The sequence below is a fragment of the Kogia breviceps genome, chromosome 1 (assembly GCF_026419965.1).
Source record: "Kogia breviceps isolate mKogBre1 chromosome 1, mKogBre1 haplotype 1, whole genome shotgun sequence".
Taxonomy (NCBI): domain Eukaryota; kingdom Metazoa; phylum Chordata; class Mammalia; order Artiodactyla; family Physeteridae; genus Kogia; species Kogia breviceps.
This window is the reverse complement of record NC_081310.1, coordinates 163317151-163603934: the sequence shown is the minus strand read 5'-3', so window position 1 is coordinate 163603934 and position 286784 is coordinate 163317151. Positions and strand designations below refer to the sequence as shown.

Below are 286784 nucleotides of genomic sequence, written 5' to 3'. Positions count from 1 at the left end.
ATACATGAAAATGGTATTGAACTAAGGTTTTGATATGTGGATTGTTTTATCCCATTTTCATTTACCAGTGTCCAGAAACTTGTATGCACTTCCCACCACCTAGAGGAATCTCTTGAAACTCCTCAGTGTGGACCACAAAGGTCCTTGCTTTCTGGCTTTACCCTCTCTATTCTTGTCTCTTGCCGGGCTGGCGAGTCCACAGGACCCACTGCTCTGCCCCCAATGACGCTGCTGCCAGTGTGCCTTGCACTGGCCCCACCTGTTCACACTTCTAGGCCTCTGCCCAGGTTCTTTCCTCTACCTGGTGTGCCCCTCCTCTTTGCCACAGAGCAACTGCCTCTCCTTAACCTTGGAGATTCAGCTTTGTTTTATCCCCTCTGGATTTCTTGTCAACATTTGGTCCTAGGCACGTTCCATGCAGTCACCTCGTCTTTAATTCAATGGCTTCTGTGTAACTCAAAGCGTCCCCCTGCCACTTTGGTATCTAATCTCTGCCTGCATCCTTCCACCATCAGGACTCACCAGCTCTGAGGCAAATTGCCTACTGGAGGACGGGTTCCTTCACTGAGTATGTATTTACTGAGCATTTACTGTGTGCCAGGCACTTGTTTAAGGCACTGAATTAGGATGCAGCGGTAGATGCTTGTCTGTTTGGAGCCTCCAGGAGGAGACAGTGAGATTGAGGGACATGACAACCATAGGGGCTCATGCATGTGTGATGGAGGGAAGACCAAGCCTCTGGGGAAGCTTTAGGGCACGGGCCCTAACTCAGACCTGGACCTTAGAAAGCTCTTTGTCATGCATATGCTCATTCGTTGAGTCATCATTTACCAAGATGCTCTCGGGTTACAAAGATGAACCAGAGGTGGGCTCTCCCTGCAGGAGCTCACAACTATGACACTGCAGACAAAACGAGCTGAATCCGAATCCGGTTAGCACTGCCTTATAAGAAGGACAGCCAAGGGAAAAAGGGTTGTCCTCTCCGCTCCTGGGAGACCCAGAAAGACATCTTGGAGGAGGTGGCTTGGGTTTGGGCCTTGGTAGACAGACATATGAGGGACAAGATCATTCCAGGTAGAGGGCACATGGGAGCAGAGTCCCAGAGGCCAGAATGCCCAGGCAGGTGGGGAGGACACTGAGTAACCTGGGGTGTAGGAGATTAGGAAGGAGAGGGGAGAGAGGTACTGGGTCAGCCCACGTGGGGCTTGGGCTGTTTCCGGTTCCTGTCTTTGGCTCCAGTCTACTCTAATCACGCTGCAGAGAAAGGGAGGCCTCAGCTCTCTGCAACCCCTGATTTTCTCCCAACATTTGTTCAGTCCACAAACCCTTGATGAGCCGCTCTCCACGTGGCTCCTGACTTTGCTCTGAGCCCCTCGCCGCCCAGTCTAGTGCTGCCAGTGCTGGGTGGGAGGTGCTGCCCCTCCCCAGCCTGCAAGCCGCTCCTTCCCTCCTTCCTGTCCCTCCACACATTGGACTGACATCCCTCTGCGCAGGCTCTGTGCAGGGTGCTGGGGGTGCGGGGATTTCACGCTCGGTTCCAAGAGCTCATGGTCCACTGAGGGAGGACACCAGGCGGGCGACCTCACCCTGTGGATGGTGCAACTCAAATGTCAGTTCTCCTTACCTGGCACCATCCTGGGAACCTCGCTCATGTGTGCCAGCGACTTGTCAGGGTTGAAGCACTGAAATCAGGAGACTGGAAAATTCCTCAGTCTTAACAAACCGAGCCAGTTTGTCCCTACAGCTGAGGTAAGCCCCCACCCAGAAAGTGGGTCTCTTTTCCTGTGACCTGACACCTTCCTAGATCCCTGTCTGTCCTCTCCACAGACAGTGAACCCACAGGGCAGCATCCATCAGACTGATGTCTGTGCTCCCAGGCAAGCTCAGGGCCAGGCAGAGAGGATGGGATTCAGGGATGGGGCACAGAAGCATCTAGAAGCCTGTTGTATGAAAACAGCTGAAGCTGCTCAGCCTGGAGACAGGGGAGACTGAGGAAGGAACAGGCACTGTCCTCAAAGTGCAGGGCTGCTAGGACAGCCTGCAGATCTCCCTAAGGAAGGAGTGTCTGACAGACCCGAGGACACCAGCACGGGGTCCTGGGAGGGAGGGAGCTCCCCGGACTGCGATGAAGAACCAAGACCTGAGAGGTAAGCTGGGTCCTTCTGTGAGGCCGCGTGCTTGTCCCACAACAGGGCTTTGTCCCTTGGGCTCGCTCACCAGGACCATGGTCTGAGAGCCCCGGCCCTTCCTGCCCTCCCATTCCCCATCCCACTCCATCCTACCTCCTGCATGTGCCCGTAGAGCCAGTGGGAAGGAGGAGACGGGAACTGCTGGAGGGCTTTGAGCAGCCGCTGTCTGCGCAGGTAGAGCTGCGCTGCCTTGAGCAGAAGCAGAAGCAGGCCGAGCAGGGAGGCTGCCGGCAGGAGCCCAGAGACACCGCCCAGGGCTCTGGGGGCGCTCAGCGCAGAGACACTCATGGCGCAGCGGCTTCTGGATCGCTGACTGTCCCTGAGTGTGGCTGACCTCCCCTGAGCGCCCGCCTGGTCAGGGAGGCTTGTCCCGCCCACCTGGGGGAGGGTGGTGGTGAGGGCAGAGCTCAGACCTGGGCCTCCAGGGTTGGGTTTTTATGTTTTGTTTTGTTTTTAAAATTTAAACCAATCTCTCTTTTGTTACAAAATGTAAGTAATATATAGAGATGATAATATTTATAAATAGAAATGGGAGTTTGGGTTGTAGCAGAATCCTGCAAACTATCACGTGCTTACATTTTTAAAAACTTATACAAATGGAAATAAAACAGAAAAATGAATGTTTTAAAAAACTTCCTTGAATAACGTATCACTGTGATATCTTGGTTATCACTGTGATATTGTACAGAACAGAGTTTAAGTCTGTAGTATCATCCAGCCGTGGACTACCCTGCCTGACCACACGAATCATTTTCATTGTCCAATGCAACTGAAAATTCCATCTCCCCTGCTTTATTTTAAACTAACCAGTAAGTTAATGAACACTGAGGATATGGATGCTTAATATTTTCTTAAGTTTGCAGTAATATGTCTGTGTGCATACCCCTGCCTTCCTTCTTAAGAAATGAGAGAATACAAATTTGAAATGTAGTAAAAGATGGCTATTACTGAAATATGATAGTCTTAGTTTTAAAAAAGGTTTAGGATTATGTACTTAATATTTAAATAAATTTTATTCAGATCTCTTGCTTTAGTCACCTTTTGAGGCTTAAAGATTCTTAAAGCAAGATTCCTTTCAGAGTCATTGTTTTCACCTTGTTATTTATTAATTATTGACTTAATCTGTGTTTTTCTGCATCTCCCATTCTTTCTCTCTGTACGATCATGCCTTCATCTCTCAGCAAATGTTTACGGAGGCTCTACCTCGTACCAGACACTTTACTAGAAGCTGGAGATACAGTCACAGATAAACAGATACAGTCGCTGTCCTTGTGCAGCTGGGTCCAGGCAATGCAGGAGGGAACGTCTACCCTTCTGGGGTTGGCACCTTACCATTCTGCCACCATCATGTCTGAGTGGCACTGCTGAATCCTATTCCAAGAATCTGATTCTAATCTCATGGCCAAGGCGTCCACCTGCTACAGTCAACTGTGGTTGGTGGTGAATAGGACTTTCGAAGGCCCACCCTTTGCGAGGGAAGAGATCTCAGAGCAGACATCCAAAATGTTTCCACTACAGTGAATGTCAAATACATGAATGAGTAGATGGGTAGAAGGACGCATTCGTTTATCTGGTAACTATGTGTTGAGTACTTACTTTGGGTCAATTGCCATCCTAGGAGCTAGAGATTCAGCAGTGAACAACAAAACTCCCTGCTATTGTGGAGCTCCTGTTCTAGTGGGGGTGTGGGCGGGGCTGACAATCCTGCCCTGAACTGAGACGTGTCCTGCTTGAATTCATTCTGGGGGCTGCTCTGTGTTCCTAGGTCATGTCCATCATTGGGACTGCCCTGCTCTGTTGATCCAGTGCAGGGACTGACTGGCGGGAGCCTCTTACCACCCAAGCTGTGTTACCTAGTTTTCTTGTCGGACCAGAGGAACTGGGGTCCGTGTTTCTGCACAGGAGCATGCCTCCTTTCTGATTGCTTGGTGCCCAAGCCAGCCAGCTGCCTGCAAATCCTTCTTCACTGGCACTGCCTTTGTTCTACCCAATTATGTATGGCATTCTAATTCCTGACTCTGCCAATATTAGAGGTGTTGAAAGAAATCTCAGTATTATAAGAGCTAGAAATATTTGGTTGTGATTGCTATATTAGGCCAGTAGAAATTGAGAGGTGATTAAACACCACGAGTAATATAATTTACATAAGAGAAATTATCTACTTATTGAGTCTATATATTATCTGATGGCCATCAGGATAATGGGAACATCACTGGAGGTGTTTTAGTGGTTCCATCGGTCAACTCTTTACTCAGAAAAGTGACAACTGCATCAAAAAAAGACCACAATTTCTCAAAATCAAAATAATCTGGAAATCGAATACAACAATTTTCATGAACAAACTGGGCTTTGGCTGACTCTCTGTGGCTGATTCCAGTAGGAGCCATCTTAGCTCCACTCTGAAGATAATCACTAGGCCTCCTTCTCTTGAGAAAAGACTGGCTCTCACTGTGTGCCCTCACCCCCTGCATCCCCCCAGGGTTGAGTGCTGGCTCACTCTGGGTAGGCACTGCCCTTCCCCAGCCTGCAAGCTGTTCCTTTCTCTCCATCCTCTCTCACTCCACACGCTGGGTGGAGCATCCTTCAAGGTCAGGCTCTGTGCTGGGTACTGGGGTACAGGAAGGGGATGGTATCTCAGCCCCAGGAAGCTCGCAGTACGGGGTATGAGGGAAGAGAGCCCCAGAGATGAACAGACCCTACTTAATGGCACAGTCAAATGTCAATACCCTTTGCCTAGAGGCCATCCTTGAGGCCTGATTGATCAATTTGCCTGGGAATATGACAGTCTTAACCTCTCAGAGTCCTGCATTCCACCAAACCAAGCCAGTTGGCCCCCCTCTGGCTGACATAACCCCCCCACCCAGCAGGTGGCCCTCTTTTCCTGTCACTTGACACCTTCCTAGATTCCCGTCTATCATCTCCATGGACTGTGAACCCACAGGGCAGCATCCATCAGACTGATGTCTGTGCTCCCAGGCAAGCTCAGGGCCAGACAGAGAGGATGGGATTGAGGGATGGGGCAGGGAAGCATCTAGAAGCCTGTTCTATGAGAAGCTGAAGCTGCTCAGCCTGGAGAGGAGGGAGACTTAGGAAGAAGAGCCATTGTCCTCAAAGTGCAGGGCTGCCAGGACAGCCTGCAGATCTACCTAAGGGAGGAGCATCTGACAGACCCAAGGACACCAGCACAGGGTCCTGGGAGGGAGGGAGCTCCCTGGACTGGGATGAGGAGCCAAGACCTGAGAGGTAAGCTGGGTTTTCCCCAGGAACCATGTGCTTGTTACACAACAAGACTTTGTCCTGTGGACTTGCTGACCATGACCATGCTCTGAGATCCCTGGCCCCCCTGCCCTCCCACTCCCACCGTCCCACCCCTTCCTACCTCCTGGTTGTGCCCATGGCTAATTAGAAGCCCTTCAAGAACATTTTTACAATCACATTGGAGTGATCGGTTTTGCAATGTCAATAGCAAAATCATTTCTCCATTCAAATACATGAGAATTTCAAGATTAAGTTTTATCCTTAATCTAAATTATGATATTTTCCTACTAATAAGTTGACTTTGAATTGCAACCAGAAAATGTTCTCAACTGGGACTGCATCCCTCACTTCCATCATCCATAGAGTGTCCACTAGTTTCAGTCCTACTTCACTGAAGTACTACAGTTGTCGCAGGAGTAGTTTTACTAATTCCCTTTTATCCTGTGTTAGAATGGATATTTATTATGTTGAGGTAGGTTCCCTCTATGCCCACTATCTGGAGAGTTTTTATCATAAATCGCTGTTGAATTTTATCAAAAGCTTTTCCTGCATCTATTGAGGTGATTATATGGTGTTTATTTTTTAATTTGTTAATATGGTGTATCACATTGATTGATTTGTGTATATTGAAGATCCTTGCATCCCTGGGCTAAAGCCCACTTGATCATGTTGTACGATCTTTTTAATGTGTTGTTGGCTTCTGTTTGCTACTATTTTGTTGAGGATTTTTGTGTCTGTAATCCAGGAGCATGGTATATTTCTCCATCTGTTTATGTTTATGAAGATATTGTTCTGTAATTTTCTTTTTTTGTGATATACTTGTCTGGTTTTGGTATCACGGTGATGGTGGCCTTGTAGAACGAATTTGGGAGTGTTTCTCCTCTGCAGCTTTTGGGAAAAGTTTGAGAAGGATAGTTGTTAACTCTTCTCTAAATATTTGATAGAATTCGCCTGTGAAGGCATCTGGTCCTGGGCTTTTGTTTGTTGGAAGATTTTTAATTACAGTTTCAATTTCATTACCTGTGATTGGTCTGTTTATATTTTCTAATTCCTGGTTCAATCTTGGAAAGTTGTACCTTTCCAAGAATGTGTCCATTTCTTCCAGGTTGTCCTTTTTATTGGCATATAGTTGCTTACAGTAGTCCCTTATGATGCTTTGTGTTTCTGCAGTGTCAGCTGTAATCTCTCCATTTTCATTTATAATTTTATTGATTTGAGTCCTCTCCCTTTTTTCTTGATGAGTCTCGCTAAAGGTTTATCAATTTTGTTTATCTTCTCCAAGAACCAACTTTTAGTTTTATTGATCTTTGCTATTGTTTTCTTCATTTCTTTTTCATTTATTTCTGCTCTGATCTTTATGATTTCTTCTACTAGGGTTTTCTTTGTTCTTTCTTTTTCTAGTTGCTTTAGGTGTAAGGTTAGATTGTTTATTTGACATTTTTCTTGTTTCTTGAGGTGAGCTTGAATTGCTATAAACTTTCCTCTTAGAACTGCTTTTGCTGTGGCCCATATGTTTTGGGTTGTCGTGTTTTCATTGTCATTTGTTTCAAGGTTTTTTTCTTCTTCTTCTTTGATTTCTTCAGTGATCTCCTGGTTATTTAGCAGTGCACTGTTTGGCCTCCATGTATTTGTGTTTTTTACAGTTTTTTTAAATGTAATTACCTTCTAATCTCATAGCATTGTGGTCGGAAAAGATGCTTGCTACAATCTTAATTTTCTTAAATTTTCCAAGGCTTGATTTGTGACCCAAGATGTGACCTATTCTGGAGAATGTTCAATGTGCACTTGAGAAGAAAGTGTATTCTTCTGCTTTCAGCTGGAATGTCCTAAAAATATCAATTAAGTCTATCTGGTCTATTGTGTCATTTAAAGCTTGTGTTTCCTTATTAATTTTCTGTCTGGATGATCTGTCCATTGGTGTAAGTGAAGTGTTGAAGTCCCCCACTGTTACTGTGTTACTGTCGATTTCTCCTTTTATGGCTGTTAGCATTTGCCTTATGTATTGAGGTGCTCCTATGTTGGGTGCATAAATATTTACAATTGTTATGTTTTCTTCTTGGATTGATTCCTTGATCATTATATAGTGTCCTTCCTTATCTCTTGTAACAGACTTTATTTTAAAGTCTATTCTATCTAGTATGAGTATTGCTACTCTAGCTTTCTTCAGATTTCCATTTGCATGGAATATCTTTTTGCATCCTCTCACTTTCAGTCTGTATGTGTCCCTAGGTCTGAAGTGGGTTTCTTGTAGACAGCATATATAAGGGTCTTGTTTTTGTATCAATCTATCCTTAAATATCTTATATTTTGATGCATTTAAAAATTTTACTTTCCTAATTTTGTTGCTAATATAATGAATACAATGGATTTTTATATAAAGCCTGTATCCTGTGATGTTGTAAAAGTCTCTTATTAATTCTGTTTTTTTCTTTTAATTTTTAAGGTTTTTAAATTACATTATACAGTCATCCTAAAATAAAGAAAATGTTAATTTTTACTTTCTATTCTTGAAAAAAAAATAAATAAAAAATAAAAAAATAAATAAAATAAAAATAAAATGGTTGATTAGTATTCCATTGTGTATATACATACCGCATCTTCTTTATCCATTCCTCTGTTGATGGACACTTAGGTTGCTTCCATATGTTGGCAATTGTAAGTAATGCTGCTATGAACATTGAGGTGCATGTGTCTTTTCAAATTAGTGTTTTCATTTTCTTCAGATATATACCCAGGATTAGAATTGCTGGATCATATAGTAGTTCTATTTTTATTTTTTTGAGAAACTTCCATACTATTTTCCACAGTGGCTGCATTGAGTTACATTCCCACCAACAGTGTGTGAGGGTTCTCTTTTCTCCACATCCTCACTGATATTTATTATTTGTGTTCTATTTGATGATAGTCATCCTGACAAGTGTGAGGTGATATCTCATTGTGGTTTTGATTTCATTCCTCTGATGATTAGTGATGTTGAGCATTGTTTCATGTGACTGTTGGCCATCTGTATGTCTTCCGTGGAAAAATGTCTATTCAGTTCTTCTGCCCATTTTTTTTTTTTTTCTGTATGCAGGCTTCTCACCGTCGTGGCCTCTCCTGTTGCGGAGCACAGGCTCCAGACGCGCAGGCTCAGCGGCCATGGCTCACGGGCCCAGCAGCTCTGCGGCATGTGGGATCTTCCCGGACCGGGGCACGAACCCGCATCCCCTGCATCGGCAGGTGGACTCTCAACCACTGCACCACCAGGGAAGCCCGGCCCATTTTTTAATCAGATTGTTTTTTTGATATTGAGTTGTATGAGCTGTTTATATATTTTGAATATTAACCTAGAAGTAGAATCAGAGGTACACCTTGAAGCTGACTCTATTTGTCCTATGAGAGTCCCTTGAGTTATAGGGAGAATAGATATCCATTTTCTGGGACAACTCAGGGTGTAATAGGACCTTCTGTTTGTGGGATTTGGCAAAAACTGTGTCTCTGAATCAAAGTTCTCTACACAGACAGGTACAGAGGGACAAACACTCCTTCCTCAGCTGCATAATTGGAAGTGAGGGAGATTTGGGAGGACCAACAACGTGGTCCTGATAATCTGAGTGGCAGGGAAGGGCAGTGATTCCATTTAAATAAAATTACCTTATGCAAAGGGATATTCTAGACTGGGCACCACATTCAACGTAAGGCCCTAGGAGTTTTTACGGGAAGGAATGATTTTTGCCTTGGTTTGTGGCTCATTCTAGTAGCTTTTTCTGGTGCAGTGCTTTGAGGCACAGTGGCTGAAGTGGGAGAGGGTGTCAACTAAAAAGAATTGTGACATTAGCAATCCCCTAGCTGGGTAGCCCTGACTGAAGCTTGGGCAACATCAGTGGTACCTCAGCATCTCTCCCAGGTGGCTTTACACAGCAAAACCAGTTTCCAACAGTGACACCTCATGGCAGTAAGAACAATGACAGTGGCCGGGCTAGTAGACTCTGCTCTTTGTCTGGACTTGACTACCCTCCTTTGGGACCTCGAGTAAGTCCCTGGGGGGAAGATGTGTGGAAGGAAAGGCCTCAAGAGGAAGCTGGTTGAAACTCTGTGCCTGTTGGCATTCCTGATATGAAATGAATCCCTTGCTTTATCCTCTCTAATCTTCTACTGGCTGTGAATTTTCTGCTGGGATCTTCAGAGCCCATCCAATCGGGGAGGAGGTAAATTGAGAAGGAATCAGAAGGAAGGACAGCAAAAGGCAAAGGTCTGCAGGCATGGTGCTTTTAGGGAATGATGAGGTGAGTGTGGCTGAGGGGGAAAAAGGGCCGTGGAAGATGGAGATGGAAGTAAGAGTAGGGGTATAACTTGTGATGGGCCTTGCATGCCATCACAAGAAAGAAGACCTTTTCCAAAACCCATGATGGTTTTAAAGCAAGACATTGACTTGGTCTAGGTCTGACCTAAAACCATGGCAGCAGAAAGACTGGACAGATCAGATTTGAAATTTGTTTGTAAGGTAGAGTCAGCAGTTTGTGAGGCAGAACAGGAAGAGAAAGTATCTGTCAGACTTCAGAGACGTCTCCATTCATCCCCTCAGGTACCAAAGTGTCATTTTACCCCCCCGGGGTCCCCCACTAGGCTCATTAAGAAGTCTGAGTGAGGGCTTCCCTGGTGGTGCAGTGGTTGAGAGTCAGCCTACTGATGTAGGAGACATGGGTTCAAGCCCTGGTCTGGGAAGATCCCACATGCCACGGAGCAACTGGGCCCATGAGCCACAATGCTGAGCCTGCGCGTCTGGAGCCTGTGCTCCGCAACAAGAGAGGCCACAATAGTGAGAAGCCCACGCACCGCAATGAAGAGTGGCCCCCACTTGCCACAAATGGAGAAAGCCCTCACGCAAAACGAAAACCCAACACAGCCAAAAATAATTAAATAATAATTAAAAATGAATATCTGCTTAAAAAAAACACTATTAAAAAAAAAAGAAGTCTGAGTGGGACCCTTGCAGAGGCTACGTTTCTTTAAAAATACCAAGCACAGATAGGAAGCATCCATTCTGAGGTGGGATAGGGAGAGGACAAAGGCTTTCTGAGCTCCCAGAATAAGAACTGACTTAGGGCTTCTACCCTGACTCTCAAAATATGGGCTAAGGCAGGGTCTTTGGAATGGGGGGTATGGCATCTGTTCTACCCTGGAATCTGGGGGATCTGAATCTATCCTCATCACTACACCTCAACTTTCTGCACTGGTTTTTTTTTTTTTTTTTTTTGTGGTACGCGGGCCTCTCACTGTTGTGGCCTCTCCCGTTGCGGAGCACAGGCTCCGGACGCGCAGGCTCAGCGGCCATGGCTCACGGGCCCAGCCGCTCCGCGGCATGTGGGATCTTCCCAGACCGGGGCACGAACCCGTGTCCCCTGCATCGGCAGGCGGATTCTCAACCACTGCGTCACCAGGGAAGCCCTGCACTGGGTCTTGATCCACACCCTGACCACGACTTCCTCATCTGGGCCCAGACATTAGTATCCCTGTAGATCATCAGGTGGGTCTCTCTGACTTATATAAGTTAGCCCCTACCCCAGGCATTGCATTTTTTTCTACCTCCTCAGCTCAGCTTCTTCAAGACTGACCGATTGTCTGACCTCCACTCTCTCCTTTCCTACATCCTCCTTCCTTGGCAACACATGCATGCCCTCCTACCAGTTCTGGAAAATCCTGGCCAGAAAGAGATGACACAAATGTGAAACAATACACATGCCAGTCCATTTTGCAACGGCTGCTGAGACCAGCAGCTGGGACCAGCGACCCAGATTTAGTCTCACTTGTACATCTGGCTCACCCTGGGAGCTCTCTGTGCTTCCGCATCCTTTTCTGTGAAATGAACCTTATGTTGCCCTCCCTTTCACAGAGCAATCGGGAGAATCAAGCAAGGGAATATTTCTGAAAGTGACATATTTCTGTAAGCTCTTGTTACTTCCACTTCCTTGTGTTCCAGGTATGGATTCTTTTAGATTACAAGAGTCTAAAAGTCCATTTGTCTCTAAAGTAAGTCCCTTTTTCTGTAACAAAAAATAATTAAAGTCCTTTACCTAACCTTATTACTTAACTCATTTCTTCCCATTTGAGCATCTTTCTGTTTAAAAGGTTTTGGCTGTGCTTTTCAGTTCCTTAGCAGCACGTAAAGTAATTTCCAGCTTTCAGCTTCATTCTAGGGGCAAAGCCACCCCACCATTTCCTCAGTAGTGCTAGCTGTAGTAGCTGGTTCACTCAGAATTTTTGAAAATGTAGGGATGAAAGCATTGAAAAAGATGTTTGAACCATGGTTCATTCATTCACTTAATAAACATTCACTTGGTGGGAAATATGTGGTAGATGGTAAACTGCATGACAGCATCTTTGCATATTTGTTTATTGATGGGATATGTTTGTTTAGTACACATATTTTTTGTTTAATTTATGTTTGTTTAATGGCTGAATGGCTGAACGACAAACCCCTTCCTTCACTTCCTTAGGTTTCCCTGGCTGGAGCCCTGGTTTCTCTGATAATCACGGTATATAAAAATACATGTGCACTCACTGCTCCGGCACAGTGCTCAGTGCTGTGCATTTAATTCTCACAGTAACTGACTGTGGTAGGTGCTATTGTCATTGCCATGTTTTACAGTTGGGGAAACTGAGGCTTAGGTTGCCACTGGCTTAAGTACCACGTGAGTCCAGGAGTTATGTTCCATCCACAGAACGGCACATTGCAGGAAGCTGGTCAGCGGTTTGATCTGTAAGTAGATCTGACACAAAGCAGGATAATTTTTGGAGACATTAATCCTCATTTCCCTCTTTCCTGCTCCCATTTACTGGCTCAGTTATTTCTTGTCCTGGGGAAAGTTTAACGTAGGGGAGGCAGGGCAGAAAGACTGGTTTCTCCTCTTGCTTTGTTTTCTACTGGCTGAGATCCAGATGGTGTGCTCCCAACTCTGAGCAGAGTTTCAGGCAAAAGGGCTATAAAGTATCATTTTTGTTATGCCCTTGATAGAGTGATTACTTAGCAATTTTAATATTTCAAGAACTGACCTACTGATGCCGACATACTTGCATTTTTTTCCCCTCCAGCCCAATTATTTCAAGTGGAGGAAAATCTATTGTAAAAAATATAAAGGTTGCAAAAAAACAAAAAATGAAGTGACCCATCAGAGCTATTACCAATACAATGAAGGCTTTGAATAAAATCATTAAAAATGAAATTGAAAAAATACTTCTGCAGATCTGCTGAGATCATTATCATAAATACAATATACATGCAAGTTTTGCAAAATACGTTCTTCATTAATTTTATTTTGACAATTCCCATCTTTGTCTCTATGGTAGAATGTCTTTCTGCATATAAAAAATTAAAAGCCATTTAAGTAACACAATGGGATAGCCATGATTAATAGAGCTAGTGCTGTTAACCATGGAAGCTAAAGCAATTGAAAAAAATGGAAGTAGTAACACATTTATAATTTTGCTAATGTCACATTACAAAGAAGAATATTTTAAGTTTAAAATATTTTAAAAATTTGCTTGTAAAGGCAATGTCTTTAGTCTTTGTTAAGTTTTTCCTTAAAGTTTAAGATTTCATATTTGTGTATATAGTTTTTGTTTATCAAAATGGGTGCCATTTTATGAATAAAGTTATGTGGTATTTACTTATAGAAAAATAAGCTCTTTCTGTTGTCCATAGAAAAGTTTGGATCCTGTTCTACAACAATATAGGAACCTGGATATATTTTTCTAATTCTGAATAAGGCTCAGAGTTCATTGTAACTGGAGTAGGTAACTGTGCTCTAAGTTTCAGGAATTTAAGTAATTTAAGGAAATGTGAATAGTGGTCATGTGGAAAAATACTTAGATGATTTGAATTTGGTAATATTGAATACTTCAAAATGTATAATTCAGGCTGATTTTCCTTTTTGTTTCTTACCAGGGTAAAATGTTATTATTTAGTCAATAATGAATGCAGGTTGATATTAGAAAATATTGGTCCATTTATAGCTCACTATATGTGTCTGTGTAATGAGAATAACTGGCAGGGGAGGGGTCTTATGATACCTTGGAGGCACCATGTGATACAGAGGACAGATCAAGGTCACGTGACTTAGCTTCTCTAGCCTTCAATGTGCTCATCTGTAAAGTGGGGATGGTAACTAAGGCCTTCCTAGAAGAATGGAGACAGTGCATGCAAAGTGCCTGGCATGTAGTATGGGTTCAATACTATTTTGATGTTATTATTATTCCGGTTGAGAGTCTATCTTAGCATAGGCTGTTATGCCCTATAGTTATGTTACTTATGTGATAGCTCAAATAAAATTATTATTTTTTGAATTGCACCCAATTCAAACAAATGTGAAGAATTGCTGAAGGCATTTGTTTAACTTACTGTTGAGAATAACAATTTATTTAACTCGATATTATGCAAGTATACTTTTTTTTTTTTGCGTTATGCGGGCCTCTCACTGTTGTGGCCTCTCCCATTGCGGAGCACAGGCTCCGGACGCGCAGGCGCAGCGGCCACGGCTCACGGGCTTAGTTGCTCCGCGGCATGTGGGATCTTCCCGGACCAGGGCACGAACCCGTGTCTCCTGCATCGGCAGGCGGATTCTCAACCACTGCGCCACCAGGGAAGCCCACAAGTATACTTTTGATCAGATGACTTCAATGTACTCTTAAATTCAAGTATTTTGAATTTAAAATAGTTTTGAAACTATTTTAACATTTATATTTTTAAAAAAGAAGATAAGAGACTAGCTCTTGAAATTGTAAAATTGAGTGATATGCATATAATGCAAAACTATGATCTGGGGCTTCCCTGGTGGCGCAGTGGTTGAGAGTCCGCCTGCCGATGCAGGGGACGCGGGTTCGTGCCCCGGTCCAGAAAGATCCCACATGCCGTGGAGCGGCTGGGCCCGTGAACCATGGCCGCTGAGCCTGCGCGTCCGGAGCCTGCGCCCCACAACGGGAGAGGCCACAACAGCGAGAGGCCCGCATACCGCAAAAAAAACCCCAAAAAACTATGATCTTCAGACTTTTTAATGGGATTTTTAGGAGATTTACATTTTGTGCTCTTCTCTGTTGTGGTTTGAAATATCACAAAATGTGAAACTTTGCATCTACCCCAAACCTTTCCTTCTTCCTTCTAGCCTAAGACTAGTGACTGCACCAAGGATCCCAACCCCTCTCTCTTCTAAGAACTAGGGTAGCGGGGAGACCTTAATTTCCACTCTCAAATCCCTATCTGGATAACATCCCAATTTTCTCTTTCTCAGAGCCAAACTTTTCAGGGTGGTTAATACTTTCTCCACAGTCTCAACAAATTGCCATCATGTTCACTTCTCAACCCACTTTATTTTGGCTTCTATATCTATCATTTCAACAACTCTTCTAACAGTTACCACTGACTTCCATGACACTAATTCCAAGAAACACATTTTATACTTGGTCCTTGTTGTCTCAGGGGTGCTTGACATCCATCTTCCTTTTCGTGTGTTTCGACACTCCTTGTAGGCCATAACCTTTGGTGCTCCTGATTTCCCTCATACCTCTCTGCTGGCTCCTTTTCCTCCTTTGGAGCCTCACACTTCTCTACCCAGTTTTTAAAATATTGGAATTACTCAAGGTAACAGAGCAACACGATTAGACACATTCATTCAAAAGTCTCCCCGATTCACTGGTTGTGTCATTCAAAGGGACTGGGGAGAATAGTGCAACTGCTGTGTCATACAGGTGACAAGGAGGAAAGGAGAAAGGACCTTGAAATTCTCAGTCTGGTGATAAGGGGCTTAGGGCAAGCCCCTTTCCTTTTTTCGGATTTAATTTCCGTATTCGGAAGACAGGACAAGGTCTAGATAATCCATGTGGGTCCTTCCAGTTGTAGCATTTATCCATTATACTGTATCTCTTTGCTTATCAATCTGTCCCCTCCACCAGATTGTGAGCTGTCCCAGGGAAAGGCCTCGCCTTTATTCACCTTTGTATCCTGGAGTTGCTCAGCACTAGCTGGTATACAGGAGGCAGCAGTGAGAGTGGGGACTGAGTCTATACCTCCTTCCTGAACATTTCCATTCTCTTACCTCCAGGCTCTTGCGGGAGAAAACAAAGGAACTATGAGTCCTTGGTCCTCTGTATGGAACCTGCTATGTAAATTCTATTGGGTCCTGTCTTTTAACAACTTGCTTGCCCATGCCCTCAACATTAACCATAGCAGCTGTTCCAAATCGCCACTCTGCTCAGGCACTCAATCCCCCCTGCCCCTGCCAGGGCAGATGATGCCTCTGAATCCTCTAAGAAAATTGAGGTTATTTGGCATCAGAAATCTAATCTGCCCACTCCCTCCCACTTTCTTGTCTCTTATACTTCTAATGTGTTGGTCTTCCCAGTTGGACCCCTTCACAAACTACGACTACTGTGTTAAATTAAGAGCAGAGCAAAGTGATTTCTACCTAGCCTCAATACTTTCATAAAAATGTCCATCTATGAAGTTTCTGAGCCCCATCTCATCCAGCTCATCCATTCTATTCAATGCCCATTCATCCCCTGGCCCCATTTTTTCTCTCTTATTGTCCCTCTCTCAGCACTTTTCAGCACCATCTCCCTTATGAACAAACACCAGACTCCCCGTCATGAAAACAGCTGTCATTTTAATTTATTCTTCCTCTTCTCAGCTCCTTTCCCAACTCCCTGCCCTATGTTTATTCTCTTAGTATACAAACTCCTTGACCTGCAATGTCTCTAGTTCTTTGTCGCCCCCTTGCTGTGGAGATCATTTCTATATTCCTCAATCTGCTCTTTCCTAAGTCTCCCCCTCCTCCCACACGTCTTCTTAGCTCAAGTAAATTAAGTAACTGTAAAACATCTACTGTGTGCCAAGCCCAAATCTGAGCTCCAAGGGAATCCAAGAGATGAAAAAAACAATGTTTGAATCACCATAGAGTTTCAAAACCTAATTAGGAAGACAAGTTGTATATACAAAGAGATATATAAAGAGGCTGCATAGGATTGCTGATTGTGGAATGAACAGTAAATGAAAAACATGAACAAAGTGTCAAATGAGAGCTATAAAAATGAATGCTTTAATTGTTCGCAGGATAGATTCCCATGGGCGGGTGGTGGTTAGAGAAGCGTTTATAGAGGAGGTGCGTCATGAAGATGGTTTTCAGAAGAGCATGAGACACACAGGACAAGAGTTTGGGGGTGTTGGGGAGGGTGGTGTTAGGAATATTGATTCTTCTTCCTTTGTCTCCCTCAATGAATAGAAACATAGGGATCGTCCTAGATTTCTTCCCTACTGTGCCCACATCCAACCAGTTACCAATTCCCATCAAAAATACACTCCAGGGCTTCCCTGGTGGCACAGTGGTTGAGAGTCCGCCTGCCGATGCAGGGGACACGGGTTCGTGCCCCGGTCCGGGAAGATCCCACATGCCACAGAGCGGTTAGGCCCGTGAGCCATGGCCGCTGAGCCTGCGCGTCCGGAGCCTGTGCTCCGCAATGGGAGAGGCAACAGCAGTGAGAGGCCCGCGTACCACCAAAAAAAAAAAGAAAAAAAAATACGCTCCAATATTTCTCCCACTCATTCTGCCTCTCTGTCCCATGAAATTCCCAGTCCAGGCCATCATCACATCTTATCTGAATACTACAATAGCATTTGAACTGGTCTCTTAGTTCAGGTCTTATACCCCCTATACACACACATAATTTGCTCCCATAAGGTTAAGATCCTGGGACGTGGATTCCTGAAACTGCCTCCTTACCCTCTGATGTCCTTGAGCAAATTGCATAATCTCTCTGTGTCCCAGTTTCCATATATGTAAAATGAGGATAAGTAAAATGCTAATACCAACCTCAATTTTTTTTTTTTTTTTTTTGCGGTAGGCGGGCCTCTCACTGTTGTGGCCTCTCCCTTTGCGGAGCACAGGCTCCGGACGCGCAGGCTCAGCGGCCATGGCTCACGGGCCCAGCCGCTCCGCGGCATGTGGGATCTTCCCGGACCGGGGCACGAACCCGTGTCCCCTGCATCGGCAGGCGGACTCTCAGCCACTGCGCCACCAGGGAAGCCCCAACATTAAATTTTTAATATGAGAATTAAATGAGCTACTACATATAAATCACTTTAGAACAGTACTTGGCACTTAGTCGGCACACAATGAATATTTACCTGCTATTATTATCCAAATAGTCATCAGAGTGCTCTACTATCTAACCATGTAACTCTCCATCTTAAATCCCTTCAGTGGCCTAAGTAAAGTCTGAAATCCTTACCTGGACCTGCCAAGCATCATTATCTGTGTTGCTGGGGGCTTTTTCAATGGCCCCTGTCCCCTGTATTGCAGCTGAGGAAATTTAATTCAGTGGACATTTGCATAGGAATGCCGAGAGAAGGAAGGGATCGCTTCCTCAAAATGGGATTTTTGAGTCTCAGTAAGTATGGTAAGCCATTCTTTGGCCAGAATAAATAATTTTCTAAATTCCTGTATCCTCCCACTGTTGGAATGGGTTGGAGATCTTCGCTCTCACTTAGAGGTAGAAAGAACACAGGCAATATCATAAGGAAAGTTTCTGCTACATGAAATGGAAGTTGTGGAAAATCCACCCCTTCCAGCCTGGTGGACTGAGGCAAGAATGGGCAGAGGCCAGGAAGCCAGTGTTCAGGAGAGTAACTGATTTCTCCCATCCAGGTGAAAATCTGGGGAGGGGGAGTTTTGGATAGATGAGGGGAAAGTTGAGAGCACAGAGTTCCTTTTTGGGAGGAACCAGAGTGAAAATGGCAGTGAAGCAGAAAGAAGGCCTGAGCTAGCACCCTCAAGCCTCTTTTAGGTTCCAGGGTATATTGTAAAAAGCCCCAAAGTTCCTTTGTTTTCCATGGAAGGACATGAAATGCAGCTGATGGACTGGCCCGGTCTCAGAGGGATAACACCTCCAGCAAGAGCCTGGGTATGACTGGGTCAGCTAAGGTGTCCTCAGGCCCTGACCTTGCCGAGAGAACTAACTAGAAGTTCACCAACCCAGGGACCAGACCAGACTAGATCTCATGAAGCTTAGACTAGCCAGGACCCTAGGCATGGATCTGAGGTCTTCAGCCCGACCATCATGATGCAGTCTTATGAAGGCCACCATACACTCATCATGATTTGGGGAAAGAGCAGGGCCCAGAGAAAGAATCTGAAAAACGACAATGCCATGAGTCTTCCAGGAGAGACTGTATAAACCAGAAGATTCTGAGACACTGTCAAATAGCAACTTCTAGCTGAGGGATGGAGGTAGGCAGGAGGTGGGAAGATCTGGAGAAGAGGGAGCTGAAACACTTCATGTGTGGTGCACGATGGATTCAAAGGGCCAGCACTCGGTCCAGATGAAGTCATCCTCACTGGAGTGTGTCTTAACTATTACCCTTTCAAGTAAAATCTGGCTCCAGAGACTGGGGTTCCCAACCTGAGGAGTGCAAGGCAGTGAGGAGAGGAAAGCAGGGAGTTGTAGCAGAGACTGGGTTTATTGTTCTGGGCTGTAAATCCAACACCTAACATGTGCCTGTTTTAGCATAAATAAATGAATGAATAAAAGAATTGTGGGCAATGTGTAAAAAGCAGGCTGGGAGTGGGGGGCAGCAGCTTGGGGAGTTAGGTCCGTTGGATCCTAGTTTACCATCTGATAGGTAATAAATACTAAAAACTCATCACTTTCTAATTATTTTACTATATTTTACCATTATCTATAATAATAGATAAGCTTGAGATTAATTATGTCTCTTGTATCCAGGGCTGGCTTCATGGGCCCGAGACCTGAGCAGTCACGCGGGGCTCTGCACTCAAAAGGGTGCTTGGTTTAATACTCTGCTGTCATCAACTTGAAATTGTTAATACATTTTTAACAAGGGGCCCCACATTTTCATTTTGTGCTGGGAACCACAAATCTTGCAGCAGAACCTTCTTGTGTCTGTGTGGTGGAAATACTGTATGATGGTAGCTACTTTGCATCTCTTGCCAGCTGAGTGTTCTGGGTCCTCTGCTGGCAGGCTTGAAATAGGACATGGTGGACATTGGCAAGCACCAGAAATCAGAGTGAGAACCAGTAGTAAAACATTTACCAGCGCACCACTGGACAGGCCGTGCTCTTCAGGCCTAGTGATCATACACACCCATTACCAGCCCCCAGACACCTGTGGGGTTTGATAGCATTTCAGTGGGAAAGAAGTTCTTTTTTCAGAGCAATTTACTAGTTCTTTGTGGCAAAGAAGAAAAACAATGACCTCAGCTTTGGCATTATTTCAAAACTTAAATTCAGACCTTTCGTGATTGAAAACTGTCACAGTTGAATTATGACACTCCATGAGAAGAAAGTGTCCTGAATGAAGGTCGGAACCAGTTGATAAAGGGCTAGAAATCCAGGAACTCGCGCCTGCCTTCTCTGGCCAAGCCAGAGCTGCCCCTCCCACTGCTGCTGCTTTCTCCAGGGGTAGCGGGGATCTTGCCCGAGGGCTCAGAGATGCAGTGGGCTGGCTTAGCCCTGGAGTGAGTGGATGGATCCTCCCCCAAGAGCCGGGCTACAGAAAGCTCCCCCGCAATCCGCGCAGCGCAGAGTGATGGAATCCTCCTGGCGCCAGGCGCACTGGGCAAGGCCCTTTGACCTGGCGTTGGTGTTCTGCTTGGCCCTGGAGCTGCTGCAGGCTGTCAAGCTCTACCTGCAGAGGTAGCGGCTTGCTTTGAGACCTGCGCCCCTTCCCCTGGCCCCCCACCCACTGGTTCTACGGGCATCACAAGGTAGATAGAGGGAAGGGAGGGGTGAAGGAGGATGCTGGAAACTGAGTGGGCAGAGAAGTGGTTGTTTCCTTCCCTTACTCCCATCCCTCCCATCCCTCCGTCCTCTCCTGCCCCACCTGTGGCTCTCAGCATTTTCATTACTCCAGACTTGTTCTCTCACAGCCCTAGAGGGCAATGGAAACACCCTAGAGCCACTAGAATGGAAGTTTGGGGGGCTGGGAAGGGGCTATTTAAAGACAATACAAAAAAAGAGGGCTGTGGTGTAATTCAGGTCCAACTGCTTCACCCATCTCTTGCATTTATGTACTGTGTTTTAAAAAGCCTTCCACATATACTGCTAAAGAATAGTCTGTTATCCTAAATAATACTTATTAAGTGCAGAAGATACACAAAATTGGACACAATAGTTGCCACCCTTAGTCCTTTCTAACCAGAGATTCTTGTGAAGTAGGGAGCAGCCCCATCCAATCACACAAAAAATATTGACTAATTGGAATTTGTAAAGTAGAGAGAGACCCCTTACCTTTTGTTCTCTCCTGTTCTCTAAATCCACTCCTCACCCCATTCCTTGTTTTATTCATTCAACCAACTTTGAGTGGCAGTTGTGTGATAGGTGCTAAGATTACCAAGAGAAGACAGTTGCCTGCCCTCAAGGGGCCCAAGTCAGATGTATACTTCGACCACAAAGGGAAAATGAAAATACAGGGTAATGAGTGCTTTGGCAGAGGCCTGGGGACAAGGCAATCTTGGAGGGAAGTATATGTCTCTACCTAGAGGAGAAAAAGTTCTATGAAAGGCTGAGCAGAATCTTAAAGGATGGGTGGGTGGGGAGGGTGTTCCCATCAGACCTATTGTGTGATCTCTTGGCTCCACCACTCCTAGTCCCTCTTCCCTAAAGCAACCACTTTCCTTTCTTTTATCTGTTTATTTAAATCCTTACCTGGAAGATAATACTGGGTTGGACAAAATGTTCATTTGGGTTTTTATATACACTCTTACAGAAAAACCTGAATGAACTTTTTGGCCAACCCAATATTACTACATTGCTCTTCTTAATTTAATAATTTTAGTTATCCATCTATTAACTACCTTATGATGAGTAATCACTTACACCCATCTTTTACTGTCCCAATATAGTTATATTGTATTTTTTATTAAATTGAAAAATTATTATTTATATTCTTTTGATTATGTAAATGTTATTTATCACTGATGTAATAGTTGATTTTGTTCCTTTTCTCATAGAGCTTTTTTTTCCCCTCATGGTGTTGTTAACTTCCTCCTTTTCTCATTTGCTTAGTTTTTCAATATCTATCACTATTTTTTCCCAAAATGCTTTAATAGGTCTGTTAAACACATTGTAATAATATTTCCAAATATTGGAACATATCAAACAATCTATCAGCCTATATGTTTTTCTGGAGGCATTTCTCCCACAGACCTCTCCTCCTGTTCCAATCTGGACTGGTTGCTCTCTAGACCTGGTACACAGATGTTGTGCTGTCCTGTGTCATATCTCCTGTCTCCTGGACATTATGTCTTTTTTCTTCCTAATTTATTTAATCATTTTTATGGGTGACTTCTTGAGAATGAGTGAAGGAACGCCGGGTGAATTTTTTGAGCTCCTGAATCATTGTAAATGTCTTTATTATAATTTTGAACTTGAGTGATAACTTGGTTGGATATAGAATTATATTTGGAAATAAATTTCTGTCATAATTTTGAAAACATGTTCCATTGTCTTCTAGCTTTCAGGATGACTTGAAAATTTCTTATTTTTTTCCAACTTTTTTATTGTGGTCAAATACACCTAAAATAAGACTTACCATCTTAACCATTTTTAAAGTGTACAGTTCAGTGATGTTAAATACATTCATAATGTTGTGAAACTATCAACTCATCCATCTCTGTAACTCTTTCATCTTGTAAAACTGAAACTCTTTACCCATTAAGCAGTAACTCCCCACTTCTGCCTTTCCCCAGCCCCTGGCAACCACCATTCTATTTTCTGTCTCTATGTTTTTGACTACTCTTAAGTATCTCATACAAGTGGAATCGTGTAGTATTTACCTTTCTGTGATTAGCTTATTTCACTTAGCATAATGTCCTCAAAGTTCATCCATATTGTAGCATATGTCAGAATTTCCTGCTTTTTTAAGGCTGAATAATATTCCATTGTGTGTATATACCACATTTTGCTTACCCATTCACTTAATGGAGTTGGTGGACTCTTGGGTTGTTTCTACATTTTAGCTGTTGTAAACATGGGTGTACAAATATTTCTTTGAGACCTTGCTTTCAATTCTTTTGGGTAAATATCCAGAAATGGAATTGCTGGATCATATGGTAATTCAATTTTTATTTTTTTGAGGAACCACTGTACTGTTTTCCACAGTGGCTATACCATTTTACATTTCCACCAGAAGTGCACAGGGGTTCCAGTTTCTCAACATTCTTGCCAAAACTTGTTATTTTCTGTGCTTTTTTTTTTTAATAGCGGCCATCCTAATGGGTGTGAGGTAGTATCTCATAGTTTGATGTGCATTTCCCTAGTGATCTGTGATACTGAGCATCTTTTCATGAGCTTATTGCCATTTGTATATCTTACTTGGAGAAATGTCTATTTAACTCTTTTGTTCAGTTTTTTGAAATTAAAAAAATTTTAATTAAAATTTTTTATTGAATGAAAGTTCATTATTTTTTAATAAATTTATTTATTTTATTTATTTATTTTTGGCTGTGTTGAGTCCTTGTTGCTGCACGTGGGCTTTCTCTAGTTGCGGCCAACAGGAGCTACTCTTCATTGCTGGGTGTGGGCTTCTCATTGCAGTGGCTTCTCTTGTTGCGGAGCACAGGCTCTAGGCACACAGGCTTCAGTAGCTGTGGCACGTGGGCTCAGTAGTTGTGGCTCACATGCTCTAGAGTGCAGGCTCAGTAGTCGTGGTGCACGGGCTTAGTTGCTTTGCGGCACGTGGAATCTTCCTGGATCAGGGATCGAACCCGTGTCCCCTGCATTGGCAGGTGGATTCTTAACCACTGTGCCACCAGAGAAGTCCCTGAATGAAAATTCTTTAAATTCTGTAGTGCTTTACAATTTTCAAAAGTTTCACACACGATTTCATATAATCCCCTAATAACCCTTTTTCCCCCACCCCTATATTGCCCACCCCCCTTCTCTCTGGTAACCACTAATTTCTTCTCTATGTCTGTGTCTGCTCATTGCTCATATCTGGTCTGACTCAGTGCCCTACCCGATGTGCACACACATTTTTTAGCCAAGATGGATTCCAGTGCAAGAGTCTCTGGGAGGTTGGCAGGACATATTATGGGTTGGTGCCCGCTCCCTTTCCTGACCCCTGAGGATCTTTTCTGCACATGTGTGGTCTGGGAAGTCTCCCTGATTCCAAAAAACATGTGGTCATCTTATTTTTTTACTCTAGCAGAACTCAGCTCCTCTCTCCTCCTGTCTTTTCTTTGAAATGTCAGCAGGAGACAAGCTCCAACTGCTCAGCCTGAGGCCCATCTACCTCCTACTCAGAAGGAGCCATAGTAATCTGCTTATCAAGGCAAAAAGTTCATCTCTAATGGCAGTGTTTGTACGCTAATTTATAAATGTTGGAAGCTCAGAGTTTTGTTTTTTGAGTTTGCTTCCAGCTTTACACACCTGTGAAAAAGAGCCTTCTGCTGTTATAATGGAAAAGAATTAGGGTTTTTTGTAGATGGAATTGGCAGGTTTTTAGAGAAGCACTTACTATGAAGTCATGAGAAAGAATCAGTCATCAGGAATTACAGAGGGAATGGTGAGCTGGATGGTGGGTCATGTTTAGTCTACTAACATTTTTTCCTTCCCACGTAAAAACATTTTTTTCAGCTTCCAGACTCCACTCCTAACCTATGTGACACTGGCAGGTGAGGCAGAGTGTGTGACTCTCCTAACTTCACCTTCTCACTTGGAAAAGCAGCTCACAGTATATATCATTCAACAGTGATGTGGTCTGGGGATACAACATGTATTTATATTGAAAAGATGCATACACTAACCTTGTTTAGAACATTATACCCCAGGCTTGGAAATCCCAAGGAATGTCTGTTCACTCACTTCCAGAAACAGGGTCAAGGCCCTCTACCTGTGGGACCTCATCCAGGCCTCGAGCTCAACTTGCGGCTATAAACGGGATGAATCCAGACTGGCTGACTTCTCTAATTTCTTTCACTTTTTTCACTGCAGATATTTCAGAATGGTAAAATGGAGAAGCTTGAGGAGATTATAGAAAAATACCCTTGTGCCTTTCCTCACTGGATTGGGCCCTTTCAGGCATTTTTCTATATCTATGACCCAGACTATGCAAAGACATTTCTGAGCAGAATGGGTAAGAAAGGGGATGAATCTCAGGATCCTAATCCTCCTAGGAGTGATATGCACAACTCACAAGCAGGATTCTGAAGGAATTCTGAAGCAAAGATTGGTACTGGGCCTTTAAGAGACACTGGGGGAGGTGTGGAGAGGTTTCCCACCAATCCTGAAGGGGATTCCCACATCCCCCAGTCCCTTGTCTAGTTCAGACTCCCGTGGGCCCTTTTAGGTCAGTGTATCTTAAAGCCCATCTGGCACTACCAGATCTCCAGGGCCTTCCTTTGCCTCTCTTGGTTTTGTGACTTCCGCGTCAGCAATACTCCCCACACCCATCCCCTTTCTTGAACGTAAAGTCTCCTTATTCTCCTGAAGGAGAATTCAGAAGTAGTGCTGCCCCTGCTGGTTCAGTATGTAAACCTGAATGTAGATCATCCATTTGCCAGTCTAACCTCTTGACTGTGGTCTAAACTGTTTTTGTTTTCTGCATGTTTCTCAGCTGTGTTCCCTTTTGGGGCATGAGGCATCTAAGCTTCCCATGAGTCCTTTCTCAATGCTTCCAGGGTAGATTATCTCATACCACAAAATTTACATGTCCAGTTTTTGCTCCCTCAACTTTGTAAAACTTAAGATCTGATATACTCACCTTTCTTCTTTGTGCTATTACCTCTGTTACACTTAGTAAAACCTGATAAAAGAAAGCAGCCTTTCCTTGAAAGCCTCCATGTCTCCCAGTCCCCCGGCACTGATTCGTCTCATGTTCACCATGTAAAGGACACGAGCTGTAAAACACCCTCATGTTAGAGATCACGAGAACCCTGAGAGGGTTCTCACTCTCTGGGGTCTGCTGGTCCCTGCTCTAATAGTTAATGTGCTTTCCAAAAAGGATGTGATATATTGTCCCAGCTCCTGTTCTGGACACTTTGCAATCTCTGTTTCTGTCGGGAGAAGTGGAAACAAGGAAAGAATCTGGGTTTGTGTACCTGTCTTCCTTCTGGGGCTGCTGTTGTCAGCTTTGTGAACCAAGATTTGCATGTTTCCCCAGGCGGCCAAGGCTATAAGGAATGAGCCCTGGGCTCCCTTTTGCTCACTATGGTTCGTGCAGGCAAATGAAGAGAACCTTCACCAACTTTGGTAATTTTCCTCTAATGTTGTCTTTTGTTTCCTCTGCTTGACTCTGCAGATCCCAAGTCCAAGTTCCTGTATGAGTTCATGGTTCCATGCCTTGGTATGTATGTGCAAATGAAGGGGGTGACTGACCCCCTCTCTCTTGAAGTTCCCTTTCTATAGTACAGCATGCCAAGAAAACTCATATTTTTTTTTCTCTCTCTAGTTGAGGCGTGCGAGCTCAGTAGTTGTGGTGCGCAGGCTTAGTTGCCCCGTGGCATTTGGGATCTTTGCTCCCTGACCAGGGATGGAACCTGCGTCCCCTGCATTGGAAGGTGGATTCTTTACCACTGGACCACCAGGGAAGTACCAACAATACTGTATTGTGCACTTAAAAATTTAAGTGGGTAGATTTCAAGTTAAGTACTCTTACCACAATTTAAAAAAATGAAAGAAAAGAAGCTTGGTCCAAAAATAAATCGTTTTAACAAAACATAAACATGTAAGTTGAAATCAATTAAGCTTTTTACATTTTTTTAATTTTATTTTTTAACATCTTTATTGGAGTATAATTGCTTTATAATGGTATGTTAGTTTCTGCTTTATAACAAAGTGAATCAACTATACATATACATATATCCCCATATCCCCTCCCTCTTGTGTCTCCCTCCCACCCTCCTTTTCCAACCCCTCTAGGTGGTCACAAAGCACCGAGCTGAGCTCCCTGTGCTGTGTGGCTGCTTCCCACTAGCTAGCTATTTTACATTTGGTAGTGTACAAATGTCCATGCCACTCTCTCACTTCGTCCCAGCTTATCATTCCCCCTCCCCGTGTCCTCAAATCCATTCTCTATGTCTGCATCTTTATTCCTGTCCTGCCCCTAGGTTCTTCAGAGTGAAGTAAGTCAGAAAGAGAAAAAGAAATACCGTATGCTAACACATATATGTGGAATCAATTAAGCTTTTTAAGCAGTTCAACATCACTTTTCATGAACACCATAATAGAGAACATTTATCAGGCAGTTAATTAATCCTTCCTCAGCTCCACCACTAAGTAGCAGTATGACTTTGGGCAAGTGACTGCTTTGTCTCAGTGTCATCTGTAAAATGGAGATAAAAAAGAACCTATCTCATAGGTTTGTGGTGATGATTAAATATGTTAATATATGTAAAGCACTGAGGGCAGTGCCTGGAACTGAATAAATATTAAATATAAAATATATTTGCCCCAGGAAACTTGCAAGACAAACCTACACATGCATACATATAGACATACACAAACATAGATATTGTAAGGAGGACACTCAGATAAGCTGATTAGAAATTATTTAAGACACAAATGGACGTTATGTATAGCAGTAGTTCTCAAACTTGTTCTCCTCATGGCCCACACAGAAAATATTAATATTTGTATGGCTCATTGGAGGAAACAAGAGTGGATTTGGGGGCATCTACACAGAACTTAGTGAAAAAAATTCTTCACATTTTCTTTCTATTACATAATTATGATGAAAAAACAAAATGCAGAATATTAGGGGGAAATTAAATGTTAAATTTATTAAAAATAAAAACTTTTCAAATTAAAAAAATTTTATTAGTAAAATTTATCAATATTTTTACTGCATCTAGATTTTGAGTGATAGTCAGAAGCCTTTCCCTATTCCAGAATATCTCAACTGTGGCATTAATGACATTTTGGGCTGGATAAGTCTTTGTTATCCAGGCAGTGAGGAGCTGTACTGTGCATTGTAGGATGTTTAGCTGCATCCCTAACATCTACCCACTTGATGATAGTAGGACTCTGACAGTTGTGGCAACCAAAATATCTTCAGACGTTGCTGAATGTCCCCTGGGGTCAAAATTGTCCCTGGTTGAGAACCACTGCCCTGTAACCAAATTATAAATATATTCATTCATATGTTCTTCTAGTGCTTGCATGGTTTTGTTCTTCTTGGATTTAGATCTCTGATCCATTTAAAGTTTTTTCTTATGTATGATATGAGGGGTTGCTCTAATATTTCTGAATGGTTATCCAGTTGTCCCATCACCATTTATTAAAAAGTTCCATCTTTCCCAGTGATTTGAGATAACCACTTTTATCATATTCTAAATTGGCATATGTACTTGGACCTATTTCTTGACTTTCTTTTCTATTCCATTCATCTCTCTACTTGTGTGCTAGACTCACACTGACTCACTTAAAGAGACTTTGTAGTATGTTTTCTTTTAATTAATAAGGTATTTTACAGAGGGTTTTAGGCTTACAGAAAAATTGAGCAGAAAGCACAGAATTCCCATATATTATTATTATCCCATATATGTATTATTAACATCTTGCATTAGTATGATACATTTCTTGTAATTGGTGAGCCATTATTATTAACCAAAGTCCATAATTTAGGGTTCACTCTCTATGTTGTACACTCCATGGGTTTTGACAAATATATAATGATATGTTTCCACCATTACAGTATCACACAGCATAGTTTCAGTGCCCTAAAAACTCCCCCAGGGCTTCCCTGGTGGCACAGTGGTTGAAAGTCTGCCTGCTGATGCAGGGGACATGGGTTCGTGCCCTGGTCCGGGAGGATCCCACATGACGCGGAGCGGCTGGGCCCGTGAGCCATGGCCGCAGAGCCTGCGTGTCCGGAGCCTGTGCTCCGCAACAGGAGAGGCCACAGCAGTGAGAGGCCCGCGTACCGCAAAAAAACAAAAACAAAAACAAAAACAACTCCCCTGTGCTCCAGCCACTTATCCCTCCTTTCTTTGCCCTGAACCCCTGGCAACCACTAATTGTTTTTACTGTCTCTATAGTTTTGCTTCTTCCATGTCATTAGTTGGAATCATACTATACGTAGCCTTTTTAGATTGGTTTCTTTCACTTAGCAATATGCATTTAAACTTCCTCTGTGTATTTTCATGGCTTGATAGCTCATTTATTTTTATTGTTAAATTATATGTATTGTATGGGTGTACCAGTTTGTTTACCCATTCAACTATTGAAGGACGTCTTAGTTACTTTCAAAAAACAAAGTTTTGGCAATTTTGAATAAAACTGCTATAAACATTTGTGTGCAGGTTTTTGTGTGAACTTAAGTTTTCAGCTCCTTTGGATAAATACCAAGGAGGATGACCGGAGATTGTATGGTAAGAATAAGTTTACTCTTGTAAGAATCCACCAAATTGTCCTCCAAAATGGCTGTACCATTTTTCATTAACACCAGCAGTGAATGAGAGTTTCTGTTGCTCCACATCCTTGCCAACAATCGGTGTTGTCACTCTTTTGGATTTTGACCATTCTAGTAGATGTGTAGTGGTACCTTATTATTTTTATTTATTTTTTAAAAAATTTTTATTTAACATCTTTATTGGAGTATAATTGCTTTACAATGGTGTGTTAGTTTCTGCTTTATAACAAAGTGAATCAGTTATACATATACATATGTTCCCATATCTCTTCCCTCTTGCGCCTCCCTCCCACCCTCTCTATCCCACCCCTCTAGGTGGTAACAAAGCACCTAGCTGATCTCCCTGTGCTATGCGGCTGCTTCCCACTAGCTATCTATTTTACATTTGGTAGTGTATATACGTCCATACCACTCGCTCACTTTGTCCCAGCTTACTCTTCCCCCGTCCCCATTTCGTCAAGTCCATTCTCTAGTAGGTCTTGTGTCTTTATTCCCGTCTTGCCCCTAGGTTCTTCATGACCTTTTTTTTTTTTTAAGATTCCATATACATGTGTTAGCATACGGTATTTGTTTTTCTCTTTCTGACTTACTTCACTCTGTATGACAGACTCTAGGTCCATCCACATCACTACAAATAACTCAATTTTGTTTCTTTTTATGGCTGAGTAATATTCCATTGTATATATGTGCCACATCTTCTCTATCCATTCATCTGTGGATGGACACTTAGGTTGCTTCCATGTCCTGGCTATTGTTAATAGAGTTGCAGTGAACATGGTGGTACATGACTCTTTTTGAATTACTGTTTTCTCAGGGTATATGCCCAGTAGTGGGATTGCTGAGCCGTACAGTAGTTCTATTTTTAGGTTTTTTTCTTAGGTTTTTTTTTTTTTTGCGGTACATGGGCCTCTCACCGTTGTGGCCTCTGCCTTTGTGGAGCACAGACTTCAGACGCACAGGCCCAGTGGCCATGGCTCACGGGCCCAGCCGCTCCGTGGCATGTGGGATCCTCCCGGACCGGGGCACAAACCCGTGTCCCCTGCATTGGCAAGTGGACTCTCAACCACTGAGCCACCGGGGAAGCCCCATTTGTAGTTTTTTAAGGAACCTCCATACTGTTCTCCATAGTGGCTGTATCAATTTACATTCCCACCAGCAGTGCAAGAGTGTTCCCTTTTCTCCACACCCTCTCCAGCATTTATTGTTTCTAGAGATTTTGATGATGGCCAATCTGACCGGTGTGAGATGATATCTCATTGTAGTTTTGATTTGCATTTCTCTAATGATTAATGATGTTGAACATTCTTTCATGTGTTTGTTGGCAATCTGTATATCTTCTTTGGAGAAATGTCTATTTAGGTCTTCTGCCCATTTTTAGATTGGGTTGTTTGTTTTTTTGATATTGAGCTGCATGAGCTGCTTGTAAATTTTGGAGATTAATCCTTTGTCAGTTGCTTCATTTGCAAATATTTTCTCCCATTCTGAGGGTTGTCTTTTCGTCTTGTTTATGGTATCCTTTGCTGTGCAAAAGCTTTGAAGTTTCATTAGGTCCCATTTGTTTATTTTTGTTTTTATTTCCATTTCTCTAGGAGGTGGGTCAAAAAGGATCTTGCTGTGATTTATGTAATAGAGTGTTCTGCCTATGTTTTCCTCTAAGAGTTTGATAGTTTCTGGCCTTACATTTAGGTCTTTAATCCATTTTGAGTTTATTTTTGTGTATGATGTTAGGGAGTGTTCTAATTTCATACTTTCACATGTACCTGTCCAGTTTTCCCAGCACCACTTATTGAAGAGGCTGTCTTTTCTCCACTGTATATTCTTGCCTCTTTTATCAAAGATAAGATGACCATATGTGCATGGGTTTATCTCTGGGCTTTCTATCCTGTTCACTGTGAGGTGGATGGACCTAGAGTCTGTCATACAGAGTGAAGTAAGTCAGAAAGAGAAAAACAAATACCATATGCTAACACATATATGTGGAATTTAAGAAAAAAAAAGATCATGAAGAACCTAGGGGCAAGATGGGAATAAAGAGACAGACCTACTAGAGAATGGACTTGAGGATATGGGGAGGGGGAAGGGTAAGCTGTGACAAATGAGAGAGTAGCATGGACATATATACACTACCAAACGTAAAATAGATAGCTAGTGGGAAGCAGCCACATAGCACAAGGAGATCAGCTCGGTGCTTTGTGACCACCTAGAGGGATGGGATAGGGAGGGTGGGAGGGAGGGAGACGCAAGAGGGAAGAGATATGGGAACATATGTATATGTATAACTGATTCACTTTGTTATAAAACATAAACTAACACACCATTGTAAACCAATTATACTCCAATAAAGATGTTTAAAAAAAAAATACTGTGACTCTCTCCTCTCATCCCCTCAATTGGGAGATGGTACACAAGCAAAAAATAATGCTCAATTTCTTATTGATAATATAATATAATATAATTGATAATGCTCAATTTCTTTCTAATCTTAAAGTTTTTCTGTAAAGGATAATATGCCCAACAGAGTTAGTTGTAAATAATATCAAGTGTCATGTTTTTATTCTTTACCTTTTGTGAATCACTGATCTTTTTACAAATCTGAAGAAAATAGTGAATCTTCTCCAGAAATATGTACATACTCCAAGCACCAACAGAAGAGCTTGTCTATGATCTCATGACACCTGGGAACTCCCTGAGCCCATTTCTGGACCCAAGTGAGAGCCCTTCCTCTGACCTAATATCCTGGAGAACCTTAGCAGATGGCTGTGTCTAGTAATGAAGGTACCCATTACTTCAGGAGGCAAGTCATTTCATCCTTAGGGAGCTATCACTGACAGTCTGGTCTCTGGTCAATTGCTCTTGCTTAAAGAGGACAAGAGCCCTGGTTGGTAACACAGCCAGAGCCCATCTTGTGCTGAGCAGGAAAGCCTTACAAACTTGGCCCAGCACAAGGGCCTCGGGAACCTAATTCTTCACCCCAGATGAGATTTGAGAAGAGTCCAGCCTGGCCATGTCACCAGCCCCCAGCAGCCCTTCCTCACACGCAGGGCCTGCAGGCTCCTCAGAGGCCCGAGTGGGCGGCTGTGCAGGAGGGTCTGGGAGGAACCAACTGGGCACGAGGCTTGGCTGCTGGGAGAGGATTTCAGACCCGAAGCAGAGGACCAGCCGGTGCACCTCCCCCACAGGACAGCCCCTTGCAGTCCCTGGCATGTCTGCACAGCCCCTGAGCAAGGACGGGCTTCTTCAGCCCTGGAACTCCTGGAGACTGTTGTGGGTGACCGGTCCGCCTGACCCTGGACCCTGACCAGCGCCAGGCCCCTTGCACTCCTCCGCCAGCCTCTCTGCACCCAGCCCTGCTCTCTTGCTGCTTCTGCACACAGGTCCTCCTCCTATCCCACCCCTGCCCTTCCTAGCCCAGGGCCCCGGGTGCCAGAGGAGATCCCCCTGCAACCCTGTGCTGTGCTGTGATGCCGCCATGTGCCTCCAGGGGACATCTCCTCCAGCCGCTGCCTACAGCCAGAACCTTTGGCCCAGTCCCCCCTGCCCCGTTCCTAGGTCACAGGGCTAGTTCACTCTGCTCCAAGAAGGGGCCAGGAGGACTCTCTGTGCCTGACCGGGGTTGGGGCAGGAGAGTTAGCTGGGACTGTCCTGGGCAGGAAGCTTAGCAGGTCCCCTGGGATCAGGTGGTGCAGAAGGGCTCAGGCTTGTCACTCTGAGAGCACGGACCGATGGGCACTCACTCTCTTTACTGTTCCTAGTGCTGAACCAAGCTGCTGAAGCAACAAAGGAAAGTCTAGTTGCTCACAATCTCGGGGGAAGCAGAGGCAGAGACTTGAGAGGGACCTGAGAGTGGGGAAAGGTTGGGCTGGGAGGGGGTTGAGTGTAGGTGGTTACTCACCCTGACCTTTAGTTTGGACAGGCGCCCAGAATGTGGCCCCATAGGTTGTGTATTAATTACCTGTCATGAGGTCTGGCAAAGGAGAGGGGTGCTGGGGCAGGAGTTAAGCTGGGTGGGGGAGCAGGTCAGGAGGAAATTTGAGGCTCCTGAAAGATCTGGCTTTCCAGTAATTCTTCATGAAAATCTTTGGTGTTTTACTTTCTGAATTATGGGCACTGGATTTGATCTTGAGGGAGAGAATCATGAAACAGTGATGTAAGAGACTGAAGATGAAGTTTTCCTCAGCCCTTGTTCTTTCACATTTGATCTCCATGACTTTTTCAGTGCCCAACCCTCTAGAAATACTCTCTACCTGTGAACCCCTATTCACCCCTCGAAGCCCCATTCTTTTTCTTTCTTTTTTTTTAGTTTTCTCCTTTCTTTGTTGGCCCAATCACTATCATCACTCCAGCATAAACCTTATCATTTTTATTGTACTAATATAGTTTTCTGCCTTTACCTATAACCTGTGAAATCAAGAAATATTTGCTGAGTGAATGAATGACTGAATGAGCATTCCTAAGATGTACATAGGAAATGAATTATTATCCGACCTTTCAAAGGAGAAGCTGAGGTTCAGAGAGGACAAGTCGCTAGCTTCATATGTAGTGAAACTCTCCTGGGGCTGGGCTTCCTGAATCCAAGGCCACTGCTCCATCCACGGGCAGAGTCATCCAGGACACACTGCATAGTGGATGGGGAAAAGCCCTGGGGGACATTTCAGAGGCAGCTGAGGCAGGCAGTTTTGAGGTCCAACAGAGAAGGATTTCAATTTCAACTGGGACTCTCAGAGGCTGTTTTCCTCTGGCCACATCACTTTTCCACTCTGCAATCAGTTTTCCCCTCTGAAATGGGGATGATAATAAAATGAACCACATCTACTGAACGTTGGTAAACTAGACTGTGACTGTCTTGAAGTCAAGCAAGATTCATGTCTGCTTTGCTTGCAGCTGTGTCCCAGCACTTAGCAGACTGCCTGGCATGTTGTAGGTGCTCAATAAATATTTGGTGAGTAATATGGAAAAGGAAAAGTGGGGGTGCACTTGGCCATTGTCACTGTCAGCTGAGAAAGCTTTTTTCCTGCTGTTTCCTGAAGTGCATCCTTCACAGTTAATCAACTCTGGAGGCCCAGGTCTGAGTGTTACCCTCATCTTCACCCTCCCCTAGGTGAAATAATATTCCATTGTATATTCCACATACAATTTCATTTACAATGGAATATTACTCAGACCTAAAAAAGAATGAGATAATGCCATTTGCAGCAACATGGATGAGCCTAGAGATTATCATAAGTCAGAGAAAGATAAATATCATATAATATCACTTATATGTAGAAACTAAAAACTGTCACTGTTTGCAGATGACGTGGTACTATACATAGAAAAGATGCCACCAGAAAGCTACTAGAGCTAATCAGTGCATTTGGTAAAGTAGCAGGATACAAAATTAATAAACAGAAATCTCTGGCATTCCTATACACTAATGATGAAAAATCTGAAAGTGAAATTAAGAAAACACTCCCATTTACCATTGCAACAAAAAGAATAAAATATCTAGGAATAAACCTACCTAAGGAAGCAAAAGACCTGAATGCAGAAAATTATGAGACACTGATGAAAGAAATTAAAGATGATACAGATAGAGATATACCATGTTCTTGGATTGGAAGAATCAACATTGTGAAAATGACTATACTACCCAAAGCGATCTATAGATTCAGTGCAATCCCTATCAAAGTACCAATGGCATTTTTCACAGAACTAGAACAAGAAATTTTACAATTTGTATGGAAACACAAAAGACCCCGAATAGCCAAAGCAATCTTGAGAAAGAAAAATGGAGCTGGAGGAATCAGGCTCCCTGACTTCAGACGATACTACAAAGCTACAGTAATCAAGATGGTATGATACTCGCACAAAAACAGACATACAGATCAATGGAACAGGATAGAAAGCTCAGAGATAAAGGCATGCACATATGGTCACCTTATCTTTGACAAAGGAGGCAAGAATATGCAATGGAGAAAAGACAGTCTCTTCAATAAGTGGTGCTGGGAAAACTGGAGAGCTACATGTAAAAGAAAAATTAGAACACTCCCTAACACCATACACAAAAGAAATAAGCTCAAAATGCATTAAAGACCTAAATGTAAAGCCAGACACTATCAAACTCTTAGAGGAAAACATAGACAGAACACTCTATGACATAAATGACAGCAATCAGTGGGCATTTAGGTTGCTTTCATGTCCTGGCTATTGTAAATAGAGCTGCAATGAACATTTTGGTACATGACTCTTTTTTTTTTTTTTTAAAACATCTTTATTTGAGTATAACCGTTTTACAATAGTGTGTTAGTTTCTCCTTTACAACAAAGTGAATCAGTTATACATATACATATGTTCCCATATCTCTTCCCTCTTGCGTCACCCTCCCTCCCACCCTCCCTATCCCACCCCTCTAGGTGGTCACAAAGCGCAGAGGTGAACTCCCTGTGCTATGCGGCAGCTTCCCACTAGCTATCTAATTTACTTTTGGTAGTGTGTATATGTCCCTGCCACTCTCCCACATCGTCACAGCTTACCCTTCCCCCTCCCCATATCCTCAAGCTCATGCTCTAGTAGTTCTGTGTTTTATTCCCATCCTACCACTAATCTCTTCATGACATTTTTTTTTAGATTCCATATATATGTGTTAGCATATGGTATTTGTTTTTATCCTTCTGACTTACTTCACTCTCTATGACAGACTCCAGGTCTATCCACCTCATTACAAATAACTCAGTTTCATTTCTTTTTATGGCTGAGTAATATTCCATTGTGTATATGTGCCACATCTTCTTTATCCATTCATCTGTTGATGGACACTTAGTTTGCTTCCATGTCCTGGCTATCGTAAATAGAGCTGCAATAAACATTTTGGTACATGACTCGTTTTGAATTATGGTTTTCTCAGGGTATATGCCCAGTAGTGGGATTGCTGGGTGTTATGGTAATTCTATTTTAGGTTTTTAAGGCCTATCTCACAATTTGTGTGTCTCACTATTTTCATGTGCAAAGTGTCCCCTCTGTAGGTTACACGGAAAATTATAATCAACAGTTTCATTGCAAGCACTGAGGCTGTAAAAATCCCAGAGTAATTAGTGTTGTCTGAATGCAATGACATCTGTGTTCTCATGGTTCTCAAGACATGTCAGGCCAATAAGATGTATATGAAAAAATATGACAAGCATTGCAAATGCCCTTCTGAAAGTCTTACATTTGGGGGAAAAACTGAAGAAATAACACACCATCTTCTTTTTATAATCAGTATATTTAAGATTAAAAAATCTAAAAAGATCTTTTGAGTCATTCATTCTCTTTTTGTAACTATAAAGCATTTATTCAGGATACAGGAATGCAGTATGGAAAAAAATCTGTTGCGTGTTGCATGTTTTTAAAACTTTCCTAACACAAGAGATTTTGTGCAGTGGCAATATATGTGCCCATTCCTGTAAGTAACCAAAATAGGGAGCACATCCTATTAACGTTGCTTGATATTTTACATTTTAATTTTAAAATAATATTTCTTAGTACTGGACATAAAAGAGCTTAAAGTGTGTTGATAAATGCCTTAGAATTATGTTTGCTTTTTTCTAATATTTCAGTCAAACTGACTGAGTTAAAAAGTCTTTGTTTTAGAACACCTAAATGCTTTTTTAAAATTTAATTTTATTTATTTTTTTATACAGCAGGTTCTTATTAGTCATCCATTTAATACACTTAATACATGTCAATCCCAATCTCCCAATTCATCACACCACCACCACCACCACCCACTGCTTCCCCCTCTTGGTGTCCATACATTTGTTCTCTACATCTGTGTCTCAATTTCTGCCCTGCAAACCAGTTCATATGTACCATTTTTCTAGGTTCTACATATATGTGTTAATATACGATATTTGTTTTTCTCTTTCTGACTTACTTCACTCTGTATGACAATCTCTAGATCCATCCACTCTCTACAAACACCCAATTTTGTTCCTTTTTATGGCTGAGTAATATTCCATTGTATATATGTACCACATCTTCTTTAACCATTTGTCTGTTGATAGGCATTTAGGTTGCTTTCATGACCTGGCTACTGTAAATAGTGCTGCAGTGAACATTGGGGTGCATGTGTCTTTTTGAATTATGGTTTTCTCTGGGTATATGCCCAGTAGTGGGATTGTTGGGTCATATGGTAATTCTATTTTTAGTTTTTTAAGCAACTTTCATACTGTTCTGCATAGTGGCTGTATCAATTTACATTCCCACCAACAGTGCAAGAGGGTTCCCTTTTGTACACAGCATTTGTTTATAGATTTTCTGGTGCTGCCCATTCTAAACGGTGTGAGGTGATACCTCATTATAGTTTTGATTTGCATTTCTCTAATAATTAGTGATGTTGAGCAGCTTTTCATGTGCTTCTTGGTCATCTGTATGTCTTCTTTGGAGAAATGTCTATTTAGGTCTTCTGCCCATTTTTGGATTGGGTTTTTTTTTTTAATATTGAGCTGCATGAGCTGTTTATATATTTTGGAGATTAATCCTTTGTCCATTGATTCATTTGCAAATATTTTCTCCCATTCAGAGGGTTGTCTTTTTGTCTTGTGTATGGTTTCCTTTGCTGTGTAAAAGCTTTTACATTTCATTAGGTCCCATTTATTTATTTTTGTTTTTATTTCCATTTCTATAGGAGGTGGATCAAAAAAGATCATGCAGTGATTTATGTCAAAGAGTGTTCTTCCTATGTTTTCCTCTAAGAGTTTTATAGTGTCCAGTCTTACATTTAGGCCTCTAATCCATTTTGAGCTATTTTTTGTGTATGGTGTTAGGGAGTGTTGTAATTTCATTCTTTTACATGTAGCTGTCCAATTTTCCCAGCACCACTTATTGAAGAGGCTGTCTTTTCTCCATTGTATATCCTTGCCTCCTTTGTCATAGATTAGTTGACCATATGTGTGTGGGTTTATCTCTGGGCTTTCTGTCTTGTCCCATTGAGCTATATTTCCGTTTTTGTGCCAGTACCATATGGTCTTGATTACTATAGCTTTGTAGTAGAGTCTGAAGTCAAGGAGTCTGATACCTCCAGCTCTGTTTTTTTCCCTCAAGACTGCTTTGGCTATTTGGCATCTTTTGGGTCTCCATACAAATTTTAAGATTTTTTTGTTCTAGTTCTGTAAAAAATGCCATTTGTAATTTGATAGGGATTGCATTGAATCTGTAGATTGCTTTGGGTAGTATAGTCATTTTCACAATATTGATTCTTCCAATCCAAGAACATGGTATATCTCTCCAACTGTTGGTATCATCTTTAATTTCTTTCATCAGTGTCTTATAGTTTTCTGCATACAGGTCTTTTGTCTCCCTACATAGGTTTATTCCTAGGTATTTTATTCTTTTTGTTGCAGTTGTAAATAGGAGTGTTTCCTTAATTTCTCTTTCAGATTTTTCATTAGTGTATAGGAATGCAAGAGATTTCTGTTTATTAATTTTGTATCCTGCAACTTTACCAAATTCATTGATTAGCTCTAGTAGTTTTCTGGTGGCATCTTTAGGATTCTCTCTGTGTAGTATCATGTCATTTTCAAACAGTGACAGTTTAACTCTTCTGTTCCAATTTGGCTTCCTTTTATTTCTTCTTCTCTGATTGTCATGGCTAGGGCTTCCAAAACTATGTTGAATAATAGTGGTGAGAGTGGACATCCTTGTCTTGTTCCTGATCTTAGAGGAAATGCTTTCAGTTTTTCACCATTGAGAATGTTTGCTGTGGGTTTGTCGTATATGGTCTTTATTATGTTGAGGTAGGTTCCCTCCATGCCCACTTTCTGGAGAGCTTTTATCATAAATGGGTGTTGAATGTTGTCAAAAGCTTTATCTGAATCTATGGAGATGATCATATAGTTTTTCTTCTTCAGTTTGTTAATACGGTGTATCACATTGATTGATTTGCATATGTTGAAGAATTCTTGCATCCCTGATAAATCCAACTTGATCATGGTGTATGATCCTTTTAATGTGTTGTTGGATTCTGTTTGCTAGTGTTTTCTTGAGGATTTTTGAATGTATATTCATCAGTGATATTGGTCTGTAATTTTCTTTTTTTGTAGTATCTTTGTCTGGTTTTGGTATCAGGGTGATGGTGGCCTCGTAGAGTGAGTTTGGGAGTGTTCCTTCCTCTGCAATTTTTGGGAGAGTTTGAGGAGGATGGGTGTTAGCTCTTCTCTAAATGTTTGATAGAATTCACCTGTGAAGCCATCTGGTCCTGGACTTTTGTTTGTTGGAAGATTTTTAATTACAGTTTCAAGTTGATTACTTGTGATTGGTCTGTTCATATTTTCTATTTCTTCCTGGTTCAGTCTTGGAAGATTATATCTTTCTAAGAATTTGTCCATTTCTTCCAGGTTGTCCATTTTATTGGCATAGAGTTGCTTGTAGTAGTCTCTTAGGATGCTTTGTATTTCTGCAGTGTCTGTTGTATCTTCTTTTTCATTTCTTATTTTATTGATTTGAGTCCTCTCCCTCTTTTTTTTGATGAGTCTGGCTAATGGTTTATCAATTTTGTTTATCTTCTCAAAGAACCAGCTTTTAGTTTTATCGATCTTTGCTATTGTTTTATTTGTTTCTATTTCATTTATTTCTGCTCTGATCTTTATTATTTCTTTCCTTCTGCTAACTTTGTGTTTTGTTTGTTCATCATCCTCTAGTCCCTTTAGGTGTGAGGTTAGATTGTTTATTTGAGATTTTTCTTGTTTCTTGAGGTAGGCTTTTTTTTTTTTTTTTTTTTTTTTTTTTTTTCAGTATGCGGGCCTCTCACTGTTGTGGCCTCTCCCGTTGCGGAGCACAGGCTCCGGGCGCGCAGGCTCAGCGGCCATGGCTCACGGGCTTAGTTGCTCCGCGGCATGTGGGATCTTCCCGGACAGGGGCACGAACCCGTGTCTCCTGCATCGGCAGGCGGATTCTCAACCACCGCGCCACCAGGGAAGCCCTTGAGGTAGGCTTTTATAGCCATAAACTTCCCTCTTAGAACTGCTTTTGCTGCATCCCATAGGTTTTGGATCATTGTATTTTCATTGTCATTTGTCTCTAGGTATTTTTTGATTTCCTCTTTGATTTCTTCAGTGATCTCTTGGTTATTTAGTAACGTATTGTTTAGCCTCCACGTGTTTGTGTTTTTTACGTTTTTTTCCCTGTAATTGATTTCTAATCTCATAACATTGTGGTTAGAAAAGATGCTTGATATGATTTCACTTTTCTTAAATTTACTGCAGCTTGATTTGTGACCCAAGATGTGATGTATCCTGGAGAATGTTCTGTGTGCACTTGAGAAAGTGTAATCTGCTGTTTTTGGATGGAATGTCCTATAAATATCAATTAAATCTATCTGGTCTATTGTGTTATTTAAAGCTTGTGTTTCCTTATTAATTTTCTGTTTGGATAATCTGTCCATTGGTGTAAGTGAGGTGTTAAAGTCACCCACTATTATTGTGTTACTGTCAATTTCCTCTTTTATAGCTGTTAGCAGTTGCCTTATGTATTGAGGTGCTCCTATGTTGGGTACGTATATATTTATAATTGTTATATCTTCTTCTTGGATTGATCCCTTGATCATTATGTAGTGTCCGTCCTTGTTTCTTGTAACATTCCTTATTTCCTTATTTTAAAGTCTACTTTATCTGATATGAGGATTGCTACTCCAGCTTTCTTTTGATTTCCATTTTCACGGAATATCTTTTTCCTTACCTGCACTTTTAGTCTGTATGTGTCCCTAGGTCTGAGGTGGGTCTCCAGTAGAAAGCATATATGTGGGTCTTGTTTTTGTATCCATTCAACGAGCTTATATCTTTTGGTTGGAGTATTTAATCCATTCACATTTAAGGTAATTATCGATATGTATGTTCCTATTACCATTTTCTTAATTGTTTTGGGTTTGTTTTTTACTTTTGCTGAGTGGTGCCTACTGCTGAGCCCTCTCTTTCTAGGCAGGTATAGTTATGTTGGAGCATGCACTTGCTCCAAAAAAGACATTAGTCATTGTTAACAGAAGCACTGACACCAAATCTAATTGCCTCTCCAAGATGACCAAGTGCCAATCATCTTTCTCTTACACTGTCACTGCTGATTAAGATTTCCTTTCATGAAAATTTAATTTGTCCTCTTTTCTTCAGCATTTTTAAAACTCCTGATAAAATACTGTATTCAGGAAAGACTTCATATACAGCAGAAGAAGCTGCACCTATAATATAGGTAACAATATAAATCTTAGAAGATTCTCAGCTACCTATTTTATCTAATCCAACAGAAAAATACAAATTAATTCAAAGACTAATAAACAACAGAGTGAAAACAATGACTCAGAAAGGAATCTTGCTTTAAGTGTCAATAAGCCTCAAAAGGTGACTGAAGCAAGACATCTGAATAAAGATTTCTTTAAATATTAAGTACATAATCCCAAACCTTTTTAAAAAAATATCATATTTCAGTAGTAGCCATCTTTCACTACATTTCAAATTTGTATTCTCTCATTTCTTAAGAAGAAAGACAGGGGTATTCACACAGACAAATCACCACAAACTTAAGAAAATACTTAAGCATCCATACACTCTGTGTGCATTAACCTGCTGGTTAGTTGAAAAAAAGGATGAGATGGAATTTTCAGTTGCATTGGACAAATGAAAATGATTCGTGTGGTCATGCAGGGTAGTCCACGGCTGGATGATACTACAGACTTAAACTCTGGTCTGTACAATATCACAGTGATAAATAAGATATCACAGCAATACGTTATTCAAGGAAGTTTGAAAAAACATTTACGTTCCTGTTTTATTTCAATTTGTTTAAAGTGTTTTAAAATGTAAGCACGTGATAGTTTGCAGGATCCTGGTACAACCCAAACTCCCACTTCTATTTATAAATATTATCATCTCTTTATATTACTTACATTTTGTAACAAAAGAGAGATTGGTTTAAATTTTAAAAACAAAACAAAACATAAAAACCCAACCCTGGAGGCCCAGGTCTGAGCTCTGCCCTCACCACCACCCTCCCCCAGGTGGGCGGGACAAGCCTCCCTGACCAGGCGGGCGCTCAGGGGAGGTCAGCCACACTCAGGGACAGTCAGCGATCCAGAAGCCGCTGCGCCATGAGTGTCTCTGCGCTGAGCGCCCCCAGAGCCCTGGGCGGTGTCTCTGGGCTCCTGCCGGCGGCCTCCCTGCTCGGCCTGCTTCTGCTTCTGCTCAAGGCAGCGCAGCTCTACCTGCGCAGACAGCGGCTGCTCAAAGCCCTCCAGCAGTTCCCGTCTCCTCCTTCCCACTGGCTCTACGGGCACATGCAGGAGGTAGGATGGAGTGGGACGGGGAATGGGAAGGCGGGAAGGACAAGGGCTCTCAGACCATGGTCCTGGTGAGCGAGCCCAAGGGACAAAGCCCTGTTGTGGGACGAGCACGCAGCCTCACAGAAGTACCCAGCTTACCTCTCAGGTCTTGGCTCTTCATCGCAGTCCGGGGAGCTCCCTCCCTCCCAGGACCCCGTGCTGGTGTCCTCGGGTCTGTCAGACACTCCTTCCTTAGGGAGATCTGCAGGCTGTCCTAGCAGCCCTGCACTTTGAGGACAGTGGCTGTTCCTTCCTCAGTCTCCCCTGTCTCCAGGCTGAGCAGCTTCAGCTGTTTTCATACAACAGGCTTCTAGATGCTTCTGTGCCCCATCCCTGAATCCCATCCTCTCTGCCTGGCCCTGAGCTTGCCTGGGAGCACAGACATCAGTCTGATGGATGCTGCCCTGTGGGTTCACTGTCTGTGGAGAGGACAGACAGGAATCTAGGAAGGTGTCAGGTCACAGGAAAAGAGACCCACTTTCTGGGTGGGGGCTTACCTCAGCTGTAGGGACAAACTGGCTCGGTTTGTTAAGACTGAGGAATTTTCCAGTCTCCTGATTTCAGTGCTTCAACCCTGACAAGTCGCTGGCACACATGAGCGAGGTTCCCAGGATGGTGCCAGGTAAGAACTGACATTTGAGTTGCACCATCCACAGGGTGAGGTCGCCCGCCTGGTGTCCTCCCTCAGTGGACCATGAGCTCTTGGAACCGAGCGTGAAATCCCCGCACCCGCAGCACCCTGCACAGAGCCTGCGCAGAGGGATGTCAGTCCAATGTGTGGAGGGACAGGAAGGAGGGAAGGAGCAGCTTGCAGGCTGGGGAGGGGCAGCACCTCCCACCCAGCACTGGCAGCACTAGACTGGGCGGCGAGGGGCTCAGAGCAAATTCAGGAGCCACATGGAGAGCGGCTCATCAAGGGTTTGTGGACTGAACAAATGTTGGGAGGAAATCAGGGGTTGCAGAGAGATGAGGCCTCCCTTTCTCTGCAGCATGATTAGAGTAGACTGGAGCCAAAGACGGGAACCGGAAACAGCCCGAGCCCCACGTGGGCTGACCCAGTACCTCTCTCCCCTCTCCTTCCTAATCTCCTACACCCCAGGTTACTCAGTGTCCTCCCCACCTGCCTGGGCATTCTGGCCTCTGGGACTCTGCTCCCATGTGCCCTCTACCTGGAATGATCTTGTCCCTCATATGTCTGTCTACCAAGGCCTAAAGCCAAGCCACCTCCTCCAAGATGTCTTTCTGGGTCTCCCAGGAGCGCAGAGGACAACCCTTTTTCCCTTGGCTGTCCTTCTCATAAGGCAGTGCTAACCGGATTCGGATTCAGCTCGTTTTGTCTGCAGTGTCATAGTTGTGAGCTCCTGCAGGGAGAGCCCGCCTCAGGTTCACCTTTGTAACCCGAGAGCATCTTGGTAAATGATGACTCAACGAATGAGCATATGCATGACAAAGAGCTTTCTAAGGTCCAGGTCTGAGTTAGGGCCCGTGCCCTAAAGCTTCCCCAGAGGCTTGGTCTTCCCTCCATCACACATGCATGAGCCCCTATGGTTGTCATGTCCCTCAATCTCACTGTCTCCTCCTGGAGGCTCCAAACAGACAAGCATCTACAGCTGCATCCTAATTCAGTGCCTTAAACAAGTGCCTGGCACACAGTAAATGCTCAGTAAATACATACTCAGTGAAGGAACCCGTCCTCCAGTAGGCAAGTTGCCTCAGAGCTGGTGAGTCCTGATGGTAGAAGGATGCAGGCAGAGATTAGATACCAAAGTGGCAGGGGGACGCTTTGAGTTACACAGAAGCCATTGAATTAAAGACGAGGTGACTGCATGGAACGTGCCTAGGACCAAATGTTGACAAGAAATCCAGAGGGGATAAAACAAAGCTGAATCTCCAAGGTTAAGGAGAGGCAGTTGCTCTGTGGCAAAGAGGAGGGGCACACCAGGTAGAGGAAAGAACCTGGGCAGAGGCCTAGACGTGTGAACAGGTGGGGCCAGTGCAAGGCACACTGGCAGCAGCGTCATTGGGGGCAGAGCAGTGGGTCCTGTGGACTCGCCAGCCCGGCAGGAGACAAGAATAGAGAGGGTAGAGCCAGAAAGCAAGGACTTTTGTGGTCCATACTGAGGAGTTTCAAGAGATTCCTCTAGGTGGTGGGAAGTGCACACAAGTTTCTGGACACTGGTAAAAGAAAATGGGATAAAATAATCCACATATCAAAACCTTAGTTCAGGGCTTCCCTGGTGGCGCAGTGGTTGAGAATCCGCCTGCCGATGCAGGAGACACGGGTTCGTGCCCCGGTCCGGGAAGATCCCACATGCCGCGGAGCAACTAAGCCCGTGAGCCATGGCCGCTAGGCCTGCGCGCTCGGGGCCTGTGCTCCGCAACGGGAGACGCCACAACAGTGAGAGGCCCGCATACCGCAAAAAAAAAAAAAAAAAAAAAACCTTAGTTCAATACCATTTTCATGTATACATCCAGAATCTGTGTACACTCTCAATATGTAAAATAATATGATACACACACAATTTAGTATATAATATTTCTCACTTATCCATATACATCCGACACTCTTTCAAATTAACAAACATTTATATGTATGCTGGGATACTATTGAAAATATATAACAACCAGTATGGCAAAATGAAATTAATACATAAATTTAATTTTTATAATATAATCTATTTTATTCTCTAAATAAACAAAATTATATGACAAAACTACTTACCAAGTGATACAAATTAGCATAAATTGCTCATGCAAACGTTGCACGAATGACTTCCAAAAGTTTTGTAAACCAGGGAGTCAATCCCTGATGGAAGTTTCTGTAGGCAGTTCATAGCGGTGGCCCAGGGCTCTACCCAACAAGGGGACAGAATCTGGCCTTAGGACAAAGGTGGTCAGGCAGCAAGGTCTGGATCAGCGCCCAGGTCATAAGAAATAGTTCCAAACTCCTAGTTCTGCTGATCGATCAAGAACGATCTCCCTGTACCCATCCTGCCCTTCACCCCCACTCCAGCGCTGGAACTCAGAGAAGGGTTTTATTGATTTATCTTTCCCTTGGTGACAGTTCCAAGAGGAGACTGAGCTGCAACCCCTACTGAAGAGGGTAGAGAAATACCCAGGTGCCTGTGCTCGCTGGCTGTGGGGGACGAAAGCCGTAATGTTGATCTATGACCCTGACTACATGAAGGTGGTCCTGGGGAGATCAGGTGAGAGGGAAACCCACATCCCAGCAGGAGAAAATCTTCCCTCTTGGCTACATGCCCCTGGATCTGTGAAATTCCAGAAGAAACAGGCACTTCAGCCATCAATACCTGACTCCCTACCAGCTGTCCTTGCAGGCCACAAACCAGACTAAGGCCAACATCATTCACTTATAGTGAATGCTTAAACACCTGGGTGGGGCTGACTCCTCTCTTCTGTCTTACTTTCTTTCATTGAGATGATCCCAGGTCTGGAAGACAATTCCCTGTCCACACTGATTTAGGTTTGGCACCTCTCACTGTTGCCTGTCCTGGGTCATGAAATGGCCAAACCACCACAAACTGTAGGAGAACCACAGGCTTCTGTCTTACTCTGTGGCACTGAGCAGAGCCTATCTTTCTTGCCAATTCACCGTCTTAATCCTGTGGGTGTTCTGCTGCTGGGACACTGAGTCTGCCTTCCTGGGACCACAGTGACCATCAGGACAGTGAGAGTCAGGGATGGGAGGCAAGAGGGAGGTGAGGTGGCTTGAGACAGACTGCCAGCTGACAAGCATCAGGAATGGGAGGTACCACAGCTGCTCTGGGGGCTGCCTGCCTTGTTTGGTGCCCTCCACTTTCCTTCCTTATCTTTCAGACCCAAAGTCTCATGATTCCTACAGATTGCTGATTCCCTGGATTGGTAAGTACATTTAAATACAACTGTAGTCCACCCACCAGTTAGGTTTACCAAGAGCTACCTCTTTGGTTATGGAGAACAATGGGTACCAGGCACCCTGTCACCACCTCATCTCTCAGTCAAGCCTCATTTCTCTCCTTGCAGTAAAACTCTCACCCTTTGTAATGGTGCCGAGAGCCCTCCTGAAGCTCAGCCTCTTCTTCATCACTTCTCAGTCCTCTGCGATATTCTCAGCCTGACTATTAATTAATACCTTCTATCACCTGCCCCCCTACTCTTTATCAACCTCTGTCTCACAGCTGTCATAATCACATCCTATGGACCAGCCATTTTGGAAATTCACGTTCCTGAACTCTACTGGCCTTTCCTACCTTTGCCCATCATGTGCCTTCTCCTGACATCCTTGGTTCCTCCCAAGTTGTGCCCAGCCGTCCCTCTGATCCAGGCTCCCCGACCCCCCCACACACCCATCTGTGGTCCAGGGAATGGTTTGCTCGTGTTGGAGGGGCAGACGTGGTTCCAGCACCGGCGGATGCTGACCCCAGCCTTCCACTACGACATCCTGAAGCCCTACGTGGGTCTCATGGCCGAGTCTGTCCAAGTGATGCTGGTGAGTCCATCCCTCGTCACCTGGACCCACTCACATCCAGCACAGCTGTCAAAGTCCACTCTCAGACGCTTGTGGCCCTCAGGCATCCATCAGACACAGTCCCCAGAATGATGCATTCAGAACGTACTCTGAGACCGATCTCACCAAAACTGGATGGGACAGAGAGGTACCCAGGCAGTAGCTTGGATCCACAATTTGCTCTGAGGCAAGGGAAAGCAGGGACAAAGGGTATTCAGGGTCCACTCTCCTCTCATCTCCACATCTTCAACACAGAGGATTAGAGCAAGGGTCATTCCCCTGGAGAGCGGTGCAAGCTGCCCCCGGATGCCCTGGACAATGGCAGCTTCAGTGGCAGAGTGAACATCCCAGGATGTCACTCAACTAGTCTCTGGCCTGGGGCCCAGGGCCTCTGCATGGAATTGAGCCACTCATGGGAGGAAATGAGGCCAAGTCTACATTCACAGAGCCAGGTCTTGACAAACATCACCTCTGATCCAGACTGAGCATCAGCTGGTCTCAGTTAACAATGGATGAATGAAAGGAATCGCCCCTTCCTAGGAGCCCCAGTAGAGTCCCATAAGCTTTTCCTTGCCTGGAAATATTTGCTTACTAGTGTTGGCCGTCACCTGTCCAGTTCCGATCTCAGGACACAAAAGATTACCCCTTTGTCCCTTGAGAAACAATGTTTTCTGCTCTGCCACAAGGTGATTATCATCATAAATTGTTCCTAGAATTCAGAATTAATTCAGAATATTGCAAGAGAGTATAATTAACCATATAATAAAAGATTCCGAGAAAATAGACATCACATTACACACGTGTTACAGCTTCAAACTGCTAAAACACATCTGAAAGTGAGGAAATCTCTTCCGAAGATCTAGAGAGACAGAGAGAGAGCCTGGCCTTGTCAGCACAGGCCTTCTGGGGGAGCAGAGCAGGGTCAATGTCCCCCTCCCACCACAGGACAAGTGGGAGGAGCTCGTCAGCCTGGACTCACATCTGGAGATCCTTGGACACGTCTCCTTGATGACCCTGGACACCATCATGAAGTGCGCCTTCAGCCACCAGGGCAGCATCCAGACAGACAGGTCAGTGACAACCTTTCAATGTCAGGGTCCTTGTTCTCACCAGCTGGGGAGGACTTACCTGAGCGGCAGTTAGGGCAGCGTGGATGCTTATCAGCACAAAAAGCAACATTCTGCACAGAGCCATGGACCACGGTCCAAAACCACCCAGACCAACCATGACTCAGTCACAGGCCCTGATTCCTGCACAGGGAGAAACCTGGCCACTCAGGCCACTTGTCAAGGACTGAGGGTCTCCAGGGTTGTAAGGCAGAAATGACAAAGCCTCAGTGCTGCCTGTCCCCACTGAGTGAGGAATCCCCACCCGGAGCCCCACTCCTTCACCAGGTCAGAGGCTCCCTCCACTCCAGTCTCCTCTGCATCCTCTCCCTTCAGGAACATCCAGTCCTACATCCAGGCCATCAGGGACCTCGGCACTCTGACTTTTTCCCGATTAAGAAATGCTTTCCACCAGAACGACATCATCTACAGGCTGACCCCTGAGGGCCGCTGGAGCCACCGTGTCTGCCAGCTGGCCCATCGACACACAGGTTCTGACCCTCCTTCTGGGTGGCTCCTCCCCTGGCCTTGACCCCTCAGGCAGAGCCCAGACTCCTGCTTCCTCTCCAGGGGCTGGCACACACCCACACTGGGTACTTCCCTGGTGTAGGGATTGGGAACCGAGACGTCAGGGTGTCAGGTGAGGTGCAGGGAGATCCATGTGTCACCACGTTGCTGACGGTGGAATGAGAGCCCCTCCCGGCAGCACTCAGGCAGAGCCTCCACAGGCCGTGCCATTGAAGGAATTCCCGACCTGGATCAGATGATGCTGGAGCTCTCTGCCCTGACATGTGCACCCATTCCCACCCTCGTCCTCATCCACCTGGTACCCAGACTGGGCCTGAGGGGCAGATGGGGCTATGGTGGGCGCTGCATCTGAACTCCCAGGAGCCCTCAGCTCTGTTTGGGGACCACTCTTCTGGGACAGATGGAGTGATCAAGCTGAGGAAGGCTCACCTGCAGAAGGAGGGAGAGCTGGAGAAGGTGAGGAGCAAGAGGCACTTGGATTTCCTGGACATCCTCCTCTTTGCCAGAGTGAGTGTGGGCAGGAGAGGCCTGAGGCTTTGCCCAGAAGCACGGAGGAAGGGCAAACCCTGCACTCTCCCTGCCTCCACAGATGGAGAATGGGAGCAGCTTGTCTGACAGGGACCTCCGTGCCGAAGTGGATACGTTCATGTTCGAGGGTCACGACACCACAGCCAGTGGCATCTCCTGGATCATCTATGCTCTGGCCTCCCACCCTGAGCATCAGCAGAGGTGCCGGGAAGAGATCCAGAGACTCCTGGGGGATGGCGCCTCCATCACCTGGTGAGTGCCCAACCGGTGGGAGAGCCTTGTCCCTCTGCAAGTGGAGGACCCCTGGTTGCCCGCCCTTAGATGGGCTTCCTTTCAGGGACCACCTGGACAAGATGCCCTACACCACCATGTGCATCAAGGAGGCACTGCGACTCTATCCACCAGTGCCATTCATTAGCAGAGATCTGAGCAAGCCCATCACCTTCCCTGATGGACGCTCCTTACCTGCAGGTATGAGCTTCACCACACCCACTAAACTAAGCACTCTGCAAGACCACATGTGAGATCAGAAATACACATGTGCTTTCCAGCTCTGGGATGCTCTGTCAGTTGTTTCCGCCTCTAGATGATTAATATTTACTCTGCAGTTTGGACGTTTTGTAAAATGCCTGACACAGAACTTGAACCAACGAAAGCTCAAGAAGCAAATGCTAGCCCTTGTTGTGGTCTTGTAATGGAGTCCTAAAATTCTAATTCCTTGAGATGTGAAGGCTTAGGAGAAAAGCAGAAAGAAGTAGGGGGAGATGTGGTTCTTTCATATGGGGTCTAAGTAAATGAGGGAGCTCAAGGAATCCACTGTCGTGGGTCTGAGATTCCAGTCTCTGAGGAGCCCTCAAGTGGATGTCCAAGAGCAGCTGATGCTCAGGTCTGAGAGCCCTGCCATGGTTGGAAGCTACCCAATGGCTCTCTGCCCAATGGGTCTGAATCCTAGCCCTGCCACCTCCTCTCTGTGGGATCACAGGCATTTCCCTTAACCTCTTGAAGGCTCAGGTGCCTCATCTGCACATGGGGATGTGAGTGCTTTCCTTGAGGGCTGCTGTGAGGATTAAATGAGTTAATGCACATTCCCCAAGGGCTCATGATGTCACCTAATAAATGTGAGTTTTCACGTGAGGTGATCCTAATAGCAAGCCTCCAAGTCTTTTCCTTCTCAATCCTGGGCATGGTTACCTACTCTTAATCTGTGCTCATGTGCTCATGTGCTCATGTTACCTCCAGCCCACCTGTCTTGCAAGAGCACCATTTAATTCAGAGTGATGGAGGGTAGCTCTCATGGTGGCTCCCAGGCCTTTTGTGCACATTGCCCCTATTGCTATTGGTACCATCAGTCTTCTCTCTCTCCTCCCTGCCCCACAGGAATCCCGCTCTCCCTCTCCTTTTATGGGCTTCACCACAACCCGAGGGTGTGGCCTAACCCAGAGGTATGATGGAGGAGGGGATGGGATGCTCCCTCCAGACCAGCACCTCCCCTGCTCCCCCTTGGGGATTCTTGTCCCCTGGTGGATTGGTGCAAGGAGTTTGACCCCACCTGCCCTGGCCCCGGTGCTCTCTCTGTAGGTGTTTGACCCATCCCGGTTTGCATCAGGTTCTGCTCGACACAGCCATGCTTTCCTGCCCTTCTCAGGAGGATCCAGGTGAGGTCTTCTGTACCTGGGGCAGCCAGGTGTCACTGGGTGCTACCTGATGTGTGTGACTGTCTACATTCATATGTGGTGTATGCAGTTATGTCCCTGTATGTTGGCGTGTTGAGAAGGAGGCGTGTATTCCCACGTACAAGAAGGCCTTAAGGGCACGCCACGGAGACCTTGACCTCCTGACTTCCGCAATGACCAGCCACATTTCCATGGCCGTGGCCTCTCCAAAGTATGCCAGGGTTTTCCTCACTTTAGGAGTATGACTTTTCAGCGTTAGAATTTTTCATGAAATGTAAACTTCAGATGTTTGCTTTCCACAATTATCAGTCATCTTTTTTTTTTGCGGTACACAGGCCTCTCACTGCTGTGGCCTCTCCCGTTGCGGAGCACAGGCTCCGGACGCACAGGCTCAGCGGCCATGGCTCACGGGCCCAGCCGCTCCACGGCATGTGGGATCTTCCCGGACCGGGGCACGAACCCATGTCCCCTGCATCGGCAGGCGGATTCTAAACCACTGCGCCACCAGGGAAGCCCCTATCACTCATCTTTAAAGATGGCTTTCTCTCTTCACACATTCCTAGTCCAGCCCACCGCCTTTCCTACTTAATTCACCAATCCGCCTCTGACTGTATCATCAGTCGTGTTTGCATCGATTTAGGTTTCCAGCTGCTTTTCTTGTCCTGAGGCTTCAAGCCATGTATGTGATCAGTTACAGTTGCCATTTGAAGAAAGCCTTGTGTGTCTTCTCTATTTCTGTAGTCGAACCCAACAAAGTTGTGACAGCGTATTAATATACACATGACACCTTTTCTAGTTGCCAAAATTCTGTATATGTAGTGGGGATTATGTACCATAGTCCCCAAATCTACAGAGTCTAATTTTGGCAAAAAAGGATGAAATTGAAGGCAATCGAGTGCTTTTGAGAGAAAACTCACTATTTTGTGTTTGACACATGCATTTGAGAAGTTCCTGCCGTGTAAAATATAAAGCACACATGAAATAGCTGTTAAGCTGGATGACACACTCCAAAATGACTGCTGTGAAAATCTTCAACGGCTACAGATCTCCCCCGAAATAGTCACTTCCATAACTTTGGAACTACTTAGTAATCCAAGTTTTTTCTGAGTCTATAATTCGGTGAAATTTTCAGTTGGGGAATCAACCTTCACAGAACAGGCTTGACGCAACACGTTCCCGGAATTTGCTCTAGGATTTGGTCTGAACCATGGGCCTGTTCTTCCTTATAGACATTGGCTGCAGGTCATGCCGCTGCCACCAGAGGACAGGGGGTACCTGGCAACTCAATTCCTAGGTCAGAATTAATATTTAATTTTACTCCAGTCCTTTTTTTTTCAATTCACTTAACTTTGTTCAAATAGAAAGCTATTTATTAAGCCTGCCTCTGTGTGCCAAACCATATATCACAAGATGGGAACACAGAGACGAAAGGAACTTTCCTTGCTCCAAGAGTTCACAGTCAAGAAACAACTACCGCTATTCAAGACAGACATGCGACGTTCCATAGTGTAGTGGTCTGTATGTTTGCCTTACAAGACAGACATCAAATATTCTTCCACTCTTTCACTCATTCATTGATTCACTGAGCAGACTGTGGAATGTTCCATGTTTCTGGCACTGTCCTGGTCACGGGATGGTGATGTGTCCTTGAGTTAACACTAAAGGTACTTGGGGATGTGGGAGAAAGAGGTGCAGGCGGCAGAGGCGGGAGGCCAGGCGGTCACTAGACTGAGTCTTGAGCATGTGGCCGGCGAGGTGGGGGGAGGGGGCCTCAACAGGAGCGGAGTGAGGGAGAGGAGCTGGACAGGTGTGAGGGGAGTGAGGAGCCACCAGAGAGCGCTGTGATGCCAGCTGAGGCCCTGCGACGTGTCCTCCCTGTGATGGAGGGCACAGCAGGCCCTGAGCTGCTGTGGCTTCAGTAGAGGGAAGGGGAGGCAAGGAGACTGAAAAGGCCAGTGAGGAGCCCACGGGGTGGGAGGAGGGGCCTTGCTGGAGTAGAATGGGAAGGCTCCAGGGGCAGGTTGACTGAGGGGCTGAGGGGAGACAGGAGGCCGGAGCATTAACTGGGAGGCAAGTGCTCCAGCAGGTCGAGGGTCGCTTGGGCGGCACGTTCAGTGTGACCTGTAAGGAAGGGATCGGGGCTGGGCCACGTGGAGGAGAGCCCTGAATGCCCTGGGCCCGGCAGGCGTTAGAAGCCTCTGCTCACTTCCTTTTCCCTCCCTGACCCAGGAACTGCATCGGGAAGCAGTTTGCCATGAATGAGATGAAGGTGGCCGTGGCCCTGACCTTGCTTCGCTTTGAGCTGGCACCCGATCCCTCCAGGGTCCCTGTTCCCATTCCAAGAGTTGTGCTGAAGTCCAAGAATGGGATCCACTTGCAGCTCAGGAAGCTCCTGTAATCCTTGTTGGGGACAAGGACGAGCTCTGAGGGCCCCTGCCTGCCATCCTGTCTCGCTGTCACTCTCTCCTGTCCTTGCCTCTGTGCCCACTTCCTGCTTCTATCTGCCCACCTGCCGGCCTACCTCATCTCCTGCCTCCTGTCCATCAGACGTTCTGCCCTCCTCCTCTCACCTTTCTCCAGGCTCCCTATCTGTTTATCTCTCCATCTGTCTCTGACCCACCTGTGTCTCTGACTGTCCACCTAAACCCTGATCGCCTGCCCTCCTCCAGTCTGTCTACACTCTCCCTCTCTTTCACCCCTTCTGTCTGCCTGTCTGTCCCTGAATTCACTTCCTTTTGCTGCTAAAACAATTGACCACAGCCTTAGGGACTACGAACAACACAGAGTTATTTTCTGACAGCTCGGAAGTCAGAAGTCGGAAGTGGGTTTCCCTGGACACAGCCAAGATGTTGGCAGGGTCCCCTGTGCAGGGATCTAGGAGAGGATCCCTCTCTTTGCCTTTTCCCACATCTTGAACTGCCACCCTTGCTTTCCTTGGCTCTTGAGCCCTCCTCCACATTCAAATCCATCAGCTTCTTCAAATGTTCCCCTGCTTCAGTCTTCACGTCGCCTTCTCTTTCATAAGACCTCTGTGATTACACGGGCCCACTCAGATAAAACAGGCTTGTTCTCTGTCTCGGGATTAGGACACGGATACCCTGGGCAGCCGTTACTGTAGCTGCTAAGTCCTGTGTGACTACCGTCGCCTTGGGCCCCCGATCACTCCCATGTGTTACGGGTCTGCCCGTTTGTCACTCACCTGGCTTCCCCTCTTTCCCACTCCCTGGATAAATTCACAATGTCATATGGAGTGTGTGTGTCTTCCCTTGAAAGGAGCTGGATGGAATGGAAGAGCGAGAGAAGGGGAGGGAAGGCAGAGGAGACGAGGAGGGGACATGACCCCTGGTTTGTGGGCCCAGAACTCCAGCAGGACAAGCGTGTCCCAGCGCCCCTGCAGCCTCACACTCTGGGGTCCCTCACGCCCCACAACCCGCCTGTCACCTGAGGCTTCCACGGCAGCTGAGTCAGGAGAAAGGGCTCGTCTCCAAAGGCTCAAAGGGAAGAAGCTCACCCCGGGCACCTGTCGGGGAAGGAGCCTCCCAGCTACTGTGTGGTAGCTTCCTCAACTACATCTTTAGAGGGGCACAGCTGAGACAGGCTGGGCCTGGGACCCTTTGCTGCAGCGCTGCAATGCCTGCACCTGGTCACACCTCTCTTAGACCAACAAAATACAAAGAAAGTGTATGGGACTAAAAATAACTATGTCCATGCGCAGTTGGGGCAAATTCTGAACAAAACATACAAAGAGCCCAAAAAACCCAACTGTCCCTTTGTTTTTCTTTTTTCATCTTTATTGGAGTATAATTGCTTTACAATGGTGTGTTAGTTTCTGCTTTACAACAAAGTGAATCAGTTATATGTATACATATGTCCCCATATCCCCTCCCTCTTGAGCCTCCCTCCCACCCTCCCTATCCCACCCCTCTAGGTCATCGCAAAGCACCGAGCCGATCTCCCTGTGCTATGCTGCTGCTTCCCACCAGCCAACTATTTTATACATTATACATTTGGTAGTGTATATATATTGATGCTACTCTCACTTCGCCCCAGCTTCTCCCTCCCATCTCATGTCCTCAAGTCCATTCTCTACGCCTACCTCTTTATTCCTGCCCTGCAACTATGTTCATCAGTACCATTTATATTTAGGTTCCATATATATGTGTTAGCATACTGTATTTATTTTTCTCTTTCTGACTTACTTCACTCTGTATGACAGACTCTAGGTCCATCCACCTCACTACAAATAACTCAGTTTCGTTTCTTTTTATGGCTGAGTAATATTCCATTGTATATATGTGCAACATCTTCTTTATCCATTCATCTGTCGATGGGCATTTAGGTTGGTTCCATGTCCTGGCTATTGTAAATAGTGCTGCAGTGAACATTGTGGTACATGTCTCTTTTTCAATTATGGTTTTCTCAGGGTATATGCTCAGTAGTGGGATTGCTGGGTCATATGGTAGTTCTATTTGTAGTTTTTTAAGGAGCCTCCATACTGTTTTCCATAGTGGCTGTATCAATTTACATTCCAACCAACAGTGCAGGAGGGTTCTCTTTCTACCACAGCCTTTCCAACATTTATCGTTTCTAGATTTTTTGATAATGACCATTCTGACCAGTGTGAGGTGATACCTCATTGTAGTTTTGATTTGCATTTCTCTAATAATTAGTGATTTGAGCATCTTTTCATGTGTCTCTTGGCTATGCGTATGTCTTCCTTGGTGAAATGTCTGTTTAGGTCTTCTGCCCATGTTTTAACTGGATTGTTTGGTTTTTTGATATTGAGGTCCATGAGCTGTTTGTATATTTTGGAGATTAATCGTTTTGTCTGTTGTTTCATTTGCAAATATTTTCTCTCATTCTGAGGGTTGTCTTTTTGTCTTGTTTATGGTTTCCTTTGCTGTGCAAAAGTTTTTAAGTTTCATTAAGTCCCATTTGTTTATTTTTGGTTTTATTTCCGTTACCCTAGGAGGTGGGTCAAAAAAGATCTTGTTGTGGTTTATGTCAAAGAGTGTTTTTCCTATGTTTTCCTCTAAGAGTTTGATAGCGTCTGGTCTTAACATTTAAGTCTTTAATCCATTTGGAGTTTATTTTTGTGTATGGTGTTAGGGAGTGTGCTAATTTCATTCTTTTACATGTAGCTGTCCAGTTCTCCCAGCACCACTTATTGCCCACCCCTTAGGTGGTGTCGTATGCAGGGGGCATGGGCAGCACCCCACTTTTGCTTCTGACCCCCAACTGCCAATTTCGAAGAGCCTGGAGCAAAAACAGTGTGTCGGGAGCAAAAGCAGGGTGTGCGCATGCCCCCTGCACACGACACCACCTAAGGGGTGGGCAGACCACCTAAGCCACCCCTCTGGCCCGACCCCTGGACACACCCCTACCCTCACCCCATATAAGAAACAAGCTTGTCCCGCTTCGGGGAGCGAGCAAGCAAAGGAACCTGTTGTTTGTTCTCACTCCCCCATTGCAGCAGGGGCCCCAATAAAGCCTTGCCTGCATTTCTTGTCTGGCCTCTAGTCAATTTCTATTGATTAAGGAAGCCAAGACCCCGGGTGGGTTACATATTTTGCGGTGCTCAGCGTTGGGTCCTTGTGCCTGTCTGGGAAGAGGATCTGGGCACCTCTGGGATCACCGAACTCAGCTTCACAGTGGGTGACAAGCGGTCACCTGAGCCTCTTGTTTCAGTGTCACCACGTTTGGTAAGTCTGCCTTCCTGGCCCCTGGGGGCTGCAGTATCCTCATTCAGGCAACACTTTCCCCCTTCCCTTCGTCCTTTTTCCCTCACCATTTTCCCTTTCCCCTTAGTCCCTTTCCCTCTCCTGAAACCTCTCTACTTCTCTTTCTGTCCTCTCCTCTGTCTGTCCTCTCCTCCTTCTGTCCTGTCCTTCCGAGAGAGAGGACGTCAGGCAGCTACAGCATCACTCCTCTCAGCTTGTGAGAGCTGCTCCCTCTGGTCAGCAATGGCTCACCTTGACGTGTGCCAGGCAGAGGTGGGAGAGGCTCGCCTCACGCCGTGCAGACTGTGGTCCAGAGGGCTCTCCCTGACCAGAGACTTATGAGAGTGATAGATGTTCAAACCTCATATCGTGGAATGGCTGGAAGCCCTATCATCCCAATATTCTCACCTTTATTTTCCTACCGCCAAGGAAAGTCCCACTGGGAACGGGCCGAAGGGGCAGATTTCTATATACTGGTGTATGTGTGGGTGAGAGTCCCACAGACAGCATACAACTGGCTGGTTTCCGGGCTTAATCACCCCCGTGGGCTCCCTCCTTCACTGGTCCTTTCTGGAAGAGCGCTGTTTGGTGCCTGAATAGACACCCGCGGGGGCAGGTTGAAAGGGCAATCTCTCTCTTCCTGTCTCTTTCTCTTTTTCTGACATTCTTTTCTGTCCCTCCTCCCTTTACCTCTTCCTTGGTCCTCACCCCTACCCTCCGTCCCCTTTATCCTGAAACTTCCTGTTTGTGTCATTAAGTTTTGTGATCGGCATCTTTGCTTGTGATGCAGTTTTGTCTGTGCAACCGTTCCTGCAAGTCTCTGCTGCCATTGTGGCCACGGTGGAGCACTTAAGCCTTGAAATACAAACACAGCCCACATAGCCTGAGAATCCAGCCTTGGGTTACTTAGTGGGATTTTTATTTTTTTTTTAACATCTTTATTGGAGTATAATTGCTTTACAATGGTGTGTTAGTTTCTGCTTTATAACAAAGTGAATCAGTTATACATATACATATGTTCCCATATCTCTTCCCTCTTGCGTCTCCCTACCTCCCACCCTCCCTATCCCACCCCTCTAGGTGGTCACAAACCACCTAGCTGATCTCCCTGTGTTATGTGGCTGCTTCCCACTAGCTATCTATTTTACATTTGGTAGTGTATATATGTCCATGCCACTCTCTCACTTTGTCACAGCTTACCCTTCCCCCTCTCCATATCCTCAAGTCCATTCTCTAGTAGGTCTGTGTCTTTATTCCCGTCTTACCTCTAGGTTCTTCATGACATTTTTTTTTCTTAGATTCCATATATATGTGTTAGCATACAGTATTTGTCATTCTCTTTCTGACTTACTTCACTCTGTATGACAGACTCTAGGTCCATCCACCTCACTACAAATAACTCAATTTCGTTTCTTTTTATGGCTGAGTAATATTCCATTGTACATATGTGCCACATCTTCTTTATCCATTCATCTGTTGCTGGACACTTAGGTTGCTTCCATGTCTGGCTATTGTAAATAGTTCTGCTCATTTTTGGATTGGGTTGTGGGTTTTTTTGTTATTGAGTTGTACGAGCTGTTTGTATATTTTGGAAATTAAGCCCTCATTGGTCACATCATTTGCAAGTATTTTCTCCCAATTCATAGGTTGTATTTTCATTTTGTTTATTGTTTCCTTTACTGTGCAAAAGCTTATAAGTTTGATTAGGTCCAAGTTGTTTATTTTTGCTTTTATTTTTATTGTCAAGGGATACTGAGCTAAGAAAACATTGCTACAGTTTATGTGAGAGCATGTTTTGCCTATGTTCTCTTCCAGGAATTTTATGGTATCATGTCTTATATTTAAGTCTTTAAGCCATTTTTAGTTTATTTTTGTGTATGGTGTGAGGAAGTGTTTTAACTTCATTGATTTACATGTGGCTGTCCAACTTTCCCAGCACCACTTGCTGAAGAGACTGTCTTTTCTCCATTGTATAGTCTTGCCTCCTTTGTCAAAGATTAATTGACCTTAGGTGTGAGAGTTTATAAGGTTTACCATCTTAACCATTTTCAAGTGTACAGCCGTCGTATTAAACACCTTCACATTGCTGTGTAACCATTACCACCATCCATCCCATAACCTTTCATCTTGTAAATCTGAAATTCTACATCCATTAAACATTAACTCCCCATTTCTGCCTTTCCCCAGCCCCTGGCAACTACCATTATATTTCCTGTCTTTATGATTTCGGCTACTCTAAATACCTCATACAAGTGAAATCATAATGTATTTTTATTTTTGTGACTGGTTTATTTTACTTAGCATAATGTCCTCAAGGTTTCTCCATGTGGTAGCAACTGTCAGAATTTCCTTGCTTTTTAAGGCTGACTAACATCCCATTGTATGTATATACCACAGTTTGCTTATCCCTTCATCCACAAATGGACCCTTAGGTTGCTTCTATTGTGAATAATGTCGCAATGAACATGGGTATACAAATACCTCTTCTAGACTCTGAGTAGATATGTCTCAGGGCAAGACCCTTATATATGAGAGAGGAAAGAAAAAACAAAACCTTCCAGTCACACGTGTGAAAATTGGCTCATGTTCACATTTATCTTTTCCTTATCCACTTTGGGTAAAGAAAAAAATCGTTTCCAGTTACAGAAGTGGAATAAGGCTGGGCTTTCAGTACAATGGCTAACTGCCTACCTTTCCTCCTCTTCGCTCTGTGCTTCCATCTAGAGAACAGCTGAGCCAGACGCCCTTCCCCACACTGTGTGGCGAGGAATGCTTCCACCTCGACCCGCCCTCCCCAATCCTGTCCCGTGCTCTCAACAGACGCATGACGTCCCCAGATGGACGCTCCTGACCTGCAGGTCCTGAAACGTCCAAACACACTCATGTCTCTAACTGACATTTGTCCTTAGAATCTGTGGTGCCTCGGGCCACGGGAGTTTTTATTTCTCAGAAGGAGAGAAAAAGGAGAGAGCTATCAGAACGCCCAAACTGGCACTGGATTATCAAGGTGCAAAGGTGCAAAATCCTCAGAATTCCGCCACACAGACTGAGGGGTGGACCAGGGGGACTTAATGAAGCATGATGGCTTCAGTGTTGAACCTTGACAGACTAGGAGATTTGTAAAGATGAAAGAGGTAGCATCAGAGGCAGATTGAAGAACAGACATGAAGCTGCAGGCAGCCTGCCTTCTCCCCTCCCTATACGCACCCGCCAGTGTGTCACTAGAGCAGCTCCTACAACCCACCAGTCTCCAGGAGCTACAGAGGGAAGCTATGGGACTACACCTGGAGCCCTGGCATAGCCAGATCACAGAGCTCTCGAAGGCCCAGCTAGTGTTCAGCCTTTCTTGATCAAGCAAGAGCCTGATATATAAGACATCTCAGATGGGTGGCATGATTATAGTTCATTTTTTAGAAAAATGAATCTGCTGGTGGAATGCAAGACAGATTGGAAAAGGTGATGCTACAGACATATAAAGGAATAGGCCAAAATTTATCTTTGATTATGTTGCGTGTTTTTCTACAGCTTTCTCTAATCTTAATCCTCTTTCAAGTGCTGGCTTTGATTTGGGCAGCTGTAGTAGTCCAGTTAAACTGTAGCAGTATTTTATTGCAGCTGTGCTACTATAGTTGCCCAACAGCAATTGTTTCCTGCAAAATCAGCTTTACTTCTGTAGTAAAAAAGCAAACAGTTATATAGCACTTTCTAGGTGGTAAGCATTGTTCTATATGTTTTTCATGTATTAACTCATTTAATCCTCTCAACAGTTCTGCCATGAAGGTCATAGTATTATGTACATTTTAGAGAAGCTGAGGCACAAAGAGGTGAAATTTTACCACGGGTGAATGGTGGAGCCAGGATTTGAACCCAAGTAGTTAAACTCCAGGGTCTGTGCTCTTAACCACCATATTGAAGCAATAACTCCAGTTTTCTCTGAGATCTCTCCCATTACTTGATCATGAGGATCTGCACTATTACCTAGTATACAGAAGTTTCCTCTTTTTGTTTCAGCGCAATGGTATTTTTCACACACTATTCATTGTAATGTTTATTACCTACATAATATTCCATGTGCCTAGTTGCTCAAATTAGACAACTCAGAGTCAACTTTTACTCTCTTTTTCCCTATCTTTCTATTTCAATTATACCTACATCTGGTTGGTGTTTTAGCTTTTCCAGCATCATAAAATGATTTATTGCTGCCTTCCAGCAATTAAAAAAATTCTTTTTTAAAATTATTTTAAAAAGAAAATTCTTTTCTCTACCTCTATTCTAGATCCCCTAAGGCCCATAATCCATGCAATTTTACCATCCCTATGCTCACACAAAAGCTACATGTACAAAATACGGGAATCAGCATGTCTTTTAATTTTTCCCATCCAGGCGCTTTCTGTTTCATTTTCCTTTTACTTTCTTGTCACTTTCTTTTTACTACTCTGGGTAACTTTCTTCGCTTCAGGTCAATCTTTTGAGCTCCTGATGGATTGGGGCTGAAGAACTGCACTTACGCACAACACCCGGACTTCCAGCCAGGGATCTCTCCATTTGAGCCACCTCCACATCTCCCCAGGGATCCTATCAACGGCCACTACACTCAGACCCCCAGCCTGGGCACACTCCCCTATACACACAGGAAAAGGGGTTTGCTGGTACAGAGGGAGCATCCCTCTGCCATCTGGTGGCTGTTCAGGATATTGCAAGGAATAGGGAGCAAGGATAAAAGGATAGAAGAGACATCAGCAAAAAGAAAGTGCTGTACTTCGTGAACAGCCCTTTAGAAAGTGTTTGGCCTCAAAGCAAACTGAAATCTTCCCCCACCCCCGCTGTCTACAGTGAACTGATTGAATGTAAACTGGATTCAGCTCTTAAGGAAACCACTAGTGAGCATGTACCTTACAAGAGCCTCAGAAATGTTCATATTCTTTGATGGAGACATCCCCCTCCTGGGAGTTTGTCCTAAGGAAGAGCCATTGCTTCAGTGGTTTGATGGGAGAGGTACAATGACTAGGGTCATCCAGGCAGAGGCTTTATAAGAGTGCAGAGATCCAGCAACCAGACCTTCTGCCGAACCCCAGCCAGTGTTGGGACATCAAGAACTGGGTGAAGAAAAGGAGGCCCAGGAGGGCCTCATTCAGGAGGACAGTGGGGCTTTCAGGGACAGGGAGGCTGAGCCTGTGCTTTCCAGGCAAATGGGAGCCCACTGGGCTCTGCTGAACCATCAATTAAGCCTAGGCCAACCAAGCCCAGCCAGCCTGCAGATTAATTCCAGACCATACTTGGTAAAGAAGGACCTTTGGGAAGAGATAAAACCATTTTTAAAAATTAATTAATTAATTTATTTATTTGGCTGTGTTGGGTCTTAGTTGCAACACACGGGATCTTTGTTGTAGCACGCGGGATCTTTCATTGCGGCGTGTGGTCCTCTAGAGCACACCAGCTCAGTAGTTGTGGTGCACAGGCTTAGCTGCCCTGCAGCATGTAGGATCTTAGTTCCCTGACCAAGGATCGAACCTCCGTCCCCTGCACTGGAAGGTAGATTCTTAACCACTGGACCACCAGGGAAGTCACGGTAAAACCATTTGTAATACCCGCAACTGGGACAGGAGAAAGGTGTAAGCACAAGTGGGCAATAGCTGGTGGGCGATGAGAATGAGCCATGGTTGGTAGGTGTCTGTGCATGCTGGCCCTGGGGCTACAGCATGCCAGATCTTATGCTAGGGCTTTACAACAGACTCTCCACAAATACAACATAGAGCCTCTTTTTGATGTCCATTTAAGGAAAAGAAAACTGAGAGGTTAAGTGATTTGCCCAAGATCATGCAAATTATTTAAGTCGTTGAGCTGGGACTGGCTGACACATATTCATTCATCCGACAAACACTGAGCACTTGTTCTATGCAGAGACTCTGCCAGGTGTCCTGGAGATGTCCTGCCCTCCAGGAGCGCTCAGACATAGAACATAGCCCCATTGCTGAGCATGGAGTGGGAAAGATGTATCAGAAAGCTGTCTTGAAGGAGGTGAGGCTGGCAGAAGGGAAAACATGAGCCCGGAACATGAACAAATAGGCACTGAGACGTGAAACGTTGTGGGAGGAGAGGAAGGAGAGCTTGGGGTGGGAAATCACAGAGAGCCTGCAGTGTGGTCATCTAGTGGCTGCTTAAGACATTGCAGGCAAAACGGGAAAGAAAATTCAGATGTCTGTTGCTAATACTTATTGAGCATTTATTTACTCTATGCTTCCTGTACATACATTAACTCATTTACTCTTCACTGCAGCCCAATAATATGGGCGTCATTTTACCCCTAATTTTCGGATTCAGGCGCTGAGGCGCCTTTATTACTAACTTGCCCAATATCACACTAATATAAAATTGGCAGTGCAGGATTTGCCCGGGGAGGTCTGACTTCAAGCCCAGGCCTGCAGCCACTAAGCTACACCTGCCTGGAGGAGGTAGGCTCACCTCCCAGGTGTGAAGGGATGGGTCCTGGTTGACTCTGTATTTGGGGAAGGTCTCTCTAGTGACCATGTGGAGGACAGTTTGAGCATGCAACGAGAGTGAAAACAAGGAGAGCGAGGGTAGCTGCAAACATCCAGGCAAGCCGCATACCTGAAGCAGGGGAGGTGGGGTGGCGTGAGGGAGGGGAATTCAGGGTGCGTCCCACCTCTGGCCTGGGTGGATGAGTGGTGGTGCCACTAACAGCACAGAGGACTCAGGTGGGTCAGAGATCAGGAATTCCACCTTGGCCTGAGGTGCCCGTGGAGTTGTGCAGGAGGCAAGTGGGTCCTGGAAGGGACGGGGCTGAAGGTGCTGATTCGGAAGCTGATACTTCATGGGAAGTGATGTAAACGAATGGAGGGGATAAGGTCCCCGTGTCATTCATTCAACCACCATTGACCGGGGACCGCTTGTATTCTGGACCTGTGCTGGATACTCGGACATCACGACAAAGCAGACAGTTGTGGTCTCCGCCTCATGGAGATCAGCGTTCACAACCTTGTTCAGAGAGCAACGCCCTGACCAACATGAGGCTGTGAGTCCAGGGGCCTCTGGGAGCCTGGTGAGCTGAGGGCGGTTGGTCAGGAAGAACTCCCCAGAGAAAACGGCCACCATCCTATTATGCTGAGAGCAGAAGTATCAGACAGGCCACCGTATCTTGCAACAAGAAGACAGGACTCTGGTGCTCCTGGTGAGAGCGGTCTCGGCAGCATGTTGGGGGTGGAAGACTTGGACGAACTAGTGGAAAGGATGGAGGCATTAGCAGCTGATGCAGACCACTCCACTTAGATGCTGTGAGGACCGCTCTCGGACACTTTCCCCCATGCTTCTTTCCAAAGGGACTGGGAGTGCTGCGGTGGCAAACACTCTGCTTGCCTCTTCAGCTCTCCGTTTCTCTCTCTGTGTCTCTCTTTCTCTCTCTCTCTCACAAACACAGAACCCTACACTGGGGTAGAATTAGACCAGGTCCAGTGCCACTACCGGGCTGTGTGACCTTGGGCAAGTCACCTCCCTCTCTGAGTCTGCAATTTTTCCTCAAGAAAATAGGGTCAGAATGAGTCTCCAAACAGAAGACATCCTACACACCATATAGTAGCCGTCAGCTTCAACGTGCAAACGACCACCACCATTACCACAACCATCACTGTGCTTGGGTTTGAGGGAAGGCACTTCCCGGTCTCTTGTTCCAACTTCTTAGCTCTTGGCACCTGGAAGATTCTTCCATTGGCTTCTTCCCATCCCTCTCTCTCCCTTTCCCCTCTGCTCCCCGGAGCTCCCTCTCCTCCCTCACCACTCCCCCACTTTGCCAGCACCCATCCTCACCACCACCCCCATCCCATACCCCCAGCTCACAGCCAGAACCAGTCAAGAGCCCGGTTATTCATTTGCAAAGTCCATGTACAGAACTGTAATAGCCTCAGCAATGCAGAACGAACTAGCCCCATTACGTTGGTGCCTCCAGAGGTCCAGGGGAGCAGCTGTGCTCAGCATGTTCTGTACCCACCAGCCACGCAGAGCCTCTAGCCTGCCTCTCACCTGGACTTGTTACATGACCTTGGGCAGGTGCCATCCCTTCCTTGGGCTTCAGATTCCACAGTGCAATATTAGTAAACAGGGCTAAATGATTCTAAGGATTTTGCTAGCTCTGACACAGTATGGTCTTGCATCCAACCGAGTTCATCCTGTAATAATAACAATAGTAATAAAAAACAAAAGCTAACAATTATTGTGTGCACTAACTGTATATCTGGCACTATTCTATATGTTTTGTGTGCACTGTTTATTTGAATCTTCACCACACCCCTTATTAAGTAGACACCATGAATAAGGACTTACTGTATAGCACAGGGAACTCTACTCAGTTCTCTGTAATGGCCTATATGGGAAAAGAATCTAAAAAAAGAGTGGATAGGGGACTTCCCTGGTGGTCCAGTGGTTAAGACTCCATGCTACCAATACAGGAGGCATGGGTTCAGTCTCTGGTCAGGGAACTAAGATCCCACATGCCGCGCGGTATGGCCAAAAAATAAAAATAAATAAAATAACAATAATAATAAACTAATTTTTTAAATAAAAAAATTAAAAAGAGTGGATATATGTATAACAGATTCATTTTGTTGGACATCTGAAACTAACACAACATTGTAAATCAACTATACCCCAATAAAAATTATAAAATTTAAAAAAATGGTGGAAAGTGGATAATACCGTGCTGACGCGTTAGAACTGCAAAATGAATAAATAAATAAAATTATGAGCGCATTCTCTCATTAAAATAAATAAATAAATAGGCACCACATACTGCCCCCAATTTACAGATGAGTAACCTGGAGCTTGGTTGAGTTGATTTATCCAAGGTCACATGGTATTAGTGTCAGAGCGGTGCTGCGTCCAGGCTGCCTGGCCCAGACCTGGCCTCTTAGCCTCCTAGTGGGCATCCAACTAGAAGGCAAAATCTCTGGCTCAACTACAGACTGCTCAACTGTGCTTCAGACATGCCCTGTGCATCCAACTGCACGGCCCCCCGTCCACTCCCTGCAGACGTCCCACGAGCTCCTAAACTCCATATGTCCAAATGCATCCTCCCCCCACATGCTCCTGCCTGTCCCCTGGCACCTGCCACTCTCAGGGCCATCCACTAGCCTGTGCAGTACTTTTGTGAGAAGCAGAAATAGGCACCCCTCCCTGCAGGCGGATGCAGGCCCACCAGGTTGCAGGGCGAGGTGCAGTCCACACAACCCAGTGCGGTGTCCCCCCAGCTCCAGCATCTTCCAGCTTGCTCAGGAAAGTACTGAGACTCATCCTTGAACTTTCTCTCACTCTCTCTCATCAAACTCTCTCTATTCTGCTTCTCCAGGGGGCCAGGGTCTCTAGGGAACAGGGCACCACAAACTCTGTCATTCCTTACTCTCTGGAATAGCGACTCAGGACAGATGCCATTGGGCTCTCAGACCATTTCTGAGAGAAAGGGAGGTGTGTCATCAGGACCGGGAGGCTAAGTGCCCCCAGACCCTGGCCCAACCAGTAGTGCATGGAACCTGAGGTTTTCATGGAGTTGGCCTCTAGCCACACAAGGAGGGGACACTGGAGGCCCGGCTGCCCTTGAAGCCTGAAGGGCAAGGGGTGGGCACAACCTATGGGGTCCCCGGGGCTGTGCCACGGGGAAGGCTTTTGGTCCCAGTGCTTAAGGGGGAAGAGCCCCCTGAAGGTCAAGTTCAAAGGTTCTGCTGAATCTGCCTGACCCATTGAGTGTACAGCCACCAGGTGGCAGCCGAGGCTACAGGCAGATGGGGGAGAGCAGCCCTTCCCCCCCAGCTGAAGACCAGATGGATGGAGTAACAGTGTTCACTGACCCCAGGACCTTCAGCCAGAGAGAGCTTGAGAGAGAGCACGTGCGGGTGTGTGTCTGTGCTTGTGTGAGGCTGAGGGGCACAGACAGACATACAGCTGGACAGACGACTGGGGTTTAGTCCACCTTCTGGGTCTCTTCACCATCCCTTGGGCTTCCCTTCCCTGGGCCCAGCCCTGTCCTGGGTGCTGGTGACTCAGAGAGGAAAGTCACCCCCTGCCTGTCCTTGAGGAGCTCCCAGACTTGGGGCTGGAGCTGGACACAGACAAAGAAACAGACAACACGGGGCTGTGAGTGTAGAGATGGCTGGTGTGGCTCAGAGGAAGCTCCTAACACAGGGGTTGGGGACAAGCTTCCCAGAAAAAGTAACTTCTAAGCCGAGCCTAGGAAGACTTCTGGTGAGTCTCAGGTGCGATGATAACACATACATTATCTCTGTGTCCTCCCAGCAGCCCCGCAGGGAAGCCATGACAGAACCAGCTTTACTGGCAAGTGAAAGGAGCATCTGAAAGGCCAGGTGGTCCCACAGGCAGTGAGGAGAAGAGCTGGAATTTGAACCAGAGTCTTCATGACTCTTAAGCTCAAGCTCCTGCCCACTGTGTGTACTGCTAGGGAGGGAGGAGAGCTGAGCTGGGGGCTCCAGGTCCCAGGCCAGATCTGGAAGGGAGGCAGATGCCTCCCACCCACATCCCAGAGCAAGTTCTGCCGGCTCCAGCCATCTGACTCACCTGTGAGGTTGGTCCAAGGGGGATACGGTAGGATAAGGAGAAAGTCACACACACTCTGCACCTCTCCCCACACCCACTCCTCTACCCTGGACTGGGGGAGGAGACTCTGGCCAGCAGTAGTTCCCATCTGATGGCTCCCTGAAACACAGTAAGCAAGCAGTATTCCTGCTCCTGTCACTCTGAGCATAAGGGAAGTCATCTTGAAAACCACCCCAACGCCCTGCCACTCTGTCTTAACAAGAGGTGACACTCAAGCTAGAACTCTGCAGCCTTTTTTCAAAACCATCTCCAGGCTGGAAGTTCCTCTTCAAGTCTAACTGAAGTAAGCAGTGTTGCAATCTACCTTCACCTCTTCGTTTCCTGGGTGGAGCTTTTAGTGTATGAGTTTGGTTGTAACCTATAATGTAACCCTGTGAAATCCACATGTTTTAGGTAGGGGAAGAATAAGAAAGGTGCAAGCCGTGTTCCAGGAAGCTGGAAGAGCAAGAACGTCTTGTGTGGGTAAGAGAACCTCGGGTTCCTACACCAGGGCCTGGGCAGCCTGCGCATTCTGCCCAGAGAGCAGGTGGCGGGATCAGCAGGAGGGCATGCGACATCACACAGGGCACAAAGAGTGAGGATCCAGTGAGGGCACCGGAGTCCGCCCGCCAAGAGGAGGCATCAGGGAAGCGCGGGCACGTCGGGGAGAGCTAGGGAGGGGCCAGGCCGGTGAGCCCTGAGTTCAGGTAGAGGGAGGAGAACGGAGAGACGCGACAGATTCAGGAAGATGGAGGTAAAAACAGGACGAGAGATACGCTCAGCCAAAGACAGAAGCACAGAGACGGAGATGAGTCAAGGCTGGGAGAGCCGAAGAGGAGACGGGGCCTGGGTGGGGGAGGTCCTGCTTGGGGAGAAAGGGGTGGGGAGGGAGCAGGAAGGCGTTGAAGGAGCACCCTCCCCCTTGTCTGCCAATCAAGGAGCTCAGAATCCGCTTCCCCCAGGGCCGGGGGCGGAGAGCTTCCCCCACCTCCCCTGCAGCCCCGCCCGAGCCCAGAGGCTCCCCCTCCCAGCGCCGCCCCCTAGGGACTGGCTGTGCAGTCCCGATAGATGGTGGGGGGCCCAGCTGGTGTGTTATCAGCCTTCTCCAGGAGCCAGCCCGAGCCACTCAGCGGCTGCCAGTCTGCGATTAGGCCCCTGGAGGGTCATTAAGCACCGCCCTGGCCCGGGCCCAGCCTCCTTTCCCTCCCTCCTCTGGCCAGGCTGGCAGGTGGGAACTGGTGATAAGGACTGGGGGCTCGGGAAGTTCTGGGGTCGGCAGCTCCATGCCCCCTGCCCCTTGTCAGAGCAGGAACATGGGGTTGGAGGGAAGGTCAGTGCTAGCCCAGCACGGCAAGGACCCCAGGATGGAGTTCCCACCATCCTGGTCCTGCCCGTGGGGAGGAGGCTGAGGAGGATCCTGGAGAGGCCCAGGAAGCCTGCTGGGGATTCTACCTCCCCGACCCGACCCCAGCTCCCCACTCCCCCACCCTCAGCGCCAGGGCAGGACAGCAGCTGCCACAGCCCCTGCTGGTAAAACCTCACAAGTGTGAGGGGCTGGAGGGAAGACAGAGGGATGGTATCTCTCTGTCTTCAGGCCCTGGCAGGCCAGTGAGGGGTCAGACTGGAACCCCCCAGGGACGACAGGGGGCAGGGATGGGAGGGAATGTAGCTTCATGCAAGGAGGATCAGATCCCAGGCAGCCAAAGGCTGGCTGGCTGGTCAGCTGACTCTGCCCTCTGGTCTAACCAAGGAAGACTTCCTCGAGGAAGAGGAACCTATGCAGGGCCAAGGAAAAGGAATATGCAGAGTTTCAGCTGGCAGAGATGGGTGAAAAGGCATCCAGCCATGTGCACAAAAGCCTAGAGTGGGAATCACAAGAGCTCCAGCCACAATTCACTGAGCTGAAGCCCAGAGAGGGGAGGCAAGTCACACAGCAGGGCCAAGACCCAGCCAGCCCTCTGCTCAGGGATCTTCCCTCTGCTGCAGGCTGCAAACTAGGGCGAGAAGGATAATTCGGATTTCAGATGGGGCTCCCCGGGGATATTTGGATGAAGCCCTGGAACGGCAAAGGAGCAGCTCTAATGGAGAAACAAGGGGCTGTGACAGGTTGGGTCAGGTGACAGAGGGAGACCGTTGGGACAAGGTGGGCTGCCTCCTGCCTTCCAGCCCCTCTCCTCTGGATCTGGGAGTGCTCCTGGGGAAGCCAGCCTCCAGTTGTCACCCCAGACAGAGAGACAGAGGCTGTTCCCATAAGAATGACAGCTACAGAGGTGAGGGGCCTCCAGGGTCAGCCAGCCCGGCTGAGTCAAGCCTCCTGTGTCCTCTCCCTCCTGCTTCATTCCCCCGGGGGCCCAGTTCCTTGGCCCTGCCCCCCCCCACCCCAGGACTGGGAGTCAGTGGCATCAGGGAGGATGATTCTACTCGAGCTCTGTGGTGGGACTGCCCAAATCCTCCACAGAGGGTTAGCAGAGCTCAGAGAGGACAGTGACTCTCCAAAGTTACACAGCAAGTCAGCAGAGGACCACAGACTCCAATCTGGGCTTCCTGAGTCCTAGCCCAAGACTCTTTCCTGGGGCTTCCTATGCCCAAATCCCAGCCCAGAAGGGCTACGGGCAGGAAGACAGAGCTGGATGGATGAGAGATGAGCGAGCCCACTTCAGTGCCCGGCAGCATGGAGACAGGGTGTCAGGATGTTGGTGCTGCATGAAGACCCCAGAATCTCCCAGAATTGTAGTTGTGAAAGGCAGGTCAAGAGAGGGGGCACTTGTAGGAGGGTCTCTGCCTAGAGTAAGGGGTGTGCTCCCTGGCCCCAGGGCTTCTCCCAGAGAGGGCTTCCTGGGAAATCCTCCAGAATCACCATGACAGAGGCTTTGTAAGATGATTCTGGAAAGCAAGATCAGGGCTCGCTGGTAGCCTGAGGAGATATTTCTGAGCCCTGGGAGCCTCAGACCCAGAAGTACAAAACGTCTTTATTTCACAGAAATGAGAGCCATCTCCACGGTTGGAGGGAGGGAGATGTGAGGCAGGATGGGAGGTGCTGAGCTGATTGTCCTTTTCAGAAGGGTCTTCTGAACTGAATTGAGTGGGAGGCCCCCTAGGACCCCAGAGCCACGGCTGAGCCCCAACCTGGACATAGTCTGAGCTCCGAGCTTGGCTGGAGGGTGGGGCAGGTGTGAGGGCTGGAGGAGTCAGCCGAAGGAGGGGCCTGGACATTGGGCACAAGGAAGCAGGGGTCACATTGGGGTGCTGCGGACCTTGCCCTCCTCCTCCAGGCTGTTCTCGTAGGCATTCTCATGCTCGCTGGACCCGAAAGAGGACGACAGGGGTCATTGCTCCTTCTGTCCCATCCCCTTCTCCCTGCCCCATCTTACATTTGTGAGGCCAGTGTCTTCCAGAATAAATGTCTGAGCCCCAGAAGGGGCTTCCCCTGACCACGTCTGGTCTTCTGCACCTGAGACCTGAGGCCTCTCACCACCACCCCTGAACCCCATCTCTCTCTTCCACCTAGCCCCTCCCCCACTGGGCCCCCATTGAACCCACCTCCCCAGTGAGCTCCCTCCCCTACAGATCCTCCCCCCCCCACACTGAGTCCCCCAACTCATCCCTTCAGAGTCCCCTTCCCACGCTGAGCCTCTTTTCCCCACTGCACCCCTATGAGTCCCAATCCACCCCCTGAGCCCCTCCCACCACCAAGTCCCCCTCCCCTTACGGAACCCTCTTCCCCAACTGAGGCTGCATGTCCCCATGGAGCCCTGCAGTGCTCTCAAAGCCCCCATCGCTCACCATCTCCCCACACGGAACCCCCTCTCTTCACTGAGCCCTTCCCCACATGAGCCCCCATCCTCTGAGCCCTCTCCCCTTCAGAAGCACCTGGTCCTGAGGTCCCCAGGGGACCCTGGAACACAGGGTGGTCAGCCTTATCCTAGCACCTCACCTGAAACCGGCCTCCATCGAGGAGTACTTGCCGTCCATTCCTACCAGGATCCCATCTGCTTTGTTTCCAAGGGTCATGACCATGTTCACAGGCTCCCTGGGGACAGAGCTCATCATTAGGGCTCCCTGGGTCCCCTCTCCCTCTGTTCCCCCTCCTCCCTCTAGTCCAGTCAGGCCCTGTTCTATCGGCTCTAGGGCAGAAGCTCCTCTCTGCAGCAGGGCCCTGTCAGCAGCCTGATTCTGGCAATGGGGCCACACACCTTTCTCCCTGCTCCACCATGGGGCCCTCAGGTCCCAGCCTGAGATCTACTAAAGATGTACCCCAGGCCTTGCACCGGCCACCTCCTAGCCTCCCTCTGCTGTTTTCCTCTGGCCTCAGCTCAGCTCCAGGGCAGACCCAGCAGGACTCAGTGTCTGCCCTAGATTTCCGCCAAGGTTCTCCTAGGCGGTAGGAGCTGTCACTGAAGGCAGAGCTGGGGCCAGTGGAGGAAAGAAATATTTCCGACAAAAATCTCCTCGCCTCTTACTCAGGTGTGTCCTCTGTCCCCAGCTCCCCAGACACCACGCTTATGAGGGTTACAGGAACCCTCACCACTGCTCATCTTTCCTCGGACATCCCATGGGCACCTCAGACTTCATATGTCCCAAACTGCCCCAGATCTGCCTCTTGTGGTCTGTGTCTCAGTGCGTGGTCCCATCAGAAGCCTGGATGTTATCCCTGTCCTTCCTCCCTCCTGTCCTCAGTGTCCCCACCCCCTCCTAGAAAGCTCTTAGACCTGTACTCTCTCTCCATCCCCTCTGCCACCTCCACAGCTCAGTCTCTATCCTGACCTCATCCTCATCACTCACCTCACCTGCAGACTGGCCCTACCCAAAGCATCCGCCACGGGGTGGCCGGTGATTCTGCTCTGGCCGCATCTCATCCCAAGACTGGCTTGCAGACTTGCACTGGATTCCTATGGCACTAAAGATAAAGCCCAAAGTTCGGGGCTTTGGTGCCCGAGGCTCTGCTTGGCCTGGGCTCCGCCGACCTCACCTCGGGCCTCTCCATCCATGAGCTGCTTCCATTCCCTCAGTGGGTCCTACGGTGCTGCTGCTGGTACCCAGGCACCAGGTCGCCTGTGTGAGAGCTGGGGGCAGATGCAGCCTTGCCCCGGAGTCAGCAGGTGCGGAGTGAGCTGGATTTCAGCCCAACACCTTCTACCTTTGTGCTCTGCTCCGAACTCAGGACCCCCAGTGACTCTTCTCTCAACGGCAGTGCTCTCCCACCCCACTCTGTGCTGTGACTGGCTCCTGCCTGGGCTTCAGGATAAACCTACAGTAGGAAGACTTCTCTGACCACACCCTCGCCCCCAGCTCAGGCCCACACAGCATTCTGCCTGCTCCTTTAGCATCAGCACTCACACTGCCGTCACCCCTTCCATGTCTGCCTTCCCTTCTGGTCTGGGAGTCCGTGAGCACAAGAGTAGTGTCTGTCCATTGCCCCTCTGTAGCCCCTGCATGTGACACAGCAGCAGACCCTGAAGAAGGGGCAGAAACTTCCAGCCCAGGGGTTTTCACAGCGTCCATCACAGACGGGCCACTGTCCCAACTATGCAGATAGAAACACTGAGACTCCAGGAAGAGAAGCACAGCAAGTGCGCTCGCAGGGCTGGGCTCCAGCAAGCCTCAGCTCTGGCCCCTGAGACCTCGGGCCTCGGTGCCCCTTCCACACAGTGAGAGGAATGGGCTCAGGGTTTCTGCGGCCCTTCTTCTCACTGCTACCAGAGCAGTGGCCGTGGTCCTGGGACCTCCTGGACTGCGCCGGTCCAGCTCCCAGGGCCCCCCCGCACAGCACTCACTGTTCTTCCTGGCACCAGAAGTGGTTGACAGCAAAGGCGATTGCGACGAGGACCAGGAACACAGCCACGGCAATAAGACCCTGCATCCAGGGCTGCAGGTTCCCCAGGCCTGGAAAGGGAGGAGTGGGGGGCGGGTGCTGCGGCGGGCTGGGCGCAGTGGGGCTGCCAGTGCAGGTGGGGCCTCACGCGCCCCGGAGCTGGGGCCTGTTAGAGGTTACCAGCCTGCTGCCGGGACCAGTGGAGACCTTCTGGGGAGCAAGGACCTATCTGACCCCTGGGCTTATGAAAGGGACCGTGGTTTGGCGGAAGACAGGATTGGGAAGAAGGAAAGAAGCTGAGGAAGGGAACAAGCCTGAGAGAGCAGCATCTGAGGTCCAGGCAGCCCAGAGCACCCCCTCACCCCACATCCCACCCCTCCCCCGCTGCAGTGGGTCACGTGCAGGGCCTAGGCCCCAGGGACCAAAGGGCAGCCCCCTGAACAGACGGCCTAGGCCTTTCCAGTGAGGGTGGCTCCCCTCCTCCCTGGCTCCCAGGCTGAGGCAGCACAGAACTAATAGGCCTAGGCTGGCATCTGGAAGATCCTGTTTTGTAACAGAGGTTTCTGTGGGGTTGGGTAGGCGTGGGAGTGCAGGTGTGGACGGGGCTGCTTGGCTCAGGGTGCCAGGTGTGCCCAGAGAAAGGGGTGGGACGGAACGTCTTTGGAAAGTCAAGACAGAGGGGCAAGCTCTCCTCTGGGTCTTGGGGGCCGGGAGGGGAGCTTCAAACCTGAGCTCCTTTTGCCTTCTCTGGCTCAGTGCCCCAGGGACTGGGCCAGAAACCAATTTGAGGCCCCTTCCAGGCAACTTCTCTGCCTTTTGCCCCTTGACCCTTGACACCACCTCTAACGCTCAGGTTTCCCAGAAGTCTCTGCCCTAAGCCACTGGCAGCCCCAAAGGGCTCTCCTCTCCCTGGACATCACTGTGCTCTGTGAGCCCGAGGGGGCCCAGCCCCACAGAGGACAGACACACAGTAGCAGTTAGAGGTCTCAGGAGGGGACAGAGGCCAACAGGAGACTTTTGAAGAGTCCTGCCTCCAGGCCAAAACACCTGCATCCCTAGTGCCATCCTGCATCTTGAGGGGCCCAGGCTGAACAGCAAAAATCTCATTCTGCCTCACTCCTGCTCAGAAGTCCTTCCTTGAGTCTACCCGAAAGCTCTCCTGCTGCAGGGAGGCCCTGCCTCTTCTCCAAGCACTCTCTGAGCCTGGCAGGTGTTGGGAAGGAGGGAGGGCTCTGGGAACTCTGTCCTGCGGCCAGGTCAGCCCTTGCTTATCTCCTTGGGTAACAAAAGATACACAGTATGCTTACTGTAAGTTCCATACTTGCCAAAAAGCTGTATTTTGGACTCATTGTTTCCCAAAAAATCAATGGTTGAGACCCATTGTCTCCTCAGGTCAGTGGTTACTCAAGGACTGGGAGTTAGGGCTCAAGCCCTGGGAGGCTTGTCCTTGCTTCTTCCAGACCCTGCAGCCAATTCCTTCCAGACACACCAGGGACACTGCTCCTCCTTCCAGGTGGCTCTGGGATGAACATATAGCATAAGGGGCAGAGCCTGGGGCAGGAGAGAGGTGATCTGAGCTCTGTCCCTTCTTGCTCTGCTGTGTGACCCACATAAGTTACTCCACCTCTCTGATCTTCGATTCCCACAGAGGGCTTCTAAGACCTGAGAGACAGAGTTGAAGCAGACATGCATGAGAGCTCAGGGCATCTGCAAAGGAGGCGTGCATTGGGAACATCTCTGCCAACCCGCTCTGGACCCAAATCCCACCTGCAGAGTCCCCAGACTTTGGCTTCAAATGCAGCCTCACAGCGCAGGGCTGACACCGGATGGTAGGTGTGGTGCTTTACCAATGTGAAGCTCTTCCCCACCCATGAGTGGTAGCTAGCTGCCCTGGGAGGTGTGTGGGGCAGGTTTATTGTCCTCATTTTATGGATGAGAAAACTGAGTCTCAGAGACAGACAGTGATTTGTTCAAGGCCACACAGCAAGACAGAGGCAGAGCTGGACAAAGAGCTCAGGCACATGGTGGGGGCCACTCTGGGACACTTGTCTTCTGGGTAGGAAGCTGAAACAACTTAGGCCAAAGCCATGGGCAAATGCCTGACAGCACTGCCCGCCCCTGAAACAATCCTGCCGTTGAGGGGTGGCTCACACACTACTCCCACCCTCCTTATAGCCCCCCACGCTCTGCCCTCAGCAACCAGCCACCTCTAGGTCAATTCCCGCTCCTGGAACGTGGGTCTCAACTCCCCTCCCCGACCCTAGACCCTAGATCCAATATTTCCCCTGCTGCCCCCATTTCTCACTCGTGGGAAACAAGTCACAGACAGAAGCCTGTGTCTGCCTTTGGAGGTTCCTCTGGCTAAGCCCGTCCCTGCTCCCGCTCCAAAGTGTAGGTGCCAAGGGTGATGAGAGGGACCAGAAGGCCACCCCTTCCACCCCGGGGCTCCCAGCTCCCAGGGTGGCCCTCTCCGTACTGCAGCCCCTGTCCCCACCCCAGGCTGGCCCAGGCCTGTGCTACCTTGCTGACCGCTGGCAGGTGGCACTGCCGTAAGCAGACCCAGGATGACCAGGCCGAGGGCTGACATGGCTGCAGGCTGCTCCTGGGCCTTCTCTCCCACCGCTGGAATCTGGGCTCCTGGAGCTGCCCTGGGGCCTGTCGGTGTCTGCTGAGATCAGCCTGGTCTCCGTCTGACCCTGGAGGAGAGGTGCTAGTAAGGAAGGAGGAGAGGGAGGACGGAGGAGGGAAGGTGGAGGGAACCTGCCCTCCCTCCCATGGTAATGTGCCAGGCCTGGCCTCCCCTGGCTGGAGCCCAGCCCACTCAGGCTGGCTTTCGAGGTCATCTTCCAGAGACCATGGGTCTGAGGTCCTGGGAGATGTGGGGAGAATCAGGGCCTCACCTCTAAGCCTCAGGCCTCCTGGAGTCTTGCATCAGCTCCCCCTTCCTGGCAGTGGGGCTGGGCTCTGGGGATAGCAGTGACACATTCTTGCTCCTGCCTTGAATGAGCCCAGTGGGCGGGGCCTCTGGGAAGGCTGAAGGTGGGATTAATTAATTGGCCGGCTGGCGGCTGGCTCCTGACAAGGGGGAAATTCCCAGAGGCTAGGGAAAGGTCAAAGCTTCCCTCTCCCCGAGAGCCTGGCCTATTTCCTGTTCTTCCCCTCACCTGTCCCCACTCAGCCAAGCCAGACCCCGGGGGCCCCAGTCCTGGGACACAGCCCTGGCTTCTGTCCCTGCACTCCCTGCCCAGCTCAGTAATCTCTAAAGGCATCCTCTCCCATAGGGATCACAACAGAGGGCCTGAGGGTCCCAGTTCCAGCCTTCCCCACCCAGCCCAGCTGACCTGACCCAGTGCAGCTCCTCCTCTTGGCCCCAGAGGTGGTCCCTGGAAGCTGGGACAGGATCTGGGCTTGGTCAGAGGCCTCTGCACACACCTTCTGATCCCTCTCCACCCATCACAGGGAGAGAAGTAAGTGAACACAGCCCTGCTCTAGAGGACAAAAGAAGGACACCCCAGGTGGAAGGTCCAAGTCTGGGGCCCTGAACCCCTGGACCCTCAACTCCCAAGATCCCATGGAGCCCATGAGACCCTCCAGCTCAGGAACTGAGAATGACCCAATGACCTGTCGAGGCCCCGGGGCCAAGGGCCATGCTGGGTTTCCTTTCTCCCCACCCCCTACCCTCCCCCAGGAGTACAGGAAGCCAGGGATGCTGGAGTTTGGCTCCACAGATGTCAAGAAAGAAGGAGCCAGAAGACTGGGGCAAAGTCTCAGAGATGGCGGGTCCCCAGAAACCAGGGCGTGAGCTGGAAGCCCCTCCACAGCGTCCCTGCCCAGAAACCACCAGACGGCTGCTCACAAGACCTCCTGGGCAGCCCTTTCTATTGCCAGTGGTAGCACCCAGACATCACGCCTCGTCCCTGCTTCCTGTGTGTGTATGTGTGTGCCCACTACCATGGCTGGTACACACAGCTGTGCCACGATGGGGTCTCAAGATGATGTAGGGGAACGTGGCTTGGAGGTGAGCGATGCCTCCTATGCCTAGACAGTTGTTGTCTGTCCTACCCCAACTTGGTGTCTTCAGAGTGTTCTGGCACAAAGTTTGGCTAGAGTAGGCACCCTGTGTGTTAATGAACAGCCAGGGAATCACTGATTAGAATGCAGGGAACTGGGTTGAATGTAACAAACAACCACTGACGCCTTCTTCTAAGCAGGGGAGTCACAGGGTCAGATTTGCATTCAAGAAAACACCTCTGGACAGCTTGGAGAATGAAAGGGGAACACAAAGACCGGAGAAAGGGAGGTCATGGGGAAGCTGCTATAACAGCTGGGGACGCGGGCTGCAGCAGGGCAGGGTAGAGGGAATGGGTCTGAGCCATATTCAGGAGGATTAAATGGACGGGACATGGTCACTAGAACACTGACTAGCTGGGCGTGGGGAGTGAGGGACAGGGAGGAGCTGAGGGTCATTCCCAGTTTCAGGCTTGGTGGTGCCTCCGAAGGGGCCAGACCAAGTTTCAGGAGGTAGGGCGGGATGGTGAGCTACAGGTTTAGATGTACTGTGCTTGTGGATGCTCCAGAGGGAAGCATCCAGAAGGCAGTGGGATCCCTGGGTCTGGAGTAGAGAGGCGCATTTGGGGAGCCTCCTGTAGCATGGCGTTGGTAGCTGAGGCATGGGATCGCATGGTCTCCCCAGGGTGTGTCTGTGTGGGTGGGTGCACATGCATGTGGCCAGGAGAGAGCCAGGGCAAGGAGGGAAGCAGTGAGGGACCGGGCCACAGCCAAACGCATAGGGTTTTTCAAAGGAAGAGGAGTCAGGGTGCAGTAGGAGGGGAAACTCCAAGAGAGTGGGTGTCCGAGAAAGTGTGGAAGGTGAGATCCAAGAAGAGACGACAGGCAGGGACACCCCCTCCAGCCACTGCCCCCCCCCCAGAGCAGCCCAGCCTCTCCCATCAGTCCCCAAGTCCCAGCGCCTCTGCCTCTCTCATCCAAGCACCCCACTTCCCTATAGAACCCGGGGAAGGACAAGAACTCCCTGGGCCATGCTTGGGGACCTGCGGGAGGGGGATGAGCAGGAAGGACATCATGTGACCAAGAGGAGGAAAACACATCTCCCAGGTCAAAGTCCCAAGCTTTAGAGCAAAACAAGTTGTTCCGGAAAAGGGGTGGTGTGGGTGGACACTTGGCTTTGAGGCTGGTCCCTTCTCTCTAGGTGTCCTCATCCAGCTGGGGGGGGGGGGGGGTGGTCATCTCCCCAGCTATATGGACACAGCCCTGGGTCCCCATGGTAACAAGTTGGAGCCCTTGCTGGTCTGGCTTGGGTCTAAGATCTGGACTCAGGCCTCAGCAGCCCCACAGGGCTGGACCCAGTGTCCTCATCTCTGAGCCACTGTTCCATCAACGCTCAGTTCCTCCCTCCTGTTCCCAGCCCAGCTCTGCCACCCCGTGTCATCAGGCCCGCTTAGGCCCTCCACACAGCTAGGTCTTGTGTGATTACCCTTCAGAAAAGCTAAAGTGGGCCTCACTGCTTCTAGGAGTCCCCTTTTTCCGCCCCCCATCCAGCCTGCCATTCCACTTGTTGCCAGCAGGTGGCAGAGTCTAGCCCCAATCCCAGACTAGTTGGGGAGGGCATAGAGGGGAGCCAGTTTGCAGCTGAAGGTTCTGCAACTTCCTCTCTCCAGCGCCCCACTTCCGACCCCTTCCAGGGGTAGTTTGAAGGAAGGGAGGGGGGACGCTGACAAATAAACAGTCAATGATGCTGTGAACAGCGCACCTGGCATGCTCAGGGCTATGCTCTAGGGAAGCACTAACAGCTAAATCGTTAGGGATGGCATCCTGGAGGGGCTGATGCTAGGAAAAGTTTAGCTGAATTGTTGGACCTAGCAGAGAGACAGCTTGGGGGAAGGCATCCAGGCAGAGAGCTCAGCCTGAGGAAAAGCATGGAGGCACATTCTCGTTGGGGCTTAGAGCACAGAAGTAAAATGTTTTTTAACTCATTCTTATATTTCATCTTGCTAATGTCTTTACTGCAAGCCTGAGAGCTCCTGGAGACTTTGTTTTATTCATTCAAACAGATCCTACTGAAACCCCTTCAGGGCTGCCAGTTACTCTTCAGATAATACGAAGACTTCTTAGCATCAGCTTAAAGACCCCACCACCTGCCCTTACCCTCCTCTCCAGCTTCATCTGGCCCCAGGGCCTTTGTCACTTCCTAACAGCAGCCAAGCTCTTTCCTGCATCAGGGCCTCCTCCACACTTGCTCTTCCCCTCTGCCTGGCGGATTCTAACCAATCCTCCAAGTCTTGCATTAGGTGTCACTTTCTCCAGAGGGCTTTCTTTGATCTCCCTTCTCCCCCATCTGAAGTCACTCCTTCTGTGAGGCCCCTGCTCATCTCTTCACAGCCGTTATCACAAATTGCAATGACATGTTGATATGTGTGTTTACTCATTTAGTATCTGTCTCCCTGGAGAGACGACGGCATCATGTCAATTTCAGCCCCAGCACACTAGTACTGAGCACACACGCAACAAATGTAAGTCTCAGCGTATCCATTGCCTACCTCTGGCCTGGCAGAGAGCAGATCAGAGAATGCTGAATGAGTAAGGTATTTTAGCTCTAGTCAGGACCTTATCTTTCTCTGTCCTCTAGCTGTGGGCTCAGAGCATGGATCTGCTTCATCTCTGGGTGAGAAGAGACAGGGTCACGGCTGTTCTGAGAAGCTGGACCTGGCCAGCCTGGGATGAGCATGAGTTCCCATCCCTAGAGGTGCACAAGCCAAGGCTGGGAACCAGGTACCCCAGTGGGGGCAACTACAGAAGGGGTTCTGGCCCTTCTATCTCTGGAAGCCTGTGAGTCTGTGACTCTGTTAAAAGACTATGGTAGATTTTTGTATTTTAATCAGGCTCTGAGGAAGTGGGCTGCTTAGGGGTGAGTCTCTCTCCTCTCAGACTCAGCATTTGGTTCCCCTAGCTCACTTCACTTAGCACACCCTCCAGAAGAGCCCATGGGCAGTACTTGGGTTCACAAACTTGCATGGGAAAAGCATTACTGTATCTCACTAACCTCTAACTGAAATTCACCATATTCTGCCATTAGGAATGAAGGCATCAAACCACAGTCCCTCTGTGACCTTTTCCTGTCACCATACAATTGTTGCAGATATCTGGATGGATTATTTCTGCTCATCACTATGGAAATATAACAGTCATTGGGACTAGACTTCCACTACATCTTGATCTTATCATAAAGTACATATAGTTACTATATTGCAAACTTGTATTTTTAATATTTTAATAACTGTATTTCAATGTAATTGGTTTCCTTGCAATGCCACGAATTTTATTTTATGCATTAAAAAACATTACTGGGCTTCCCTGGTGGCTCAGTGGTTAAGAATCGACCTGGGCTTCCCTGGTGGCACAGTGGTTGAGAGTTGGCCTGCTGATGCAGGGGACACAGGTTCGAGCCCTGGTCCGGGAGGATCCCACATGCCGCGGAGTAGCTAGGCCCATGAGCCATGGCCACTGAGCCTGCACGTCCGGAGCCTATGCTCTGCAATGGGAGAGGCCACAAGAGTGAGAGGCCCGTGTACCACAAAAAAAAAAAAAACCAACAAAAAAAGAATCCACCTGCCAGGAACTTCCCTGGTGGCGCGGTGGTTAAGAGTCCGCCTGCCAATGCAGGGGACACAGGTTCGAGCCCTGGTCCAGGAGGATCCCACATGCCACGGAGCAACTAGGCCTGTGCACCACAACTACTGAGCCTGAGTGCCACAACTACTGAGCCCACACACCTAGAGCCCGTGCTGCACAACAAGAGAGGCCACCGTAGTGAGAGGCCCACGCACTGCAACGAGGAGTGGCCCCTGCTTGCCGCAGCTAGAGAAAGCCCGCATGCAGCAACAAAGACCCAACACAACCAAAAATAAATAAATTTATAAAAAAAAAAAAAAAAAAAGAATCCGCCTGCCAATGCAGGGGACACGGGTTCGAGCCCTGATCCAGGAAGATCCCACATGCCGCAGAGCAACTAAGCCCGTGCGCCACAACTACTGAACCTGCACTCTAGAGCCTGCGAGCCACAACTACTGAAGCCCACATGCCACAACTACTGAAGCCCATGCACCTAGAGCCCGTGCTCAACAACAAGAGAAGCCGTTGCAATGAGAAACCCGGGCACCACAACGAAGTGTAGCCCCCGCTCACCGCAACTAGAGAAAGCCCGTGCACAGCAACGAAGACACAACGCAGGCAAAAATAAATAAAAATATATATTCAAAACTAACTAACTAACTAAATACAATCTATTCAAAACTAACTAAATAAATAAAAGCATTACTCTGAGAAGGGGTCCATAGACTGCCCAACGTTTCCATGGCACAAAGAGTTAGGAAGTCCTGACACAGGGAGCCTGGGGCAGGTCTGCTCAAAGCAAAGCCACGTGATCTCAAGGTCAGACTTGGAGAAAGATTGGCACTCTCTGGACAGAGGCTTTCTGGGGCTCAGAGCTGGGGGCTATGGTCAGATTGCCCATAGAGGGCCCCAGTGCCCGGGGGGCTGGAAGGAGCAGAAAGCAGAAAGGAATGTACTGGCTGGACTCCTGGGTTCCAGGTGACCCCACTGGGCTGGTGAGATTTATGGCCAGGAACCCCCAGTGGGGGAAGATCAATCACCTCCTGCTACCCACTCACTCTGTCAAGAAACTAAAGGGCTGGCCCTGGGCCAAGAGCCCAGCCTGCCAGCAGAGGTCCCAAGACCAAATTTTTGCCCAGTGGTTCCAGCACAGCCCTGCTCCCCTGCCCCAGGCTGTAGGTCAGCAGTGGAATCACTTGGTGGGTGCTGGTTTCTAGAATCACGGTCTCTCCTGGCCTAAAGGCTCATCCTGAGTAGTGTAATCTTGCTCCTCATTTTTCAGTTGGGGAAATTGTGACCCAGAAAGAGGCAGTCACTAACTGGAGGTCACACTATAAGTTATCAATAGTAGGCAACAGTTATCAAAAGGAGCCAAGCATTCCTATGTCTAGCCCAGTCCCACTGTGAAGCACCTACTGGTTGGTCAGTTTCCCAAACAGCAATCAGCTTGCTTTCATTCATTCACTCAGCACACATGTACTGTCTCCCATGGGACTGGAGACACAGTAGTGAACAAGGTAGAGCTTACATTATTATTACACTATTATCTAATTAGCATTGCCCCAAATATTTCAAAGGAGATGGAAGGGCGCAAAGAGTATATAAATGGGTATGGCCTCTAGTTTACAAAATCAAGAAAAGGTAGGATTAAGTCTAAAATTCACTTCTTCATTCATTCTGCAAATGTGTATTGAATGCCTTCTGTGGACCAGACACTCTTCGAGATGCCAGGGATACAACAGAGAACAAAACAAAGTCCCTGCCCTCACAGAGCTTATATTCTAGAGAGGTTAGCCAGGAAGCAAACAAACAGATAAAATAGGTCACATGGCAGTAGGGGAAAGACCAGATAGGATCAGGAAGATGGGGTCCTGGCAGGGAGGGGTGTGCTGTTTTACACAGACACTTCAGGGAAGTCTCCTCCTCTAGAGGTGACATTTGAGGAGAGCTGAAAGTGGGGAAACAAGATATTCAGCTGTCAGAGGGGAGAGGATTGCAGGCAAGGAGAGCAAATAGCACATACAAAGGCCCTGGGAAGGAGCACAGAGGGAGGTGTCATGGTGGCTGAGGGAAGTGAGCTCAGGGAGAGGGCAGGAGAGGAGATTTGAAAGGCTGCAAGAGGCCACTCCTCTGGGGCCTGTGGGCGCCATAAGGACTTCGGCTTTTAGTCAGACTGAGACGAGAAGCTCTTCGAGGACTTTGAGCACCAAGACGTGATCTGGCTGTTCTGTTGAGAAAAGGCCACAGGGAGCAAGAGGACCAGAAGCAGGGAGGCCAGTTAGGAGGCTACTGAACACTCCAGGCAAGAGATGTCAGTGGCTTAGGTCAAGGTAGCAGCCATGAACTGGGGATACGCAATCTGAATCTAGGTGCCTTTTGAGGGTAAAGTGACATGACTTGGAATGTGAGGGAAAGAGGATGGCATCAAGGTTTTGAGTCTGCTCAGCGCGCTAGGCTGAGATGGGGAAGGTTCAGGAGCACTGGGCCATTCTTGCTCAGAAGGGGCAGGATTTGTGAGTTTGGTTTGGAGACGGGTACGTGAATCTGGAGTTAAGAGGCAAGGTCCAGGCTGGAGATGTACATTTGGGAGATGTGGGGCAGCGATGTAAGGCTCCCCTGGGTCCTAGGGAGAGAAGATCTGAAGTTCTGGGCTTGGGCAGTGGTAGGGAGGAGCCCTTCCAGGCTGGGTAAAAGCCTATGGGAAGGAGCCCCAGCAGGAGGAACTGATGGGAGATGGGCTTGGCTGGAGAGCAGAGGGTGGTTGGAAAAGGGGTCTTGAGGACCTTGCAGGACCTGTTAAAAGGTTTGGTTTTTACCTTACAGAGGATACTGAGCCATTATGGGGTTTTAGGCGAGGAAGTGCCATAGGCAGTCTTGCATTTCAGCAAGATCTCTCCAACCACAGCTTGAAGAATGGGTTAGATAAGGCAGGAAGCTGTAAGCAGGCTGTGTATGGGGGTAGGGGAGTAGGGGGGCGGGAATCCAGGAGAGAGGTGGTGTGGCAAAGCTTAGAGCAGCGCATAGAGAAAAGTAGGAGGATCAAAGATCAATTTAAGGGGTACAACTGGCAGGCTGCGGTGACCGCATGGATGCAGGGAGGAAGGGCCTCCAAAGAGAAGAGTCAAGGCGGCACCCGTGTCCCCACCTTGGACAATGCTTGGATGTTGGTGCTGTTTTTTAAACCAGAGAATATTAGAAGAACAGCAGTTTAGGAGTGAGGAGAGAGCATGTATTCCTTCATTTAACAAAACATTCAAAGTGTCTGTTCTGTGCCAAGCACTATTCTAGGCACTACAGCTATGCAGCCCTGCCCTGGGGGAACTCACATGTTAGTGGATAAGACAAGCAATGAGCAATGAAACATATCCGGGTTTCTAGTGCAGACAGGCTGAGTTCGCAGGGCCTGGGGGACATCTCAGGATGCAGCTAGGGGTGTCGGTCTGGCATTCCTGAGAGAGATCTGAGCTGGAATTAGAGGTTTAGAATTTAGCAGCTCATGAGTGGTGGCTGAGGCCTTAGGCAGAGATGATATGGCCATGATAGGGAAGGATGAGACATCAGGCTGGGACCCAGCCTTAAGAAATGCCCTAATTAATATGGGGACATGTGTATGCATATGGCTGATTCGCTTTGTTGTGCCACAGAAACTAACACGGTATTGTGAAGCAATTATACTCCAATAAAGATCTATTAAACAAACTAATTAATTAATTAATTTTTAAAAAAAGAAAGAAATGCCCTAATTAAATGGATGGAGAGTGGGTCTCCATCTGAACTGAAGGGAAGATAAAGAAGCCGCACATACGGCCTTTATACCCTTACGATCTACAAGCATCAGGCATGCCTCACCTTTCAGGGCCTCTGGAGTCACGTAACTGATTTTATTTCATCCTAACTAAAACTGTCTTCTTCCCTTGTTACTAATTTTGCCATTGGTCTATTAAATATTTGGAGAAGCTGAGCTTTCGGCCTGAAAATGAGCAGCCTCAGAGGGCTCTGTCTCCAGATCAGAGAGCGAAATTGTGCTCTGTGCCCTCTGAGCGCCGAGCTGGGGATGATGAGAGGAGTCACACAGAGGCTGGGTTTGGTTCAGTGAGAGAAAGCCTTGTCTAAAAGAGCTGTCTAGGGCTTCCCTGGTGGCACAGTGGTTGAGAGTCCGCCTGCCGGTGCAGGGGACGCGGGTTCGTGCCCCGGCCGGTTCAGGAAGATCCCACATGCCGCGGACCGGCTGGGCCCGTGAGCCATGGCCACTGAGCCTGCGCGTCCAGAGCCTGTGCTCGGCAACGGGAGAGGCCACAACAGTGAGAGGCCCGCGTACCGCAAAAAAAAAATAAATAAATAAAATAAATAAAAGAGCTGTCTAGCGATAGCAGAGATGACTCTGAAAGTGGTCAGCTCCCCGTCACTAGAGGTGTGCAAGCAGGAGCTGTGAGCTTGCGGAGGGGAGGCAGAGCACAGCAAGGGGTTAGGGGAGGGATGAATAGACTCAATGCCTGGTCCCTGGGGACCAGGAAGGGTGAGCTGAGGGTCAAGACTATCACCCACAAGTAGTTTTGTGATCTGAACAAGTCTCTTCATTTCTCTGAGCCTTCGTCTCCCAGTAGTGCTGCACCAGATTGGTTGGAGGATAATGCATCTGAATACCTTGTAGCCCTAGATACTTGACAAACGTTAGGAGCTCCCAGATCTGAGCAAGGTGTCAAGTGTTTGAGCTGTGCTGCCCTGTCCCAAACCGCTCCTTTTTCAGAACAGAAGCACCAGCAGGGCGGAGAGGGGTACGTTCTGCTGGGCCACATGTTCACCACCTCTAACTCGGTCTAGAAGGAGCCACACCCAAACCATCGTTTCACGCTTGGAGCTTTTATCTGAAAGGTCAGACTTTGACCTTCAATATGAAAATAACTTTCAAAGGCTGCATGCAAAAGTTAAACAAAATGCAATTGCAATTTCACAGTTGGGAAAAGAGAAACATGAGGTTTTTTTCGGCGGGGAGGTGGTTTAAGGGAGGAAATACATGAAAACATTCATTGGTGACCTGGGCTGAGTTTGTGGTTTTTTTTTTTTTTTCTCCTTCTGTTCTTTTTTTAAAAAAATATTTTATTTATTTATTTTGGTTGCGCCGGATCTTATTTGTGGCAGGGGGGCTCCTTAGTTGTGGCATGCAAACTCTTAGTTGCGGCATGCATGTGGGAGCTAGTTCCCTGACCAGGGATCGAACCCAGGCCCCCTGCATTGGGAGCTCACAGTTTAACCACTGCACCACCAGGGAAGTCCATCTCTTTCTGTTCTTTCCAAATTTTCTATAACAAGGAATGTTTGTTTGGGGTGGAGGGTAGAGGGCAGTGGGGAGAGACCTTGTAGTTTAAAAATAAAATAAAATGTGCAGGGCTTCCCTGGTGGTGCAGTGGTTGAGAGTCCGCCTGCCAATGCAGGGGACGCGGGTTCGTGCCCCGGTCCGGGAAGATCCCACATGCCGCGGAGTGGCTGGGCCTGTGTGTCTGGAGCCTGTGCTCCGCAACGGGAGAGGCCACAACAGTGAGAGGCCCGCGTACGGCAAAAAAAAAATAAATAAATAAAATAAAATGTGCATTAAAAAGGCAAAATCCAGTTACTTTTCCAAATTTTTACTGATGCCCTTAAATAGCCCAAAAGTTAACCCAGAGCCTTTCTTTGCCAAAGAATCCATCCCTGGCCAGGCAGGGCCACTAGAGTTCTGTGGAAGAGCCCAGTCTGTCTATTATCTGGCTAACTGGAGGCTTCCCCCACCATACTCTTCTACAGAGGCCGCTCAGGTGCCAGGACACACACAGGAAGAACCTGGGTCCTGCCATCCAGCTCAGTCCATGGTGACAGAGAGGCATGTCCCATCAGTGATGCTGCCACTTCTGGAAGGAATGCTTACTGTGGGCCAGGCACTGTACCAGGTGCCTCAGATCCATTGTTCATCTAATCCTCACAACAGTATGAGGTGAGTGCTATATCCCCATTTTACTGACAAGTACATTGAGGTTCAGAGAAGTTAAACTCCTTAAGTAAGTGGATCCAGAACTTGAATCCACATATATTTGATTCTAAAGCTCTTAAGTATACATTACAATGCCTCCTCACATAAACAAAACAAAACCAAACAATACTAAAAAGCAATGAGTTCTGTGAAGGAGGTATACAATTAGAACCCCAAAGAAGGAGCCATTAAACATCCCTGGGAAAAGGAAGAATCAGGGAAGACTTCCAAGAAGAGGTGACATTTGAGTTGGGCTTTGAAAGATGAATAGGAATTTACCAGAATGACGTAGCACACAACCAGACAGAATGGATGTTCAGTAGGTATTAATTTAATCAACTAATAGAGATTTTAACTGAATTTACAGATGAAATAACATGATGTCTGGGATTTGCTTCATAATAATCCTTTACAAGGACAGGGAGTGTGTGGGGAGGGATGAAGGTATAAATGAGAGAAGATTACCCATGTGGACAATTGTTGAAGTTGGTGATGGATTCCTGTCATTTATTATATGATCCTCTCTATTTTCATGTGTATTTGAAAATGCCCACAATAAAATGACGGTAATGATCCATTTGTGCCCACTCACCCCAAGGATCTGATGAAATAACTCAGTATACTTTACTGAGCACCTGTGTACCCCCACACACACTGGGCCTGACAGAGGCACCAGTGACACACTGTCCCAGCAATGACCGGCTCACAGACAAATAGGGAGATGAGGCCAGGATTCAAACATGGGCAGATGGCAGGCAGCACCCAGATATGGTTCAAGGGGCTCTGTGAGTTCAGAAATAGGAGAGACCCTGGTCTGGGGCGGGGCGGGGGGTGGACCAGCAGATGCAGCCTCAGATAAAGTTTAACACACAGAAGTGTTACTGGTGGTGGGAGTCTACAGGAGGGCATCTCGGGTTTATACAAGGCTTAGAGGAGGGAAAGTAAGGATGGATGTGGAACACTTGGGGAGCTCAACAGGCCCTTAAGAGACTTTGGAAGGGAGAGAATGGGGCCACATTTTTCGCTCAGATCTTAAACTAGTCTATTTTTTAGGATACTCCCTGGAAAACACAGCAGTGGGGGGGGGGCACAAGACCATACTTGCTCCCTCTTCCCTCCCCGAAACTGTCCACACCCCCAGAGCACGGGGAGCCATCAAAGTGAGTGACGGCAGGCTAATCACGGCCACTTGGGTGTGAGGAGGGTCCCTTGTCTCTCTCTGAGGACCCCAGCATGGACAAGTGCAAGACAAAAGCGGTGCCTCCCCCTCCTCGCCTGCCACTGCCTTCATTAGCATCAGACAGAAAGCCTGCCAGCCAGGCTCCCCGCTTAGCCGCAGCCGGGCAACTGGACCGGCAGCCCAGCTTTGGCTGAGCCCCAACCGAGCAGATGTGAACCCTGAAGGGGCCTGTGGCCAACCCTGGCCCCCCTCCTCAAAAAATAACCAAGCCAGGCAGTCCCCACCCGGCTCTGCCCACCCCATAAGCCTCTCCTTGCATTGCCCCACGGAACCTGCTGCGACCGCCAAAAAGCCAAAGGGAGTCCAGTAAGCGTATGATCCCTGAATGACAACTCCTAGGGCGATGGAACCTGAGGATCGTAGAGACATCAACTTCTACCTGTCATTAGACTCACAGAGTCGAATCTTAGCTCAGTTCAGGGTCATCACAGCATGTCGCCCCTTGTTTGGACCGCTGCTCTAGAATGCGTCATTGCTCAACAACAGAATTGCAGCCTCAGGATCTAGAGGCTTGAGCATGGAAGGCAGGTAGCAGGCATCATAGCTGTGAGGTCCCAGGAGGTCCTGGGAGAGATTGCCTGGGGGCTTGGGGCTGGGAGTGCCAGTGTCTGTCTGGATCCCACCTATTCAGGGGTAGTGGGGAGGGGGCGTGAGAGTGATGAGGAAGCCTGATAGCCCATTGAAGGCGGCAGCTCGCTGGGGGAACTGATGGAGAAGGGGCGGAGCGCTGAGAGAAGGAACTGGGGCTGTCGGTGTGGGAACGGCCAGAGGGCAGAAGGCCTGGCCCCCGCCCCCTCCCCCCGCGGAGATGCCGCAGAGCCTGGGACCCGGGAGCACCACAGGTCCCAGGCTGCTGGGGGTGAGCTGGGGAGGGCTGAGGACCATGGGCTCCCGGGTCTCAGCTGGCTGGGCTGTCACCAGGCATGGGGTGGGAAAGGGTTTTCTACCCTGGTCCCGTAGCTCCACTGGGTCTCAGAAACGCAAGGGTCTTGCAGGGGGCAGGGGGTGGTGGCAGTTATGGGATAAGAAGGGGGTGGGGGCCAATTGGGGGAGGTGATGTTATCTTCAGATCACCATCTGCAGAACTGAGACTGAGTCAGGAGTCTCAGGGAGACTGAGTCTCCCCCATAACAGGACCTCACAAAATAACATATAACAACACCCCCCCCCCAACAGCAGTGTATGGGGGGGCAGCCCTCCTCTGATTGTTTCTCTGAGTAGTCTTACACTAACAGCCAGGGACTGGGTGGTGCCCCTCTCAGTAATCCAGGCAGTATTCAGGGGCTCATCTGCATTGGGGTGAGGGGACGGTTCCCCAAACAGACCAGGTCAGAATCCCAGCTGGGCTTCTCTCTCAGCCCACTGGACCTTGGCCAAATCGCTTAACCTCTCTGACCTCGGAATTTCCTCATCTGGGAAATGGGAGTGACTGTCCCCTCACACGGGGTTCTTGGCAGGAGTCAGTGAGATGGCGGAGCTGAAAGCACAGCCCTTCGGTATAAACTGCAGACACTGAGCACAGGTGAGGCTAACCTTGGCGACCAACATCTTCTTCCCAAGCTCCCCAGGTCTGGGGGCCAGGGGACCCTTGGCCTCGCTCTACCCAAACCGGCTCTTCCCTGAGGGGATGGCAGTTTAACAGGTCTACATTAAGGTCAATTCAAATTAAACAAAATTTAAAATTCAGTTATGCACTTGCACTAGCCACATTTCAAGTGCCGCAGAGCTGCACGCTCTGATCGAGCGGCTTCCATACTGCACAGGGCAGATAGAACATGCTCATCACCACGGGGTTCTGTTGGACCGCACTGGCCTAAGGGGGTGAGACAGTTCCAGGTTGGGGGTCAGGACAGCTGGGTTCTAGCTCCAGCTTAGCTCCTAGTTCATGCTGAGTTTAGACATTCCCTTTGCCTCTCGGAGCCTCAGTTTCCCCATATGGCAGCCTATCCCACACTCTGTGCAAGGCAGAGCAGAGTCAGTGCTTGATGAGGACCTCTTGGTTGATCCTATCGCCCCGCTGCCTTGGATCAGGCCCACGTGGAAACAGGCGGTGGGTGAAGCCCTGCTCATGTGGATGCTGAGGGAACCACCTGCCCACCCACAGGCTCTGGCAACTCCAGAAAACACCCTGGAGTCCCGAGCTTGTCAGCCCAGTCTCCCTGAGTCTCAGCGTCTCAGACAGTTGTCTCCAGGCCAGCAAAGCCAGAGCCAGGAGGCAGGCCATGCAGAGGGCCAGTGTGTATCTCTCCGTGGGCTTACACAGGCCTGAGTCAAGCCTAAAGACCCCCAACTCATCCCTCCCAACGTGGAGAGAGGCCCAGGCAGGCAGGGCCTTGGACAGGAGGCGGCCTCAGAGGCTGGTCCAAAGGGGGAGGGGAGGGGAGGCACGGAGAGAGGAGAGTCAGAACCTCGCTATCAGCACTGCCCGTCCTCCCCACTTCCTCTCTTCGAACGGATCACATCCTGTTATTGTGTGGACAGAGAAGGCCAGGAGCTGGGGAGGGAGGCAGGGCTCGGACCAGGCGAGTGGGGGGAGAAAGGAGGAGCCAGAGGGAATGTCCTGGTGGGCATGGATAGCTCCAGCAGCCCAGCCCTACCCCAGGTGGCCTGGACAAGAGTAGGGCCTCCAGGACGGAGGACCAGCATCCCTGGAGCAGCTTGCATCTGCCATTGAGAGAAGATGCTGGGGCTCGGGACAGGCTGTGCCAACCTGCAAAGGCACCTAGAAGAATGGAAATGACACCGTCTCTAGGAGGCCTTCCCCAGCCTCCTCCCGGGCTCCTTCAATTCAGCAAACATTCAGTCTGTGCCTCCACTGCCAGAGCCAGGTCTCCCACACCCACTGGGCCTCTCTCTCACAGCACTTGCCTCCAGGGTTGTCTTGCTCTGGATCTCTTTCCCTACATCTCACTTCCACCCAGCCTGCAAGCCCCCTGAGGACAGGGACAAGGAAGATCCCTTGCTGGCTCCCCAGCATTGCCCAGCATGGGGCAGGTCCAGAGGAATTCCTGCTGCTGTGAATGATTAATATTCCACTTGCCCTCTGCCCTCTTTCTCTCTTCTGCCATTCCAAATACAGCCCTATCCCAAACCCATTTCCAGCGAGAGTAATGGTTCTTTCTACAAGACACGAGCACTTACATATATTATTGAAGTCCCATGACAGTCCTGTAAGATACGTGTTAATAACTTCATTTAACAGATGAGGAAACTGAGACTAAGAGAGATTAAGTGATTTACCCAAAGTCACACAGCAGGCACAAGAAGCGGCAGCCCTGGAACTTAACCCCAAAGGCCAGGCTCTTTCTGTGGCCCTGCTGCCTTTCCTGCTCAGTCCCATTCCTGTCCTGGCCTCTCCCTCCCTGAGCTGACACATCAACTGTCCTCACTGCCCGCAAGCCTGTCCTCAAGCCGAGCCTGTAGCTATCGGCAAGCTCTCCAGCGCCCACACTGATTGCTCATGGTCCTGGGCAGATTGCTGGACAAACCGAGCTGCTATCTGCCCCCAGCCTAGCACAGGCCCACCTGCTCTAAGAGCACTAACTACCTATTGGCTATTTCTTCTTCCTCTCCTGAGGGGCCCTGAGCACTGGCTCTGGATCAGACCTGAATTCAAATCCTGTGTAACCTTGGTGAAGCCCATACCCTCTCTGGGCCTCATTTCCTCCTCTGGACGATAGAGAGGGTGCCTGGGTGATCTTGACTGACTCCTGTCCTTACAGTCATGATGACTGAGCCTCTACTGCTGGACACTGTGCCCAGCAGTCTGGTCACACAGCCAGAGGGGGAGAGCTGGTTGCTGGGGAACAGTTAATTGTTTTGCAAGCTGGGGAAAGGGGAGTGGGCAGCATGGGGAGGTAAGGCTGCTATGAGCAGACCAGATCATCAGCCTCCTGATCTTCATTATCCCCACCTCACCCCAACCCGGATCCAGTACGAGAACCAGGCTAGGGGGGCCCAACCCAAGAAAATACATACCCCACCTCCCTATCCACCAACCAAAGCAGCCCAAGGTCCTCTGCCAGCCCAAAGGGGCAGAGCTGTCCATCTGCCCCTGACCAGCCCAGGACCATGGTTTTAGGCAGAGGGCATCTTTGCAGTAATGAGCCAGCCTCCCACCCATCCATCCCTCTACTCTTTCATTCCACACTGGCCTCAACACCGAGCTGAGAGGATTCCGTGCAGGGGAACCTCTTCATTCAGCAAATGTTGAAAGGGCCCCATACCGGGTCTGACACAGGGCGCTGGAGGCGAAGAGACAAATCAGGCACGGCCTCACCTTCAAGGAGCTCGTGTTTTAGTGGGAAAGCAGATAAGTGGACAAGCAGACAGAGAGTGAAGGAAGGCCTGTGGGGACACAAAGGAGACAGCTGACCCCAGTGAGTCAGGACAGTCTCCTGACGCTGAAGACAACTTAACTAGATGAAAGGAGGGTGGGAACAGAGGATGGATAGAAACCAAAAGTGCAAAAACTGGACAGTTAAAAAAAAATTGTAGCAGGAGCAGAAAGGCTAGTGAAATAGGAGCAGAGAGAAGGAAGGGTGGGGTGTTGAGAAATAAGGCCAGAGAGACCATTTGGGCGAGGCCCCGTGCCTGCCCCTCCCCCTCACAGGCACAGCCTGTCAGGGGGGTGCGGGGTCGGGTGATGGGGGAGGCGCAGGAGGCCTGGCCCTGCCCTGCCTGCCACTGTCCATGGGATGTGTGGCCCTGGGAAGATTCCTCTCCTCTCTGGCCTCAGTCTCCCCATCTGGAGATGGGGCACCAGCCAGCCTGGGAAGTTGATAGCCTCGTAGTCTCTGCCTGGTGGCCACAGAGCTGATGGGCTCTTCCTGAGCTCTCTGGACGTGGACTGCCTCGCTCTCTCCTGAGAAAGGTCCTCCTGGAAATGGGTGCTCCTCCCTTCCGATTCTGTGTCCAGGACACTCAGACTGTTGCCTCCACCCCCGCCCCCCCCCCCCCCCACCGCTGCTGTTCTCACCAATGCCACCAGCGACTTCCACGTTACCAAATCCAGTCAGCACTCTCAGACCTTTTCTTGCTTGCCCTCTCGGCTGCCTTGGGCTTGGCTAACCACTTCCCCAAGCACCCTTTGGCCTTAGCCTCTGACACACCACACTCACACCCTCCCGGTAGTTCTCCCACTCCTCTGACTGCCCTGCCCTGTCTCTCTCTCATGTCCCTTCACCAGGCTGCTCCCACCACCAGCGCCAAGACCTGCGACCCACTCCCGCTGGTGTCCCCATCCCGTGACTGAGTTCCACCACCTCTCCGTCCAGGGACCTCCCTGCTCTGGGCTGGCGAGGGGCACACTTGGCGTCTTTCAAAGGCGAGGAGCTTCCCTACAGGCCAGAGCGGTATCCCCATGCCCTGTTGTGCCTTTACCCTCCTAGCAACGGTTGGAAGCACCCCCGGAACAGGGGCGGCCAAGATCAGAGCCTAGCGGGATGAGAAAGGCTCACCCCCAAAGAGCCAAAGTTATATGTGGGCCCCTTGAGGTCCCCCCTTGGCACATCTTTTTCCCTTAATACTAACCACCTTCTAACCTACTATACAATCAACATATTCATATGGCTGTGTGTCTGTGGGTTACCGTCTCCCTCCTAGAATTTAAGCGACACAAAAACAGGGATCTTGGTTTTCTTCACTGCTAGATCCTAGTACCTAGAACCATACCTGGCCCATACCTGCTAAATGAAAAAAAGAGAGAAGGATTGGTGCTTTGTTGGGAAGTGCCTACCTGACCTACTGAGGTTCCCGAAGATCCAACAGTCTGCATGCGGAGAGGCCTTACCGGCATCCAGAGTCCCTGCCCCTGAACGGCAGCTCTCTGCCTGAGCCTCCACTCACCGCTCCCAAAGCCTCAGCCTCTGTCGCTGAGCCCCACGTAAGACCTGCACCCCCAATCCTCCAGAGCAGCCTCCATTGAGTCACTGGGGAGTCTGGGACCATCCTCTGGTGAGAACTTAATCTGTCCTGAACCTATGATAAAAGCCACTGCCCCAGCCACAGAGCTGAACCCGACACGCAGAGAAGACCCTCCGGCCCGAGGCCCCCGTGCCCAAAGTGGGCGTGCACAGCACCGAGAAGAGGCCCCCCTCCGTGAGACCTGGCAGAGGGAAAAGAACGGAAACCCTAAGGGGGGAGCCTCGGGGTAGAAGGTGGGAGCCCACCCCGGGAGAACCCATTTCAGGGGAGACAGGTCCATGCCACGCCTTTCCTTTAACGTCCCAACTCTCAGTCCTAGGGGTGCAACATGCAAGCACAAGAGTCTAGGCCCCTTTGTAAAACTTTTATTTAGAAATCTTCCCAATATATCCTTATATATATACACACATCATCACCACATGGGTTTTGTCGCTAAAGAGTCACACGCCCACAGTGTTGGCCTCTGGGCTGTACAAAGGTCAAGGTACCTGGAGCGGTTACTCCTCTTCTGCAGAAAAATGCAGAGACCAACGCAATGCATCACGTACAGTACAACATTGACGGAAAGTGCTGGGCCCACCCGCAGGAACGATGCGCTATGTACATGGGCTGGGGGGCAAGCCTTCGGCGGGGGCCACGTACCATTGACATCACAAGTACGACACGACCACCCCCAAAGGCCGAGACAGTTGTCGGCTGACTACCGATGCTGTGCCCTTTGTTTTGCTTTCGGAAAAGGATAAAGGTTGTACCATCTTGTCGTTTGCCACTACAAATAAAAGAATACGAATTTGTCTTAAAACACGTGATTCCCTCCAGTCATTCACAATCATCTTTGTCCTCCTCATGTTTTTTTACATGTTTTCCTTTTTGTACAGATATTATTCTTGGATGGAGAATGTTCATGGGTGACGAGGAGGCAGAGGAAGGAGAAGAGTATGGTGGGGGCAGGTGCTGGAAATGAAAGTGAAAATTATGGATCTTTTCTAGTTCTTAACAAAGACACGAAGCTTTGACCACCACTACCCAGGCCTGTCTCGGGTAGCTGTAGTACTTTTTACATATTCTGCCTCTGTTCCCATCTCTCTTTTCTAGTCTCCCTCCTGTGCCTTGCTTTGGAATGAGACTGAAATGAGGTCAATCTGGAGAGATAAGGATAACCTAGATAACTCAGGATAAAGTGGTTTAGAACCTAAATTACCCAGATGCTATGCAGACAGGCAGACTGGCCCACTGCCTAGGTCCTGGACTCAGGGTGGGAAAGCCCACCGCAGGAATGATAGTGTGGGGGACAGAGTTCCGTACGGTCTCGAAATGCTTCTACTTTCATGATTCCATTCAGTCCACACCACCGCCCTAGGAGACAGGCCAAGCCAGGGTATTTACGAGAAATTGACCTTCAGAGAGATAACTTTTGCAGGTCACACTGAGGGTCTGAGAGAAGAGGAAGCCAGAAGCTGGAGTTCCTCATAGAATGTGTGATCCATCTCCTAAAACCCATCCACCTATGCTCACCGTGGCCACTTTTCACTCCCAGGTCAAGTTAACCCACCGGAAGCAAACACAGCCTTAGGACCTAGAACAGGTACTCCATCTTTAGACAGATGGGATTTTTCACAGGAGCTTCCAAGTATCAGAAAGGAACGAATCCTAATGTTCATCAAAATATGATTGGGGGGAGGGGGCGCTGAAATGGGACTGAGAGAGTGCTACAAGGGTTAACCATGTTGCTCCCACCCCCACAAACTGGACCTCTCACAACTTAAAAGGAAGGGGAGGAGAGCAGGGATCATTCCCCATGGGCATGTGGCTGTCCCCAAGGTCCTGCCATGGTGAGGGCGAGCCACCAGGCTGGAGCCCATAAGGTGTGAGGGCCTTTCCCGACAGCCGCAGCGATGGTTCTTCCACGTTGCTATGGACAGGGCAAAGTCAGAGCACTGTTTTCCCTCTGACCTCAAAGGCAGAGCCTGGTCAGAGCCGGCTGGGGTGACTTGAGGGCACAATGACAGGTATGTAGGACTTGTGTGCAGTTTGTTCCAGGGGCTTGGGATGTGGGTCACAGGCAGGCCTCGCCTTAAGAAAACCGTGTCCCACCATCTGGATTGACACGGGAGATCAACGAGGGGGCAGCAATCCACTCTACAAAAGGATTCTCCACTTTACCAAGGGACTTGTGGCAGTATTTCTTTAAAAGGTGAAGATAAGGATTTGATCTACAAAAATGTCATGTACAACTTTTGACGGGGAACACGCCTACTGCGTCACGCCAGCCTCCCATACACACGCTTGATGACCAAAATTTGTGCACTCAGGGATGCCGAAGGTTCTGCTAAGTGAATGTCAATGTGTTTGGGTCTCCGCCAGGGCCTGGTCTCTCACTGGGCTCCCCAGGCCCTAGAAGTGGGGCTAGATCCTGGGTCATATCAAGACCTAGAGATCCCACAAATACCTGAAGTCAAGCAAAATCCCAAATGCCAGGAATTCACAGGACAGAGTTTGTTGTCAATTCAGTTTCAGGACACAGACCAGACCATCAGCAAACAGACATCCTGCAGCAGGGAGGCCCCTCTGAGGAGCTAGGAGAACGCGAGACGGGGCCGCATGTCTACTCTCAGCACCAACACACACCGATCAGCACACTGGCATTTGCTCCCTGCATGAACAGCGATGTGTCGCTGAGGACGCAGGCAGGTAGCTCTGAGACACCACCACGATTTGAAGCCCACGTGCCCCAAATAGCTCTTGCTCAATTTCACTCTCATCATTTCTCCTTTGTCTGCCTTCGAACAAAGCTCACAGGGCACGCTCACAGCCGCAGACTCAGTCCCCACAGCCACAAGGATGAGGAAGGCAAGTCTCAGCGGGGAGAAAGCAGAGCTTCGGTCCCCAGGGCAAGAAGTAAGGGCTTCTGGGTTTCTGACCCTCTGGCCCAGCTAGTCGAGAGCAGGCTGTCCACTGGCTGTCTTCTTCAACCAGGCCCTGAAGAAGGCACCTCGAGGCTTGAGACTCTCTGCAGCACTGGTAAGCTGGATGGACCAACAGGGGCCTGGGTGAAGATGGGGCTCAAGAAATGGGCAGCTATTGGGTACCTGTATATTTGGACAGTGTGGCCACAAAAGCCACCCCAGAGAGCTTGGGAGGGGCTAAAGGCAAGGCAGAGGCTGCCGGACGCCTCAGGAGAGAGCTGACAACCCCAGGTCTCGGCCAAGACAGGGCTCCCATGCACCAGGCCAAAAGCAATGCCACTCCAGCCTCTTACTTGAGAAGTCTTAGGGATTTGGAAAAGGAGGAAGACCGTGCCATCTTCATAAAAAGTACCTACCACTTTGCTCCATTTTTCTGTACTCCTGCTGAGGCAGGAAACAGGAAAGCCAGCCCCAGAGGCAGCTGGGACTTCCCACAGTTCAGACATCAAGGAAAGTTCATCAAAAGTCCATGCCCTGCTTCAGAGCTGCCCAATCCTCACCCCACCTGCCCTAAAGCCCATGGTGCCCGTGGCCCGAGGGCACCCTCTTGGCTGGTCCTGGGTGGCCCCAGACCCATCACCGAGGGCCGGCTCCATCTGCAGCGGGCAGCATGGCAGGATGGAGGCTGCGGGCCGTGTGCTTGGGTGCCGGCTCTTCTGTGTAGCTGTCCGGGCTGGCTGCCCCGTCCAGGGAGCTGCCACAGCTGGAGTTCGGGGACAGCACGTCCTGCAGGAGGTCATCTGGAGGTGCAGCGCCCCCTCCGCCACCTCCCCCTCCACCAGCCCCCACAGCAGGGTCCTTGCCAGGTTTGGCACGCTGGCTGCCCTCCTCCTCCTGGTCATTGAGCAACTTGGCCAGGAAGTTGATGTACTTCATGGCCAGGCGGAGGATCTCATTCTTGCTGAGCTTCTTGTCTGGGGGATGCGTGGGGATCAGCTTGCGGAGCTCAGCGAAGGCCCCATTCACATTCTGCTGCCGCCATCGCTCCCGGCTGTTGGTGAAGATGCGCCGCACGACTTTGGTGTGGGGACCTGGAGGTAGGAGGACAAGGGTTAGGACAGTGGGTCGGGGATCCCCCAGGGCGTCTTCTCCTGTGGGGAAGCAGAGAAGCCATCCACCTGGAAACTTGGCAAACCTAGAATGCCCTCTTTCCTTTTACTCAGAAAACTCTTTACTTGTCCTTCAAATCCCTGTTTATCTGTTTCCTCCTCTCTCAGAACTTCCCTCAACCCCTCCAGACAGATCTAACCAACCACCATGGCCCTATAATCCTGTAATCTCCATCACTCTTGATCATCACTGTGTGTTTCCATGTTTGTCCCCCTCTCTGAGCTGTGAGACATTTGAGGACAGGAACCATATATTATTCATTCATTCATTCATTCATTCATTCATTCACTTGTGCTAAGAGGCCATATGGCACTAGTTAGAAAGATTAAACTCTGGAGCCAGACTTTCTGGGTTCAATTCCTCACTATTACTCCCTAGATAGTAACTCTGGGCAAATTACCTGAACTCTCTGTGCCTTAGCTTCATCACCTGTAAAATGGAGATAATACTAGTAACTCAAGTCATAAGATTGTCTTGTGAATCTAACAACTAATACAGTTAAAGTACTTAAGATAATACCTGGCTCTGATGAAACTTTCAATAAATGTTGGCTATTATTATCCATTCATCAGTTATTTACTGACAACCGGCACTGTGCTAGGCATTAAGGAATAAAGGTGCAAAGAGTCCCTGCCCTCGTGGAGCCTACATGTTAATGGGGATGATAGATGACGAACCATCAGCAAACAAATAACAAACAAACAGGAAGCTGAATGTAAACAAAAGATGGAAAGGAGCTGCCATGTTTACCTGAGGTGGTTGGGGACAGCCTTTCGGAGGAGGTGACATCTATAAGGGACGAACTTAAGGCCGAAGAAGAGCCAGCCAGACACAGGAAGGGAAGTTGGAAGGGCATGTGCACATGCCCTGAGCTGGAAAACGGCTGAAGCCAGCCTGGATAGATTAGTGTGGGTAAGTTCAGAGTAGGCTGAGTCCAGATCCCATAGGGCCCTGCGGTAAGATGTGGGGATTTTATTCTAAGGGTGATGGAAGCACAGAGTAGGTAGGAGCTTAATAAATATTTGCTGACTAACTGATCATGCTGGAGGAGAGAGCAGAGAGTGGTGGGGAAATGACCTACACTGCAGGCTCTCTCCCCCAGGAGAGGAGTGGAGAGACAGCCATGCACAGGCATGGCCTGAGGCTCTAGGCAGGCGTCTGAGGGCTGCCTCCGTCTTCCCGTGTCTACAGTGCACTGATCACAGACTAGAACAGTATTCACTAGCGCTCACGTACTAAGACTTGCAGAGCAGGGGCAGACACCAGCGTGCATGTATCGAGCACCTACGGTATACGAAGCACTGCACTAAATGTCCAAGCGTGACCTGGGATTCCCAAAGCCAGGAAAGGCAGAGGAGTGCCCCGCTAGTGCTCCCAGCCTCCTGGGCTGAGGCGGCTGCTTCCTTCCGCAACCCTGAGGCACAGAGCCAGCTTCTGGCAGTCCTCAGGAAGCTCTGAGCACTGAAGGAACTGCCAGTACTGGGATGGTTGCTTGCCCTCTTCTGATGACCCTGGAACCGGATCTCAGAACGTGGAAAGCTGGGTAGGAGAGAAGACATCACCTAAGACCCATTGCTCATTTCACAGCTAGGGAGACTGCGGCCAGGACGGAGGCAGACTTTGCCTCTGCAACCCAGCTCATCCGTGCCGACACTTCCCGCTTAATCATCTCTGTCTTACACATACACACACCAGTCTTACATACACACACACACACACACACACACACACACACACACACACACACACACACACACACCATGTTTCCCCCAGGGAGAATCACTCATCCTCTGCCCACAGTGCCTCAGAAGCTATCTTTCCAAACCCCAGCAGGCCCCAGCCCAGCTGACTCTTTGCCAAAGGCCAGACCCAGGCTGGGAAAAACAAAGCACACCTGCTGGGCAGTCCTACCCTGCGCGCCTCAGAGGGAAATAACTTGCTGTTCCCCAGCCTCCAGGACAGACAGAGGGGAGTCCCTCAGCTGTGCCATCGGGAGGACCACTGCTCTGTGGCTGAAGCTGGCTGATCTTGAGGGAGCTCCTAGGTGGGGAGAGAGGCATTATGGCTGCTGTCACAGCTAGAGCTACACAGACTCCAGAAGCCGCACCTACCCCAAGCCAGGCCCTAAAAGCACTTTACCCCACTGTGCTCCTTCAACAACCTGTGAGGAAGCTATTATTCTCCCTACGTTACAAATGAGAAAACCGAGGCCCAGAAAAGTTCAGCAACAGGAATGCACATCAAGTCCTGGCTTTAGACCTTGTGTTAGCTCCACTTTTATGGACTCTTTTCAGTTAAATCTCTGATTTCAAAATCCTGTGGGCATATCCTGCACCCCTCCACCCTTCCCTTCACCTCCATTTCCATCTATTCCTCTCTGGTCCTTTCCAGAGAACCACCCACCTCTCCACACCTTCCTCTTTCCTGAGTCTGTACCTCCCTCCATGTCCTCTATCTCATGCTGGCAGGGCACAGAGTAGGTGCTTGGTAAATATTGGCATCATATATGGGTAATCGCTTCTCTACACTCCTGCACTCCCCCCAAACCCTCACCCCTTGCCCCTTCCTCTGTGCCTGGTTTCTGTAGTCTCTGACCTTTGTAGAAAATGTCTCTTCCCTGGGGAACTTCAGGGCTGGTCTTGCCTACTTCCTGTTTGGTACACTCACCTCCTGTCTCTAACCTAGCAGCACTGACACTCCAACACTCTTCCCTCCCGGCCCTATACCCCTGCACCCCAGGCTGGCTGGGTCTTTTGAGATCTGTTCCTTGTCCAGATGCTGGTTTGCCTCCTCTCCAGAACACCACAGAGGGATCCCCTCCAGAAGTCCCAGCTCAACATACATCCCTCCCACCAGCAACTTGCAGAAATCCCAGTCTGGCTCCAAGGCCTCCGGTGTGCACCAGGAGCTCAAGGAAGTCCCTCGGCTCTGAAGAGCCTGCTCTCCTGCCCCCTGGTGCTGGGCCCCATCTACTACATCTAGTCAACCTTGGGAAGAGGGAGGGCGTCCTCCAAATTTCCCACTCATCCAACTCCTTCCCACAAGTTCGGGGCCAAAGACTACTCAGGTAGTTCACATTAAAAATGCTGAAGCCGGGGCGTCCCTGGTGGCGAAGTGGTTGGGAGTCCGCCTGCCTTTGCCGGGGACACGGTCCGGGAGGATCCCACATGCCACAGAGCGGCTGGGCCCATGAGCCATGGCTGCTGAGCCTGTTCGTCCGGAGCCTGTGCTCCTCAATGGGAGAGGCCACAACAGTGAGAGGCCCGCATAACGAAAAAAAAAAAAAAAAAAATGCTGAGGCCTTTGGGGAGGGGGGGAGGGAGGGAGCAGGGTAGAATCTATGATGTCAGGAAGGGAACTCCGAGTCTCAGCTCAGAGTGTGGAAAAGGGGACAAGAGGGCCCCACTTTGCAGGGACCTGGGACAAGACCCTTAAAGGTGAAATTCCAGGCAGGGAGAAGACTTCAGACTCTAAAGAGGACTTGGGAGGAGATAACAGAGAATCCCTGGAGGTCGATGCTTAGAAACACTGTGTGTTTCTGCCCTCCCAGGGGGATCCTTACCAACTGTAGGAATGGAGCTAGAGTGGGGACTACAATTGACCCTGGAGGTTTGGGCTGAGCACCACAGCGTGTCCTCACTCCCATGCACTCTCTTCCCAGGACTGTGAGTGTGGCAACCCCCAGCCCCACTCATGACCTCCCCTAGTCCCAGGTCAATAGGGCAAGACAGCTACAAGACAGCTGCCCATATATGTGAGACACCTAGGGAGTAGTCCCTGATGATTCCTCCTTCAGGGTTCTAACAGCTTGAGGGAGTGAGTACACAAGTGGGGCATCGGAGGGGGCGGGTAGACTCACCATCAGTAATCTCCATCTCATAAGGGGAGGGTCTCCTCTTCACTCGGTTGTTGGTGGCAAACATAGGGAAGGCATCTGGCTCCCCAAAGAACCCACTGTGGGAGGGAGCAGGTAGATCACAAGATCACATGTGGGTGGAGGGGAGAGAGAGGCTCCATACAGATCCTCCCCACATGTTCTTGAGCCCCCACCCCCAAAAGCAAGGGCAACCCTGGTCCCTTCACATCAGAACTGGGGATAGAAGGAGTATGAAACACACACACACACACACACACACACTCACACACACACAAACACACACACACAGAATTATTGGTGAACACAGGGAGCAAACACAAAAATGAACATACAGCCCGCACATACAAGCGCACAATCCATAGACACCTCCGCTCCCAAACAGGTGCTCACACAGGCAGACACGGCCTTCACACCTGGCAGTGCGCAATTCCTGCACCCCATAAGGGTACCCTGTCCCTTACCCCCAACTTCACCCCACCTTCACTCCAGCCCCATGGGGTCCATGGACAGACAACAGACAGGAAACCCTGATTCAGCCCCACTGACATGCCCTCCCATCACCCACTGGACTCTCCGTAGCTTCTTCCTCCAGTGTCCCACAGACTCACCGACTGCCCCCCACTGTCTCTCCCTGCCTCATCTTCCTGTCCCCACCCCAACCGTGCCTCCTGCTCTCCACCACCTCAGTGGCCCCAGCAGGGAAATGGATACTCTCACACCAAAGGGAGCACACATCCTGGCCAGAGATCGCAGCTAGGGGCAGAGGAGCTCAGGAGAGGAGGGAGGGATCCATTCCCCAGGCGGGCCCTGGCGGGGAGTTTCAGAGGAGAGAGCCCTCTTGCGAGCACCCTCAGATGCACATCTCTTACCTGTCCAACAAGGGCTGCAGCTTCCAGAAGAATTTCACAGCGGAGCGCATTCAGACACACTCCTTGCTGGTACACTCAGACTCCACCCCACCACCACCACCACCACCCCCAGGCAGCGCCCCGCGCTTCTGCTCACAGCCAGGCGCATGCCGGTACTCCCCCTCTTCGGCTTCCCAGCTCCCAGCACGCCGCGTTAACAAGGCACCTGCACACCGCCCCCCGCGTGTGCACACATACACACACATACTAACAGAGGACTCGTTCCTCACTTGCACGGGGGCTCCAGCCCAGACTTTTCCGACCCCGGGTGTAAAACGTCCCCCTCTCGCCCTCTCTCCGCGCGCTCGGCCGCACTGCCCCGCCGGGAGGAGGGCAGCCGGCTCCCGACGTGCGGAAGGGGAGCCCCGGCGCCCATGCCTCCTGCCCACCCGCCCCTCCCGCCGGCCCTGACCTGCCGAGAGAAGCCAGCGGCTGGCTGAGGCTGTAGAGCAGCGCGCGGCCGGGGGCGGCGGGGGCCGCCAGCGCGGGCGGGCTCAACTGCACCATGCGGCCGTCGCCGGGCAGCTCTGCGGGGGCCGAGGCGGGCGCGGGCCCAGGAGGTCTGCACAGCTCGGTGGTGGGTACCCGATGGCGCGCTTCGGCAGCCGCCGCGTCGCGGCCCTTTAAGTCTCGCGCGGCGCCGCCCCCACCGGCGGGGCCGCCCCCCGGGCCGCCGCCGCGCGCGCCCAGCTCGATGACCGGGGGCTCCGCCGGGGCCGCGCGGCTCGTCTCCTTGGCGACGCCGTTCAGCAGGACCAGGTGCGGGGGGGCCATGCGGGCCTCGGCCGCGTCCCGTCCCTCTAGCGGGGGGTCACTGCGTGCCGCCTCGCTCGGCGGCCGCTCCGTCATCCTGCGGGCAGACAGACAAGCGGACACCCGCTCTGACCACCGCCCCCAGCCCATCCACGTGGGGTGGGATCGGAGCGGGGGGTGGGGGAGGGGGTGAAAGGCAGAGAGAAACTCACGCACCAAAACGTGAGAAGAGGCGGACAAACTTAGCGCCACGTGGACATACACCCTCCCGCAGTGCTGGGGAGGGAGGGAAAGGGGGCAACTGGTTTGGGAGAAGAGAGGAGGGTGCCCGGGAGACAGAGACTGAGGGCCAAAAGGACAGAGGTGGAGAAGGACGACAAAGACATTGGAAGAAAAGGAATACAGCCAGCGAAAGAAAAACAGAGGTGGGGGGAAAGGAGGAAGGAAATGTAGAAAGAGGCGAGAAAGAAATAACACCCCGTGCCCCTTCTCAGGCCGCAAGGGAAGAGGAGGGAACAAATCCCCGACCGTGTTCTTCCCGCCCCCCTTTTGGTTTTGGCGGGGAACCTGTCGCGCGGTGGTGGGGTGCTTTTCGAACCTCCCTTGCCTTTCAGCAATACCTGCCCCCAGCCTACCGCCACACACATACACCCAAAAACCCGGTGGGGGGGTGCAAGAGGGATCAGAGCTGGCAGAGAATTATCGGGAAGAGCCAGCTCTCCCTTTCAACACATATTCACCCCTGCGGGGGCGGCGCCCGTCTACACTCCGCAAATCCACCTGTATTCTGTGTAGCCGCCGGAAACCCCAGTGGCCCTTTACTTTTACTCCTCCCGGGACTGGAGATGGGACATAAGGAAGGGAAGAAGATGATCCTGGCCATACCTCCCCGCACACTATCTATACCCCCTTCTGCTCAGCTGAACTCAAAAGTGAGGTGGGGTCTAGAAAGGAAGACTGCCTGAGGCAGTGTGAAGCTCCGACGTTCAAAGGGTGCTCCTGAGGCCAGTGGGGTCTGGGCTCCCCCATCCAGGAGTGTGGGGCGAAGGGGTGTCAGGATGGCTGCTGAACTCCTCCAGCACTCCCCCATCCCCCTCTCCTACCTCGGTGTTGTCCTCTGGGAAATGGGAGGAGACCTCATATATGCATTTAAAAGCACTGTGCAAATGCTCAAGTAAACATTATTATAGACTGGGAGACTGGGCCAGCAAGGAGACTACCTTGCCCAAGGTCACAGTCGCCTGTTTGCCACAGGGCAGGACTAGAACTCCAGTCTCGCTCTGTCTTTGTTATCCTCCCATATACACCCTCTCATATATCCTGCCGCCCCCCTCCAGCCAAGGACAGTCCTCTTCTCCTCAACCATACTCCTGGGTGACCGCAGGCAGAGGCTCCACTCCCCACTACCGCTCCCTCCAGTTCTTCCAAAACCCACCACACACACACACCCCACCCCGGCAAGAATGAAAACAGAAAAACTATGAGACTCTGGGTCCAGAGTGGGGAAATGCTTGTGAGTTTTAATAAAACAATAAAAATATAATCAACTCAACAGGCTTCATAAGATGTTCAAAATAAGGTTTCTGCTGTCGGAATTATATAATTGGCGTATTTTGTAGCAGAAAACAAATACACAAAAATCCAACTCAGCACCAAGCAGAGTCCATCTGATCATTCCTGGCAGCCATTCTGCCACTGCACCACTCTGGATTGGAGTCAGCCTGGGAACCATCCTCCCACCCCAGAAGAGAGACCGGACCTTCTGAAACCTCCTCAGGAGCTCAGCTCAATTGCCACCGGACACACAGCTGATGGAGAATCACCATTCAGATTAAGCTCCTGCCCTAGCTCTGCCAGCCCCATGGGCAGCTCTCCAAAACGACAAAATTCCCCCAGACCTGGTGTAACCTGGCTGCAAAAGCAGTAGGTCCGCAACACTTCATTGGAAACGAGTTTATGTTCATGGTGGAAACAATAGGTCTGTCTGTATCCACAGAATGGGATCGACCATCAAGACACTGCGGCCACTAGAAATGCACCAGAGGTATACCATTGGAGACTTCCTGGCTCCCCTGCAACAGTGAAATGCATTAGAAATATACCATCCTCTAGCAAAACATACAAGCCCCAAGGAGCTGGCTCCCTACCTTACTGTCCCCAGGCACCGTTGTGCACCCAGTGACACGTGCTTAAGTCCCAGCTCCTAACCGAGGGACAAACGGTTCACTCAGCAATTGCCAGAATGAGCTCAAGCTCTCCATAGGACACATTTGTACCTTCTGATTAATTCCGAGACTCTGAGTAGGAGCAGATCCCAGAGGGGCAAAGGGAGCACGTATTTCAGATGAGTTGTGACTCTGGCCCCAAATGCCCTCTCCAGATGCCTATAAATATCTATATCTCTGAGGCCCCCCAAACCTATGATTGGTCCCCAGGGTTCTGTGGTCAACCTCTCCCCGCCCCTCCCAGGACCTCAGGAAAACCCTGCCAGTTCATCTGCAACCAGGATTACCCAGGCCAGAGGGCCAGGCTCTCGAGGAAGCTGCCAGAGAACTCACAAGCACTTTCGGTGGTCGTTGACTAAAACCCCATCACTTGGCTTTGGTTAAGATTATTAAAAGGAAAGCCTGGGCTTCCCTGGTGGCGCAGTGGTTGAGAGTCCGCCTGATGATGCAGGGAACACGGGTTCGTGCCCCATTCTGGGAAGATCCCACATGCCGCGGAGCGGCTCGGCCCCGTGAGCCATGGCGCTGAGCCTGCGCGTCAGGAGCACAGGCTCCGCAATGCGAGAGGCCACAGCAGTGAGAGGCCCGCGTACCGCAAGAAGAAAAAAAAAAAAAAAAAAAAAAAAGGAAAGCCTGAGTGATGTTTACTTGTTTTTATTAGGGAAAATGAAGAAGGGGGTGAGAAGATTTCGTACCAAACAGCACTAGACTATTGGGCCATTACAACTCCTCTTTGTGCAACCAAGACCCAGCTCGAAGCCCCCTACACCGGCTCATCTCCTGTTGCCAGCCAGCCAGCCAGATCACTTCCATGTGTGTCTGAACACGACAGGGGAACCCGAGAGCTCCTGGGGGGCAGGCACCTGGTCTCCAGCAGCTCCCAACTCCCAGCAAGGAAAATTTCTTACGTGAAAACAGCCTCTGCCATGCCCCGGCTAGAGCCACCGCCTTAAACACAGCCTCTGGTCCCTGATACTGCATCCACACCCGCATGACCCCCTGGGGGAGCCCCAAGCCTGCACGCAAACCAAAATCACCCATGAACAGAACCACTTTCCCGCTGCTAGTGGAGTGGAGGGGTGTTTGAATGCAGCTCCACCCTAGGCCTTAGGCCCCAGCCTGGGCCCACCCGAGTTGGGACTGCGTTAGCCAGGATGGCTGCGGCCTTCTTCCTGCCAGAGCCCCGGGCGCACACAGCCTGCACTATCCGGATATAGACGTCCCAAAGTTATGAGGCTTGTGAAACGTCCACAGAACCAGGACAGAGGGGGACCTGGGTGGGGGGTGGCTAGGTCCAACTAGCTGTTTTCACCCGGGGCCAGGAAAGGGCCCTGCTGGAAGCCACAGTGGCACAGAGGCCACAGTCAGTGGCAGAGTCAGATCCCGGATTCCCAGCTCTGGGTTCGTCCTCCCCTCCTCCTCCCCAGTCTGAAACTGGACTGTCCTCTGTCCCAAGCTTTCCCCACCTCAGGCCAGATCCCAAGGCCTTCCTGGTGACTGTTTTCACCAGTACTATTCCCCCCAAACTCACCTGGGGCATATTTAGAGAGAGCGGCCCCTCTGAATAGGATCTCCACTCCTCCTCCGGCGGGAGAGGGGCGGGAGCCGAGGTCCAGGTTGTGGAAGGGGGTCTTTGCTTTCCCCCTCTCTCACTGAGAGACCGGCAGTTAGGCCGCGGTGTGGTCCTGGGCGGTCTGCCGCGCCCAAAGCGAGTTTCCAGGAAAGATGGGGGTGGAGAGAAAGAGGGAGGGCGAGAGGGAGGGAGAGAGAGAAATGGGGGTCAATGGCTGGGAATTACCTCATGTCCTCGCCAACCCGCCCCGGGAATCGCCAGCAGCTTTCCGCCCCCAACCTGCAGGTGTTTGAAGCCTCCCCCGCACCCCCATAAAAAAGAACCCTACACCTGACCAATCAGAAATAACTATCTAGTCCAACAACAACAACTCCGCCGCAGACTGCCCGGAACGTTATCGGACCCTCCAACCGGGATGTCTGGTTCAGTGTGGCCGTTTGTTTTCTAAGCAGACTCGTCTACGCCGTTGGCTCGGGAACCGAAGTCAGGCCGGAGCTGTGGCCACAGCGCGGAGTCGTCCGCAGCCTGGCATGGGTGGGTAGGGGGATGTGTGTCCGAAAAGGGGGATCCAATCTTCAGACCCTGGTCGGTGGGACAGAACCTCTAAGGACCCCATTCTCTCCATGACTCTCACCTGCCCACCTCCAACCCAAAGCGAAACCAGAACCCAATTCCAAAGGCTACTTTCCCGAAGGGATACAGTCTGAACGGCGCAGATCCGAGAGAAAGGGGTGGGTGGGGGGATATCTGATGTATCCCGGTCCCTTTTTTCTTCCTACAGATTAAGGGGAGGGGAGAAAAAGAAGAAGGAGAGGAGGAAAAGAAAGAAAGGAAAAGAAAAGAAAGGGAAAAAGAAAGAAAGGAAAGGCCCTCGCCTTTCCCTCAACAATCCCTACACAAGATTTTCGATTTATCGGTATTCAGATCGTCGGAGAAGAGGAAAATTTGAGTAATTCTTTTCAGCAATAAACAAGGAAAGGAGGGAGGGTAAAAATAAATCCAGTACTGCTTCCCAGGGTGTAGCGGTAGTGAAATTTAGTTCACCTTTTTTCCCCCTCCCTCCGGAAGGTTTGTTTAATTTGTTTTGCCTAAATTGTCCAGTTTATGGTCACACATCGAAGTCTTGGATTAATTGCTAAGGCCACCTCCTTTTTGCCCCGGCTTTAGTGGAAATACAGTAATAATTATTCGCTGCGGTTTCAGTCCAATGCGGGAGATTTTCTTTCTCCTCTTCTAATCCAAATGAGGGGGGAGGTGTGGGAACAAGGAGGAATCCAGTCATGCCCGGTGTCTGAGGTCGGGTTTAATTTTTGCTTTAGGACGGAGTCTCTGTGTTCGTCCCTCTCTCCATTTTCTCTCCCTACCACAAACCCAGCAATTTAAAAAACAGCGCTGGTGGGAGGAAACCCGCGCTGCTTTGTTATCGCCCCGAAGGAGCTAAAAGGGACAAGCCGCTTCGCTCCTGGACGATTATTTTAATTAAAATGATGATGATGATGATGATGGTAGTGGTGGTGGTGGTGGTGGTGATGATGATGACATTAGCAACCACAGTAACTGGCAAAACAAAATCCTTTCTTTCGGAGCTAGGGCAGCACTGACCCCGTCCCTCCATGAAGCCCGGTCCCGGTCATCGATGTGACGGGTACCTGACCCACGCGGGAATGTCGCTCACCCGGGGAGGGGGTAGAAAAATGTTCCTTGGAGATGATCCCGAAGGTCCCCACCCGAGGCGCGAGGCCTGGAGAATGCGCCCATTGTCTTTTCCGGGCCTCTCCCGCAGACCCCGGCGGCCGTACCCGCGAAACTGACCAGAAATGGACGAAGCCCGAATGCGGCGGGAACCGAAGCCGGCGGCTACCGGCCTGAAGGCGCTGGCCTCCGCGAGCGCTTCTCAGCTTCCAGCCTGCAAGAGCCTCCCGCTCACTAACAACCCCTCCAACACCGAGGCACAGAGTGGCCTCTGGACAGAGCAGCCGCTGATCGGGCTGCTCATCCAAGCCAACATTGGCTTCCGAATACATCATAATTTGGAATAAAACGTGAAATCCCTCTCCCCGCCCCCATGCCGCCTCCTCAACTTGCGCATCCATCTCTCGCTCGCTCGCCCTCCCCTCCACCCCCCAGCGATTTACAAACGCACTTCCAAAGGACACCAGTACACAGGCACACAACCCGGTGCGGACAGGGCCACACGCGGTCCAGCCCCATAGAAGGGAAGCAAAGTAAGCACAACCCAACACTGCCCCACAAGCCGACTCGGTCAAGCCCATCCACGACACAACGAAATCGATCAAACGCAATCGCTCAGGGACGCACAACCCAACGTAGCCAGGATCACACACGCCCGACACAACAACGAGACCAGACAAACACAATCAATCGCAAAGGCCAAGCAACCCAACACACATGTCGAGAAGGCAAACGAGCATAATTATATACAACGATGAAAACGCAGAAGGGCCTCGGAGAACTCAAATCTACACCCTAAAGAGGGCAAACACCATCACACTTGGACACACAACCTATCGCCGAGAAGACCACACTCAGAAGAATCAACACTGCCCACAGCTCACACACGCACTCTCACAATCCCACGGCATGCACACAACCACCAAGGAGAAATGAAAACCAACCACCGCCTCGCGCATTTCTGTATATTGCGTAAGGAAAAGGGGAAGGAAGGAAGAGAGTCTCCGAGGCGGGAGGGGCGGCGGCGGCGGCGGCGAGCTCAAGGGCGTCGGTGGAAAATGCCCCCCATCGAAAGAAACCGAGGGAAAAGGAACGAAGCCTCTTCTGCGAGCGGGCAAAAGAGGGAGGAACTGGACGGGGGATTCCGTGGGAGGTTGCAGGTTGCCTGCCCCCAGAAAAAGGCCAGAATGCTCACGTTTTGCCGCTAAGGGGGTACGCGTGTGGCCATTTTGAGGCCTGGTCCTTAGTGCCGAGCCCTCCCCCAGCGCCCCCCCTCCAGTTCCCCCCTTCCGCGCCGCGGCGCGCCCGGCTCCTCCGCCGCCGCGCTCTAATCCCGCTCACGTTCTAGGCCTCGTTAGCATGGGCCGAGGCGCGCGGGGGCCGTGTGTGCCGCGGAGATAAGGCACTGCCGCGGGTCCGCTCGCCCCCGATAAGCGCCTCGGCCATTACGGGCCAAATGATTCATTTTAATTTGGCAATTTCACCGGAGGGAGTGGAGACCGGTTGCGCGGCTCTGGGACCGTCTCCGTAATGCGCCACGGAGAGAGTTGGGCGGGCGCTCTGTCTAGGACCCGGCGGGTCCAGCCTCATTACTGATCCCGAGGCCTCTCGGGAACCCGGGCTCCCCACAACCTCAGTCCCTCGGCCTCCCAGACACATTTCTCCAACGACTCGCACCCCAGCAAGACCACAACACCAAAATGATCACATCCAACCCTTCCTTCCCTGACATTCATTCATACTAGTGTCCTGGATACCCGGGTTTCAATGGGCAGTTCCTCTTATCCCAGAAAGCTCCCCAGCTGCCCCCGACTCTCACTCCCTTCAACCCTGGCTCTTTTCTGTTCTAAAATGGAGCCTGCTTGCCTGAATGTTGGGACTGAGGTTACACCCAAGAGGCTCTATTGGAGGCAGAACTGGTGTCAACGAAGAGTTTAAATATCCATTCTACTGGGTTTCAGGCTGAGCCCAGAGCTGGGAAACATCCCTCCCCTCATAATTTAACATTTTAATCTCGCTACTGAAGCAGTCTTCTGAGCACTGTACAATATTAACTCATTTAGTTCTCATAAACAGTCCTAAGAGGTTGGTGCAATTATTCAGTTTACAGATGAGGAAACTGAGGCAGAGTGAAAGTAACTTCCCCAGTGTCACATATCTAGTGAGTGGTAGAACCTGGGTTTGAAGGAAATCTGGCACCAGAGTCCTCTCGAGCCCAGCTAGAGCCTAGGCTTGGAGGAGGGATCTGGGCTCAACTCACTGCAGGAGCTGAGATCTGTACCGTGTCCTAGAACTCTGGGTTCAGTGAGGGGTAGGCAATGGGCTCAGCCCATGGAGGGTATCTGGGTTCATTCTTTTAGGGTGGAGTCCCAAAGTCACTTAGGGACTTCCCTGGTGGCACAGTGGTTAAGAATTCGCCTGCCAATGCAGAGGACAGGAGTTCGATCCCTGGTGTGGGAAGATCCCACGTGCCATGGAGCACCTAAGCCCGTGCGCCACAACTACTGAGCCTGTGCTCTAGAGCCGGCGAGCCACGACAACTGAAGCCCACGTGCCTAGAGCCCATGCTCCGCCACAAGACAAGCCACCGCAAAGAGAAGCCCGTGCTTCTCGCCACAACTAGAGAAAGTTCCAGCACAGCAACAAAGACCCAAACGCAGCCAAAAATAAATAAATAAATAAAAGTCACTTACTTCCAAACCTCAGTTTCACCTCAGAGAGCTGTTATGAGGATTTTATAAGATGATCCTTAAAAGGTGGTGAGGGCAATAATCTGTGGAAACTTACCAGCCTGGAACCCAGCATGACATCATGGGCACTTGCACACGGGAGTTCTGGTCTATCCTTATAGAGAAGGAAATTAGGTCATAAGGAGATGTGACTTGACCAAAGCTTACAGTGACCTAGAGGAAAAGCCAAGACCCAAACTCAATTATCCAGTTCCCAGTCCACAACTCTACCCACCATGCCAGGCTGCTTTGTCCTTCTAGCATCTCTGGTTTTGAGCTCCTTTTGGTGCCTGAGAATTCACAGACTGAGTCCCAGTCGAGGACTGGGCCCAGAGTGTGGCTGCAGTCTGAGTCTGGCCCCTCCTTGGCCATCAGGCAACTCTCCGTGAAGATACAGTTAATCCAGTGCAGCTTGTTCCCTCTGTTCCTCTCAGGCTCTCTGGTGGAAGTCAGGATGCCATGTGGATACAGGTAACTTTTACAGAATCCCATGGGAGAAGGGCTACCCATGTCCTGAGGAAAAGAGTCTAATTCCTGGACTTGCCACAAGGCCTCCCCTGGCCCAGCCACACCAACTGCTCAGCAGGGACTCAGGGGACCGACCTCTGTGGTTTGCTCAGCCCCATCTCATACTCTCTCCCCGTGGCTCTAGCCACACCTCACCCATTGCTATCAAATTCAACTCACCCTCCATTACGTGTCAGCCTCTGCTTTACCCCACCCTCTCCTCTCACATCCATCCTTCAAGACTCAGTCTTTCTGCTCCATCCTTCTTGAGGCCTCTCTGCAACAGGGGTTGGTTTTCATCTCTCCCTCCTCTGGTCCCTGTTGTCTTTGCTTGGTTGCATCACTAAATATAATTCTGAGTTCAAAGCCCAGCGCTGCCACCCTTGGGCTGTGGCACCACTGGGCCAGTCATTTCACATCTCTGAGCCCCTCCAAAAAAGGAGAGCCTATCCAGGGAATGCTTCTCTGAGACCTGATGCCTGGACTGAGATCGGAGAGTGGGTTCTGAGGGTAGGTAGAGGAGTGAGCATTGAGAACCTTCCAGGTAAGCCAAGGGCTGGAACTGAAGGGCTTGAGGTTCATGAAAGGCATAGAGAAGAGTCCAGTACTGGCTGGAGCAAGGCTGTGGACAATTCAAAGAATTTGGTGAGGGGCACCATTTTGTTCATTAGGTTAGAGGGGGTGCGTAATGTCCTATAAAAGATCAGCTTTGCATTTCTAGAAAACTCTTTGGCTGCACGTGGAGAAGGGGTATGTGGGGGTGGAATGATGTGGGGATACCAGTTCTGAGGCCGATGCAGTAGTCCAAATAAGGGGGATTGGAGCGTGGATTAGGGTGTCTCCAGGAGAGATGGCAAGAGGCTGATGCAGATGACATGTATTTAGGATACAAAATCGGGTTTATAAGAATTGGGTTTGAGGCATGAGGGGGAAGGAGAAATCCAGGAGCCCTCTGGGTTTCTGGCTGTATTTGCCTAGATGGGAGTGTTATTCCAGGTGATGGGGGCTTGGAAGCCAAGGGAAACGGAGAGGGATTCTGCATTTGTGGGGGGGTTTTTTGTTTGTTTTTTAACATCTTTATTGGAGTATAACCGTTTTTACAATGGTGTTAGTTTCTGCTTTACAACAAAGTGAATCAGTTATACATATACATATGTTCCCATATCTCTTCCCTAAATTTCTTGAGTTTAGGTGCCTTCGAGGCACCTACAGGCTGTTGGACAGGCAAGGCTTTTGTCAGCCCTGCCGAGCGAGCGAGGAGAGAGACGCGAGGGGAGGTGATGTTCACCATCCCCCTCTATTCTCGAAACTCCAGATTCTGACAGTCTGGCAGCCATCCCGACCTGTCCCCCAACTCCCTGCCTGGGGTTGGGGGCTCGTGACGTCTACACCCTCCCCCCCCTTCCGCGTTTCCGACGGTCGATGGAAAAACGGAAACTGTGCGTTGATCCGAGAGCCGCCCGAAATAGCGTCTGGTGCCTGTCGATCAGCGCGCTGTCCGAGTGTCCGGGAGCAGCGAGTGACGCTGCCCACGGCCCCGCCAGGAAATGCCACCCCTCCTCCACCCGCCCCAAGCAGGGGCCTCGGACGGGCAGGAAACCCGGAGCTCCTGGGCTGGGGATGTCGAGGGGGAGGGGACGTGGGGACGTGGGGACCCAGACTTGTGCGTATGGAGTCTGGTCCTGGAGGGAGCAGCCTGGTGAGAACAGCCTAGCCCGGCTTTGGGGCTTTGGGCCTGAGGGCGTCGTCGCCACTCTCCGACCTGTCCCCTACCCCCACCGAAGGCCGGATCCTCCCCCAGATTCGAGGCTTTAAATTTTTTTCAAGTGTTTCTGCCTACCCTATCTCTGTGTCCTAGGCAATCTCTGAGCTTTCTCCCCAGAGCTTGTTCCCTGGAGGGATGCAGTGTGTGTGCACTGTGTGGTCAGCCGGGTTTGTTTTCAGTGCACGTATATGGTGGTACTATGTGCCAGGTGCTGTCCTAAACACCTCATAAATATTAATTTCAGTTAATCCTCACAACAACCCAGTGACTAGAGACTACCATTACCTCCATTATTGTAGGTAGCCAGTTGAGGCACAGAGAAGTGGAGCAACTTGCAGAGAACACCCAGCTGGTAGGTGGTAGAGTCAGACTGCACACCTAGGGTGGCATAGTCAGGCAGTCCTGAGTTCCCACCATGCTCCCCCCAACTTGCCTGCTGTATGTTTCCATGTTTTCCAGGAAAGTTACTTAATCTCTGAGTTTCACGTTCCTCATCTGTAGAAGGGAGATGATAATTGTCTATACATCATACTGTTCTTAGGATTATTTTTTAACAGTAAAAACTGATTTGAGATGTCATTGCTTCCCCCTTCTACCTCCATATGACCACTGTCTCCATTCCTTGCCCTGGAAGAACCTTGCCCCCTCAAGTAAGCACATCTGAGCCCAGTATTCCAAGCTTGAGATGTGGGGAGAGTCATCTCTGTGCTGCCAAACCCAGCGCTGCCATCACAATGCTCAGGGATGGAAAGGACTTCACTCTAATTCAGTTGTTCTCAAAGGAGACCATCACCATCACCTGGGAACCTGTTAGAAAAGCAAATTCTCAGGCCTCACCCCAAGCCTGCTAAATCAGAAACTCTGGGACTGAGGCCCAGAAATCTGTGTTCTAACAGGACAACCAGGTGATTTCTGATGAGCACAAAACGGTGAGAACCACCGCTCTGGTTTACAACCCTCGTGTCACGAAGACCAATGTGAAAGAACTGAATGTATTTAGAAAGCACTGTGCTTCCCAATATTTTGAAGCCATTTCCCTTTCCCTAACCCATGCTTCATACGGGAGCATCCAGAATACCAGAGCTGCTCCCCAGACTTATAGAGCCGATAGTACCTAAGTGGGTCTGTCCTCACAAGGTGAGAACCCCACACAGCTCTGCCATCAATGATTTTGCTCCCAGAACTGTCAGAAAAGGACAGAAGAACATGTGTGCAGCCACCAGCCCTCTGGCCAGCAAATAGTTGTTACTCGTCACCCAGATGGGGCCCTGGCCCTTGTGTAATGTAAATACTTGTGGGTGGGATCCTTGGATCAATGAGGGGGACTATATGTGCTGAGCACCTGCTGTATGTGCCTGCATTGCTCCTCGATTCTGCCTCTGTTGGTTACTTCATCCTCCACAATAACCCTGCTGGGCTGCTAATGTGACCCCAGCTTAAGAGGTGAGGAAACATCTTACCCAAGGTGAGTCAGCCAGTCGCACCCATGTCAGCTTGGACCCAATGTCCTTTCCATTCCTGCTGGCTATAAGGAAATATTTGCTACATTGGGAGAACTACTTAAAAATCTTGTGGTATGTCCTGATTTAAATCCCTTGTGACCCTAAAGAAGATAAACAAATAGCCAAAATGTCACGGGAAAATGTGCAAACTTGCATTTGGGAAATGCAAATTAAAACTACAATGAGATACCATGATACATTCACTAAAATGGTTAAAATTTAAAAGGCTGACAATCCCAAGTACTGGTGAGGATGTGGAGCAACTGGAATTCTCACACATTGTTGAAGGGAGTGCAGAAATGACTCAACCACTTTGGTGGATCTTTAGCAGTTCCTTATAAACATGCAGTTTATAAACATACACTGACTTGGGAGAATTGAAAAACATATATCCACAGGACCTCTTGTACATAAATCTTCATAGCAGCCTTATGCATAATAGCTAAAATCTGGAAACAATCCAAATGCCCAGCAACAGGGGAATGGATAAACTGTGGTACATTCATGCAATAGAATACCACACAGAAATAAAAAGAGAACCAAACTGGGCTTCCCTGGTGGTGCAGTGGTTGAGAATCTGCCTGCTAATGCAGGGGACACGGGTTCGAGCCCTGGTCTGGGAAGATCCCACATGCCACGGAGCAACTAGGCCTGTGAGCCACAACTACTGAGCCTGCGCATCTGGAGCCTGTGTTCCGCAACGAGAGGCCGCGATAGTGAGAGGCTCGTGCACCGCGATGAAGAGTGGCCCCCACTTGCCACAACTAGAGAAAGCCCTCGCACAGAAACGAAGATCCAACACAACCAAAAGTAAATAAGTAAATAAATTAAATTAAATAAAAAGTAACTGTACCATTAAAAAAAAAAAAAAAGAACCAAACTACGATACGTGCAAGAATATGGAATCTCAAAAACATTATGCTCGGTGAAAGAGGCCAGATACAAAAGAGCATATTAGTGTCTGATTCCACTTACAGGGAACTCTGGAAAAGGCAAAGCTAATCTATAACATGACAGAGCTCAGATCAGGGTGGTGGGAGAGGGAAGATGACAGCAAAATGCACAAGGGAACTTTCTGGGTAATGAAAATATTCTATATCTTGATTGTGGTGGTAATTATATGAGTGTATGCATGTCAAAACTCAAGAAACTGTACACTCAAACTGGATGTTTTATTGTCCATAAATCATGCCTCAATAAAGTCATTTATAAACCTTTTTTGGGGGCCCAGTTTCAATCGTATCTTGTCCAGGGAGGCTTCCCTGGTCAATCCTGTGTGGATATTTCCTCTCACCTCTTGCTCTTCTGATGAGCATGCCCCCGAACCTTCCACTACAGTCCAACTTGTGCTGCTCAGAGTCAGCACAGGAGGCATTCGTACGTATCTGGGGACACGAGAGGAGCTACACGAATGGTGTTTAGAAAAGTGACAGAGACATCTGCCAGGAAGTAGTGTCATTCCCTCTGGCCCTCAGTTTCCCCATCTGTAATAGGGAATGTAATGGGGTGAGAGGACCACAGGATCCCTCTCTCCCTTTTATCTCTTATTTCTTACACTCTGCCTCTCATCTCTGCCACCTCTATCTCAAGCTTGTGCTCTCTGTCTCTGTCTCTGTTTCTCTCCCTGGGTCTGCTCTTTTTGCTGCCTCTGGTCCTCACTCTCTATCTTAATCTACTTCTCATCTTTGCCTCCTTCCTCTTTTTTTGGTCTCTGCTCAGACTCTCACTGAGAACTCCAGTTCCCCCACAGGTACCCGTACCAACAGACATCTTGGCTCCCTTGTCATATTTCTAACAAGTCAGACCTGATAGAGAGTTATAAGCTGGTCTGTCAGCTGTTCTGGCCCAGGGTGAGGGGGTGGGTGATGGAAAGCAAGGTGGAAAGGGAAGGGGAGAGTTTATAAAGTCACCATTTAAAGACACACACGGGGGCTTCCCTGGTGGCGCAGTGGTTGAGAATCCACCTGCCGATGCAGGGGACACGGGTTCGTGCCCCGGTCCGGGAAGATCCCACATGCCGCGGAGCGGCTGGGCCCGTGAGCCATGGCTGCTGAGCCTGGCGTCCGGAGCCTGTGCTCCGCAACGGGAGAGGCCACAACAGTGAGAGGCCTGCATACCACAAAAAAAAATAAAATAAAAATAAATAAATAAATAAATAAATAAAGACCCACAAGGGCCTACTGGACTCTGTCACCAGCTCTGAGTCACCAGGAAAACACTGCGGCAGGAGCCCTCTTGTCCACATGGCCTGGGTCTTGTGCATCCAGCCCGGAACCCTCCCACAGGACAGAGCATAATGGTGTGGTTAAGCATATGTTACTGATTGTTAGGCGAACCTAGGCTAGAGTTCCTCCTTGGCTACTCAGTAGGTGGTGTCCCTATGCAAGTTACATCACATTTCTGTGACTCGGTTTCCTCATCTCTAAAGTGGGGGTAAAAATAACATATGATTCACAGGATTGTTGGAAAGATTACGAGACATATAGAAAGAACTTAGCACAGAGCCTAGCACCATCTGATACGTAGAAGCTCTTATTTTTTATGATAAGCCTCTACTTTGCACCAGCTCTGTATTTAGACCTAGGGATCCTAAGATGGAGGAGACAGACACACAAGCAAAGAATTATAGTGCAGCTTAATCAGTATGCTACTAGGGCGGAGTGTGCTAAGTGCGCTGGGAACCCAGGAGAGACTGTGTGTGTGTGTGTGTGTGTGTGCGCGCGGGTGTGTATGTTTATTCTGCCAGGAAGGATAAGACCAGACTTTACAGAACTGGTGTCATCTGTCTTGCACTGTGAGGAACAGGGGCAGATGACAGGGAAGAGTAATAGCAAGTACAAAGGCCCAGTGGTGGGAAGTGAAGGGCACAGATGGGGACAGCAAGCAGCTCAGTGTGACTGTGGCTCAAGTGATCCCCAGGGACTCCGTGGTAGATGCAGCGAGAATGGGGGGCCAGGGCTCTCCACATCGCATGCCACCCAGCTCCATTCGTTCATTTTATTCCACATTTGCTAAGTATCTAGTTCGTGCCAGACAACATCTGAGTTGCCTGGGTGACGGAGACAAATAAGACATGCTCCCCTCTCTTAGACAGCATCATGCCCTGCCCTAGGGTAAGAAACCTGGGCTCCTTCTCATTCTGTTACTAAAAGCCGTGGTGGGGGAGCAATCTCCTGTCCGGTCTGGAATTCAGTTTCCTCATCTGCACAGTGGGCACAGCCCCTGCTTGTTTCTCCATTTTAAGCGGACACTTTTGGAGCAGTAGTTCTGGACCCCGCGCTGGCTGCGGGGGATGGGAGAGGACGCAGAGTCCAGCTGGGCTGCCCTCAGGGAGCCAAGGCTCACCTTTAGGAGAACGGAGAGGAGTCGAATGAAATAATGTCCTTGATCTAGGGCCTTTGGCAACACACAGTCGGGTACCTTGCTTCTCCTGGGTTAGTCCCATCACTGTCTTGTTTTCCCAGGACTGTGCGCTGGGGCCCTGCTGCACAGGGGTGGCAGGAGGAGGCGGGGACAAGGGTGAACACCAAGTGAATCTCCTGGAGGAAGACACAGGGAGCCAGGGACTCTGGTTGGCCTGGGACTTCCGGCAGAGCAGAAGTTCCTGCCCCCAGCTCCTTCTCCTGTGGCCCTTAAACCTCCCTCCGTTGTGGTGCAGACCACACGCGACGGGTTTCTGTGTACCCCAATGGGGGCCTCAGAGACAGGGACCGTATCTGGTTTGTCCAGGTCCCAGCCTATCACAGAGACAGAGCAGGAGCACCACAAATGTATTTTGAAGAAAGAAGAGCAACAGAGACAGAACTGGAGAAAGAAATTGAGGGAGAGCAACACCCGCCAGCAGGAACGTGGGCCATGAACTTAGAGGAAACAGAACTGGTGAGCCGTCCGGCTTCTAGAAAACAGCCCCAGAGAACATGCAAGTGTGTCCTGTATGGCCCTTGCAGGAGAGAGAAATGGTTCCTCGATTACACAAGCTGTGAGTCGCAGCCCCTTCCTGGGTGGCCCAGGGAATGCAGGCCTTGATGGGGGTGGGGCACTGGACTCTCCCTGGCTAGGTGGTACTCTCTGTGCTGGGGGTGGGGGAGGGGAAGGAGGCGAGAGTCACAGCGCACCCCTTGGGGGTGATTCTGGGCGTTTGGAGCAAGTTACTCACCAGGAGTGACTCAGCTGTGGTGCAGCCAGCATCTATGACCTGCTATCACCTTATCAAGGTAGGAACAGGATCTTTAGGGAATGGAAACACATGCTTCCCTCAACCCTCTGCTCTGAGGGAGGAGGAGAAAAAGGAGAAGAGAAGCCAGACAGGCCTATATTCAAAACCTGGCTTCCACAGTGTGCCCCTCGGGCCCAGCACTTTATTTATCACCGAGTGTCCATTTCCTCTCAGGAATAGTCCCCATAGAATGCTGGAGCGAAGAGCGAGGGCTCTGGAGCGAGATTGCCAGGGTTTGAAACCTGGTTCTTCACATTGGCTGTGTGACTTTGGGGAAAATTACTTAACCCCCCTGTTCCTATTTCCTACTCCCTAAAATGGGGGGTAATAAGAGTATCTACCTCATATTGTTGTTGTGAGGAATAAGTAAGCTAACAATGTAAAGGGTTTAGTACACAGCAGATGTAGCCAGTAAATGTTAACTATTGTTCTTAAGTCACTGAGTTGTTACGGTGATTAGATGAGAAAACAAATGTAATTGTGCTTTCCTCTGTGACCTGAATGATCCGCAAGGCAGTAAGCAAACTGTACTGACTCTGTAACAGGCAGTTTCTGATCTTCAGAAAGATCTCTAAGAATAATCTTGTCTTCTTTTCCCGCATCATATGCTCCTATCACAGCCCTGAACCAGGATCTTGTCTCTCGCTGCAGGTCTTTCCCTCTGCTTTTGTCCCAGTTTTCTGTGGTCGTGAGTACCTCTGTGACTGCATGAGAAACTGCACATTTGCTGCTGTTACCTCGCAGGGCTGGGTGAGGTCTAAGGAGACTGAGTAGGACTAAGATAAGTGTTCGATGAGTGGGATTCTGCACATATGTCCTTGCATGCATAGATGCATCTTTACAGTGGCAGGGTCTACCAGAAACCTTCTCTTTCTTGGTTTTGCTCCCAAGGGTCTAGCACAAGGTCTCAGACATAGTGGGGACATTCAGCAGACCTTGTCCCTGTGACTCTTCATTGGACAAGGCGATCATACATGGTCCCTGCCCTCAAGAAGCTCCCAGTCGTGGGTACTCACAACCAACATACAAGCTGGCTGTAATCATCTGCAAGAGGACAAAAAGAGGACCAGAGAGAGGGTAATGAGAAGTCAAGAGAGGAAAAAACTCACTCTCACAAGAAGATTCTGGGAAGGTTTCCTGCAGAGTGGGGAGGAGTCGTGGAGCCGGAGAGCATCTAAGCTGCGTTTTGAAGAGTTAATAGGGCTTTGAGCCCATGGAGGGTGTGGAGGCAAAGGAAGCAATTGGAGAGTGTGTGTACGTGCCCGCGTGCACACAGAGCCTTTTCATTCCTTTATGGTAGAAAGGGAAATGGGGGGCGGGGGAGGCGAGGCTAGGTTTGATGCTTGGTACCTGATTTACTGACTCAAATACCATGGCATATGACAGCATGCTCTGGGAGGCTGGAGTCCTGAGTTCCAGCCTGAGTTCTGTGCTTACTGAGCTGTGTGAGTTTGAGCAAGTCCCTTTTCTTGGGGTCCCGATGTCCTCATTTGTACAATAAGGACCAAGTGATTTCTGAGGGCCCTGCAGCTCTGAATACCTGACATCGCCTTTTCCATTGTGTTTTTAATTAGTTCCTCTTGTCCTCCTGGTCCCAGACCTCCCGTGAAGAGGCAGGACACAGGGCTCTCCCCAAATCCGTCCTTTTCCTGAAGTTCAGCCTCTTACCAGGAGGTGGGAAAGCAGGATTTCCTGTGAGGATGTTTTTTGTGATCCAAACAGTTCCCGTCTGGGGAGCAGAGAGGAGATAGGGAACATCACCCAGGCCTCCAAACCCTTAAGCCCCTTTCTGTGGGTTTGATGTTTTCTTCCACACTGGAGTTTGAGCTCAAAGTCAGGGAATGTATTAATTCAGAGCTGGAGGAAGAGATGTTGGTACCTCTTTGAACAGATATCATTACTCAACATTTTGGTGGTAAAAACGGAATTCTTTTTCTTTTTAAAGTGTTAAATAATTAGGTATTATTAAAAGTAAGGAAATCTTTTCCTCATCGATGACTGTGGAAATCCTTCAAAATGCTTCAAGGCCCAATTCCAATGCTATCTCTTGCAGAAGCCTTTCCCTCCTCTGGACTTATAAATCACTCCTCACAGCCTATTTCTGCATTCACATTTCATACAATCACAGAATGTTAGAGATACATGGCTAACCCCTTCACCTAAAAAATTGGGAAAATAAACCTAGTGATATGAGGTGACTTGCCCAGTGTTATGGAATTTTGAGCAGAGGGACAAGAGGAACCCAAATGTTGCTGACTCCTAACTCAGTGTTCTTTCTAGTTGTGTATTTTTTCCCTTCCTATCTTTGGTTTCCTGCCCCCAACCCCCTCCTCCAATGCTATACCTATTCAGATCTCCATGCTTTCCAACAAGCTGTTCCCTCTATCAGAAATATCACATCTTCCCCTTCTCTTCCATATCGCTCCTGTAAGATTTTGGAAAAACCTGGAGCATTTGCAAAATAACCGTCCTCTTAATATATCCTCACGTCATATAGTTTTATTATAAGCCCTGACCTCACTGTATTGCTAATGTTTTCATGTGTCTCCCCCATTAGATCGAGATCCTACAGGACAAGTTGTCTTGTTCATCACGGTACGCTCAGCATCCCAGCCCAGAGCCCAGCAGAATCAACATTAGACACCTGCTGAATGACTAGGGGTATAAAAGGTGCCGGTGGGGAGAGGAAGAATGGAGGGAATGGCTGCTGCTGGGCTGGATGCTATGAAGGACTAGGTTGTTAACTATAAATGTGTGACCTTGGCCCACTTATACCTTATTTGTGTCTGTCTCATCATCTGTAGAAAGAGGTTGATGATGTCTGCCATACATACTTCAGTTGGGTTTTGGTTGTGAGGATTATATGAGGAAATGTGTGGGAAAGCACTTTGAAGAGTGTGAAGCAGTCTGCAAATCTAAGACATTATCATTAAATTTATTTTGCAGGCATAAAGGTCTCTGTTAATCTAGGAGCGAGGAAAGGTTCTGCCCTCAAGAGTAATGTCTAGGGGCTTCCCTGGTGGCACAGTGGTTAAAAATCCGCCTGCCAATGCAGGGAACACGGGTTCGAGCCCTGGTCCGGGAAGATCCCACATGCCACAGAGCAACTAAGCCCGTGCACCACAACTACTGAGCCTGTGCTCTAGAGCCCGCGAGCCACAACTACTGAAGCCCGCATGCCACAACTACTGAAGCCTGTGCGCCTAGAGCCTGTACTCCACAAGAGAAGCCACTGCAATGAGAGCCCCGCACACCACAACGAAGAGTAGCCTCTGCTCACCGCAACTAGAGAAAGCCTGCTCACAGCAACGAAGACCCAACGCAGCCAATAAATAATAAATAAATTAATTAATCTTTAAAAAAAAAGAGTAATGTCTAGATAACAAGGGCACAGAAAACTCTTTTGCTCCTCTAATTTCCTGGAGCCGTTACAGTACTCAGTAGAGGTTACCACGATGTAAAATCATTGACGTGAACTCTTTAATATTAACAGAGCTGGGGTTCCCTTCTTCAGGACTGTTGACTAAAAAATCAGTAGTTTCTGGTCTTGGCTAAAGGGCAGGGGGACTTCTAGGCAGAAAATAAGGTCGGCAGCTTGCAGGACAGCACATACCTGAAATAGCACTGACTGTAGTATTCAAAATCATTCATTGAGCTCAAGATCTGTGTCTCGTTTGAAGCTCTTCCTGAATTCCTCAGGCCTCAGATAAGTTGCATTTCTCAGTGGCTTAAGAGGAGCTTGAGCTTGAATCTCTGGTAACAACTTATTTGTGTAAGTTACTTCCCTAGGGTCAGTCCCTCAACTATGAGGATGACAATCACCAGCTGGGGTCAGCAGGAGGCTTAAATGAACTAAGGCATGTGAAGTGCCCTGCACAGCGCCCTGTGAGCATGTAGTTAAGTCTTAAAAGATGGACGCTATCGTGATTACACTGTTGTGGCTCCTCATAGTCTGAATCACTCGTTTTGGCTTTTCATCATACACTGTCTCATACTGTTTCCAGTGTGTATCTGTTTTCCCTAGAGCCTTTACAGCTGGCAAAGGCAAGACTTATGTCTAACATGTCTACATCCACTTCTCTGGAGCTTATTTAGCACAGGAAGGGAAAGGCAGAGGACAAGTGAGCATAGAGTAATTAACCATCAAGGGGCTCAGAGGTTGAGTGAAGGGACATTTGATGAAGTGGGTGGAGGTGCCGACTGGCCAGGACCTAGACTAATAGGTTTCTTTCCCAGGTAATAGAAGCTCCATCATTTCCTTATTCCATTTGACGTAGCGCCCACATATCTATAAACAGTATTCTGTGGGACTGGATGAAAGAAAGAAATTCAGACAAGTGTCACTTGAGAGGCAATCATCTCCAAAGTCTTTTCATCCAACTTTTCCCATATTAATGCTTTTTCCAAAGATGCCGAAAAGCTATCGTAGATACTAATTTGTCAAATAACTTCCAGAGTGAGTTCTCTTCTTAGAGAGGCTTCAGTGATGGTCCCTCTTCTCTGGATGTTAGTAGGAGATATGTTTTGTTGAATTAATCTACAGTCTAAATTCAGTCTCCAAAACTGCTTAAGTGTCTTATCAGAGGCCTTGAATTAGATGTGCTAACAGCAGTGATGGAATTAAAGCCTTGGGTTCAGTTTATATTGCTAAAAAAAAAAAAGCCTAAAAACCCTTGGGTTCAGTTTTTATTGCTCAGATAGAGAACTTGTTTGCTGTGAAAATTACAGGATTCCCAGAGATAATGGCATAGTTAATGAGGCTGTCGGTGAATCAGCATTCTCTCAGTTTTTAAAATAATATGCAATATAAATTGTACTTACACTCACTTCTTGGGTGAAACACTGAGGGCTAAAGTTAAACAGAACACACTTGAAGTGGCGATGACAATTCCATTACTTAAAAATTTACTCCAAGGAAATCTAGAAGTGGATTTTAAAAATATTAAAATAACCGAAGCCCCAGACATTGCCTATGGGAACAAAGGTAAACACAGAGAATCACCATCAGTGACATTTCTATATCCTGATTTTAACCTGAGAGAGCAATGTAACAGGGAAGTGTACACTAACTGGTGCCTGGCTCCAGTGGGGAACAGCAGAGAGCATCATGTTGCCATACTTTGGCTGACTAAGTATAAATTGTTTCATCAGATTATTACCTTAGAAGGCCCCAGCTGGGTATTTAGAGACCCAAAGTCCATTTCTTTCCAGTTTACATATCAAATTTTCCTATAAGGCAATGACGTCTTAATTTAACTTCAGAAGAGCTTTCTCTCTCAAGTGAATGAGGACTTTTTCATTTACATTCAGAAATAACAATTTAAAACTTATTTTTTAAAAAATAAATTTATTTATTTTATTTACTTTTGGCTATGTTGGGTCTTCGTTGCTGTGAGCAGGCTTTCTCTAGCTGTGGCAAGTGGGGGCTACTCATCATTGTGGTGTGCAGGCTTCTCACTGCGGTGGCTTTTTTTTATTGTGGAGCACGGGCTCTAGGTGCAGGGGTTTCAGTAGTTGTGGCTCACGGGCTCTTAAGAGCGCAGGCTCAGCAGTTGTGGCGCTCGGGCTTAGTTGCTCCGCGGCATGTGGGATCTTCCCGGACCAGGGATCGAACCCGTGTCCCCTGCATTGGCAGGCGGATTCTTAACCACTGCAGCATCAGGGAAGTCCTAAAACTTATTTTTTAAGAAGGTGAGGAAAGGAAGCAACTACTGATGCACTCAACAAGTTGGATGGATCTCAAGGATATTATGCTGAGTGAAAACCAATTTCAAGAAATTACATACTATGATTCCATTTATATTAGCATTCTCAAAATGACAACACTTCAGTGATAGAGAACAGATCATTGGTTGTCAGGAGTTAGTGTTGGAGGGAGGCTGTATTTTAAAAGAGTAGAACTAGGGAGTTTCTCTGTGATGATGGGACAGCTCTGTATGCTGATTGTGGTGGTGGTTATGCAAATCTATAAGTGATAAAATTTCATAGTTATACACCAAAAAGTAAATAAATGAGTGCAGCAACTTGTGAAACCTGAAGTCTGTGGTTTAGTTACTAATATTGTACCCAATGTCAATTGCTTGGTTTTGATCATTTACTATGGTTATATAAGATATTATCATTGGGGATTGCCGGATAAAGGGTACACCTGAACTCTCTGTTATCATTTTTGTAATTTTGGGGGAGTCTAAAAAGTTTTTTTAAGTGAAGAAGGATATGCTACAGCAGAGGACAAAGGAAAGCAGTCAATCTAGACATTTTTATTAAGTTCCATTAAAAAACATTAAAACATCTGAAAAACTCACAAAGTTTATAAAACACACTCATACTCACTCAATAATTTTATTATGTGATAGTGCTATATGTTGAAAATGTTAGATTCACATCAACCCACAAGAGTGCAAAAGTTTTACTTCCATAGTATTTAACAAATGTGCATCTTAAGACAACATCTATACTCCTTGTATAAAAGATCTTAAGTTACTTTTAAAAATAAAACTTTCCCCTTAAATTCAATAAGGGTTGATTTAGCTAATTTACTCAGGGTCATGATAACTTTATATTCTTTTGGTGATACTGGGTAGATGCAAAATGCTAGGAAAACAGACTTACTTTTCAAAATGTACAGTATAAAAGAGCAATTCAGATTTATAGTTGGATAGCATCTGCTTATCTAAATTTGTTGAAATAACTGATCTCAGGATTTGCTTAAAAAAAAAAAAATCCAGTGATGCTGAATGCCACTTTTTGAACAAAGGGCACTTAGCCCTCCTAATAGCCAGCCATCTCATAGACAATCAGGTCACTTGTTCAGCTCTTTGCCATCAGCTGCTACCAAGAAACAGAGTGATCCCTAAAATGACTAGGAATTCCAAAACTATCAAAAGGCTCTGGCTTCCATAAGTATCTTCAGGAGACATCCCATCCTCATATCAGGAGGGCGGGGGAATTAAAAGTTCAAAATAATTTTGGCAACTGTCTGAGACGCTTCACATCTAAGAAGGTGCCTACTGAATTCATACTATTCATTTGCTTTAAAGTATCAGAAGGTTTCAAACTTTCAGGAAAAATCGGAGTATCCCTTATATTTTCTTTCTCAGGATATTCGGTGAACTCTGCTTTTCCAGTTCGGAGGTTCACTGCAGGACTTGATTTAAGGTTCTTTAATAAGAAAGCTGGGTTTTCATTCAACTGTGGTGTTGCTTTTGGCTGAACAACTTCATTTGTAATATTTCTCAATACTGGCATATCTGTGTGGGTGCCCATGGAGTCATAGTTACCACAAGTAGTTATCTCACAAGCATTCCTAGAAGGCTCTTTCTGACAATCAAGTTGTTCAGCTATGCATGTAAGGTTTTGATTCACTAAATGTTCACTCTTGGTATCTGTATTGTTTGGAGGCTCCTCTTCATCTTCACTATTGTCACTGCTTTGAATCAGTCCGTATCTCTTCATGTATTTTTTGGTTGCAAATGACATGTTGTTTGGTGAAATTAAACTAAGGCCCACTGTGTTTCTGTCTGTATTAATATGTACAAGACTAAAAGATGAGTCACAGTTATTTTGGTTTGACCTAGTGAGAGACAGTTGTGACAGCTGATTTTCATTCAAATATTTCAGAGCTATAGCATTTGCCTCCATGCTCAAATCCACACCGTTGGGGCTTAAGCCACTCATGCCAACATTAGCAAATGACATGCAGTTTAATCCAGAGATCACTGCTTCAGGGCTGATGCATGCCAACACACTGAAAGACAAACAGAGCAGGCCATCATTTATCTTATTGAGTACTAAACAGTGTAATTGTAAATATGTTCCATCCTATGAAGGTAACAGTAAGTCTTCAGCTTTAAGCTTGATGGTGCTTTTTATCTGAGAGCTCAGACATCTAAGTCTTGATGATCCAGATACATTCAAGGGGTAACTATGATAACCTAGAAGGTAATCCATGATGCGAAGACTGAAAGTGGAACACAAATTAATTTTCCTAAATTTATATCAGTTATGGTTTTAAGACCAAATATAAGACCCCAAAATGTAAAGCTTTTTAATATTGGTAAAGTAAAACAAAAATAAAATCAAACAGAAAACACATCTGATAATATAACATTACAAGATTTGGTGAGTAGCTCAGAATATTACATTGTTCATAGTTGAAGAGATTCCATTTGTAATGAATGAAAAATATCAACCAGTCTCTGGATATGGACATGTGTGCGTGTGTGTGTGTATACACCAATTTTCTTTTGTTAGATATAATCCTCACTCACTCTGGTTGGTTTATCTCATTAACAGTAATCAATTGACTTGCCTTTTCCTGTATATCACATATACAATACTAGCTGCTAATTTTTATTGATGCCTTATTATGTGCCAGGCACTCTGCTAAACATTCAGTGCCTCATTTAATCCTTGCAGAAACCCTTCTCTGGGAGGTTGTCCCTGTCATGTATTTCAACTTTATTCTCCATTACAACAATTCACATTTCCCTTCCCCTACTTTTCTGCTTTCTCCTCGGAACTTATGGCTACCTATATATCTAACTCACATTTCTTATTTATTGTCTAGCTCTCTCATGAAAATCTATGAGGGCAAGGGATTTTTTGTCTCTTTCCCCCACCACTGCAGTATCCTTGGTGCCTGGAACAGTGCCTGGCACAGGATAGGCATTCAAAAAATATTTACTGAAAGAATAAAATAGGAATTATTTTCTTTATTTTACAGTTGAGAAAGTTAAGGAATAGAGATTTTAACTAATTTCCCTAAGTTGAACAGCTAGTAACTGGCAAGCTGAGCCCAGGTCTGCCTTACTCTCTAGGGCTCTATAACCACTGTTTCACTATACTGTATTCAGCAGTTTGTATTTTGCTATCAGAGTTTTTCTATTCCCTAAAAATCAGAGTCCTCTGTGTACTATTATATTATATATATAACATATAATATATTATATTATTATTATATTCTAGTCAAAGAATATGCTATGACTTTCCATACCATCCAACGAAGAAATTCAACTGTTTTATACATGCCAGCCACTGCCTGCATCCCTACTCTCACAAAACCCAAACAACTATCAGGTATTTTTATTCTCACAAGTACCTGAAATTTTGAAGAAACTATTTTCAACCATCAATATCCCCTAAAACCAGTGATGTCATTACCAAACAATGGAAGAATGTGCTTAATAATGCTGTTCTTTATAACTACCTTGGAATTCTTCCTCAACCTTCTTGGTATTTACTGCTTTGGAGACTGTCTTAATAAGATGGAAGAGATAGTACCAATCTATCTAGATATTATTCTTTTATGATATATTCATAGTGCTAATATCTTCTGAATATAAAGTCATTTTTCTACTTTATTTGCCTATTTCCTCAAAATTATAAGCAATTTGCATATTAAATCAGACTTGTACATATTAAAAATATATATCTATAGATAATATTAATGTAAATAATATGAAAAGGCAAATAAAAACTTCTAATTCAAAATGTCAAATATTAAGAAAAAGTAGATCTAATTTGAATTAGATCTTTTTTTTAAACCATTTTTAAAAATTGAAGTATAGCTAATTTACAATGTTGTTAGTTTCAGGTGTACAGCAAAGTGATTCAGTTATTTATATATATTTTCTTTTTCAGAGTCTTTTCCATTATAGGCCATCATAAGATATTGAATATAGTTCCCTGAGCTGTACAGTAGGTCCTTGTTTATCTATTTTATATGCAGTAATATGTATACATTAATCCTAAACTCCTAATTTATCTCCTCCCCCCATTCCCTTTGGAAACCATAAGTTTATTTCCTATGTCTGTGAGTCTATTTTTGTTTTATAAGTAAGTTCATTTCTATCATTTTTTTAAGATTCCACATATAGGTGATATCATACGATATTTGTTTTTCTGTCTTACTTCACTTAATATGATAACCTCTAAGTCCATCCATGTTGCTACAAATGGCATTATTTCATTCTTTTTTTATGGCTGAGTAATAATAGATCTTTTATAGAATGGTTAAAAGATCTATAGAAATCCATGAAAACAATCAATATCAGTTCAAAAGGTTCTTCAAGTTTCATTGTCTGACACAGCTAGCTAGTTTCGATTTGGGGTCTGGAGGAAACACCATTACTTTGAAAACAAAACAAATCAATAATACTCAGAACAAATGCATATAAACACTAGGGTAATTAAGATGAAAAGCAAAAGTAGGCCATTCTACTGATCAAATTCGAAAAGGCTTGATCACAGATATACTATATTAGAATCTCATTAGATATGCAGTCACAAAAGGATGATGAGAGTCCATTTATGTTTAAATATGAGAGTCACATGCCAACAATTAAGGGAATTATTCCAACTTACTTAAAGATGAAAACCAACCCTGACTATTGTCCTGTTTGAATCCCGATTAGTTACCTCCTACTTATCCTACATAGGGTTTTCAACTAGAGAAAACATACCATTTTCAAGTAGAGAGCAAGGAAATAACTAGAGAGACTGCTAAGGATCTGTTCTGAATTCAAAAGGTCACTCCAACTGGGAATATGCCTGTAGAGGCTGCTGCCAGTCCTCCATCTTCCCTACAATTTCTAGGTATGTCTGGGACCTTCCTTCATTGTTTTCCTGCTTCTGGACCTTCTTAATCTGCAGTGTTACGGAACAGGAAAGCAAAAAGGAAATCTTCCTTCCCCTGTCTCAGCTACTCTTTTGTCTGGAAGATATGCTCCTGCAGTCCAGAACTGGAATGTGAAATAAGTTTTCACATAGGTACAATGACAAAGGTAGCTGGTTTATAGGACTAGAACAACAACAGGCATTACAAGGATTATAAAGATTACTTTTCTGGAATACCAAACTACAATTTATACACTATTTCTATAGGAAAAATATGCCTTACATTCTAAACAACTGCCTTATGAACTTTTAGCACACCAGCTATATTATACCAATATGTGTTAAAAGATAACAACACAAGGCCATAAATACTGACAATACGTATTACAGAAGTACTTATAAAAATAAGGCATTCATTGTAAACTTCAGTGATGACCCGAGTAGTTTGGATTTCCTTCCTTTATCAATCCATGAAGACCCACCAAGTGTGGTAGAGGCAATGAGGATTCACAGATAGATAAAACTCACAATTTTCTGGAAAGGCTACCACAAGAACATGCTATATCATTTATTAGAAACAAGGTTCTCTGAGAGTACAAAACATCAATATTTTCTGGTGAGGGGTCCCAGAAACATTGACAAAGAAGGTGATATCTGAGTTCAGCTTTGAAGGATAAGGATTCTGGCAAGCAGAAAGATAAATGGGATCTTAGTTCCCTGACCAGGGATCGAACCCAGGTCCTCAGCAGGGAAAGCACATAGTATTAACCACTGGACCACAAGGGAATTCCCCTGAATATGGGTTTTCCTTGTCTACTTTTCTAAATTTTCCAAGGTTTCCAAAATAAACTTGTATTACTTTGACAATGGAAACAAAACAAATATCAAACTCTATTTTCAAAGCTCTACAATATTTTACACAATTTATAACATAAAATAAAGCTTTTTAAAAAAACATTTTCATGTCAAGATATAGCTATGTTATTGTAAAATTTTAGCCAGTTTACCCCTCTATGGAAATGATTAATTTAATATATTGTTTTGAACTGAAAACAATTTTTTTCACATCAGCTTTTACTTCCTTGAGAAAATCACCTTACATGAAACTAAAATCCTATCTATGAATGTATATCTATGGATTTTTCAACTCATATAGGTAACTGAATTTTAATAATGGGAACAGCCCAAAATATTAAATGAAAATGTCTATTTTGTAATGGTAAGTAAAGAAAAAGAAACCAAATTATATATATAGTAAAACAGCAACTATGTTTCCTAATTTTCTTTGGGTGTTATTAGTTCAGATGACATTTTCTTCACTTTGTAAAATTTCAACCCTGAGCATGTATTATTTTTATAGCATAAATTTATAATATAAACTGTCATTTAAATAAAGAGCAGAAGAATCTGACTACTCCACACTGATACATCAAAAGGGCTTTACTTTCCATTTCATTATAGGCATTTAAAAACAGAATCAAGTTCATTATATACTGAAAATTTATTCATTTCAATGTTTCACACTTAAGACATTAAAACAGGGTGGCCACTATGAAGAAATACATTACTTAAAAACTATTCCCTACAGGCAGCCATACCAAAATGTAAGGATTCCACACAGATAGCAGGGTGATTTACGCATTCTAACAGATGTATATAGCCTCTATCCCAAGAGTATTGAAATAAAACCTTCAAAAATGCTAGACTCGGGCTTCCCTGGTGGCGCAGTGGTTGAGAATCCGCCTGCCGATGCAGGGGACATGGGTTCGTGCCCCGGTCCGGGAAGATCCCACATGCCGCGGAGCGGCTGGACCCGTGAGCCATGGCCGCTGAGCCTGCGCATCCGGAGCCTGTGCTCCGCAACGGGAGAGGCCACAACAGTGAGAGGCCCACGTACCACAAAAAAAAAAAAAAAAAAAAAAAAAAAAAAAAGTGCTAGACTCATTCCTACACTGGAGGTAGGCATATAAACTAGTAAAACTATTTTGGTGGGCAACGGCAACATCTATCAAAACTTCAGATGCACATATCCTTTGATTCTGCCTATTTCCAGGAATTTATCCTACAAAGACACTTGTACAAGTATGTGTAGAATGATGTTCACTTAGCATTGTTTGAGATAAGAAATAAGAGATTCAGCCTAAAAGTCCATTAATAGAGAACTCAGGTTCACTATATTATAGTACATGGACACAATAGAATATTATGCAGCTGTTTAAATGCATGAGAAAGAACTGCATATACCTATAAAGAAAAGTACCTAAGATACAACGTTAAGCAAAAAACCCAAATTGCAACACTTATCACACAGATACATGATTGAACATGCCTAGAGCATTTATAGAAGAATATCAAAGAAACAGTTAAAAGAAATAACCTAGAAGGAGTCAGACTGAGGAGTTTGGGAAGTGGGGGCTTTTGCATTCTATCTGATATTCTTGCATATTATTTGATATTTTTTTAAATCATGAAATTGTATTACTTTTGTAACTAGAAAATGACATCAAAAACAATTAATAGAAAGCACACTAGCCTTAATAACATAATTTCCAGATTTTATCCTCTTTAAAAACAAGTATGGGGCTTCCCTGGTGGCGCGGTGGTTGAGAATCCGCCTGCCGATGCAGGGGATACGGGTTCGTGCCCCGGTCCGGGAAGATCCCACATGCCGCGGAGCAGCTGGGCCCGTGAGCCATGGCCGCTGAGCCTGCGCATCCGGAGCCTGTGCCCCGCAACGGGAGAGGCCACAACAGTGAGAGGCCCGCATACCACAAAAAAAAAAACAAAAAACAAAAAACAAGTATGTGTTGAGGTGATCTTTGATGAAGAGGAATCTAAACAGAAGAACATGGCCAGTTGGAACTGGTGAGCAATAAGTAAGGGTCATATAACTATATTCTTCAAAACACATTTCTACAAAAAGGAATTTTTTTTAAAGGAGATAATATTTTTTAAAAATTTATTTATTTTTGGCTGTGTTGGATCTTCATTGCTGCCTGTAGGCTTTCTCTCTAGTTGCGATGAGTGGGGGCTACTCTTCATTACGGTGCGTGGGCTTCTCATTGCAGTGGCTTCTCTTGCTGCAGAGCATGGGCTCTAGGCGTGCAGGCTTCAGTAGTTGTAGCACACAGGCTCAGTAGTTGTGGCTCGCGGGCTCTAGAGCACAGGCTCAGTAGTTGTGGTGTTCGGGCTTAGTTGCTCTGCAGCATGTGGGATCTTCTCCGTCCAGGGCTCGAATCCGTGTCCCCTGCATTGGCAGGCGGATTCTTAACCACTGCGCCACCAGGGGAGTCCCACAAAAAGGAATGTTTTTGCCTTTTAGATGGCCCAACTGCATTAACTGTACATCCAGTAGCTGGCACAGACCCCATCACCTCAAGGAAAACTTTTCCAGACATCAAAAATGAGCAAAAGCTCATTTCTCTTTCTATAAGACTCCCAGAGCATTTTGTTGGCATCTTTACCCAGGTGATATCCCCCAATATCCCTCAAATTACTTAGGTATATAACCTTCTCCTCTATTAGAAAAATATAAAGGGTAGAAACGATCTCTTATAGTCATCATATAGTAGACCCTGAAAAAAGGATAAGCTAATTGAATTGAGTGGCAAGCTTATACCTTTTTTCATGAGACAGCTGCAATACATTTAAATTTTTCTTTATCTTTTAAAACAAATTTTAAACTTACCTGGCATGATCCACTTTATGTACATTTTTCTTCACTTTAGTAGGAGAATCAATTTTTACTCCAAGGCTTCTTAGTTGCTTAAGGGTTGCATTAAGAACACAATCTTTGTCCACCGGTCCCGAATCATGGTTTTTTTTTTTAGTATGGTAAACATTCTGCATTCTGGTGCATTCGTGACTGATAATTACTGCTTTGGTAGATGGCTGCTCAGTTTCCTTGTGGGAGTTATTCAATAGGTGATTCCCTTGACCCTGATGAAAAAAGAAAAAGGACATATTTGAAAATTCACTATTAACAGTCTTAGGAAACAAAAATGCAAATAATAGTAGTAAGTAATGCCAGAGAAGAGCAAAATATTATCCTGCTAAATTCTACAAAATATCAAATACATTTGCCAAGTTTTATGGAGTTTTTATACAAGAAGCCCATCCTAATGAATGAATGATTTCATCAGATCCTAGAGAAAACTTAGAATGTTTATTTAGAACTTGTTCATTTTAAAACCAAAAGATTTAAAATCATTTGAGTAATATTTCAAGTATTTTTAAGGATTTATAGTAAATTCTTTATAAACAAAAGTTTAAAATCATGCCTTCATTTGAAAAATGATAATGTTTCAGAGTTACAAGTTTGATCTTTATGTTACTTTGAGAATTTGACTCCTCTCTTTTCTCGGTTTGAATGAGAATGACCTGTGATCCTATCTCTGCCTTCCTGACATTAAATCATATTTCATTCTCTTGAGAACACGGCTGCTAGCACCAGTCTAGGACCTAGCAGGCAAATAACAAATATGTGTTAACTCATGAATACTTAGGGCCCTATGAAGTATGTTTAATTAGCCTTCAATTATAAATGGAGAAGTCAAATGTTCCAAAGTCTACAATTGGTAAGTGACAGCCACAGTCATTTGATCTTCAAGTCCCAGTTCACATTCTAGATTTTCCAAGATGACTATTTCCTCCAACCAGAATTACCCCTTTTTATTGTGTGTTGCCTTTGCTTACAACACTTCTCAGCCTGTCCTATAGTTATTTGTTACTGGTATCCATGGGCTATTTCCCCTAGGTTTTCAAAGGCAGAGACGGTCATATTCCTCTGTATATTATCCACTTAGTTCATTTTCTTAGACTAAGCTATGTATTCAATAAAAATCTTCTTATCTGAACTAAAGTCAGTAAATATTATAAATATTCTACTACTTTACAATTTTCAAGCTTCCTGCAAACTCTCGCTTATTTTTCTGGTACTAACTTTAGTTTGAATTTGGCATAATGTCAACATATTTTAAAAATAAGACTTTTTCTGGCTATCTAAGTTGATGACTGGCATGCTTACAATGAGTTACTGAATTTAGGTTATCATAATTTATGAAAAGCTAAAAGAAATAAGTGATATATCATTAATTTGGGGAAAATCTTTTTATTTCAAGGTCCCAATCAGTTTAAGGATAGGAAAGGCTTAACTCCCATACCCTAGACTAAATAATCATCTCACAAAAGATGAAATGCTTTACATTTTCTTACCAACACATCCTGGAATAGTGTCTGGTTATCTGATGGTTGATGAGGCAAGGGTTGCATTACTTGCTCAGTTTTGGGTTCCCCTGATGTTACAGAGCTATTAGTGGCACCCTCTGTTGGTCCACTTTGGAAGCACATGCTTACACTCTCTGCCAGCAGAGGATTTGGAAAGAATACAGGCACATCAGGTTCTTTTCTCACAAGTGGAGAAGAGCTGCTTGAAAGGACATATATAAAGTAAGTGTTAGTTATCAAGGTATCTTTAATGTATATTTGAAGTGCAGTAACTTTGGGAGAACGGGGTAAGACTCGGCAGCATTCTGGTTTGTACCGTCAGCTCTTAGCGATACCAGATAAGCATTTCATCTTGATAGTCTGTATATAAATGGTTAAGATGGTAAATTCTATGTTATTTTGTTTTACAACAACAACAAAAAAACAAGCAAAAACCTTAAAAGGTTGACTAAAACAAACACAGTTCTTTACACTGTCAGTCAAAGCTCTCTGAAATTTGGTAGTCAACTTGGTTTTACAGCCAATCTCTTTCAATGCCTCCTGTTTTATTTTATATTCTGAACAAACTGGATTACTAACAGTACTCTGAATTCTGCCCACAAATTTTGTCTACAACAGAACAGTTCTCAATCTTGGCTACACATCAATATCACTTGTAAAGTTTTTAAAAATAACAACTGTTTGGACTTCTCCCTTCAGAGATTCTGAATTGGTGAAGGGCCCAAATTTACCTGTATTTTCAAGTGCCACTGAGCCAAGACGTACTGTTCTAATGCCTTTAAATTGGCACACTCTCATCAAAATCCTATCTACTGTTCAAGGGACATTTTAAAACTCTGCTTCCTCTATGATGTTCTAAAACCTTAACTGGGTATGTCCTCCTGCTTCTTTCAACCTCCATTAGCACTTCCTTTTATCTCTTAGGTCACATATATTCTCATTTATAATATAGTTTGTTCATTGTGTCTGGGGCAAATTTCTTAATCTCTCTGGGCCTCAGTTTCCTCATTCATCAAATGGGAAAAATGATATCCACCTCCCTGGGTTGAAAAACATGAGACAGGATTAAAGGAGATACAAAGTACCTAGCATAGTACCAGATAAACATAGTGGGTGGTCCGTAATTGCTAGTTCTCTTCATCTCCTGCTGCTATCCCCTTGCTTCCTAAATATCACATTGAACCTTCATCTTCAACCATGTTAACTAATTTCACTTTAGTGAAAGTACCAAAACCCAAATATAGAAGCAGAAATCCAGCCTTTAGAGATTTTATGGCTTTTTGGGAAAGTACTTGTACTGAGCAGGATTTTTATCATGAAAACATTTGCAAAAGCACTTTATTTTTAAGGAAAGTCCATGTCAGTTACTGAGTTTGCCTTACTCTACCTTTAGCTAAATGATGACAATAATTAGGTACTAATTCTGGTACTATTTTATGTGCTTTAAATACATTAACTCATCTAATCTTTACAACAATGCTGAGATAGGTACTACTTTCACTGTCTCCATTTATAGACAGGAAAACAGAGTCATCCAGACATTATGAGACCTGCCCATAGTCACACTGCTGTGATTCAAATCCAGGCAGTTTGGCACCATGCTCTTAATCACTCTACTATATTGCATTTTCAAGAATTTAAAAATATGTGTCTTGGTGTCTAACCTACCAAACAAAAATAAAAGCTAAAAATGAAGACAAGAATCAAAACATTAAAGATTTCAAACTTAAAAAAATTGTTTAAAGATGATTCTAATATGGCAAGTATTAGTAGGTATGTCCAAAGCATGACTTCTTAAAAAAAAAAAAAAGCAAGCTTGTGTCAAAAGAAATATCATCTACCACTCTTCCCTGGGAAAAAGCAACCAATTGCCATATATGCTGTGCCAAAAAATTTATCTTTCACAAACTGCTTTAACATTAGACTGATTCAGCAAGACATCCAAAGGGGGCAGGGAACCCAGGTGGCCAGGTGCCATGTATGAATACTTAGCACTGGGAACCACAGCACGAATCAGACCAGATGTTTGGGAAGAATCTCCTAAAGAAGCACCAAAACCACCATATACAACACTGGAGATACTATTTAATCCAAGTCATATATTATGCTGAACAAAGATCAGATTTACATCTGTTATATGTTGGAATCAAAAGAGTTAGTTAATTGCCCTGAAAAAGCAATTAACTGCATTCTATCAATGAACTCAGATCTGTTTCTGAAGTTAAAAACCACAATGGCGGGGCTTCCCTGGTGGCGCAGTGGTTGAGAGTCCACCTGCCGATGCAGGGGACACGGGTTTGTGCCCTGGTCCGGGAGGATCCCACATGCCGCGGAGCAGCTGGGCCCGTGAGCCATGGCCACTGGGCCTGCTCTCCGGGGGAAAAAAACAAAAAACAAACAAAAAAACCCCACAATGGCTTGGAGATTTTTTTTTTTTTTTTTGATGTGGATCATTTTTCAAGTCTATGTTAAATTTGTTACAACATTGCTTCTGTTTTATGTTTTGTTTTTTTGTCCACGAGGCATGTGGGATCTTAGCTCCCCAACCAGGGATCAAACACACACTCCCTATATTGGAAGGCAAAGTCTTAACAAGTGGACTGTCAGGGAAGTCCCTGGATTGGAGACTTTTTAAAGTTCTGACTTAAAAACTATTTCAGGGGTAAAACCTCCTAATTCCTGATAGTCTACAGCTTACAGAAGTTAGGGAGAATAAATAAGGATAACCATAGTTCACGCCTCTTTGTTCTCAGTTTCCATAATTATTCCAAATAAAATGTGGACTTGGGCTTCCCTGGTGGCGCCGTGGTTGGGAGTCCGCCTGCTGATGCAGGGGACACGGGTTCGTGCCCCGGTCCGGGAGGATCCCACGTGCCGCAGAGCGGCTGGGCCCGTGAGCCATGGCTGCTGGGCCTGAGCGTCCGGAGCCTGTGCTCCGCAGCGGGAGAGGCCCATGTAACGCAAAAAAAAAAAAAAAAAAGTGGACTTATTTTAGGGCTCACCCCAAATTGCTCTTCCTATCACTGAACGTTTATGAAGGAGCTAACATGGGTAACCAGGCACTGGGTCAACTCCTAAAGATACAGAAATGAGTAGGATCCCTATCCTGTACGAATTCAGTCTAGTTGGGGAGACACATATACAGATCTTTTTAATACACTTGTGGTACATACTACGAGTACTTAATTGAATTGTAAGGTTAAGACATATACTCTATTGAGCAAAGCAGATAAATATTTCTAGTTTACTGGAGGGGTGTATTTATTGTTTTAATCATTATTATAATCAGAATAATTTAAAATGCCAAATATTATCAAAAGGCTTATAATTTTAAAAAGTAATCAACTGCCTGCCCCATGCCACCCCCACCACTGAATTCACCTCTTTTAAAACTGTTTCCTGTGATATTACCCTGTAGTGTTTTAACCTACATTATTGCTCTACCTTTAACATTTATTCTACACCTGATCCCTTCCACCACAGTCAATTCCAAGGCACCTTCACCTCACTTAGTCTATTAACAAGTCTCCCTACTTCCACTCTTAACCCTCATCAGTTCACTTGCCACAAAACAGCTAGAATGGCCTTTAAAAAATGAAAATCAGATCATACCAGTCCATCATTTAAAATCCTCCCTGGTTCTAATGAACACAAAATAAATTCAGAACTCCTTTCTACAACCTACAAAGCCCTACATAATTTGGTTCCTGCCTGTATCTCTGACCATATTTCCTGTGCTCTCTCAGTCACTAAGTTCAGCCACAATGGCTTTCCTGCTTGTTTCTGGAACTCTCAAGCTCAGGCACACCTCAGGGTCTACACTTGCCATTTCCTCCACCTGGAACACTCTTGGCCAGATATTGTCATGGTTGGCTTCTTCTCATCATTCAAGCCACTGCTCAAATGTTACCCCCTCAGGGAAGGCTTCTTTCACCACCCTACTTAATAATACCCCTCACTCCCATGCCACTATCCCAGTTACGCTCCACTTGGTCACCCTGGTTTACTTTCTTCAGGCAGTTGTCACTATATGAAATAATATGATTTCCTGCTGATGTGGTTACTGTTTGTCTCTAAAACTCATGGAAATTCCATGATGTCAGGAGCTGTGTCTGACCTACTGCTCAATCTCTAGGGCCTAGTTCTGTGGCAGCACATACCAGAAACTCAAAGAATATTTGTTGAATTTATTTCCAAATTTGCTAAGGATCTAAATTACTTCACAATCCTTATTTTTTTTTAATGAAAATTTCATAATGAAAAATTTCAGACACAAGAGAGAATAGTTTAATAAATCACTATGTACCATCACTTTTTAAAATTACCTACTCAGTCTATCTTACTTCATCTATACCCCTAGCCATTTCATCCCCACCAGCTTATTCTGAAGTATATCTCAGGTAACAGGTTGTATCTCTCAGAAATAAAGACTTAGTTATACATATATAATTGCAATATGGTAAATCTTTAAAAATTTACAAAATTCAGGACCCCAGCTCCAACTGGGATCTAGTGTTATCAGAATCTCTACAATGAGGCCTGAGCATACATATTTTTGAAATTTTCTTCAAATGTTCTGATTCAGCCAGACTGTTTTACACATCCAATGACTGACATCTGGGAATGGTTCTAGAAGGCTCAGAATTATCTGTTACAGGTAATTCCCTGATGGTCCAGTGGTTAGGACTCCTTGATTCCACTGCAGGGGGCACAGGTTCAACCCCTGGTCAGGGAACTAAGATCCTGCATGCCATGCAATGTGGCCAAAAAAGAAAATTAAAAAAAAAAAAAAAAAAAGAATTGTCTGTTACATAGGAATCACATTAGGAAAGACACCAATGAAAATACTTTTAGAAAACAAACAGTTTCTGAGTTAGAGTACCAGAAGAATATTAGAATTTAAAAAGAAAAAAAGAGGTAAGATGAACACTGAATCAAAGATATCTTACTTGGATACAGAAAGTTGCTGATTAAATTCTTCTTCCACAGCAATGTTGCTCTCTTCAAAACTGGGAATATCAACAGCTTTTAATGAAGATGCACTACCAGGAGTACTTGTGACTTCATTATTAATATCAACAGAAAAATTCATGTCCTCACTGGAAATCTTGGTATCATCTTGTCTCAGCTGAGATTCGGGCTCTTGATCATCACCTGCCGCATTCCAAAACAAGCTGGCACCTAGACATTAGATGATTTAACAGATACTGAAACAAACATTCACTTATAAAAATAATTCTCTGACAAACCTTTGTTAAGTAACACTAGCTATATTAATTTAACACAATTACCCAGAACTGTTTTCAGATTATATTTTCTCAGAAATGCCATGAAGAGGTAAGTGAAAGGTGAAAAGAGAGAAAACTGGGGTACAAAGGGAAAGAGGACATTCTGGGCCCTACCTCTTCAAGAGGTGTGGCTCTCAAATGATGTGTTTTACCTATCAAGGTTCTGAATATGATTTGGGATGTATATGTGTTTTGAAAACTGCTGTTCTGAAAAACAGGAGAAAATACATAAAATGCAAATCCCCAGGCTCTCTGATTTTGATTCTTAAATACAATATTTATGATACTATATTAGAGATGTATCAGACATACATAATATCAGGCAAGTATTTAAAAATCAAATATCGGGAATTCCCTGGTGGTGAAGAATCCATCTGTCAATGTACGGGACACGGGTTTAAGCCCTGGTCTGGGAAGATCCCACATGCCGCAGAGCAACTAAGCCTGAGTGCCACAACTACTGAGCCTGTGTGCCACAACTACTGAAGCTGGCATGCCTAGAGCCCATGCTCCACAACAAGAGAAGCCACCGCAATGAGAAGCCTGCACACCGCAATGAAGAGTAGCCCCCGCTCGCCTAAGCTAGAGAAAGCCCGCGTGCTGCAACAAAGACCCAACACAGCCAAAAATAAATAAATTTTAAAAAAATAAAATAAAATAAAGGCCTTCTATTTTGCTTACCAAATGAAGTAGACACGGCTTTGTGAACTATGCAGTAAAGGCTCTCCACGACATAGTAATATGTAGAGTACTAGACAACTCAGAACCCTGTGTTTTCCCACTGAGCCCTATTTTCTCTACCATCTGTTCTGCCATCTCTCAATTCCACCAACTAAGATTCTACATTCCCTTCAAAGCCCAGAATCAATAACACTGCATAGATGAAACCTTCCCTGATCCCTCAAACCCTAGATGACTTCTCTCATTAGAACTGGGGGTTCATCTTGAGAAAGCAGCAAAAACAAACAATATATTATGTTATATGGTTTCCAATCTGTTTTCAGGTATAGTTGTCAGAAAGAGTAAAATTACACAAAGACTTAAATTATACTCTCATCACATTGGTTTTGACATTATGTGTACCATGTACAAGTTTAAAAAATGAAATTACCTGTGCTCACAGCAATGCTTACACTTTTTCTCATGTGCAAAGCAGGGGGAGACTGTGCTTCCATGGAAACCAACTCCATTTGTCTGGCAGCTTGCTCTGTGTCTTCAACAGTGGTTGTCTTAGGGGAACAGGGCTGCAGAGACTGTGCTTCCAACAAACGCTGAATCTGTATCAATTAAAAACATACTTTACACTGACAGTGAAGTAATCAACCAAACTGGCATAAGAGTTTAAAAATGAATTACAAAGTGCCCCCGTTATAAATAACTGACTTTTAACTATATTTTCTCACATTTCAACTAGATTATTCCATAAAACTTACTCAATGTCGAAAATCATTGTCATTAGTTATTAAGCACTTAAGTGGGCTACCTATAAATTTAAAAGTAAAAACATACAGATGTTTAGATTAGCATTCATAAATTGACACGTAGAAAAGCCTTAATGTTAACACTTCAAAGAAACATTTTATTCCTATTTCACTTACAAACCAAAAGTAAGATAGGAGGCATACTCTAACTCCATATACCAAATTTGAACAATTTTTTACACAAGATTCATCTTATAAAAGTTAACCAGAATTGCCCGCATTTGGTCATGCTGAAACTGGATATATTAATAACAGTCACTAACACTGAGTGCTTCCTGTTTACAAGACACTACAATAAGAGCTCTTATGTATGATTTTTACAATGACCCCATGAAGAATGTACTACTATTAAGCACACTTTACACAGAAAAAAACTTGAGGAACTAAAAATAAAGTTACTTGCCCAGGTCACATAACTAACAAGTAGCAAAGCTGAAGTTCAGACACTAAAAGCTTCCCCTCCTCCTTTTAAAATTGAGATGTAATTCACATACCACAAAACTTATCCCTTTAAAGTATACAATTCCATGGTTTTTAGGATATTCACAAAGTCTACATCCATCACCACCATCTAACTCTACAATATTTTCATCAACCCCCGAAAAATCTTTGTACCCACTAGCTGTCACTCTCCATGGCACCAGAACCTAGCCTTTGGCAGCAACTCATCTACTTTCTGTCTCTGTAGATTTGCCTATTCTGGACCTTTGATATAAATGAAATCAAACAATATGCTGCCTTATAACTTGCTTCTTTCACTTAGCATAACGTTTTCAAAGTTCATCTGTGCTGTAGTACCTATCAGTACTTCATTCCTTTTGATGACTGAAATATTCCATTGTATAGATAATGTCACACTGTGTTCATCTATTCATCAGTTGATGGACTTTGGATTATTTCATCCTTGGCTATTATAAATAATGTTGCTATGAACATGTGTATACAAGTTTTTGTATGAACATATTTTTTCATTTCTCCTGGATATACACCTAAGAGTGGAAAAGCCTCCCTTTTTAAACACTGTAATTATCTATTTCCCTATATACTGTTGTGTTCAACTCATTAACTTTAGTAGATTAACTTTATTAATATAGGAAAATAAGTATTATCAATAATTGTTGAGATCAGCAGCAATACGACCTGCATTAATAATACAAAGTGGCATATGTACTTATAGTGGTTTGGAGCATGGACTTTAGTGTCATGAGGACATAAGTTTAAGTCCTACTCTGCTACCTTTTGGAAAAGCTATTTAGCTACTATGAGCTTCAACATTACCTAAAACTAAGGTAGTTGTGAGGACTAAGAGATAAACAAAATAATTATAATTTGTTGAGTGTTTACTATAGCCTCATCCTACAGTAAACACTTTATCTAGACAGACAGGTGTGTGTGTGTGAATATATATACATATACATATAAATTAACTTAATCATCAAATCTACATATAATACCAATCACTGCTCCCAATTTACAGCTGAGAAAAGTGAGGTTTAGAGAGACTGCCTAGGAAGTTCTCGATAAGAAATTTATTATAAAGCTATAGAGATTAAACTGAATGGTAATAGTGCTGGAATAGACAGGCAGATCAATGGGGAACACAGTATAGAAACAGACACAAACACATGATACTTTCATTATACAATAAAAAATGCATTTCTAAATCATTAAACAAGAAGATATATTATTCAGTAAATATATGAAGTCAGTCATCTAAGGATTAAAAATAAAAAAATCTTTTATCTCATATACCAAAATAAAGCAACAAATATAATCCTGGGGGTGTGGTGGTAATGAAGACTAAATTTTTTATGATCTTAAAGGGAAGAGGCTCTTCTAAACATAATACAAAACCCAAAAAGAAAACAACTGATAAATCTATGTCTAAGCTGGAATATTCTGTACAAATGATTAAAACACAAAACACTTAAGACAAACTGTAAGAAATACCACATACAGATGATAAAGAACCAATTTCCTTAATATACAATAAGCTCTTATAAATTGATTAGAAAAGGACTTAATAGAAAAATGGGTAAATAACACAGAGACTTTATAGAAAGAAAATACAAATGGCCAATAAACTATAAAATGACCACTCACTTATAATAATACAATGCAAATCAAAACAGTTTCTATTAATAAAGACTGATAATAATTTAAGAGTAGATATGTCCAGTATTGGAGACATGGGAAAAATTTTGAAGTATTAAATTGGTATAGCCTTTCTGGTGGCCTTTTTCACTCATTCAAGTTACAAAATATGTATTAAACAACTGTTTTAAGTGAAGTACTATTCAAGGTGCTAAATACAGTGATCTTTTAAGCTCCCTGCCTAGAGCTCTCTAGAGACAAAAAACTAAAACGTGTAATTAAGAATGATGATGAGAAAGAGCTAGCCATTAGTAGAATTAGAAGAATGTTTCAGGCAAAGGGAACTAGAAGCTTAAGCACATAAAGTAGAAAGATGTTTGTGTTTTTGAAGAACAAAAAGCATACCACTGTAGCTGAAGTGTAGTCAACATGGAAGACAGTGGCAAGAGATGAGCGAGGAGAGGGAGACAGAAGCTGAACCCAAAGGGTTGATCTCTTGAGGGTTAAGGTAAGAAATTTTGATTTTATTTTAATTGAAATGGAAAACCATTGTGTTTTAAGCAGGATCCCTATGATATGACTTGGGCTTTAAAAAGATGGCTCTCATGTTTCCAACTGCAGGAAAACATGAGGGAAAAGTACTGGAAGCAGCATGTATGGAGAAGAGAAAATGATGGTTTGAATTAGGGTGGTAGCAGGAAAGATGGTAAAGAATAGTTAAGTTCAGGATACAGCTAGAAAAGTAAAAACCTTGGTTTTTATGCATAGGATTTTGGCCTGAGCAGCAGGATGAGAAGTGATGTCATTAACTGAGATAATAACAATAATGAAAATAATAATAAGTTAACATTTACTGAGCACTATATGCCAGGCACTATTCTTGGCCCCTACTTAGTAACTCATTTCAGCCCTTAGAACTCCATACACTTATGTATATTCCTCTTTTGTGGATGAGAAAACTTAAGTCAGACACATAAAGTAACTTGCCCAAGATTGTACAACTTATGTCACACCAAAATTGGATTAGAACCCAAGAAGCGCACTCTCTTAACCACTACACCAAAATAAGATTTTGAATATTAGAAGAGGAGCAAGTTTGGGTACCTTTGAACATTTAAATGTGTGTTCCCGGGCTTCCCTGGTGGCGCAGTGGTTGAGAGTCTGCCTGCCGATGCAGGGGACACGGGTTCGTGCCCCGGTCCGGGAAGATCCCACGTGCCGCGGAGCGGCTGGGCCCGTGAGCCGTGGCCGCTGAGCCTGCGCATCCGGAGCCTGTGCTCCGCAACGGGAGAGGCCACAACAGTGAGAGGCCCACGTGCCACGAAAAAAAAAAAACAAAAACAAACAAACAAACAAAAAAATGTGTGTTCCCTTTGACTTCAAAATTTTACTTCTAGATATCTATGCCACAGTGGTACATGCATATATACAGGAAGATACAAGTATAAGGGTGTTCACTGCTGCACTGTTTGCAAAAGCAGAAACTTCAAACTGCTGAAATAATTGATAAGAGACCAATTAGACAATTTCTTGTACATAACCAGGGAATCCTATACAGAATAAGATAATTCTATAGAAACGTATATAGAAAATGTTATGATACTCTTAAAAAATTTAAACAGGGACTTCCCTGGCAGTCCAGTGGTTAAGACTTTGCCTTCCAATGCAGGGGGTGCAGGTTCGATCCCTGGTCGAGGAGCTAAGATCCCACATGCCTCATGGCCAAAAAACCAAAACATAAAACAGAAGCAATACTGTAACAAATTCAATAAAGACTTTAAAAATTGTCCACATCAAAAACATCTTAAAAAAAAAAGTTAAAAAAAAATTGAAGTAAGATGTTACCTTAAAAAAGTTTATAAAAATACGTTAGCAAAATACTATGTGAATTTATCATAGAAGCATTTTCTACATCATCTTTTGTGTTCTCCAAGTATAATGATTTATAATCTACACCAGAGCCAGTAGTCTATAATTTACATTTTAAGTATATAAATCCCAAGTACTAAGATTTCTAAATAGCTTAGAAGATCTTTTTAGCCACTAAATCTTTTTTTAAAAAACAAGACCAAAAAGAAAAGAAAGAAAGAAAATTTTCTTTTCAATGTGAAATATTTAGCCACATTAAAAATTCTGCCAAATGTTTATAATCATTTGTTAAAATCCAACTTACATTTTACAATTTCAGAGGATATACCTGGGTTTAAAAAAACAGCAAAGCTGTTTTTTTCTTGGGTGTCTTATCTAAAGCATTTTAAAGCAGAATTTGAAAAATGTCATTGTCTTATTTTTGCAAAATGCAAACACTATGACCCCAATTTTATAAAAGATTTTTTTAAAAAAATCACACATGTATATATGTCCATTTTACATATATTAGTATAGTTACAGGGTCATGGAAAAAACTATGAAAGAATCTATTTCAGGTTGTTTCCATTGGTACTAGGGTGAAAGGAAGGAGTGGGGGGTTTGCGGTAGGTATGTGGAAGAAGGGTGTCAGTAAAGAAAGAAAAAGACACAATACGATAAAGACTAAACTGTGCAAGGATATAATTACAAGACTAAGAACTTTGTCATAAAGGCCTGAAGAAAGGAAGCATTTCAGAATAAAATGAGTAGAACAAACCTAGTATAGATACACAGAGGAGGAACTACATGTACTCTGTAAAGGTACACTGGCTAAAGGTTAGTTTACACACTACAGGGTTGACAAACTAGAGAGTATCAGAACCTATTGTGCAGGCTTTATATTTAGTTGTATATAAAGTTTAGTAAATTATACAGACTTCTCATTAGAGGCAAAAAGTGAAAGAAAAATATAATTATGTTGTAGGTTAGGATATGCACAAGACAGAAGAGAGGACTTGCTTTCTAGGCCTAGTTCTACTCCTAACTAGCAATGTGTCATTGGGTAAATTATTTTTTCCCTCTAATCCTCATTTTACTTACCTGTAAAACAACAGGGACTAGAATTCAGTTTCCAAGGTCTCTTCTAGTTCTGACATTCTACAATTCTACTCCATAAACTATAATTACTGAAGAGTTGCCAGTTATTTTTTCAAAACCCTATTAATACCAAGAATTTAACAGAAGAAAGCTAGCAAACCTGTGCCTGAAGTAGTCGCAGCTGTCTGTCTTGCTCTGTGACGAACCTATACGCATCCGGAGATAGTCCCATCATGCCATTATCTGACCCAGTCTTGGGTGTGTGCACGCATACTGCACAAGGCCATGGGTTACATGAGTCCACGTGTGGAGGTAGTCTTGCCACAGGCGATGGTTCTACATTGCCGTGGGAAGAACAACCCCCCATGTTTCCCTGAGGTCTCAAGGTTACAGGACTACTTGAGGAACAGAATGCATTATGATACTGAGCTGGACATCCACTTGGATGAAATAATGAATGTTTCTGAAGGGCTTCAGACTGGAGGTCTTGAATGGATCCTACTGTATTCATTCCTTGCCAAGAATTTATTGGACTATATTGAATACGGCCATGATGCTGAAAACAACTGCAAACATTTGTGGAATAGTAAGATGGTTGTGGGGGAGTAGGTATCTGAAATTCCATCGGTCTTCCTGAATTATGGGGTGAAAAAACAAAATTGTGTGGGTGGGACTGTGGGGCAAAGGAAGATTGCCTGGAATTAGATGTGGAGGATCTTACAGGATACTCTTCTTTGTGTACATTTCCAGCAGAAACTGTTTGAAGCTTTTCAGATGCCTCAGGAGATGGTCCATTAAAAGAAGACGGTTTAACACTGCTCCTGATATGGGGGTTCCCTTTCTTATAGGTAGATGGCCGTCTTACTTTGCAGTGTCTCAAAGGAGCAGTGTCCTGGTTTAATTGATTTGGTAGCCCTCTCAAGGAAGGCTCTCCAGCTTCAGCTTCTGGGCTGTGTTTCTCATCATAAGGCTGGGGTTGCAATGGCTCAAAGTGTTCAGAATGGTTAATCAACAAAGGAGGATTTTCATTATTCACCATTTCCAATGGGTTAGGCACAGGGTTTGAGTCTATGAAGTTGCCATCCAATACAAGTGAAAGTTCAGGAACTGATGGCTGGATCTTAGAAACCTGTAAGTGGGAAAGAAATTAAAGAGGAAAAAGTACCTTTTAGGATAATGATATATGCTTCATTTTCCTTTGATTAGTATTTTCCAAATTACATTCACTTATTTATTAAAAAGTGTTTATTCTTTATTTAGACAGTTAACAAATATTTTCTGGGCATCTATGTGCTAGTACTAGAAATGCAACTATGAACAAAATACATAAGGTCCTTTCCCTCACAAACTTATTTAACAATGAAACTCCTTTCATTGGAACACTGATTAATGCTGCTTAGATCACAGAACACAATACGGGAAACTATGTTATAATAGACTTTTTTTTAACCGTCTCTGCAAAAAAAATGATCAGACCTGATGCTTCAACACATCTAGTAAAGAATAATGTTTCTGCATCTTAAATAAGGGTCTTCCAATAAGTATTCAGAATACTCTACTAAGTGAAATTACTCACTGCTATTCTTTTTACTGATACCAACTAAAAGAGTTGGAAGAGAGCCAAAAAGAATAAACAAAATACTCGCTGTAGTGAATTTGGTTAGAATTTAATATTAATTTAAAAAAGCCTTTCTCATTCCTTTTTCTTCTAACATGTAATTAAGATACAACAATTCTAAAACAACCCACTAGTTGGCCTCAATAAAATAATTATGACAGGTTATTAGCAATCTCCAAAAGGAAGTAGAATGTTTTCTCAGAATATGGTAATAAGAAACAATGTTGAACTCTGGTTAATGTACAGAATGTTGAGTCTATATGGGTTAAAAGCACCAGATTCTGAAACTAAACCTCCTAAATCACTAGGTTTACCAAATCCCAAACTTCCTGAATTCCAGCTTTACTACTTAATAGTTATGTAATCCTAGGCAGGTAACTTAACCAATCTGTTCCTCAGTTTTCTCTGGGAATAATTATATATACTTATTATAATATGTGTATATATTCATATATATTATTACATATAATAATTATATGTACCTCTGAGGAATATATACATATCTTTATATAGAGTCAAAGCCATATACATATAGATAGATATAGATATCTTAGAATGAACTTAAGGAAGTTTTAGGTAATATTATTGAGTGCTTTAACATGAAGAAACTTTTAGGTTTCTAATCACAAAGGTGAGTTCTAAGATCAGTGATACCTTCTGACTCACTGGATGAGGACTAGGAATTGGTCTTGGAGAAACATCTTCATCTTCAACACCAGAGTCATGATCACTTATTGGCATTTTCCCGGGAGGTAACTTTTGAGAAGACCTAAAGAACAGAGGGGAGAATATGTTAAGTCTTCAGTAATTTAGTTTTCATTTGTTCTTTCTTTCTGAAGCTGAATAAAGTCCTTTAATAAGCCACAATAGTATCTGGATCATTTAATTTAGTATCTGACAACCACAAATTATTTTTTCAGGCCAGTGCCAGATGATCAGGAAAGCTGAGCCAGTCAGACTCATGCTTAATAATCTACCCTCTTCTCCTGATCATGGCAAGTTTAACACAGTTATTCTTTTTTTTTTAAATTTATTTTTAATTGAAGTATAGTTGAATTACAATGTTGTGTTAATTACTGCTGTACATCAAAGTGACTCAGTCATCCATATATATACACACACACACACACGCACATACGCACACATACATTCTTTTCCATTATAGTTTAACACAATATATATTTATATATATTAAATATATTAATATATTATATATAATATATTAAATTTAAATATATATATTTAAATATTAAATTTAAATATATATAAAATATATAAATATATATACATATTTATACTGAATGTATTTCCCTGTGCTATACACAGTAGGATCTTGTTGTTTATCCATTCTATATATACCAGTTTGCACTGATAATCCCAAACTCCCAACCCAACCTTCTCCCGCCCCCCTCCCCCTTGGCAACAAGAAGTCTGTTCTCTATGTCCCTGATTCTGTTTCTGTTTCACAGATAGGTTCATTTGTGTCATATTTTAGATTCCACATATAAATGGCATCATATGGTATTTGTCTTTCTCTTCCTGACTTACTTCACTTAGTATGATAATCTCTAGTTGCATCCATAACCCAGTTAATCTTAATGTCATAATAAAGCAATAGTTACCGAGCATTTTCTGATTAATCACTTAGGGGAGTATAGAAATTAATAATATACAGAGCTTGCCATCAAAAATTTATCATCTGATAAGAGAGATGTATACTCACTGTATTAAACATACTGCATTAAACACTCACTGTGTCAGAAAGAAAAATCAAGTAAGCAATTACATTTTCCTATGTACTTATATCTGTGATGGTAAAATACTCTGAGACGTTAACTGAAATACCTCCTTCCATTTAGTCAGTTGAAGTTATTATGTCACAGGTGCCATGTCCCAATAGAACACAGAAAAATTTTAAGTGCTGGTACTGAGTTTCAAAAGCTGAAATTAGATTTTAAGCCTAAAATTTGAAAGACTATATGCATCCAGTTTTTCTTCCATCCTAAACTAAATAAAATCTCAATAAGATGAGGTAGTGAAGACAAAAGAAAAGCCAGAAGGAAGCTAAGAGAGCTTAGACATTAATGGAATTCCTAAGAAAGGGTCCTGTCTCCTTAGCAGGAGAATAACAGAAACCCCCCAGGTAGATATGGAAGATTTGACAGCAGAATAGACCTTAATCCCAAACCCTGATAGTCTGTAGAGGCAAACACAGAGTTCTTTCTGTGCCAAGGTGCTGCAATGAAACAATCTCACAAAGCTCTCCCCCCATACCCAAGAAGGACATGGACAGAATGATATTCTATATGCCTCAGTGCAGCATGGACATGACCCAGAGAGCCAGTGACCTGAATAGGGTAAGGAGGTTGCAGCAGGATCCTGCACAAACCAACTGCCAAAAACGAGATGCAAATGAAAACACCTCAGGGACTTCCCTGGTGGCGCAGTGGTAAGACTCCATGCTCCCAATGCAGGGGGCCTGGGTTTGATCCCTGGTCAGGGAAATAGATCCCACATGTATGCCTCAACTAAGGAGCCAGCAAGTGGCAACTAAAGAGCCTGCAAGCCAGAACTAAGGAGTCTGCCTGCTGCAACTAAGACCTGGTGCAACCAAAGAAAGAAAGAAAGAAAGAAAAAACTTCAGCAGATGGCTGAGTGGTGTGGATGGATGATAATCATGTCACCCCACATCGCCAGTAGTGGCAGACCATTAGTTCCCTCTAAATTACATATAACCTCAGAAGAAACAGGATAAACAGACCTTGAATTAACTGAAATTTGGCTTCTATAACTGAGCAAAATGAATAGGGGCTCAAAATAGAAATTAACTTCAATTACTTTTTTTTTTTGGCTGTGGCACTGTGTGGCTTGTGGGATCTTAGTTCTCCAACCAGGGATCAAACCCAGGCCCCAGTAGTGAAAGCACGTACTCCTAACCACTTGGACCGCCAGGGAATTCCCTCAATTACTTTTAAAAAGAAAAAAAGTAGGGGACTTCTCTGGTGGTCGAGTGGTTAAGACTCTGCACTTCCAGTGCAGGGGGAATCGGGCTCGATCCCTGGTTGGGGAACTAAGATCCCAGTGCTGTACCAAAAAAAGAGAAAAGAATAAAAACAAAGTTACATTTTTGATACACCTGAGTTTGTGGCAAGGAATTAATATTTGCTACATACTTACTTATGATAAACATATACAAATATACACATAGATACACACATATAAAATTTCCCAATGCTGAGCAATAAAATCCATTTCTGAGGGACTTCCCTGGCCGTCTAGTGGTTAAGAATCTGCGCTTCCACTATAGGGGGTATAAGTTCAATCCCTGGTCAGGGAACTAAGATCCCACATGCTGCGTGGCACAGCCAAAAAAACACAAAAAACAAAAAATATCCATTTCTGAGCTTTTTTAGCACCCAAGACAAAAAGAAAAAACTTAATGTTGTATAATTTTTTTTTTTTTTTTTTTTTTGCAGTACGCAGGCCTCTCACTGTTGTGGCCTCTCCTATTGCGGATCACAGGCTCCAGACGCTCAGGCTCAGCAGCCATGGCTCATGGGCCCAGCCGCTCCGCGGCATGTGGGATCTTCCCGGACCGGGGCACGATCCCATGTCCCCTGCATTGGCAGGCGGACTCTCAACCACTGCGCCACCAGGGAAGCCCAATGTTGTATAATTTTAATACCAGTTACCTAGGTGAGATAAACATTTTATTAAAATTAAAATCTATAAATGACTTATCCTTATCAAAGCTTTGGTGAGAGTCGAAAATAGACAAGGCCGGACTTCCCTGGTGGTGCAGTGGTTAAGAATCCACCTGCCAGTGCAGGGGACATGGGTTCGAGCCCTGATCCCAGAAGATCCCACATGCCGTGGAGCAACTAAGCCTGTGCACCACAACTACTAAGCCTGTGCTCTACAGCCCAAGAGCCACAACTACTGAGTCCACACGCTACAGCTACTGAAGCCCGTGGGCCTAGAGCCCATGCTCGGCCCCAAGAGAAGCCACTGCAATGAAGAGTACCCCCCACTTGCTGCAACTAGAGAAAGCCCATGTGCAGCAACGAAGACCCAATGCAGCCAAACATAAATAAGTAAATAAATAAATTTTTTAAAAAATAGACACGGTTTTTCAACAATGTTAAAGAAATTGCAAGTGTCCCCTTAATTTGGCTTTTTCTTCCATAAACATTCAATAAAATCTTGAATAAAACCTTAAACCTTAAGACAATGAAGGTGGTCCTGCAAGTCTATAAGAATATAGTTTTCTGCTGATCTAACCTGTTTCAAGAATAACTTAAAATGCCCAAAGATACAGTATACCTCAGACATCTTTCTAATCCCCAGAACCTGTGAATATGTTAGTGTAAAAGGAAAAAGGGAGTTTGCAGATGTGATTATGTATCTTGAGATGTGGAGGCTCAATGTAATCACAATGGTCCTTATAAGATGGAGGCAAGATGGTCAGGCAGAGAAGGAGATATGAGGAGGACAGAAGAAGTCAGAGAGAGATTTGAAGATGCTATGCTGCTAGCTTTGAAGATGGAGTAAGACAAGGAATGCAGGTGGCCTCTAGAAGCTGGAAAAGGGAATATGGATTCACCACTAAAGCTTCCAAAAGGAATGCAGCCCTACCATCACTTTGATTTTAGCCCCAAAGATCCATTTTGGACTCCTGACCCCCAGAAGATAATAACTTTGTATTGTTTGAAGTCACGTAAGTTTGTGGTACTTTGTTAGAATAGCAATAAGAAACCAATACGGATATAGTCATAATTCCCATTTTACATATGGGATAGTGATGTTTACAACCAAGACTTGAACACATATTATGTCTTATACCATAACCTGAACTCACAACTACTATGTTATGTAGCCTCTATAAATAGTTGGCATAGCTGGCATTTATTTTAAAACTGTATCATAATTAACTTCCACCTACAGAATCAAGTGTTAAGGACAGATGAATGAATGCTATTTAAAAAAGGTCAAGCTAGGGACTTCCCTGGTGGTCCAGTGGTTAAGACTCAGTGCTCCCAGTGCAGGGGGCACGGGTCTGATCGCTGTTTGGGGAATTAAGATCTCGCGTGCCAGGCGGCATGGCCAAAAAAAAAAAAAAAAAAAAAGGTGAAGCTATTTTCTCAATAATTGCAATAATCTATAATGAAACTTATACCTGCTTGTTTCTCATGCAAGATACTAAAGAGGCCCAAAGATAGGTAAGGTTACAATCAAAAAGTTGAGAAAAGGACAAATCAGTTGTAAGTGCAAGTTAAAAATGACAATAGTTTCTGAGCTACAGAATCAAAGAATAAACCAGCATTCCAAAGTAACTTTTAAATGAGGTTATTAAATACTTGGCAAATATTAACTTAAGTTAATGGACCTCTCAAATAACACAGAGAATTCAACACTCCATTACTGAACTATAAATTCCATGAGGAAAGGGATCGTCCTGCATGTTTTTAATACCACTATATCCCCACCTCTTAGCACATTATCAGGCACATAGTAAAATAAATGAGAAAGCTGGAATAGGGATATGAAGGGTTAATTTTATTTGTCAACTTGGCTAGGCCACAGTAGCCAGATTTTTGGTCATACATTATTCTAGATGTTTCTGTGAAGGTGTTTTAAAGATGAGATTAACATTTAAATTGGTAGACTCTGAGTAAAGCATATAATCCTCCATAATGTGGGTGGGTCTCATCCAGCTGAATGCCTTAATAGAACAATGACTGACCTCCCCAACAGGAGGGAATTCTGCCAGCTGACCACCTTCGGACTCTAACTGCAACTTTTCTCAGGCTGCCAGCCTACCCTGCAGATTTTGGCCCTGACAAGCCTCCCCAGCTGCACAAATCAGTTCCTTAAAACAAATCTCTCTCTATGTATATATACCCTGTCGCTTCTGTTTCTCTGGAGAACCCTAATACAAAAGGAATATCTACTTTACCATAAAAGGTATATAGGGACCCAAAAATTCACAACCATTATTTGATATTCTCTAAGTGCATTTGCTTTAAAAATTTTCTTTTTTAGGTAGAGGAGTTATTTTTTATAGTAGTTTATCTGATAGGCCTAGGTTTAATACTACAAGGAAGAGAAGAACAGAAGGCAAACTAAACAAAAACAGTATGCTTCTTCTTAAACAAGATATTGTCTCGACAAATACTTTTGTCCCCCTATGTAATAAATCAACTCAAATGAGAACCAAATTAGAGTTGTCACTTCATTAAAATTATCATCCAACTTCTGAGTATGAAGGAATGCATTTAAAGCAAGGATACCTATGGTATAAGATTTACAAATAGTTTCCTCAGAAATAATTAGGGAGTTACTTTACTCACCAAAAAACTAATAAAATTAATTTAAAAAGTACACATGACAATAAAATATCTTTTACCTCTTAATTGAAAGGTTCTTGGAAACTTTGTTTAAAAATTCTCTTTCTGCACTCTGGCCTTCAGGACTCAGTTCAAAATAGACCGTGTTTTTGTCAGAAGGTTCAACATTCTGAAATAAAGTAGGTCATACTTTGAGATGTGACTTACATAAACACCAGAGAATTCTATTTAGATGACAAGTAGCTCTGAAACACTGGGGGGAGGGAGACTTCTGATTTCTGTAACTATAATCTTTTTTAAAAAAATCATTCTTTCAACTGAGATATAACTGACATATGACATAATACTTTCAGGTGAACAACATAATGATTCAATATTTGAATATACTATGAAACACACTACAATAAATCTAGTTAACCATCTATCACCATGCAGAATGATAAATTTTTTCTTATAGGAACTTTCAAGGGACTTCCCTGGTGGCGCAGTAGTTGGGAATCTGTCTGCCAATGCAGGGGACATGGGTTCAACCCCTGGTCCCAGGGATATCCCACATGCCACGGAGCAACTGGGTCTATGTGCCACAGCTACTGAGCCTGTGCTCTGGAGCCTGCGAGCCACAGCTTCTGGGCCCGTGTGCCACAACTGCTGGAGCCCGTGCGCCTGGAACCTGAGCTCTGCAACAGGAGAGGCCACCACAATGAGAGGCCTGCACACCGCAATGAGTGGCCCCCGTTCGCCACAACTAGAGAGCCTGCGCACAGCAACGAAGACCCAACGCGTCCAAAAAGTAAATAAAATAAATAAATTTAAAAAAAAGAACTTTCAAAATACAATATAGTATTATTAACTACACTCACCATGCTGTATATTACATCCCCATTACTTAATTTACTTTATAACTGGAAGTTTGTACCTTTTGACCACCTTTGGCCATTTCGGGCACCCTCAAACCCTCCCCTCCCCACCACCTCTTGCAAACCACCCATCTGTTCTCTGTGTCTGTGAGTTCAATGAAATGGTTTTTTGTTGTTGTTTAAATGTTGCACATATAAGTGACATACGGTATTTGTCTTTCTCTGTTTTATTTATTTCATTTAGCACAATGCCCTCAAGGTCCATCTATGTTGTCACAAATGGCAGGATTTCCTTCCTTTTTTTACAGCTGAATATTTACCCATTATATTAATATACTATGATATAATGTAATATAAGATAATATAAATTACATTTTCTTTATCCACTCACCCATCTATGGACACTTAGGTTGCTTTAATATCTTGGCTATTGTAAATAATGCTGAAATTAACATGGTGGTACACATATCTTTTTGAATTAGTGTTGTTTCCTTTGGATAAATACCCAGAAGTGGAACTGCTGAATCATATGGTTCTATTTTTATGCAACCTTTTAAAAAAACTATCTGTCTCCCTACTACATAAATGAAAGTAAAAACCTAATTACCTTTACTATGTAACTTACTCAATAACCAGGGATTCAGTTAAAATAGTAACTTTCAAATGAGTATACAATCTGAAGAATAAAATGAGTGAACGATATATGTCTCTAAAATGAAAACAGACTTCATTTAAGGTGATTATGTTTATAATTAAAATACAAAAACTTGATTCATGAATCAATACAACCTATAAATGAAATTAAAGGCACAAAATAAGATCTGAGTGGTAACACACAGTTATTTAGGGATAGTAAAAAAATTTTTTAAAATTTATTTATTTATTTCTGGCTGCGTTGGCTCTTTGTTGCTGCATGTGGGCTTTCTCTAGTTGCAGCGAGCAAGGACTACTCTTTGTTGCAGTGCACGGGCTTCTCATTGTGATAGCTTCTCTTGTTGTGGAGCGTGGGCTCTAGGCACGTGGGCTTCAGTAGCTGCGGCACTTGGGCTCAGTAGTTGTGGCTCACGTTGTCTAGAGCACAGGCTCAGTAGTTGCGGCACATGGGCTTAGCTGCTCCACAGCATGTGCGATCTTCTGGGACCAGGGCTTGAACCCGTGTCCCCTGCATTGGCAGATGGATTCTTAACCAATGAGCCACCAGGGAAGCCCAGGATAATCCATATTTTTGTAAAAAACAAAACAAAACAAAACAGAATTATTGTTTATTTTTGGCCTTAGAATGTTTTTACATAAGGACACTTACAGTTTCAAAGATCTACTTTTTCTGTGACCATCACCTAAATGTATTGGGTTAGCCAAAAAGTTCTTTCAGGTTTTTCCATAAGATCTTACAGAAAAACCCAAATGAATTTTTTTGCCAGTCATATTAATCTATTCTGATTCCTAGGGTTATATATTATAGACACTGACTTTTAAGTATGAGAAACCATTTGTTATGCCCATACATTTAAAAATTAAGTCAGGACAAAGAAAACACTAAGATCACAAATTAACTCTCAATATCCTAAGATGATACAACACACACATTAAATTCTTGATATAGTCTTCAAAGGTTTTAGGAAAACATGGGAAAGTTACTCTGTAGATAACGTTTGATCCTGCATTAGAATTTGGTGCTGGAGGTATGGCCTAAAATTTACAAAACAAAATTAACCATAAATGAATAAAGTTAATATTCAGTAAGACTGATTATAAATAAAGCCTAATAATTTGAGTACAACCCTGAATAGTCATAAGTGTGCTAGGTAATCAAATCACTTACTTTGAAAAGATGTAATGTTTCCTTACTAGTTAGTAGCTGGAATCGAAGGTCAGGTAACCTGCCATCACAAGGGAGGCATTCATAAAACTCAGGATCCTTATGTGTCACAGAATAGAGAACTATAATGAAATTTCCAGATTCTGAAAAAACCCTGGATAAAAAAATGCCATTTAATTAAAATTTACTGAGAATAACAAGAGTACACTCAAAGAATTCTATGTGAGTCTCTTAGTCTAGTTAATAAACAGTCCAATTTTTAGAAGAAAACTGAGGGGCAAATTTATGCTTACTCTTCCCTGACCAGGGATCAAACCCATGCTCCCTTCAATGGAAGCGTGGAGCCTAACCACTGGACCACCAGGGAATTCCCTATGCTTACTTTTGAATGTTACTAATTTTTAATTTTTAAAATACATTTATTATGGAATACATATTCCTTGTAAATACTTCAAACAAAAACAGGAATGTATAAAATAGAAAATGAAAACCATCCCATTCCACTCTCCAGTTTACTGTATTTACTTCCAGAATTTTCCCCTAGGCATATGCAAACATTTTATACAATTTAACAAAAATAAGGTAGTATACACACTATTTGCATTTGTTCTTTTTTTATTTTTTTGAGGGAAAAGAGAAATAACATTTAATTAAAAGCACTCAACGTGATTACTGGTATATTTCTAAACCACATATTCAATAGGTCTGTGATATAGTTCTTTAAAAAAATTTTTTTTTATTGGAGTATAGTTGCTTTACAACATTGTGTTAGTTTCTGCTGTACAGCAGAGTGAATCAGTTATACGTATACATATATCCCCTCTTTTTTAGATTTCCTACCCATTTAGGTCACCACAGAGCACTGAGTAGAATTCCCTGTGCTCTACAGTAGGTTCTCATTAGTTATCTATTTTATACATAGTAGTGTATACATGTCAACTGCAATCTCCCAATTCATCCCACCCTCTCCTTCCCCCCTTGGTATCTGTAAGTCTGTTCTATAAAACTGTGTCTTTATTTCTGCTTTGCAAATAAGTTCATCTGTACCATTTTTCTAGATTCCACATATAAGCGATATTATACAATATTTGTTTTTCTCTTTCTGACTTACTTCACTCTGTATGACAGTTTCCAGGTCCATCCACATCTCTGCAAATGGCACTATTTCGTTCCATTTTATGGCTGAGTAATAGTCCATTGTATATATTTAAATCTTCTTTATCCATTCATCTGTTGATGGACATTTAGGTTGCTTCCATGTCCTGGCTATTGTAAATACTGCTGCAATGAACACTGGGGTGCATGTATCTTTTTGAATTATGACTTTCTTCAGGTATATGCCCAGGAGTGGGAATGCTGGGTCATATGGTAGTTCTATTTTTAGTTTTTTAAGGAACCTGCATACTGTTCTCCATAGTGGCTGTACCAATTTACATTCCCACCAATAGTGTAGGAGGGTTCCCTTTTCTCCACACCCTCTCCAGCATTTAGTTTGTAGATTTTTTGATGATGGCCATTCTGACTGGTGTGAGGTGATACCTCATGGTAGTTGTGATTTGCATTTCTCTAATAATTAGCGATGTTGAGCATCTTTTCACGTGCCTCTTGGCCATCTGTATGTCTTCTTTGGGGAGATGTCTATTTAGGTCTTCTGCTCATTTTCTGATTGTTTGGTTCTTTTTTGTTATTGAGCTGCATGAGCTGTTTGTATATTTTGGAGATTAATCCCTTGTCAGTTGCTTCATTTGCAAATATTTTCTCTCATTCTGAGGGTTGTCTTTTCATATTGTTTATGGTTTCCTTTGCTGTGCAAAAGCTTTAAAGTTTCTAGGTCCCATTTGTTTATTTTTGTTTTTATTTTCATCACTCTAGGAGGTGGGTCAAAAAAGATCTTGCTGCAATTTATGTCAAGGAGTGTTCTGCTTATGTTTTTTCCTCTAACAGTTTAAAAGTGTCCATTCTTACACTTAGATCTTTAATCCATTTGGAGTTTATTTTTGTGTATGGTGTTAGGGAGTGTTCTGATTTCATTCCTTTACATGTAGCTGTCCAGTTTTCCCAGCACAACTTATTGAAAAGACTGTCTTTTCTCCATTATATATTCTTGCCTTCTTTGTCATAGATTAGGTGACCATAGGTGCATGGGTTTATCTTTGGGCTTTCTATCCTGTTCCACTGATCTATATTTCTGTTTTCGTGCCAGTACCATACTGTCTTGATTACTGTAGCTTTGTAGTATAGTCTGAAGTCAGGGAGCCTGATTTCTCCAGCTGTTTTTCTTTCTCAAGATTGCCTTGGCTATTCGGGGTCTTTTGTGTTTCTATACCAATTGTACAATTTTTTGGTCTAATTCTGTGAAAAATGCCATTGGTAATTTGATAGTGATTGTACTGAATCTGTAGATTGCTGTGTGTACTATAGCCATCTTCACAATATTGGTTCTTCCAGTCCAAGAACATGGTATATATCTCTCCATCTGTTTCATCTTTGATTTCTTTCATCAGTATCTTACAGTTTTCTGAGTCCAGGTTTTTTATGTCCTTAGGCTGGTTTATTCCTAGGTATTTTATTCTTTTTGTTGCAATGGTAAATGGGATTTAATTGTTTCCTTAATTGCATTTGCTATTTATTATTTGACAATTCTGGATTTCTTTCCATGTCACTATTCTATAATATACCTTAGACCTCCTTATTCTTTTTTAGTGACTATCCAGTATTACAATTTATAGATGTGCTATTATTGATTCACCTAGACTTCTAAAAGTGGATATTTAAATCATTCACAATATTTCACTACTATAAACACTGATAAAATGAACATTCATTTTATTATTCACTACATGACTCAACAAATATCTGTAAAGTAATCAAGAGTCCTTAAAAATATATATCAAAACCCACTATTTAAAATACTTTTAGTAGTTGTCTCTACTTTGTAAAATGTTGAATGAAAGATAATTTGGGGATATATTACACTATTAACAAAACAAAGCAGTGAGGGTTTAGGAGGCAGAATGTCTATGCTGCTCAATTTCTCTCTCTAGGGTCAGACAAGACCACTGATCAGAATGCTGTAAAGTACTAACCTAAGCTATGCCAAGCAGTGCTGATGCTTCCCTGGTTAAAGGCTGGCAGTAATTAAAGAGTCCAGGTATCAAAGAAATTCCCTAACGCTTCATATTAACAGAGAGAGCTTCAAAACTAACTTCACCAAGCATTTACTATCAATAAATAATTAAAGCAAGATCAGTCACTGATAATAAAACTTAATTTTATTAATACACTAAAATGAATATTTAATTTCTCTCTTACTGCAAATAAAACTAACTATATTGTATAATTAAAATAAAATGTAAAAAGTAGAACTGTAGGGCTTCCCTGGTGGCACAGTGGTTGAAAGTCCGCCTGCCGATTCAGGGGACACGGGTTCGTGCCCTTGTCCGGGAAGTTCCCACATGCCGCAGAGCAGCTGGGTCCATGAGCCATGGCCGCTGAGCCTGCTCCGGAGCCTGTGCTCCACAACGGGAGAGGCCACAACAGTGAGAGGGCCGCGTACCGCAAAAAAAAAAAAAAAAAAAAAAAAAAAAAAAAAAAAATATATATATATATATATATATATATATATATATATATATATAAAAAGCTGTAGCTTCTGGAGAAAAAACAAGAGATTTTCATTTCAATAAAAATCCTTTCTAAGCAAAATAGAAAAAAAAAGATGGATAAATCTGACTTTAAAAAAAGTCTGGGAAAAAATATTAACCAAAGTGAAATAAAATGACAATCTGGAGGAAATATTTTTTTTGGTGCTAGGCGGGCCTCTCACTGTTGTGGCCTCTCCCATTGCGGAGCACAGGCTCCAGATGAGCAGGCTCAGCGGCCATGGCTCACGGGCCCAGCCGCTCCACGGCATGTGGGATCTTCCCAGACCGGGGCACGAACCCGTGTCCCCTGCATCGGCAGGCGGATTCTCAACCACTGCGCCACCAGGGAAGCCCTGGAGGAAATAAATTTTTGCCACATATCTATACCAATACAAACACATATACGTATGTACACACGCACATTTTAATAACATATTTATATACACATATAAAATCTTTGCAGCATATAACACATATATTTTAAGAAATATATACTTCTCTGTATACTTTACATATTATATAACAGAGAGTGAAAAAGAAAAAGAGAGCTCTTACAAAGCAATGTGAAAAAGATACACAACCCAATAGAATAATGGCAAGAGACATGATTAGGAGGTTCCCAGAAGATGAGACTATAAAACATCAGATTTGCAAAGATTAAAAGTCTAATAATGGGGGCATCCCTGGTGGAGCAGTGGTTAAGGATCCGTCTGCCAATGCAGGGGACATGGGTTTGATCCCTGGTCCGGGGAGATCCCACATGCCATGGACCAACTAAGCCCGTGTGCCACAATTACTGAGCCTGCACGCTAGAGCCTGTGAGCCACAACTACTGAGCTCACATGCCACAACTACTGAAGCCTGCGCACCTAGAGCCCATGCTCTGCAACAAGAGAAGCCACTGCAATGAGAAGCCTGCGCACCGCAATGAAGAGTAGCCCCGGCTCCCCGCAACTAGAGAAAGCCCCCACACCCCAACAAAGACCCAACGCAGCCAAAAATTAAAAAAAAAAAAAAAAAAAAAAAACTCTAATACTGGCCTTCCAGTTCTCTTTCTGAGGTCTTGTTGTTTTTCCCTTCCCTTACTCCTCTCCAGCCACGCTACTTCCTTGCTGTTCCTTGAAGATGCAAGGTGACCTTTCACCCACAGCTTTGTACCCATCATCCTGTGATACTGCCCCAGACAGCCACATGGCTTACTCCCCTATCTCAAGTCTTTGCCTGCCTGACTGCCCTATTTAAATCTGCAACCCTACCTGCCACTACCATAGACACAATATCCACCTCCCCTGCTTATTTTTCTCCACAGCACTCATCACCTTGTAAAATACTATTTATTTTACTTATTTTTTCTGTTTACTGCCTATCTCTGCAGGATCTTTATTTTGTTTACTGTTTATTGCCAATATCATGAATAGTGCTTGGTACATAGTAGATGCTCAACAAATACTTGTTCCACAGTGTTACTGAGGGGATGGAGAAAACAGGCACTCTCAAACACTGTTGGAAAGATTATAAACTGATAGTCTTTGAAGCACAAATTGGCAATATCTACCAAAATTTAAAATTATATACTATTTGACCCAGAAAAACCATTTTTAGGAATTTATTCCACAAATATACTAGTATATACACACAAAGATGTATACACAAAGTTGTCTGCAAGCAAAAGTTTTTAAAATATAGTATATGTTATTTACTATTCAGTTGTAAAATACGGGTATTAAATCTGTATGTGCCAAGATTTAGTAATGATTTCCAAGGTACAATGATATAAAGAAAAAAGCAACAGAGAAAAGATAGAACAGTTTGATCCCATTTGTGATTTAACTTTTACAGACCAGGTAAGGGTGTTATTTGTCTATGCATTGGTATTTCAAGAAGGAAGCACAAGATACTCCTTTAACAGTGATTGTCTCTGGGGATAGGGTCTGGGGAAATGTGATGGAAGAGACATTTTTATTATGTATCTTTATATATGCCTGATTTATTGCCATGTACTTATACTGCCTTTTCATTAAAGTTTTTTAAAAAAAGTGTATTACAGTCACCAAAGCAGACAGAAACAGACTCTGGAATTTTCATTTAATAGATGAAGAAAGTAAGAGGCAAATAATGGCATCATGTACAAAATAACAAAATTAAATGAGGAGTTGAGGTTACAAATAAAGTTTCCATATTAGTTCCAATGCTTGTGCTTTAGTTCCAAGAACATTAAACTTCATCTCAAGTGTTTCTTACGGTACTATCAGTAGCACAGGGTAACAATAAAACACTTGAAACAAATTCAAACTCATTTTCAGTCACTTCAATGAAAACTAATCTCTTTTTTATAAAATAGGATGCTAGAGTAGATGATCCCTAGGGCTTTTTTTCCACTCATAAAAAGTATGTCTTTTGTGTTACAGTACTGTCATTAGGCAAGTGAATTCCTTCATATTTCCAAGTATAGAACAATGTCACCTTTTTTGTCTGGTTTTATTCCCATGTAATATTTGACTTCCTTAGTGTGCTTGTTCTTCTGGTTTGTAAGTATTATAAAAGGGACTTCCCTGGTGGCGCAGTGGTTGAGAGTCCGCCTGCCAAGGCAGGGGACACGGGTTCGAGCCCTGGTCCGGGAAGATCCGACATGCCGCAGAGCAACTAAGCCCGTGTGCCACAACTACTGAGCCCACGTGCCACAACTACTGAAGCCTGTGTGCCTAGAGCCCATGCTCCACAACAAGAGAAGCCACCGCAATGAGAAGCCCGCGCACTGCAACGAAGAGTAGCCCTCACTTGCTGCAACTAGAGAAAGTCCACGTGCAGCAGCGAAGACCCAACACAGCCAAAAATAAATAAATAACATAAATTTAAAAAAAAAAAGTATTATAAAAGGTTAAGGCATTGCATGAACTTTAAATAACACCAGTAAAACACGAATGGAGATAAAGATCAAAATAAAACACTACAGAAAAAAATATCACTTACCTTTCTTGAATAGAAGAACTGAACATGTATCGCAAGCAGCAAGCCCACACCTGAGGACTGTAGATATGTATAATTCCAGACAGCCAGCTAAAACAAAAAATAAAAATTAAAAGCTATAGTCATTTTACAAATTAGTACTTAACATCCTTTAGATTACGTTCTTCTTAAGGTAATGTGGCAGAAATTCTTGGCATTCACCAAGAACAGATTAAAGGGCTCATAAATAAGAAATCTATGAACATTAAACCATGCTGTTAATTAAGAGGGAGACTATAGATATACCTATAACCAGAGACAGATTCAGAGAGAGAGCACTACTTTCTGTCCTCTTCCGCTGAAATGATGGTAAAACTGTGGGAAAGAAAATGGTTGGGCTTCCCTGGTGGCGCAGTGGTTGAGAGTCCATCTGCCGATGCACGGGATACGGGTTCGTGCCCCGGTACGGGAAGATCCCACATGTCGCAGAGTGGCTAGGCCCGTGAGCCATGGCCGCTGAGCCTGCTCATCTGGAGCCTGTGCTCCGTGACGGGAGAGGCCACAACCGCAAAAAAAAAAAAAAAAAAGAAAAAAGATAAAGGTTAACAAGAGAGGTGAAAGCAGAAATCAATTAGAATCAGTCAGCCTGCACTAGAAAGAATAGGCTGAATTAGGGGAGAAAGAAGTTAGCAGCCTAAAACCATAGAGTTACTGAGAGGATTTAAGTCTATAATTATACAGGTAGGCTGAAAAACTCTTAAAAAAATTTTTTTTTAAATTATTTTTTAAAGTATTTATTTATTTATTTAGGTTGCACTGGCTCTTAGTTGCAGCATGCAAACTCTTAGTTGTGGCGTGCATGCAGAATCTAGCTTCCCGACCAGGGACTGAACCCCAGCCCCCTGCATTGGGAGCATGGGGTCTTACCCACTGGATGGCCAGGGAAGTCTCAGAAAACTCTTGATATTCACTTAACAGCAGTAACACACAGCCACTACCAGGACCAGAGCAAAGACTGTAAGGAGATTTCATGGTCCACAGAACATTTCTGTACTCTCATTTTTTAAGTCTGCGCATACCATTCCCACATACGGGTTCCCTTCCCAGTCAATCCTCCCTTCTATTATCTACACACTTAAAAGTCCAGCTCAAGTTTGCCTTCTCTAAGAAAATGTCCCTGATCATCTCTCTTGCAAACAGTAATAGTGCTCACTGTCTAACTTGTTTATTTCATAGTAAATCATATACTTTATTATTTATCTTTCTATGTGGGAATATTTGAATATTTTATCGCCTCACCTTTAATTATTAATTCCTTGAGGAGCTTTAAATCCCAACACAGTATGAAACATAATACTATGTATAGGGTAAGCATTCAATAAATACCGAATTAATATAAATTTCTGACTAAATAATCTATCTAAATGTCATTAACCACCAACTTGAAAAGAGATCGCCATAAACTAAAGAGAATTTTTGCAAAATTGCCTGGCAGTGAATTTTAAACAGTGTTATCCTGAGTCCTGAGTTCTTCAAGGGCCTTAAGGACATGGGTAGTGAATAAGGTTAAAGAAACAGGGCTCTAAGGCTTCAACTTCAACAAGAAGAATTCAGCTTTGTTTTATATACTGGAATTCTTCCTAAGATTAGACAAAAATCTTGTTTCAACTGATTCAGCTGTTATAATAAGAAAGCTTAAGCATCATTGGCATTTATAGTTTTATAAGGTGATCCAAGTATTAATGACATATTCATAGTACAAATGATTCACATGTTTATAATATACATTTAAATACATATATGGCTGAAAAGGTTTTCATAATGCAATACTTACATTCCCACTAATGGGAGAGAATAAGCCTTGGGATCAGATTCCAGCAAAAGTAACAATTTGCGTGTCTCATCCATGGTAAGATATCTAAACAGAAGACATTCATGTAAAAACAATTGGAAATATGCACTTTTACCTAAAAGAGATAATGTGAGTGCTGAAGAAGTATATTTTAGGCAGAGGAGAGGATTCAAATGAATAATTTCTCTTACATACACATGCACACAAAGAAAATAGTTCAAAGTGTAGAAGATTCTAGTAATTATGAGGATGACATGGAAGAGATTTAATATCTTAAAATTTCTATGTATTAAAATGGTCATTGAAGATTACATACCTTTTGAAAAAGTTTGCTCTAAAAGTATGAACTTTTTTAAATCAAAAGTATTAAAATCAAGGCTAACAATTTCAGAACCAAATAGGTTTCCCTGGGAGAAATGAACTTCCTGTTGCTGGAAGTATTCAAGCATGCAGGTGACTTGACAACATTGCAAAAGATGTGACTTCTCACTGAAGGAGGCTGAATTAGGTGAGGGATATTCAATCTTCCATGTACTATATTCCTCCAACAGCTATCAAAGAATTTTGCAACCATCATGATAGAACCCCAAAGCTCACTTTTCCCTAAAAGGACATTATACTACATTTATACTTTGTTAATATAACATACTTATTACTGACAATAAGTTCTAAGAATATGATAAGTACAGTACAACTGTCAAGAGTTTACTGTTACTGCTTTAAAAGACAAAAGTAAAAACAATGCCATTTGTGATATAAAGTCTTAATAGTATCACTGAGAATACATTTTATTGCTATAATAACCCTAAAACACAAAGATGATGAATTTATCAAGCCATGTGACAAGATGATTAAGCCTGAGTTGGCACGAGATTTATGTATCAACAATGACCCTTACACCTGCTTTGAGAGCTCTTCTGCCTTGACAACCTGATAAACCAGGTTTTTTATATCTTAGGCTTTCCATGATTTTCCCAGGCAATTTGGACACACCTTCCTGCTTTCCCACACTATATATAAACCCCTATGTTTATCCACATCGTGTTTACATGATAATATACTTAGTGGACAGTAAGTATGGTTTTTTTATCTATTTAATGTCAGTGTATAACACAATACTATTCCACAATGGATCCTAATAAATATTAGGGTAAACAAGTGAATGTGGTCAAAGAAAAAGGCAAACGTCATAAATTAAATAACTCTAGGTAGAAAGGGGCAAGAGGAATAGGTGATTAAATAGAATATTGAACATCCTGGATTACTACTGGCATGCCAAGGGGTCACAAAAGAATAATTCAAAGAAAGGTAAATCCATGCTTCACTAGATGGACACAGGTACTAAGGAAAATAAATTAATTTTTTGGTTAATTTTAACACAAATTTCTATGTACCAATTGAGAAGTATTTTATTACTCCAAGAGAATTAAATGTTCAATTTAATTCAAACACTTTTTAATCACTATCGCCTTTGACCATTCCATGATTTTGGAATATAGCAACGCTTTTTCTTTTGTGCCACCCCAACCAGAAAGGTGCTCTGATCAGCATGTGGGAACTTTCTTGCTGTTCCAGGGACCCTCTGAAAAGAAAATCCTTCTTCTTATCCTCTTTTGAAGAGGCATTTTTGGTAGACAAGACTTGAAGTTGAGTTTACCTTGCCAAACATTTCCACCTCTAGAGACCTAACAGGAACTAGGGTGGAGTCAGTGGGAAAGGAAGCCAGAAGTGAACTGTTTAGACTTTAAAGCAGTTGGTGCTTTCATTGTCTGACTTAGCTCAGTAGACAATGGATAAAGAAAGTGGATGAGGATTCAGGGAAGCAGCCCTGCTGAGGATCAGAAAGCAAGCAATTTGGCTTACATTTCCTAAGAAACTAAGAGTGTTAATAGGAAGCTAGAGAGGATGCTGCTTCAGCTATGTGAGGAAACTCCACCCTCAAGTGGTTGACAATTTGGTAAGCAAGAGTATTATACTTTATAATTTAATAATCTTCTTTACCTGCAGTGCTCATTATTCACAATTAAAACTGCATATTATAGGGCTTCCCTGGTGGCGCAATGGTTAAGAATCAGCCCACCAATGCAAGGGACACGGGTTCGAGCTCTGGCCCAAGAAGATCCCACATGCCGCGGAGCAACTAAGCCCGTGCACCACAACTACTGAGCCTGAGCTCTAGAGCCTGCAAACCACAACTACTGAGCCCATGTGCCACAACTACTGAAGCCTGCGTGCCTAGAGCCCATGCTCTGCAACAAGAGAAGCCACGACAATGAGTAGCCCCCGCTCACTGCAACTAGAGAAAGCCTGTGCACAGCAATGAAGACCCAACACAGCCAATAAATAAATAAATAAATAAATTTTAAAAAAAAACCCTGCGTATTATAAATAATTCTCCAGCCTCCATTAGGCTCATTATCAGAAAACTATATTCAGCAAAAATTAACAATTTTTTCACCTTCCTTGGTTATTTATCTAGCTGCCACAGATCTCAGGCATGTAAACTGACCAATTATTTCATATTATGTGAATAACATGAAAATATACTAATGTGACGAATATTTAAAATTTTGGATGAATAGGTCTTTTACTTACCCATATTTATATGTACCTTGAACTTGAGAAATATTCAGATTACTGCTCAAGTTTCTTGCCAGAGCTGTTGGAATAATGGGGATGGGCTTCACAGGTGTGCATTTAAAGTTATTTGCTAGAGTTACTGCTGCCCAATCCAAGTCAAAATCCACAGTGTCCAAACTCTCCCTGGAAGTGATATGAGCTCTTAGGGAAAGCAGTTTACCACAATCCAAGGAATCTTTGCTACACACATGATGCTGCAGAGCCTGAGGAATCAATATTATACAATTATTTTAAAGCTTTGAAATTTGTCCGTATCTCTGAAGGTTTTGTTTCATATATCTCACACTAACAAAATTAAACAATTTCTGATTTGCAACATTTCAATTCTCTTATTTCTTCCATGTGACCAAAAGGTTACATGAATAATTATGTTAAAGCAAAAAAAATTTATATACCAAGCTCCATCACGTATTTCCAACCTATATGTCCCAGCAGCATTTTAAACTCTTACTGGAGAATGTCGCTTTCAATAAATATTTATTACGTGGGTAAAAATGGACATAAATTAACTTTGACTCAGTCTCAGAGAATCTAAGGTCCAGTCCTCTCTGATTCTTTTCTTATTACTCCAAATCATCAAGTTAGTTCTTCCTCTGTAGTTGCTCATGCAGACTGTGCCCTTTCTGGTCTCACTGCCGCCACTCTGCTATAGGCTAATACACCCCCCTCTAATACACACCTGACTGCTGCAATGGGCTAACTATTCTAACTTCAGTCAGCCCTCCCTATTACATTAACTATACCTGATTTAACACGATTTGCTCTTTTCAGAAATTTTCAAAGAAAAACATGGCCCATTAGATAAAGTTCAAATTCCGTAGCCTGGCAGACAAGGCTCTCTATGATCTAAACAAACTAATACTCAAGTCTGACTGCCCACAAATCCAGCAAAAATCTTCACCCTCAATGTTACCCTGAGCACATCTTGCACTTTGCTATCTTGGTCATGTTGCTTCCTCTTCTGGAATGCTACCCATATTACCTACCTAGGATTTCTGTCCTCAGAAACCATATCTAATTGAATTTTAGGTCAACAACATTTAGTCAGAATTAAATGAATACCTATTAAATATGGGTTTATTAAAATATAACACAGTACACATAGTTTGATTCTTGTGTTGAATAAGGAAATAATCACATTATCAACAAATCTCACCTTAAAAGCTGAATTGAAGTCATCTACATTGTGCACTATTATTTCTCTTGAACAAAGTCCTTGAGTATGAATTTTGCATGGGATCACAAAGTCCCCAGGAAGAGAAGCAGTAGGGGTTCTTTCTAAGCATTCAGGTACCTCTCGACCAGGATCAAAACGATCTATTGTCAATGTCACACTTTCTTCATCTGAAGAACAAAAACAGCAGTTATTATATAGCACACCAATTATGAAATGTGAAATTAACCAAGCAAGCCTAGATTATAGGAAAGCATTTTGTTCATACTAAGAGTACACTAAACTTTCATTTAAAAAAAATGACTTACATATATATTTATCCAACTGACCAAACTGTAAAGTCTATGATGAGTAGTGTCAACTTTTACTCATCTTCATAACGTTGGTATACAGTAAAGAAAATTAGCCAAAGTACATTACAGTAATTGACTGAAACAGTAAACATAAAATCTATTATACTCATAAAAATAATTTTTCAAAGTATATTACCTTCATCTACTGTGAGAGAACCAAGTAAAAAGCATGGCAAATTTTCTTTATTCTGCTTAGCATGACGACAAGCAAGTCGGATGGTCTTTTCAGTTACCACAAGCTTTGGATTTCTGAAAAATAATAACAGTCTTTTACGAATGTGGTGGATCTGACAGCCTAAAAAACCTTCCTGCCATGAAATGTTGCCTAAAATATAATACACATCTTTTAAAATGTACAGAAAGATCACTGTTGGAAATCCTAGGGTCAAAGGCAGCGGGTAAGAAGGGCTACCTGGAAAGCAGAATTGCAATAAGCAGACACTGAAGTTATGGTTGTTCTCCAGGATTCATAAAATTCTTAATTTTATGAATTTTAGGATCAAGAACCTATGAGGCCTCCTGTTTTTGTAAACAAAGTTTGATTGAAATAGTCACATCCATTTGTTTACATATGATCTATGGACTTCAGATACTAGCATTACTGAATACAGAATATAAATACAATTCACATGTTTAAAGAAATATAAAAGGGACTCTAAAATATGAGTAAGGAACAAGATACTATGAAAAAAGACCAGACAAATTTATTATTCTATAAACTGTGTGTATATATTATAAATAATCTTTCACATATATAGCATACTCCCACATTTAAAAACCTAAATGAACAGATTAGATGGCAACTAAGCACAGCTAAAGAGAAAATTAGAAGAGCTGAAGAACAAAAGAAATTACTCAAAATGCAAAAGAGAAAGATGGCAATAGAAAATATAGGTTAACAGACATGTAGAAAAGAATGAACAAGTCTGACAAACATTTAAACTTCCACAAGACACTCTCTGTTTTTGTCAATGATACCACCCTTTTCTGAGAACTTAAATACTTTTTTCTTTTTTAAAAAATTTATTTTTGGCTGTATTGGGTCTTCGTTGCTGTGCGCAGGCTTTCTCTAGCTGTGGTGAGCAGGGGCTACTCTTTGTTGAGGAGTGCAGGCTTCTCGTTGCGGTGGCGTCTCTTGTTGTGGAGCACGGGCTCTAGGCACGCAGGCTCAGTAGTTGTGGCACAAAGGCTCAGTAGTTGTGGCTCGCAGGCTCTAGAGCACAGGCTCACTAGTTGTGGCGCATGGGTGTAGTTGCTCTGTGGCATGTGGGATCTTCCTGGACCAGGGCTTGAACCTGTGTCCCCTGCATTGGCAGGCAGATTCTTAACCACTGCACCATGAGGGAGGCCCTTAAAAACTTTTTGACTTGTAATTTTCCTTTAGTTCCTCTATTCAGTTGATCATCAAATGCTATACATTTCTTCAAAACACCTTGTTTCATTCTTTCCTCTTGGTCTCAACACTGCTACACTGCTCTAAACCCTTATAAGAGCTAGCATTTATTGACTACCTCCTATGTCCAGGCACTGTGCCAACTGCTGCTTTACAGCCTGTCTCATTTAATCCTTACAAAAGTACTATGAAACAAGTGTCATATCCCCATTTTATAAATACGGAAACTGATCCTTGGCTACTTTACTGAGGTCACTTAAATAAGAAAAGGTAAAATCAGGATTTGACCCTCCAGGAAGTCTGACTCCAGTTACACCACCTTAAACCACTACAGAATAAATCTATGTTCCTTGGATTACAGAAAACCATCTTGCATTAGGCTGACTCTAGGGTCTCCTCACTATGATCCATCCTTCTTAGAATTCTGCTTTTAGCAAGTAACTCTCATATATAAAATCTCAGAGGATCTCTATTTTCTATTACTTGAAGACTAAGCTTCTATGTCTTTCTTTCACGATCCTGGCCATAACCAAAATATTTTGTCCCTTCTAATATTGTCTATTCAACTCAAAATCAATCTTCTCAGTGTTCTTCAAAAACACCATGAGGAAGCATGATGAAAAACTCAGTTTTTATTATATTTTTTCTCTTTTGAATTCCTATAATACTTAGAACTTTAGATTTGCAGAATATTTTAACTGTGAAATTAAGATTACTTCTCAAAAGCACAAGGAACAGATTTAAGAAGCAGCAGAAAGAATACTTTGCATGAGGGGAGCTCCTGAATAGAAAAGTTAAAAAAAAAAAAAGGGTCACTGTAATCATTGCCTTACATATTCTTTTGACTCCTGTTTAAACTGGTTTGATTTGGAAAGAGAAACATTTTATACCTGTGGTAATTGAGATGTAAGTAGATATAATCTCCAATTGGCATTGGGTTCCAAAGTGCATATTTTGATGGAGGAAAATAGAAAGGCACCATCCTGCTTGAAGAAAACCTTAAAAAAAATTTTTTTTTAAATCAAAGCACAGTGAAAAACAGTAGAAATTTTACAAGAAACAGTTTAACTGTAAATGATAGGGTTTTCAGGTTACTTTTGTAATTTTAAAAGACTTGAAAAATATTTTTAAAAAGTAAAAAGGAAAGAAAAATCGCTTGTAACTCTGCTATCAAGAGAATAAGCACTCAAAATTTAGGTATGACTTTCTGTCCTTTTTATCCCATCCATATATATATTTATTTACACGTGAGTCTTTTTAAAAAGAACTGGGAATATCAATTCTATAAAATCTTAAGTAACTGAAAAATGAATATAAACCATGAATTTACATTTAAATTTAAAATTAATATCCATACCTCTGAACTGATTTCTAGATAATACTTAAAAAATTATGAAAAGCACAAAAACTTTTCAGGGTTTTCAAATTTGGTATCTTGGGTCCTATCACATAAGTTTTTAATGTTATTGTTCTGTGTTTTTTTTGGCAGCACCACGTGGCATCAGGCACCAGGGATCAAACCTGTGCCCCCTGCAGTGTAAGTGTGGCATCTCAACCATTGGATGGACAGGGAAGTCCCACACATAAATTTAATTGGTGAAGCATCAAAAGGACATCATAAATAATTCCTCCACAAAGATCACACAAGCAAAGTAAAGCAAGGTTTCAATGTTAAATCATATAGGATATCATCACAGAGCTTTTAATCATATGTAATTAAAGCAAGAAAGCTCTGACAGTGAGCTACCTACAAAAGTACATTTGCATGGTAGCAGATTATGAAATAGTTGAACTGAAAAAATATTTATCATATCATGCACTAAGAATATCTTGTTCTAGATCTTACTTTCGTGTTTCATCTGATAAAACTTCTCAACTAAAATATGAGCCCCAGGGACTTTCCCAGTGGTCCAGTGGTTAAGAATCCACCTTCCGATGCAGGGGACGCAGGTTCGATCTCTGGGTCGGCGAAACTAAGATCCCACATGCCTCGGGGTAAGCTCCTGTGCCCTCAACTAATGAGCACTCGGGCCACAACTAGAGAGAAGCCCATGCGCTGCAGTGGAGGATCCCGTGTGCCGCAACTAAGACCCAGCACAGCCAAAAAAATAAATATTAAAAAAAAAAAAAAAGTCAATTGCAGTAAAAATATATATATATTAGCCCATTTACCGATCGCCTACTATGTACTAGGCATCCTACTGGGCACTTTACATATACAATATTTCTCATTAAAACTGTTCCAGAAACATTTTATTGTCCACTTTATAGATAACAAACTGTAACTTTTTTTTTTTTTTTTTTTTTTTTTTTGCGGTATGCGGGCCTCTCACTGTTGTGGCCTCTCCCGTTGCGGAGCACAGGCTCCGGACGCGCAGGCTCAGCGGCCATGGCTCACGGGCTTAGCTGCTCCGCGGCATGTGGGATCTTCCCGGACCAGGGCACGAACCCGTGTCTCCTGCATCGGCAGGCGGATTCTCAACCACTGCGCCACCAGGGAAGCCCCCAAACTGTAACTTTTATAACTTGATACAGCAGCTAAGTAGCAGAGCTGGAATTTGAATCTAAGTGTGGCTGATTTCAAAGCTTATACTACTAGAAACTGAATGATGTAGTGCTTTATCCACCACATTCTTAGCTATTTGCTTTCAAATCTTTGTCTGATTTGAGCTCATAATATCTTTAAGGATTTTTAATTTCCCTTTTTTGAAATGAGGACAGTCTGAAGTTAAGAAATTTGTTCAAGGTCACAAAGGTAGTAAGTGACCAACTGTCAAGTTATCTATGTCTCTATATCTAATATATTTATTATTTACCAATTGGTGAGAGGCAGTATCATATAAGGGTTAAAAGCAAAGCCTGGAAATCAACTGCTTAGGTCTGAAACCTGGCTTCAAAATGTGCTGGCTGTGTGACCTTCATCAAGTTATTTAATGTTTCCGTGCCTCAGTTTCCTCAGCTGCTAAACAGAATAACATCAGTATCTCCTGGTAGAGTTATATTGAATATGAGTCAATATATGTAAAATGCTTAGAAAAATTCCTGGCTTATTTTAAGTGCTCAATGTTAGCTATTTCTTTTTGCTCTGAGTAGTCCATTGTACCTTTAAAGCCCAACCTATACTACTTCAGGTTTACTTCCTTGCAGTACAGAGTAGAAATCATTTCAAGTTTAAATATTGGCTATACCATTTACCAACTATATAACTTTGGGTTGGTTCATCTCTCTATGCTAGTTTCCTCATTTTTTTAAAAAAAGAGGGGGATAATAATAGTACCTACTCCTCATGGGTTTGTTGTGAGGATTAAATAAAAATAATGTATGCAAAGTGCTTAGCACAAAACCTGGCAGAGCAAGATTTCAATAAATGCTGTTATTAGTCTTTTTCTTAATCTAGGTATACAGGTAGACTTCAGAGGCAAGAGAGACACAAACACCCTGAAATTGGGTGCAAAATGTTGCATGTATGTATAAAAGTATTTTTCCTTATAGGAATCAGATTCATGGCTATCAGATATTCAAATGGGTCTGTAACCAAAAATAATTCAAAACTGCTGCCCTAAAGCCCACAGATTACTGAAAACCAGAGCTCAATAAATGAATTAAAAAACTAGAGTTGAATATGCCAGGAATAATCAGTTCAAATCACACGAGTATATTATCTTCCCTAGAATGTAAGGAATGGATTTGACCCAATAATAAAATTAAAGAGAAGAACAGAGGTTGACAAATTTTCAAAGAATAAGAGGTAGCAACAGGACAGAACAGAAGGGCCAAAATTAAGCAAAAGGAATATGATAGCCTCTTTGGGTCATGTTTCCCATTGTCTTCATCAAGAACATCTGGCACAGAGAAAAATAATACAGAAAATAAAGGTAACTCATGGATGCAATTCTAGTTTAGAAGAAAAAATTCACACATCAGCATTAATTGTTCTTCTCTGGGGGAAAAAAGAACAATAAATGATCCAAGGAGCCAAATAACACAAGCCAATTTGCCTGGTCCTCACAGTAGTGAGGTGTGACAGACTGAGAAAATCAGGAGACAGGTGGCAAGCTCCTCCTTCCTACACCACTTGAGTGGGGAAAGGCTTAGGGACACGTAGGAAACTTGATACATCCAATGTGAAATCTTTCCCATCAAGGAATTAGGGTTTAGAAGAAGGAACTCAACCACTTTCCCATTTGTCTAGGATGTAAATAAATATGTATGTTATCTTTAGCCTCAAAAGTTCAGGTACTATTTCATCAATAAAAAGACCCTCTGTGAAACTAAAATAAGAGAAGGAGGAAATGAGACTAATATTTACTGAGTGCCTATGTCCCAGACCCTTTAGTTTAGTAATCTTATTTAACCCTTCACAATTATCTTCTGTTAGAGATTACTGTCCCCAATTTACAGATGAGGAAACTGAGGCTTAGAGAAGTTAAATAACTTGATCATGGTCACCCACCTAATAAGTGGTAGAGCTGGAATATGGACCCAGATTTTCCTGGTTCTAAAGATTATTTTTTCCCCTCTATTCCAACCCAAGTTATATGAGCAGCTGTGAAAGAAAACATTTTGTAAAAATATTTCCATACCTGGTATTCATCTGGGTCCCTATGAGAGGATATGTAGGCTCCATGATAGTTGGTGAATGAGTTACTCAATTTCACATGTTCAGGATCCTAAAGAAGTAAAAAGAATATTACTAATGAGTGACAAAAACAAAAAACAAAAGGAAACATGATTTAACCACATATTAAGAAAATAATAGACAAAGTTAGGTTACTTATGTGAAGTGTCTTCATACATAATTAATAAGATAAAGTGCTTGTGGATTCTGATCATTTTCATACTTTACAATATTCAGTATAATTAATGTTAATATTTATTCTAGGCAGCAAAACCCACCAATATATCTATTCATTAAGGAAAGTACAGATTCTGCCCCAAGATCCTTGTATGAATTTAGTGAGCTGGGTAGGGCAGTAGTATTTTGGGCATGAGATTTTGACCAAAAGCCTCATAATATCCAGAAAACCACAAAGAAGCAAATAGGAACAATTTGGGCCAGATGTTTATCAGGTCTATAATAAAGTCAACGAATCTTCAATCTTGTGGAGATGGGAGGCAAATGTTGCATATCCACAAACTAACTTGTATCAGTGCCAAGTCAGTGGTGTTTCTTTGGCTCCACATACCCTCTCTGGGTAAGCTCATCCGCTCTCAATTGTTTCCACACCTATCTGTATATACCAAACTTTCAGCTTCCACCTCTCTTTTGAGTTTCAAGCCCATATTTCTAATTGCCCACTGGATATCTAAATCTAAATATTATCTAAGCAAAATACAAACCTCAAAATCCTTTCTTTACAATTCATTATTTGCTATGTCTTTTAATTAAATCTTAGAGTTAATCTTTAGGTCCTGTACATTCTACTTCAATTATAGCAAAAATGAATTGTTTAAAGCAAGATAAGGAAGGAGAGAATTATTCATGCTGGTGCAGAAGTCATTTAGAAGAATTTTTTAGTGAAAGTCAGAAGCTGGAAATATTTACAAGAACAAAATCCTATTGAAAGTGCCCTTGTAAGGTTGATTAAAAAGTCCCTCTTAGGGCTTCCCTGGTGGCGCAGTGGTTGAGAGTCCGCCTGCCGATGCAGGAGACACGGGTTCGTGCCCTGGTCCGGGAAGATCCCACATGCCGCGGAGCAACTAAGCCCGTGAGCCATGGCCGCTGAGCCTGTGCATCCGGAGCCTGTGCTCCGCAACGGGAGAGGCCACAACAGTGAGAGGCCCGCATACCGCAAAAAGAAAAAAAAAAAAAAAAAGTCCCTCTTAGAGGTATCTGGACTTCACGCAGCTTCCAAGCAATGCATGTTTTAAACTCTAAAGTCTTTCTATGCTACTTGGTTGTCATGGATAACAATATTCAGATTGATAGTTGTCACTCTAGGAAGTAATAAAGTGCTGTTTTTCTTCATTAAACAAGAGTCTTAAAACTCCATATTTATCTGCTCTTCCTTTATGCATTAGAGTAAAAAGATAATGTTGATCTACTTCTCATTTTAAAAAAACACACGAGACAGTTTATTCTGACAGTAACACACAAGCAATTAAAGCTAGTGAAACATAACACCTATACCTAGCAAAACATATTCTCCCTGGATAATAGAAACCATCAAGTCATCCTTACCTTTTCCTTCCTCCCTCTTCCCCGATGTAAATTCTGTCTTTCCATCTCTGCTACCTGAGTTCTGACTTCATCAGCTCTCACCAGATTTACTGAAATGTCCCCAAAGTGCTGCTAGAAGGGTTATTTCTATATAAATCTGATCAAGTTATTCTGCTTGAAGAGTTGATGGCTCTTCTTTATGTACAGAATAAAGGATCTTCAAAATCTGGCCCCACCCTATTATTCCAAACTTAACCCCTATTCACTCCAACAACACAATCAAAGTGAACTACTTGCAGTTCCCGAGTATCTTTGCACACAGGCTGTCCCCTTTACTTGGAAAGCTCTGGTAAACCCCCATCATCCTTCACAATCCAATCCGAATGTCAACTCCTCTGTGAAACCATTTCCTAGGCACCATGGTGGTGTTACTACCGCCTGTGTTCACATACACAGCATTTTCACGCTTTGTTGTTTATACATTACTTCCAGTAGACCACAAACCTCAAACGTTAAATGATTCCTTACTATGTAGCTGTCCGAGCACACGGGGCTTTAGTCAAGAAATTTTCACAGTAAAAACTTTAAACGGCACGTTATCGATTGCAAACCACGTTCACACACGTACGTACAAACGATTCCCAAGGAATTCATGGTCCGCTTAATTTGTTTCTCCTACTAGCTTCTCTTCACTTCATTAGTCCAGGCTCTTGGAGGCCTGAACCCACCACTGGGCCCTGAGTGTTGCCCACCCTCCTTCCCCCCCTCCTGCTGCCGCTCCTCACGAAAACCGAAGCACATATCCCCACTCACCGCAACCTCCGCCGAGTCGAGGTTTGTTTGTTGGGCCGGAACAGAGGCCGACCCCAAAGAGCGCCTCCGCCGACTCCGCCCCGCCTCTGGGACGTTGAGGTCGCGGGAACCAGGGCGGCAAACAGAAGCTCGCGCAACCGAAGTCCGCGCCGCGCCTGCTGACTGGTCAGAAGCCCAACCCGTCAGGGAGCAAGGGCGGTGCCGAAGGCGTCACGCACGGTCGCCGCGACACCCTGGCGCTCCAGCCAATCAACGCCCCGCACCGGTCCCATGCCGACCAATCCCAATCTCCCGTGGAGAAAGGAAGGCGCCACCCGCGCTCCAGGATTAGGTTCCGGAGGATTTAAACTCTTCAATTTCGTCAACGGTTAAGTTCCGGGGTGGGGCGGGCTTTGCGCACGCGCAGTGAAAAGCCCAGTCTGGCGGATGAGAGGATGGCAGAGGGAATCGGAAGTGCTCGTTGCCCTGGTCCTCGCTCGGCGACTAGAAACGTACCAAATCCCTTGATTGGACAAAAACAGAGAGGAAGTTAGATTTCTTCCAGTTTGTTTCCTAAGAATCGTCCTCTCCTCTCAATAACATAAAAAATTTTTAGTTCCTTCCTGTTCGAGAAAAGAACGTGACAAATTTATAAGCCATTTATACTAATCTCCACAATGAAAACTGGTATTATGTATGATGTATGGTATTGGTATTATATATAGTATTGGTATTATATATATATAGCATATGGTATTAGTATTAGTGTGATGATTTATAGTTGTCTCCACAAGTATTGTTGGTAATTGAGCCTCCTCCATTATCGTATTCGATTGTCCTAACAGTCAACGTAGGTTATTACTATCCCTATTCAACAAGGGATCACACAGCTAGTTAGTGCGGAGTCCAGATTCGAAATGTCAAATGTCACTTACGTTTCTCTAGACTTTTGTTAGTTTCTTGAGCAATATGGGAGTGTCTTGAAGTCTGTGCTGCATTTGTAGTCTGTCTTGTTCTAAATATGCATCCACCCTTTTGACAGAGTGAAGACACTATCCTGAAAAATGTATCAAACTAGCCAAGAAATATATGCTCCATAGAGTGTCATTCTCTGCTTTCCTGGAAAAATTCCTAGAATCTAGGGCACACATTTTAAGAGAAATGCTGGTGAGTTCCTCAGCTCTGGTATGAGAAGAGGAAGAGCCTCAGCCAGTGATGCACGTCTGACAAAGTTGGCTGGGGAACTCTGGAGCAAAGATTAACCATTGGAGGAGTCCCACATTAGGTAGAAATGACTAGAACCCTTGCTGTGCTCAGTCATTGCCTGGAGCTTCCCATAAAGAGCAAGCACAAAAATTAAGGCATATCCAGAAGACCATAACAAGAGGCTGTCAGCCAAGTGTACTCTGTGCAGCTAATTGTCAAGTTCTTTCTAGAGAGAGATACAGGTGGCACACTTTGATGGCTGCCATGCTTTACATTAAGTGCAAAGGCCCTGGGGTGAGAGTTTCCTGGCATCTTCAAGGAAGAGCAGGAGGCCAGTATGTGCTGAGCAAAGTGGGTTAGAAGAATATCAACAGCTGAAGAGGGAGGAGGTGTTGGTAGATCAAATAAGGCATTATAAGGACTTACCTGCACTCTTCAGTTAGACTGGAAGCCAATGGAAGATTTTAAATAGGAGAATGACAAGATCTGATTTTAGGTTTTATTTTTTTGTTTTTTGTTTTTTGGGTTTTTTTGCGGTACACGGGTCTCTCACTGTTGTGGCCTCTCCCAGTTGCGGAGCACAGGCTCTGGATGCGCAGGCTCAGCAGCCATGGCTCACGGGCCCAGCTGCTCCGCAGCATGTGGGATCCTCCCGGACTGGGGCACGAACCCGTGTCCTCTGCATTGGCAGTCTCAACCACTGCGCCACCAGGGAAGCCCTGATTTTAGGTTTTAAAAGCATTACTATGGTTGCCACATAGAGAATAAACTGTAGGGATCAAAGGCACAAGCAAGGAGACCAGTTAGAAGGTTGCTGCAGTAACGTATGGGAGAGATTGATGGCTTGAACCGCAATGGAGGTGGTGAGAGGTTGTTGGATTCTGTGTATATTTTGAAGGTAAACTCAACAGAATTTGATTACAGAGTGAATTTAGGATGTAAAAGAAAAAAATTTTGTGTGGGCCCCTCATGATTTATGTTTTCTTTTGAGAACTACTTTAAAATATCTGAAAGAGAAATGTAAGATGATGTGAATTAGACAAAAAGGAAGGGGCAAGCATAACACACAACACTCTACTCCTTAGGTGTAGGCTGGGCATATTGACATCTTTCCAAGGTGTACAGTATGTAAAGGAGTGGGGAAAAGAGTAACTTTACAGGGGAGAAACCTGACCATCAGTATTTCAGACAGTTGATCAAGGCCAATAGTATGTATACTTGATATGCTGTGATGAAAATGGCACTTTACCTCTGTGGTCTTCCTTCCAATAATCTATAAATCCAGACTTATCCTGAGAAAAACATCAGACAAATTCCAACAGTGGGGAATCCTATTAAGTATCTGAACTGTACTTCTCAAAACTGTAAAGGTTATCAAAACAAGGAGAGTCTGAGAAACTACCTAAGAGGAGCCTAAAGAGATAACTAAACGTAATGAGGTATCATGGAACAGAAAAATAAGACTGGGTTAAAACTAAGAAAATGTAAATAAACTATGGATCTTAATGATAGTGACCAATATTGGATAGTTAATTGTAACAATGTACCATACTAAATATAAGATGTTAATAATAGGGGAAACTGGGTGGCCGGAGGGGGGCGGTATGAGGAGACTCTACTATATTCTCAATTTTCCTGTTAGTCTAAAACTGTTCTTAAAAGTAAACTCTGTTTAAAAAAAAAGAGAGGAGGGGGCAAGAGGAGAGTTGAAGTATATGCTAATTTTTTGAACAACAGCAATAAAATAAGATAAATGCCTTCTTTTTTGCTTAATAATAACTCAAAAAGACTTCAATTAAACATTTTGTTACCACTGGACTTCTAAGCAGGATATACATTAAATGCTATGGATAGAGTTGATATTTTTTGAATTGAATGAAAAGTAATTACTGACTTCATTTTTGGATTGGAATGACTCAGCCTCATATTTAGGACAACCTGGAGGAGTCCAAAGGGCTTATTCCTTAGGTATTAAAAAGTTTTTTTTGAAATATGGTACGATGTAACAAGCATTGGCTTTGGGCATCTGGCCCCAATTCTGCCATTTAAACTCTGTAAGATTGATTTTCCTCATTTGTATATTGTACATTATCATAAAAGAGTTAATTCATAATAAGTGTGAAAGTTAATTAAAAGGCTGCCCATATATTATTAGTCCAGGTATACTGACAACTGACAGTTAATAAATGAGCAACACATTGCTGTACATACATAGAGATTAAGGGAATTGATTTGTTAAATTAGAGAATAAACTTAGTGAAATAAAATCTACAAATGTTCTACCAAGGATCTACTACACATTAAGCTTTGTGCTAGATGGCATGGGGAACTGGAAGGACATGACAAGCAAAGAACAAGGAAGGCACAATTTTATGGGGGGGTAATAAGAGGTAATTATCCAAAGCAAATATGAATTATTGTTAGATTACAGGCCAGTTTAAATAGACTGAATATATACTGTGCTATTCTTTGATCCTTGCTTATATATATTTATGTCATTTCAGGGCACCATGGAATTGCTATGGCTATTGGCCCCTACAGAGAAAAGCTACCGGTATTATTTTTCAAATTTCTAAGCACTTTAATTTGCTTCACAGAGAACCATTTCCAGTATGTCATACTTTTTAAAAAATGTATGAATTTGTTGCATAAACAATGCTACAAAGAAAAAAATGTAAAGGGAAAAATTAATCCAAAATTCTACATTCTAACATATCAATTGTTTTCATTTTTCCTTATTCCCTTTCAGTCCCTGACCACGTGACATGCTGTTTATGATTAGACCTGGTAAATGTTCAGTGTTATAAACCCTGATGTGCCTGCTAATAGGCTAGTCGTGGGAATTAAAGAGCTATTGTTTTCACCAGGAACAGGGAAGTTGGAATCAGTTACCGGTTCTGTCCTTATTTACTAAATTTCTCCAAACACCCAACTTTCCCTTTCTGTATTTACACTTCTGAGCTAGGCTGGACTGCTGCTTTTTCAAAACGACTACAGCTTTGCTTTTAAGGAACATCATATTGTTAAGGGGGACCGTTAATCTGTTAATTTAAGCACAATTCCTTTGAGACTCAAACCTCTTGGGAGAGGTGATAATAACAATTTATGTGTCAAGTCATGTTGACTTATTTTACTTATTTTTTAGAGCTTGGATTTTTTTGGAATAAAGACTAGAATGAGCAAATAACACACATCGGTAAATTCTCTGTAAGTATTGGCCACACTGATTTTTTTTACCATCATCCTGATTTTGCAGACAAAGACACTGTGGGCATAACCAAACTACCTAGGCTTGCAAAGTTAACAGGCAAAAACACTGTAAGACCTGCCAAAGACAATCTCCCTTCACTGGTCAGGCTGCCATTCTGCAGTATGGACTGAGCTCAGCTGACAGTCACTCCCAAGAGGGCAGGCATATTGTCTGTTGCCAGATTTGGCACATCAGCTTTTAAAAGACCATGTTTCTTTTAACCAATGCTCTCAGAATCTTTGATAAAAGCTCCTTTGATAAAGCATTACAGCAATAACCATGCAAATCTGAATAACGTGAATCTTCATTTTAGAACCTTCATTAAGCATCAGGCTGTGTAATGGGCTAAGCATCCCTCCAGGAAATAGATCACAATATAACAGATGGCTATAAAGTCTTGAATGCAAAGCATATGGCCTGCCACCCACCCACCTGTGCCACCCACATGCCCTATCTTTGTTCCATCACCCAGACTGATCTTAGAAACCAGTTCCTATGCATACTCAAGAAAGGTATTTCTGGAATTACAAGGAAGTAGTTGCCAAAGACCATTGTAGATAGAACTTGAGTGGCAGCAACCAAGTTATATATTCTGAATCTTCCCAGAACCTTGGAGTTCCCTTAAGAGAGTAAATAACGTTGTAACAGTAAGACATTGTTATGTTGTACAAAGAGTAATCAGACATAGTCTCGTCCTTCAAGGAGCTCTAAATCTAGTATGGAGATACACAATATACCACAGTGTTAGGCCAGAAGTAAACAAGGAACAGAGTAAATGTGGTGGTGGTGGTAGTGGGTGTAGAAACACAAAAGAGGGGCACCTAACCCAGTCTTGGGAATTTACAGAGAGCTTCCCGGAGGAAGTAAAACCTGAGCTGAATCCTGAAAAATGAACAGCACATACAAGCAAACAGGTGTGGTCAAGAGTGGGAAAATGAAAGTATGGGAACAGATATCTAAAGGACAATTATGATAAATAGGACATAAATGGTGACAAGGCCCTACTTCTCAAGACCCTCGAGAGTTCACTAGGAACATAGCTATACTCTGGGAACAGTATGCATACACTGAATATATGCCCCAAAGACCCAATGTACTTGATAAATAAACTCATATGGGTAGGAGTGGGTTTTGAGGATAGCTCTTGTTATACATCTTTCTGAGATCAGTCTTCTCATCTATAATAGAACTTACTTTGAAGGGATTTTGTGAGTATGGAACTTTTTATCTCATAAAGAGTCAGTAATGTATAGAAAGAATGCATATTTTGAAGCTATACATGCTAAGTTTGAGTTTGGCTTTGCTATCTATTGCCTCTGTGGCCTTGAACAAAGTACTTCCACTTCTTGGTTCTCTTTTTCAATCTGCAAAATGACAGTACTAACTTCATAGCATTACGAGCATTTTATAAGGCAAGGCTTGATGTTTAGCCAACAGACAACTGGTGAGATTGTGTTGGTGGTTAAAAGTGAATTATTTCCATATGAGTTGGATATAGCTTCTCCCCTGAGAACTTTGAATGCCCTCTTCCCCTCTCCTGGGATACCTAGGACCTCCTCAAGACCCCACAATTAGAGGACTGATGCCTGGCACAGCAAATCCCCAGCACAGAAATCTCTATAAATATTCTGATTGTACTGATTATTTATAAGTTTGAATATCATCCAAAAACTAAGTAATATAAGTGAAATCCTTGGCACATAGTGGATATTCAATAGATATTAATCAAATTTATGTTATCTATGGATTCAATCTATGGATTTAGGTAGGAAATGGCCCTCTACCATTTACAGGTGACAGCCATTTACTCAATATGTTCTTATTGAGACATTTTCTTATTGAGGGTCTGATTGTTTTGCATCTAGGTGGAACTCATTGCTTCTCTGCCACCTCCAAGGAGTAGGAGCACTGATATAAGGCTAAGGCAAAATGAATTTTTTGGGGACAAATGAGGACCAAGGTGCTAAGAGTTAGACCTTTCCCTCTAGACAAGCAGAGGGGTTAAATGTTCGAGCATCAGAGTAGCACGTGTCGTTTACAGATCCTAGCCTCCTTGGCTTGGCTCCATGGGACTGCCTGGTGTGGTAAACAGGTGTCTTGGAAAAACACTCCCAGGTGTCTCCTCTGTCTACCCACAGCACTACTCATACTGAACACTTCTGGTCACCAAATGTGTGTGCCGTTTGGGCTGGGGGTGGTGTTCCCACGCCAAGCATTCCTTGTTGTAATCCACTAAGGTTTGCTACGTAGGAACAGATAACCAGAATAGGCCCAAGGAGCCAACAAATAATAAAATGTCCTTTTGGCCTAGTCTTGTTCTTCCTGGAAATAACTTCCTGGAAAACCCTTGGCAGATGTGGGTATCTAGGTTTCACTTTTTTTTAAATATCTTTCTTCTTTAGTATTTTCCTCAGTTGCCTAGCATGGTTGGCAGGAGATGTGCAAGGTGCAGGATACTAAGGACTTAGCCTACTGTAGTCAAGTTCTCCAGGGAGTCAAAGAGAGAAAAGTCATTACATATTGCTCTAAGTATACAATGAAGTTTTGAACCCAGAATCCTATGTGGAATCATTAGTACTGGTGGACTGTATCATGGGAGCCAGAAAGACTATCTTTTTGTTTCTCTCCTAACGCATGTGAAAAGGGCACAAGGCTTTCACTAAAAGCCAAAGAATAATTTTGGCTTTTAGTGAAAGCTAAAAATGCACAATGGAAAAGAGGCACATTTGCTTCAATATGGCCTTTTTTTTGTACTCCTACTACCTCTTTACAATATGACCAGTCATTCTTACTTTCAGCTGACATGTCCTAGGTCCTCCTCCCTGGTAGGTGGAGGATTTGGAGCCTTCCTCTGAGCTTGGATTGGACTTCTAACACCAGGCATTCTGCTAGGCCAGGGGGCAGCAACTATAGCCTGTGGGCACCTGTTTTGGTATAGACTTACAAACTAACAATGGTTTTTGCATTTTTAAATGGATGAAAAAAATAAAAGAAAGAATGACACTTTGAGACATGTGCAAATTATATGAAATTCAAATTTCAGTGTCCATTAAAAAAAGTTTTTTGGAACATTATTACGTTCATTTGTTTATGTATTGTCTGAAGCTGCTTTTTACTATAATGGCAAACTTGTGTAGCTGAACAGAGATGGTATGGGCCACAAAATGTAAAATATTTATTATCTGGCTCTTTACAGAAAAAAATTTGCAGATCCCTATGCTAGCTACCTGGGACATGCCCTCAAGAGGCATAGTAGCAGCAATTGGATAACTGTCCCTCTTATCAAAAAACTAAATACAGTAGGATGGTCTGAGGTCCTCTACACCAAGGCTTTCATTTTACACTTCTCTCCATTTCCTAGTTGAAAGATGAAAAACCGAAGTTCTGAGGTCCACAGGAGTTTCTTAAGGTTACAACGATTTATTGGTAGCATAGGGACTTAAACATAGGTCTCCCTGCTCTTAGTCAGATGCCCCTACCTATTAATCCTCCTTGAGTCCTAATTATTTGTTGTACTAAGTGGGAAGAGATCTTGGATCAGGAACTTACTTTCTTACCTGTTACCCGTTGGTAACATGAAGACTTTGGACTTAGGAACTCTACAGTTCCTTTCAACCTTGATGTGCTCTGCTTTTTAAACGAGATAATGCCAACTCTATAGCAACAACAACAAGCTGAATTCCAGCTCCTGCTGCTTACTGGCTGGCTGTCTTCAGACAACTTTTGGCTTTGGTTTCATCTGCAAAATGAGAATAATAGTAACACGTATGTCACTAAATTGATAAGATAGTAGCTATGACAGGTGTCATAAACAAGGACTATTTTGAAGCTATAAGAATAATAGTTATTAATAATAAGACTTCTCCAGCTATGATCATCAGAGATATTCCACTCCTTCTTCCATGATGGGAAGGGAAAGGTAGAAACGTGGAAAGGAAGAAAGCAGGAACTGAAGGGAGAACGGATTAGAGGGGCAAAGAAAGAGGGTGGGGAGAAGAAAAGGAAAAGAGAAGTCTATGGGGAGAAGGGGAGGAAGTTAGAAATGGTAAAAGAAGGGGAGGGGAATGGAAATAAGTAAAATAAAAAAGAGTGGAGGGCTTCCCTGGTGGCGCAGTGGTTAAGAATCTGCCTGCCAACACAGGGGACACAGGTTCGAGCCCTGGTCTGGGAAGATCCCACGTGCCTCAGAGCAACTAAGCCCGTGCGCCACAGCTACGGAGCCTGTGCTCTAGAGCCCGTGAGCCACAGCTGCTGAAGCCTGCACACCTAGAGCCCGTGCTCCACAAGAGAAGCCACTGCAATGAGAAGCCGACGCACCACAACAAAGAGTAGCCCCCGCTCACCGCAACTAGAGAAAACCTGCGCACAGCAACGAAGACCCAACACAGCCAAAAATAAATTAAATAAATTAAAAAAAAAAAGAGTGGAGGAGTTGGGGGAAAAATGGGGAAGAGGCTGAAAATACTGTGGTGGAAGAGGAAAGGGGTAGTACAGGGAAAAGGAGAGTGATGGTAGCCAGACAGAAGGCTGTACCACTATCCTCCTCTCCTGTTTGTATCCCCTCCTGGCACTCTGCCCTCAACAACTTAGTTTCTCTCTTGTAGTCTCTCTCTTCACGCCAATATTATCTCACTTAAACTTCTACTTGGATAATAAATTTAACACCCTGGCCTCTCAGTTCTAATAACAGGGTGTGCATCTGCTTCACTCTTCCACTCCCATGGGCTCACCCCGGATTTCAGCATCAGCAGAAACTCAGAATCTCTGATACCTCAGTTCCAAATATCCCACTCAGAGCACCAGCAGCTGTACTGCCTGCCTGCTCACGTGCTCAAGTACTCCACTGCAACCGTTCTTTGCCATCAATACTTCTAATACCTTGGCCCGTTTCCTGGCTCCCCTCCACATCCCCACTATTAGCCCTCACATGCCACCATTTGCTTTTCTGTATGATTTTGATTCTGCAAACATCATCATAAACATTCTCTTGCAAACACTCCCTTAGTCTTCTCTCCCTCTGTTGTACTTCCCTGGCAAAACCCCAATCCCAGATGAACTCAACAGTCTGCCTTCTCTCTGCCTGCACCTGAACAGTCAAATATCTTCAATTATTTTAAACCTATGGTCTCAAAAACCAGATGAGCTCTTAATACTTCCCAGAAGTCCTACTGATTAGTTTTCTTTAGAAAAACACATTTTCCACTCTCAAAGATGTCTATTTCATACCTTCTCTCTCTCAAATATCCTAGTCCCTTCTCCTTCCCCTCAGCTAATATTGTCCTTTCTTTACTGAGAAAATAGAAGTTATCAGACAGGAACGCTTCCTTCTATCAAATCTTCCTGTGACTCTACCCTTCTTGTAACTCCTGTTACAAATGAATATCTTCCTCTCTAAGACCTTTTAAGTCATCTAAGGCCCTCTATGTGCCCTTTGGACCTGCCCTTCTGATTTTTCTTCTCAAGGGGTTACCTTTCTTCCTTTCTGTCAAATCATTCCTGGTGGCTTAAATACAAGCTTGAGTACAGCATTGACCAATAGAACTTTTTGTGATGACAGCAAGGTTCTGCATGTGTGCTGTCTAATACAATTTCCACTAGCCACATGTGACTACTGAGCTCTTGAAATGTTATTGTGACTGAGGAACTGAGTTTTTAATTGTTCTTAATGTAATTAATTTAAATTGCCACATGTGGCTAGGGGCTACCATATTAGACAGCATGGCCCCTATCTCCCATCCTAAATGAACTTTGCCTTGACCCTTATTCTCAGTATTGTTTTCATTTACTCATCTCCTATCCACTCCTTTTTCAATCGGGATTCAAATTAGATATAGTGTGTGATTTGCTTTGGGCAGAACTGTAGAGTTCATAAGTCTCCCTGCTACCAAAGCCAATTTATCTGTACTCATTTGTTTTTAAGTGATCACTACTACACCACCACAGTCCCACCCCAAACACTCTCTTTGCTGGAACTCCACATTTTCCTGGTTTTCCTCTTACCTTTCTGGCTCTGCCTTCTCAGGTTCCTCTTCCTCTCTCGAACTTTTAAAGGTCTGTTCACTAAGACTCATTCCTTGGACTCCTTCTGTTCTCAGGATTTTTCCCTAATGCAAGGGGCAGGGAAATGGAGTTATAGTTAAAAGGGCTCCCCATTGCAATTAGAATATAATCCAAACTCCTTTCCTTGACCAAAGGGCCTGACTGATCTGCCGTGGGCCAAACTCTCCCACCTTTCATTCCCTCCTTCGTTTCACACAGCTCTGATCTCACTGGCCTTTCAATTGCTCTAACAGTTGAAAGTTTTAGGTTTTTTGCACTCGCCTTTTCTCTCTTTGTGGGACACTCTATCCCAGTCTTTGCCTAGTTTTGCTCTTTGCTATCCTTAGGACTTGGCTTCCATGTCACCTCTTCAGAGTTCTACCTTACCCAAATTACATTCATCTCTTGTTATTCCTCCGTTTGGTTCCTTCAAAGCGGATATTGCTATTTCATTTATTTATTCGTGTATTGACTTGTTCAGGTCGGCTGCCTGGCCCCTGGAATTTAAACTTGCGAGCAGGGACAATGGGCTTTGCTCTGTCGTGGGTCACATCCCAGACGCCAGCACAGGCCCGACACCAGCAGGCTCAGGATAAAGGACCCGAGGACCGAAAGAATCAATGAGCCGGCAGAGGGCGGCGAGGACGCGAGCGCGACCCCGCGTGGGGGACGTAGGGGCGCGGCCAACGAGCGAGAAGTGGAAGCCCGCCCCTTCCGGCCGCGGCGCGGACGCCTCGGCAGCCACGGCGGCTGGACCGCGGCTGGCGCCGGCTCGGCCCGCCCCCTTTTCCGTGCCCCGCTCCTGCTCCAACGCCTGTCCGGCCGCTGTCAGCTATATCAGCGTCCTACCGATCCACGGTGCATGCTTCGCAGCTGCGGCCGCCGGCTGCTGCACTTCCTAGGCCTTAGCTTCCCGCTGCTCACCGGCCGGCCGCTTTTCCTCTGCCCGCACCGCCTCATGAGGCCGCAGGTCGTGTTCGTCCTCGGCGGTCCCGGCGCCGGCAAGGGGACCCAGTGCGCCCGCATCGTCGAGGTGAGGCCCGGGCAGCCGACGGCTCCCTGTGCTTGACCGGACGCCGGGCCGGCCCGTCCCGCACCGCGCGGCTGTCCGCGCCTCCCCCACGCGCCCCACCCCTCACCGCCCCCGGAGCCGCGGACTACGAGTCCAGGCCACCGGCGCGCCGCCGGCGTGGCGGTGGTTCGAGGGTCCGCCGGCGCGCGGCATGTCGGGACTGGTAGTCCACGTCCGCCCGCCTCGGGGGGGGACCCAGCAAGGAGGGGGACTGCTTGGGATCGCTTTGTTCCTGCGCCCGTCTTTCCTTACATTTTGGGGACCAAGTTCGTCTCGAGAGTGGGTTGGGAGAGGGATCCCGGTACGGTCCGCTTCCGGGGACCCCAGCGCGCAGAGGTCAGTGTGTCGCTGGTTGTGGGGCGGCCGGAGGCGGCAGCAGCGTCGATTTGGGTTAGAGGCTGGGTGCGCCCACCGCTGCCTGAAGGGAAGACCGGTTTTTCCACCACGACCATTCTTGCATGCCCTCTAAACTCTGAACCGTCTACTAAAATTGGTCTTTATCCTAGAAAGGAGTCCTGGGCGACAGGGCGTTACTTTAGGTGTTCTGAACCCGTCCTAGTCAGTACCAGCCCTGAGGCTCAGCCCGGGTTGGTGTGGTTGGAAAAAGCCGTGGAGTATGAGATCAAACTTCAGCCTCTGGCTCTGCTGCCAACTTACACTTACTTAGTCCATGGCCAAGTCACTTCCTCTCTCCGAGTCTCGGTTGCCCCCACTAGAACAGTAGCGGCTGTGCACACAGATTTAAACTCAGTATGAAATGCCTCCCAAGTCTAAAATGGTGTTACTTTTTTTTTTCTTCCCCAAAGCGTGGTAAGGTTAATGGTTCAATTCCGTTAACAATTTTCGAACAGATACGTGGTTAGCTGCAGTGTGGGTGAAAGGCTTATTGGAGAATCTGGGGCATGTTTGGGAGAGAAGGAAAACAGAAGATATCTAGAAACAGAAGAGGAGACCAGTAGTGCTGTAAAACACCAAAGAATCTTTGTGAAACTCAGTGATCAGCAAAAGTTTTGACCCAGAACTTCTAAAATAGTTTCCTCCTCTTTTCCAGGATATGGCTTTTATTAGCTTTGGGATTTTACCCCTCTCCCAGGTTCATACAGCCCACTCCTGTCCTATATTTTATTCTCTAAAGAGCATCCAGAAAAAGTCGGATGGTAACATCTTCATTATGTGTTTTACAGCTGTATTTATAATTGTTGATCATTTGTAAGACTATAAGTGGAGCTAATTCAACCAAAAAATACATAAATATTTTTTTCCTTATTTTTGTTCGTTCTTTTCACTTTTTAAAAGACATGACAATGGGATGGTTTCAGGTGTTTGTTGTAAATATGAAATAACTCTTACATGTATAAATAGCATAGTAGGGGAAGGAGAAAAGACTTTATTTTTGTTTGTTTTTTTGTTTTTATTTTTATTGAAGTATAGTTGATTTACAATGTTCTGTCAGTTTCAGGTGTACAGCAAAGTGAATCAGTTATACATATACATATATCCACTCTATTTTAGATTCTTTTCCCATACAGGCCATCACAGAGTATTGAGTGAAGTTCCCTGTACTATACAGCAGGTCCCTATTAGTTATCTGTTCTATACACAGTAGTGACTAAATATCAATCCCAATATCCCAATTTATCCCTCCCCCTCCCTTCCCCCCTGGTAACCATAAGCTTGTTTTCTACATCTGTGACTCTATTTCTGTTTTGCAGATAAGTCCATTTGTACCATTTTATAGATTCCACATGTAAGAGATATATGATACTTGTCTTTCTCTGTCTGACTTACTTTACTCATTATGACAATCTCTAGGTCCATCCATTTTGCTACAAATGACATTATTTCGTTCTTTGCTATGGCTGAGTAATATTCCATTGTATATGTAAACCACATCTTCTTTATCCATTCCTCTGTCAAGGACATTTAGGTTGCTTCCATGTCCTGGCTATTGTAAATAGCACTGCAGTGAACATTGGGGTGCATGTTATCTTTTTGAATCATGGTTATCTCTAGATACATGCCCAGGAGTGGGATTGCTAGATCGCATGGTAGCTCTGTTTTTAGTTTTTTAAGGAACCTACATACTGTTCTCCATAGTGGGTGTACCAATTTACATTCCCACCAACAGTGTGGGAGGGTTCCCTTTTCTCCATACCCTCTCCAGCCTTTATTGTTTGTGAATTTTTTGATGATGGCCATTCTGATGTGTGTGAGGTGATACCTCACTGTAGTTTTATTTTGCATTTTCTAATAATTAGCAACCATGTAATGATGCTTTTTAGCCATCTGTATGTCTTCTTAGGAGAAATGTCTATTTAGATCATCGGCCCATTTTTTGATTGGATTGTTTGTTTTTTTAATATTGAGCTGCAGGAGCTGTTTGTATATTTTGGAGATGAATCTGTTGTTGGTCGCTAATATTTTCTTCCATTCTGAAGAGGAAAAGACTTACTAGAGTCAAACAGATATGGGTTCAAACCCTAACTGTTCCATTTACTATCTCTTTAGTCCCAGAGAAGTTGTTGTTTTACCTTGGGTTCCTCTGTAAGAAGGAAGAAATAATACTTGTCTGGTATGGTATTTATGAATATGAAATGAGGTAAAATATCTGGCATGTATAGATGCAAATAATTTTTTCCTCTGTTTTAGAGTTCCTGTTCTTAATTTTTGAGATTGGTTGTTTTTACTTTGAAGTGTACTGTAGTTTTACTTTTTAAAAATTGGTTTATGACTGATGTATTGGAATGTATTTAAATATTTTGATTTTGAATCATAATGTGACTTTAAGTGTTCACAGCCAAACTGATAATACCCATATTACTCCACTGGGTTACAAATAATCTCCACATTCTGTAACTAGTATTTATTCTTTACTGTTTGATAATGGTGGATAGTATTTTAAGCCTGTTAATTAAGAATTATAAGATTTCCATGATGAGATATGTTCTATAATGTATTATATTATTCTTTAAGATTTCAACACTTATATGAGCTTAAATTCAACTGTTTTCTTACAATTCCAAATAGCTTATAATTCAGCAGTTGCTGTCTTCTAGTGGATTAAACAATGGAATGTCTATGGGCAGTTAAGTCAGAGGATTTTTTGTTTTGTTTTGTTTCTTTTGTGAGTCTCTTGCATTTTGACTCAGTGTTTTATTATCCAGGCAAATGTAAGCTGAATCCTAAACGATTGTAATTTTTGGAGCTAATTTTTTTCTGTCGGGGAAAAGTTATATAAATCAAGGTTAAATTCCCCATCTATCATGCCATTACTAATTTAGCTAACAGGATACCTGAAATGTGGCTGAAACAGAATTGTTTCTTTGGGAAGATTACATTAATTTCCAACTCAGGCCACCAGAAGTACATCTTTGGACCCTTGCTACAGAACCTGAGAATATCTGGCCCTCTGATATCCTGGGGCATTACAGTTATGGTTGAGGGTGTCACCAGAGGGAAGCTGTTGCTTGGTTTTGTTTTGTTTTTTTTTCTAGCTGTGAATTCTACCTGTGCTACTTGCTCTCCCAGACCTTAAGGAAGAAAAGGCAAATCTGATGCAGCATCTTCTCAAAGTGTTGTGAACTGGAAAGGAAAGGTTTGAGGGAGGCTTTGAGATTGAATTTTGCCCATTTAGTTGAACTGATCTTTTTCAGTTTTGTTTCATTTTCTAACTAATTTTTAAGTCTGTCTTCTCATACTCAAATTTGTTTTTGAAAATTAGCCATTTTCTAAATCAGTGCAATCAGGAGTCAGATGCTCAGAGTGGAGTTATTATTGTGGAATAACTTGTGACTAAAAAATCATGATGGAAGATACCGTGTCATTTTTGAATTTTTTTAATTAAGCTTTATTTATATTGTTTTGGCCCAAGAAAAATTATGGTGCCATAACCTAAACTTGTCTGAAAATAACAACCACAGTTTTGCATGTGTTAGCTGGGATATTTAAACCTACTCTCTTTTAAAGATGGTGAACATTCTGCTTAAATGAACAATTATGCTAAAGTTTATATCCATGCCAAATTGCTTTCTGTAGCACCCTAGAAGCATTTTTATCATCTTGTGTTTTAACTTCCTCCAGGACCTGTATGGGTAACTTATACATTGTATCCTACCTGCTATGCTTAGAAAGTTTTGGGTGATACTGACTTTATGTAGAAATAAGAAATTTGCTTTTATTTATCTTTTTGTCTCTAGCGTTGAACATTGTGCCTGACATATAGGTGCTTAATAAGTATTCTTTGAATGAATATATAGCACACGAGTTTGTCCTGAAGATATAAAAAAATTTAAAATTCGGTCTCCAGGGGGCGCCCAAGGAGCAGTTAGTACTCCCATTTTCAGGACCAGAAGTATTTGAATGAAACCTCTGTGTTACTCTGATTTCTCATGTAACACTTCAGTTTACTCAGTGAATAAATGGTACAGTTGTAAAAATCTGATGAGCATTCTAAAATTTTTAAGCTCCTGATTACAAATCCCTAAAGCAGACTACCACTCATTAAAGAAACGAGATAGGAAGATCCACTGGACATTAAGCTTGCTTCAGAACAGGCCTTTCTCCTTTCAGTGGGATGGGCTGGAGTAAGAGACAGGTTTTTTGGGTTTTTCTTTTTTTTTTTTTTCAAAGGAAAGTTTAAATTATCTGTAAAAGAGAGTCCATAGAATCCTCAACTCTCCTGAAGCACCACCCTTTCATTAAGGTAATAGTAACATGGGATTTTTGTTGTTGTTAATAATTTGGAGGAGGGGAGAATATGTTCAGATTATTTACTATTCTTACTTTTGAAAACTTCATTTTTTTCTTTCCATTTTAAGTTACAATAGTAATACATATTTGTTGGTGACCTCTAACCCTGAGGTCACCAGTGTTAACTGTCTGGTATTAACTCTTTCTCAATATTGTTACAAATAAAAGTGCATATAGTTACCTTTTTTACCTCCAAATGGGGTTATTCTGGTTTTTTTTTTTTTACTGAATGTATCATGGCTATCCTCTCAGGCCTCTACACATAGACTTAACTCATTTTTATTAGTAGCTGCAGAATAGTCCGTAATATGGATGTTACCATAGCATAGTTGTATTATTCCCCCATTGATGGACATTCAGGGTAGTTTTCAGGAAATTATTCTGCTATTGCAAACAGTGCTTCAATAAATTTCCTTGTATATAATATTGCATATAGATGCTTTTAATTTTGCAAGCAAAATTCCTAAAAGTGGGATTGCTATGTCAGAAGATAAGTGCATTTTAAATTTTAATTAATAATTGTTTGATTACTTTTCAAAAACATTATACTTATATTTCTGTCAGCAGTTGTATGCTTTTTTTTTTACTAGCAGTGGATGATTATCAATCATTTTAATTTTTTCAAATTTGTTAATCTCCTCTTCAAAGTTTTTCTGAGTAAATTACTCATTTTTTCCAAGAAGTCCATTAAGGTGAAAGGCATAATTAGACTTTAAAAAAATTTCCCTTTACTTGTCGTTTATTCAGAAAACATTCTTTGAGAGCTAGGCACTGTGATAGTTGCTAAGGTGAATAAGACACAGACCCTACTGTCAAAAGTTTACAGTTAAACAGTGACTATGACAGGACAGAGTGGTAAGTCCTATGACGGAAATATACACACAGACCATTTAGATAAGGGACATTTAAATTACAGCTCAGTGGGTCAGGGAAGGCTTCCTGGGGAACAGTGATATGTATGAGCTGAATTTAGGAGGACAGTAGGAAAGAAGCAGCCAGGAGATGTGGGGGAGTGGAGAACATTTAAAGCAGAGTTACCCTTGCATAGGGTAGTTGGAGGTTTCAATTCTGAGAAAAGGCTAAGGAGAGTAAACGGACACAAGTGAGACTGACCCAGAAAACACTTCCTAAATGCAAACTATTTGCTCTGTGTTGGGGGATACTGGCTTCTAGAGGTTCTCAATTTAGAGTAGAGATAAGACACATACTTAATAGAATTTCATGAGAAAAGATATGAAAGATTTTTGCAAATATTAAAGTTTAACATTAAATTGTTTTAAAATTGTTTATCAGGAGTTCCCTGGTGGCCTAGTGGTTAGGATTCTGGGCTTTCACTGCCATGGCCTGGGTTCAATCCCTGGTCTGGAAACTGAGATACCTCAAGCCCTGCAGTGTGGCCAAAAAAAAAAAAAAAAAACCCCAAAACTCTTTATCTTTTAGATTTGCCTCCCTAACTAGATTGTAATGTCTTCAAGGATGAGGACCCTGTCTTTTGCTCCTGTTCATTATACTGCATGGTGTTTGAGGTGCCTACTTATCCTTCAGATCTTAGCTTAATACAGAGATTCCCAAACATTCTCAGTTCATGGTCCCCTTAGTGTCTCAGTAATTTTTTTTACAAACACCTTAGTCCAGAATAAGTATCTTACAGTTGTATTTATTAAGTAATTGGATCCAAACAATACTTAATAAGTATTTTCTAACAACTTAGTAGCTGTTTGAAGAAACAGTACATATACATTAAAAGAAGAAGTAGCAACTTTATTTCATTCTTATGTAACCACAATCACTTACTAATTGGATGTAAATGCCTGTTGGCACTGCCCAGTTTCTCATACCTTGGAACCAGGTTAGACGCTTCCATACTCATTTTATCTTCCACATTAATTTTCACGTGGCACTTATTTTTATCACAGCAACTGCCCACCAAAAAGTCAGCATCACAGAGATGTCTTCGAAAAGAATGTGCATGATCTAAAGTTGAAATTGTGAACTACCCTGAGCTGATAGTTCACATGATATCTAATAGATGTCCAGTGTTGCTCTGTTTCCCTTTAAAATATAAACCCAGGGCATTCTTGTGAATTCGCTGCAGTGCTTCAGGGTACTTTGGCATTCAGTTTGGGAACCATGAGCTAAAAATGATTTCCTCAGTGAAACTGGCCCTCACATTTTTAGACTAGGTCAGATTTCTCTATTATGTGATCTCAAAGCACTTCAAAACATCTGTCAGTTTGTTTTTCTTTTGTCCTTTCAGTTTTTAGTTCTGTTGTCCTTTATAACATTTATGTTTATAGTTCACGTTTAATTTCATGATTATTGGATTGTCTCCCTCATTACACCATAAGCTCCATAAGGATGAGAACCTTAGATTTCTAAATTTACTCTTACATCTTCAGTGTCTAGTGCAATGTCTGACATAAATTGATGCTCAGTAAACATTTCTTAGGTAGATTTTGAAGCCAGTCATACCTGGATTTCTGCCATTTAGTGAGTTATTTAAATTTTTGGCTCTTTGGTTTTCTCCTCTGAAAATTTGGGATATTAATCTGCTTTACAGGGTGATTATGAGGATTAGCCAAGAGAATCCATGTAATAAAGTGTCTGGCACAGTGCCTACTTTGTGTTTGGCACTTCATATATGTTAGCATCTCTCCTTGCCTATTCTGTGCTTATCTATAAATAGTCAACGAAAGAAATATCTTGAGCAGCGTCAGTAGCTACACTTCGGTGGTCATTCTTAGTCATAGGCTGAAGAAAAATTGATTTGCAAGGATATGAACAAATGTCAAAGTGTCATACCAGTGTATTGTCTACTAGGCAGTTTGTAGAGTTCAGACTCCGGAGTTAGACTGTCTGGGTTTGAATCTTACCGTAACACCTACTATGTGTGAGATCTTAGCAAAGGTTTAGTCTCTCTATGCCTCAATTTCCTCATCTGTAAAATGGGAACAATAATATATAGTATCTACCTCAGAGGGGTGTCGTGAGGACTAAATGAGCTAATGTATGTAAAGTACTTAGAGCAGTGCCTGGCATGTGATAATTCCTATATAAATGTTAACTATTATTTTTATTATTGTCATCATCATCTTACTTTTTCTGTGTTAGTTTTGCCTGCCCTCCTGCCACCCCTAGCTCGACTTTCTTTTGACTTGCTTAAGATTTTTTTCCTTCCTGATTTATTCCTTCGTACTTTGGAAACTATACAATCTGTTTTTCGTGGTTACCCTAGAAATTTTAAGCACATATATTATTTAACTTAAGTCTAATATTAATATTTTTACTCTCCCCCAAACAATACAAATACCTTAGGACACTTAACTCTATTTTCTATCCTATTCTTTTTTTTAGGATTTTAATTCTATATTGACTTTTTTTTTAATCCCCGCAAATGACCTGTTAATGTTTTATAACAAATGTTTGTTTAGAATAAGTTACATACATGCCATTTTCTTTACTAACCACTTATTTTTGCACCTCAGATCTTCCTTCTGAGATCATTTTCTTTCTTGAAGTATATCCTTTAGAAGGTTCTTTAATCAGTATGGGCTTGTGGTTAGGAAATTTTGCTGTATTCTTTACATGGTAGGTTCTTTTTTCCTAGTTCAAGCACCTAGGGTATCATCCTTCAGAGGTCCTGACTTTATGTGGAGCTCATTGATCTGACCTCCAATCCTGTTTATGTCTCAGTCTTTGTCTCCTTTCCCCTCTCTGTGGCTGATTAAATCCTGGGCTCTAGCCACCTGTGATTTGGGGATGGGGAAAGTCCCCAGGGCAGCCATAGCTCCATCACTCTCTCGCTCCTCTGGATTTGTGCTTTCTTGATTTATCTGAATTTGAGTTACTCCTTTAATTTTTGGCCAGTTCAGTCATACATTTAAAAAAAATAATAAAATTATATATTAATAAATAGACAAATATTAGAGATTATATATATATCCAACTACATGGGTGTGCTGTGCTGGGAGGGGTTTCTCTTTCTTTTTTTTAATAAGTTTTATTTATTTATTTATTTATTTATGGCTCTGTTGGGTCTTCGGCGCGAAGGCATTCTCCAGTTGCGGCAAGCAGGAGCTGCTCTTCATTGTGGTGTGCAGGCTTCTCATTTCAGTGGTTTCTCTTGTTGTGGGGCACGGGCTCTAGGCGTGCGGGCTTCAGCAGTTGTTGTTCACGGGCTCTAGAGTGCAGGCTCAGTAGTTGTGGTGCACCGGCTTAGTTGCTCCGTGGCATGTGGGATCTTCCCGGACCAGGGCTTGAACCCACGTCCCCTGCATTGGCAGGCGGATTCTTAACCACTGCACCACCAGGGAGGTCCTGGGAGGGGTTTCTCTGAATGAATATATATATTCCACCCCCATCAAAATTAGACACCTCTACCTAAGTCTGCCCTAGCTCAGAGCACCTCTTCAGTGTCAGTTCTTCCCCTTATTCTTACTCCCATTGAAATCTACTTGATTTACATCCTTTGGATTAAAGTTTTAGTGATGGTAATCGATTAAACACCACATCCTAGTTAAGATGCTAATAGGAGAGGACTGTAGTCACGAAAGACCTCTGAAAGTCACATAGGAGTACAGTATTTTAATGGTTGTCCTTCTGAATTGAAATTGAGAGCATTTCAGAGAAACCACTCTAGTAGTGGGACTTTCAGACTAGATAAGAGAGAAAAGGTGGAGACAGGGGGTAACCATCTTACTCTTTGTGTCATGTTAGCTTGATCACACTGACTCTTGCTAACCTTAAAGCTAGTACTTTTAGCCCCGTTGCCATATGAGAATGTGGACATTAAGGACATTTTTATAGACTGAACATGTGATAAGAGCATTTAGAACTTAATAGAGAACAGGTGTGACTGAACATACTGTTTGCCGACAGTTTCCTGCTGCTGGTGAACAAAGCTAACCAAACAGCACTTTGGTAAAGGAAGAGGCCCCAGTTATTATGTACCATTCTTAGAAACTTTCGCTTTGAGGAACTGGGTCCCAAAAAAAACACATGTTCCATGCTTGGTTTCCATCAGTTATCTCCAGAAGACCGGTAAGTTGGTTCCATTTATCATTAGGGTATATTCTATACCAACAAGCAATTGAATATGCTTAGTTTGGGGCTCTACAAAAGATTGCTTCTTTGCTCCCTTTGTGTTTGGAATTTCCATGATGTATTAGTCATTGATGTTTGCCACTGAAAAGTTCTATGTGTTTAATTTAACCTGTAAGACTTTTAAGTATAATTAGGTAGATAGTAACATGAATTTCTGTTCTCTTGGTGTCTACTGGGAGTAAAGAGACAGTCCAGAAGATGTTTTATTGATATTATGTAATTGGGAATTGACTTGATGGTTAATTTAGGTTTTTAAATTGGAAATTTTTATTTGCTACTTATTTAATAATTATTGGGTGAGGCAAGTGGAAATGGAAATGGTGTCACAAGTGGAGAAACGCAAGAACAAAGCAAACAAAGGATGGTCAGAATCTGGCTGAATGGTGGGTCAGATATGCCTGGCTCTGTGTGTGGATAAAGTTCCTGATCTTTTCTCCATGCTAGGATACAACAAAATGATAAAGTCCATGAACTTGGAGTCTCCTTTTTTATTTCCACCAGCAGATTTTGTCATGCGAAGGCCATAGTAGCTGGATGGCAGGACTCTGTATTTCCATGTCTGTCACCTAGGAATTACCTCAGAGGCCCACTGTGGAATAATCGTCACTGAGAGTCAGGAGACCTGGGTTCAAGTGCCAGTTTCCTCTCTTCTAGCTAGCGAGTCAGCTTATCTCAGTTTCCCCTTTCATAAAATGAGGGGTATGGAAATAGATGGTCTTGTCAGCCCTAAAACAGTTCTGTATACTGAAACTTTATCGTTAGATAGTATTGTAATCCTGTGTAGTCACATTCAAGAGGCATGTTATCCAATCACTATGAATATGTGTATCTTCTTTGCCATTCTATGCTGTATGAATGGGAGCACCAAGGAATTGTATTTAATAAATTCCCACTGTATTTCATGTTTACATAGAACTTCAGAGTGATAACAAAGAATGTGTAAAGGCAGGAAAAGGAATAGTTTTTTGAAGTAGAACAATTGCGTATGTATGAATTTTTTTTAATTAAAAATATTTCAGAAATGGGAAATTGGAGCCAACTTTCTTAGAATATAGCATAGTAGTAGAAAGAATGTAGACTTTGAAGTCAGTTGTTGGTTCACATCTCAGTCTAACACCTGTGGCTATGTTACTTAACTTCTGATTCTGTTATCTTCATTTGTAAAGTGATGACAATAATAACTTCACTAGGTTGTGATAAAGATGAAACAGCATAATGCTTCTACAGTGTTCAGCACAGTACATGGCACTCAGTAAACTTGTAAAGGCTAGCATTATTTTAGAAAAGATCTACAGTGAAGAGATCAAAGGGTAATTTAGATTAAAGTAGTTTGGGGGAGCATTGTATTCCCATTGTTTACTACAGCGTAAGGAAATGATTACCCACACTAATCAGTTTATAGATTTTTAAAAACCCAGGATGGTATTTTAGAGTTTATCAAATATGAAAGGTCTTTCTACTTAGAGAAAATGTTTGAAGTTAACTTAGATTTTAAAATCCTAGAAAGGGCAAGTGGATGTAAGGAAAAGTTTATAGTATACATGCTCTTTATATTCAAAATAGGTTACTAGTTGCCAGATGGAGCTAATGACCTAATGATCGGATAAGTTTCATAAGTTAAGCCTGTGTATGTACCTTAACTGTCCTGTTATTAAAAATATGCATACTTTTACTTTTGGTTATTACTTTTAAAAAAAATATATTTATTTCATTTATTTGGTTGCACCAGGTCTTAGTTGCAGCTCATGGGCTCCTTAGTTGTGGCATGTGAACTCTCGGTTGTGACATGCATGTGGGGTCTAGTTCCCTGACCAGGGATTGAACCTGGGCCCCCTGCATTGGGAGTGCAGAGTCTTAACCACTGCACCACCAGGGAAGTCCCACTTTGGGCTACTTTTTAATTATACAAGTAGTACACATACATTATAGAAAAATTAGAAAATACTGATGAGTAAAAAGAAGAGTGTAAAAATTACCAGTAATCTTACCATCCAGAGAAAACCACCATTAATCAACATTTGGGGACATATTTTTCCAGAGTTTTTTTTTTTTAAGTAGGCTCATACTCTGGAAACCTGCTTTTTACTTATAATAATATCACAAACATATCACCATGTTAATAAATACACTTTTACCACATAATCTATATGATATTGTACTCTGTAGATTACATACATTAATTAATTGATGCTTTGTTTTGGAAATTTTTCTGATTTTTCAGAAGTTGTATTCTGTGTTTTTTTAAAAATACTTGGAGATATAATTTATATACCATACAACTCATCCATTTAAAGTGTAGAATTCGGGACTTCCCTGGTGGCACAGTGGTTAGGAATCCGCCTGCCAATGCAGGGGACACGGGTTCGAGCCCTGGTCTTGGAAGATCCTACGTGCTGTGGAGCAACTAAGCCTGTGCCACCACAGCTACTGAGCCTGCGCGCCACAACTACTGAAGCCCGCGCGCCTAGAGCCCGTGCTCCGCAACAGGAGAAGCCACCACAGTGAGAAGCCTCCACTTGCCACACTAGAGAAAGCCCGCACTCAACAATGAAGACCCAACACAGCCAAAAATTAATAAATAAATTTATTAAAATGAAATAAAATTTTAAAAGCATAGAATTCAGTGTTTTTGGTATATTATGTTATTAATTTTTCGAAATTTACCATTTTAACCACGTTAAGTGTACAGTTCAGTGGCATTAATTGCATTTAGAATGTTGTGCTACCATCACCACGATTTCTAAAACATTTTCATCACCCCAAACAAAAACTGTTAGGCAATAATTTCCCATTCTTCCCTTCCCCCAGCCCCTAGTAACCTCTAATCTACTTTTTGCCTCTGAATTTGCCTATTTTAGGTACTTCATGTAAGTGGAATCATATATTTGTCCTTTTTTTTTTAATGGCTTATTTCACTTAGCATAATGTTTTCAAGTTTCATCCATGTTAACATGTATCAGAACTTCATTCCTTTTTATGGCTGAATAATGTTTCATTGTATTTATTTATTACATTTTGTTTATCCATTCTTCATCTTTTGTTGGCTTCCACCTTTCCGCTATTGTGAGTCATGCTACAGTGAACACTGGCATACAAGCATCTGTTTGAGTCTTTTGGGTATAGAGCTAGGAGTGAAATTGCTGGATCATATAATAATTCTGACTTGTTGAGGAACTGCCAAACTGTTTTCCACAGCAGCTGTACCATTTTACATTTCTACCCGTGTTGTGTGGTTTCTTTATCCTCACCAACACTTATCATTTTATGTTTGTTTGTTTGATTATAACCACCCTACTAGGTGTGCAGTGGTATCGCATTGTGGCTTTGATTTTCGTTTCCTTAATGACTAATGCTGTGAGCATCTTTCATGTCTTACGTGTCCTTTTTTTTTTTTTTTTTTTTTTTTAAATAACCATCCTGAAGGGTGCACTGGCGTCTCATTATGGTTTTGATTTGTGTTTCCCTGATGACTAATGAGGAACTTTCCCATACTGGCCATCTGTATATCTTCTTTGGAGAAATGTCTGTTTGAATCCTTTGTCCTTTTTTTTTTTTTCCCAGAATATTGCATTTAAAAAATTGTCTTTTGCAGTTTTAAAAATTGGGTTTTTTATCTTTTTATTGCTAAGTTGTAAAGTTTTAAAAATATATTTTTGGTATAAGTCACTTATCCAGATACATGATTTGTAAATATTTTCTCCCATCCTGTGGGTTGTCTTTTCATTTTCTTGGTAGTGTCCTTGGAAGCACAGAAGTTTTAAATTTTGATGAGGTCTGATATCTTGCACTTTAGAACATACAGTATGCTTTCTATGCCTGTGGTGCAGAGACTAAAAGATTGATAAAGTGAGGCCAGAACTGTAAAAGAGGTATAACTGCTAAGTGTAATTGTGCCTGGGACTGAGAGTTGAGGGTGGAAGAGAGAGGAGATAGTGGTAGATGGAAAGGAAGAGTGGGAGCAACAGGTTCTTGTTACTTCCTTGACTGATTCCAGGGCATAATTGGGTCCAAGATTTTTTTTTTTTTTTTGCGGTTCGCGGGCCTCTCACCGTTGTGGCCTCTCCCGTTGTGGAGCACAGCACAGGCTCCAGACGCGCAGGCTCAGTGGCCATGGCTCACGGGCCTAACCGCTCTGTGGCATGTGGGATCTTCCCGGACCAGGGCACGAACCCGTGTCCCCTGCATCAGCAGGTGGACTCTCAACCACTGCGCCACCAGAGAAGCCCTGGATCCAAGTTTTAAGTCAGGCTAGAGAGGTGGGAGAGGTTGTCCATTTTGCATAATGGTTTCCAGCATTCTTCCTGTTGTGTAATCATGGCAGGAAAGAAAGCTTTCCATTAAAATTTCCCATAAGTTTACCACTTTTTAGGACATTTCCTTTGTGTGAAGAAGTTAGATTCTAATCAAGAACCAGTAATCCCTTATATCCTGTTCTACATTATATAAGTGGATACAGTTGTCTATGGTCAACATTGAATCCCAGGCTGGGCTAGGATTTGATGGCTATACCATCAAAAATGTATATTCTTAGACTGACTTTAATTTTAGATTGAGAAAAATATAATCATGAGGGTAAATTTTATACCAAAAATTTTAGAAACATATACTATTTTTAAAGCTAAATATTGATTTACTTAACACTTTCTCCTATTAGCACAGGTTGATGGACAAAAAAATGAAGATGATTCTTTGTTGTTTAAGCTAGATTAATTTTCTCTTTTTTAAAAATAATCAGTTGAGAGTGGTTGGCACAATAAAGTTCTGAAAGTGCTCCAAGGGGTCATTCTGGAGACTAGAAGTAGTGTGGGTACATTGTCTGTCATGGAGGTGTCATTTCCATAATATCTTGCTTATAATTTTGAACTCTAGTGTCTAGAGTAAGGCTTCACTGAAATATGTTTCCTTTTAAACTTTTGCTGCTGTGCCTTTTGGATCCTCTCAACTGAGTATGTCTCTAAATTTCCATCTGTTTCTAGGCCATAAAACTGGACTGTTTTCTGTCTCCTTCTATAACTCTTGACTTCATGCCCATGCAGTGTGTTTCAGTGTTGCTATATTATACTTTTGTTTCTCCTTTGTTTAAGGAATGGATCACTTTCCAGAGAAATTTTTATCTAAACATTTGACTTGATTTTTGCTGCTATTCTCTACAGTGATTTAGTTTTAAATTTTAAATAAGTTTGTGATTGTGAATGTACTGTTTTTCTTTTTTCTTGAACTTAATGTTTTTTTTTATGTAGGAATTTTTATTCCTAATGTGAGGCAGTTCATTTTGCTGTTCTCTTAGGATGTGATATTAATAAAACACTTAAATCAACAGTCTTACTTTGTGATGCTGTATAAAAAATTAATTAATTAAATTAAAAAACCCCAGTTTTTGTGATATTTGCCATTTAGAGATGTGTGGATAGAATATATGCTTTTTTTAAATTAAAAATTTAGTAAGTTTATATACATGTACATTGAGATTCAAACAATTCAAAAGTACATAAGGTAGGGCTTCCCTGGTGGCGCAGCGGTTGAGAGTCCGCCTGCCGATGCAGAGGACGCGGGTTCGTGCCCCGGTCCGGGAAGATCCCACATGCCGCAGAGCGGCTGGGCCCGTGAGCCGTGGCTGCTGAGTCTGCGCGTCCGGAGCCTGTGCTCCGCGACGGGAGAGGCCACAGCGGTGAGAGGCTCACGTACCACAAAAAAAAAAAAAAAAAAAAAAAAGTACATAAGGTAAAAAGTGAAAGTTCTCCTTAACCTTAGCCTACTCTTTTTTTTGTTTTTGGTTGCTTTGGGTCTTCATTGCTGCGCACGGGCTTTCTCTAGTTGGCAGTGAGCAGGGGCTACTCTTCGTTGCAGTGTGCAGGCTTCTCAATGCAGTGGCTTCTCTTGTTGCGGAGCACGGGCTCTAGGAGCGCGGGTTTCAGGAGTTGTGGCACACGGGCTCAGTAGTTGTGGATCGCGGGCTCTACAGCACAGGCTCTGTAGTGGCGCACGGGCTTAGTTTCTCTGCCGCACGTGGGATCTTCCCGGACCAGGGATGGAACCCGTGTCCCCTGCATCGGCAGGTGGATTCTTAACCACTGCACCTCCAGGGAAGTCCCAGCCTACTCTCCTTATGTAATCACCTACCAACGTTTATGTATGTGGCTTTCTGGTCCTCTTTTGATGTATTTATACACAGATGAAAATTCACGCATACAAACGTCTCCTATTGTTATTTTTTTGCTTAACAGTATACCTTGGATAGCTTTCCATATCAGAACATGCAGGGCTTCCCTGGTGGCGCATGGTTGCGAGTCCGCCTGCCAATGCAGGGGACACGGGTTCATCCGGGGACACGGGTTGCCTGTGCTCCGCAACGGGAGAGGCCACAACAGTGAGAGGCCCGCATACCACACACACAAAAAAAAGAACATGCAGGGGCTTCCCTGGTGGCGCAGTGGTTGAGAATCCGCCTGCCGATGCAGGGGACACGGGTTCGTGCCCCGGTCCGGGAAGATCCCACATGCCGCGGAGCGGCTGGGCCCGTGAGCCATGGCTGCTGAGCCTGTGCGTCCGGAGCCTGCGCTCCACAATGGGAGAGGCCACAACAGTGAGAGGCCCGCGTACCACACACACAAAAAAAAAACCAAAAAAACATGCAGATAGCTCAACTCCATTCATAATATATACAATAATCTATTTAACTATTCATATATTTGTGGACATTTAGATTTTCTGTTTACAGATGATGCTGACATAAACATTCATTACATATGCCTTTGTGCACATGTGCAACTATTTCAGTAGCACAGCTCCTAGAAATGGAATTACTGAGCCAAAGGGTATGCAAACTTAAATTTTGTTAGACTCTGCTAAATTGCCCTCTAAGAAGGCTGAACCAATTTACACTCCCACAAACTGTCAGGATGTTGGTTCTTCCCCACCCTTGCCATAGCCAGATATGTCTTTATTTTAACCAACCTGATGGGTGAAAAATGAAATCACATTGCTTTTTCATGATTACCAGTAAGGTTGAGCATCTGTTCTTTTCTCTGAATTGTTTTTTCTTTGCCCATTTTTGTATTGAGCTCTTTTCTTTCTTAGTAGGATCTCTTTGTATACAACGTATATTCCTATCACCTTTGTATGGTGAAAATATTTTCTCCCAAGCTGTTGCTTGTCATTTGGTTATATCTGTGATAAGTTTTTATTGTTCACGTGGTCAAACATAAATCTTAGCTGTTTTGGTTCTTGTTTTGGAGTGTCTTTCTCTATCTCAAGATTATCTTCCCCCGGTACTATCCTAGGGTTGTTTTTCGTGTTTTTTTTGCGGTACGCAGGCCTCTCACCCCTGTGGCCTCTCCCGTTGCGGAGCACAGGCTCCGGACGCGCAGCCTCAGTGGCTCACAGGACCAGCCGCTCCGCGGCATGTGAGATCCTCCCGGACCGGGGCACGAACCCGTGTCCCCTGCATCGCAGGCGGACTCTCAACCACTGTGCCACTAGGGAAGCCCCTTGTTTTTGTTTTTTGCTTATATTGTATTGTTTTAGAGCTCTAATTTACCTGGAATTTAGTTTTGCATATGATTTGATGCAAGAGCCTAATTTTTTTTCAGATGGGTAGCCGGTTGCATTGTATCATTTATTAAATAGTTCGTCTTTTCCCCATTGATTTTTAGATGATGACTCTATCACTTATTGAATTCCCATTTATACTTGGGTCTGTTTCTGGACTCTGTTGAATTTCATTTTTCCGTTTGTCTATTTTTATACCAGTATCATGCTGTTTTAATTACTGTAGCTTTATAATATTTTATGCCACCTGATAGGACAAGTTCCCATTTGTAGTTGTTAATATTATATTTTCGAATTTGGTCATTCTCTCACATTTACCCTTCCTGATAAACTTGAGGATCAACTCATCAAGTTTCATTAAAAAATAAATAATCGGGCTTCCCTGGTGGCACAGTGGTTGAGAGTCCACCTGCCGATACAAGGAACACAGGTTCGTGCCCCGGTCCGGGAAGATCCCACATGCTGCGGAGCGGCTGGGCCTGTGAGTCATGGCCGCTGGGCCTGCGCGTCCGGAGCCTGTGCTCCGCAGTGGGAGGGGCCACAAGAGTGAGAGGCCGGCGTACCGCAAAAATAAATAAATAAATAAATAAATAAATAATCCCAGGTGAAGTCTGATTGTGGATGCAATCAATTTGTAGATTAATTTGTGGAGGATTTAATTATTTACAGTATCGAATGTTTCTATCCAGGAACATAGAATGCCTTCTTTTTATGATACTGATTTTAAGTGTTTCTAGTTTCTTCTTATAATTCTTACATATTAGTTTTAGATTTATCCCTAAATTTAAGTTTTTAGTACTGTTTTGAATATGATTTTTTAAATTGAGGTACAATTGACTCGAATAGGATCTTTTAAAATGTATATTTTCTAATTAGCCATTGCTAATTGGTTGGAAGGCTATTGATCTGTTTGTTTATAAGAAGATAGTAAGCAAGATAGGTACATTCTTGTTCTCATAAAATTTTTAATGTACTCAAATGCATCTGTGATGCCAATTTTTGGAGCCTGTGTGTTTAAGGGTATTTTCATAGTGAATTGCATTTTCATGTATCATATTTTCCTTGTTCTATAGTTATTCTTTGACTTCACTCCTTTATTGCTATGTAATTAGTAGTTTAGCCATTGATTATCTTGGACTTTGCTCCAGAAATAGCCTATATGAGTTAGTCTAACTCCTCCCTGACCCGTCTGAGTGCTCTCATAGTAGGTCTTGAATCTAGTAGCGTAGACCACGTTTTTAGGAGTATGTTCTTCATACTCCTAGTTTTAACAGCTAATAATGATATTTGGCTGTGGCTGATAGTGTAATGTAGTATAGATATGATTTCTGGTAGTATAGATATTCTGTTTTACAAATGAAGAAACTGAAATCTTTTTAAAAAGTGTAAATAAATTTCCTAGAGTGACACTGGATTATGACAGGGTTTAGTTATAAAACCTTATCTCAGATTATTAGTTCAGTGTTCTAAGTATGTGACTTCATGCCCGGTTCTTATGTTCTTCGGATCCTTGCTGAAGCCTCTGTGTTTCTCTAAATGCATTTCTCCATTTGTCTGATAATGTTGCAGGTGCTCAAATTTTATGTTTGCATATATTACTGAATTCAGAGTTTGGTATCCTTTGCACATTTTTCTCAAGTGTTGATTGGTAAATCCAAATAAATTCTAGTTCTTAAAGAGAACCCAAGCTATTAAAATGTTGTGGTTATTTTGTAGTGAGGCTCTTTACAAATTGTATTCCCAAGTAATTATATTTCTTAGGGTGGCTTTCTTACTTATGGTATTCCCTGGGTAAATGATATTCTCGTTTTAATGTTACTTACCTTTTTAAAAAAAAAATAAGTACTGTTGGTACTGTACTGCTTAGTATTTAAGAAACCTCTCTTTCATAAAGTGAATAGAGGCTAGAGATTCATTTGAGTGGTTTGATGTATATCCTCTGAGTGTTCTCACAGGAATTGAATTAACTGTGAATTCTAGGCTCTTAGAACACCTGCAACAGTATTTGTGTTGTAGTGATATGAGTGTGTTGCTTGTAGGCTCTGCAGTGACTATAAGAATTGATCATTTAATTAATAAGATGAGATGAGTGTTTCTTGAGATTAACAAGACCTCTGTGCCTATCCATTAATGTTGGAAATTTTCAAATTATTGCCTGTGAGCTCCTGGAATCCCTGGAGGCTTCTGGGCCTCATCTTCATCTTTGACTGTTTTCCATCCCTTTCTGTTATAGGGAATGTGGATTGATTCAGAATGGCTGAGATGAATTAAAAGAAGTAAAAATACTGGAAATGACCAACTGGAATGAAATTGGACTGTGAAATTTCCAATTCACAGTTGCTATAGGGGCCATTTGATATGTAAAGCAGATGCCAAAATCCTCAATATTCTGAGAAGTCTTCTGCAAAATGTTAGAGGGATATTGAGGCCTTACACAAATGAGAAAACAGTTTATTTCATGGCTTCTAAATCACCCTTTCTTTAAGTTTTATTTATTGTTCTACCTTCTTATCATTGCCTCTGAAGAATCTCTTCTTCCCCAAGCAGACAGTGCTGGTAAAGACTTAATTCCTTAGGAAAAGTTAATGCAAATATGAAAAATTGACTTCATTAATTAATAGTAGGGCTCAAGTCACTGTAAATATGTAAGTCATTATTGCATCCTTTGTGAATATAACCTATTTATTTCCCCCAAATTAGCACATTGCCTGGCACTTTATAGAGACTTAATAAATATTTATGGATTTAAAATAAGTTCCATGTATTGCCTGAATTAAGGTTTTCTTACATGAAGAGCAAAACATTGAGGAAAATAAAATAGTGCTGTAATTGTCTGCAGTTGAATGGATTATATCCCTCCTCTTTTCTCCTTTGCAGGATATAAGCTTTTAAGCTATCACTCTTTAATTAGAGAAAGAAATATGCTTCATGTTAATTTGGAGTCTGTCTGCTAAAGATTTTGCCTAAGAAAAGATTTAGCTTGGTTTATAGCTTTCATAGTTTATAGTTAATATGTAGATTTGTAATTAAATAGGCATGGTCAAACGTGATGTACACATTTGGAAATACAATGAGGGCGGACTAAAAATGAGATTGGAAATCAGCTAACAATTTAAGTCAGATATTATATTTAACCTTTTCCCACTGTCTTCTTTCCTTCCTGTACCTCCTTTCCTCCTTCCTTCCTCTTTTCCCAACCCTTTCCCTTTCTCTCTATCCACTCCCGTTCCTCTCTCCTTCCCTCCCCCCCTTTCTTTCTTTCTTTCTAACCTCTGTAAAGTGGTGATTATAAGAAAAATCCTTTTTCTAACCCTCTGTGGGTAAAACTGGAAGGAACCCTAAACAGTTCACCAATTTTAAGCATCTGGGCACTGTACAGCAGTCCTTACAGTCAAAAGTAAGTTCTCCAAGACTGGCAGATAATGTTACTGGAAAGTGCTTATCAGACATCTCAGAGTAATCGGAAAAAGTTCTGTTGGAAATGCCTTTTGAAATAAATGATAGCCTTACATGAAGTGTTGCTGGGATGCTGTAAGCTCTAAATCTGTTGTTTGCAACAGTGCCACACTGGTGAGTCTGGATGGCTCCGGATAGCATTTCCAGGTATTACGCTGAAGGTGCATTGTTGACAGTACATAATCAGAATTAGATTTTTAAGGTTCACTAATCTTACAGGGAAGTAACTTAGTCTTAGATGCTTCATAGATGTGTCAGCTATTTAAAGGACACCAATAGTTTTAATTCAGTTGCTTTAAAAATATATTTGTATCTACTATCTCTGCTGTGTTCCCTCTATGTAGCTCAAGGCTCAGTAGCAGTCCAGTGGCACTTTCTAATTGCCATACTCACAGGAGCAGGTGCCTGGCATGTGGATCTCCTCTGCCCCCAAGGACTTGCCATTTACGCATCATTTGTACCTTGAACTCTTCTTTTTTTTGCTGTTGTTTTGGTTTTGATTCTTTTTGTTGTTGTTTTTATTCACATAGAATGACATTACCTAAATTTAGAAAGGAGGAAAGAGAATTGCTAAGAAGGGAGAGAAGTTATCAAGATGATTTGAGATTTGATACCGTAAAATTGTCAACATTTGCTTAGTTGTAGTAACAGAGTGCTGTTCTGTACTTGTTGAGAATATGGTGCATTTTTCCTCCCTCCAAATCTTAGTGTGTAATTCACAGAAGTTATTGAGTTGTTTTTCAACTTCTTAAGGGAGAAAATGAAAGTAAAAAAATTTAGACGGTTACTCTAAATGAATTGAATTTATACATTTGTCACTAGAAAACTACTATTTTTAGCTGAATAGTGGCTTGTAATTGTAGTTATTATAGTTTATAGTGTTTATAATTTGCTGTGGTTTAACTGTTGGTCTTAAGACTGTAATTAGTGACCCACTAGATTTTAATTGCTAGGAAATTTCAGAGAATGTGAAAAAGTTTGGGTTAAGCCTGGGAAATATCCATTCTTGCTTTCCTCAAAATTGGCATCAGTGACTACTTAATGACAGCAGAATGCTTTGAAAACATGCTCTTTAAAGTCTAGCTATAATTAAATACCATAATAACTAGTGTGTAAGTGATAGTTGCTTTTTTGTTGTAGAACTGTGGTAAGAGGAAAGCTTCAGCAAAATCCTTAAGAAAATATAGTATAAAAAAGTAACTGGTAAATAGAGGATTTTTAAAAATGGAATGAGGATGAGAAATAGAAAGACATATAGATTTGACATGATTATATTTATTTAAATTCCTTATCTCCTTGGACTTTGCAGATAAGGTTGTTTTCTGTGTAATTTTTAAAAAACATATCTTTTGTACACTTCTACAATTTACAACTAGTCTCTCTTTTAAAAAAGTGATATGCCAAAACCCATTGTAATGTAATGTAAGCTTGCAAATATGAGCTCTTCAATGGTCAGGAAACAAACAGTGTGTGTACTAATTTCTAAATTACTAGCTGGCTTTCTAAATGTATATGTTGTTCATACAGCCAAGGCAATCTGTACAGAGCGATCTGTATTGTTGGTGTTTCACTGAGCGTTTGCCATTGTTTGGTACTGTTTGTCTCTGCATTTATTCAATATTACCATATGCTGTAATCTCTAGACCAGATGAGAGCATCCAGCAAGCATAGACTTCCAAGCAGGAGCCAGAGTAAGCAGTGGAAAATGAAGCTGCTGTAAAATTTTGTGGACAGCCGTTGCAAAATGCTTTCTGAAAATTGTACATAGTAAATGGGAAAGTAGGTCACATCTCGTTTTTTATAAAGTCTTTTCCATATCCATACCCGTCTTTCAAAAGTTTATACTTGGTGATAAAAGTAGGCATTTAAAAATGGTGTGGTGTGAAAATAATTTTAAAACAACAATTTAAATAAGTACTTGAATTTATTTCCATTTTCTGTAAATGATGGGAATGTTTTTAAAAGCCTATTACAACAACTAAATACACTTTTGATCATGTCTTTTAATGCAAGGAGCTGTATGCCTAAGAGAGACATGAGTGATACTATGGTTTTTGTTTATTCTCCTCAAACTTTATATCCAATTTTAGTCATCAAATAAACTATTTACTTTGTTTTCTTTGCTGACTACCTTATTGTTGGCTTACTTTAGTAGTAAACAAGAACAAGTTTAGCTGGTAATTTTTAGAGATAGAAAAGGAGTAAAGAGTGGCTTCTGCAATCTTAAAAAAAAAAGAGAGAAAACTCACTGTAGCCTCAGTAATTGAGAGAGTTAAGTTTTGTAAAATGTGCAATTGAAACATTCTATTTTGGAAGAAGGTGTGGGAGTGTGGGCTGCCTCAAATCTTAACATTGAAATTAAAGATAAAATTTAAGTTATCAAATATTTATGGTACACTTACTATGAATGAGATAAAAACCCATTTAGGGAATCTTAAAAATTTGGGATGAGATGATTGTTGTAATTGAACATTGAATATAGATCTCAGTATCTTGATATTTGAGAGTAAAAATAATCTATTTTATTATTATGAAAATTATTATTATGAAAATAGATTTTATAGTTCTTTTGATTTAATAAAAGGGAACATGCTAGTTCATGTGGAGGAAGAAGTTTTTCAGTATTCATAATTGTCTCTTAGATCCATATTGTTTTCTCATTCCAGCCACGGGGAGATGGCAGAATAACACTGTAGCATCTTATGTGACTTAGTTCAACTATTACCCGATACCCTGACCTAATACATCATTTGTAAATCCTTAATAATCATGACCATCACAATTGTAATACTATGATACTCCTGACCTTTCACAGTGTATTCATATCTGTTATCTCACTTAAGTCCTTTGATTGGTCTCTCTGTCAAAACCTTTAAAACCGGACTTCCCTGGTGGCACAGTTGTCAAGGATCCACCTGCCAGCGCAGGGGACACAAGTTCAAGCCCTGATCTTGGAAGATCCCACATGCCACGGAGCAACTAAGCCCATGTGCCACAACTGCTGAGCCTGTGCTCTAGAGCTCATGAGCCACAACTACTTAAGCCCATGCGCTCTAGGGCCCGTGCTCTGCAACAGAGAGAAGCCACTGCAGTGAGAAGCCCACACAGTGCAACAAAGAGTAGCCCCCACTCGCCACAACTAGAGAAAGCCCACGCACAGCGATGAAGACCCAGCACAGGCAAAAAAAACACCAAACCTTTAAAGTGAATACATATATATACACACACATGCACACACATGCATATATGTAATAATATAAAAATGGTGTGTATATATAATATAAAATGCTTCCAGATTATTTAAGATAAGTATCTTCATGATGGCAAGGAGGTAATTGATGGCTTTTATCTCCTACTACATGTCAGGCTCTTTGGTAGGCATTTTATATAAATACATTATCTCATTTAATCATCACCACTGAATTATAAAATAGGTATCTGTATTCCCATTTTACAGATGAGACCTCTCTAGTCACAACTAGAGAGGTAGGAAATGGACTTTTGAGAGTGGTAAAGAAGATACTGGTTTAGATGGAGAGACAGTGATATTCTAAGACACTATTTGATTATGTGTACACTCTCCAGAGTGGTCAGGAAAGCTAATTTCATGGAGGGGTAGGACTTGTACTGTTTACTGAGAAAGGGAACAAAACAGAAGAATGGGGATTGTGTAAGTGCTGATGAGTTCAATTTAGATGTGTTGAGTTTAAGGAAGGGAGGATCTTATAGAAGGTGGGTACAGCCAACTGTGGTAAGATTTGGGGGGTTTTGCCTTGAATTATATAGATTTTTGTTAGACATTTCTTTGAACATTATTAATAACATTTAAACTTTGTGTTTGTGAAGGAATATGATGAGCTGTTAATGCCTTGAACAGTTAAAGAAGTTTCGGGTTGATTGCATGATTTGTGAACATTATAGCTACCATATGCTACGTAGGTTAAGGATTTTTTTTTTTTTTTTTGCGGTACGCGGGCCTCTCACTGTTGTGTGGCTCACGGGCCCAGCCACTCCAGGGCATGTGGGATCTTCCCGGACAGGGGCACGAACCCGCGTCCCCTGCATCGGCAGGCGGACTCTCAACCACTGCGCCACCAGGGAAGCCCTAAGGATGTTTTTTAAGCAAACTGGATTGTATGAAGTCTCTTTTCAGTTTTTCTTTATTATTTATTTATTATATAAGCAAAGCTTGTTTATTATAGAAAAATTAGACTATAAAAGTTACCATGAAGGGAAACAAACAGTAGTCCTAACACTGGGTTGAATGTATTTTGATTTTTTTCCTATGTGTTTTTTCTTTCAGAAATATGGCTACACTCACCTTTCTGCAGGAGAACTTCTTCGTGATGAAAGGAAGAACCCAGATTCACAGTATGGTGAACTCATTGAAAAGTACATTAAAGATGGAAAGATTGTGCCAGTTGAGATAACCATCAGTTTGTTGAGGAGGGTAAGGAGTGTGAATGCCAACCAGTTAAAACCAACAAGGAAATGAGAAATTAAATCTGCCTTCCCTTTGAGTAATGAAAAAAATCAGAATATTGAATTTCTTGCTTGTGGATGGTGGTCATGGTGTTTGAGAATGGCAGAACTGGAAATTCCACTTTCACCCGGGAAGAAATTGGACAGTAGGAAACATTCTCTACCTTGGTCTAGGATCAGCTACAACTGAACATTCATATGTGTACACTTGACCCTTCCCAGCATGCAGACAATCCATCCTCCTTCCATTTCTATTTCTTTTTCCTCCTTTCCCTTTTCCGTTTTCTTCCAGATTTTGTCCCTCCCTCCCTCTTTCTTTCCCTCCCTCTCTCCCTCCCATGACCCTCCCATTGTTGCCATTCTCTCAGTCTTGATGTTTCCTTTTCTGGTGCATGCATCACCATCTTCAGTGTGAAATGCTGAGACTAACAGTTATCAAACTAAAATAGGTCCCATCTAAAAACAGATACCTTGCATTTACATGATAACTCTCCACTATAGATTCTCAAGATTATAATCATTAATAGATATTTTCACATATAAGAAACGTGAAGGAGAAATGTAAGAGTGGGAACAGCAAGAAATAGTTGAAGCCCAGTGGAAAAGAGATACATGAGTTTCTGGTTGGAACCAGAGAAACTTGAAGAGTGACTCATTCACACACATTCTTACCTCTTGTCTCAGAGATTGGAGTAACCTGCTTCCATTCAGAGTAACTAAATCCTCTCTCCTTATTCTCTGGATTTAATGCCCTTTCTCCACTTTTATGCTTAATTGTGAAAGAGTAGTCTACATTTTTTACTTTTTCATTTTCTACTCTTCAGCTCTTTTCACTAAGACTCTATTTCCATTTTCATTGAAACTATTCTTGCTGATGTTACCAGTGATCTCTATCAAATCTAGGGGATATTTTCAGTCATTTTTCTTGTAGCCTTTAACTTCCTGTCTTTTTGAAACTCGTTCCTCCTTTGTTCTCTGTGACACCGTTTCTCTTGATTCTCTTCCTCCTTCAGTGACTATTTCTTAAGTCTCCTTTGATAACTCTTCTTCTGCAAGTTTCTTAAACCATGGTGCTTCTCGGGGTTTCATCCTTGGTTCTCCTCTTATTATATACATTTCTTGCTAGATATTGTTAGCAATGACCAAGGTTTTCACTGTGCTAATGATCCCACAATCTATAACTCTAGCACAAATCTCTTTTTCTGAACTCCAGACCTATATTGCTTTTTTTTGGGGGGGTGGTGCACTCCACAGCTTGGAAGATCTTGGTTCCCTGACCAAGGATCGAACCTGCACCATCAGCAGTGAAAGCACGGAGTCCTAGCCACTGGACTGCCAGGGAATCCCCAGACCTATATTTCTAACTAACTATTAGGCATCCATCTGAATGTCTCACAAATATATCAAAATCAACATGTCCAAGTCTGACTGTATCATCTAAAATGTGATCACCCTTTATTTCCTATCCTGGTTAATGGTTCTACCATCTACCCAGCTGCCCAAGCCAGAAATCTGGGAGCCATCCTATATTTTCCACCTCTTCCTCACTTTCCCAAATCCACTCAGTGAGCAGATCCTTTCAATTATCTTTCTCTTTATCCTCTTCTATTTATTAATAGTTTTTTTCTCCTCTATTACTACTATCATCTTAGTTCAGATCCTCTTTTTTTCTTTTTTTAAAAAATAATATTGGGAAGAATGCAGACATTATGTTGGGAAATCAATCACTGAAATATATTTTTCATTTTTTATTTATTTATTTTTTGGCTGTGTTGACTCTTCAACGCTGTGTGAGGGCTTTCTCTAGTTGCAGCAAGCGGGGGGCTGCTCTTTGTTGTGGTGTGCGGGCTTCCCATTGCAAACCCTTGCTCTTGTTGCAGAGCACAGGCTCTAGGCATGCAGGCTTCAGGAGTTGTGGCTCGCAGTCTCAGTAGTTGCGGCACATGGGCTTAGTTGCTGCTCGGTATGTGAGATCTTCCCGGACCGGGGATCGAACCCATGTCCCCTGCATTGGCAGGTGGATCCTTAACCACTGTGCCACCAGGGAAGTCCCAAGATCCTCTTTTTTTCTTATTTGGACCATCACTAGAGCCTTATCATTAGTCTTTTGCCTTTAATCCATCTTTGTCCCCTTCTAATTCATCCTTCATGGTACAGTCAGTGATTTTTTTTTCTAAAGGTGATGGGAGCATGTTCTTCTACTACTAAAAGTTTCTCAGTGGTCCTGTATTGCTTGCAGAATAAAAACCAAATCCTTAGTGTGGTATAACAAGTTCTTCATTAATTTTGGCCCTACCTACTTTCTAGTCATTTCTCCTTCAACTCTCTACACGCATCCTAAGGTTCACCTCTTCCAGCTTATTTCAGATTCATCAAAGCTGTTATGCTTCTTCATTTCTGAGCCTTTAACATCCAGTTGACACCATCTGGAGTACCTTGATCCCTGTCTGCCTGCCATTTCATTATTCAGATTTCAGCTCCTCTGCCACCTCTTTGGTAAAGCTCTTCCTGGCAGTTTCCCAGGTAGTTTGTGCTTGCTTCTTCATTTTATCACAGCATCCTTGCATGCTTCAGTTTAGAACTTAGCACATTTACTTACACATATTTGTTACCCACTGGACTGTGAGCCCACCAGGGGCCATGACCTTGCTCTTCATGTTTCCTGATGGTAGGCCTTGAATGAGTATATATTGAATGAGTAGAATATTGATGTACCCCTTCAGATATCTTCTACTACCATAATTGGGATAGAAATGCTATAACAGGGGTCCAAAAGCATTCTGTGAAATTTTGTGAATATTGGAGAAGCTAGATGCTGGGTTATAGCCAACCCTCAGGTAAAGGAATTAGGGGTCCTGACAGCCATTGTTGTTCTTGAGGAACCAGGAAAGTTTGAGCACTGAGAGAACTGGATGTCGGTTTGCTTTAGAGTAGAGGCTCATCTGGAGTTTTTCGAAGGCATGCATCCATGCTTATCTCATGGTGATTGAAGTGGTAAGGATTTGGAGATTCGAGATCTGCATCTCCCATTCACATATTTCCACATTCTACCTAAATTCAGACTTTGGAAGAGGATGGTGAAACGTGCAATTCTTGCTGTCTTTCTGAATGTATTGTTTCCTTTGCTACCTGTATTTTGGGGTGGCCAGAGGCATTTAGGTTTAAATTAGCTTCAGTTTAAAAAAAAAAAAAAAAGTATTGACTCCTACACTAATAATTAATGCCAGCAAACTCTATATATCCAAAGCTTTTTGCAGTTGGACTTGAATTATTGCAGAGAATCTGAGTACCTATAGAAGCAGCATACTTCCTACCATAGCAAAATGACTTGGGAAGAGGAAAGGGAGGGCAAGATAAGGGTCTCTATTGACTGGAGCAAAGATACTGGTTAATGCTTATTTTTCTCTTTTTGCTGTTTATAACTTTGTGAAAATAATATATGCTTAACTGTAGAAAATTTTTAAACTACAGAAAAAAAAATTGTGTGTGTATGTGTATAAATGGGGGATACATAACCATAACTCTACCAGCTTGAGGCAAACATGTTATTTCCTTTAAGTCTTTTTTTTCCTATGTACCCTCCACGCTTATGATTTAAAGAATAATAATAAAACACACCCATATAGCTACCACTCTGCTTAAGAAATTGCATTAATGTAGTGTTGAACTTAAATCTTCCTTTTTCATTAGGAAATGGATCAGACAATGGCGGCCAATGCTCAGAAGAATAAATTCTTGATTGATGGGTTTCCAAGAAATCAAGACAACCTTCAAGGTTGGAACAAGACCATGGATGGGAAGGCTGATGTATCTTTTGTTTTGTTTTTTGACTGTAATAATGAGGTAATGAAAATCTTCATCTGCCTATATGGGCTTTAAACAGCTGATGGTCAACTATTAGAGAAAAAGAAAGTGATTTGTTTCACTTATATTTACATTTTATATTGACAGCAGGATTTTTTGAATTGGTAAGTTGGATGCACAGAACAGCACTGTCTTAAGCTATTTGGCATCAGCAATATCGTGGGCCTAAAATTTGCTTTATTTTCAAAATAACAAGAATTTGTGTTTTGTTTTGAGTTAAGAATTGACTCATACCATGTTAGGTAATGAAGCTGCATTGTTACTTCTTGAGTAAGGCACTATTATCAGAGAGTATCTTGCCTAAGGATGTCATTTACTGGAAAAGAAACACATTTCTGGGAAGTTGGGAAAACTTTCTACTTTAAAGAAACGTGTATGATAGCCTGATTTGTCTTCTAATAGTGAAATGAAAAAAGGCAGGAAAGCAGTCTTTTTCTTTTTGGTACTTCTAATAACATACCCAGACATACTTTTGAATAACTAAATGAATTTCTCGGTATCTTTTTTTTTTTTCTTCCCCCGGAATCATTTAATTAAAAGGCCTGACTCTGTATGACAGCTGTAATATAAACTTTATTAAATTAATGCCAACGGCCTGAAAGAATAAGAATCAGCAGTACTGCCTTGAAGGAAGTTGACTATTCTTAGGTTGAATTGCAAATGTGCCTGTGGTGGAGAGACTTGCTGCAGCCTTTGAGTTGTTTTAAAATGTAACTCTCTTTTTCCAACCCCCAAAAATATGTTTTCACTTACTCTTCAGAGTTAATTTTAGAATGTTACCACAGCTTTATAACTAAGGAATGTTTATTCACGATTAACAAGGGATACTTTATTCAAATGCAAATATGTTAACTCTTAAATATTTGGATATTTGTGGAATTATCAAAAAGTAAGCAAAAATGGAACAAAGTTTGACGCATGTAATTCATACCTAATAAGTTAATAATAGATGGAACCATACACATAGAGATCATCTCTTTATTGCGGTTTGAAAAAAAATACACAGGAAAAACTGAGTCATGAATGAATTCTTATTATGCTCTGTACTTATTTAACCTAGTTTATATAAATTGAACCACATGTTTCAACTTTGCATGTTGATTAATGAATTAAACACATTGGGTTTAACGCAGGGTTTTGTTGGTAATCTCTTCGAACTTACTTCTCTTTTCAGGTTTAAAAGACTGGCAAATTCATATCTTTTTAAAAATAACTTTTTATATATTTCTCTTTTTAGATCTGTATTGAACGATGTCTTGAGAGAGGAAAGAGTAGTGGTAGAAGTGATGACAACAGAGAGAGCTTGGAAAAGAGGTACTTTGCAGTTTTTACACATTGCCACCACGTCTCAGTTTGGAACTTGAGTAACAGATTAAACACGTGCCCCATTTTGGACCAGAAAAAGAAAATGTCATGCTTTAAATATGTAGAATGGCTTGTCTAAAAAGCTGATAAGGGAGGGAGCCAACTGGGTTTTATTCTGTATTGTCCCCTGATCTGTCCTATAACAGGGGAGAGAATTATGCTTAGAACTTTGCAATATTTGCTTCTGTTGCAGAATTCAAACCTATCTTCAGTCAACAAAGCCAATTATTGACTTATATGAAGAAATGGGGAAAGTCAAGAAAATAGATGCTTCTAAATCTGTTGATGAAGTGAGTATCCCTAGCCTGCCTAACAGTAAAGTAAAAATGTGATTTGGGGCAGGGAGGGGAGCAATATGCAGAAGAAAAAGAAATACCATGACAGATTATTTTGCTTTTCTAAACACTGGAGACTGTATGAAAAGCTAGGCTTTTTCTTCTTTTTTTAAATTAAAGTATGTATATTTTATCAATTTACAATATAGTGTTAGTTTCAGGTGTACTTCTTTTTGAATAGAGTCTAAAATGGGTTTTACAGTTTCAGACTTTTTCTTTGTAAAAAGTGGGTGGTGTATTAATTCCAAACCTCTTTTCTTTTTTTCTTTCTTTCTTTCTTTCTTTTTTTTTTTTTTTTCCAAACCTCTTTTCTCAAGCACTGGAAAATTGGCGTTTTCAGAACTGTGATTTGGACCATGATCATTTTTTAAAAATCTGTAACATGAATAGCAAATCATCTAGCTGAAGAGCCCCAGGTTTCTTTCATCTCTTCCATCACAGAGCGTGTAGCTCCAGAGGTACAGGGTTTCCACGACTCAATGCTTGCCTCTTCCTTCATGAATCTTGGGTCTCTGTACTGTGGTTTGTGGACTCTCAGTGCCCAGCCACTACTAGTGTCTCTTAAATTCAGCTAATCTTTCCCTGATTCCCTGAATCATCTTCCCCTGGACCTTTTTTTTTTTTTTTATCATATAGTCATTTTTGGTTTTTTATCCATGGTCCCTTCCTGTAGAGGTGAGGTAATACAGAAGACTTAGTGTTTTAGAATAAGAACTAGGAAGATAAGACACTTCAGTTTACTTTTACTTTTTATAATATTGGTAGCCTATCAAGAAGTTTGTTTTGTCATAAAAGCACTAGTAAAATTGAAGCAACATGTTCATAATTTTATATTGAAGCAACACGTTCATAATTTACGGTATCGTACTACTGTCTAAAGTAAAATAGATGAAACTAAGAAATTATAATGTGTTTTTTAAAATAATCCATTTTGAAAATTCATGTAGAATTCATTTTTAACAGGAACTTAGCCATATGGTGTTTTAACAATATTTGCCTTTTAAATTATTATTATTATCTTTTTCCTTTACAGGTTTTTGATGAAGTTGTGAAGATTTTTGACAAAGAAGGCTAACTCTAAACCTGAAAGCATCCTTGAAATCATGCTTGAATATTGCTTTGATAGCTGCTATCGCAACCCCTTTTTAAGGCAATTTTAATCTTTCATAATTACATCTCAATTAATGGCTGGAAAGTATGTAGTAAGACATTAAATTTTTTAGCTTCTTTTTTTTTGGTCACAGGAGTAGACAGTGAATTCGAGTCTAACTTCATCTTAGCTATGGTGCTCACAAAACAAAGAAGGGTGTTAGCTAGTTCTTTGTTTTTATTCAAAAAGAATATCCCTTTTATAGTTTGTACCTTCTGTGAGCAGAACTTTTTAGTATGTGTGTATATCCCTTTAGTAATTACAACATGTTTGGATTAGGGATTCTCCACGTCTTCTTTCTCTTTCAGGTTTTAAATTTCCAACCTGTTAAGTGAATTTATGGACCAAATTCTAAGGAACTTTTTGTGTAGTGAGTTCTTGGACAATGTGTTTGGTAAACAAACTCATGAAATGAATTCCTAGAAGTATTTTAGTATTTATCAAATAGCTGACCATTTCCTATAGAAAGGTAAGAAAACTTAGGCTTTGTTTTACTACAATTTGTACAAAGTTGTTTGCAGGGCATAGTCTTTGCTTCCAGGGATTGGGATGGGGGCACTGGGGGTTCAGAGCCTGGTGGAATTGTCAGTTTTATTCTGACATAACTCTGAGGGTAAGGGGCAAGGATCACATCTAATGACATGTGTTCCTTTTGCTCTATTATATAATGTTATTAATGATTAAACTGATCTTAACAAAATTCCTAGTAGTGGAACCTTGAAATGCATGTACTTAGTAGATTTATGGTAAAATGATTTGGTTAGTGTTTTAGTAAGACTTCAAAGTTTTTTTTGTTTGTTTTCTAGACTAAGCATAGGGTTAGTACAAAGCAGAAGAAATCTAATGGTTAAATTTCCCATTTGTATTTTATTTTCTTGAATACTTTTTTTCTTAGTTGTTTAAGAAGATTTAAAAATTGCACTTTGGTCAGAAAAATAATAAATTTATCTTACAAATGTTTGATTCCCTTCCTGGCTACTTTTATTCAGTAAATTCTTTTCTTGGCATCATGTTGAAGTATTAAAAGGTACAGAATTCTTTAAAAAGTATTGAGTCCAAAGGAATTTTCTCTTACATTCATTCTTCCTTTAAAAATCTCTGAAAAATTTGTTTTCTCCTTATCTTTTTCTGCCATCACTAATGCAAAGTGGTATCCAAGGTTCTTAATGTGAGATTTATTAAAATTTTTCTCATTTTCAGCACTTATACTGTTTGGTATACAGGGTTAAACTGGGCAGGGAATTTTGATTTTGTATAATTAGATTTTATATTTAAAATCATTGGGAATAGTGAGGATAATTTATGGATGTTCTTATATTGTAATAGATTTATTTCTATGTGTGTTATGAGATTCACTTATTAGTGATGAATTTTCAACATACTTGCCATAGAAAACAAAGTATCCATATGTACTGTAACATATTAGCCACTAAAATCTGTGTTAAGATTATCTTGGTTTCTTGGAAGAGATTGTAATGAATTCTTACCTAGTGATTTAATGTAGCCAATACTGAGGGATTTTACTGGTAGTGGTAGTTCAATCAAACAGCTGTAGTATGAAGCAAGAGTAAAGACTAAGATTTTGAGAACATTCCTACTCACATAAGTGAAGAAATCCATTGGATGGGGATCTAAATATTTACATTTATATTGTGAAAGCAAACTTAAGGTTTTTAAGAAGACTGCTGAGACCTAGGTGCTTTGCTTCCTTTCATCAAATATCTTTCTGTGGCATTTGAGAGCAAAAACCCAGAAACATAGTAATTGCTAAATTACGAGGCTTTCCTTTTTGTTTGCTTTTTAAGTAGAAAAACATGCTGGGAATATTGAGTTTAGAGTTGATTGAGTTACATCTGACTTCACTAGTTTTGGTCATTTCATTTATTAAAGATACAGTCATCAATGAGTTTTTGACTTTAAAGACCCCAATGGAAGGCTTGCTGTTTTAAAAAAATTAACTAACATTATTTTTATTCAATGATGTTGGATGTGTATGAATTATCAATATTTAGGGAGTAATCCCAATAAATTTTGTGCCATGGGCTTTGCTGTTTGCTGGTTCAGATTTCTATTCTCTCAAGCATACTGAAGATCAAGAAGTATCATATTTAACATGTGGGTCCTCACAGGGCAAAAGCAGAGTTCAGGATCCAAGAGAATTTTCCGCTCTGTGTATGATGTTTATGCGTCTTGAATTAAGCAGAAAGCGTGACTTTATCCTGTTCCTTCAAGAAGTAATCCAGATTGAGGCACAAGTAGCCCAATTCATTACTGGCCTGCAGCATTAATTGCTTGTCTCTTTGAGGGGGAAATTGGCAGCAGGCAATGTATATCAGGATGCGGGGTTTTTTGTGGCCTTGTAGCTTTGTCCATGTAATTTAAGTGGTTGCCTGACATTCCAGTGGTCCCTGGAGATAATAGTGGTTGACAGTTTTGGCCAGACAAGGTCAGCATCTTTTCCCTGGAGGTTTGGTCCTTCATCTGCAAACATATACTAATTGCACAAGCCACAGTGCTACAAACACATACTCTGCCTTCCAAGAGTTTTCTATCTAAAACTAACACTCTGACATGGACAGACCTCCAGATGTCTTCTGTTGGCTAACTTCAGTCATTTTTATATAGCTTATTGCAGTTCTCCCTAGCCTTCTTGCATACTTCAGCTTAATTAAGTACTCCTTAATTCTAAGCAATTTTTTTAAATGAAAGGAAGGAAGTTCATATATTGTGTACCAAAGAAAAAGGTAAAAATGGTCCTAATCACTTATCCCTTTATTTCTTCATCTGTGATTTAAGTATAAGTACTCTCTTGGATTCAAGTCTGCTTTCCTTTGAAGGGGTGTGGTTATTTTGATTGTGATGTTAATTCTGGATTTTAACTAAACCCTGCAGGTCATCATCTTTCCTGTTCTGGGGAGAGCTGAAGGACTAAGTTGAATTTCTGGCTACCACCCTATGCCCTATGTCAGCCATACCAGCTCCAGGCTATCACCAGGGCTCAGACTTCTATGAGATCTCTGCCATCCCATTCATTCTTCAAAGAGGCTTTTCTTTCATGACTTTGTCCTTCTACGACTCAGGCATAAGAGAAGCGGGCTTAATTATTTGGTACTGTTCAGTGAGACAGGGGTAATAAATCAGCATTTCTCTAGGTGGTGAGGTTCTTGCAGCCACAGAAAATTGTTTTTTATTTTGTGATACATTTTGAAGTAACTTTGTGCAACTTCTTAGCACTGGTCTTTGATGCCCTGACCAACCACAGGAAAAGCATCTGCAGAGGTGGGTTACTACATCCCAACCCTAATGGTAGATGACCCTAAGAAATATTAAGAGCTGTCTTCTACACAGTGAAATCAAGCAGTTAAGCAGCATACTACAGAATAGCAGATGTATTCTTGTTTGGTTGAGTAACCACATTTAAAAAGAGAATGTAAAATTTTTAAAAAGCCATGTATGTGAACTTTGGGAACACACATATAATTCCCTTTAGAAGGCTCCCTGGAAGAAATATACTTTCGGTGGCAGCGTCTATGAAATTAAGGGGAAAAAATTGCTACAGTGGACTCAGGATGGATGGACTTCCAAGAAAACTCCTGAATTGGATAAGTTTCCCTGCTAGTTGGTAAATACTTGCAGCCCTTTGAGGACTGTGGGTGGAACTGGCTGTCTCACAGCCACCTGGCTCCAAGGGCTTCCTGAGCCAGAGGGGAAAGATGTTGAATCGGTCCAGCAGTTAGTACTGAAAAGCACAAAGCTCTTGTACGTGGCTCACCCTAGATTATTAGTTTTATAAAGAAGCATTTTTATAAGTGGCTCCAAAGCAGCTGCCAGAACTTGGCCAGAGTACCTATGAGCATTGCAAGGCTGCATCAAAGTGGCTTTGTCAAAATGTAAACGTCTGTTTTTTTTTTTTTTTATTCTATTATTTAGTTTCGGCTGTGTCAGGTCTTAACTGTGGCATGCGGCATCTTCTTTGAGGCATGCAGGATCTTTTGTTGCGGCTCATGGGCTCTTCATTGCAGTGTGCGGGCTTCTCTCTAGATGTGGCATGCGGGTTTTCTCCTACTTGTGGCGCACAGGCTCCAGGGCACGTGGGCTCTGTAGTCTGTGGCATGCAGCCTCTCTAGTTGAGGTGCGCGAGCTCAGTAGTTGTGGCACGTGGGCTTAGTTGCCCTGTGGCATGTGGGATCTTAGTTCCCTGACCAGGGATCAAACCCACGTCCCCTGCATTGTAAGGCAGATTCTTTACCACTGGACCACCAGGGAAGTCCCAGCCTCTTTCAAGTTATCAGGTAATGTGTGCAAAAGGCACAACTGTCATCCTATCCTCAACTGGGATGGTGGTCAAGATGAACATGTTATTTACATTATTTAAGGGGAAAAATGCTAAAGTTTCATGGCTAACTTTTAGATTGAGTCAATATTCCCACATCAAAATGACCAGGTTAAAACAGCGGCATCAAAACCCCTCTGGTGTTGGAACTTCCCCAGCAGTCCAGCGGTTAAGAATCCGCGCTTCCACTGCAGGGGGTACAAGTTCAGTCACAGGTCTGTGAACTTAAGATTCTACATGCTGCGTGGTGGGCCAAAAAGTAAAAAAAAAAATAAAAAGAACACCTAGTGTCAAAATCTGTGTCAGAATGTCTGTGTCATATCCAATATCAAACGTGACTGAGCAGAGACTGTATCTGCATTCCTTCCTCTATTTAGTTAGGGCCTTTACTTAGGTCTGGATAAGTGCTATTTAGGGAAAGAAGGTAACTTGCTGACTTGAGGCTGCTGCTGCTGGTACTGTGTGCTAATGGAAGATTCAGAAATTTAGGGGATGGGATGGGATGAGGGTAGGGAGAATAAAATCATTTGTATAAAGAAGCAAGAGCTGGTTGAGTCCAGTTCTGCTTCATACATAATGGGTTTCAGGTGTTAAGGTGATGTCCTTAACACCCTCTATCTATCCTGTGGTTTGAGTAGTTTCATGGTTATTTCTCAGTTTAGGTTGAATATTTGACTTAGGAAAGGAGCTATTTAATTTACAGTCATCAGCTAAATCATTGTTTTATATGACAATACACAGATTATGGCCAGTTGCTGAAATAATAGATGCATATAGGAGGCATTATTACAGTCTATAATCACATTCATGCAAGGATCTGCCATCTTAATTGAGCTAACTTGGTCACATTAGCAAGCCAAATTTCATAGATGCTAACCGTTGTGACTGAGGTCAGAGGGTTAGTTACAGGAGATGACAATAGCACTAAAATGATGACATTACAAAAAAATTGGTTGGCCGTTCCTTCAAAATATGTTTGATGCAGGTTTGTGAGGAATACAACAGTATACAACCTTTGGTTTCTTAACTGTATTGTGTTTCTGTAGAGTGTTTCTAATGCTGGCAAACTTTTTTACCTCTGATCTCATTTTGTTTTCCCAACAAGGCAGTCTGCGATGATTCTCTTACCGACCTGTTTCATGGATGATAAAACTGAGGTCCAAGGAGCCCAAGTCAGTTGCCCCACAGTCTTTACAGCTAGATAGTTGTGCATCTGGAACCGGAGCCCAGACCTCTGGGCCTTACCACATCTGCCTCCTGTCTTTCTGGTAGTCCGTGCCTACCTGTAATTAAGCCCCGTTTTGAAGTGTGACCTCTAATACCTCACCAGACTTCCTCTGTCTCTAGCCCATTATCCACGTTTATCTTCTCTGTTGCACATATGCATAATTTATGAAGTTTTTTTGTTTATTTTCTGTTGATCTCTGCTAGATTATAAGTGCCAGGAGAGCAAAAATGTTGTCTGTCGTGTTCATCTCTGTTTCCCAGTACCTGCACATAGTAGTCACTCAGTAAATATGCATTGTAGTTCTTGATCAATGGAGTCTTTGGGAAAGAAGTTTCTAAGAGGTCTTAGTTGTATTTTTTTATTCTCTTACTGACTTGGCACAGAGTATATCCTTAATAGGTTTTATTATTAATACATTTTATTGGCTATTGATGTAGCAGGGAAGAGAGACTGAGGAACGTGATGACAGTCTGTGCCTTCACATAAGAACTCAAAATACTGAGAAGTTTCCCTAAGCTTTTCTTTCTGCTTCCCGGGTCCCCTTCCCAGTGCCTGGGATAGGTACTCAAAGAAGTTTGCTGATGGTAATGCTGTTGGTGGTCAGGAGGTGCCTGGTTTGCATTGGAGAAGAGGAGAAGTGTATTCCAGGAGAGGGAAACAGCACTAGCAAACCCACCCAGACAGAAGCAGAACTAGGCCTAGAACCCAGCTCCCTCCCATTCCTTAACACCAATATGCTTTTTTACCTCTGTCATTACTAACAAGGATTTGGGAAGGTAAAGTAATATCTTGTGATGCTTCAGAACCAGTACTTTTTAATGGATTTCATTCAGTGTGCTGAGCTTTTAGTCAGTGTCTTTTAAACCATTTTAAAAAAACCAATGCCGGGCTTCCCTGGTGGCACAGTGGTTGAGAATCCGCCTGCCGATGCAGGGGACACGGGTTCGTGCCCTGGTCTGGGAAGATCCCACGTGCCGCGGAGCGGCTGGGCCCGTGAGCCATGGCCGCTGAGCCTGAGCGTCCGGAGCCTGTGCTCCACAACGGGAGAGGCCACAACAGTGAGGCCCACATACCACAAAAAAAAAAAACAAACAAACAAAAAAAAACACCAATGCCTCAGGCTCCACCCCAGAAATTCTGATTTAATTTTAAAGGCTCCCCAGGTGAATCTATACCAGTGGTTCTCAGACTTTCAAGTGTATGAGAATCATTTGGAGGGCTTCTTTTTTTTTTTTTTTTTTTTTTTTTTGCGGTATGCGGGCCTCTCACTGTTGTGGCCTCTCCCGTTGCGGAGCACAGGCTCCAGATGCGCAGGATCAGCGGCCACGGCTCACAGGCCTAGCCGCTCCGCGGCATGTGGGATCCTCCTGGACAGGGGCACGAACCTGCATCCCCTGCATCAGCAGGCGGACTCTCAACCACTGCGCCACCAGGGAAGCCCTGGAGGGCTTCTTAAACCCAGATTGCTGGGCCCACACCTAGAGTTTCTGGTTCAGTAGATCTGGGGTATGGTCCAAGAATTTGCATTTCTTTTAAAGTTCCAGGTGATGCTGATATTGATACTTTGAAAACCACTGTACTAAACAGAGTGGCCAGAGGCAATATTGGAAACTCCCAGCCTTGCATCTTTACGGGCAAGGGGCAAGGGACTATGTGTTCTTGGTCTGTTTCCACGGTGCCTAGCATAGTGTAGGTACTCAGTGCATATGATGAATTGACAAATTGATAACAACCTTAATGGAAGCTCACAGCTCAAGCCGTTGCCTAGCCTGCCATCCCTGAAGCTCATGGGTTGAGGCAGGATAAGTACTTCAAGAAGATCACAAGTGTTCCCCCACTAAGGAAGTTGTCAAATGGCCACCAGCTTGACATAGGAGAGCTGCCTTCATCTTTCTTAGTAGCTGCCACTGTCTTGAAAGGCAAGGCGAGCCCGGGGGCCACTGTCACTTTCTCTAGACTTCTGAAGAATGATGGAGTAGCTGTGTTCAGTGCGGGCTTGAGGACAGAGCAAGGGCAGCAGAAGCAACATAAGGAAGACCTGTGAAAGTCAGAGCTGGCCAGCAGTGAATTGATCTGCTTGAGGACTTGATGAGCTCCCCATCACTGGAGGAAGCAGCGCCTAGGACTCTACTCGGCCAGATGCTTTAGTGTCTTCTAGCCCAGCGATTCTTTCACAGACCATCCTGTTCAAGTTGTAGTCTCAGTCTGAAGTCCACCTGGCAGCCCAGCCACATTCTCTGGTCCCTCCTGAAACCAGGCGACAGAACAGCTCTCTGTCCATAGTAGCAGGGAGGAGAGACTGAGGAACATGACGAGAGTCTGTGCCTTCACATAAGAACTCAAATACTGAGAAGTTTTCCTAAGCTTTTCTTTCTGCTTCCCAGGTCCCCTCCCCAGTGCCTGGGATAGGTACTCCAAGAAGTTTGCTGATGGTGGTCAAGAGGTGCCTGGTTTGCATTGGAGAAGAGGAGAAGTGTATTCCAGGAGAGGGAAACAGCACTAGCAAAAGGATGGCAGTGAGAATGTGTGGGGCATAGGGGAGACCTTGTTCCAAACAACGGGAGATGGGAGTATGCAAAGATAAGGTGGCGAAATACAATGGACAAACCTTAACGACAAGTAAAAGAATGTGGACTTGTCCTGTGTCTGTTTAGCTGGGTCTAGACCAGAACTCTGGGTAACTGCTAGGCTGGATGAGCCAGTGTGACAGAGTCTTCTCAGATTTTGGAAGCTGCACTTTTCCTCCTCTCACCCCTCCTCTTCTTCTCTTTCTCCTCCTCACTGTAAGCTGTCCCTTGAGTTCTATTCTGAACTCTTAATGGTTTTTCCATCTCACTAGGGACGGTGTGCAAAACCCTCCTTGGCTTGGCCTGGTTGGGGCTGGGCCCGGGGCCGGCTCAGGCGAGCCGGGGAGAGGAGGCAGCTCCCAGCAATAAGCAACCCACAGAATTGTGTCTGTTATTTATGAAAAAGTTTCTGGGTTTTCGGCTAATTGCAAAAATACATAATGGATGCTTTTCGCATCTGCTAGTTATTCTGGAACAGGCCTGCATCCAAGAGCAAACTTTAAACAAACAATAAGATTATGGAGCTTAACTATTTCAATGTGTGACAGAAAAGAAAGCCAAGGCCCCAAAAGTTGCATTAATACACATGCACTCAGACATAAGCAAGGGGACGACAGATACACATACATACAAATATACAGATTCACATCCTGGTACCAGTGCACACAAATGCGTGCTTGGGTACTAGCACCTAGTACATACGTGGACCTACAACTCGAACACATGCCCAGTCACAGGCACCAGTGCACATAGTCAGACACGAAGATGTACATGCATGCACTCATGTACATGTATACCTCTACACAGTTGGGCAGCACAAGCACACAGACACAAAAGCACACAGACACACAACCCCAGACACCAGTGCAACAAGTGGTCCTCCTAGGTGGGTGAGTGGGTCTTCCCAGTCCAGAGGTAAGTAAAGTACTCAGCTGGGCACTGGTGGTGCCTGGGTGGTATCGGGTGTAGTTATTCAGTGTGGCCACCAAGGGGCGCCCAGGATCCATACTGCATCCACTTTTGCAGCCGGTCAGTTGTTTCTGTACCCACAAGCCTGCATCTTCCTGTTCCGGATCCCTGAACAGAGCTGAGAGGCTCCTTGCTCCCAGCTCCAACCTTCTAGGACCCACTGTATTCATTCTCACTTTGTCCCTGTCTCAAACTACTGAAACAAGCACAGGTCTCCATCCCTCCTCCCTCCCAGCTGAACATATACTTAGAGCCCCCTGCTCAGTCCTCAGACTGTTCTTTGGAGAAGTGGATCTGTCAGGTCTTGATCATAATGTAGCCTCCACCAAAGCTCCTCTCCCAGGAGCAGCTGTGAAAATCCCACCTATTTTTCAAAGTCTACTTCAGCATCTCCCCGTGCAGGACTGCCACAGTTAACAATGTGTGTTAAAATAATTGAATGGATGAGTTAATGTCCAGCCCAAGATCTGACTCTGCCTCGTCCACTGACCCCAGCTGGAGAGGTCTCTTACCCTCTAGCACCTGCCTCCCGGCTTTTTATGTGCTTTTATGAAACAAATCCCAGCTTTAATACACAGCAAAGCAGAAGTCAACCCCTTTTAGCATCCCTGACAGGTAGCTACGCTAGTAACAGAGAACTCACCCCTCCCTGAGCAGCCCTCCTCACTGGGTCTAGAAAGTTCCTCTGTGTTCCTTCTCCATAAACATTCTCAGAGTTCCTTCTTCATGACAGGGGCTGTGGCAGGCTCCGAACAGACAAGATCTCTGCCCTTCCAACAAATGAGTGCAGTGAGGGCATTTAACCAGTACAGCATGAAGCATGCAATAATACAGTAAGTACAAAGTGCAGGGGAGGGTGTGATGAACTTTCCAGAGGAGTGAGGTGGGGAGTCAGGGAGACATTTACAGAGGGAGTGAGAGCTGAACTGAGACAATAAGAACAATCATTATAGTTCTGTATACTGAATGTTTATGTGTTTGTGACTGCTCATCCTCAGAGGTGAAATTCTAATTCTAACCCGTGTCTGCCTATCTGCAGTCTGAGAGCTTAGCCACTAGGCTAAAACACCTCTTATGACATAAATATAGTAAGAGTTTGGGGACAGCAGGGAGGGGAAGGACATGCCAGGTGTTTTAGTTTTCTATTGCTGCCTAACAAATCATCACAAACTTGGTGACTTTAAACAACACCCACTTGTTACCTCAGTTTTGTAGGTCAGAAGTCTGGGTTCTCTGCTCACAGTATCACAAAGCTGATATCAAGGTATTATCTGGAGGCTCAGGAAAGAATTCACTTCCAAGCTTCCACACTGCTGGCTGAAGTCAATTCCTTGCGGTTGTAGGACTGAGATTCCTGTTTCCTTGGTGACTGTTGGTCATGGGGCACTCTTGGCACTAGAGGCTGTGCTCAGATCCATTCCATGTGCCCCCTCCATTTTCCAGTCAAGAAAGGCAGACAGAATCTTGCCCATGCTTCAGACCCCTGACTTTTTCTGTCACCAGCTGGTCAAGCAAGTCTTTTATGCTTTGTTTATAGATGCATCTGAAAACTTAGAAACTAATAAACTTTTTCATGTAATTGTGTTATCATTGTTCATTGTAGATCCATGGATTCCTAGATTGCATTTCTTACACCACTTTTTCTTTTCCTCAAATTCCTAACTGCCTTTATCTCTCCCTCATATTTATCCAGTCTCTCTTTCATCCAGTCTTGCTCTCACCAGAGACTTCCTTCCAAGTCCCTCTATTCTCATGCTGTAATGTGATCAGCTAGTGTCCAAGCCTGCTGGAAATCCATCACTTTAACTTCCTTTCACAGCTTTCTGTGTGGGGTCCACCCTTTTTTGAAACATGCTTCCCACTTTCATGGTTTATGTCCACGTTTGTCTAGAGCACACCCACACCCTCCAAGTAACCACCTGAGGAAGAATGCATAGGATGTAAATATTCTCACTCCTGGCATGTCTCCCTATGTCTTTACTATATTTGTATAGTTGATGGTTCATACGACTATGTTCCCTCAGCACTTTGAAGCATTTCTCTACTAACTTCTAGCATCCTGTGTTGCTGCTGAGAATTCTGAAGTCACTCTGATTACCATTCCTTTGTGACCTCTTTTTCTTTATTTTTATCTTTCTCCCATCTAAAAGCTTTTAGATCCTCTCTTTATCTCCCTGTATTTAAAAAGTCAGGATATGGTACCTAAGGGCAGGTCATTTTTTCATTCATTTTGGGTGCACATATTGAGCTCTTTTAATATGGAGACTTTGTGAACTTCGTTCAAGGGAAATGTTTTTAGGTAACTTTTAAATAATTTCTCCATTTTATCTGTTTTTTGCTAGAATTCCCATTTAGATTTTTAACTTCGTGTATTGATCCTTTATGTCTCATATTTTCTCTCATATTTTCTACCTTCTTATCTTTTTATTTCACTCTCTGAGAAATTTCCTTAACTTGAAAATATTGAAACCTACTAAAATTTGAAATATATATTTAACTTTTCAAGAGCTCTCTCTTGTTCTCTGGTTGTTTCTTTTTTCTTCATACCATCTAGTTTTTATTTTATGGATACTCTATCTCCTTGAATCTCTATAAGGATTCTATTGAGTGTAAAACTTTTTTCATTTTTTTTTAAAGTTCTTTTTTGGTCCTTGCATTATTTCCATTTCCTTTGGGGTCATTTTATTTGTTTGTCTTACTCTTTTAAGTTTGGTGGCTTTCCTCAAATGTTTGGTAATCCTTGACTGTCCATTCATATTTACAAATGAAGAACTAAAGAGCTTGCTGATTAACTAGTGTGCATGCCTTAGGTTGACTGGGCAGTCGGTCAGTCTATAGTAGAGGACTTGCTTCCCCTACTCCCACCCCAATACCAGAACATGAAGGTCTGTTCTGTTCCCACACATTGCTCCAGAAGGCCCCCCAGTCTCCCCCTGGAGAGTAGACCCTGACCTCTTGGTGCTCTGTGCCTGGGGTTGGGGAGAGACTGTCCAATGTCGATTTTTAATTAATCCTCTGTTTTAAGCTCTGTGTCTTGCTGCTTCTGCCAAGACAAGCTGCCTGCTTCCTTGGCTGTATCTTCCTCTCCGCACACTCTGTCCTAAGACTTTCTCTGCTCTCCTGCATCAGTTACCACTCCTCCACCTGCTTTCTATTGTTCTGTTGTAATAGCTTGTCTACTGAGGTTACCTCACCCATTATCTTTATTGTTGTGGTTTGCATCCTTTGTATTACTTAATAGTCATTTTATCAACAGAAGTCTCTCAAGCAAAAGGGGCATAAAACAAGCAGTCAATTTATCATCCTCAAGGACAAGTCAACCCAAGCTTTTCCTTATTATCCCTCTAATTACAGCACTGGCCCAGTTGTAAGGTCCTCCAAGTGTGTCTCCTGCGCACACTGTCTCCTCCCCTGGCCCCAGGCACCTCTTCCTCACCTATCAAGGCTCTCTTCTCCTCAGGAAAGGACCGTAAACTCCTTTACTCTGAGGGTGCCTGTCAGAGGGTGAGAACTTCAGAGAACACAGTCCCCATTGATTGAGACCTAACAAATGAAGAGTGAATGGTGGGATCTCAGTTCTAGGGCTTAGTTTAGGGAAGTTCTACCTCGGGTGTGAGTGCGCGTCTTCTATGCCTCGAGGCCCTAAAATGCTCCCGTGTTACTCACTGGTGATAATAGTACAAATGTGACTCTCCCAGAGGACTGAGACAGCCCATCTGTGGCTGGAGAGCGGCTGCTGCTTCTCTGCACCACAACCCCTGCCCCCAGGCCTGGACTCTGACAGAAAATCCAACTCACTCTGGCTTAAGCCTTTAGAACATTATTTGCTTACATAAGTGCAGAGACTGTGTGGTGGCTTGTAGGTAACAAGGACCATGACCCTTTCCATCTTCCACATCATCATCCTCAGGGTGTAGGTATGGTAGATTACATTTTCCAAAGATGGAGGCAACAGTATCTCCCATGCCACTTGCTCTTCTGCAATATGACCTTGCCATGCCTTCATTAAGAGGTGGAGTCATGGATAAAGAAGATGTGGTATATATATATATACACAATGGAGTATTACTCAGCCAAAGAAGAGTGAAATAATGCCATTTGCAGCAACATGGATGGACCTAGAGATTATCGTACTAAGTGAAGTAAGTCAAGCAGAGAAAGACAAATGCCATATGATATCATTTATATGTGGAATCTAAACTATGACACAAATGAACATATCTACAAAACAGAAACAGACTTACAGAGAACAGACTTGTGGTTGCCAAAGGGGAGAGGGAGTGGGGGAGGGAAGGATTGGGAGTTTGGGATTAGCAGATGCAAACTAGCATGTGTAGGATGGATAAACAACAAGGTTCTACTGTATAGCACAGGGAACTATATTCATATCCTGTGATAAACCGTAATGGAAAAGAATATGAAAGAGAATGTATACATCTGTAACTGAGTCACTTTGCTGTACAGCAGAAATTAACACAACATTGCAAATCAACTCTACTTCAATAAAATTTTTTTTAAAAAGGTAGAATGTAATTCTCTTCCCCTTGAATCTGGGCTGGCCATAGTGACTAGCTTAACCAATATAATGTGGTAGAAATGACATTTTGAACTTTCAAGGTTAGGTCATAAGCCTTGCAGCATCTGTCTGGGCCTCTTAAAATGCTTAGTGCTTGAAACACTTGCCCTCGGAAACCAGCAGCCATGCTGGGGGTCACCCCAAGCCACATGAAGGGGCCATGTGCAGGTGTCCTGGTCAAGAGCCCTGGCTAAGCTCTCACTGGACATCCAGCATCAACCGCCAGCTATGTGAGTGAGCCATCTAGGACATCCAGACCAGGTGAGCCTTTAGATGACTCCTGCCCGAGCCTCCACCAGATTGTAACCTCATAAGAGACCTCAAGTGAGAACCGTCTAGTTGAGCCCAGTCAACCTACAGAATGGTGAAAGATAATACTTAATTGTTGTTTTAAGATACTGAATTTGGGGAGGTAATTTGTTACATAGTAAAAGATGACTGGAACACTTGGCTTTCTTCCTCTAGCCCGTAGCCTCAAGTTACAAGATGGCTCCTCAACTTCGAGCATCATTACAAACAACCACATCTAAAAGCAGAAGTAAGGAAGTAAGTACATACCAAAGTCTTTCTGCTTGAGTGACTTTAAGCGGGAGGAATATCTTACCCAGAAGTCATCCAGCAGAATCCCCCATATTCTCATTGGCCAGAACTGGGTCACACAGCCTCTCCTAACCACTAGACAGGCTGGGTATAGCCTCTTTAGTGGGAGGTAGGCAAAGGAATAGGAGGCTGGGAATCACTGGGCAACCAACAGCATCGGCTATACTTTGTTGATGTGGTGGTGGTTCTAGGGGGAAGAACAATCAGGTGGGAAAATGACCCCATGCCAAAGACAGAACCTTCACTGCTCCTTCCAGAAGCGAAGCTGCCTCAGTGGGAACAAGTTTATTGAAAAGTCCTTCTTTAGGTGGGAAGCATGGTGTACTGCCTGGAGTCCCCCGCTGGGAGGCAGATCCTGGCTCTAGAGCTTGCTAGTGGTGCGGTATGAGTGGGTTAGTTCCCCATTCTGTGCCTCAGTTTCCTCATCTGCACACTGAAAGAATTCCTTCCAACTCCTTCACACTAGGAGAAGCCAGGGCAGAAGGGAAGTGCTGGACGCTTAGCGTGTGTGAAGGCCACGCACTGCCCAAGTCAAGCTTGGCAGAGCCTGCCTCTGGCCACAGATGTTGGGATTTGCCAAACAAACCCTAATCACTTAATGAGAAACGAAATTGGTGTCTGGTTCCTCCACTTAATTGCCCCTTTGAAAACAACACACGGGAGATTTACAGTAATCACCATAATCGCCTCATAAAAACCCAAGAATTGGAGGACTGACATGCCTCATTTCTGGGAGGAATTAGAGACAAAAATTAAGGCAAGGAATTCCTGGCCTGCCTTGGCCTTGGCTCCCTGGAATCCAGGACTCTGCCCACAGAGAGCCTGCCACCCTGGACAGCCTCCTGGCCCAAGCAAATATGGCTCCAAATGCTCCACAGCAGTGTTTCCTTACAGGCCTGCTCCCTGGACCTCTTTGTCATTGGTACTGCCTAAGGAAGGTAGACCAAATGCCAGAGGGCCTGACATCCCTGAGGGTCAGATGGAGGTCCTCAAGGAGGAGAGAGAGGAATCTTGCTGCACCCACTAGCGACATCTGAGCTAAAGGACGGGAGGGGAGGGGAGATGCAGAGGTGGGAGCACAGGCTGTCCCTAGTCCCTGGAAAGCCGCAGCTCTCAGGTTCTCCTGAGGCCATCCGTCTTGATTTGCACACCTCCCACGACAAGGTGTTCTGACCTCCCAGGACATCTACTAAGGTAGCCTGGTAGGGAGAAGCTTCACACTCAGCTCAGCAGAAGTCTCTTGCCTTTCACTGCCTCATAACTGGACTCAGAATCACTGAGTGTCAAGGTTAGAACTGTCCTCTGGATTTGCGTCTCCAGCTTCTCCCCTCGATAGCAATTCCTTTCTTTCTTCCCTCTCACCCTCCTCTACTCATTCATTCAAAAATATCTATTAAATCCCTGACGTGCATCAGAAACTACCAATTCTTACCACAGTAGCCAGAGTGGTGCTTTTAAAACCTGAATCAGATCACTCCAAATCAAAGGGAAGGCGGCTCCTGCACGGCTCTCATGACCCGCCCTTCGCCCACTCTGTTCCAGCTGGCCCTCCTTGCTGTTCCTGGAAAACACCAGGGACCCTCCCACCTCAGCGCTTTTGCCCTTTCTGTTCCCACTGCCAGGAAGGCCCTTCCCCGGTATATCCAAATGCCTCCCTCCCTCACTTCCTTCCAGGCCTTTCCTGACCTCTCTACATAAAATTGCACCCCTACTCTCTCTGTTATCCTCCCCAACTTTATTTCTGTCCATCGTGCTCATTACCTTCTGAGACACAGTCCACTCTAAGATTTGCTGGTTGTCCCTCTTTCTACACTAGAAGGTAAGCTCCAAAGGGCAGGGATTTTTGTCTTTTTCTTTTTTTACGATTATATTCAAACACTTAGCACAGCAGCTGTCACATGGTAGGTGCTCAATAAATATCTGTTGAGTGCATGAACCATGTGGAGAGAGCAGAAAAAAAGATAAAGCCCCCACCCTTGTGGAACTTAGAGTCTGGTGGCAGAGGCAGACATTAGGCAAATAGTCACCTGTAGGACTAAGTGACTCAACTGTGGTAAACGCTGGTGGGAACGCGGCAGGTGGAATGAGGGTGATCTGACCACAGGCCAGACAGGCCAGTTGGCGGAAATTTGGCACAAAAATCCTGTTTGCGAGAGGATTGGACATGTAGGGTGATGAGGGTTTGGGCCGCTAAGCTTCGGGAGGAAAAGGTGCTGGAGAAGTTTGGGGTGCCACCTCTAGACCCTCTAAAGGCAACGGGACTCCGTGACGGGAGGGCGGCCATCCGCAAACTGGGTTCAAGCAGAGGTCCCCGCTCCTCTGCCTCTTCCTAGCCACTCACCCTGGGGCAAGCTACCTCAGGGCCAGAGCACTAGGTTCCTTGTCTGTGGGCTGGAGAAGGGATAACTAGGCCTGCCCGGAGGAAGGGATGAAATATTTGTTAGAGCCGAGCCTGTAGGTGCTTGGTGAGTGCCCGCTCCTTTCCAGCCCCTTTCTTCTTTGTTGAACTTTTCAACACCCAATCTCTTTTCAAACGGCTGCTCCTCCTCCTCTCCTGGCCCCTCACAGCCTTGGGGAGCAGTATGAGGAAGGGAAGCATCTAATCAACCTGAATGTCAACTGCAGGTTAACAGAAATGAACAGGACCTTTGGGGGCAGCATGTGACAGAGGATTAGACTGATTTCTGCTGAGCCCCAGCCCCTCCTGGGCTCCGGGCCAAACAGGGTTGGCTTTGGAGCTATTGACTACATCTCCCATCAGCCTCCGGGCCGATGCCTGCTGACCCATCATGGGACCATGTGACTAGAATGAAGCTTGGGGTGGGGGATGGCTGAAAAAGCTAGTGACACCTAGTGTTGCCAACTGCCAGGCTCTGGGAGGAGCCCTCCTTGACTGACAACCTAGAGAGAGTTCCCAGCACAGACCCGTGCACTCACATACACGTGTTCGCGCGCGCACACACACGCACACGCATATCCACACACAGCTCCCGGCTCCACAGCCCCCACCCACCATGGGAGGACGAAGTCCCTGCTCCCTCACATCCTGCTCTCTCTCCTGATTGGTAAGTGGGGGAGGGAGGTTGGTAGGAGGCAGCAAACACATCACTTCTTCCCATGGTTAGCGTGGACAGCAGCTACACTCGGGCGTGTGGCAAACGCTCCCGTCCTGCGGGCCAGCTCCAGTGTTAAGCAACGGAGAAGCAATGAATCAGATCTGAGTCTTGGCCTCAGGGATCACATTCTATTGGGGACAACAGACACTTGCACAGATAATTACTATATAAACTACACAGTAGAGGGTCCAAGAGGGAACCTGCAGAAAGAAAACCTGGATTACACTTTGGGGGCTGAGGATGGTGACAGGAAAGGCTTTGGGGTAAGGTAGACTTTAACCTGGGCTGAGATTGGATGGAAGGGCTCCTAGGTTGGTAGAACTGCACAAAGTCACAGAGGCAGGAGAGTGAGGGGCTGGCAGGAAATGGCAAAATGCCTGATGTCAGCCCAGAGCACAGGTGGGATGTAATTGCTTTCACCACAGAGATTCGGTTTGTAACCAGCCCTGAGGAACCCTCCCAAGGGCTAATGCCTCCCAATCCTTCCCTGCATCCGCCATACACCTCGGATGGCTTTGGATGGCTCCTAGGGGACCAGAAGATACCACTGTCTTTCTTGTTTGCTACTTCACTGCCCTGCTTGGCCCTACATTCGACTCCTTCAAATTAGCCTCTCTTGTATCATCTCAAGTGTCCCCTGGAGGTGCTCCTGCCTCTTCTCTCCCTGCTTACATGCATCTCACCCTTCAAGGACAGAGGAGTCCTGCTTCCTCCAGGAAAGCCCTCCTAACCACTCCAGCTCACTCTGGCCTCCTCATCAGATCACCTGAAATGCCTGAAGTATCCATGTGGCTTCACTCAATGACCCCTCTTCAGTAAAGGTGCTTTGTCACATGCTGTAGAATGATGCTATTTTTACAACAAGAAATTCACTAGAGTCTGTTTAATATATGCATATGTATAACTGATTCACTTTGCTGTACAGCAGAAACTAACAACATTGTAAATCAACTACACTCCAATAAAAATTAATTAAAAAAAAGAAATCCACTAGAGTCTGTTTAAACAAAGAAAGGGAGATTGATTACAAGGGACTTAACAAGTCTCAAGTGACCTATCGCAGGAAAGGACTTGACCTAGCTCAGGACCCCAGGGGGGTGGTTCTCCTCACCTCTATCTCTGCCTCTTTGCTCTTTTCTTTTCCCAGACTGGCTTTCTCTGCCCTTCTGATCAGATGGGGGAAAACATGACAGTTCACAGCACCCATCATGTCCAGCCATGTGGAAAGAATCTCCACATTTCCAAGAGAGGGTGATTGGACCAATTGGAACAGGTGTCCCACTCTGGCCCAGTCAGCTTTAGGAGGGGAATGGGGTCACATGGTGCTAACATGGCTGCCAGGCTACCCCTCTGAGAGTCATTCCTCACAGTCCTGGGGATTGGTGAGTGGTCTGTTCTAAGAGAAAGGAATTGTCATGCGCAGAGCAGATACCCCAAAGATGCCTGTTACATATCTAATAATGTAGTGTGACTATGTGCTCATGAATTCCAGTTCCACACTATCCTACTGACCTACTTACTCTGTGACTTCAGGCAAGTCCCTACCCTCCTCTTGGGGTTGCAGTTTCTTCATTTGTACACAGAGGATGGTGGGTCTAAGTGTTCTATTGGGCTCCCTAACTCTCTTGGACTTCGGGCCAATTACCCTTTTTGAATCTGTTTTCTCATTTATGAAATGGAATAATGATATCTACCTCACAGAGTTATTGTAAGAGAGTGGGCATGAAAATATCTAACAAGGGTTGGGTACAGAGATGCTCAAGAAATGCTAGTGACTCTCGTAGATTTAAATTGGGGTGCCTGCCCTGCTCACAGTGATTTCCCCCAAGGGTCATGGCTGTGATGCCCTCATGTGTTTGGGAGAATTGCTCCTCCTTTAGTTGGGGGCTGCCATCCTCTGACAGTGATTTGCAAGGAGTGAGCATGGGTCCTTAATTGGATCATTCAAAGTGCTTCTCGGGGGCTTTTTTCCAACTGCTGCCCTTTTGTCTCTGTTTGCAGAACTGTGAGAGCAGGAAGCTTGCCAACAGCCAGGTCCCCAACCTTGTGGAGAAAGTGGTCTGGAAAAGTGATGCTGACATGAAGAGGATGTTTGAGTACTTGGTTCCAGACATCACTAAATCCATTTACATCCTTGCCATGAACCAACAGCTCCTGATAATACCGTCTCCCTTCCCTTTCTAAGCCTCAGTATCCTTATCTATAAAATAATGGGGCTGCATCCTTCCCCCTTTATCTCTGATGCTCTATTTCTATGTTCATTAATTTATTCTTCCCATCAATTAGTCAGTCAGCATCCCTTGTGCATCTGTTCTGTCTCTGGCCCTATGTTGGACACTGAGACTCTTGGTTAAGGAATAATTCCCATCCCCGGTTTTCAAGATTCAGAGTTAGGCAGGGGAGGGAGTTAAGCAACCATTCAGTACTGAGTGTGGGAACGGCTGTGACAGAGGGAAGCACAAAAGCTGTGGGGATGTCAGAGAAGGAGACATATCTTCATTTGTAAGGCTTCCTGGAGGAGGTGGCAGGAGCTGAGTTTTTCAGACGGGGGTGGGCGAGGAGAGAGGAGGAAGACCATTCCAGGCAGAAGAACCTGCCTTTGTAAGGGTCCAAAAGAGAATGAGAGAAAGTAGCTGCCTGGGGCCAGAGGGGAGGGGACACAGGAGATGACCTTATTTGTATTTTCCACCCATGTCACTTCTGGGAAAACAAGAAAAAGCTCCATTTTTTTAGAGCTTGGAAAATCCCCAGGGTGGAGTCTTTAAACAGGGATGAAAAGAAGTGACTTCTGACCACAGAAGAGCCCTGGAATGAATGATTCTTCCCCCAGTAGGCTGCCCCATTGGTCCTTGGTCCCATCATGAAATCCACGCTTACAGTTGCATTCAGCGGCTGGTCCTAAGGCTGTTGGATCCATCTAAAAATAGGAAGGCCTGGAGCCTAAGGCCAAGCAGATGACAGAAGAGCAGCCCAGGAAGGCCTGGGAGGAGTGTAAACATCCCCACCTCATAGGAAACACACTCATTACATTCTGAGCAAAAGCGGTTAATGATGCACCCCGGAGAAAATATGCAGTTATTGCCCCCAAACATGCCAAAGCCCTCCTAATGACTGCACGCCTGCTCCAAAGCAGAAACTGTTCCAGATGCTGCTTCTTGTCTCTGGGAGAGCCCTTCCTTCTTCCTGCCTGAGGTTCCGGAATTTTCCTTGGATTCTAGTCCTTAGGGAGACAGACATATGGTGGGCTGGGGTGGGGAAAGTGATTACTCTCCCGGGCCTCATAGGGGCAGTCTAGGGGATCTCTGCCTTACAGACTGCTGTGGAGGCTGTGCCTTCCTGCCTGCCTGGTGCTGTGGGGGAAGAAGGGTGCCAGGCGGGAAGCTGGGAGCCAGCGCTCTAGATAACGCTGGGGTGAGGGAGGTGAGCTCTAAACTTGAGTATTTTCAGCTTCTGCATCTATAATGAGTAATGAGTCTATAGGGAAGCAGTAATTTGCAAACTTGAAGCCCCAAACACACTCAGCGATGGCTGCCACTGGACGAGCCCTGGGCTTGGATCCTGGCTGGGTGACTCTGGGCAGCTGCCCCACCTCTGTGAACCTCCATACCCTCATCTGTAAACTGGGGATGGTTTTGGAAATTAACATTTTTTTCTCTTGTTAAAGAACTCATGCATGCTTATTATCTACTTTTTAAAATATGTAATCAACCCGTCTTTGTGATACACTCATATGATTTCAATTCAAGAGATGCAAGGGGGCTTCCCTGGTGGCGCAGTGGTTGAGAGTTAGCCTGCCAACGCGGGGGACGCGGGTTCGTGCCCCGGTCCGGGAAGATCCCACATGCCGCGGACCGGCTGGGCCCGTGAGCCATGGCCGCTGAGCCATGGCCGCTGAGCCTGCGTGTCCGGAGCCTGCGCTCTGCAACGGGAGAGGCCACAGCGGTGAGAGGCCCACGTACCGCAAAAAAAAAAAAAAAAAAAAAAAAAAGATGCAAATGGGGGAATTCCTTTGTGGTCCAGTGGTTAGGATTCTGTGCTCTCACTGCTGAGGGCCTGGGTTCAATCCCTGGTAATGTCTTCCTCTCACTCCTGTTTTATAACCACACCATTTTTCTTCTACCTTGGCAGCTGCTATTGGTTTCTGGTGTATCAAATGTATAAATTTTAAAAACTTTTAAATGAGGTATTAGCACATATAAACACGGCAAAGTACATGTATCTCAAGAGCAAAACTTGGTGAATAATGTTTATAGTTTTAATGCCTAAAAAGAAAGAAAGAAAGAAAGAAAAATAACCCCAATCTATCACCTAGAGATAAAACTGTTGATATTGTGGTGTACTTTCTTCCCATTCTTTTTCTATGTATGTATACATACGTAAACATTGATACCATACTGTGTGACTTTTGTATGCTGTTTTTTATATCTAACATTATATCAAAAATATTTCCTCATGTCATTAAAAAGTCCTCAAAAATGTTCTACTTTCAATGTTTGCCCAATGTTTCAAGGAACAGAGCAAACCTACTGCAGGACATTAGGTTCAATTTTTCCCCTATTATAAATAACACAGTGATGACCATCCCCAAATGAACATGCATCGTTGAGCACATCCCTCAAGGTGAATTCCTAGCAGAGGAATTACTGAAACAAATAATATGAACTAAGTATTAGAACTCAGGATAAAATGGAGGGGGCCAGGGAGCGGTCAGGTCTGGCTCACAGAGCTGCTGTGTTCGGGATGTTCTGTAAGGCTCTGGCCTAGTGCTGGACACAGACACAGGGTTCCAGGAGTGTGAGCTAAGGGGTCCCAGAGCGAGGACAGGTCAATGCCTGCTCCTCCCCCTCCCCCGGGGCCCTGACCTCTAGGGCCTCCCTCCCCGGAGCCCTCTGACAGCCACAAAGGAGAGTCGCGGTCTTGTCTGAGCTTTATTATTTTAATCACTGGTGCTTTGCCAAGTGGTGGGCTGGTGAATGTTTAACAGCTGGATTGGGGGGGAGGGGCACGGAGTAGAGGGGAGTAGCTTTTGATTTGTAGCATTTGTCAATTTCTGGTGTAAAACTTCCCACTGTGACTGATTTCAAACTACCAACATGTCACTGAAAGCAGTGCTGGGAGGAGATGCGCTACTCTCACCAGCTGGTCGGAGCCAGCTCCAGCACTCCAGTTCTAGTCTTTCTACCTGTCCGTCTCCCACTTTTCCCTCTTCTTAACCCCTCCCCATTCATCGCCCACCCTGAGGCTCATCCAAGGTGATAGAGAAGGAAGATTCTGTGGGATGTGAACGTGGCTAGAGAGCGAGAACATCCTCTCCCAGGTCTCTAAAGGAAAAACTGAGGCTCAGGGAGGTCAAGATGATTGCCCCAGTTCACCCAGCCAGGTGATCCTTCACAGGGTGTACTTCTCTGGCCCCTGCTTGGGGGCACTTCTCAATGATAGCCCGTGCCTGCTACTGTGGGAATACGCTGGCTTTTCTAACCACTCCTCTTCCTCTCTGGTGACTCCAGTGCCTGGATCTACAAGAGGCTGGGTCCCAGGCCTTGCCTTCAAGGAGCTGAGAGCCAGGTAGGGAGGCAGATACCGGAGGCAGAGAGGCGAGTGCTCTATAGAAGCTGCCCTGTTCAGTGGACTCCATGCTGGGCTTCCAGCCTCCTCGCTTCTCTCTTTATAGCAGACTTTGTCCCTTCCTCCTTCTTAAGGGAACCTGTTTTATTTCAGTATCCACTCTCTAAAACACAGCAACCCACTTCACGTGAAAGCGACCCATTCCCAGTTCTGGGAGTAGGTAGGTTCTGATTAGTCCTAGTCAAACCTGTAATTCATTCCTCCTTGCCAGTGATTGGTTTAGGAGTGGGGAAGTGATCCAACTCTGGCCAATGAGAGCTGAGGAGACATTGGGGTAGGGGGAGGGGAGCTTTTTTCTCCTAAGAAATAGGCAGAGAAAGAGACAACCTCTCTTCTTCTGGATACTTGGAACTCAGTGTTGTAGTTCTGGGTGCTGTAATTATCTGTCACCCGCCTGAAGATGAAGCCAACCCATGAGGGACCACAGAGCCAAGAGAATCACAGAAAAGGGGAGCCAGAGCCCTAACTGTATCCTGCCTCTGACCTTCTTGTTAGGGGGAAAATATATTTCCCTACAGCCTAAATCACTTTGAGTTGAGATTTTCTGTACTTGAAGCCCAAAACATCCTAAATGATAAAACCCTTCTGGTCTGTCATCCACATTGCAAATGCAGTGATTACTAGACAACAGCAATCTTATCACATCACTTCCTGATTCCAGTCCTCCCATGGCTTCTTTGAGGAGTTAGGATAAAGTCTTTGTTCAGTGTCTCCTCTCCCTGACAGAGAATATCAGCCCCTCAGGATAGGACTGTGGTTCTCCATCAATGGCTCCCTGGTGCCCAGCATAGAGTCAGCCACAGGAAGGTACTAGTAAATACCGTTGAATAAGTGCAGAGAAGGAGGAGTTGGGGGACGGAGTCCTAGGCTCCATTTCTGGCTTTGCACTGACTTGCTTTGAGACTTTAGGCAAGTCTCTCCCATTCCTGGACCTCAATATCCAAAATTGTGAAGAAGGTATATTGGACTAAAGAGGTAGTTTAAGAATGGGGATAAGGGACTTCCCTAGTGGCGCAGTGGTTAAGAATCTGCCTGCCAATGCAGGGGACACGGGTTCGAGCCCTGGTCCCAGAAGATCCCAGATGCCGAGGAGCAACTAAGCCCATGTGCCACAACTACTGAAGCCCGCCCACCTAGAGCCCGCTCTCCACAACGAGAAGCCTGCGCACCGCAACGAAGAGCAGCCCCTGCTCTCCGCAGCTGGAGAAAAGTCCGTGCGCAGCAACAAAGAACCAGTGCGGCCAAAAAAAAAAAGACTTTAAAAATGGTCCACGTCAAAAAAATCTTAAAAAAAAAAAAAAGAATGGGGATTAAAAAATACCTCTCAGCTACTCCACATGATAGTAGTTGTGCTTCTAGTATCCACCGATGGATTAAAAATTTAAATGACCACAAAGCTTTTCACTGTGGCTATTTCTGTCACAGCAGCTTTGACATCCATTTGCAAAGCATTCATACCTGTGTGTGAGATACATTCTGCGTCCTCTTTACAGACAGCACAGGGTGCCACGTGGTTTCCAGATGCCTTGCTTTAGCTAAAGGGCCTGTAGGTTGGGAATCGGTGGCCCAGGTCGTCTCAGAGTTCTCCAGGTCCTGGGTTTATGTGTTTAACACGGACCACAGGAGCTGTGCAACTTGCTGAGGATCACTCAGTGAATGAGTGGTGGATTCTAACTCACTCTTCTCCAGCCCGATGCCCTTGGCTCAGCTGGCCTGGCTGACAGCACCGCTCTTCCTCAGCTACCCTGGAAATGAGAAGCAGGGAGGCCCGAGAGCCCTGAGATTGACTAGGGTGCAGGTGAGGTGGGTGGCAGAACGCTGACAGTCCCAAATGACATGGAACATGCTTCAGATGCCAGGTGTGTGGTTTAGGAGCAGCTGGAATTACACGCTCAGGGCTGCACCAACATTGTCTGCGTCTGAGCCTGAACCGAGTCTGGACCTTGCAGAGGCAAGGACTGTGTTGGGGGTCTCGGCCCAGGGCCACAGAGCTGAGCAGAGAGGCAGCAAGGGCAGGAGGCAGAGTCCTAGCTGGAAATCAGGCACAGGGATCTTTTCCCTTTCCAGACACTTGTGGTCATTTGTTCGTTCGTTCGTTCGTTCATCCATTCATTCATTCAGCAAGATAGTCAGTCAGTCACTCAACAATGCTCACTGAGCTGTGCAGCTCTACAGCCTGGCACAGGGTCCAGGGATGAACTGGGCACAGAGGAAAGCAAACGCAAGAGCACACGCTTAAGGCTCAGTCGGGCCAGAGGCGCGGGTGGGCCTTTTGCCTGCCGAAGGAGAAATGGGGAAATGCTTTCCGGAGGATAAAATGATTATCTGCTGTGAGTGGTTCTCAAAGGACAAGGAGGAGTCCACCAGGCAGGTTAGGTGGAATCTTTCAGAGGGAAAGATGGGCCTTCCCGTTAATTAAAGTCTTAGGAGATCGAGGGGCTGGCTGGAAAAGTAAATGAGACGGCCTTTGTATCCAAAGCTGGCAAAGCGGGTTTGCTCACTTCGATTAGCAAAGGCTCTGAGTGGGAGAGGACCTCGCACTTTGCTGAAAGTGGCTCTGTAGAGAACGTGTGTGTGTGCTGAGGGGGAAACAGGCTGCAGGGGGACGGGGGAGAAAGGAGGCGGTGGGGCCTCGGGTGGGTCAAGTCGTGCGGCCCCTGCCAGCCATGTTAAGGATTCAGCTGACTTCTGAGCTGATCGGGAGCCACTGCACGTGTTTAACGGATGAGGCATTGCTCCAGCTGCTGAGGAGAGAAGGAATCGGAGTGGGAGGTAGGGGTCCCAGCCAGGAGGCTACCGCAGTCAGCAGTGTGAGAACTGACACTGGCCTGAACAAGGACTGAGACAGAGGGACGAGAGAAGAGACAACAACTGAGAGAAACTTCTGAGAACCAACAAGTCTTGGTGAGTGGAGGTGGTCAGAGAGGGAGAGAAAGGGGTAGAGGGTGATGGCCAGTTCCTGGATGTGTGACAAAGTTGAGGTTTAAGGTACCATCTGAGATGGATGCTGGAGGCCCTTTCTCTGCCCTGGTCTGAAGTGAATGGGTGTGAGGGGTCTGATGCTTTCGCAGAAGCAGAGCCTCAGTTCACATGGCATCGTATGCTCAACCTTCCATCTGGTCTCTTAGCCTCCAGCCTCTTCACTCTCGAGTCTCTCTGCTGTCACACTGATCTGAACAAGGAATCTGATCTTGTCACTCCCCTGCTGAAAAATTTTCAAAGGCTTCCTGTTGTCTCTAGAAAGAAGTAATCTTCTTAGCCTGGCAAATAAGTTATCTACAATCTGATTCAATCTACCTTCTTTGTCTCAGTCCCCTGACACTCAACGCTAGCCACAGTGAACTATAATAGTAACAAGAAAAACAACAACAGCTACAATAACTCCACACAGTATTGATATGTTCCAGGCAGTGTCCTGAGAACTTTACACATATCAGCTCATCTAATTTTTAGTAGATAAACACTGAAAGTCTTGCACTTCCCAGAATGGACTATATCCTCTTGCCTTTAGACCTTTGCACCTGAGGTTTTCTTGTTCTGGTAGCCAGCCATCCTTCCAGCCATCTGATTCACATTTATCTGCCATCAACTTGTGCCAGGCACTATACTAAGTGCTAGGGATCCGAATATGAGTGAGACATGGTACCTGTCCTCAAAGTATACAGAGTCTAGTGTGGGAGACAGACACATGGAGAGTCAGTAAGGTAAGTGCAGTGATGAGATGGGGCACAGAGAATGAGCCTTCATCCAGCTTGGGCCTGCTCGCCCCACCCCCCTGCAGCTGGAGTCCCCCTCCAGGAAGCCTTCTGGCTTTGCTAGGCTGGGTGGGCTCCCTTTTCTGTGTCCCTGCGGTCCCTTCTCTGCCAGCATCACACACTGACCACACAGTGAAGGGAGAGGACAGTCTGATTCATCACTGACTCAGGACCCAGGGCAGCCTGGACACAGATCCTCGGGATTTGCTGAGTGGAAGTGCTTGGGTATGAAGAGGCACCAAGAAGAGCATCCTCCTCCTGGATTCTTCCCTGATGCTCTCTCCAGAGTCAGGCCTGCCCTTGTTCCCTTTCCCGAGGCTGGCGCAGGCCCCTCAGCCCAGAGAGCACTGCAGGGGTCAGGCTCTGCGGGTAAGGCTGGGGCTGCTGCTTTCATCCCTAGTTCTGGAGAAGCCTGGTTAGAAAAGCCCACCCCAAAATGGGCACCCAATATGCCCCCTCACCAGGCTGCAACCGTCTGCCCCAGGCTTCCTCCTCTTTTTAAAAAAATTTAATATTTATTTATTTAGCTGCGTCAGATCTTAGTTGGTGCTCGCGGGATCTTTCGTTGTGGCGCAAAGGGCTCTTCATTGGGGCACGCAGGCTTCTCTCCAGTTGTGGTGTGCGGGCTCAGTAGTTACAGCATGCGGGCTCTAGAGCACACGGGCTTAGCTGCCCCACGGCATGTGGGATCTTAGTTCCCCGACGAGGGGTCGAACCTGTGTCCCGTGCATTGAAAGGCAGGTTCTTAACCACTGGACCACCAGGGAAGTCCCTGCCCCAGGCTTCTGAGGAAGGAGTACCATCTTGGACAGTTCTGGTCTTGGAAGAGAGAGGAGGTCCTGCAGCAGCCCTTGGGATCCCTGGGTGGCAGGGGTTGAGGTGAGGGTGTCTCTGAGAGCTCCTTGAGTTCCTGAGCCCCTTCTGCAGCCTCTGGGCTATGGGTTCTGTGGCTGCTATGATGGACGGCTTTAGGAATAAATGGATCTAGGGTGGTCTCAAACTAGGGGTATTTGAGAAATTTTCTAGGAAGCCTTATGGGGTCTGGTGACAGCTCAGGCTGGTCCCTTGAACCCTCATTGGGTTAACATAGTTCTTTCTCTCCAGAGCTCTGGAGAGGCAGTCAGGGGGCCCTCCCAGAGTGGCTGTGAATCTTAGGGCAAGGACCTGAAATGACTTACAGCCTCAGCCCTCTCTCCCAGGCGGAGTGGCTGGGAAGCCCGGTCCTCCACCCTCTGCTCCTTGCCTCGAAGCCCATCTTGGCTCATGGTGCCCCTGTAGAGGTGGGGCTGGGGGCAGGGAGCCTTGGGGGCTGATGCTAACAGCTTTGGACAGGGTGGGAATTTCCACTCCTATCTAGGGAGCCATCAACACTGTGTGCCCTGACCTGGGCCTTTGGCCTCCAAAGGGCAGTGGGAAGGCCGGCCCCAGGGCCAATCCCGGCCATTAATCCCTCCTGCCAGCCTGAATATCCACCCAACATGGTCAGACAAAGGCCTGCCCAGCCCAGCCACTGTGTTCCTCCCGCCCCAGGGGCTCCACTCAGACGCTGGGCCGCCTGGAATCCAGGCCCATGAGAAAGGGGCCGCCTTCACTGGCCATCTTATGCCCGGATGCTCAGCCGCATCCCGTCCGGCCCAGGGCCTGTGAAAAGAGGGCCCAGCCACGCTGAAAACAAGGATTAGCCCTTGGGCCACTCCCTGACACCGGCCTGCTTGGCTCCGGGAATCAGGCCCAATGGAGGGGGCCAGGCAGACACAGAGAACTGGAAAAGTCTGGGTTCTCACCCCTTTGGCCCAGCTCCCTGCCCCCACCCTTCCCAAGAGTAGCACAGCCAACCACACATTCAGTATCATTTATTGAACATATACTATGTCCCAGTCTCTACACATGGACTGGAAAAGTGAAAGTATAAGATAATTGCAGTCTGCCAGGGGAGGTAATAAGAGCCATTCTCCACAACCCGCCCCCTACCCCAGGAGGCTGTGGGAGAGGCATCTGGAGGGGAGCTTCAGCCCTAAGGGAAGGTGAGAAAGATGGTGGCTCTGGTTCTCTGCCTGAGTCTAGCTGCAGGGTTCTGCTGCACCTGGTTGAAAATCTGAAATCACTTCTCTGGCTCTGCCTCTCTCCATCCCTTCCTGGTTTAATACGAGACATGCCAGGTGTGTAGTAGAAAGGAAATCTCCTATTACCAGGTGCCAATGTGGGCCAGGCACTTTCATACATGATCTCGTTTGAACCTCATAACAATGCTGAGAGGGTCCATTATTGTTCCTCTTTGGCAGGTGAGGAAACTGCGGCTCAAATGAGCAATCAGCAGCCCAGGTCACTCTGCTCTTGGAGCCAGGTTCCCTGCTGCTGCTGCTGCTTGACTTGCCTTCCTCTTTGGTGAGCTGTTCATTGCGACTGTACCATCTTATGCTCCTAAGGCCTGTGTCTGTCAGGCAGTAGGATGCAAGGTGGAGAGGGTACTGAGGTCAGGTCTGTTTGTGTATAAACCAGGCTGACTCTTCACGGTTGTGAGTGTGGCTGGGTGGGGGTGGGGGGATGGGAGAGATTGTCTCTAGATCTCCGAGTGTCATCTTTTCCTTCCTCTCTGCTTCTACAGCCCCCTCTGCCTGCCTCTCTCCAAGTTGTAATTGTTTGTGTGTCCATCGCTCCACCAGATTGTGCGTCTCTTCACCTCTGTCTCCCCTGAGTACTGGCAAAGGGCCTGGCACAGAAGTGCTCGATGAATGATGTGGGCTAATGAGGCCAAGAGAACTGAAGGAAGGACGGATTTGGATTCATGTGAAATTGACAGCACTTGCAGATTGCTTGGATGTGGGGAGTGATGGGGGAGGTAGGAGCCCGAGATGGTGTCCATGTTTCTGATCTGGGTGGTGAGGGGCAAGGGGTCCACTGGCTGAGATTTGAAATGCAGGACGGGGAGGAGGATGGGGTCGGGGGTGCACGAGGTTGAGCGTCATGCCTAATGCACACTTGGACATGCTGACCTAGAGGTCAGCAGAGAGGCTAGGCATCAACTTTGCAGCTGAAGTTGTGAGAGCTGGAAGGCCTCCAGAGTAAATTATTTCTACAGTCTCGGCTTTAAGCTACGGTGTTCCTAGTCTTGATGCCAGGGCTGGGTTTAATCCCACTTGCCACCTACTAGCTGTGTGAGGTTAGACAAGTCTCTTAACCTCTCAAAGGCTTAGTTTCCTTATCTGCAAAACAGGAGTATTAATAGTACCTACCTCTCAAGGTGTTCACGTTTAAGTGAGCTAATGTGCATAAGTGTTTACCACATACAGAATGCTCTGTAATGGTGGCTGGTATATTATCAGCTGAGATTGGAGCTGGGAGAGCGGAGTCCTGGAGCTTCAAGTTTGGAATTTGAAGTCCTAGGCCCTCTGGCTGATATAGCTAGTTTTGATCATCTGTACCCAGGGACACTCCACATCAGGGCCAGAACTGGGGTGAGGCACCTAGGGCCCCAAATTTAAGGAGGCACTGGCTCTCAAATGCCGACCCTGCACTTGCACCACCCCAAGAGTGAGAGGCCCCTTAAATTTGGGCCACTTCAGTTGCCTTACCTACTCCCAGCCCTGTTCCCTTGAACTTGCCTACCTCTAAGACAGACATGTCTCTTTAAGGCTCTTTCATCCTTTAATTCCCTCCAAGCCAGGTCTGGCTTTCCTGTCACTTTGGAAAAGTTTCCTGAAATAGGCTCTCTTCTGAACCCTGTGGTGGGTGGTGGTATTTCCTAGAGCCATATTTTAATAAAGACTAAGACTGCCCCACCTTCCCCAATGAGATGGGAGTCTGGCATTTCTGGGCCAGTAAGCAGCTCTCTCAGACCTCCAGTCTGTGGAAGCACTTGGGCATCACTCTCTGACCCAGTAACTGCTCCTTGGAACTCTGGGCTGTGCAGGCGGTGTTTTGTGCATCTTCCCAGTCTGCATGACATGAATGTGTGAGAAAGGGAGCCCTTTTTCTAGAAGAGAAGATGCATGGAGTAGAGGCAGCCAGAAGGCAATTCCAAGTTATAAATTTTCTCGGGGGCTCTTGATTTAAAGTAGTCAGTCCTCCAGTTCCCCAATCTGCTAGCTGGACCACTTTTCACGATTTTGTTTTTTCAAAGGATGCTGGCCTGGATGGGACAAGATTGTGGGGGAGATAGCAGAGAGTGGAGATGCTGACCCTGCAGCCAGGAAACATCCTCCCCTGAGACAAGCCGGCCTCCTGCTCTGCCCTTCCCCCACCCTACCTTTCTCCATTGCCTAATGTCCCAGGGTGGGCCTGGCACCTCCCTGACCAGCACAGTATCAGGATGCTGAGGGCTAGCAAGGCGGCCCTGGGCGGCTCTCATCTCTGCCCCAGCTGGGGTTGGAGGGACCGCGAGGGGACTAGGAGAGAAGAAGGATGGAGGGGACAGGGGTTGGCTGGGAGAAGCATAATGGGGAGTGGGCCCAGAGAGTGCTCTGAGTGGGTGGATTTGTGATTGGCATTGAGCCAAAGGGGTGGAGGTTGAGGGAGGAGCGGAAAGGGAAGGGGGCTGATGAATCTGGTGGGATGGGGATGGGGCCAGGGCCAGGGACTGACCCCATGGAGATGAGGAAGGGATGAGGCTGGGTCTGGGACTGACTGACCCAAAGGGACGAGACCAAGGGAGGGGTGAAATGTTGGGGGTTGGGGATGGGAATGGGGGAGAATTGTCAGCATCGTAAAAGGATTGGGAAGGCAAATTAGAGGGGAGGCGCTGGCCAGCGGAGAAGGTCCGAGCCCTCGTCCCTGGTTTGGGGCACAGGGGGAGGGGGCCGTGTCCATATAAGGAGGGTCAGCGGCCCCAGCTCTCTCCGAGAGCTCGGGCAGCCCGCCACATTCTCATGCCTGGGCGCAGAGACATGGAGCCGCCCGCCGCTTTCTCGGGCTTCCCGGCCCCGCCCTCGGTCGCGCCGTCGGGGCCGCCGCCGTCGTCGCCGCTTGCCGGAGCCGAGCCCGGGCCGGATCCCGAGGAGGCGGCCGCCGGCCGCGGGGAGCCGGAACCTGCGCCGGCACCGGGCCCGGGCCGCCGCCGGCGGCGGCCCTTGCAGCGAGGGAAGCCGCCCTACTCGTACATTGCGCTCATCGCCATGGCGCTGGCTCACGCCCCGGGCCGCCGCCTCACGCTAGCCGCCATCTACCGTTTCATCACCGAGCGCTTCGCCTTCTACCGCGACAGCCCGCGCAAGTGGCAGAACAGCATCCGCCACAACCTCACGCTCAACGACTGCTTCGTCAAGGTGCCCCGCGAGCCGGGCAACCCGGGCAAGGGCAACTACTGGACGCTCGACCCGGCGGCCGCCGACATGTTCGACAACGGCAGCTTCTTGCGGCGCCGAAAGCGCTTCAAGCGCGCCGAGATGCCCGCGCTCCCTGCCGCGCCGCCCGCGCCCGCCGCCGGCCCGCCGCCTTTCCCCTACGCGCCCTACGCGCCCGGCCCCGCGCTGCTCGCGCCGCCTCCTCCCGCCGCTCCGGGCTCCACGCCACCCGCGCGCCTCTTCAGCGTCGACAGCCTGGTGAGCCTGCCACCCGAGCTGGCGGGGCTGGGCGCCCCCGAGCCGCCCTGCTGCGCTGCGCCCGACGCCGCCTTCCCGCCCTGCGCGGCAGCCGCCTCCCCGCCTCTCTACTCGCCGCCGCCCGACCGCCTGGGGTTGCCCCCGACGCGTCCTGGCCCCGGACCGCTGCCCGCGGAGCCGCTGCTGGCCTTGGCAGGGCCGGCGGCTGCACTCGGCCCGCTCGGCCCGGGGGAGGCCTACCTGCGGCCGCCGGGCTACGCGCCGGGGCTGGAGCGCTACCTGTGAGCCCTTCCAGCCCGGAGGAGTGGCTCAGGCCCCTCTCCCCCAGGACGGGGCGCTGCCTGGGAGCCCCCATCTCTGCCCCCTTGGCTTGGAGCGCACCTTGGAGCTCTCAGTTCTGCTTGATGGACTGAGCACACCTGTTGTATCTGTCTCTGCCCCCCATCTCCGGGGAGCCTCCCGCCGTCTCTCCACCGAACCGAACCCCCCTCCCCACCGCGAACTGTGAGGCCCCCGTTTCTTCTCCCTCCATTGTGCACAACCCCCACCCGCCAGCGCTCTTTGGGTCCCACGTCTGGGGACCCTGGATTACCACCTGTGAGCCCTCACCTCGGGTTTCTGGTGAACTCCAAGCCTTCTGAAGCCAGACCTTCGATCTCAAGCCACTTCCCGACTGGTTCCTCACTTCTTTAACCTTCCCTGGTGTTTTTATAAGACAAGGAGTCAAACCCAGGTCAGACTCCCGGGTTTATGACTCCCTTGCTGTTGTCACTTCATCCCCCCACAAGTTTGTCCCCGCACCCCCAGTTACCTGTACGTTCTCGGTTTCTTACTGGGAGAGCGCTCCCCTTCCACACAGACGCACCTGGCTGAGCTCTTGCAGACCCTGAGGACAGTTCTTCATCTCTGAGACAAGCAGCACCAGGGGTTCCTTGACTGCAAGGGGAGTTATTGGGCTGCCCCACCATCTGGAAAACTTGGGACTTGTTAGATTATTATTATTTTTAATTAAAACTAGCTTAATTAAAAAGAAAGAAGAAACCTTCCTCTGGGCCCGGTGTGTCGGCTGGTGACTTGGGGGAGTGGTCTGGGGAGGCAGTGGGGGAGCTTTGCTCAGGATCTTGGGTCACCACATGGGGTGAGCCCCTTGTGAGTTATTAGGCAGAGGTTCATGAAGTAGGATTAGGATGTGATTAAGCCATAGCTGTGCACATAGTAGGCCTGGTAAAATGCCATCACCTGCCGCGGAGGCTGGTAGAGATGAGATGGGGCATGCAAATGAGTGTATTTGGCCAGTGGGTTTGTCTGCTGTGTGGGATTATTCCCAGCTCCCATGGATAAGGGAGCATTGGCTACTCCTCCAACAAGGACTTACTGAATGTGCCAAGCACTGGGAATATATCACTAAACAAATGGGCAAGATCCCTGCCTTAAGGAGCTTATGGACCCATGGGGAAGAGACATTACTAATCAGTTCTCAGAGAAATGAGACAAGAGTTCTAGAGCCTTCCACTCAAACTGTGGTCCAGGTCCCAGGAACCTGGGAGCTTGTTAGAAATGCATAATCTCAAGCTCTAACTCAGATCTACTGAATCATCAGATTCCACATTTTAACAAAATTCCCGGGTGATTAGTCTATGCACAGTATTCTGGAGGAAAGGCACCGTGCCAAGGCTGGGGCTCAGTTTAAAAGTCTACTCCCTACTTTAAGGAATGGGACCAGGCAGCAGAACCATACATGCCCTGCTGGATGAAGCTTGAGTCTGTACCATCAACTATGGCCCCTGTTTTACCTCCCCTGCTGGATTGGGAGCTGGGGCAGCAGGGACCTGAGCTGACTCATGACGGTCCCCAGCACCAAGGACAGGGCAGTACTGAGCAGAGACTGGGAGGTTGCAGCATGAGGGAGGGAGTTGGCCTTTGACCCTATCCTGCTCTCTGGTGCTGACCCAAATGCTAAGCATCAGGCTTTTCCAAGCTCCTTTGCCCCAGGGTTTTCAGTCTAGTAGGGCCTGGATTAGGTGTGGGGAAGGGCGGGGGAGGGGATCAGTGTGTCTGAGCCCAGAGTGAACGTGATTTGCATGTTGGACGTGCCGGTGCTCCTCTCTTAGATACAAGAGTTTAAAGCTCCGGAGCAGTGATTGAGGGTGAACATGGAGCGTAGGCAGCTCATAGAGAAGACCGGTTCAGGAAATCTGAGAAAGCAGGGAAGGCCCTCTTTGGAGGTAGGGCAGTAGGTATGCACAGTCTTAGTATGAAATGCCCTGGATAGACCCCGCTCCCTCAGCCATTAACCCCTGTGGGCAAGAGTCAGATCTAATTTGCCTGATGCACAGTGGCCCTTCACTTAATATTTGATGACTGACTGACTGAGTGAATGAATCCCTAGTGTCTAATATTGTGCCTGACTTACTGAATAATGATTGGGTTGACAGTACTTTGGCACCTTCTTACCCATTCTCACTTTTAGTCCTCGTGGTGATCTGCAAAAGAGGTGAAAGAGGTGGAAGTGAAGACTAGGTCCCCATTGGTCCAACAAGAAAATTGTCCCTCCCTGGGGCCCAACAGGTATCGAAGATCCTGTCCTCAGTTCTCTAAGGAGTAGAGCTCCACAGAGATGAAAATGCAAACTTTCTTCTGCTCCAAATGGTGTTACAGCCCCTCCTCCTGCCTCAGAGCACTTCTTGAAAAATTCCTTCTAAATCCAAAAAATTTCCACGGAAGGGAAGGTGAGGACCCTTCTTACTCTACTGAAGCCAGGAAGTGCTTCTTGAGTTCTGAATTCAATTCCTGCCTCTGCCATGTAGGTCTCTGTCCCTAGGATCTTGAAATAGTGAGGACAAGATGGGAAATGTCTGCACAGAAATACTAGAAAGGTCACTACTGAACTGGAAAATCAGAAAGATTTTATTTCAAAAATGCCTCTTTAATTTTCCTTTATTCAACAGCATTGAGGGCTTACTGTGTGCCAGGCCCTGTGCTGGGCTCTGAGGCCAATACAGATGCAAATATGAGAGTGTTTATGCCCTTACAGAGTTCATTGTCTGGAAAGATACATGTCATAGACTGCCTTAAGAATTTTGACACCTTGGGAGGTGTTGAAAAAAACAAAACAAAACCCTAATTCAATTCTGTCTTCAAAAAATCACCAAGTGGGACTTCCCTGGTGGCGCAGTGGTTAAGAATCTGCCTGCCAATGCAGGGGACATGGGTTCGAGCCCTGGTCCGGGAAGATCCCACATGCCGCGGAGCAACCATGACCATGCGTCGTCATAACTACTGAGCCTGCGCTCTAGAGCCTGCGAACCACAACTACTGAAGCCTGCGCGCCTAGAGCCCATGCTCCGCAACAAGAGAAGCCTCCGCAATGAGAAGCCCACGCACCACAGCGAAGAGTAGCCCACAGCGAAGAGTAGCCCCCGCTCCACGCAACTAGAGAAAGCCCGCGTGCAGCAATGAAGACCCAGTACAGCCAAAAATAAATAAATAAATAATTTATTAAAAAACAACTGATAAAAGAGTGAACACGCAAAATACAGTGATTCTCACATATGAAAGAAGATTCAGAGTTCCTCAATGAAATATCAGCACATTGAAGCCAGTAGTGTATTACAAAAATGCACAATCAAGCAAGTACAGTTTATTCCTGGAATGCAGGATGGCATTATTAGAATTCTTAGCTCCACTTAATAGATGATGAAATTGGGGCTCATAAAGGTTAAGTGACTTACCCAGGTCAAGCTGCAAAGTAACTGACTCAGAACTGGAATCCAGGTTCCCCTGGCTACAAAGTCATTCTTTACCTCTGAGAAAGAGGCCAGTGGAGGTGGAAACTTAGATGGAAAGCTCCAGACACCAATACAATTCCTCAGCTCACCCCAATATCCATGCCCCCCCCCCCAACTCACACCCACAGTCCTGATCTTGAAAGCTACTTTTCCAAGCCAAATGACAAGTTCTGGTTTCCTTTTTCTTCCAGTTTTCCACTTCTTCCGTCTTGGACACTTCCCCCGTCTCTCCCTTTTCCCTGAACTCCTCTCTCTCTCCCCACTTCTCCCCTCATTAATTTTGTGGAGACAAAAGCGCCACCTATTGGCCACCTTGTATGTACCTGATTTGAGCAGAAAATCAGTGGAAGGAAGCCAGGATCCATTTGGATGCTATTTTGGGCTGGGGGTGGCTTCTGGTGGCTGAAAGGCACTCGCTCATGGGGAGCCCAGTGATTTGTTGTAGAAGAGGAAAACTGGCTGTAGTTCCCACCTCCCCTGGGAAGCCCTCCCAGATCTTCTGTCCTCCCCCATTCTTCTTGGCAGCCCTTGATGCTGACCCATTGTAGAAGGGCTTGGAAAGAGGGTGGGGTGGGCAGTCCTAGGTGCAGAGGACTGATCCACTCTGTAAGAGGGAAAGAGAAGAAAGCGTGCTGGGCTGGGGTCAGCAACCTGGGGTCTAGTCCCAGGTCACACACTTAGGCAAGGCCTTTCCTTTCTCTGTCCTTCACAGCAATTCACAACTCTCGCCAAGCTCCCTGATTGTGTGCCCTTCCCCAGCTGAGGACTCAGAGCTGAATCAGACAGTGCCCTGTTCAGAAGAGTCAAGTATCGGCGGGTGACAATATACTGTGCAGAGTTCTGACAAGATGAGGGAGCTATTAGGTCACCTTGGTCACTCACCGGTTTGGGTCTTTGCCCTGAGCTCAGCCTCAGGCTCCTTTGAAACAGGGGGAATGTGCCCTGGCTTCTCTGCCTGGGTGGGATGGCCTTTGTAACCAATCAAGCCACTGTGACCGTGGGTAAGGATATTCTGACTCACCCGGCTGGGGGCTTCCCAGGACAGGGTCTGCGTCTTTTCTGTCCACTATCTCCCTCACTGGGCAGCCTGGCCAGGGCTGGGCACACCTGGCTTTGGCCTGAGATATTCCTTGTCTAGAGGCTGGACTTGGGGTTTAGAGAATGAAGAGAATTAGAGACAAGAGGCCTGGACCCTGCTTCAGGGAGACACAGGCCCCATCTTGGGCATCAGACCACCTCCCTGAGTTGAGGAGGGGCTGGGGCTTGGTGAGTTTCACAAGGAATTCTTCCTGGAGGAGGTGAGCTTGGTTTGGGTTTTGAAGGAAGGGAGGGGAGAGTCTGCTGCTCCAGTTCCTATGAAATCCCCTTTCCTCAATCCTAATCCCTGTCCAGACTGGCAAACTGGAAAAGTCTGACTACTTCCAAAGCCATTTAGGTGGGACCAAGAGGTCCCAAAGACAGAGGGCTGGGAACAGAAGAGAAGGAGGGCAAGGAAGAAAGGAAGTCTGGGGTCCTAGCTTCCAGACTCCCTACTGCTCTGCCTGAGGGTGGCAGGCCAACGCTCACAGGTACCCACTAGGTGGGGCTCTGACGTCCCTGCTTTCCACACTGCAGCCACCACCCATTACCTCAGGATGGAGCCCAGAGAAACTATTCAGTGCACAGTAATGGTTTTTGTGTGTGTGTGTGTGGTACGCGGGCCTCTCACTGTTGTGGCCTCTCCCGTTGCGGAGCACTGGCTCCGGACACACAGGCTCAGCAGCCATGGCTCACGGGCCCAGCTGCTCCGTGGCATGTGGGATCTTTCCGGACCGGGGCATGAACCCGTGTCCCCTGCATCGGCAGGCGGATTCTCAACCACTGCGCCACCAGGGAAGTCCTTTTTTTTTTTTTTTTTTTTTTTTTTTTTTACAATAATGGTTTTTATTACTCTTATGTGCTGCACACTCAGCCTTATTTATTGGAATGATTCCACTGTTTCTTTTAAAGTATTTATTTGTTAAATAGGTAATACATTTACTTGGCTTTGAAAGTATAAAAAAGTATTCAGTGAAAAGTCTCTCTTCCATTTGTGTTCTGTATTTGCCCCAACAGGTAATCAGTTATTAGTTTTTAATTCATCCTTCTAGATATTTTTGTTGCATATACAAAACAAAACAAATATACATTATTTTCTCCTTAAAAAAGCAACTGGAAGCATAATATTTACACTGTAATGTATCTTGACTTTTTTCACTCAACAATATATCTTAGGGGACTTCTCTGGTGGTCCAGTGCTTAAGACTCTGCACTTCCACTGCAGGGGACACGGTTCCATCCCTGGCTGGGGAACTAAGATCACCACATAATGCGTGGTGCAGCCAAAAAAAACAAAAAACAGCAACAGAAAAAACCCCAAAATATATCTTAGAACTCTTTCCAAATCAATACATAAAGAACTTCTTTAATCTATTTTACACAGCATACTATTCCCTTATGTAGATGTGCCATTATTTGCTTAATAAACCCACTATTGATGGGTATTTGCATTGTTTCCAACCTTTTGACATTCCCAAACCAGCCACAATGAGACCTCGTACATATATCATGTGTGCAGGTATATTTGCAGGAAAACTTCCTAGAAGTGCATTTCCACACAGCCCTTATCAAGACACCAACCTCCCTGTGTGGTCATAATGGTTCTTTTGGCAGCTGTCCTCTTTTATTTATCAAAGGGACCCTTAGTGACTATGGTTAGAATTTCACCTTCTCAGCCCTCACTGCCCTCCTCCCCAGTGGCCTTCCTGCAGATGCTTTGGCCTCTGTATTTGGGAAGGCCGGGCACTTGCCAACTCCACCTGGGTGGGGTCTGTGCTCTGGCCACCAACCTGTGCAGGGTGATGGCCCCTTCTCCCTTCTAGCCCCCAAGCCCTGGGCATCATTGTCAGGTGCAGGGAGCTAGCTCTTTGGACCTCTACTGTTCCAGCGTCCAGGCCTCCTGCCAGATGCTGCCACCTCCCCTCCTGGCCCTCCCCGTCCGGGCTCCAGTCATGACTTCCTTTTCCTGATCATAGAATCATGTTCTAAAATCTGCTCCTCTCTGGCCTCGGATTTCCCATTTCACTGCTTCTAATCCCCCAAATCTGAGTAGCCCCTGCTTTGTAAGACAGAGTGGACAAGGGAAGATGAAGCAGAGCCCCTTGAGAGGCAAGCATGTGACTAAGGGGAGACAAACTCCTGGCTGAAAGCAAGTCCCTCCACAGCCTGGGAACCTTGGGGGTCATCCCAGACCTGTGACCTCAGCTCATGTGGCAGATAGCATGCCATTCGGGGCTGACCTGGGCCGGGATGAGAAAGAACTTGGGTAAGGCCAGGCTGTGCAGAAACATGATAATTAGTATTGCTGTGAATGGTAATTGCTCACATTTGGAATTATAGGTAGGGCACAGTAGTTAAGAGCCCTGATTCTGGGGCTTCCCTGGTGGTGCAGTGGTTAAGAATCCACCTGCCAATGCAGGGGACATGGGTTTGAGCCCTGGCCTGTGAAGATCCCACATGCCGCAAAGCAACTAAGCCCGTGCGCCACAGCTACTGAGCCTGCACTCTAGAGCTCATGTGCCACAACTGCTGAGCCTGTGTGCCACAACTACTGAAGCCCGTGCACCTAGAGCCCGTGCTCCACAGCAAAAGAAGCCACTGCAATGAGAAGCCCGCACACCGCAACGAAGAGTAGCCCCCGCTCGCCGCAACCAGAGAAAGCCTGCACACAGCAACAAAGACCCAACGCAGTCAAAAAAAAAAAAAAAAAAGAGCCCTGATTCTGGATCCAGACTGTCCAGAACAGAAGATGCACTTCTCACATGTCAGATGAGGATACTGAGGACCTGGGAGGGACAGAGGTTACACAGGAAGAAAGGGGCAGGACTGGGAGAAGATCCCAGGCCTTGGGACTCAGGTGCAACTGCTCTTCTCCAGTCTCATGGACAAACCAGGGAGGTGCATTCTCTTGGCAGGTTGGAGCAGGCATGCTCAAAAATGTCAAGGTTGAAGAGAGCGAGGAACCTCACAAAGGCCTCCTGACTCATAGTCTGCTCCAACTAGAGTACTAGGTCTCAGCAATCCCTGTGAGGTAGCTCTAGGAAATTTCCTTGGTCTCTGTCTCCAACCCAGCTATCTGGATACTTTACAAATGAGAAAACTGAGGCTGAGATTATTTGAGACTAATAAGTGGTGAGAGCACAATTAAAACCCAGCTCTAAGACCTGTACTCCTTCTGCTACACCTGGATGCCTCTAAGATTCCTGCCCAGTGATTATCCAGCCTCTACTCATGCATTTCCAGTGATGCGGAGCTCACTACCATCAAAGTAGCAGATCGAATCTCTAAGGGACAGCCCTGTTGGAATTTTTTCCTTCCATGGAGTCAAAGAAATTGAGTCTTTTTACAACCTTCAGACTCCCTTTTGCCTTGGCCTTTGTGTTCCAGGTCAACCCTGAGGAGGTTTGGAGATGGCAGCTGTGTCAGCCCCGAGCCCTTTATTCTCCAGGCTAACACCCCAGACCAGGCCTTTATGTCTATGGGACATTCCCCCACCTCCCTGTATTAATTAGGGTTAAGTTCAGCTGTGAGTAAGAGACACCTCTCCCCCGGAACCTTGCCTACCAAAGAAAATTCCACAACAGTGGCTTAACCAAGAGTGAAGTTTATTTCCTTTTCACATAAAAGTCTGTGCAGGCAGTTCAGGATGGTGTGGCACCTCAGTGGTCTCAGGAACCCAGGATCCTTCTTTCCTGTGGCTCCGCTGTTTTGTGATCAAACAAGCAGAAATTGGATGCAACCTACCTTAAGCAAAAAAGGGGAATATCTTTAGAATATCTGGGAAGTCTAAGGGTGCTAGTTTCAGGCAGAGCCGGAGAACTTAACACTGTTACTAAGCTGTGTCCCTTTAGGGTATTTTCTTCTGTGGATGGGCTGTCAAACAGCACTCTCCACAGGACAGGAAGGATGGTTGCTGGCAGCTAGGCCTACGTGCTAATCTTCTGATCCAAAAGGAGAAGCGCCCCTCCCAGTGCCCCAGAGTCCTTATATCCTGGAGTCTCAGAGTCTATATATCGAATCTTGTAGAAGGAGTGATTGACTCAGCTTAGGTCACTTACTCCCGTCTCGACCTATCACCAGGCCTTGGACGGGCAATGCTATGTTTGATCCAGCCAGGTTGACTGTCTGCTCCTGGAGGTAAGTGTGAGGGGTACAGAGATTGGACAGTCCCATCAGGACCACATGGAATACAGGAGGGGAGGTGTTACCCAACAGAGAGGTGGGACATCTCAAAACTGAACATGTTCGGCTCACCATGCTAAGGAGATTGAGTTTTGTCTCATAAGCAATGGAGAGCCCCTGGGAGATTTTGGCAGGGTTTGGCTGGTTTGATTGGTCAGAACCATTTTAAAAGAAGGAAACTGAGGTAGAGAGCATGAGAGAGAAATCCAGTGACTGCTGGGGTCAGGGACCAGGGAATAACTGTCTCTGATGGGGACACACATTCTCCTCCCTTCAGGGATGGGGACTGATAGGGGAGAAACAATGTCTGTCCTTAGAGAACACGTATCTCTGTTGATGACGTAAGCTAGATACAACCTTATATAGAGTCGCAGACAGAGTGAGAAGTATGTTGTATGATTCTTTCACTCATTCATTCATTCATGTTTCCACATATCTAACATTAATTGAGTACCTATTATGTGTTGGATTTTGTGCCTGGCAGGAAGTAGAGTGTTTAATGATGATGAAGATAGTGATAAGAAACATTTATTGAGCTTCTTTCAAAGTTTCAGGCACTGGGCTAAGTGCCTTCTATGCATTATCTCATTTAATCTTCACAACAACAAATGAGGTCGTTACATTATTGTTCCCATTTTGTAGAGAAGGAAAGATGAGAATGAAGACAATATAAAGCCTGTTCTCAAGGAGCTCACAGTCTACAGAGGGTGATGAACTAGAAAACAAATCATGACAAGAGAGGGAATTAGCATTTGTGAGCACAGAGGCAGGAGCCCCTCACAGCCTGGCCAGTGTGGGGTATTATGGGGGAAGCAGCTTATAAAACTTGACATTTGAAATGGACAGAGGATTAGGAGGAATGAGCCAGGAAGTAATGAGCTGCATGCAAAGCTGAAGAGGTGAGAAAAAGCAAATCAGAGGTAGTGTAGTGCAGGGGTTGGCAATGAGGCTGGACAATCAGGCAGGGGCCAGGCTGCCTGGTAGCCTGTGCAGAGAAGCACATGATACCCAGAAGGAAAGCATCTCTGAGGAGGCCTCAGGCTGCCAGGCAGGTATCACTGGAGCCTCATACAAATTACATGCAAATCACCCCCCCACACACACAGCTTCTCCTTTAACTTTCTAACTTCAAGCACCAGAAGGCCTCCTCCTGCTGATCTGGGATCTCAGAAGCACCCTCTGGGTATTTATTAATGCCCCTTCTCTCCTTTTCCCTGGCAGAGGGGAGGAGGGTATTTGCCTGAATTGAAGCTGTTTGCAGCCTCCAGCAGACATGCCTGCTGATGTAAGACACTCAGCCAACCCCTGAAATATGCAGCCCTTCAAAGTGGTTTGGGAGTTGGGGGAAGGAAGAGTCTGACCTTCCGGTGCAATTTTGCCCTCCCTTCCTTCCTTACTGCCCGGTCCTGGAACAGGAACCCGCCCCCTGCCCCCCCCCCCAAGTTCCTTCTTGCATTTCCCCTCCCCATTCCAGTGAAATGGAGAGGGCTCTGGGCTGAGTAATGGGAGACTATGGATCTGGTTCCACCTCTGCAATCAATTTGCTGTGTGACCTTGGGCAAGTAAGCCACTCTCTGGGTCTCAATTTCCCCATCTGGGAAAGGAACTTTGAAAATCTACAGTCCAATTTTGGGATAAATGACTTCATTCTTTATTTACTGGTGGGGTGGGGTGGGGAAGAAAAACAGCACATCCAGTGAGGAATGCAAAGGGTGGGTGGAGTGGATGACCTAATGGTTTCTTTGGAGAAGGGGAGGCAGGAAGCAGGTGGGTCGTGTAGTGCAGTGTACTGCTGGAGTAGAGGTTTCAGGCTTTAGGTTCTGAAGAGCTCAGAGCAGGAAGAGGGGAAGATGAGTTGGGCTCTCAAAAAGGCTTCTTTCTGGAGAAGGCGGGATTTGAGCCAGGATTTGAAGCCCGGGTACAGGCTGGGAAAGGAAGCAAGCATGCGCAAAGAGCAGTCTGGAGGTTATGAGTCTCTGGGTGACTTTGCCAAAGGAGTGGGGTGGGGAAGGGGCGCTTTGGTCCCAGACACGGTCGTTCAGTTCCTGCCTCTCTGCGTGGATGCGCGGTTCCTCCAGAGGTCGCTGTTTCCCAGGAATCCGTCACCAACGTCCTTGCTGCAGGGCCAGAACTCCCGCAGGTCCCCTCGCTCGGCTTCTGAGGGGTTTATGTGACTCTGCAGCGGCTTCGGAAGGCTCAGGCCCGGCAATGTTTCCCCGCCCGCGCGGGGGCTTACGGCCTCACCAGTTACCCTGCCGGGGGCTCCGAAAGGCTAAACGTGACTGCGTGTGTGTGCGTTCGTGTGTATAGGGTAGGGGACCGAATTCGGACGGCTCTGCACGCCCCCCCTCCTCGCCGCCCCAATTCCGGTCTGCGAAAGGCCGTCCGGTTCCCGAGGCACTGCTGCCCTCGCAGGTGGCGAGGAATGAGTAGGAAGGAGGCGTCCCCTGCAGTTTTCCTGGCTCTCCGCTCGAAGCCCCTGTACCCTCTCCTCCCTCTCCTCGCCACTGTCCCAGCCCCCTGCCCAGGCTCGCATTCTCATCCTCCTTCCCTGCCGGGGTCACGCTGTGGCCCGAAGTGAGTCTGCACCCCCCGACCAGGTCGCACCTCTTCAGGCCCCGAGGTGGAGCTGTGGGCCTGGCTGGAGAGCCTTCCGGCGCTGTCCCTGTCACAGATGTGCGGTCGTGAAGGGAGAACTCGGGCACCGGCGCCAGTCGCTCAGGGACATACTTGGGCGCACAAAGCCACCGTTGCCCGGAGGGGCAGTCACACGTGCGCGGACCCGGCAACCCAGGACGCACTTAGACAGCAGGGCACTTTGACCTGAGGCCCACGCTCTGACACACTTGGAAGCGTCCCCTACTCCCCTGGCCCGGCGGCACATCTCCCAGGCGTGTGGGGCCTGCCCTGCCCCGGTCGCTGCGAAGACGGCGCCCCAAGTCGGGCGGTTTGGGAGCCGCGCTGTTTTCACCCTCTCCTAAGCCCGCAACCCTCTTCCCGCGAACGAACGAGAATGCACAGGCTCCGAGGCGCCCTGGTCCAGCAGCGACCGCGCAGTGCTGCGGCCGGAGGGTACTCGCCGGGGCCCCGACCACGTAGCCCGGGGGCTGTGGCCGTGCACACTGAAAGAAGAGAAAGACGTTTCCTTCAGGAGGTGGAGGGTACCCGAGCTGTGCGGGGCCGCAGAGGCGCCGACCCCTGAGCCCGCGCCTGGGGGTGAAAGAGAACCCGCAGAGGCCCTGACGTTTCTGTGCTCGAAGAGGGGCCGGCCTCTCCCCTGAACTCCTGTGTGTGGGGAGCCCCGCCGCCTGCAGTTCGCTCCTGCAGGTCACACAATCTGGAGTCTCCCGCCTCACACTCAGGGCCGAGAGAGCCGATCGCCTGTGAGCAGGCGAAGATCTGGAGGAGAAAAAGGGGTCGGGAAATGAACCCGCTGCGGCCAAACAACCGTCTTGTTCCAGAGCTGCGGCCACAGGGAGGGACGGGAAGAGGGGGTGGCTGCGCGGGTCTCGTCGCTTTCCCTGAGCCTGGCCACGTTTGTGAATAAAATTAGAGAAGTGTGCAGGCGTGGGGTCCCCTGCCTGGCTCAGGCGGCGCTTAGCAGCCCGGCTGCACCGAGGGCGGACCTCCGCGCTCGCTACACTTGAGCCCTCGAACCCTGGGAAGGCAGAGGGAAATCTCCGCGCCGCGCCCCCGCCTCCAGCCAGCTCAGCGCCGCTCTCGGCCGGTTTCGCGATTGACTTAATTACATTCTCATAACCATCCGAGAGTTCTCCTTTCCCGCGAGGCGAGGAGAACAGCACGTCTACAAGGAGCAAAAGAAGGGAAGGGAGGAGCCTAAGGGGAGGGACGCCATTGAGAGCAACACATCGCAATAAACACGCAACAACCTCTCCCCGGTGCTCCGAACATTTTGGAGTGGAAAACCCCTGAACAGGCGCCCCCCAAACGCATCCTCCCAATCGTTTCTGAGCTGCTCAGGGGAGGTGGCTAAATAGTGAGAGGAAGGAGGGGGACTGGGAACTACCAGTGACATTGTAACCAAGACCTGCTAAATCTGTCTCCTCCTGCTTCTTGGAGGCTGCAGGCATGGGTGCTGGTGCCCGGGCTTCTGGGAGAGCACCCAGTTTTTCGCGGAGCGGAGTGACAGACTCACCCGGGGACGCACACACGACCCGAAGACGTCAGAGAAGCTGAGCCTGCAGACGGGAAAGCCTGGAGCCACGGGAGACAGGCAGGAAACTAAACGAATCCCGAATACCCGGTCGCCCTTCTCCCATCCCCAGTGCATGTACTCCTGGCATTGTTCAAAACAAATTTGCCCAGAGCCTTGGGAAGAATGAGAGGCTCCCAGAAACATCCCTCCCCAGGCAAGAGTCGAGCTCATCCAGGGGTTAAGCAGAATTGTTTGGATAAACAGAGGATCTCTAGACTGGGAGCCTGGACATCTGGGCCCAACTCAACTCGGGGGCCCTTCAAAAACCTTGCAAGTCACTGGATCTCCTGGCCCTCAGTTTCCACTCCTATAAAACTGTGTGTGTTTTTAAGACTCTGGAGAATTTCTTAAGAATCACCTTGCAGAATGGGTTGGGGGGCCATGTCCCCTTTCCCTAAACCTGGGTCTCAGCAGCATGGAGTGTGCATCAGGGCCAGGCAGAGGTGGGGGCTGGTGGCTGCAGCCGCTCTATAGAGAAGTAGAGAGTCCTGACTGGAGCAAGAACCAGGATATTTGGGCACCAAATGCCTCAGCTAGTCTTATCCTGAACTTGGGCAGGGTGCTGGAGCGTGGGGAACCAGGAGAGAGTGCTGGCAAAGAAAGAAGCTACTGGTTCACATTTGCCGTTTTAGAAATGAAGACATTTAGAAAGTGAGATGGAGAAGCATGATGTCAATGCTGATTTCCCTCCATTTACTTAGACATTAGCAGAGCTGAGCTGGGTTGGAGCTGGTGTGTATGTGGTGGATGGTGAGTGTCAGAGAGAGCTCCATGTAGTAATGAGCAAGCTTGGGGTGTGTTTAAGTTTGCCAGATAAAATAAATCTGCTAAATCTAGCAACGCTGGGTATGTGAGTTTATCTGGACCATGCAAAATATCAATACTTCTCTCCAAGGTCTTCCCCCCCCCCCCCGAGGGACCTATCCTGGGAAATTCTGATTCCAGGGCCACTAGTCCCTGTCCAATTTCCTGACAATGGTGTGAGGACTGGACCTCTTCTTTTTCCCAAGGACAGTCTTTTTATGCAGACCCAGCATACTGGGTGGATCCCCTTGGTCTGAGGTCCCAGAGGGGGTGCCCAGTGGACTTGCTCTCCTGGGATGTGAGCAGCCAGACCTGCCTTCCACTCTCTTCTGCTCCTAGCCGGATGGCTGGAAAGGATGAAGAACTCTATCATGAGGATTCCACAACAAGGGTGCACCTGGCCATGCTCTTATCATGTTGTCTGAGTCCTCACCCGCCCACCCGCCCACTGCGGGCTTCTGTTGCCCCACCTGTGGAATACACTAGATTGGAGACTACTGTTGGGTGAAAGGGAGATTTCATCCACCCTCACATGACCCTGCTGAGATACAGCCTGCAGAGGCTGCAAATCCCCTCCCACCCTACTCCCAGCACTTATCTACAGAGGACCTAATTCAGCACTGGAGAGGATTAGATAGCAGCAGTAACCCAGTCCAGGGCTAGACCATGGTTTGAGATTCAGGTGGGAGACTATACCACCCCTAACCCCTTTCTCTCTCTCCAACAGTCTGAAAAGTGCCTTCAATACCTTCCTTTGTAAATAGCCTAGAATGATATGGCTACTTTTACATATTAGTCAGCGAGTGGCTGTTTTTAACCTCATTTTTACAGAGGAAGAAACAAAGACACAAAGAGTTATAGCAACATATTACAGAACACATAAGTAGTGAAACCAGAACTGGGATCCCAGCAGCCTGGTGCCAGGGGTTCTTAACTTCTAATCAGAGCAGGAAACTGAGGCTGGGAGGGAAAAGTAAGTTGCTGACTGTCCTACAGCCTGTGACAGCTGAGCGCAGCCGGGTCTCGCGCCTCGTATGCCCGAGCTTTGACCACGGCGGGGCGCTGTCGGGGCAGCAGCCCGTCCATCGGCTCAGTACTTGACCACGTCCAGTGCCCATCTCCCCTGTCACCCCCAGAGGTTGACATGGTTCCAGTCTAAGCTGGAGCTCCTGGTTGCTGGGTTCCTGGAGGGAGGCCAGGGGAGCAGGAGGACTATGGGCAGGACCCCAGCTGGCGAGAAAAAGGGCACAGGACCAACACCGTGTGCACAAGATCCTGAGAGATGAAGGCAACACTGGCTTGCGGTTGAGGTCAGGGTTCATTGACGGACGTCTCGGTGGGGGTCCTGCTGCCTGTCTGTAGAGCCTGCAAGACCGGCCAGAAAAGGGGGGAGTGGGGAGGAGGGCTAGTGTCCCTGCAGTGCGACTGGGGGTGGGAGAAACGACGAAATCGAGCGAGGGATTCTCGGACCCACGAACAGACATCCAGATAAATGCAGGGTTTCCACAGGAAACAGAGGCAGAGATTCACCGAGGGCGAGAGAAACACAGAATTACAGGGCTTGAGTGAGACAAACGGATCCCAAGACAGATAAAGGTCAGATACAGGCAAACTCGGCGATGGACCGGTCCGCGCTCCCGAAATACAACCGAAGCACCCCAGAAAAGTTCTAGGAAGCGGGCGACGGGCAGGCGGAGCGCTCCCCGGGTCTCCCCGCACACACTGCCGCGTCTGGAGCCACGCGGCGCGGCGACGGGATGGGTGGCGGGGTCCCGGCCTTGGAGGGGAGGAGAGGGGCGCAGCCGGAATCTCTCACCTCTCCGAGGCCCGAGGCTGAGAACGCCAAGTGTGCTCCTCGCGATCACTCAAGTGCGACTGCCCTTGGGCCGGAAGCCGCGCAGGCTCCTTCGGGCCCCCCTCCGGCGGCGTTGGTCCGGGCGTCTCAGGCTCCGCTGGCGCGCCAACTGCGCTTCGGCCTTGGTGGCCCGGGCGCTGCCTTGGGGAGATGATGGGTGGGGACTGTCGCTACTACTCCCAACTCCGGCTGGAGCCCGCGTGAACCTTAACATCCAGGGCTAAGCGCACTGAAGGCAGCGGCCCCAGGGAGCGGAGGATTTGCGGGATCTGCGGGGAAAGGAGGACCCGCTTCGAGCCACCCGAGCCGCGATCCCGCCGCGGCGGCTGTTTGTTCCCGCCGGGGCCCTCCGCGGAGGCACTCCGCCCGCCACCGCCCCACCCCGCTCAGGATGCTCCGCCCCGGGCTCGCGTTCTTCCGCCTTAGGCTGCCGCCAGGCGGGAGGAACTAATTTACCGACCTCCTTTCCCAGGGTAGGGGGGCGGCTGGGGGCCGAGACCGGCTGTGTAAGGGAAGGCCTCAACTCCTTCCGCCCGCGCCCGGGGCGCAGGCCCCCGCTCGGTTTCCCAGGGCAGCGGAGAGAGCCGCCCCCAGTCGGGTGCTCATCGAGAGGTGAGAGCGGCCGAGTGGGCCACGAGGGGGCGCTGCGGAGCTGGGGGACACCCCTCCCTGCCAGCCTCAGTCCCCCGCCCCCTCCCCGCCCGCGCGCAAAACACACTCGCCCCAGAGGCAGCGCGGCGGAGCCCGAGCCGCGGCCGGAGCGGAGCCGGAGAGCGGCGGTGGCGGCGGCGGCACCATGACCCTGGGCAGCTGCTGCTGCGAGATCATGTCCTCCGAGAGCTCCCCGGCCGCGCTGTCCGAGGCCGACGCAGATATAGACGTGGTGGGCGGCGGCAGCGGTGGGGGGGAGCCCCCTGCCCGTTCCGGACCCCGCGCCCCCCGGGACCTACTCCCCCACGGCCCCGAGCCTCCCCCAGAGGAAGCCGAGGGGGACGCCGCTGAGGACGAGGAGGAGTCCGGCGGCTGCTCGGACGGCGAGCCCCGCGCTCTAGCGCCCCGAGGGGCGGCGGCCGCAGCGGGAAGCCCAGGGCCAGGCACGGCGGCCGCCCGGGGCGCGGCGGGGCCCGGGCCCGGACCGCCGTCGGGGGGCGCGGCGACTCGGAGCCCGCTGGTGAAGCCGCCCTACTCGTACATCGCGCTCATCACCATGGCCATCCTGCAGAGCCCCAAGAAGCGTCTGACGCTGAGCGAGATCTGCGAGTTCATCAGCGGCCGCTTCCCCTACTACCGGGAGAAATTCCCCGCCTGGCAGAACAGCATCCGCCACAACCTATCGCTCAACGACTGCTTCGTCAAGATTCCCCGCGAGCCTGGCAACCCAGGCAAGGGCAACTACTGGACGCTCGACCCAGAGTCGGCCGACATGTTCGACAACGGCAGCTTCCTGCGGCGCCGCAAGCGCTTTAAGCGGCAGCCGCTACCGCCGCCGCATCCACACACGCACCCTCACCCTGAGCTGCTGTTGCGCGGAGGGGCTGCGGCGGCGGGGGACGCCGGCGCCTTCCTGCCGGGCTTCGCGGCTTACGGCGCCTACGGCTATGGCTACGGGCTAGCGCTCCCGGCCTATGGCGCACCCCCGCCGGGCCCGGCTCCGCACCCGCATCCACACCCGCACGCCTTCGCTTTCGCCGCCGCCGCTGCACCTTGCCAGCTGTCGGTACCCCCAGGCCGTGCCGCGGCGCCTCCACCCGGACCTCCGACGGCTTCGGTGTTCGCGGGCGCAGCCTCGGCTCCGGCCCCTGCGCCTGCGCCGGGCACAGGATCGGGCCCGGGCCCCTCAGGCCTGCCAGCCTTCTTAGGCGCGGAGCTCGGCTGCGCCAAAGCCTTCTACCCCGCGTCCCTGAGCCCTCCCGCAGCAGGCACCGCGCTCCTGCGCCAGGGCCTCAAGACGGACGCGGGCGGCGGGGGCACCGGGGCCGGGCAGAGGCCTTCCTTTTCTATAGACCACATCATGGGCCACGGTGGCGGCGGCGGCGGGGCACTACCCCCGGGCGGGGGCGAGGGCTCCCCAGGATCGCCGTTCTCGGCGGCGGCGGGTCCTGGGGGTCAGGCCCAGGTCTTGGCCATGCTGACTACCCCGGCCTTAGCTCCAGTGGCCGGCCACATCCGCCTCTCGCACCACGGGGACACGCTCCTGTCCTCAGGGCCCCCGTTTGCCGGCAAAGTAGCAGGCCTCAGTGGCTGCCACTTCTGACCGTGTCGGGATCTGGGCCACTTAAGCCCGCACTCCTCAGTCTCTCCCGGGAGCTCCTGCGGTCGCAGCGGAACTCAGGGAGTCTATTTATGAAGAGTCTCCAGACCTTGGGCCGGCGCGCGTGACTTAGCACTTCAGGCTCCACGCTCAGAATCTCTCCGATAGTTGGGACGAAGCGGGCTCCGTCGCTCAGGGAGAGGCCCGGGTCTATGCGACGAGGTCGCTAGCCATGATCCCATTCCAGTTTGAGCAGTAAAAGAGGGAGGGGGAAGTCTTCGCTTTTCCCCAGTCTCTGCGCCTCTCGGCAGCCCCGGAAGAATGTTTTCCCGGAGAGGTGCCCTCCCAGGCCGGCAGATCCCGCCAGAAACACCAACTTCGCAGAGAGGTCTCCCTTTCTGCCTCTCCCACACTCCTTCCCCAACTTTGAGGCCCTGATTGTCCAATATTATAATTTAAAGACACCTATTATCTGCTTTGTGCTTAAAAAGTTCAACTTGTTTTTTTCCCTTGCTGTTCTCCAAGGAACTTCGTTCTCTTGGAAGCCTACAGCAATGTCTACACAGGCGAAGGTGAACGGACAGGTGAAGTGAGGGGTCTCCACAATCCCTGCGCAATCGCGGAATCCCACTCCATTGAGGAAAATCCTCCCTCTTTTGTGTTGGGGCGCTTTTGAAGGAACTTTACCCCTTTCCCGTGGCCGGCTGGGTCCAGCCATCCAGGGCCAGCAGCCCTCTCAGCGGTCTGCTACGTCCCAGGCCCTGGGATATTTATTGTAGCTAAAGGCAATGAGGTTGGGGTGGGAGAGGAGGGTCTGGGTCAGGGACTGGAGAGGCGGGGGGGGGCGGCCAGGGCACATCCTGTGGCAGGGGTCCTGTAATTATGTGTAAATATCTGTACAGCGGGCTGCTATCTGCATTCTCTGTCCACTGGGTGTGCATTGATTTAGACTTCTCCACTTGGGGAGACTCTGTGAAACTGTCTGATGGTTTGTGTGGAAGAAAAGAAAAACCTGTCTCCCCCCACGCCACTCCCCACTGGTGTCAATTGAATAAATGTATGTGAACTCCAGCAGTCACCAGCTCTGTCTGCTTGCCTGCACTCCCCTTTCCCAGTCCGGGGTCTCCCGGACTCCTAGGCACAGTGGAGTGAGGAAGGGCCCTGGAGCAGCCCAGGCAGGCAGAGGAGGGCTTGAGCTTATCAGATACAGGGGACAATGTGGCCTTGGCCTTTGCCTGTTAATGGGGCCAGGATTCTGGGAAGACTGTGACCCCTCCAGCGCTTTCATTTTCGCTCTGGTCACAGGAAGGTTTCTGCCTGGGGTTCCGCAGAGAGGCTTTGTTTCAAATGCACCTGGGGATTCTCATCTTCCAGTTTAGACTTTAGCGTGGCCTGGGCTGATCTGGGTGCCTCGTGCTCATGGACACTATCTATACCCATTAAGTACAATTTGAGTGAAAGTGTTTACTGATGTGTATTCTGTAAGTCTTTCTGTGCTACTATACTTGGGGGCTTTTATGGAGCTTGTGTTTGTGTTTGTCTGGGTTGTCATGTAGCCTTGCTTTTTGTCCTTTTTTTGCAGGGTCGTTGGTTGTATTTCAGGATATGTGTTTTTATTTCTATGTGTGTCTGTGAATGTGTCTCTGTTTTCTGTTTTCTGTCACCATCTTTTTCTGTGTCCCTAAGAGGAGAGAGGTCTCTCTCTGGCCATTGTAGGGCCTTCTTTGCATTCCCCCCTGCCACCCCTCCCACTCCTGGCACATGGAACAGTTAGAGTGAAAGGCCTGAATTGGAGACAGTGAAACCCCTGTCTCCTCTAGCCCGAGAAGCTTAGAGGGGCACTATGAACTAGGGGAAGAGAGTCCGTGAGGCCCTGCTCTGTTAAGGTAAACCTCTCCAACCCTTGAGCCACGCTCAGAACTGGAACCTGTTGCCTGAGTTGAGTGCAAAGCCATTGGGCTGGCTGGAGTCTTCCATAAGCCCTGTGCCTGGAACTTGCAGTGGCCAGATTTGCAAGTGTGTTGGGGGAGAGGTGATGCTTGGGGTGAAATAAAGATGGTTACTTAGCTCTTTTCACTGAACATTCAACTGCGGTCATAGGAGAAAAAGAGGAATATGGAGGTGCAGTGAGAGGCAGTTCAGCCTTTACAGAAAATAGACACATGCTGGGGGCGAGTGCTGGGAAACAAGTGACAGAGAGAGAAGGAAGAAGAAAGGGTCAGAGAACCAGATGTAGAGAACTTGAGAGGGGCAGACAGGGAGAAAGAAGCCATACGGGCTGCTTTAGCCAGATTCTCAGGCATTGGGAGCAGTAGGAAAGAAGGAAGAGGTAGAGGACAGAGTACCCTGTACGAAGAGGGTCAGAATCAGGATCAAGGTGAGAAGAACCCACCAGGGCTGAGGAAGAGGGGTCGGGACTTCTGAGTCTCTTAACCCCTTCCCCAATTGAGACAACGTTCGAAGCCCATATGTTAAATGCAGCCCCTCTGCAGGAGGTGAGGTGCTCTCTCCTCCATCTTGATGAGAGACTGCAGGACTGGAGGGAGATTGAATGCAGGGAGCCACCTTCCCATGATTTTATTGAATAGTCCAGGAGAAGTAAGGTTAGATTCAACGGTAGAAAGGGAAATGTCTGCTGATACTGGGATGATGGCTTCTGGCTGCCTGCTTCATTGCCTTCTGTTGCTGAATTTGATTTCATTTCTTTTCACTTGAGGAAGGTTGGACATTTGAACATGACCATGTGTTTGCCCTTAGTGTAAAACACTTTATAGCTTACATGGTCTCATTTTCCATGAATATGTCACTTCCAGATAGTAGGTTGGAGCTTCAAGTAAAAGATACCAATTTGTTTCTCCTCTAGAAGAGAGAAAATTAAGTCAGCCAGAATTCATATCTGATGGTGTAGATAGATGAGATATTTCCACACCTGCTATTTCCAGGAGAAGCAGTGGATCCTTCTGGATTCTTCAGTGTGTCTTTGTGAAGTGTGTGTATGTGTGTGTGTGTGTGAATTTATCTATGCTCATTGCTTGGTGTAGATGTATGTGGCAGAGGGTCTGCGTCAGGAAGAGTGAGAAATAAAGAGGATTGGGGAAGCGTGAGATGCATCCTTCCAGGCAGGGGCTTCTAGGGAGCTTTGGGGTCCCAGACCAATGATTCAGACTCCGGTTTCCCCGTGGGTCAAGAAGGCCAGATCTGGGCCAGATATAATTACTGGCCTTGAAAAACACTAGAAAAGAATAGTTGAGATATGTGCACTGTTGAAGGCAGGGGAGAAGGGAGGGTGTTTTGAATTCAGAACTTCTTCTGGTTTTGTGGGCTGGGAACCTGTTAATTAAGAGCTGGCAAGGACCCACCTGGGACCTGGACTGTTGGGAGGAGCAAGGAGAAGGCTGAGGGAATTGCACATTTGTATGGTAGAGTCCTGGGACTTTTTTTTCTCCCCCAGACCAGAGAGGTTCTGTAAGTGGCTCCCTCCCACCCTCTGGGTGCATAAGGATGGGTGTTCAGTGTAAGTGGGCTTACCTAGGAGGGAGGCCAGCCTCCTGGGAGGAGAAATAGGCCATTCCATCTGGAGCGGCTCTTGTGGGTTCCCTGGCTGTTTGGGTGGATACAGCTGAGCCTCTGCCCCCGCAAGCTACAATGATCGGTGACAATAATAAGAAAATATCCAGGGCACACCTTCATGTCTCCAGGTGAGAAAAAAAAATGCTAAGAAATCGGCTTGGGGTTCAGAGAGTGCTGCTGAGAGCGGGCAGTTTAAAGGGGAAGAAAATTGGCGAATTTCACTGGTCAATTTCACTTCATTTCGTTCAATTTCGTTCAATTTCATTCCTTTTCATCCGGCGCCGTGAGGCCTGAGGCCACAGAAGAGGGAGGGGGTTTTTCCGGGCAGAATTTCCCCATCTTGCAGATATACTTTCTACGGCTGAGAACAGCCTTGATTCTCAAACTTTGACATACGTCTTTCAGCCAAGGCTAAAGGCAGACATTTTATTTCATTTTTATTTTATTTTATTTTATTTTATTTTATTTTATTTTATTTTATTTTATTTTATTTTATTTTATTTTACTGAAGGGTATTTTGTTTGGGTGATCGGGGCACATCGGTGAGCCTCTTCCCATTTCTCTCTTGCAGCCCAATTAAAGCGGTTAATTCTTTTCACCGCCGATTCCTCCCCATCTTTCTTTCTCCTGGGGCTCCCCAGACCACCCAGGAGCGGGAGCTGAGGTGGGGGCGGACACTTCCCCTCCATATCCAATTTGTTCTCGCCACAGCGGGCGCGTCTTCGTGGTTACAAAGCGCTTTTCCCCTGATGACTTTTTTCCCCTTTTCAAAAACTCTTCTCTCCGTCTCCCGCTCAACTAGCAACCCACCCCTCCTCCCTCTCCGCTCCGGTTTATTTAAACTTCGCCTCCTCCAGCGCCGCCGTAGCGCGCACTTAATGAAGTTGAAGGCTCGGTGAGCCCGGGTGAAGAGGGTTTGGAATCTGTTGAAAGGGGCGTTTTGTGACACTGATTGGGGCGGGGGTGGGGCGGGTCGCGGACCAGACAATGATGATCAGGCGGGTTTTCCTCTGCTTAGGGTCAGGCGAATAAAGGCGCCGACGCTCTTTAAACGAGGGACCCGGCAAGAAAAAGGGAGAAAAGATTTGCGTGTGGAGCGTGCCTCGTAGGATTTCAAGCTTAGGGGGGCGGTGTGAGGAGGCATATCGGCTAGGGTCTTTATGGACCGGAGTCGGAGTTTAACTCAAACGCTGCGCACGCCGCCAAGAGAAGCGAGGCGAGTTTGGGTTTGCGCCTAAATTATTCCGATACGTGGTTCAAAAGGTTGTCTGGGTTGGGGCCTGGTGATGCATCCAGGAGGATCAATCGGGATGCTGAGACCCAGCTCACATTTGACCTTGGGGCTGGAGCTCTGAGATTTCCGGAGAAACGGTGAAAGGGAACTAAAGGTGGGCAGAGGTCGTACAGGATAATTCAGCGTCCTAAGCTCTTCGTCTATCAGGGCATCTGAGAGCAAAACAAATGCTAATTGGAGCGGAATTATTCTGTTCTTTTAGGTCGGCATAGACGTACCAGTACAGAAAGATGTAGGGAGGATTGAGATTCCCAGCTCTGGTTTAGGGAACGAATTTTTCCGCGAGCTAGTGGGTGCGGCGCAGGGCGGAGCGGGCACCGCCTCCTTTCGTAGTGGAGAAGCAGGGCGGCCAGAGGCTGGGGCCGCTCCGGAGCCCCGGAGGCTTCGGACTGCGGCGGAAGGAAGGCGCTTTCCTCTGGTGCCTGCGCCCCCGGGCTGGACTGGGCGCCGACACCCTCGGGGTTGTTTCTGAACCTCGCTCGGCTTTCAGCTCCGAGTCCTGGGTGTTTGCGGAGGTCTGTCTTTTCGATCCACACGGACTCAGAGCGGAAGTCGCTCGTTGTGTGCGCCTTTATTTTTCTCCACGCGTCAGGGGTCTGAACCTGGTGCCCTCCTCCCGGCCACCCCAGCCTCCTCGCCGCAATTTCGTCCTCCTGAAAGGGGTCGACAGTGCCCCGGTGTCCAGCCCGTACCCGCCTCCTTCCCGCCCAGCTATTCGGAGATGCTCGGCTCCCGAGGGGTACGCGTCAGACCCCGCACGCCCGGGCGGCTGGGGAGATGCTCACAGCAGCTGCTACAGGGGTCCTGAGCGTTTCGCCCTGGGAAGCCGGGGCCTTGGAGGTCTGTGCTCGTTTCCCCAGATGTTGGAAAAACGCCTTAGGATGGTCTCACCTCCGGGGCATTTCTGCCTACGCAGGCAGAAGTATCTTGGGAATTGCGGTTACATGGATCTTAGGACTGGAAAGGGCGAATTATTGGGGAAACAAGACATTTAAATCAGTCCCTTCGCTTCCTAAAAATCACCGCAGCCCTGAAAAGCGTATTTTAAACGATGTGTGGATACTGCCGAACGGTGTGTGTGCGGCGCGGCGGGGGCCTCTGAGGGTACCGGAGCGGGGCTTATTGTCCATATTAATTCGTCGCCCCTTACAGAGGGCCCTTGCTTTGTGTCCCCTTCCCCAGCAGGTGTCGGTGCTGTTAGGACTCCTTGACTAGTCCCCCCATCCCATTCAGATGCAGATGTGCGGGTCCCGGCCGGGTGAGGGGAAATCACCTCTCCCCCGCCCCCCACACATACCCTACTCCACGCCTTCCCTCCGGGCAGCGTCTTCAGGGCTCTGTGGGCTCTCGTCTCAACTGTGAATGCCTTGTAAATATCCAATTTTTTGAGCTAGTTCTCCCTTCCCCACGTGTCACTCCAGTCAGGGAGGACAGCTAGTGAGGTTATCTCTTAAACTAGCCTCGGACCTAGAGGGTCCTGAGGACCGCGTGGCTCCACTTACTGCTTTGGAGCGGAAGGGACCAGACCAAGATTACATAGCGGAAGAGCTGCGGAGCAGGCGAGTAGATCCAAGAACCTGGGCTCCCAGTACAAGGAGTAGGATTCCAGGGCTGGAGACGCTGGTAGGACAGCCTTGCGGGCCTGACCACCCAACGCCCCAGCCAGACATGCTTTGTGGAGCCCCAGGCAGGCTGGAGGATCAGAGGACCGTTCGGAGGGTCCTTTTGCAAACGTACGAGTCTTCGATATAGCAACAAGAGGGCAGATGGACTGTGAGGCTCGGCTTCTGGGTTCTGACGCCCCAGGCAGCAGCTCTGGCCTCTGATCTACTTACCCCGTCCCTCCTCCCTCTGTTGACCATCTGAAGAGTGTGAGGCCAGCGTCAGGGCTCAGTCTGTGTGAAGAACAGTTTTCCTGTCTGAGGAGGTACCTGGTAAGGATCAAACACCAGCGAGTTAATTTGCCTCCAACCCTGGACATCTCTTAACTCTCTGGCTCCTTCGTTCCACAAATATTTATTGAGCACCTACTGTGTGCTGGGCATTGTACTGGAGGTACAAGCAGCAAACATGTGCCTAGTGTTATTAGATGCAGTCTAATTCCGATAGTTGAGAACTGAAGACAAGGCAAAAGAAGTGGTTATCACCATATTTGAGGTTAAAAAAAAAAGTTTGGTATTTTAGGGGTTAAGGATGGCAGCTTTCCACTTTGTGATGATGGTATCCAGGTATCACAGTCCATGTGTATGTGATTTTGGGGTACTTGGGGGTCTGTGTTTGTGTATATGTTTGTGTGTGAGAGGAAACATGTGTCTGTGTGGGTGACTGTTTGGGGCTGAATACTTGTGTGTGCTAGCACGTATATTTGTGACTGTATCACTGTGAGTGTGAGAGTGTGGTCCCTCCTTGGGCAGAGGCAGAGGCTGGGGGGGATGTGGGTGCAGAGGACTGGAGTGGAAGGGTTAGGAATGGGTCTCTGTGAGGGTGGGAGGAGGCCTCAGTTTTGAGCCTCTTCCCTTATTCTTCTAGCTGAGACTGAGACCTGCCCACCTTCTCCCTACTTCCTTCTCCACTGCAGACAAAGCCCGGATTGCAGAGCAGCCAGTGAAGGTGTGAGGGGCACAGTAACCGGACCAGCAGTGGATCAGGCTAGCCTCCACCCAAAGCTCCCGCTTCCTCCCTAACCCGCTAGTGTCCAGTCCCTTTAGCCTGCCTTAGATGGAGATAGATCCAGGTTGTTCCAGAGTAGCTAAGAGACTCCATTGTCTGGCCTCTGACCTGCTCTCCTGCCTGGTGCTCTGAGATGCCCCCGCCTCACTCCAGCCTGCACAGGGGGACTTGGTCAGCAGTCCCAATGTGCTTTGGAGTCTTCCTTTCCATTCCTAGGAAACTGATCTGCTGCAGCAAGGGGGCAAGTACAGTTTGTAGAGCCGGTAACACTGGAGCTTGCAACGTTTCCAAGGCTAACATTGAATGGATGGGGAAACAGGTCTAGAGGAGGGGTGAGGATGGGGTTTGCCCAGAGTTGCTCAGAAGGATGCCAGATGTAAAGTTGGAGCCTGCAGCCTCTATGCACCAGCATCAATAATGAAAGTATTCACCTAGATCTTTTGAGGGAACTAAAAACCCAGCATCTCCCCTGGTACTCTAGGGAAATCTTAAGTGTTGTCTGCACTGTGGATGTTCCTGAATTCTCCTTTCTTCCCAGAGGCAGGACTGGAGGAATGTTGAGATCAAGGTGTGGGAGAGCAAACAATTATCCGGATAAATCAGGTCATGAGATAGGTTGCCCTTAGGTGAACGAGGTGGCAGTCTGGAGGAGCGTGGGTGAGCAGGAGCGTCTTGTGCTCACCTTTACGCTGGGTCCCTGGCCTGGGGCAGGCAGCTGAATCCTTCACCCTGCCCTAGACTGAGCCGAATTTCGGGCAGCAGCTTGGCTGTGAGGAAGGGGGGTGGGAATGGTCAGAGTTTGCCAGTAAATTGCCTCTTTCCCTTCAGTTTTCCTAGGCAGTAGCATCCCGCCCTCCTTGCTTCTGTGAATCTGTTGGCAAATCTGTCAGTTAGTCCATCCACCTGGCTACTCCAAGCCTTGCTTCCCATGCCCCATCAGAATCTAGACCTTTCACACACTGGAGAATAACTGAAGAAAATCTGGATCATCTAGGCCTGAGGCTGCCCTGGCTGGAACCTTTCCTTCCTGGATCAGGATGGATGTGCTGGCCCAGCTTCAGGGCTTTGAAGGGTGTTGGTGGGCTGTAGGCCTGTGTGTGTGTGTGTGTGTGTGTGTGTGTGTGTGTGGCTGGGGCACGCGCACGAGCCCACAGGGGCACATAGGAGTTGTGAGTTACACTGACCCCGAAAAGATACCAGGCTTTGATGGCTCTTTGCCCTCCTTTGCAGTCTTCACTTTAGCACCTACCCTGAAGATGATTAATACTGGGGGCAGAGAAGGGGAGGAGAGGAGAGGATTCCTGATTTCTCACCATGGTGCTCTCTGTGACCTTGGGCCAGTCCTTCCTGCCCTCACTGAGCCTCAGTTTCTTTGCGTGAGAAATGAGCTGGATTATATTAGCCTAGACTCGCCTTCCTGGTCTGGGGTCAGTGACTTTGCCCAGCTCCTCCCTCTAGTCTGCTGAGGAGTTCTCGCTCCTCCCTCAGCTATCACTCTGCAGCGAGGGTGCAGGATGGTACAGAGCTGGCCCGACACAGGTTGTGCTGGGACTCCAGAGACACAATCCAGGTGGCCACCTCAGGGCTTCCATTGCACAGAGGGGCAGGAGAGTGAGGGGCTTGGCTCCCTCCTTTCTGGACCTAAGAAGCTTCCAACCTAGACCCTGTGATTTCTCCTCCCCTGCCAGGGCCATAGGGGGCGGCCGAGTCTCCAGGTATGTATTTGTCCCTGGATTCTGCATAATCCTATCTCCTTTGTGGACCAAGTGGGTGAGTGTGAAGGTGAGTCACCATCTGGCAGCCTACCTGGCAGCCTGCTGAGCTCCCAGCCCCACCCATTGTGGCATCGGGATAGGGTGGCAGGGGGTAGGAGGCTGGCCCAAAAAGTGACCGGGAGCCTCTCCCCCAGCTCCCTTTACTCCAGTCTCTGTTCACTCAGAGACCCCGCCCCCCTTTCCGGGAAGCGCTGGGTGAGTTCGTGTGTTTAGCAGAAGGTGGGAGAGGGGCTGGACAGGCTGGAACCAGTGTAGGTGGCCCGCGGTGTGGGAAGAACAGTTCCAAAGTCAGGCTGGGAACCGGGCTGTGCTCTGCCTCTTCCCCAGTGTCCCGTCCCAGGCCAAACTTGAGAACTTCAGTGTGTGGGGTCGTAGCGGGAAGTACCCAAAGCCTGGGGGTGGGGGGTGGACTGCTGTCTCAGAGACAAGTCCGCAGAATGTGTGCCCGCAGACTGAGACCCAAGGCAGTGGGGAGAGGCGGGAGGGGAAGGGCCGGGCTCCGTGGTCGCTTCCTCTGGAGCTGAGGTTGGAGTTTCCCGGTGACTTGTCTGCTCTCCGCCAGCATCTAGGATTCTTGCTCTCAGATACGCTTGGGCACGCAGTTGCATGCTGTGAGCAGAAAGAGCCCCAAAGATGCCTGTAAGGAACATTGGGAAGCAAAGCACTTCCTGCAGGGCGAGGCCAGGGCCTGGGTCCACGAGGCTCCCCACCTGAGTGTGAAACACGAGAGGTTCCTGAAACCCTCCCCGACCCGGATCCGAGCGCCGGCGGGGCCCTGCCACCTGGGGGCGCCGCTGGCCCCAAAGTACCCGGAGCTTTTCCACCGCTTACCGAGGTGACCCCGCCCCGCCCGCTCTGACCCTCCGTTAGAGGCTGACTCTGCAAACCTGGAAGCTCTTGCTTTAAAGCGGGCCGACCCAGCGCTAAAAGGGATGACCCTTCGCTGACGGGGACGACCCAGCTCTGAGCTGGCCTGACCCTGCGCTAACAGGCGTGACCCTGCACTGACCCGGGCCGATCCGTGCTAAAGTGCTAACGGGATGATCTTGGGCTAACCGCGGTGGCTCTCTGCTCTCACTCGCAAGGCTTTTCCGCACAGATTAGGTGCTGAAGCTGTCCGGTCCTTGTCGTAGGTCCCCTAGCTCTGGCACCAAAACTGGGCTCCTCATCCCCACCCCCGCCTCCACACCGGCCGGCCGCTGCTCCATCCTTTCCCTCTCTGGCTCTATAGGCCGATTCTGGGACATCCGTTTGAAAAGAAGGCTGGGCTTGCCGTGACGGTGGCTGAGTGTGCAGAGGGGGCTTCCTAAAGGGAACTGATTCCGTGGAGGCTGGGGCATCTCGGGGGCCAGGGCTATGAGCGTCTTCCTGTGTCTGTGCTTCCACCTCTGCAACAGCCCTCCCTGCCCTCCCACCCCTCCATATACATTGGCAGCTCTATCTTGGGGCAACTCCATCCTCTCCTGGACCCAGTGCCACTCTCTGTGAAATGAAATGAGCTTATCACCAGGCAGCCCCTCATCTGCTGGAATGTCCTTCCATATCCACTCATCAGTCTCCATTCATTTCAATAAGTCTCTTATTACCTGCCTGGTGCTTGAGGATACAGTGGTGAACAAAACAGATGTTGTTTCTGGCCTTAAGGTGGTGATGATCTAGCGGAGGAGAGGAAGAAACAGACAAGTGCATATCTAATTAAAACTGTAATATGGGCTCTGAAGAAAAATACCTGGGACTTTGCGAGAGACTAGCTGGAGGATGTAATTTAGGAGGTGAATCACTTCCCCACTCCGCCAGGCTGGAACCTGTTGGCAAGAGTGGCCATCACCCAAAACTCCATCCTGTTTGACTTTGCCTCCAGTCAGCAGAGCTCCGACCATTGGGCTACCAGTCACTGCATCTGCAGGGAGCCAGGGTCCCCTCCTGGCGTGCCATTGTCCATCCCCAAGAGATCCTTTAATACCATCAGGAGGGATTCACCCTTCATTCTGACACCCAGGGCATCTTCAGACCCCTTTTCCTCTCCTCAGGTCCTTGGAGTTAGAAGAGGCAGTCTGCCCCTCAAGAGCAGGGTATGGAAGCCAGGCTGGCTTTGGGATATGAGATCCCTTTGATTCTGAGATCTCTTTACCCAGCATGGCATCTGGCACAATAAATGATTGTTCGTTAGAAGAATGATTCTAGGAGTCTGAGTCTACCCTTTGATGAGCCCAAGAGGGAGTCTGATTCTACCCTTTGATGAGCCCAAGAGGCAGTGATTCTATGGTTCATGCATCTGATTGCCCCTTCTCCCCTTTTCTACCTGGTTCACTCCCAGCTCAGGTGTCTCCTCCTCCAGGAAGCCTTCCATCCTCTCTGACCCCTATCCCCCAAGCCTGGTGTGAGATCCTGTTCCCGGTGCTTCTACAACTCCTGGTGCCTTTAAAGAACTTATTGTGGAGTGTTTTCTGCTCACTGCTCCACCTCCTTCACCAGACTGGGAACCCCTTGAGGGCAGGAGTTGAATCCAGTGCATCACTGTGTTCTTAGCACATGACACAAGGCCTGCCACACGAGTGAATAGATCAACCATGTGTGTGTGGAAGTGCTCCAAAAATGCATCACATTGCTCAAAGCCAAGTGGAGTTAATGTTATTCAGAAGTTGGACCCTTAATAGAGCAGTAGTGGTCTCTGGTGCCCTGTGTGGTGGGGGAGAAGTGGGCCCAGCAGTATCCAGGGCAGGATCTGGGGGCCCCTGAGTGCCCGTGTAGCAAGATAACCTGAAGGGAGAAAGGTGGCCTGGACTCTAGCTCAGTTCTTCTCCATGCTGAAAGGAGCTTGGGCTGGTAGGCATCCTCTGGAAGAGGGGACCAGAAAGTCACTCCCCGCCATCCCCACTCTCCCATGGTGCAGCAGCTGTCCAGGGAGCAGGTCTGGGCTTCCAGAATTGCACAGAGAAGATGAGTGCTCCCTGTCCAATGCCAGAGGCTTCAAGTGCCTGTTGAGGGTGAGGGTGGGGTGGGAGAGAAGGGAGTGGGCAAGAGGAAGTGGATTTCAAGGGTGTGGGACAAAGAGGATGACTCAGCTGGGACCCACAGGAGGTATCTTTCATCTGACTCATCTTGTTTTTAACTCCTTTGTGACTTCTAGTCTCATCTGGCTACCCAAACTACAGAGACCTAGAGGACAAAATGTATTGGTTGGAAATCCAGACTGAGCAGAAATAATCTCAAGAGAAGGGAACTTGGGGCCCCAGTGTGGGAAAGCACTAGTGCCTTCCTCCCCCTTCCCCCCATTTTCCTTAAGCAAGCACACAGTGTGGACCTGGACCAGGTTATAAGGGAGTAGAGCTGACTCAAACAGACAGTTCCTTGACCACTCATCTGCCTCCCATGCAGCAAACGTTTACCAGCCCTACCATGGCTGGGCATCCCTGGCCTGGGCCCACTGTAGGGGTGGGTATAGGTTGGGGGACAGGAAAGGAATTATCCAACATCCTACCCCTGGGCAAGCTCACAGTCTGATGTTGCTAGCTCTTGGTGCTTCAGCTCAGGGGCAAGGGACTTTTGGGAGGGGGAGAAGGCCCAGGAGACTTCCTGCAGGAGGTGGCGTTTGAGCTGGGCTTTGAAAGTCTGGGAGCATTTGGCAGTAGCAGTTTGGGTATGAGGGGAAGGCATCCAGGGCATTCCATCCTTTATGAGCAAGGGCATTTAGGAGAGCTAAGAGTTAACTTAAGTGGAGAGGTCCACCCTGGACTCCTCTTGGAGTCACAAGGAGTCCCCTCTGTATTATAAAAGGTCCTCAAAGTCTTAGTAGTTTAACAAATAAAGATTATTTTTCAGTCATCTCATAATCCAAATGTCGGATCAGTGGTGGTGGTAGTGGGCAGGGAGTCATTCAGAGACCCAGGGACTTCCCTCTAAGGGCTCCATCATTATCTAGGGGAGAAGTTGTTACCTTTTTTGTGTCCTAGATCCCCTTGGGCAGACTGGTGAAGCCAATGGACCCTTAAGAATAAAGAATTTTCGGGACTTCCCTGGTGTTCCAGTGGTTCAGACTCGGAGCTTGCACTGCAGGGGGCACGGGTCTGATCCCTGGAACTATGATCCCACATGCTGCACGGCGCAGCCACAAAAAAAAAGAATAAAGATTTTTCAACTCATAAAATCCAATTCACAGTACTACAAAAGCAACCAATTATACTGAAATTCAAGTATCAAAATATTTAAAATTTTTTTGACATTATAGGATGTGTGATAAAACAATACAATAAAATTTTGATATAATAATATAACAAGTTAAACAGAAAACAGCAAAGGGATTAATAGTACAATTTCAGCATAAATGACCTTTTGATATTTCTGCAGCGACTTAACATGGTATAGAAAAATATCCGTGATTTCTATGGGTGACACAGTTACAGGTATGGGGAATACCATTGTGGTTTGTTGCCTCTCTTTGTAATCGAATAAAATACTGAATCTCAGTTTGGAGGTTTGTAAAAATAAAGCTAAAATTTTTCTCATCCAAATTTATGGAGCTCCCACATAACAGATGCTATAATTGACCCCCTGGGGTTGTGGACCCCAGTTCTAGGTGCTTGGCATCCTCCACTGGACCTTCTAAACTCAGCAGAGGAGGAGAGAGAGTAGAGAATTCTGGGGGGAATTTTTAAAAGGGCCAGTTCTGCAGGCGGCAAATATCATTCTGACCACTTTCCTTGGCCAGAACATAGTCACACGGCTCCAGCTAACTGCAGGCAGGGCTGGGAAATAGTGTCTGGTCTTGTACGCAGGAGGAGAAGGAATAGGGAGAGGAGTAGACTGACCTTGTCACACTTCTATCTGGGGAAGGTCATCTGAAACCAAACATAGAAGATGCTTGGGAAGGAAAGGTTGA

General features: G+C 45.6%; 8 protein-coding genes and 2 long non-coding RNA genes across 16 annotated transcripts in view; 5 read left to right on the top strand and 5 right to left on the bottom strand.

The window, feature by feature from the left end:
- Positions 1-2477, bottom strand: part of LOC131743970 (taurochenodeoxycholic 6 alpha-hydroxylase-like) — a 10793-nt gene extending 8316 nt beyond the window's left edge. Inside the window, exon 1 of the mRNA XM_059043098.1 lies at positions 2283-2477. Within this exon, the coding sequence (XP_058899081.1) occupies positions 2283-2477 (195 nt within the window). The remainder of the gene's footprint in view (positions 1-2282) is intronic.
- Positions 2478-41899: 39422 nt separating this feature from the next.
- LOC131743900 (taurochenodeoxycholic 6 alpha-hydroxylase-like) lies at positions 41900-53753 on the top strand. The gene is made up of 12 exons (XM_059042900.2): positions 41900-42127; positions 45228-45369; positions 46001-46045; positions 46525-46652; positions 47616-47740; positions 48113-48267; positions 48705-48811; positions 48894-49084; positions 49170-49303; positions 50210-50274; positions 50411-50487; positions 52735-53753. Exons 1-12 carry the CDS (start codon positions 41933-41935, stop codon positions 52901-52903), a joined length of 1533 nt encoding a protein of 510 aa, XP_058898883.1. The 5' UTR covers positions 41900-41932; the 3' UTR covers positions 52904-53753.
- Positions 53754-69774: 16021 nt separating this feature from the next.
- PDZK1IP1 (PDZK1 interacting protein 1) lies at positions 69775-75649 on the bottom strand. The gene is made up of 6 exons (XM_059061380.2): positions 75531-75649; positions 75151-75326; positions 72593-72701; positions 70753-70848; positions 70689-70694; positions 69775-70118 (listed from the first exon to the last, which is right to left on the bottom strand). Exons 2-6 carry the CDS (start codon positions 75215-75217, stop codon positions 70052-70054), a joined length of 345 nt encoding a protein of 114 aa, XP_058917363.1. The 5' UTR covers positions 75218-75326; positions 75531-75649; the 3' UTR covers positions 69775-70051.
- An 18129-nt stretch (positions 75650-93778) lies between these two features.
- Positions 93779-109473, bottom strand: TAL1 (TAL bHLH transcription factor 1, erythroid differentiation factor). 3 transcript variants are annotated; one of them, XM_067008290.1, is made up of 4 exons: positions 108653-109473; positions 106799-106961; positions 101364-101458; positions 93779-97425 (listed from the first exon to the last, which is right to left on the bottom strand). In XM_067008290.1, exons 3-4 carry the CDS (start codon positions 101425-101427, stop codon positions 96971-96973), a joined length of 519 nt encoding a protein of 172 aa, XP_066864391.1. In that variant the 5' UTR covers positions 101428-101458; positions 106799-106961; positions 108653-109473; the 3' UTR covers positions 93779-96970. The 3 variants fall into 3 exon arrangements, with proteins under 3 accessions (XP_066864391.1, XP_058914742.1, XP_066864389.1); XM_059058759.2 differs by lacking the exon at positions 108653-109473 and adding an exon at positions 102702-103139 and having other exon boundaries at positions 106799-106889; XM_067008288.1 differs by lacking the exons at positions 106799-106961; positions 108653-109473 and adding an exon at positions 102251-102323.
- A 16024-nt stretch (positions 109474-125497) lies between these two features.
- Positions 125498-186693, bottom strand: STIL (STIL centriolar assembly protein). 5 transcript variants are annotated; one of them, XM_067008280.1, is made up of 18 exons: positions 186512-186693; positions 178520-179021; positions 176130-176216; positions 172437-172544; positions 170290-170402; positions 169783-169970; positions 168582-168829; positions 165969-166052; positions 164159-164245; positions 157548-157698; positions 154928-155037; positions 149176-149290; positions 147064-148032; positions 141494-141659; positions 140044-140275; positions 135083-135293; positions 133557-133807; positions 125506-126998 (listed from the first exon to the last, which is right to left on the bottom strand). In XM_067008280.1, exons 3-18 carry the CDS (start codon positions 176171-176173, stop codon positions 126209-126211), a joined length of 3867 nt encoding a protein of 1288 aa, XP_066864381.1. In that variant the 5' UTR covers positions 176174-176216; positions 178520-179021; positions 186512-186693; the 3' UTR covers positions 125506-126208. The 5 variants fall into 5 exon arrangements, with proteins under 5 accessions (XP_058914242.1, XP_066864379.1, XP_058914258.1 ...); XM_059058259.2 differs by lacking the exon at positions 186512-186693 and having other exon boundaries at positions 125498-126998; positions 135083-135296; positions 178520-178607; XM_067008278.1 differs by lacking the exons at positions 178520-179021; positions 186512-186693 and adding an exon at positions 178235-178273 and having other exon boundaries at positions 125498-126998; positions 135083-135296.
- A 2917-nt stretch (positions 186694-189610) lies between these two features.
- Positions 189611-224162, top strand: CMPK1 (cytidine/uridine monophosphate kinase 1). The gene is made up of 6 exons (XM_059058328.2): positions 189611-190026; positions 215225-215371; positions 219094-219246; positions 220505-220581; positions 220826-220922; positions 222001-224162. Exons 1-6 carry the CDS (start codon positions 189856-189858, stop codon positions 222040-222042), a joined length of 687 nt encoding a protein of 228 aa, XP_058914311.1. The 5' UTR covers positions 189611-189855; the 3' UTR covers positions 222043-224162.
- A 15147-nt stretch (positions 224163-239309) lies between these two features.
- Positions 239310-241748, top strand: LOC131753255 (uncharacterized). The gene is made up of 3 exons (XR_009334760.2): positions 239310-239455; positions 240654-240779; positions 241508-241748. It is a non-coding gene; the product is annotated as an uncharacterized lncRNA (long non-coding RNA).
- Positions 241749-253751: 12003 nt separating this feature from the next.
- Positions 253752-254708, top strand: FOXE3 (forkhead box E3). The gene has a single exon (XM_059058306.1). The coding sequence runs from the start codon at positions 253752-253754 to the stop codon at positions 254706-254708; it is 957 nt and encodes a 318-aa protein (XP_058914289.1).
- Positions 254709-269297: 14589 nt separating this feature from the next.
- On the bottom strand, positions 269298-270744 carry LOC136792188 (uncharacterized). The gene is made up of 2 exons (XR_010835650.1): positions 270307-270744; positions 269298-269855 (listed from the first exon to the last, which is right to left on the bottom strand). It is a non-coding gene; the product is annotated as an uncharacterized lncRNA (long non-coding RNA).
- An 86-nt stretch (positions 270745-270830) lies between these two features.
- FOXD2 (forkhead box D2) lies at positions 270831-273380 on the top strand. The gene has a single exon (XM_059058290.2). The coding sequence runs from the start codon at positions 271142-271144 to the stop codon at positions 272597-272599; it is 1458 nt and encodes a 485-aa protein (XP_058914273.1). The 5' UTR covers positions 270831-271141; the 3' UTR covers positions 272600-273380.
- The last annotated feature ends 13404 nt before the right edge of the window (positions 273381-286784 follow it).

Bases quoted from the DNA above. Each gene is read 5' to 3' on its own strand.
- TAL1 (XM_059058759.2), bottom strand. From the start codon at position 103,138: ATGACGGAGCGGCCGCCGAGCGAGGCGGCACGCAGTGACCCCCCGCTA. The intron at 101,459-102,701 runs GTCAGGGCCGGC...TCCCTCCCACAG, and splicing joins CCGCTGGCTTCTCTCGGCAG to TGGGTTCTTTGGGGAGCCAG. The intron at 97,426-101,363 runs GTGAGTCTACCC...TCCTACCTCCAG, and splicing joins TGAGATGGAGATTACTGATG to GTCCCCACACCAAAGTCGTG.
- LOC131743900 (XM_059042900.2), top strand. From the start codon at position 41,933: ATGAGTGTCTCTGCGCTGAGCGCCCCCAGAGCCCTGGGCGGTGTCTCT. The intron at 45,370-46,000 runs GTGAGAGGGAAA...CTTATCTTTCAG, and splicing joins GGTGGTCCTGGGGAGATCAG to ACCCAAAGTCTCATGATTCC. The intron at 48,812-48,893 runs GTGAGTGTGGGC...CTGCCTCCACAG, and splicing joins ACATCCTCCTCTTTGCCAGA to ATGGAGAATGGGAGCAGCTT.
- PDZK1IP1 (XM_059061380.2), bottom strand. From the start codon at position 75,217: ATGTCAGCCCTCGGCCTGGTCATCCTGGGTCTGCTTACGGCAGTGCCA. The intron at 72,702-75,150 runs GTAGCACAGGCC...CTCCCTTTCCAG, and splicing joins ACCTGCCAGCGGTCAGCAAG to GCCTGGGGAACCTGCAGCCC. The intron at 70,849-72,592 runs GTGAGTGCTGTG...CTCTGTCCCCAG, and splicing joins TTCTGGTGCCAGGAAGAACA to GGAGCCTGTGAACATGGTCA.
- STIL (XM_059058259.2), bottom strand. From the start codon at position 176,173: ATGGAGCCTACATATCCTCTCATAGGGACCCAGATGAATACCAG. The intron at 172,545-176,129 runs GTATGGAAATAT...ATTTTTTTTAAG, and splicing joins GGGACCCAGATGAATACCAG to GTTTTCTTCAAGCAGGATGG. The intron at 141,660-147,063 runs GTTTGCTAGCTT...TAATTGATACAG, and splicing joins TGCGACTACTTCAGGCACAG to ATTCAGCGTTTGTTGGAAGC.
- FOXE3 (XM_059058306.1), top strand. From the start codon at position 253,752: ATGCCTGGGCGCAGAGACATGGAGCCGCCCGCCGCTTTCTCGGGCTTC.
- CMPK1 (XM_059058328.2), top strand. From the start codon at position 189,856: ATGCTTCGCAGCTGCGGCCGCCGGCTGCTGCACTTCCTAGGCCTTAGC. The intron at 190,027-215,224 runs GTGAGGCCCGGG...TTTTTCTTTCAG, and splicing joins AGTGCGCCCGCATCGTCGAG to AAATATGGCTACACTCACCT. The intron at 220,582-220,825 runs GTACTTTGCAGT...CTTCTGTTGCAG, and splicing joins AGAGAGAGCTTGGAAAAGAG to AATTCAAACCTATCTTCAGT.
- FOXD2 (XM_059058290.2), top strand. From the start codon at position 271,142: ATGACCCTGGGCAGCTGCTGCTGCGAGATCATGTCCTCCGAGAGCTCC.